General features: G+C 40.2%; 7 protein-coding genes and 1 pseudogene across 10 annotated transcripts; 4 read left to right on the forward strand and 4 right to left on the reverse strand.

Moving 5' to 3' along the window:
• Window positions 1–3,215: 3,215 nt before the first annotated feature.
• Window positions 3,216–5,133, forward strand: LOC115775883 (immune-associated nucleotide-binding protein 9-like; annotated as a pseudogene).
• Window positions 5,134–11,672: 6,539 nt separating this feature from the next.
• LOC115775923 (actin, cytoplasmic 1-like) lies at window positions 11,673–15,642 on the forward strand. Its single transcript, XM_030723448.1, has 9 exons — window positions 11,673–11,803; window positions 12,913–13,037; window positions 13,118–13,246; window positions 13,405–13,515; window positions 13,707–13,791; window positions 13,957–14,118; window positions 14,202–14,393; window positions 14,653–14,834; window positions 15,180–15,642. Exons 2-9 carry the CDS (start codon window positions 12,915–12,917, stop codon window positions 15,321–15,323), a joined length of 1,128 nt encoding a protein of 375 aa, XP_030579308.1. The 5' UTR covers window positions 11,673–11,803; window positions 12,913–12,914; the 3' UTR covers window positions 15,324–15,642.
• Window positions 15,643–42,216: 26,574 nt separating this feature from the next.
• LOC115775924 (GTPase IMAP family member 2-like) lies at window positions 42,217–48,359 on the reverse strand. The gene is made up of 4 exons (XM_030723449.1): window positions 48,286–48,359; window positions 46,458–46,499; window positions 45,167–45,226; window positions 42,217–42,829 (listed from the first exon to the last, which is right to left on the reverse strand). Exons 2-4 carry the CDS (start codon window positions 46,474–46,476, stop codon window positions 42,237–42,239), a joined length of 672 nt encoding a protein of 223 aa, XP_030579309.1. The 5' UTR covers window positions 46,477–46,499; window positions 48,286–48,359; the 3' UTR covers window positions 42,217–42,236.
• Window positions 48,360–54,531: 6,172 nt separating this feature from the next.
• abca2 (ATP-binding cassette, sub-family A (ABC1), member 2) lies at window positions 54,532–159,467 on the reverse strand. Its single transcript, XM_030723442.1, is given in 51 exon segments — window positions 54,532–55,862; window positions 56,754–56,963; window positions 57,052–57,189; window positions 57,522–57,624; window positions 58,897–58,989; window positions 59,088–59,191; window positions 60,282–60,416; window positions 61,887–62,028; window positions 64,822–65,000; window positions 65,170–65,290; window positions 66,701–66,833; window positions 67,948–68,071; window positions 68,265–68,412; window positions 71,347–71,462; window positions 71,571–71,745; window positions 72,259–72,319; window positions 72,430–72,541; window positions 72,626–72,702; window positions 72,705–72,730; window positions 73,868–74,081; window positions 74,485–74,544; window positions 74,547–74,809; window positions 78,675–78,777; window positions 86,513–86,734; window positions 87,813–88,103; window positions 88,264–88,384; window positions 90,708–90,904; window positions 92,264–92,437; window positions 92,710–92,906; window positions 94,752–94,964; window positions 95,847–96,027; window positions 96,587–96,751; window positions 96,838–97,042; window positions 97,197–97,347; window positions 99,569–99,759; window positions 102,384–102,498; window positions 102,813–102,915; window positions 105,609–105,782; window positions 108,389–108,485; window positions 109,487–109,654; window positions 109,843–109,971; window positions 112,492–112,651; window positions 116,060–116,430; window positions 117,386–117,607; window positions 119,162–119,275; window positions 119,696–119,817; window positions 120,531–120,694; window positions 121,804–121,915; window positions 127,072–127,074; window positions 128,176–128,269; window positions 159,118–159,467. Coding segments are annotated over 51 exon segments (7,395 nt in total). The 5' UTR covers window positions 159,184–159,467; the 3' UTR covers window positions 54,532–55,826.
• A 4,515-nt stretch (window positions 159,468–163,982) lies between these two features.
• ydjc (YdjC chitooligosaccharide deacetylase homolog) lies at window positions 163,983–186,306 on the reverse strand. Of its 2 annotated transcripts, XM_030723721.1 has the most exons (6): window positions 186,217–186,306; window positions 183,590–183,768; window positions 178,031–178,190; window positions 173,521–173,620; window positions 172,804–172,981; window positions 163,983–165,038 (listed from the first exon to the last, which is right to left on the reverse strand). In XM_030723721.1, exons 2-6 carry the CDS (start codon window positions 183,751–183,753, stop codon window positions 164,708–164,710), a joined length of 933 nt encoding a protein of 310 aa, XP_030579581.1. In that variant the 5' UTR covers window positions 183,754–183,768; window positions 186,217–186,306; the 3' UTR covers window positions 163,983–164,707. The 2 variants fall into 2 exon arrangements, with proteins under 2 accessions (XP_030579581.1, XP_030579582.1); XM_030723722.1 differs by lacking the exon at window positions 183,590–183,768 and having other exon boundaries at window positions 186,217–186,256.
• Window positions 186,307–188,622: 2,316 nt separating this feature from the next.
• Window positions 188,623–194,279, reverse strand: ak6 (adenylate kinase 6). The gene is made up of 6 exons (XM_030723493.1): window positions 194,152–194,279; window positions 194,001–194,074; window positions 191,036–191,128; window positions 190,773–190,831; window positions 190,323–190,468; window positions 188,623–189,141 (listed from the first exon to the last, which is right to left on the reverse strand). Exons 2-6 carry the CDS (start codon window positions 194,035–194,037, stop codon window positions 188,952–188,954), a joined length of 525 nt encoding a protein of 174 aa, XP_030579353.1. The 5' UTR covers window positions 194,038–194,074; window positions 194,152–194,279; the 3' UTR covers window positions 188,623–188,951.
• Window positions 194,261–215,187, forward strand: rad17 (RAD17 checkpoint clamp loader component). 2 transcript variants are annotated; one of them, XM_030723491.1, is made up of 17 exons: window positions 194,261–194,444; window positions 194,629–194,740; window positions 196,298–196,510; window positions 198,106–198,180; window positions 198,392–198,530; window positions 199,141–199,277; window positions 199,785–199,837; window positions 206,745–206,870; window positions 208,541–208,610; window positions 208,685–208,799; window positions 208,915–209,100; window positions 209,959–210,062; window positions 210,145–210,291; window positions 211,569–211,697; window positions 213,533–213,653; window positions 214,301–214,358; window positions 214,465–215,187. In XM_030723491.1, the coding sequence occupies exons 2-17, from the start codon at window positions 194,699–194,701 to the stop codon at window positions 214,646–214,648; spliced, it is 1,899 nt and encodes a 632-aa protein (XP_030579351.1). In that variant the 5' UTR covers window positions 194,261–194,444; window positions 194,629–194,698; the 3' UTR covers window positions 214,649–215,187. The 2 variants fall into 2 exon arrangements, with proteins under 2 accessions (XP_030579351.1, XP_030579352.1); XM_030723492.1 differs by having other exon boundaries at window positions 208,688–208,799.
• Window positions 215,188–220,154: 4,967 nt separating this feature from the next.
• ccdc125 (coiled-coil domain containing 125) lies at window positions 220,155–247,039 on the forward strand. Of its 2 annotated transcripts, none has more exons than XM_030723632.1 (12): window positions 220,155–220,298; window positions 225,159–225,411; window positions 225,667–225,725; window positions 225,813–225,899; window positions 228,079–228,156; window positions 235,562–235,647; window positions 235,729–235,811; window positions 235,955–236,067; window positions 239,173–239,277; window positions 243,014–243,164; window positions 243,749–243,867; window positions 244,703–247,039. In XM_030723632.1, the coding sequence occupies exons 2-12, from the start codon at window positions 225,159–225,161 to the stop codon at window positions 245,033–245,035; spliced, it is 1,467 nt and encodes a 488-aa protein (XP_030579492.1). In that variant the 5' UTR covers window positions 220,155–220,298; the 3' UTR covers window positions 245,036–247,039. The 2 variants fall into 2 exon arrangements, with proteins under 2 accessions (XP_030579492.1, XP_030579494.1); XM_030723634.1 differs by lacking the exon at window positions 220,155–220,298 and adding an exon at window positions 222,239–222,266.
• Window positions 247,040–288,358: the final 41,319 nt, after the last annotated feature.

Here is a 288,358-nt window from a genome sequence, read left to right on the forward strand (position 1 = left end):
GTAAAAATGGACTGTTGGCTTGTTTTGGATGGTCTACATGACTTCTTTTAACTTATTTCTAGTCATCACTGAAAAGTCTTTTAAAGTCTGCAGTAAATTATATAATTTGTCTAAGTGAGCAACATATTCTGTGATCTGAGTCCCCAGGTTAGCGGGACAAAATTATTTCTCAGGCAAAAATGACAAAATATCAAATATGAAGTATTTTAATTTTATTTGAAAACAGAATGATGATTTAAACTATATGCATTCATCCCAGAGAGTATCTCAGACTGAGCCAGACTCCAGGAGTGTGTTGAAGTCTGGACAGTAGTGAGGTTTATGGAAGGACTACAGCTTTGGTAAAAGAACCGGTCTGTGTGGTTATAGGACTGGACACAAGTCATAATTCCTGAAAGCCTTTATCACATGGATATAATGAAGCTTCTTTGAAGGACAGCTCAGTTTATCAGTTTTATATGAGCAAAGTCTAAAGTCTTCATAAAAACAAACTGTTATCAACACGAACTTTTGTTGTACTCATGTTGTTGCCTTTATGGCTCTTTTACACCACTTCATTAATCTCTCTATCAGGCTTAGATTTCTTTCCCTCTAATGAGACATTTGCTTAAACATGCAGGATCCAATTCTTCCAGGCCAGTGTTCACCAGGCTGCTGCTGTCAAAATGTCTTTAATCAACTGAAAAATTCAATTCAATTCAATTCAATTCAATTTTATTTATATAGGGCCAAATCACAACAAACTGTCACCTCAAGGCGCTTTGTATTGTGGGTAAAGACCCACAATACAAATCACCTTAAAAACAAAGCAACCATCACTGACTGTCAGTATAGTTGCTTCTCTTCTGTGATGAGGATGCTCCCTTTGTCACTCTACCTTAAAGATTCCAAGTAGTTAAACTCGGTCATCAAACATCTTCTAATAGATTCTAATTATCTTGAATTCTTTACTGATCTGGAGCCTTCTAGTCTTCAGCACAACAGGCGAACAGGTCACCTGACTGTTAATGTCAAGAAAACTGAATGTATGGATTTTCCCTGATCTGTCTGATTACAGATCAAACATTAAACATGACAGAACCATGAAAAATTCTTGTAGTATTCCTGGACTCATATCTCACTTTCAGAAACATAATTTAAACCTGATATTTCTTCATTTTTCTTTTAACTACAGCACGTACTCCTAGATTTGTCGCTCAACAAGGAAATTACAGGACTAGAGCTCATAGGAATCGTGGCAGCATTCAGTCACTGTGTTGCTTCTATTCCACTGTGAGGACTTTTTTCTACTTGTACTGATAATTTAATAAATAAACTTTACTTTCACATTCAGAATGACTCTTCCCTGAGATGTGCCGCTCTGCTTCCAAGATACGACATGAGGTAAACCCTCATCACCACATGCACATACTTCACTATTAAATCTCAAATTAACTAAAGCAGGAGATTATTTTTCACACATGCAGTAAAAATTGGAATGAGAAAAAAACACCGTTCATATATTCAAACAGGCATAAAAGACTTTTGAAAGAAAAACACTTGCAGTCACTGATATACACAACTGGATAAGTAGAAGACAATGGATGAGTGCTTTATTTTACAGTTTCCACTCTGGTGTTTTTCCCATCTGTTTTAGTATTTATTGAAATATGTTTCTGACTTATGTGCTGTGGAAAAAGAACCAAGCAAATGTATCATATTTAATGAACTGTGCTCTAAAATATACCTTTGAGCTATGGGCTGAACTTTAACATGAACAGAGTAAATAGATAATTGACAGATGTTTCATCAAAGAGCTACATCTGTGTAATCATTTACAAAAAATGGTCAAGTTTATTATGTTATGACTCAGTGAACATGAACAAGTGAGATTATTTAGCCCAAAACTTTGTTTCTATCTGTTGTGTTTAACACAGCGAGATGATGCAGATTATTCGTGTCGAGAGAATTTATATCTGAGAGTTAAACTGCAACACAACAAGAAGTGAACGCTAACTGTGGTTGAACTGTATCAGCAACAATCCTCCTCACATACAAGGTCGTGAATTATCAGGTCCCACTTTATATTTAAGACCTCACAGTATCGTATCGGCCCAACAGAGCACTTCACTCTCAGACTGCTGGCTTACTTGTGGTTCATAGGATACTTAAGAGTAGAATGGGAGGAGGAGCATTCAGCTTTCAGGCCCCTCTTCTGTGGAACCAGAAGAAGTTGACCACAGAAACAACCATCTCAGATTATGTTGAAGCTGCTCATTGTGCGTTTGCTGTCACAGCCCCGCCCTGTGACAGCTGTGATAGGCTCCAACCTCCCCATTAACCTCACTTGGACATATGAATGGATGGATGGATGGATGGATGGATGGATGGATGGAACTGAAATATAGGCTAAATATTAACTACAGATCCATCCTGAAGAATTCATTTTAAATGCTGATTTCACAGCATTGTTTTCTTGAAAACATGAATGTGTAATAAGAGATCAGAGTAAACACCACCTAATGCTTTCCTCCTTTATGTTCTGGCTTTAGTTTGTCTCCAGTGAAATTCAGGTCTTTTCAGCAGATTTATGGCAACTGCAGCATCTGGTGAGTCCACACAGATTTTATTGCTCTGAATTAAAAGCTGTCTGAAGTTAGCATGAAATGAATCATTGATTCATTAAGATTTATGAGGCAAAAGGAAAAAGTCATGTTTTGTGTAACGCCTCCATCCTGATTCTAAAGGACCTGCCATTTAGTTGAAACTGTCGAGACTGGGACACGTGAAGCACGCTTGTTATTTGGGAGGATTTGCTGTGCAGGGCCGATGTGAGGGCCGCCACCATCCTTACCTCCCCTGCTGTTAATCATGCAACAGAATGACTGGATGACTGAAGTTTTTAGGCAGCTAATGGTACCTGACCACTTGGGCAAAAATTGTTTAGCTGCTAACATCAGCTAAACATTTGGCCTGAATAATCATTACAGACACTGGAGTCTGGATGAAAGAGCACTCTCTCTGAACGCCGAAACTCTTCAGATCAGATCAGATTTCAGCAGGTTTAAATTTAATGAGTCAGTTAGCTTCAGTTGTCCAGTTGTTCTTTTTAACAGACACTTACAGACATTATACAGTGTAACAATACAGCATCATGACTAGACAATTGAATCACCATAAAAAAGTTGTTACACTATTCAGCTGTCTGTACCTTAAAATGGAAAAGAAAAGATTACATGTGTGCACATTTTTCTGCCTTTATCATCTCAGATGAAGAACCTCCCCTGAAGCGGAGGTGCAGCAGGAAGTCAAAGCACCTCCCATCACGCGGTGAGTCAAACTGAACTCTATTCCTGCTGTTTAAAGGTGTGCTCAATAATAAAGAAAAAAACGCTGAATTTAAACAGTGCTATAAGTAAATTTATTTTCCTTTTCTGAATCCGTGTTTTCCAGTTTCTGAGCTCAGGGTTGTTCTGCTGGGAAACAGCTGGACTGAGAGGAGAAACTTTGGGAACTTCATACTGGGAGAGGCTGTGTTCGACAAAGCAACAAAACACCTACACGGAGTGAGGGGAAAGCTGAAGGACAAAGACATAGTCGTCATCAACACCCCATATTTGCCTCATCTGAATGTCTCCCAACAGAAACTCACAGAGTTTATAAAACAGTGTGTGAGGCTCTCTGCTCCTGGACCTCATGTGTTCCTGCTGGTTCTGCAGCCTGAAGACTTCACTGAGGAGCACAAACTGAGTCTCTGCAGAGTCCTTCAGTTCTTCAGTGATCGATCATTTGATCATTCACTGATACTGATATCAACACCTGGAGCAGAGAGTTCAGATTTCAGGGGAAAATATGAGCAACATCCACCTTTAAAAGACTTGATGGAAAAATGCAAAGACAGATTTTTGTGTCAGAAGAACCTCGATCATTCACAGCTGTTAGAATGCTTGGGTCAAATATTAAACGAGAACAACGGAGAGCATCTGAGATATGATGGATTCAAGGATGAAGATTCTGGTTCTGCAATGACACTAAGGTGTGTTGGAGGGGATGATGGAAATCCAAACAGAGAGCCTCTCAGGATGGTGCTGATTGGACGAACTGGAAGTGGCAAGAGTGCAAGTGGAAACACCATTCTGGGTGAAGAACGTTTTAAATCTAAAGCCAGCACAAAGTCAATAACAAAGTTTTGTGAGAAATCAACAGGAGAGGTCGATGGACGTCCTGTTGTTGTGGTCGACACCCCCGGTCTGTTTGATACCACTCTGACCAACGATAAAGTTAAACAGGAGCTCGTGACATGCATCAGCTTGTTGTCTCCTGGACCTCATGTGATCTTACTGGTGCTGCAGATCGGTCGCTTTACACAGGAGGAGAAAAACTCTGTGGAGCTGATCAAGAAATACTTTGGCAAAAGATCTGAAGATTTCATCATCATTTTATTCACCAGAGGAGATGATTTGGAAAATGAAACAATTGAGAGCTACATAGAAGACTGTGATGACTTTGTAAAGAAGCTGATACATGACTGTGGAGGAAGATATCAGGTCTTCAATAATAACAATCAGACAGATCGCACACAAGTCAGAGAGCTGCTGAGAAAGGCGGATGAGATAGTGAAGGAAAATGGAGGCAGCTGCTTCACCAACAAGATGTTCCAGGAAGCCGAGCAGGCGATACAGAAGCAAATGGAGAAGATCATGAAGGAGAAGGAAGAAGAGATGAAGAGGAAGGAGGAGGAACTTCGAAGAAAACATGATGAAGAAATGGAAACAATGAAAAGAAGAATAGAAAATGAGCGAGAGCAGACTGAACAGGAGAAGAAGCAGAGAGAAAAACAACTTGAAGAAATGGAAGAAATAATTGAAAAAGAGCGAGAGCAGAAAAAGAAAGAAGAGAAACGCAGAGAAGAAGACAGGACGAGGAGAGAGCAGGAAGAACGTCAGAGGCAGCAGTGGGAACAAGAACGGGAAGCTCTGGTGGAAAAAATTAAGTTTGAATCAAAGGAAAAGAAAAACACTGGCAGAAACCTGGAACAGAGCCAAAAAGAGATGAAAGAAAAACAAGAAGCCTGGGAGAGGAAACAAAAAGAAAGGGAAAAACGAGAGAGGGAAGAGGAACAGAGACGTCAGGAAGGGGAAAAAAAACTTATAAAGCTTCAAGAAGAATATGAAAAGGAAAAAGAAAAATATGAAAACAAAAGAAAAGAAGAAGATCAAAAGAAAAAGGAACAAGAGGAAACTATGGAAAAAGAAATAGAGTTAAAGTTTAAGAGAAAAATGGACAACATGAAAGAGAAATATGAAGTGGAGGCCAGAAAACAAGCTGAGAAATTTAATAAATTCAAAGAAAAATACACCAAAGACAAAGAAAAACATGACGAGGAGCTTAAAGCTCTGAAGAAGCAGCACGAACGTGAAATCCAGCAGAAAGAGAAAAACCTGAAAGAAGAAACACTGAGAAATGAAGAAAAAGTACGCAAACTGGAGGACTTGAAAAAAAAACATGAAAAACAAATAAAGGATTTAATGGAGAAACAAAGTAGATGTGCCATCTGCTGATGAGCCTCCGCCTGTCACACTTCCTGTGCCTGTAATCACATCACTGTTATTATAGCAGAAACACTTAAATACCTTTATTTATGTCCTTTTGAATATTTTAGTGCCTGAAACAATTTATATTTTGAGATGTTTTATATCATTTTTATTTTGAATGGTGCGTTTTTCTTGTTTGCAGAGCACGTTACTTTGGCCGGTTCATGTTTCTGGTTTATCAGCCTAACTTATTTTTGCTGAGGTTGATGCTGTAAAGCGTGTTTGCAGGTCTCTTATCATGTTGTGCTCAAAGTTCATTATTTCATTCCTGATTTTTTTTATTGAAATAAAAAAAATGATAACTGGTAAATTTTATCGCTGAATTTATTTTTGAAGTCAAAGATATTCTGTAGTTTTCAAAGTTTGCATTTTTCTTTTAAATTTCAGCTGATTTTATGTATTCAAATAAATAAATAAATTTCTCATCGGTCTGCAGGAAAACTGAACCCTTTTTCTAACGTTAACTACGTCAGCCAGTGAGAACAGAACGTGAAAATAGTTCCATTGAATCACTTAATTATTTACTTTTTTAATAATAATTCTTTTAAGAGCAGTCATCATTAATTTACCCATTTGAAGTAAATCTGTATTAAAGCAGATCTTGTTCCTGAGATCAGCTGCCTCCAATCTGCAACACTCTCACAATAAATAAAAATGGACACATGCTGTCATTAAGATCAGCCCGCAGAGAATAATCTGTCAGTCAACATGTCTTCAGTTCCTCACACTGTAATTCTTATGTGCATGAACACAAAACAAATCTGCATCCGTGACGAGATAAAGGCAGACCGTGTGGAACGAGCTCCGCTGCAGGTTTCAAGTCTCTGCATGTTGAGTTTCATGAAAAGCAGTTTGGCTTTACAAAGAACACACATGACTCCCGGGGACCCTGCGTTATCCAACCAGTCCAGGAAGTTTCACCTGCAACATTCATGCCTTTTTTGGTCTTTATGTTGTTGCATGTTAATCAGGTTGAGTGGGCGGAGACTGGATGGTTTTGCAGGCTGGCTGACGCTCCTCCGGCTCCCTGAACAGGCCCGAACCGGCCGGAGAATGTGGACAATGTCGACTCTGCCTGACTGCAGGGCGAAGATCACACATTGGAGATCTAAATCAGCATGCCGAGGCAAACGGGTGCTGTCACTTCACTGCAGATCAATCAGTGCTCTGCAGCCAGACGACAGTATCAGAGAGAGTGAGGTTGAATGAAGCTTCTTTTCCCCTTGTTTACTGCTCGGCGGTTTAAATAATGTTCACTTTTATTTTTGGTCTCCCTCAATCTCGTGTCATCTCAACATTTCAGAATCTGGTTGTTGTGTAGTATTGTGTGTCAGTGGTGATAAAAGTAATAACAAAATCCATTAGAGAAGCAAACAGTAAAAATGGCAATAAAAGGAAAATAGTTCAGGCATGAAACTGTCCAATGCGGCATTTATGAGTTATATTTTATGTAGTTATTTATTTTTGAGAATAAGGTGTGTACCATAGAGAAGGCAGACATCTCTAAAGGTGATACCTCTGAAAGTGAACACGAGTAAACCAGCACTACAGGCCAGAGGACGAATGTGTTCATTTGATTTACGTCTGATTTAATCTGCAAAATAACTACAGGCAGAATCCTTATGCATCAGTGTAGATGTATAAAGCAACAGAAAATATGTAACTCTTCACCACAGATCATCCTTCCATATGGATCAGATGCGATCAGCTTATCATTTATTTTCAAAGTGAAGCATAAAGTCTGAAGCCTGCTAGAAGACGGGTGAGAAACCTGTGCAGCTGCAACAGAGTGGGCGCCTCTGCTGCCACTTTCATCCATATAAGGAAAACAGCAAAACTCAGTGTTCACGGCTTTCCTGTCAGGTAGTTCCTGAGCTCATTTTGCAGAGTTAACAGATGCACACATTATTGCATTCAATGCTCAAGAAAGCTTTGAAATCTCCTTCCATCTCTAAATGTTTCTGGATCTGAGGGGTCTGAAGCTTCACATTTAATAACCGCATCCTCATGTTATCAGTAAAGTTTCTGCACTATTCACATAACTGTTGTGAAAGTATAAATAGTTTCATACTGTAAAACTCCGGTGACTCTGCCTCCCTCCCCTCTGCAGCAGGTGTGTCAGTTGGTGGGTTTTAGCTGCAGTTAAGTCCATACAAGGACCGATGGGAAGAAGCTGCAGGCTGACACATGGGGGAGGGGCGGGTACACCTGGGGAGGACAGACTCCTGAAATCTGACAGACAGACTCAAGTATCACCCAGGAATCCCACAAATCACATCCTGAAGTTTAAAACATGTACAGTTTCAGACTTTCCAACAAACAGATAAATAAATGAGCCTTTTTAAGTGTTGTGTGTCTGAGCTGAAGTTGAATGTACAGACAAGTCTGTGCAGGTTCAGCGTGCGTCACAATAACAGGAACAGCAGAGCAAAAACTACTGTGAAGCAGTAAGGTTCAGGTTTTGTTTAGACCGTGTCATACTACATTAAAAAAAAGGGATATGGGCATAGATGATACTTCCTTACACAGAAAATGATAAGTACTGAACAACAGTCTTTTACTGAGCTGTGAAAAGAAATCATGAGCAGAAGAGAAGAATGAAGAATAAGAGTTCAAAGGAGTCAAAAAGAAAAAATTCAAGACAAGTAAGAAAAAAACTGAACTAAAAAAATATGGAGGTGGTTGCAGATGTAATGATGCATAAAAAATAACAGGAAGAAAACTGCAAAAATAGGCCCCACCCCGTGATCTCTGTCAGAATTTCATTCACAGACGCTCTGCAGGAAAGAGTAAAGCTGCAGCTGCCTCAAATCAATCATTTCAGTTTGCAAATTAAAGAAATGACTACAGACTGTCACTCTGGAGCGCCGGTGCTCCTGCTGTAGAAAAGATCAACCAGCAAACAGAAAGTCGAGTTTTAGTTATTTACAAAGCACATTTAAAGGCCACAGCTGTTCCACAAAGTGCTGCACAGCTAAAAGAATAGAATCAAACAATGAGACAGAAGTTTTATAAAGAAAAATGAGAAAATGCGAGTAAAGCAACAAAATCAAAATTCAAGTTTAAAGGCCACAGAGTAAAAGGAGGTAAGAGAATTTTAAATGCGTTTACTGTTGGAGAGGCTGTTCCACAGTTTCAGAGCAGCTGCTGCAAAGGCCCGATCTCCCCTGTGTTGTAATCCGGCCGGGGACAGCTCAGAGTCAGTGATCCAGCGGGCATGTGCAGGGTTGACAGACGGTGGCAATGCATGCAAAGGCTTAAAAACAAATCTTAAAATCAATTCTAAAGCTGAGTGGCAGCCAGTGTGAGGAAACCAGTGTAGGTTGTATATGTGTGGCAGCTAGGAGCTGAGCCACAGTGTTTCAGTCCACCAATCAGAGGCAGATGGACCCCTGACACAACACTCAAGTTGAGATGAAAGAAATGCATGAATTAAATTTTAAAATCTCTGAATCAGTAAAATGGCTTCAGCATTGCAAGTATCCAAAGATGAAAAAAGTAAGTTTTAACAACAGCATTTGTGTGAGTAGCTCACGCCCTCTCACGGACAGTGGAAGCTGACTGTGTGAAGCGTAGAGGTTGTAAGGACCCACATGCAGGACAAGTGGAGGCAAACGGGGTTTCAACAGAACGTAAGCTGGTTGTTGTACTTAAGGCAAAAAATACAAAAGGAAACGCAGAAACCAAGCAGAACTAGAAACTCACTGGAGACGATAAACTATAGAAACAAACCAGCAGGCACCACAGGAGCATGGAAACAGACACACACACACAATCCCACAAGGGACAAAGGAAGGCTGAGACAATATATGCACAGAGGGATGATTAGGGGGACGTGGAAACAGCTGGGAAGGATGAGGCACAGGTGAAAAGAATCACAAACAACACACAGGAAGCAAAGCTCAAAACAAAGTACAAAGACTACTGCTTCACAGAATAAAACAGGAAGTGATAACTAAATGGGGATGAAACAGAACAGTCTATATGTTCATGCTGATGCTTTTATGTGTGGAAACTGTGAATGCAGATTTCTGTTTGCTGAAGAGTGCAGTAAATCTGTAGTTTATAGTATTATACTTTATAGTAATTATTACTATAATTATTATTACTTTATAGTAATAATACTGATGCTCTTATTTCAGTCACAGGCTTGAATATTTTTGACACTGCACCAAATCCCAACAATGTTTTAGCTTTGCTCCTGGAACGCGAACACTGTCTGCTGCTCCTGTCACAGCCAGCATGCCAAGTGGAGGAACTGAAGTATCTCAAGGTCTTGCTCATAAGTGAGGGGAGAGTGGAGCAGAAGATTGAGAGATTGGGGGAGCATCTGCAGTGATGTGAACCGTGGACAAGTGAGGAGAGCGCCGACTCTGAAGCTGTCGATTTATAAGTCAATCCGATGGGTGTACCCTTACTCTGGATACTAACAGAATGAGATCATGGGCACAGGCGACAGAAATGAGCTTCCTCCAAAGGGTGGCTGGGCTCTTCTTAGAGAGAGGGTGAAGAACTCCCTCCTTTGGGAGAGTCTCAGAGAAGAGGAGCCAACTGAGCCTCCTTGGCTCCTACAAGGTGAGGTTTTTCAGGCAGCATGTCCCGGGGCAGAGTCCATCTCTGGGCTGTTGTGTGTTTATTTCAGATGTTTTATACTGAGATTAAATTGGCTCTGCCTGGTTTCATCAGGCATCCATAAATAAAAATGACTATATATATATATATATATTTTGTTTTTGTTTTTTAGATGATGTTAATTACATAATAAACATGCTTTGAGAATTAATAAGGAATGCTGTTGTTTTCATTTTGCTCTTATATTTGCTTTTTTGCAGTAACTTTTTCCTGGAGTCACCAGGGACCCGGTCAGTCCATGTGTGTTAAATATCCTGGTGGATGGGTTTTATGGGCTTAAACACACACATAAGAGAAAAAATTTTACAGGAACATGCAGTCATAGTGACTCAGAGCCAACCTGGAATGAGACAAACAGCTGTGTGATAAAAATCTTCATTTCTTAGTGTAGATGTCATCTTTCATGTTTCTTCACATTTACATTTTTTTCTTTTTCAAATAGCAGTTCATTACAAATTGGGCTTTACACCTTTAACACTCTCACACTGGCTGTCACCTGTGGTGGTCTGACTCGGGTCTTGTGTAACTCAGTTTTTCTTTGTAAATGTTGAAACAGCAGCCTGGAGTTTGGAAAGCTCTTCTTTCTGAGAGAAAAACTCAAAATGTGTGTTTGAAAAGAAAAAGATGAATTTAGCAAATTAACCAACTGAGTGTTAATGAATTGCAACACTGACAGAAACCCTGGAAGATTTTTAAAGTCCTGTTTCAGTTCTCAGTTTTTAGCCTCTTTCTTCCAGTTTGCTGGTCATAACTCACAGTGTCAGTCCTGCATACAGATGCAGGAACAGGACTGAAAGTCCTTGAAGCTTATTTTTGCCTAAGGTAGGACATTTATCTGTACCTGCAGAGACTTGTGGAGCCGTGAAGTCACACTGAGATCCTCGAGAGTTCTCTGGTATTTTGGGAACCTGATGTGCAGTTTGTTTCATGTGTAACTTCAGCCTCAACACTGCCTGCTTTCACGTTTTCAGACTCACATGAGTGAAACTGAAGGGATTTTTGTTTATCCTTCATCTTCTCAGATAATTCCAGTCAGTTTTCCATGTCAGTAGTTCCTGATTACAACCCTGTGTCCATCTATTCCAATCAATCAAGTTGTTTATTATTTCGTCTTGTTTAACTCTTTGGATGATTTGTGTGATATATTCCAGGCATCTTTGGTTATTTAGTGTGGATTTTGCTTCAGAACAGAAACGCAGCTACATTTAACCCTGAGCCGCCTTCCGGTGTTCCGGGCCAATCAGAGTCCTCCTTCTTAGGCCGAATGCATGATTGCATTAAACAATCTTCAGGCTTTTTTTTTTTTTGTGGAGGAGAAATTTGGATTCCATCTCTCCTGCTGCCTCCTCCCCTTTGACAGATACTTCCTACAGCCAATCAGTGCGCTAGCTGAGAGAACCTGAACGGTCCTGCTCACCTGGACCAATCAGAGCGCCAGCTGTCAGAATGTTACCTTTTATGGGAAACGCCAGCAGTCCCGCGAGCTCGGATAAAACCGGTGTGGTCACGCTTATGATGCTGCATTAACCGCGCACAGCTGGGTCAGAGAAACATCCGCAATACTTCACCGGCAGACGCACCGTGACTCACCTGCACAGGTAAGGCTTACCGTACGCTTCCTGTTAGTTTTTGAGTAGTTTGTGGTTAAAATGTAACAATTAGGCGGAAGCTGAGATTAATTAAAGGTCATTAATTTAAAGTCATAGCAGAAAACAAACTGACTTTACTGGTTTGATTCTTGGTGCGAACAGGAGTCGCTTTCTTAAACCGTTTAAACTCTAATCTGAGCTCTCAGAGACGCCGTGAGCTCTGAGGCGGAGGATGCTGCGTTAAACACTCCTAAGAGTAAAGGCTAAAGGTTGGTCCGGAAAAGTAATCTTAAGGAAAAAACTACAGGGAGGCGAGAACTGCATCATTCGGTGACGTTGACGAGAAAAAGGCGCTAAACTCAGTTAACTCTGGCTTATCTCTCGCAAAGTATGAGGACGTCACTCTTGGATTAAAACGGAAAATAGAAATGCGATAATCCACGTGCTTTTTTTAAAAAGTTTTTTTTTGTTTTTTTTAATGACATCATAATTTTATCTTACTACATTAAGTTTAAATTAACAGCTTAAAGCAGAGTCAAACTCATCATCTCTGGATGAGCTTTGTGTAAATGTCCCTGAGGGAAAGAGCTGCATCTTTCTGCACTTACTGTTTTTAATTCGCAAAATCAGACCTCCTGATTCAGGTCCTCACTCACAGACCTGCTGCAGTTTATTGTTGGGTCACTCAAAGATGCAGATTAAGTGTAAAGATGTTGCATGTGACACGGTGGACTGAGCCAGACTCTGGCTTACAGAGGAGTGTCTGTTTTGTCTGAACTTGTTGAAAAGTCCTAGACTCCAAAAGGTGACAAAAACTCAGGTTTGGCAACTTCTGACAGCCGCACCCATCATGAATAGCAATCAGTGACGCAGACTGACGTTGAACAGAATGACTTTTAACTGTGAGTGGAAATTGGCTGCAAGAGAAACCACATGAGAATACCGCCATTAGAGAAATGGCATTTCTCTAATGGGTGCAGCCTGCAGGATGTGTCATCACTCAGCAGAACCACACACAGAATCGTGGCCTGTTTTGGACTTCTCTTTTTAGCATTTGCATTATTTGTAACCGAGGGTTATTGGATGAAAATTACATCTGTCATTCTGTCTTCTTTCAGACATGGATGACGACATCTCTGCCCTCGTTGTTGACAATGGCTCAGGTATGTGCAAAGCGGGTTTCGCCGGAGACGATGCCCCCCGTGCCGTCTTCCCCGCCATTGTCGGTCGCCCAAGGCACCAGGTACAAACCTCAGAATCACCTGGCTGTCAGGACTCTGTAAATTGGTGCACATAACTGAAGGTGTGCAACTGTGTACGCAGGGTGTGATGGTGGGAATGGGACAGAAGGACAGCTATGTGGGAGACGAGGCTCAGAGCAAGAGAGGCATCCTGACCCTGAAGTACCCCATTGAGCACGGCATTGTCACAAACTGGGATGACATGGAGAAGGTGAGACTTTATTCAAACCCCAGAATGAGCCACTTTCATTTTTCTGTTTTCAGCTTCAAAATTAGAGCAGATCAAATTAGAAACATCAGAATTTCAACAATCCTGACTGCTGACAGCACTGCCTGAAGCTTATTTGTCAAACTGCTTTTGTTGTGCAGATCTGGCATCACACCTTCTACAATGAGCTCCGTGTTGCTCCTGAAGAGCATCCAGTCCTGCTGACTGAAGCTCCACTCAACCCCAAAGCCAACAGGGAGAAGATGACACAGGTGTGTGTGAACAGTCGATTTAACTGTAAATGTATTCTTACATCAGAGCAGCTGATGCTCTAAACGTGATCAGTCTACACCTGTAAAAACTGTTGTAGCAAAGACATCTTTGAACATCTTGTCAACAAATTAGTTTCCAGACCTGTACTATGATAAAAGCGGGTTATACATCTTTAAATTCTCTGGTCCAGATCATGTTCGAGACCTTCAACACTCCTGCCATGTATGTGGCCATCCAGGCTGTGCTGTCACTGTATGCTTCTGGTCGTACTACAGGTGGGTAACTTACAATCACCAGCTGTAAATTGGCATTAAGATCTTGCAGTACAGAAACTGGCTTCAGTTAAGTAGGGCCTGTTCATTCAGTTGCTGGCTCTGAGCAGCAGCTAGTGGGCATTGGAGGAATTCGGTGGTTGCAGAATGACATCTTTTGTCTTGTAGGTATTGTGATGGACTCTGGTGACGGTGTCAGCCACACTGTGCCCATTTATGAGGGCTACGCTCTGCCTCACGCCATCCTCCGTCTGGACCTGGCTGGCAGAGATCTGACAGACTACCTGATGAAGATCCTCACAGAGAGGGGCTACAGCTTCACCACCACTGGTATGTGCAGGTTTACTTCAAGCATGCCGATCGAGAGCTATCAAAAGAAATGGGCATAATTAACTGTTAACTCTGAATTCCAGCCGAGCGTGAGATTGTACGTGACATCAAGGAGAAGCTGTGCTACGTGGCTCTGGACTTCGAGCAGGAGATGCAGACGGCAGCTTCCTCTTCCACCCTGGAGAAGAGCTATGAGCTTCCTGATGGACAAGTCATCACCATCGGAAATGAGAGGTTCCGCTGTCCCGAGGCGCTCTTCCAGCCTTCCTTCATTGGTTTGTAACCATTCTCAAAATGTCTAAAAATTAAATCAAGCTTTGTCATTTAGCTGGGTGAACAGTTTCTCTGGGTTTCAAAATAAAATGACAGCAAAATTATTTTTTTTAAAAATCAAAGCTTAGTCTTCAGAAAAGTGAAGTCTTAAAAGATCTGCATTTTAAAAACGGTTACTGCAGGAGGCCTGCTGGACTAAAGCGCTAAATCCTCAGTTTATCAGTGTCAAATCACTCACTCGAGCCCTGAAACTCTGTTCAGGAATGGAATCTGCTGGTATCCATGAGACGACCTACAACAGCATCATGAAGTGTGACGTGGACATCCGTAAGGACCTGTATGCCAACACTGTGCTGTCCGGTGGTACCACCATGTACCCCGGCATCGCTGACCGCATGCAGAAGGAGATCACAGGCCTGGCCCCACCCACCATGAAAATCAAGGTATGTGACTTGGACATTTAAACTCTTCCTGTGATGTTGCCCTTGAAATTCTGAACTTGATTCTCTGGTTTTAAGGTGTGATCAACTTTTGACCATGATGGGTAGCTCCTCCAAATGAGAATTTCAGCCTTGAAATGACACAACGGCATCACACACCCCTCAACTCATTCATTTTCATACCTTAATTATCTGGAGACTTAAACCCTCCCTCACATGCATTTGGCACTACTGTATAATTCTGACTTCTACTGCCCCCTAGTGTACAAATGACTCCTTTCCTTTAGCCATTGAAGTAGAATGGGGATAAAATGCTGCCTTGAGTCTCACCTGTTCTCTCGTCTTCAGATCATCGCTCCCCCAGAGAGGAAGTACTCCGTCTGGATCGGCGGCTCCATCCTGGCATCTCTCTCCACTTTCCAGCAGATGTGGATCAGCAAGCAGGAATACGATGAGTCCGGCCCCGCCATCGTCCACCGCAAGTGCTTCTAAAATGCTTCCCATCCTCCTCACCCTCAGCCCTGGCAGGAGTCAACATACTTCAACTGTCCAGCTAGCTGTGCGTCTGGTTTATCTTGCATGGACAGACCTAAAGATGTTGTGGATACTATGAAATCAGATTTACGTTTTAGTGTTGCAGTTCACTGAAACTTGTGCTGCATTTCAAACACATTTGGCAAATCCAGTCCAGTTTGAGCTGTTACTGTTAACAGACTGTACACAAATCCCATCTCTGGTCATACTGCTTGTCATGCAACTCTCCAAAGCAAACTGTTAGAGTAAATCAATAAAATGTCCATTTATTTACTTATCCATTGAGTGGTCATTTGAGTCTATTGTTGCAAAGGTAACCCCCCCCCCCCCCCCCCCCCCCCCCAGCCTAATGCCATGTTCCCCTCAATATAGGGTTAGGCTGAGTGGTTTAAGTTCTTGCACACTAAAGTGAGGCAATGCAGATCAGTGGGCTGATCTAAGTGGAGTTCAGCTTTGTGCTAACTGTAAGCAGGTGAGTGGTGGCTGCCCTCATCTGGCAGACTATGGTACCTGCAATGCTTAAATGGACCTCAGACCCTTAAAGACCTTTTACAAACAAGACAAACATTTTATCTGTGCACTGGTAACATTTTGTCCCCTTAAAATTATAAGGTTCTGACAAGTTTTGAGATATTGAGCCTTAAAGTTTTTGCACTCTGTATAGCAAAAAATACACATTGAATAAGTCTTGTTCACACATGATTATGAAACACACCCTATATGTATTCTAAATCAGTAATATCAAAATCCTATTAAATGTGCAAATGGGTTTTTTTTTTTTTTTTTTTTTTTTTTTCTTTTCGAATTATAAGGTTCTATCTGCAAAATGTGACGATTACTACTGATTTTCAAGGTTTGAAAAATAGTTAACTTATAGTAAGTTTTAAACATGCGAACTCCACACAGAGACCCGTGCCAAGGTGGAATCGAACCCAGACCTAGATGTCAATCTAGCTGTGAGGCAGTAGTGTTAACCACCATGCCGCCTTGCTGCACAACATCTATTACACAATTTTAAAATTGAACAATTAAAAAAAAAAAATCAAACTTTCATTAAACTCACACAGGCACAGGCCCAGACCCAGGTCCAGCCAAACATACAACCCCACGCACTCCCACAAGAACACCCATGTACACATTTATGCACAAATACATATACATGCACATACACACTCACTCATACATAAACATAGATACACCATACATATACATCCACTCACCCACCCATACTCACGAAGACTATGACAAATACAAAGACACACATTCATTCATAGCTACCCACCCTCTGAAGATGGGGCGAGTGGAAACCACCCCAGGGCCAACAGTGACCCCAAGACGCCGCCAGCCCGGTCCCCAAGGAACCACCCAACCCCCACCCTGGGCGAGGTGTAAGAAATCGAGGTGTGAGATGGCCCACCCCCCCCCCCCCCCCCCCCCCCTCCCCTCCCAACTTGTAAGTGAGTGTGTTTATGTTTGTGAATGAATGAGGTGTATAAGGTGCAGTTAAAATTGAGGGGGCAGTTGTGCCACAAGCACCAACTGCTGATCGTCAGTGCTCGTCCACACTGCCCCCCCAAAACCCTCCATGTCTAAAGTGCAAATAAAATTTGGGGACAGACAGTAATGAGGATCAACCCCTGGGTAACATGCCTGCCCCAAAGGTCCTATGTGTATCGAGTAGTGTGTTATAATGTCTATAGACATTATAACACACACTATCTGTTCTTATTATTGAAGACATGGTATCTGCCTCCACACTCATTATCAGTGTTTTGGAAAGATGCTGTCTGGATATGTTCCTCTAACAGTGGCATCAGTGGAGCAGCTGCCACAGATCCCCACCCAGACATCATGGGCGGTTGCTTTCAGGGTGGAGGATACAGCGCCTGCGTTCTTTGCTTAGAGACTCGGTTTGTTGTTAGTTTTCAGATGTTTCAAAGTATTTTTTTTAGCAATACAAAAATGCTCTTGTCTTCACTTTTTTTGACAAATGTGGCTGGCATTATTCCCATGGACAGCAACTTACTGTACTGTACATCCTACTTTAAGAACTTTTGTGCTGATTTCTACTCTATGCCACTACAGTATATTTTGGATACAAACATTGTGGTTTGTACTCCCTGCCTTTTATTTTAAAGCTCTAATTGCTTCTAAAGCATAAATCTAATAATATATTATGCAGTGTTAATACCAACATTACAATAATTAAAATAATTTGCTGCAAAATTAAAGCGATGCATACCTTAATGAAGTAACAATTATGATTCAGTAACATCATGTATATGATTCTGTACAATAACTACTTTTACTTTAAATATATTTTATTTTTTACTTTTAAGTCAAATTATGATTTTTACTTCTGAAGTTGGTAAGTCACATGCTGGTAAGTCATATTGAACTTTTTCAATATTTAATTGTTTTTGAAAGAGAGTGGTATAGAATAGAATAGAATAAAATGCCTTTATTGTCATTATACAGGATGTACACTGAGATTGGAGGGCCACTCCTGTTCAGTGCCATGTAACAGAAAATCAAACTCTCTAAAATGAAAATAAAAATATTATAAAAATATTATAATCTAGTATAATCAATATGATCAATCAATATGATTCAAACGTCGTGGTGAGGATGAACTTATTGTTTCTCTGCAACAGCAAACACAAGTGAGCTATTCTTAAACAGAGTAAATGAATATAGTTATGGATCTTTCAGTCAGGATTGTACTCACCGGGGCTGCCATTCTGCGGCTGAAGAAGCTCAGCTGGAGACCAGCAGCTGATTTCTCCAAACTTAAAAAAAAAAAAAAAGTTTCAAAAGTCAACCTGCAGCACTGCTGTGGAAATACTTACACTCGTACATCATTTTTTTGGTCATAAATCCATAAAGAAATCCTGTTTACACATATGTCAGATCACTGTGAGCCTCCGTGTTGGGCTCTTCCTCCTCTCTCGTTCAAACGTCGTTCCTTTCAGTGGTTGTTTGACAGCTGCAGACGCTTGTTTCCGACACTGAAAACAGGCCATCGTAATTTGTAATTTCGAGTGAATAACTTGAAATTGTTTTCTCAAAATTTTGAGAAAATTTCGAGCAATGAATAGCCAAAATAAATAAATAAAAATAAAATACAAAAAAATCAATGGCGGAAACAAGCTTCAGAGAACAGAGCCGGAGCCATTTTTGTTTGTTTGTTTGTTTGTTTGTCTTCCTCTGAGGTGAACAGAGCCGGTTTGGAGTGAAATCAGCAGCTTTACTCCAACAACTGCAAACACTTCAAATACAATCAGCTTCGCTCGCCACTGATTTCCTGTTCAGCAGCTTCTCGACGTTCACTCGAAAGCTGCTGTTTCTCCACACAGTCCGGATCACACCGACTTTTCTAGTTTGAATGAAATTATGATTCTCTGACTGTAAGTCGTATTGAGCCAACTTTTTTATTTTCTAGAGTGCAAACGGCCAGTCCTCCGCCTCACCGTAAAAAACTGTTAGAATTACTTCATGCACTCATAAAACTTTGATAACAAGTATCCGAACTGATGTATTTAAGTCTAAGAGCAAACAGTGGGTTTATTTACCTGTCTGTATGTATTTCAGAGGAAGCTCATCACCTGCTGAGTTCTGCTGCGCCTCCGTTATGAAAGTGAAAATAAATTATTCTAAAGAAAAGCAGACTGCATGCCGCCTGTTTTAGGTCGCAATTACATTTACTCTGATTGCTGCATAATTAAAATGAATAAATAAGTTTTAGTATTGCTAGGCAGAATAATTACACATCGTAATGTGTGGTTACATTATGTGATTAAATTGTGTAAATTTTGTTTGTAATTTTGTTAAATTACTGTTGAACAGCCGAAGTGTAGTGCTAAATTGCGTCTCCCTGGTGAGATGGCTCACACTGCTGTCTGCAGCTCATCATTTCTCTCTTTTTTTTCAGGACCAATTATAATCTGTTTGCAGCCTACTCAATCAGACCGGTTACAGTATATTAGTAGATTTATATAAATCTATTAAATAGGAAACAACTACAGCTTTAAAATAAAGGGCAGTATAAAATACAATTTCAGTTTCAATTACAATACAATTTAAATTCAAAATATGAAAGAGAAGAGGTAGACAGCAATATTATAGTCTAGAGGTACATTAAAACTGAACAGGGTAAAAACGCAGTGCTTAAACCCCAGAGTCAAAACATTTTAAATGGTCATCTCAGAATCATTTAGCTTCAACTTCACTGTTAAAAGTCGGTATTAATTCATGCTGTTCTTGTAGCATTAATTATAAAAAGAAGAAGAAGCTTAAATTGGTGCGATCCTGGACAGCTCACATCCTCCTCAACTAGTCAAGCATGATACTCTGTAACACTACGGTAAGTAACTTTATACTCGATTCACTGTACTCACCTCTTTTTTTTTTTAGACTAGTCTAAACAATAGTCTAGGAACCACAAATAAGTCAGCAGTCTGAGAGCAAAGTGCTCTATTGGGGTGATACAGTACTATAAGGTCTTTAAGATAAGATGGGGCCTGATTATTCAAGACCATGAGTGTGAGGAGAAGGATTTTAAATTCAATTCTGGATTTAACAGGGAGCCAATGAAGAGAAGCCAATATGGGAGAAATCTGCTCTCTCTTTCTAGTCCCTGTCAGTACTCTAGCTGCAGCTGAAGGCTTTTCAGGGAGCTTTTAGGACAGCCTGATAATAATGAATTATAATAGTCAAGCCTAGAAGTAATAAATGCATGAATTCAATTTTCAGCATCACTCTGAGAAAGGATGTTTCTAATTTCCTACATATTTGTTTAAGATTGAAGGACATTGAAGGACATATCCTTCTCAAAAATGACTCCAAGATTTCTCACAGTGTTACTGGAGGCCAAAGTAATGCCATCCAGAACTTCAGTTTTATCTGAATTTAGAAGCAGGAAATTAGAGGTCATCCAGGCCTTAATATCTTTAAGACATTCCTGCAGTTTAACTAATTGATGTGTGTCATCTGGCTTCATTGATAGATAAAGCTGAGTATCATCTGCATAACAATGAAAATTTACGCAATGCTTTCTAATAATACTGCCTAAGGGAAGCATGTATAATGTAAATAAAATTGGTCCTAGCACAGAACCCTGTGGAACTCCATAATTAACCTTAGTGTGTGAAGAAGACTCCCCATTTGCATGAACAAATTGGAGTCTATTAGATAAATATGATTCAAACCACTGCAGTGCAGTACCTTTAATACCTATAGCAAGCTCTAATCTCTGTAATAAAATGTTATGGTCAACAGTATCAAAAGCTGCACTGAGGTCCAACAGGACAAGAACAGAGATGAGTCCACTGTCAGAGGCTCTAAGAAGATCATTTGTAACCTTCACTAATGCTGTTTCTGTACTGTGATGAATTCTGAAACCTGACTGAAACTCTTCAAATAAACCGTTCCTCTGCAGATGATCAGTTAGCTGTTTTACAACTACTCTTTCAAGAATCTTTGAGAGAAAAGGAAGGTTGGAGATTGGCCTATAATTAGCTAAGACAGCTGGGTCAAGTGATGGCTTTTTAAGTAGAGGTTTAATTACAGCCACCTTGAAGGTCTGTGGTACATAGCCAACTAATAAAGACTGATTGATCATTTTTAAGACTGAAGCATCAATAATTGGAAAGACTTGTTTGAACAGTCTAGTAGGAATGGGATCTAATAAACATGTTACTGGTTTGGAGGAAGTAACTATTGAAGTTAACTCTGAAAGATCAACTGGAGCAAAAGAGTCTAAACAAATACCAGCAGTGCTGAAAGCAGCCGAACATGAAGAATAATCTTTGAGATGGTTATGAATAATTTTTTCTCTAATGTCTAAAATTTTATTTGTAAAGAAATCCATGAAGTCACTACTAGTTAACGTGAAAGGAATACTCGGCTCTACAGAGCTCTGACTCTTTGTCAGCCTGGCTACAGTGCTGAAAAGAAACCTGGGGTTGTTCTTATTTTCTTCAATTAATGATGAATAGTAAGATGTCCTAGCTTTACGGAGGGCTTTTTTATAGAGCAACAAACTCTTTTTCCAGGCTAAATGAGCATCTTCTAATTTAGTGAGACGCCATTCCCTCTCCAGCTTTCGGGTTATCTGCTTTAAGCTGTGCGTTGTGAATTATACCACGGAGTCAGGCACTTCTGATTTGAAGCTTTCCTTTTCAGAGGAGCCACAGTATCCAAAGTTATACGCAGTGAGGATGTAAAACTATTGACGAGATACTCGACCTCACTGGGAGCAGAGTTTAGGTAGCTGCTCTGCACTGTGTTGGCACTGAAGAGCATAACAATGAAGGAATTAGATCCTTAAACTTAGTTACAGCACTTTCAGAAAGACTTCTACTGTAATAAAACTTATTCCCCACTGCTGTGTAATCCATTAAAGTAAATGTAAATGTTACTAAGAAATGATCAGACAGGAGGGGGCTTTCAGGGAATACTGTTAAGTCTTCAGTTTCTATGCCGTATGTCAGTACAAGATCCAGAGTATGATTAAAGTGGTGAGTGGGCTCCTTTACATTTTGAGAGAAGCCAGTTGAATCTAATTCGAGGGTGTGTGTGAGTTTGCCCATTCGGTCTACGTGTGTTTTGTGGACTTATGTATGTATGTATGTATGCAGGGGTGCAGCTATATATTTTCTTAGGTGTATGCGGACACATTTTTAGCTCCCCTGCCCAACCCCCCCCCCCACCACCACCACCACCACCAACCACCCCCTCCCCACACACAACGCACCTGTATGTGTGTGTCTGTGTGTAGGGGGGAGACAGGAGGAGAGGAGGTGAAGCAGCACAGGGGCGCCTAATCAGCACTGTGCCTCTGTTATTGATCATAACATATGCACAGCTGTTAGATACAGAACATTCCAACTAGAGAAATAATTTCCCCACATTGCTTTGACACCCCCCCCTGTGCTGCACCCGTATGCATTGCATATAGTGCATGCATAGTTTTGTGCCACTGTATGTATGTATGGACATACCACTAAATTTACCGTTCATGTTTTGGACAAAAAACAAGTGATATTTGCATTACATATACAGATATTTGCACAACATTATTATGTAACAAGAATTCTGATCTAATAAAAGATAACAATGCATTTTAACATCCATTTTAAGATATTGTTGGCACAGTATAATGGTCTAAGCGGGGCCTTTGAAATATCTGCCAAACTATCTCTTTCTGCTAACTCTGTACATTCATTTGGGTGGAAATTTCAGTTTGGCCAAATTATAACTTAGGCAATTATGCAATAAGGCAAACGATATTTAAATGTAAACTAGATTTTTAATGGCATTTGAGGTGCACCACTATCCAAAAACTAGTTGATAAACTGGTTAATAGCTTGAAAAAATAGAGACAATTTCAAAGAAATTACAAGAAATCCTGATACCCTGTGTAGGTGGAGTTTTAACCAACAGTTGAAACTCCACCCTAAGAGGGTTTGTTTGTTTTTTTTTTCCTCTTTGTCTGTCTGCTTTCTCTTTTACTTTAGGCGCTCTAGGGTTTGAAGATCATCCTCTGGTGAGTACTGTTAACAGAAAAAAAAGGAAATCTACACAAGAATTACAATGAATGCATGTATAACCATGTTATAGTAAAATGTTTAAACAGCTCAAAAGTGCTAACTGGTAAAGTAATATAATTTTTTTTCACTGGGCAAAGAAAAATCAGGTTGTTTATACTCAGTCTCAGTCTTTTACTTTGGTTTAATTTATCACAAAGGTTCAATAATAATGAATGTGGTGTATATATATATATATATATATATATATATATATATATACTGTATATTTATATTCTTGCTATAGCTCAGATGTAGAAAACAAACACACATATTTACCACAGATGGCCCCACCTTAGAATAACAGCACAGTGCTGGAAAAATTACGCTATGCATGTTTAACCATAAAATGAACACGAACTAAATGTTTAAAGTTTCAAAAGAAAAATCACCTTACTTCACTCAAGCTTGGGTTGCACCCCGCCAAAAAAACAGAACCGTGATCGAGGTTGCGTGTTAAACACTAGTTGAAAGTGGAAGTAGGTAAGAAAATATGCTACCATAAGCCACAGTCATGCAAGAATTCATGTGCATGTCACTGCTTGTCATGCACATGCATGCACATCCCAACCACTCAGCTTTCATTTGTCCTTAAGAAATGACGGTTTAGACATATGAGACTGTTTAAGTTTAAAACCTAAATGTAGTATAGTCCTGTTGTCAGTGATATTTCAATTATTTTGTGGTTACACCTTGATTTGTATGCTGCAATATAAATATTCAGTCAGTGAAATCTAATGAGCTTGTACTGTGCATAGGTGCATTCCCAGGACCACTGTGGTTGGACACAGCAGTGTGTGAAGCTGAAATGTTGCATTTACCTTCAAAGCTTTGGAAATTTGACTCATAAGTACAAAGACTGATATTCTGTGCAGTGGAAACTGTACAAAATGTTATTTTCATCATTAATTAAAATTGTTTATTGGTTATTCACAGATCTGTTGACCAGATTCACGGGATTCACAGTTTGCAGTTGTTGGAATAACTACATTATACTGATTTTTTTATACACACTGTATATATCCACTATGGCAGCTTCTGCCTGTTGTAATGGAAGAACTACAATGTCAGGTAAGTAAACTACATTATGCGAAAAGAAACCTGACAATTTTCATCAAAATTCGATTAAAATTTGCCTTACATCCACCAAAGTCTTCAAGGCCAACTTAATAATTTATTGGTTGAAAATTGAAACAACCCTTATAACTTTGAAACTAAGATTCTTACAAGTGAGATGTGTATTGTCAACTTATAGAAAGTACCAAATAAATATTAACAATATCATGTCACATTTGACCTCTGACCTCTCTTTCACAGTCAACAGATTGATCTGAAGGTCAAAGTGATAATAATGCTATACCTTGTAGAGCTGTTTATTAAATCTACACTATATTTATTACCATTGTTTTGTACTGACAACATATAGGCATATAGGGAATGATACATTGGGATTCTAATATGTTACTTTGGACTACTGATCTCTTCTTCAAGGTTAAATCCCATCAAACTTTCAAAAAATGTAAAACTCTGCTCCAAATTCTACTGCCTTAGTTAGTATTGGCAACATTTAGGAAACAATACCGTATATGGCATTCCAAATATTGTATTATTGTTGTTTTTATAATGACTTTGCTATGAATATTATAGTAACGGGTTATAATCGTTTAAATACATAATACATGCACAATGGGTTTTTTCAATTTATAACTAAAAATTAAATGAATTTCACTAAACAATTAAATTAATGCTACACAGGTATTATATATATATTTGTATTATATATATGTGGTCTATATTTGTATGTATTATATATTACGGTAAATAAAAAATTTTATTCAAAATATTGTCAGGTGTATTAAAATGGACAAATAAAAAAAGCCTGCAATTTGTAAATATTTTTACTGCACTGAAACTTCTTAAACTGCATTTAAAAATAACAAAGAAAACAAAATGAATATGTCCAAAATACTATACTATTCCAATAAACTTAATGTAAACCAGAGTTCTCAGAGTGCTTGTTGTTAACCGATGCAATTACACAGCAACCTGCACTGAAAACTCATAATTATCTCAGTAATTGCTTGGGGAAAAGAACAGTGTCATAGTTTAAAACCAAAATATTAAGGAAATGCTCACTACGCTATGAAGAGGTTTTTGCAACCTCATATAGTCCCCTGTGGGGCATAGTACGAGGTGATTTTTTTCTCCTCACCCACTCCACCCATGTTTGCTATTGTTTCATTTCTTTAAATGGCAGCGCCTCTCTGTAATGGCAGCAAGGCTGTAGACACTTCTCTCCCATGTTTGTCTAGTTGTTTGTCTTTTGGGTGTTCTGTTAAAAGTAATTACCCTTGTGGGATTAATACAGTATCTATCTATCTAGCTAGCTAGCTATCTAGCTATCTATCTAGTTATCTATCTATATTATAGTTAATTCGGTGAACAAGTGTGTGAAGTTCAAAGGGTTCAGCTTGAACAGTGTGCATCTAAATATGGTGTGAATTTAACATCCCAGGTCACATCATTATCGCATTATTGCATTTAATGCAGCTCAATAATGACCCTCAAAACTGATGAGCCGCCGTGGGCTAAACATGGGATAAAACTGCTGACGCAGACACCAAATACAACTACCCTTAATGCCCCCTTTGATATCATAAGAATTTTCAGTTATGAGGGCACTCCAATAAAATATTCATACAAATATTAAAACTTACAGAAAATACAGTGCCTATGTATAAAAGCAGTCAACAGAAAGTTTCGCTCCTATAGCTCACCCCACGCCATTACTCCAGCCATTATTCCATGAAAAGGTGAGCACAATTACAAATAACTGCAAATCACACCCACAGTGATACACCCACAATGCCAAGAACCAATACAATGCACACATAACACACACACTACTCTATTTGGCTCCTATAGCATTCACAAAGTTGAACGTTGGCCGCTCACCTGCCCAGCAGGGTGACAACAACACCCTATCAGCCTTTTAAGGCTGAGGGGGAAAAGCCTTAATTTGAAATGTGCTTGTTAACTCTGACCCTTCACATGTCATTCATCTGTGAAGAACTCTGAAAGCCCCCACCCTGCATTCAAAGGGCTAAACACAAACTCTGGTTGATCAAGCAGTACAGTAATGTTTGTAGTACATTTATAGATGAATGATAAAAATTCAACGATTCCTAAGAGAAAAATAATGCTTACTGGGATATGTACTTGTTTTTTTTTGTGGTTTTTTTGCAGGCCCTGAGCTGTCCATTGTGCTGCTTGGAGGTACAGATCGGGACAAGACAGAATTAGGCAACTTGATTTTAAGTAAAAAAGCTTTTCGACATTCATTGCTGTTAAAAGACAAGCAATGTGTGCATGCCCATGGAGAATGGAAAGAAACATTATTAACAGTAGTGAAAACCCCAGATATTTTTGATCTTTCTTTATTAACAGCAACAAAAGAAATGATGAACTGCATGACTCTTTGCACACCCGGACCAACTGTGATACTACTGATAGTGAAATCTTCTGATTTCACAGAAGAAAAACGACAAGCGCTAATTGCATTTCTAAGCTTCTTTCGTCATGATGGTTTACACCACTCAATGGTGATCATAGCACAAACACAAAATGAGCAAAATTCAAATTTATCTGTGTGCAAAATTATTCAAGACTGCAATGAAAGGCAGTATGAGATCAGACTTGATCGCAATGATCTTTACAACAACAGACTTCAAGAACTGATGGAAAAGATAGAAAATATGTTCACTGATAACAGGACAGCAAGTGAATATTACAGTCCACATTACAACAATGTGTCAAGCAGTGTTTCTTCACGAAATGTAGCCATGGAATATGAACCTTTTTCTAAGTCCCATCAGACACTCCAAACGTTGTCTATCAAGAAGGAATACCAGAAGTCACAACTAGAAGAACAAAACATTCTGATGGAAAAAGGCTTCAGAAAAATTATAAATCTGGAGGAAGATGTAAGAAAGAGAAATGAAAAATGGCAGGAAAAAGACAAAAATATGAAATATGAAGCATCAAAAAAGGACAATCAAATCAAAAGAGAACAGAAGGATCAACAGGGAACACAGCTTGAGAAAGACAATAAGAAAGGACTGAAAGAATCAAATATTCTAAATCACAACAACCTAATATATGATAGCTCTTCATTAGATAGATATAAAAAGAAAAATGAGATGTTTTGCCCTCCGGATTTCCAATCAACAGAACAGCATGACAAAAAACTAAAAGACCTCAAAAAAGAGCATTCAAAGGACATAGCAGATCTGACACACATGCACAGTGAATATATAGAAGATCTCAAAAGGATGCATAAGGAAGAACTGATGGATCATAAAAAGGAGCGCAATGAAAAAATAAAGAATTTGAAAGCAGAGCATGGCAAAGAAATAATGGATCTAAAACAAGAGTATGAGGACAAAATATATCATCTGAAGCATAATCACTTAAGAGAAATGATAGACCTGAAGCAGGAAAACAGTGAAAAAATGGTATGTCTCAAGCAAGAGCAGGATGAGGAAATAAAGACTCTAAAAAAAGATCGTGATGCAACAATCCTAGATCTGAAGCAAAAGCATGAAAAGAACATGACAGATGTTGTTCAGGAGAATGACAAGAAAATAGCTAATCTAAAGGAAGACCACATCCAGGAAATAAACAATCTGAAGCAAGAGTGTGAAAAAAAACAAACAAATCTAAAACAAATTTGTGAATACACAGTACAGGAATATGAAGACAAAATAAAGCAGCTAAAGCAAGAATGTGAAGGTGACACTGGATATTGGAACCTAAATTTCATAGAGACAATAATTAAGGCACTATTGCAAGATTATGGCACCAGATTATCACAAAGTGCCCAAGACAGTATTAACAAATTAATAAATCAATGTAAGAATGATGAAATAACAAACTTGAAAAGTGAGTATGATGAAAAGATACATAAACAAGACATGGAACATGAAGCTAAAATAAAGAATCTGAGGGAAAACAATACAAAAGAAAATATGGACCGAAAACATGAGTATGACAAAAAAATAACAAATCTGAAAAAGTTTCACATGAAAGAAATGAGAGATCTGAAAGAAGAGTATAATAGGAAAATGGCTTCTCAGAAACAAGATCTCAAGCAACAATATGATAGCAAGATAGGAAATTTGAGAAAAGAAAATGATGAGATGATAAAATATGTCCAGCAAATGAAAGACCAAGAGCAGGACCATGAAGACAAACTGTCTGCTCAAAAACAAGAATATGAAGACAAACTGTCTGCTCAAAAACAAGAATATGATGAGAAACTGTCTGCTCAAAAACAAGTACATGAAGAAAAACTATCAAGTCTGAAACAAGAATATGATGAGAATCTGTCTGCTCAGAGTAAAGCGCATGAAGACAAACTGTCTGCTCAAAAACAAGAATATGAAGACAAACTGTCTGCTCAAAAACAAGAATATGATGAGAAACTGTCTGCTCAAAGACAAGAATATGAAGAGAAACTGTCTGCTCAAAGACAAGAATATGATGAGAAACTGTCTGCTCAAAGACAAGAATATGATGAGAAACTGTCTGCTCAGAGTAAAGCGCATGAAGACAAACTGTCTGCTCAAAGACAAGAATATGAAGACAAACTGTCTGCTCAAAGTAAAAAGCATGAAGACAAACTGTCTGCTCAAAGTAAAGAGCATGAAGACAAACTGTCTGCTCAAAAACAAGAATATGAAGACAAACTGTCTGCTCAAAAACAAGAATATGATGAGAAACTGTCTGCTCAAAGACAAGAATATGATGACAAACTGTCTGCTCAAAGACAAGAATATGATGAGAAACTGTCTGTTCAAAGTAAAGAGCATGAAGACAAACTGTCTGCTCAAAAACAAGAATATGATGAGAAAATGTCTGCTCAAAGTAAAGAGCATGAAGACAAACTGTCTGCTCAAAACAAGAATATGATGAGAAACTGTCTGCTCAAAGTAAAGACCATGAAGACAAACTGTCTGCTCAAAAACAAGAATATGATGAGAAACTGTCTGCTCAAAGACAAGAATATGATGACAAACTGTCTGCTCAAAGACAAGAATATGATGACAAACTGTCTGCTCAAAGACAAGAATATGAAGACAAACTGTCTGCTCAAAGACAAGAATATGATGAGAAACTGTCTGCTCAAAGTAAAGAGCATGAAGACAAACTGTCTGCTCAAAGTAAAGAGCATGAAGACAAACTGTCTGCTCAAAGACAAGAATATGATGAGAAACTGTCTGCTCAAAGAAAAGAGCATGAAGACAAACTGTCTGCTCAAAGTAAAGAGCATGAAGACAAACTGTCTGCTCAAAGACAAGAATATGAAGACAAACTGTCTGCTCAAAGACAAGAATATGATGACAAACTGTCTGCTCAAAAACAAGAATATGATGAGAAACTGTCTGCTCAAAGTAAAGAGCATGAAGACAAACTGTCTGCTCAAAGTAAAGAGCATGAAGACAAACTGTCTGCTCAAAGACAAGAATATGAAGACAAACTGTCTGCTCAAAGACAAGAATATGATGACAAACTGTCTGCTCAAAAACAAGAATATGATGAGAAACTGTCTGCTCAAAGACAAGAATATGATGAGAAACTGTCTGCTCAAAGTAAAGAGCATGAAGACAAACTGTCTGCTCAAAGTAAAGAGCATGAAGACAAACTGTCTGCTCAAAAACAAGAATATGATGAGAAACTGTCTGCTCAAAGTAAAGAACATGAAGACAAACTGTCTGCTCAAAGACAAGAATATGAAGACAAACTGTCTGCTCAAAAACAAGAATATGATGAGAAACTGTCTGCTCAAAGTAAAGAGCATGAAGACAAACTGTCTGCTCAAAGACAAGAATATGATGAGAAACTGTCTGCTCAAAAACAAGAATATGATGACAAACTGTCTGCTCAAAAACAAGAATATGATGAGAAACTGTCTGCTCAAAGTAAAGAGCATGAAGACAAACTGTCTGCTCAAAGACAAGAGCATGAAGACAAAATGTCTGTTCAAAGTAAAGAGCATGAAGACAAAATGTCTGATCAAAGTAAAGAGCATGAAGACAAACTGTCTGCTCAAAGACAAAAGCATGAAGACAAACTGTCTGCTCAAAAACAAGAATATGATGAGAAACTGTCTGTTCAAAGTAAAGAGCATGAAGACAAACTGTCTGCTCAAAAACAAGAATATGAAGACAAACTGTCTGCTCAAAGTAAAGAGCATGAAGACAAACTGTCTGCTCAAAAACAAGAATATGATGAGAAACTGTCTGCTCAAAGTAAAGAGCATGAAGACAAACTGTCTGCTCAAAGACAAGAATATGATGAGAAACTGTCTGCTCAAAGACAAGAATATGATGACAAACTGTCTGCTCAAAGTAAAGAGCATGAAGACAAACTGTCTGCTCAAAGAAAAGAGCATGAAGACAAACTGTCTGCTCAAAAACAAGAATATGATGAGAAACTGTCTGCTCAAAGTAAAGAGCATGAAGACAAACTGTCTGCTCAAAGACAAGAATATGAAGACAAACTGTCTGCTCAAAAACAAGAATATGATGAGAAACTGTCTGCTCAAAGTAAAGAGCATGAAGACAAACTGTCTGCTCAAAAACAAGAATATGATGAGAAACTGTCTGCTCAAAGTAAAGAGCATGAAGACAAACTGTCTGCTCAAAGACAAGAGAATGATGACAAACTGTCTGCTCAAAAACAAGAATATGATGAGAAACTGTCTGCTCAAAGTAAAGAGCATGAAGACAAACTGTCTGCTCAAAGACAAGAGCATGAAGACAAAATGTCTGATCAAAGTAAAGAGCATGAAGACAAAATGTCTGTTCAAAGTAAAGAGCATGAAGACAAACTGTCTGCTCAAAGACAAAAGCATGAAGACAAACTGTCTGCTCAAAAACAAGAATATGATGAGAAACTGTCTGCTCAAAGTAAAGATCATGAAGACAAACTGTCTGCTCAAAGTAAAGAGCATGAAGACAAACTGTCTGCTCAAAAACAAGAATATGATGAGAAACTGTCTGCTCAAAGTAAAGAGCATGAAGACAAACTGTCTGCTCAAAGACAAGAATATGAAGACAAACTGTCTGCTCAAAGACAAGAATATGATGACAAACTGTCTGCTCAAAAACAAGAATATGATGAGAAACTGTCTGCTCAAAGTAAAGAGCATGAAGACAAACTGTCTGCTCAAAGACAAGAGCATGAAGACAAAATGTCTGTTCAAAGTAAAGAGCATGAAGACAAAATGTCTGTTCAAAGTAAAGAGCATGAAGACAAACTGTCTGCTCAAAGACAAAAACATGAAGACAAACTGTCTGCTCAAAAACAAGAATATGATGAGAAACTGTCTGATCAAAGTAAGAGCATGAAGACAAACTGTCTGCTCAAAAACAAGAATATGAAGACAAACTGTCTGCTCAAAAACAAGAATATGATGAGAAACTGTCTGCTCAAAGTAAAGAGCATGAAGACAAACTGTCTGCTCAAAGTAAAGAGCATGAAGACAAACTGTCTGCTCAAAAACAAGAATATGATGAGAAACTGTCTGCTCAAAGACAAGAGCATGAAGACAAACTGTCTGCTCAAAGACAAGAATATGAAGACAAACTGTCTGCTCAAAGACAAGAATATGATGACAAACTGTCTGCTCAAAAACAAGAATATGATGAGAAACTGTCTGCTCAAAGTAAAGAGCATGAAGACAAACTGTCTGCTCAAAGACAAGAGCATGAAGACAAAATGTCTGTTCAAAGTAAAGAGCATGAAGACAAAATGTCTGTTCAAAGTAAAGAGCATGAAGACAAACTGTCTGCTCAAAGACAACAGAATGAAGACAAACTGTCTGCTCAAAAACAAGAATATGATGAGAAACTGTCTGTTCAAAGTAAAGAGCATGAAGACAAAATGTCTGCTCAAAGACAAGAATATGATGAGAAACTGTCTGTTCAAAGTAAAGAGCATGAAGACAAAATGTCTGCTCAAAGACAAGAATATGATGAGAAACTGTCTGTTCAAAGTAAAGAGCATGAAGACAAACTGTCTGTTCAAAGACAAGAGCATGAAGACAAAATGTCTGCTCAAAGTAAAGAGCATGAAGACAAACTGTCTGTTCAAAGTAAAGAGCATGAAGACAAACAGTCTGCTCAAAGACAAGAATATGAAGACAAACTGTCTGCTCAAAGACAAGAGCATGAAGACAAACTGTCTGCTCAAAGACAAGAATATGATGAGAAACTGTCTGCTCAAAGACAAGAGCATGAAGACAAACTGTCTGCTCAAAGACAAGAATATGATGAGAAACTGTCTGCTCAAAGACAAAAGCATGAAGACAAACTGTCTGCTCAAAGACAAGAGCATGAAGACAAACTGTCTGCTCAAAGACAAGAGCATGAAGACAAACTGTCTGCTCAAAGACAAGAATATGAAGACAAACTGTCTGCTCAAAGACAAGAGCATGAAGACAAACTGTCTGCTCAAAGACAAGAAAATGAAGACAAACTGTCTGCTCAAAAACAAGAATATGATGAGAAACTGTCTGTTCAAAGACAAGAGCATGAAGACAAACTGTCTGCTCAAAGACAAGAATATGATGAGAAACTGTCTGTTCAAAGACAAGAATATGATGAGAAACTGTCTGTTCAAAGACAAGAATATGATGAGAAACTGTCTGCTCAAAGACAAGAGCATGAAGACAAACTGTCTGCTCAAAGACAAGAATATGAAGACAAACTGTCTGCTCAAAGACAAGAATATGATGAGAAACTGTCTGTTCAAAGACAAGAGCATGAAGACAAACTGTCTGTTCAAAGACAAGAGCATGAAGACAAACTGTCTGCTCAAAAACAAGAATATGATGAGAAACTGTCTGTTCAAAGACAAAAGCATGAAGACAAACTGTCTGCTCAAAGACAAGAGCATGAAGACAAACTGTCTGCTCAAAGACAAGAATATGAAGACAAACTGTCTGCTCAAAAACAAGAATATGATGAGAAACTGTCTGCTCAAAGTAAGGAAAACACTGTACACATAAAAAAGTATGAGCACAACTCTGAACTACAGGATCTGAAACACGAGTATGATGTCAAAATTGAAAGCTTACGCCATGAATGTGATGACACATTGAGAGATATCAGGCAAGCATACAATGAGGAAATCAAAGTTCTGAAGAAACACAGTGTATTGCAATGGGGTATAATGTTCGCGAGTTTGTTATTCTTCTTAATCCAATGTTTAACATTAAGTTTTCAGAAATAATGCAGTTTAAGAACAAGCTGTAACTGGATCATTTAGTACATAATATTTGACAATCATTTGCATTGAGCAGTTTTGATGTATGAATGTTGATTCATTTTGTTCTTTTTCTCACTTGTAGTAAGAGCTTAAATTAGATATGCTCTTTGTTTAGTGTTTTAAATAAGACTCAGAATTTTTTTTATCCTAGGAGGAAATTCATATGTCTGATAAAACTCATCTGCTATTTGCATAAGAATTGAAAAACATGATGGCTGTGGATACAAATCATTTTCTGTATCTCCCTTGCAGTACTGATTTTTTTGGTCCATAAAGATGTTATAAAGCAGGTGATCAGAGTTGTTCGGGATGGTTTGTAGCGTCTTCAGTGTACATTTTTTTCATCACCTTTCCCAGTGTACAGTAACATAGTTTTATGTATTACTCTAAATATGGAAAAGTTGAAAATAAATAAAAGTATATATTTTTCCATTGCAGATGAAGAGAAATCAAGCAACACAAAATGTTCAACACAAATGTTTGACTAAATATTTTAACATTATACTTTAAAGTTTATGATTTACAGAAAACAAATTTAAATGTGCTGTATGTACTTTGGTCACTTTTTGATTTTGGTCTTGCTTACATGTGCAGACTTTTTCATATTGAATAAATGAATATATTAATACAAATAATGAGTAGAGGGCTTTAAGACTGTAAATAACCTGCACATACATACATACATACACTGTGTGTGTGTGTGTGTGTGTGTGTGTGTGTGTGTGTGTGTGTGTGTGTGTGTGTGTGTGTGTGTGTGTGTGAGTGTGAGTGTGTGTGTTCTCCTTAAACATCTCAAAGTATTTTCAGTCCAATCTTTAAGGATATTACATATTCTAATTTTACTGTTGCTCATATCAAAGAGTACAGTGCAGTAGTACAGACTAACCACATGGCTGATGACAGAATTGGTTATGAAAAAAGATTTAGAATTTGAAAATAATCACAATATAATCAAATACTGCTTCATAAAATAATTATTTAATTCCACGTGTTTTCAATCTGCGCTCATCATAGTTATTTAAAATTTGCAATTTTTTTATATAACCCAAATTACCTATAATCTGCTACTACAGAAGTCCTGCTAATTTATACAGAGTTGAGCCTTGAGATGAAGCCTTAGCTGCTTCATCTAAAGCCACTGCAGGCATACCCTACCTGTTATCCTTTGATAACAATGTTTAAACTTAACTATGTTTTCTCTGGTTATTTTATGATACTTGGAGTTACATTTGAAATGCAAATTTTTACATATGTGTCAGTAGAATGAGAAATGTTTACAACAAGACATAAGAGCCCAAACATTAACTTGCAGTATTTACAGTGTTTATTTGTGAAAACAATAGGTAGTATAAAGATAATTATGGTAAATTCAAGTCAAAAATGTCAAAAATGTGTTTGTATGTATAGATTAATCATTTAATAGTGCGTTGGCGTTTAAGGGTCAATGTTTTTTCTTAAAAATAAAAATAGGCAACTGAAAATGATTACAAGTTGTGCATTTACAGCTCAGACAAAAAGAAAAAAATTCTGTTGATTTGAATTTTTTCAAACAAGCTTTTGCAACTTATTAGCCTGTATCAAAGTATCACAAGCCTGCTGGGTGCTAAACGTTATACAGATTTACACCTGCTTAAAATCCTCAGTGCTCAGTCTGCCAGCTTTAACATCGAGTTCTAAAAATACTTATTTGAAGGTGGAAGGCTGCACATCAAATAAGTAGGGTGGAGCTGAAATGTAAACCAAACAAGTGTCCATTAAGAGGAAGAAGCGGTCTTTTTTCCCTGTTGCTTCTGGCCGAAAGATGAGATCTCTCAGTCAGTTCCTCTAAAGAAAACCAGTTCCAAGGTTCAGATTTAATGCTTTTTTTTCCCCTTGACCTAGTGACCTCTAGTGCCACCCTCAGATTCAATGTTACCAATTCATTCCATAGTCAAGCGTTCCACTCCTTCAAAAACAAATCTTTTAGCAGTGTGGGGAGTTATAATTTTACATTGATTTGAGAATGTGCAACTCAAAGTATCACTGGTGTTATTCATCCAATGTAAATTGTATGTGAGGAGTTGATCTTCATCAGCCTTGAACTGCATGTGTGTTCATTAATCCATCCTTCCATCCATCCGTGGTAATGATGCAGTGTGACTGTATTTAGAAGGTGATGACCTGAGCCAATAGCTGGCCTCTCTGCTGCCCTTTCAGCCAACAAATGATCAATGCTTCCAAAGACTGTGAGAATCAGAGGAAAAAGTCTCATTTATTATTCTCTGTATGTAAGCACTTTATTGTCTGTTGCTGTCAGACTGCTTGCACTCCTCTGCCTTTATCCAAACTTTGTCCACTTCAGAGGGCAACACATTCAGTACTGACTCGATGATGTTTATTAATGTACATCAACAGGGCAAAGTGGATAATTACTTTATATAATTAAATGTAAATTTGTTTTCTAAATGTGCACCTATAAAAACTTACAGGTTGTCTATCTTGTGGCCTGTAACTTTTTCCATATTTTCTTACTTTTACATAATTAAGAAACAAAAATTCTCCAAATTAAAAAATCCAAACATAACAGTTGTTTTTGTTATGATAATAATTATTAAATGATTACTCTAACTAAATAGTTTGCTTGTTTTTCTGTAAAAATGCAAAACAATGTTGAGTTTGCATGATAAATAAATATTACTTTACGTAGTAAACCTTCATATATGAGAAGCTGGTGAATGTTCATTAATGGCATTTTTAGCCACAGCAGCTTTTTATCATTGTGGAGAGAGACAGCAAATGGGGGAAAGATACAGGGGAAGGCACGCAGGCAAATTGGCAACGGGCCGGGACGTGAACCCGCACCACCAGCACCTCAAAGCGGCATGTGCCGGTTTCACCACTAAGCCACCCAGGGTCCTCATTAACGGCATTTGTGCTTGATTGATGATTAATGTTTGATTAAGATTAATGATTAAGATTGCTAAATACAGTGCTCAAAAAAATAAAGGGAACACTCAAATAACACATCCTAGATCTGAATGAATGAAATATTCTCATTGAATACTTTGTTCTGTACAAAGTTGAATGTGCTGACAACAAAATCACACAAAAATCATCAATGGAAATCAAATTTATTAACCAATGGAGGCCTGGATTTGGAGTCACACACAAAATTAAAGTGGAAAAACACACTACAGGTTGATCCAACTTTGATGTAATGTCCTTAAAACAAGTCAAAATGAGGCTCAGTATTGTGTGTGGCCTCCACGTGCCTGTATGACCTCCCTACAACGCCTGGGCATGCTCCTGATGAGGTGGCGGATGGTCTCCTGAGGGATCTCCTCCCAGACCTGGACTAAAGCATCCGCCAACTCCTGGACAGTCTGTGGTGGTACGTGACGTTGGTGGATGGAGCGAGACATGATGTCCCAGATGTGCTCAATCAGATTCAGGTCTGGGGAGCGGGCGGGCCAGTCCATAGCTTCAATGCCTTCATCTTGCAGGAACTGCTGACACACTCCAGCCACATGAGGTCTAGCATTGTCCTGGATTAGGAGGAACCCAGGGCCAACCGCACCAGCATATGGTCTCACAAGGGGTCTGAGGATCTCATCTCGGTACCTAATGGCAGTCATGCTACCTCTGGCAAGCACATGGAGGGCCCTCCAAAGAAATGCCACCCCACACCATTACTGACCCACTGCCAAACCGGTCATGCTGAAGGATGTTGCAGGCAGCAGATCGCTCTCCACGGCATCTCCAGACTGTCACGTCTGTCACATGTGTTCAGTGTGAACCTGCTTTCATCTGTGAAGAGCGCAGGGCGCCAGTGGTGGATTTGCCAATCCCGGTGTACTCTGGCAAATGCCAAGTGTCCTGCACGGTGTTGGGCTGTGAGCACAACCCCATCTGTGGACGTTGGGCCCTCATACCATCCTCATGGAGTCGGTTTCTAACCGTTTGTACAGACACATGCACATTTGTGGCCTGCTGGAGGTCATTTTGCAGGGCTCTGGCAGTGCTCCTCCTGTTCCTCCTTGCACAAAGGCGGAGGTAGCGGTCCTGCTGCTGGGTTGTTGCCCTCCTACGGCCTCCTCCACGTCTCCTGGTAGCGCCTCCAGCCTCTGTACACTACGCTGACAGACACAGCAAACCTTCTTGCCACAGCTCGCATTGATGTGCCATCCTGGATGAGCTGCACACTACCTGAGCCACTTGTGTGGGTTGTAGAGTCCGTCTCATGCTACCACGAGTGTGAAAGCACCACCAAGATTCAAAAGTGACCAAAACATCAGCCAGAAAGCATAGGTACTGAGAAGTGGTCTGTGGTCCCCACCTGCAGAACCACTCCTTTATTGAGTTTGTCTTGCTAATTGTCAATAATTTCCACCTGTTGTCTATTCCATTTGCACAACAGCATGTGAAATTGATTGGCAATCAGTGTTGCTTCCTAAGTGGACAGTTTGATTTCACAGAAGTTTGATTTATTTGGAGTTATATTGTGTTGTTTAAGTGTTCCCTTCATTTTTTTGAGCAGTGTAGATAGACTGTATATAAAGACTTCAAAATTGCAAATGAGAAAAAGCTTTAAAAAAGTTTGAAAGCACAGAAAATTAGTTTTGAGTGTGTTCATGACTTCATTTTTAATATATACTGATTTTTATAAACTGTAAGAAAAGTTAAAAAATTGCCTTGTGCTAAATCTGCAAAAAGACAGCATGTGCATTAAAATAAACAATTTACAATAATGTAGGATCTAAAAGTTCTAAGTGTGCCTTCCTGTAACTTTTACAGGAAGGCACAAAGTCAAACAAGCTGTGTTTTCTGCTGTGCCAGACCTTGGAAAAAAAACTACGTTTCCCAGCAAATACCTGCAATTCCTAGCGAAAATGAAAATGATAGGAAGTGCTTTTAGCAGCTAATCAGACTGATAAAACACTTAAATTATAAGGCTTTGATTTTTTGTAATTTTTACATGACTTCTGCAAACTCGTTAGAGGAAGGATACAGCACTCTGGAACCCGGTGAATGCATAATATGTAAGTGTAAATCCTCTGGTTCTATATGCATAAAAGAATTATTGGTAGTGATGGGCAAAGTGAGGCTTTGTGAAACATTGAAACATTCGAATCATTTCTGCCAGAATTGCAAAACCTTAAACACTGGCAGCAGAATGCAAACACAATTCCAACACTGCTGTCAGCTGTTACACACAGCAACTCACAATTTAACACACATGTCCAATGATGTGAGCAGACAAACTGGGTAGGATAAAAGTCAGTTTAGTGTGCAGGTGGCACATGTGCATCTACAATGGACAGACGCATACAGAGAGGCAGAGGAGGAAGAGCCTGTGTGAGAGGTGTCGGACGAGATGGGAAAGGACGAGGACCACTGCACTGTCCATGTCCTCGTCCACGAGATGACAATGAGGGAAGCAGAACAAAGGGTTCAACCCAATCTGAACAGATTCTCTGTGGCAGCATCTTCAGGATATTCACTGTTCCATGCTGTGCAACATTTGACATACAGTATGCCACACTGCAAGTACTGCAATGTTCATTACAGTGTAATATTCAAGTGCACTCCCCCTTTCCCAAAATTGAACAACGACCACATGCGGGTGTCAGGAGCACCATTTTCATGCATCATGGAAGTCCCTGGCCGGTGGGGTGGCAATGTCACCCTCTGTACAGCTATTGGTAACTGGGGGTCCTCCACCATCATGCTAACCTGGGGCCATGCAATACCGAACACCTCCTCACATTCCTGGGTGGTCTACAGGATCACATGGCTGCATGTGAACAGCTGGATCAGCAAGCAGTGCCTCCTGTATACGTCATAGTTTGGACAATGTGAACTTTCACTGTGTTCCATCCACCTTACAGCCCCTTTCTCAATCCCATAGAGTGGTTTTCTCTGCGTGGAGGTGGAAGGTGTATTCACCAACCATCTGTTATAATAAAACTGAAAAGCTGCTGTGCTGATGTTTGAGGGCATTCTGATCTACAAGTAAAGACATCAGCACCAACTATGGAGGGCAGATCCATCATCATCCTCAGCTTCCTTAATTACATCAAAGTGAAGTACCAGGAGGAGGGGGCCAAGCCCTTTGGAGTTTATTTGGAGGTATGTACATGAATTTATTCAAAAGCAGCATAGCTCCAGTTGTCACTGACACTGTCAGTTGTCTCCTGTTGTCTTTCTTCTTTAGGCTGAGTTACTAACAAGTTTGAAATACTAACTAAACCAACTGAAGACAAAGGAGGTGATTTTTGGCACTGGTTGCTGAGCAAAGTTTAACAGAGTTTTAGTCTCCAGCAGTTTACTGTATTATTTTTTTCTTTTTAGTATGGTTGAGAAAACAAGTCAGAAGCTTGAAACCTGAAGGTCCAGAATACATCTTGTTGTAATGGCTTGAGTTAGTTATAACCAATTATGGATCTTTATGTGTACAACCATAAAAAATATAAGATTTTCACAAGACTCTCTGTAGTCCTGTGAAAAAATAAGTACACTCCGTGATTCAATAACTTTTAGAACCACTTTTAGCAGCAATAACTGGAATTACTCATTTTCTGTGTGACTTTGTCTGCATTTCACATCATTGTGGAGGAATTTTGGCCCATTCTTCTTTACAGCATTGCTTCAGTTCAGTGCAGGCATTCATTTATGCACAAGGTTTCTCAAGGTTCCACCACAGAATTTCAGTCAGTTTGAGGTCTGAACATTGACTGGACCACTGCAACAACTTCATTCTCTTTGAGCAATTCTGCAGTATCACCAAGATCCAAAATGGTCAATGGACTTGTTCTTATATAGTGCTTTTCTACTCTAGCTGAGCACTTAGATAGCTTTATACAACATTCATACATTCAATTACCCATTCACACCCATTCATACAAGCACAGTATCTTGCCCAAAGATACTTTGGCAGGCAGACTGGAGCATCCAGAAATGGAACTACCGACCTTCCGATTAGTAGATTAACTATTGTAGGATCTTTACTTTATAATATAATGCACCTTGAAGCAACTGTTTGTTGTGATTTGGTGCTATATAAATAAAATTGAATTGACTAGATGACCTGCTCTACCTCCTGAGCCTGATTTTTTATTTATTTATTTTTTTTGGGGGGGGGGGGGTTGCTTTTTTTACAGGTCCCCCTTGGTGCCGAATCTGGATCCGGTGTGGAGCTACTTACACCCCACATCTCTCTACCTTCCCTAGCTAATCATACCCCAATTAGTAGGAACATAACGGACTTTTCTGATATTGGCAGGGATGTGTCCCTATGCCCCTGACCTACACAGAGAGACAGACAACCAGTCACATATATTCACATTTGCAGTAATGTTTTATTTTCCTGTCACATCCAAAATGTTTGATATTTTGATTCCCAGATAGTCCCAGAATATCTGCAGAAAAATCAAAGGGTGAGCAAAATGGTTTGTAGCAACTTTTCTGTAATATTTTGTTTTGTTACACATAAAACTATTAGGACTACAAAACACCTGAAGAGTGAAAACTGGAAGGCATAAAAAGTGTCTTTGTGATGGGTGTCTCCCAGAGCACAGTAACAAACTACACACTTTAAAGTCTTTGTCATTTCTGATTGTTCATGACTTTGGTCTGAAAATTAAATTAACAAAAAAATTTGTTTTTTTTTTTTGTTTTTTTTTTTCCTTCTTTCTTTTCTGGGCAGCACGGTGGCGTAGTGGTTAGCACTGCTGCCTCACAGTTAGAATACCATCTGGAAGGCCTGGGTTCGATTCCACCTTGGCCCAGGCCTCTCCCTCTCTCTGTGTGGAGTTTGCATGTTCTCCCCGTGCTTGCGTGGGTTTCCTCCGGGTACTCCGGTTTCCTCCCACATTCCAAAGACATGCACTTACTGGGGTTAGGTTAATTGGCTAATCTAAATTGCCCATAGGTGTGAATGAGAGCATGAATGTGAGTGTGAAAGGTTGTTTGTCTTTCTGTGTTGGCCCTGCAACAGGCTGGCGACCTGTTCAGGGTGTACCCTGCCTCTCGCCCTATGACAGCTGGGATAGGCTCCAGCCCCCCCGCGACCCTTAACAGGATGTGCGGAAGCGAATGGATGGATGGATTCGTTTTTCCTTAAAATTACATGATAATAATGTAGAACAACCAGCAATTCCAACTAGTTACGTTGTTCACATGGACAAACACAATCCAACAGCGCCATCTAGTGACAGCTCAGGTTTAGAGCAGATTAAATGTCACTAAATTGAAAAAGTCCATCCATCCAAAACACAAAATCAGTGGCCACTTCTTTAGGTACACCCGTTCAACTGTTCATTAACGTAAGTCTCTAATCAGCCAATCATATGACAGCAACTCAAAGGATTCATGTAACTGTACATAGAATTGTTGTCACTGTGAGACATTTTTGGACATGATTTTGACCTCTGTGAATACCCAGACACTGCACAGTGCACAAGTAAAAGGGAAGATGCTGGTCAGTGCTCACAAAGCAACAATCTACTCAGATAAACCTCCTCACAGTACTCATTACTGCTGTATATGAACATGAATATGTGTTCAGTTACTGCAAACTATTTTAGGAGGGACTGGTCTAAAGGAGCAATCACACCTGGTGTCTGACTGATGGACACTGAAGGCAAACGAAGATCTGCTTTGTACTGCACGCTCCCATAAACAGTGGGGTGTTCACTCTCTCATGACGAGTGGGTACTTTTTACTCAGTTATGTGCCAGCATGTGACATTTTGTATTATAACTTATTTCATATCAAGTGTAAATATGCAATTTTACTCTTCTTTGAAGTAGTTGTGACAGACTATATTAGGGTAGTTTAGAACTTAGCACCCTGCAGTTGGTGCTCATGTCCTTTGAGCCTGAATGAAGCTCAGTCTGACCTAAAATGACCTTGACTGCTGAAGTCCTCCCTGCTCCCCTCTTCCCACACAGAACCAGATTTAATGATGTTTGAACTATTCAGATGTTTTGGTTAAAGCACATTCTTCAGTCTCAAATCCATCACACCTCACATGCTCTCCGTTGTTTGCTTTTAGAATCTGACACAAGTGCATTAGCAGCTCTGAATGATCGAGTTTCATCTTCCACGAGTATCTGTCTCCAAGCAGTCTGATCATATCTGTTATGGGTGGATGGTTTTCAAACCTCTCCATGACATCTGGACCCTCCTCTTTGGGATTTGAAATCAGAATGACTGAATGATCAAATGATCGATCACTGAAGAGTTGAAGGACTCTACAGAGTCTCAGTTTCTGCTCCTCAGTGAACTCTTCAGGCTGTAGAACCAGCAGGAACACATGAGGTCCAGGAGCAGAGAGGCTCACACAGTTTTCCACATGTTCCTTTAGTTTGTCCTCAGAGATGTTTGGATGAACCAGATCTGGAGTGTTGATGAGAACTATTTCTTTGTCCCTCAGCTGTCCTGTGACTCTCACACAGCACTCTGTTGTTTTCATAGTGTTGAACTTGGTGTCTTCAAGTAGGAAGTTCCCCACTGAGCTCCTCTCAGACCAGCTGTTCCCCAGCAGAACAACCCTCAGCTCACACACTGAAATTACAACAAATCAAATGAAATGAATAAAAGTAAAAACAAAGAATCTGATCAACTTAATACAATAAAAAGGAAAAAAAATGTTTTAACTAATGAGTTTTAATTCATTTTTCATTACCTGGCTACAGGAACAGGTAACATCACCTCTCTGGTGATGAAGGAGCCTCTGAGCTAGTGTGTGAGGTTGAGTATCAGGTTGAAATAACAGTTGTGTACTTTTTTCACAGGACTGCATAAAGTCCTATGGAAACTTTCTTTTTTTGCATGGTTGTATTATAATAGTTTATCAACTATTGTGGAATTATAGTCATTTTTCCCCTGATACCCTATTTTATGGGACTCAAATATAATCAGACAGTTGACTTAAAAGCTGCTTCGTGGATATCTGTGGATTATTTTCTCTGATGTTGTCATGTAACAGGCAAGGCATCAGAGAAAACATATAGAGAATAATAGAGAAAAACTTTCTTATATCCTGAGGGGTAAAAACATTCTGGAGAGCTTAATAACACAAAAAGGCCTGAGTGTTGTCAAAGAGTTTGAGATCCCCAAGGCTTCATCCACCTGGGACAGTCTAAGGGACTTAATATTCATCTCTGGGATAGCTTCAAAATCATAGCATTAAGAAATATATATACACACGTGATGGCATTAATGGTAATTTTGTTTGAAATGCCATATTTAGAATTAACAGGTGGAATAAAAGTAATGATTCTATAATGATTCTGAATGAGAAAAAGGCAAAGATATTATGAACAGGAAGTCAGTGTGATCACCATGCATAGACAGTTAAAAACAGGAAGTAAATGTGGTGCAAAAGTGATCTCAGCAGGAGTGGGGGGGCGGGGTGTGAAAGAGTATAAAAAGTGGTTATAAGACTTTTCTTCTCTGCTCACTCTGCTGTGCTGGATTATGGACTTCAGGGAAACTAGGAGACTTTGGATGGAGTCGCTACTTCCTCTTCTGATCCACATCCATTGCAGCTGAGGAGAAAGTGTTGATTTGGGCCTGGCAGCATTTCTCTCTCCTCCTGTCTCCTCTCCAAACCAGTGGCAGTTATTTAAGCAGTATCATTATAGTGCTGATTATAACTGACGTGTTCATCAGTGCACGCAGGACCATACAAATATGTCCTTTCAACCCAATAAGGAAATGAGTCCTGTTATTTTACTTGGCATAAAAAAAGCTTCACTTCCGGTGACCCTGCCGGGTGAGTTTCAGAGCCTCCAATCAAACCTTCACAATCGCTTAAAAACCCAGATTTTATGTGTTACAGGCACAAATACTTATAAATAAATAAATAAAATTCCCTGCCTGTCGGATCACCTCTGAATGCTCTTACATGCATCGTCATGACAGCATACAAACAGTGATTATTCTTCACTGCCTGGTATTTGTCAAAGGTGAGTTAGTTTATTTGCTGTAAACAGCAATAAAGCTGAGGTTTTTTTAGTTTACATCTGTCTCTGGAGTCTTACATTTGGGTCCACACTCTGCCTGCCACACCACTATATATGACGGGCCTATTTAAACATCTGAGCTTAAAAAAAAAAAAAAGAAAGAAAGAAAAATAAATAAACATCTGAGATCATTAATTGTTAACAAATAATCAAAAAAAATTAAATCCCTGCACCATCTAGGTCAGTCTCATCATCATTCTGACTACAAACTGCAGCAGTATTGACAGAACACTCCAGACTGTGTTCACATAAAAGGCAAAACATCACAAATGGAACGATGAACTTGGAACATCTTTCAAGACTTCTGCTATCAAACTGTGCCATGAAAATCCATACAGTTACAGCGATCTGACAGCAGGAGGATTATTATTAGGACAATTCACAGAATGCAAACTAGAAAAAAATTCACTGTCATTTTGTTAAAAGACTGAAACAGTGGCGCTGATATAGCTGCATATCAGTGTGAAAAGCTTAAGGCATTGCTGAAAAAACTCTTCAGGACCTTCTTCTCAAGCATTCACAAAATTTTCTGTAAACTTGACCTCTGACCTTGATGTCACCAAATTTCAAAGTCATCCAAGATTTTTAACAGATGCGCCTGAAGTATCACTCTGAAAATCCTGACTGACTTCTTTCTTGAGTTGTTGTGTTGATGAAGCTGAAAGTTGCCTGCCCACCCAGCAGTGGCGAGATTAGGACTGTCCATCCTTTTTCAGACCCAACTGTAATCTGAATATTCATATTTATGTGTTCAAACATTACTGTGTTTCTGCTCTGTATGGATATTATTTCAAGGATTTCAATGATCTGATTTCCAGTGTTCATTTCTATTCTTTCTTTTTCCAATAATTAGTGTTCAGTGTCCCAAACTCACTGTCAGGTGGTAAGAACTCATTGCTGTTCCAGCGCTTGGTGGGAAGCCTGTCTTCAGTCACTGCAACAAAAACAACATTTTAGTCATTTAGTTCTCCTTCTGTTTATTGACTGGAGCAAAGATTTAACAGCCAAAAACCTGATGAGTTAAATCTTGTACCTGTGCTATACTACAACCCATACTGTAACAGATCATGAGAAGCACTGTGAAATTAGGAAGATCTTCTATCTTAATATTTTAGATTAGATTCAACTCATTGTCATTGTGCGCACAAGGCACACAACAAAATGCTCATTCCAGATCACTCATCCAGAGACGAGCATCTGCAGTCATGCAGCCAGAGACCGGCGCTACCATTAGGCAATGTGGTTTAAGTGTCTTGCCCAAGGACACAATGCAGCGCAAGGACAGGGGCTTGAACCTGCAACCTTCTAGCTGCAAGGCAAGCCCCTACCCAAGCGCCACTGCACATTGAAATACAAAAGAGACACATTTGTTTTGCTTTTGTTTGTATTTTGTTTTATCAGAAGTGTGATTATTATTTCTGATTTTGTTTCATGTGTGGCTCCATTATTACACCACATTTATGACATTATTTCCTGTTATTGTTCTGTTTGGTTTTGGTTTTATTAGTTAATTACTTGGTGTTCAGCATTCGGTCTAATCAGGTCTCTTTAAAATGTGCGTTTTTATTAATGTAACTGAAAACAAAGCCTCTTGGTTCCATCATTGTAATCACAGATGGGCTCATGCCCTTTGACCTTTCATAGTGTTATTTTTTCAGGTATTAACAAAGAAAAAACAGTCTTTATCTCTGTTATATGTGTTGTATATGAACAACACATATAACAGAATAATCTAACATACAGTTTAATTACAATATAAGACACTATTTAAAATTGTGTGTGTCCTTTCTTGTAAAATACTATCAAAAACAGTTATTATCCAACCTGATGTTCAAACTGTGTCTTTATTCTTTCTGAGATTAGTTTCACCAAAAAAACAGAAACATGATATGATATGATATGATATGATATGATATGATATGATATGATATGATATGATATGATATGATATGATATGATATGATATGATATGATATGATATGATATGATATGATGGGAGTGAAGAGAACAAAGAGAACAAAGTTCAGAGAAGTGAAAGAGGTTCATGTTCACCAGCTTCACTTCTTCTTCTTTAGTTTTTCATCAAACTGAAGGCCTGAACACTTCATCGTCTGTGTGAGATGTAACAGTGTGTTATCAGAATAATAACGACTGAGTGCGCTCACCAGCTTCTGCACTGGCCATAATGACTCTGCTGCAATCATCAGCTGGAAGGAAGAAAAAAAGAGACTAACTTCAATAATAAGTGACAACAAATGAAAACATGATTTATGAAGAAGAGGTGAACACTTGTGTTTTCATACAGTGACCTCTGATCTCAGAGACTTCTTAACAAGCTCTGTCCTCCAACATCCGCAGAGGAAAAGCATAAAAACTTCAGGAGTCTGTAACACGTTCTCAGCTACAGCACAACAAGTAAAAGTCTCTCAAAGAAACCTGAAAGTGCAGCTCAGGATAGAAACTGATCTGCACACGCAGGAGTCGCTCTGTTATTCTCAGTCAAACCTCTGTATTCTGATCAGCTCAGGAAGGAGAAACAAACGTGACACAGAGGTCACAGCCTGTGTTTGTGTTTCAGCTCTCAACCCCACAGATGCAGCTTTATTCACACTAACACACCCAGCAAGGAAGGCTGGCCTGAGGTTACTGATCACCACAGCGGTCTCAGTCATGGTGGTGCATTGCGAGCCATCTGAACACTACACACTCTGTTTGTTCTGATTTGATGCTATATAAATAAAACTGAATTGAATCAAAGTTCTTTCAGCCTCAACAAGTATTCAAGTCGTCACATAATCTCCAACACAATCCCAACATGACAGACATTTTTCAGTCAGTGACTGATTATAGCACGACTTGACCACTGGGCAGTGTGTTATGCATATAAAGTTTTATGCAGATAAGTTTGAGTTAAACAGTTTGTTACTGTTTGATACAGTAACACACTGTAAATGTTTCCAGTTCAAGAAAACTAATTACTGCCCACAAGAAAGATGGAGACTGCGTTCCACGTTCTGAGTTTGAAGCTTTTTTTTAACATTATGTTTCATGCTTGGCTTGTTCTTTGTTCCTCAGAGTTTTGTGTTCCAGCTTGGGTTCCCGTTTTGTTTTTCGTGATTAAATTTTTAGCTTAGGTTGTGTTTTCTTTTGTATTTTGTAATTATAGTTATCATGTATAGTTACTTTCCTGCAGTTGTTTTCCTGCCCTCCTCTGTTCAATGTGTTAAGTCTGCATTTTTAGATGTTAGATAATATATATCACACACATATTAGACATAATATTTTTATTGCTAAGAAAATCTACAGAGCCGATTATAAACGTGTTTAAGTACAAAAAATAGCAAACTCATGTCTAATTGGGATTTCAGTTATAAAAAAAGATGAACTTCTGTAAATTCATTTCCTGCATTCTGACCTTTGAGAGCAACTTTATGAGTGAGGAAATGAAACTGTCAGTCAGCTGATTCAAGTGCAGCAGGAGAGAAACTCAGTTTGTTGATGAAAATTCAATTCAATTCAATTTTGTTTATATAGCACCAAATCACAACAAACAGTCGCCTCAAGGCGCTTTGTTTTGTGGGTAAAGACCCGACAAAATCTGCCGACTCCCTCAGCTGTCTGCTTTGCTTTGGTTCAGAGCCTCATCAACCCTTCGTGGGGCTCACACTGTTAGCTTACTACTAGCAAAACTCAACTAACTTCTGAATAACAGGCACATAGCCACTGGCCTCATTGTTGTTAATTTATGTTTGCTTCACAAACAGCCTTTCAGTGTTTCAAATGATTTACTGTCTATTACTTTGTAGGGTTGGGAAGCAAAAGGTCGCTGGTTCAATTCCAGCTGGAGACACAAATCCCCAACAGGGTTACATCAGGAAGGACATCCAGCATAAAACTCTGCCAAATTAAAAACATGTGGAGCTACCTGCTGTGTTTCTACTTTATTAAAATATCAACAGGTTCTTCACTGAGATTAATTCCACGGACACTCACAGTTAGGTCGTAGTCTCTGGCTGCTGTGCTGCTGAGATCTTACATCATCTTCCTCTGCAGAGATGCAGCCAGAATGACAGTTTCAGGACTTATTTCAGGAAAAAGAGCAACAACAAGAAAAACATGATTTAATGCGACTGCAGAGGTCCTGCATTAGTGCTGCTGCAAAGCACAAAGTTCAGCCTAATGAAGAAGGTTCATGTAACCCAGCTGACATTCTTTGTGTTTTTACATTTTATCTGAACGTTTCCAAGCTGCAGGTCTGAAAGGCTCATCATCTGTGTGATATGACTGACTGAACTGACCAGGTGCTGACTAGGTCTATCCTGCAACATTAAACCATCTGCACAGTCGCTATAAATATAAAAACTTCAGGATGCACTTCCAGCACCTTCTGAGTCACAGCAGAACAAACAGATTTTATTTTTTCTGTTTCACTGTTTAAGGGTTAATGTCCAACAACTGGAAACTCTAAATAGTCAATGGCTGGGGCCACAGCTAAGATTTAAGCTCACTTTCATAGACAGGTGTATGTCCTTTACTCTGTAAAACCTTCATTAATGTCTTATTAAATTGGACTTGAAAAGACTTTACTGTCCTCTGAGACCTTTTCTTCTTCTTTTGTTCTAACCACAGAAATCTTTTTTTATTAACAGCATAAATAATCACATGGCTAAAGGGTGTCATCGAGTTCCTCTTCAAATGTTACATTTTATAGTCAAATAAAAATTCAGCAAATCACTCAGAAGTTAAGTTCATGGTCAGTCAGAGTATTTCTGAATAGAATTAAAATAAATTACTCTGTTTAAAGTGAATCGAAAAACTGGTTCCAGATCTGTGACATTTCACCAAAATAATATGAACACAGACAGATTACTCACCTGATGATTAGTGTCATATTTGATGTAGTTATGCGCTCAATCACCAAGTTCCTGATAAATCCACTGATTGATCTGTTCAGTTATTCTTGCATTTCTGTTTCTAAAATCTTGTCGCATTTGAATAATGAGCTGAAATTCTTGATGTGAGAAAAGTTTGGAATGAAAGTGGAAGCCTGCCGAGTCTCTGCAAAGTGCTGACTCTACAGATTTCTTTCTTTTTTTTAATTACTGGCCCCAACAATGTTTCCGTGCAGCAGGCGGAGGAAAGGAATGCAGCTATTTTAATTAGATTAATTATTATTTGTTATTGAACATTTAAGCATATGAAGTATTTTCTATTGTTTATACTCATTTTTTTTTCACAAAAAAGAATCACCTTTTCTCCAGTTTGCTTAGTTTTACTCAGTTCAACTTTATTCATGCACCTCTAAATGCAAGACCAAGACATGTAACGTAAATATAAATGAATGAAACCGGATGTCACACCTAAGATTATCTGTTAAACATGAAGCAGTGAAACCTTTATAAAAGGGATACAGTAAAAAACTGTACCCTTTTAAATGTATGAGATAATTTTCACTTTTTTATGAAGAACTGAATATGTTCATCAAACAGACATCATCTCTCTGGAGACCATGACCATAACTACTGATGATGACACAGAGGTCTGGACCTCAGTGTTTTATTGTATCTGCTTTTGATTATTCAGGCAAATAAATTGCTTTTTTGAGGGCTTAAACATGCCCAAAAACTCGTGAAATTTTGCACACATGTCAGGTCTGGTGAAAATTTACATATTTTAATGGTTTCAGGCATGGCCCTTTCAAAATGGCTCTGCAGCACCACCTTTAGTTCTGCTACAACAGAGTCATAAAAAGTTTTCAGGAGTGCCCCCAGCACCCCAAAGAACCTAAGTCTCCTGTCTCCTGAGCAGGTAGTCTGTTCTGGCCTTTCTTATAAAGTGCAGTGTTGTCTGACCAGCCCAGTTTATTATTCAGGAGAACACCCAGGTACCTATAAGATGGAACCCTATCAATGTTCATTCCCAGGATATTCACCGTTTGGTAGAGTTGGCACTTTTACTCTCATTTTGATGTTTATTTATTGCAGATTATACTGTTCTCTTGCTGCTATAACACAATAATGTACTTTGTGGGATCAATTATTCATCTATGGCTGCAAATGAAAAAATGGAGAGAAATGGACGGAACAAGCTGACTGTCCTCAAACATCAGAGCATCCTTGCTTTCTGCACTAATCCTGCTGCAGTAACTAGTTACTCAATAACTACAGTAGATGAAGGCCAAAATTAGATTAAAATTCATGTTGTTTTTTAGCTTCATGCTCAGTGTAATAAAAGCAGGAATGTTTTATACTAACAGCACTGTTTGTATCTGCGTGCTTTATTGTTTGTCTGTAGAAAATGTGCCCAAATCATTCTGCAGTCTTTCTTACTGCTGTGAAGTCCACAGAAGCAGCGACTCTATGATCAACATTTTTATACACTTTGCCTTACAGAAGCCTGGTTGCAGCAGGAGGAAACATCCCTTCTCAGAGTGATGTTGAAAAGCTATAATCCACACATTTACTACTTCTAGGCTGGACTATTGTAATTCATTATTTTCAGGCTGTTGTAAAAACTGAAAAGCCTTCAGTTAATCAAAAACACCACAGTGAGAATAGTAATGGACTACTCAATTCAATTTTATTCCATTTGGCATCACAGCAAACAGTTGCCTGAAGGCATTTTACAATTGTAAGGTAAAGACCCTACAATAATTACAGAGAAATAATCAGGCCCCATCTTATCTTAAAGGCTTCATAGTACCGTATCACCCCAATGAAGCACTTCACTCTCAGACTGCTGGCTTACTTGTGGTTCCTCGGATACTTAAGAGTAGAATGGGAGGCAGAGCCTTCAGCTCTCAGGCCCCTCTTCTGTGGAACCAGCTCCCAGCTTGGATTCAGGAGACAGACACCCTCTCTATTTTTAAGATTAGGCTTAAAACTTTCCTTTATGATAAAGCTTATAGTTAGGGCTGGATCAAGTGACACTGCACCCTCACTTAGTTATGTTGCTTTAGGTTCAGACTGATAGGGGCTTCCTGTGATGCACTGAACCTTTCTTCACCACTCACCTTTTCACTTCCCATTTGTTTATATACTACTGATGCATATCATTACATATTGTCTTCTCTCTCCCATAGTATGTGTTTTGTCCTTGTCTCTGCTTTCTGTCTTCAATTTCCCATCACCAGCAACCGATCACAGCAGATTGTTGCCCCTACCTGAAACTGGTTCTGCCAGATGTTTCTTCCTGTTAAAAGGAAGAGACCTTCCCAGTGTCACCAAGAGCTGCTCATAGGAGATGGTCTGATTGCTGGTTTTTACCTTACAGAGTTACATTTCACAGTTCTTAAAAGTCAAATGAACAGTATTTGAGTTTGAGTTTTCCATGGTTACATGTAATTATCTTCCCTCTATATCTTCACTTTATACCCAAACACTGAGCAATCTGGAACAAAACATGGTTTGATCAGTTCTTAACATATTTCACATATTTTAGTGTTTAGTGTTCATTCTATAAAAGCTGAATAGTGGATGGGTTATGTCCTTTGCAATGTTGCAGGCAGTGCTGTAGCAGTAAGACTTGTGTTTGTCCTCCAAAGGAAGCAGAGGGAGTTGAATGATCTTTTGTGCAGATTTTATGATCTAGTGGAGAGCTGCTTCGTCAGCTGTTGTGTAGTATGTAGGGATGCTTTCTATTGAACAGTAGTTAAGAAAGAGACTCTCTTCACTTCCTCTCTGGGTATTTCCAATGGTTGGAGCTTTCCTTGGTGATGCCTAAAATCTATGCTGAGCTCTTTCATCGTCTTGATGTTTAGTGTCAGATTGTTATCGCACCACTCAGTCAGTATGTGCACGTCATCTCTGTAGGGAGTCTAACTGCCGTCTAAGATGATCTGTCATGTCATCTGCAAATTTGATTATAATATTTGAAAGGTAAGAAGGAGTACAGTCAGAAGTGTAGAGTGAGTAGAGGAGAGGACTCAGCACACACCCCTGTGGTGCTCCAGTGCTAAAGGTCAGGGATGGGGAGATGTTTGGGTTCAGTCTCACTGCCTGTGGTCAACCAGTGAGATCTTGTACCTACATGCAGTTGTTTGCTGAGACCCAGTGTCAGCATTATTTTGATCAGGGATGATGGTGTGAAATGCAGAAGTGTAGACCACAAGAGCAAACCTGTGTAAGTCCCTGTCCATTCCCTGGTTGACTGCAGTGTTTATGGTGTCTGTTGATATGTATGCATATTGCTGTGGGTCTAAACAGGACAGAATTGTGGATGTGATATGGCCCAGAACAAGTCTTTTAAAGCACTTTGCTATAAAGGTTGTTAAGTGCAACTGGCCTGTAGTCATTCAGCGAGGTGATGTTGGTCTGCTTGGGTATTGGGATGATGGTGGCAGTTTTTAGGCATGCAGGTACAGTAGTATGTGTCAAAGAAAGGTTTAAGATGTCAGTGAAAACTTCTGGGATGTCATCTGGACCTGCAGCCTTTCTAACAAACCTCGTGTCTGCAGGGTAAGCCTGCTGTCAGCAAAATCCGGTTGGAGTGAGGTAATATTCTCCTGGCTCTGATCTGGTGAAGAAATGTTTCAGTTCCTCAGCCAATGAGGAACAGCAACAGTCACCTCAAGGCACTTTATACTGTTAGCTAAAGATCCTACAATATCCTACAATAATACAGAGAAAACCCCAACAATGAGACGACCCTTCTATGAGTGAGAATTTGGTGACTGTGGGAATGAAAAACTCCCTTTTAACAGGAAGAAACCTCCAGCAGGCTTGGGGAGGGACAGTCATCTGCTGTGACTGGTTAGGGGTGACAGGAGGGAGATAGAACAAGAAACATGCTGTTGGAAGAGTCAGAAATTAATACTGATTAAATGCACAGTGGGGTATAAACAGAGAGAGAGAGTGAAAAGAGGTGAACGAAGCAGAAACACTCAGTGCATCATGGGAAGCCCCCAGCTGCCTAGGTCTGTTGCAGGGAGGGTTCAGGGTCACCTCTAACTATAGATTTGATCAACAACAAAAAAATTAAGCCTAATATTAAACATAGAGATGGTGTCTGCCTCCTGAATCCAGACTGGGAGCTGGTTGATTCTAGAGAAGAGGACACAGGCCTACATTTAAGTGCTGGTAGCCCCAAGTCAGCTGAACACTGTCTATCAGTGATGGCAGTATCCGTGCACTAATTGTTTGTGTAAACACACAGGCCACCCCCACAGCTCTTACTGGAGTCCTTGCATCTGTCGCTGCATGTATGGCATCCCAGCTGTCATAGGGCGAGAGGCAGGGTACACCCTGAACAGGTCGCCAGCCTGTCACAGGGCTAACACAGAGATACAAACAACCTTTCACACTCACATTCACACCTGTTGGCAATTTAGAGTAGCCAATTAACCTAACCCCGTTAAGTGCCTGTCTTTGGAATGTGGGAGGAAACCCACGCAAGCACGGGGAGAACATGCAAACTCCACACAGAGACGGAGAGGCCTGGGCCAAGGTGGAATCGAACCCAGGCCTTCCAGATGGTATTCTATCTGCGAGGCAGCAGTGCTAACCACTGCACCACCATGTTGCACTGCATAACTTCAGGTGTCTAAAAAAACATACAGGCAGGAATAATAGAAAATTAAAAAGTAACAGCCACCATGTTGGTGCAAGGCAAATTCAGCTTTACATGACCTTTATATGTGTAAGCATGCTGCTGTACTAGTGTAAAGTTATTTTGCTGCCTATTTTGCTTGATTCATGCATGAACTCTGCATCATATCAGAGTGCACTCAAGATAATGTGAGGTCACTTGAATCCACAAAGGAATGGTTCACGAAGCAGAAATGGAGGTTTGCAGACTGGCCTTTGGCTTTTGGACTGCACTGAAATGTTGATTTGAAAACAAACACAAAGCAAAAGCATCCGTTCAGCGTGGAGCACAGTTCAGAAACAGCTGTTTAATCATACATGAGCTTCAGTGGGGTTATCAAAAGTTAAGTTCACATAAGATTCTGATGTTCACGTCCCAAAACATACAGTTTAGATTTATTTTAAATATAACATAAAGTTCAGAGATATTTGATATATATTAAAAAATCCTGACTCCACATATCTCCAGTTTCTTTGTTAAACTCCACAATAGATTTGCTGTCATCAGATCGATCCCTTTTATTGATTTAGTGAGATGCTTTGATGTTTATTAAAATCACAGATTTCAAAGCAGTTCCTTTATAACAGGCACACACACACACACACACACACACACACACACACACACACACACACACACACACACACACACACACACACACACACATACACACACACACACACACACACACAGACAAGAAAGAACACGTGAGTTTTTCTTGTTTAATGTTAACCCCTTCAATAGGAAAAAAGCCCACCAGTGCCATAATAATCACCAAAAATAAGCCCGCAGTTAGCTGTGAAAGAGGAATCAAAACAATAGTTCTTTTTGACAGGACAGATTACAACTGAGTTATCACAAAACATGAGAGACTAGTTAAAACCACATACCAACACAGTCAGATAAAGAGCCAGGCTTTTGTAAAGTGTGGCTACTTTGCACACTTTGATTCCTCCAAATCTCATAAAAAATTACAAGGTAGTCTGCAAATCATCAAACATGGAGGGTACCCAAGTTAATACAGGAAATCTGATCTGATGGCTCCTTTTAGTGCCACAGTGATGGTAGTGCAGTCATTGTCAGGAATTAAAACTCACCTCACTCTCAGTTACAATGCTGATTATATTCACCGCAGATGGAGTTATTGTTCTTATTATACAGTGTCCCGTTTATAGAGGATCTTCTTGTCAGAGTGCACAACATAATGAAATGTTAAGAACACAAGCGCAGTAGAAAGAGACCACACAGTCAGTGTCAAACAAGGTGAGAGAAGGAGGCACCCGCGCCATGTACATTCCTCTTAATTAGTGACATCAAAGAAAAGGCCAACTGCTCACCCACCACCACTTACCTCACTCAGTTCTCTGTTATTGCCATTAAAAAAACATATACATGGCAGTCTATAGCTGCCTTGATATTCAAAATTAACCAGTCGTCTTACCACAGAAAAATAGGCTGTATCACATTTCCAGCATCCCAGCATGCTCTCAAGGCAGGCCTAGTTTGATAGAGTAACAAGTGCCCTGTGGTTAGGGTCTTTGATGAGGAGTGGCTCCAACCAGCTCAGAGAAACCAAGTCAAACAGTCAAACACCTGGTTTTTAACATCAAAGACAGAAACTCACATACATTCTCAAAAGAAACAATATGCAAACCACCCTCGGTCCAAATGTAAGCCGTCCTGCTGCTGAGTCTCTATCTGCAGCCTGGGCTTTGCAAGTCACAGGAGCTCACCTAAACCACCTCAGTCCCACCGTGGGTGATGAATTTGAGGCCGAATTACTGAGCTACAAGTGAAATGTTCGATGGTGCAGAGAGTTTTGGTCCTCTTCAGGATTGCAGCTCCATCCCTTCAAGGGTGCAGAGCTCAGGCCAATGGTGTCCCATTGGTTATCCCTCCTCTGTCACTCTGTCACACCCCTCTTCACTCTCATTTTGAAGTGGCTCATTTTAACAAAGGGTGTCTGTGTTGAAGGAGAGCTGCACCTGCCAAACACGGCACACACACACACACACACACACACACACACACACACACACACACACACACACACACACACACACACACACACACACACACACACACACACAAAATGGTGAAAAAAAAGTGAGTCTAAAGGCCAACAAAATGACTCCCTGACTTTGCGTTAGTCCTGTGATAGACTGGTAATCTGTGTAACCCGTCTCTGTCGCCTTATTGCAGCTAGGATGGTCTAAGATCCTCCAGTTAACACCACTGTCAGTGGTGTTAGACGGTTAGCTCTCTTTAGAAGCCATCGTTGCATGGCAATCAAACATTAATAGCATTTATTTTTCATTTTAGAAGTCTAGAGGAAACAGTGTTTATTTATCTGTTTATTTGATAAACAGATTGTTTACTCTCCAGCTGTCTGCTGGAGGCGACTGTTTGTTGTGATTTGACGCTATATAAATAAAATTGAATTTAATTGGTGGAAAGCTACTCCAATCTTTACACTTATTTTGCTGCTGTTATCATTTTTTTCTTCCCTGAAGTTTGTGCTGGTGGTGATGAGGGTCACTTTTCAAGTGTTTAAAACTTCTCCTCTAGAATACCTGCCGTTCTACGTTAGTATCAGTGCTTCCATGTGTTGCTGCATTTCCTCCTCTTCTCATATTGGAGAGCAGACTGGAAGCTACACTGACTTGCTGCACCACCTTGGGGTACAAATTGGTACTGCATGAAAGTATTTCCCCAAGTACAACATACTGTATTTTTTTGTCACATTTTACAATCTTTTCATATTGTTTCAAAAACGAGGGGCTGTGTAGCTCTGTGCACCCCTTCCTCTACAATTCATGTTTGCAACAAAATTTCAAAAGAGTAAAAATAAAAAAATCCAGCTAGGATCCGCTCACCCTCTCCTCTTCAAAGCTAATGAGTCCTTCATCATCATCACTCTCCAGCTCCTCCGGTGCTTCACTGATCAGAGCATTGAGTTCTGTGTTGGTCGGTCGAGACTTCAGCAAGTTGAAGATGCGCTGCAGGGGGGACTGTCCGCTACCCAGGGGCAACACATCCTGCTGCTCCAGGTTGTCGCTCTGCTTTTTGGCAAAGTTAACAAACACCTGGCCAAAAAAAAAAAAAAGGCTGCTTTATTTAATTCATTGATTTCCATTTTTTCTCTGATATCTTGCATGAAGCTGTGTCACTCACATTGTCCAGAGTAGTCTGACTGACAGAGTAATCCTCGATACCCAACACCTCCACCACCTGCTCCATCTTACTGAAGACCTGAGCCAAGGAGATGTGCTCAGATTTCAGCTGATACTGGACCTTGGTGTGGTGACGCTCCTGCAAACATAACAACATGAATCCGTTTACATGAACTCAGGTCTGTAGGTCTCAGCTGTAATATTGTAAAATGTTGTAAAAAGTGTACATGCAGAAAGTTGAAGTCACTTAAAATACTGAGTGAAAACGATCTGCTGGATCAGAAATGAAAAGAAGCAGAAACGTAGATTGTTTTCACCCAGAATTTTAAGTGACTTCAACTTTCTGCACTTTTTAAAGTGTATTTGAGCCATCTAAAAAAACCGAATTGAACTAAACTGACCCTGAGCTTTTGGTCGGTGCTGCCTCTAAAACTTTGATTCTATGTGGGGAAAATGACTGCTGTAATATACCTTCAGCACAGCCTCAGGAAAGTTTCTGTTGAAGAATCGAACCACCTCTTTGACGCTGGAGCTGCTCTTAGTCCTCACAGTGATCATGTAACCATCTCCAAACCTACAACATGTTAAGAGAAACATGACTCTGGGCATGGCTTAATGGCACGATCATAAAGTTCCCACCTCTGCTTATGAAAAAAAAAGCCACACTTGACTTAAAGTTTGCCTACATTCCCTCTGAGTTCATCTTCTTGTGCACTTCTGGCCCCCAAACAGCACTGATGTTTATTCTGATTATTTGCACTCATGACAGACGTCAATGAAAGAGCAACAATCAGCTTCTGTGAGCCTTCGTATTATGAAACATACAGACTGGCTTTGTTCACTTTGTCAAAATGAAATAGAAGGTGAAGCAGTCACACTGGAGGAGAGCTCTGTGGCTCATGGGCTCTCTGAACACTGAACAATCTAAAACTAGCAGCAGTGCTGGAAGCGATCCAGGAAGGAAGATGACCCTGAAGGAACACCCAAATTTAAATCCAGCGTGACTTTTGATTGGTTTTTGAGGGCAGTAGAGTCCCAGAAATTTTAGCTGGCACCTCCAGTAATGATTCACATCAGTTGTTGCACATTTAATAAACAAATAAAGAAAAAAAGCACACGTCATAGTTTTTGATAAGTAAACATATCGGTGACCATGCAGCCACTATTTTTTTCTTTAAATCAATACAGACTCATTATTAAGTTTTACACACAGATATTTTTACCTGTAAACACATTTATTATAATTATTTTAAAGCAGCGATTCCTTCTGCCCAGCCACCTGACAGCTGCGCCCGGTGTCACCATGTTCAGTCTCATGCTCACATGAGATTACATCACATTTTCTGTGATTCAGTCTTACACTGATAACTGTTTTAGTCATAAAATTAACAATATCTTTGGTAAACCCCCATCAGAGAATGGCTCAATATGTTTTTAACAATTTTGTAGGAAATCACAGTTTTCCAACTGCTCAGGTACAAAGCTCAGTAACAGGTCCTCGCTGCTTCTGCAGCTTTGCTAGCAAATGTTCAGATGTCTGTTCCTGCTCTGCATCAGTCAAGTTCTTATATTTCTCTGTGTTCAGTCTCATAATGATGATTCAAATTGTAATCCTTAAACACAGCAATCTGCACTCCACAAACTAAGCATGTGGCTTTACCTCTGTGAATAAATACTTAGAAATTCAAGCCTTGTTAAAAACTCTACAGAGAGAGAGAGAGAGATCTGCACGCATGTAATGTTTTGTGGTTTTGAATATTTTTTGGATGCATCAGTTTGCAAAGGCAGCTTTACTGTTGGTCACATTGATTAAAATTATGTTAGAATGCATCGTTAACCTCCTCACCTGTTCTTCAGGTGCTGGATGCTGCCCAGGCATTTAAACCTGCCGTTCACCATAATGCCCAGTCTGGTGCACAACGCCTCACACTCCTCCATGCTGCAGAAAACACCATGTATTTAATACACTTTTGTGAAAACATGGTGTAACAGTAAGTTCTCCAGGGGAATGTGCATGTGATTACTAAGGTTTATCACCTGTGTGATGTCAGCACTACAGAGCGTCCAGTCTTGATTATGTCCAGGATTAAATTCCAGAGGAACCTGCGGGCCTTTGGATCCATCCCAGTGGTGGGCTCATCCTGGAAAAAACAAACAAACAAACAAACAAAAAACACACAACACCATTTTGGGTCGCTGTGGCTCAGGAGTTAGAGCAGGCCAGCTACTAATCAGAAGGTTGGTGGTTCGATTCCTGGCTGCTTGGGACAGATACTAAACTCCAAGTTGCTCTCCGATGCAACCATTGGAGTATGAATGTGTGTGAATGGTAGATAGCAAGCACTCTGAAATAGAAAACAGTGCCTGTATGAATGTGTGTGTGAATGGGTGAATACAAATGTGTTATATAAAGAGCTCTGAGTGCTCGGCTAGAGTAGAACAGCGCTGCATAAGAACGAATCCATTTACCATTTCAAACAGCTATGGATTCTGTATTTACACTAAACATTACTGGGTGGGTACTTTGATGGATTCTTTGTTCTTTCTAATATTTCTCTGACTAGTCTGGAATTTTCTTTTTGTTTTGTTTTTTTTAATCATTTAACTCTAACTTGGTGAGGAAAATGTTGGGCTGACCAAACACTTGATGCTAATGGCTGTCTCCACCGGTATTCAGAGACACAGTCACTGCAGGGATTAAGTAAAACTGTTGTTATGCTGCAACATTTTGTATTCATATCACACTGTTATTTAAAAATCATAAGGATCATATTGTGTAAAATGAACACATTATTGGTGTTGCACACAGAAATTAAAATATAATCCAAGCTAGGGGCAGAATTCACAGAGTAACTTATGATATAATACTACACACAATAAATTTCCCATGTTTTTAACAAAAATATCAATGTTTGGTAAATGGACTGGTTTTTGACTGAGCACTCAAAGCCACTTTTACTACAAGCCTCCTCCACCTATCTGCACACGCATTCATACACTGCTTTATTCAATGCCTTTAAGCACTTCCATCACCAACTACAGCTTACTGAAGTACAGATACTTTTAACTACTCCACTTCAATATTAAAGGCACTGTAAATTCCTATGTTAATATAGTTTACAACCTCCAAAAATGAACTGAAGCTATAAACAAGCAGTTTGACCCAATGAGCTCCTATGTTGCTCCAACTGTACTTGAAAAGCAGAGAAAGCATCTGTTCTGACTTCTTACCAAGAAAATGAGTGAAGGGTACCCAATGAGAGCAATGGCAGTCGAGAGCTTGCGTTTGTTTCCTCCGCTGTAAGTGCCGGCTGGTTTGTCTGCATACTTTGACAACTCCAGCTTTTCCAATGCCCACTGCACCACCTACAGGGGGTAAAGAGTAATTTGAGCTAATGATAGTAATCTGCTGTTCAGACTGCGGAGGAAACACAGGTAGGGTGACCAGGTGTTCCTTTTAATGTGGGGCTACATAGCAGTTGTCCCAATATGTATCGTCTCAATATGTGTTCCCGTATCCTGCATACTGAGATAATATCGAAGATTTTGATTGGCTCTAGATTTTAAAAGTCAGTACTGTAAAGCAGTTTTCTAAACTTTGTCTTTTCCTGGATGACTGAAGGAAGCAGTAAAGATCCTTGCAGGTTAACATGTCACCATCTTTTGCCGGCCACGCTACACCTAAAGTGGATAATTACAAGTCACCACTATGTTACAAGCCATGCAGTAACTGTGGAAGTTGATGAAAAATGACACAAATATGAGGGAGGTGGATCTCTGCAAGGAAACGGTGAAAGTTGCATTTAAAGAAAATCTCTGCATTTTAAATGCCTCTCTGCATCACTAATGCATCTCACAACATCCCACAGAAACATACTTTTTGTCTCATATTTAATTTCTTGACCCTCTATACAGGTCACAATCTCAACAAACCATCAATGGACTGAGGGACAGTGAGGCTTTTATTTTACAACTCTGTCCTTGTGTAGCCTAAAACTAAGCAAGTTCATCATACCCAGGATATTCTGGTGCTTTGTGAGTCGGGTGGCAGTCAGGGGCAGCGGCCCTGATCACCACTTAATAAATCTGGCCACTGGAACATCACCTCTCTGGCAGGGAAGGAGCCTGATGTTGAGGGTGGAAATACTTGAATCTCCCTGATTCAGTGCCTGTATGTTGGGGTTCACCCTGGTGGAGGAGAGGGTCATTTCCCTGCATCTTCAGGTTGGGGCACGAGGCCTGACTGCTGTCTGTCCTCATGCACCGAACAGCAGTTCAGTGTACCAAGCCTTCATGAAGTCCTGAGTGGAGCACTTGAAGGCACCCCAGCTGGAGGACTTCAATGGAGTGGGCAACAACAGTAAGACCAGGGGAGGTGGACTGGGAGGAGCGGCCTGCCTGATCCGAGCCCAAGAGGTGTTCCATTATTGGACTTCTGTGCCAAGCACAGTTTGTCCATAATGAACACCATATTCGAGCATACGGGTGTATTTTGTAACTGTATTATCAGATCTTTGGCCATATATCCTGGATACTCAGATGAAAAGAGACTCTGGAGCACATTTGCACACTACCATATGCACACATTTGATTGAGTTGTGGCTTGCTGTTTGCTCCCCTCCCCTCCCCCATCTCTTGCTTTAACTCTCTCACACACAAAGTGATTCTCTGGGGTTTTGGCAGCATAATATTGGCAGCAAGTAAGAAGTAGTTAGTAGAGATACTCAAAGATACTTTTATATACTGTTTTACTTAAGTAAATTTAACAGAATGAGATCAAATTTATTAGTAGAAACACAAAGTTGTATATGTGTGTGTTCTCTGTGTGCGACTGACCCTTTCTTGGTCTTTCCAAGGAATGCCACGGAGGCGGGTATAAAGTTCCAGATGCTCCCTGGCTGTCAGGTCATCAAACAGAGCATCAAACTGTGGACAGTAGCCAATACTCTGTTGCACACGTAACAGGTCCTTCAGGATACTGCACAGAAACACACACACACACACACATATACACATTCACGCATGTGCTTGGCATCAGTTCAGCAGCACAAACTCAACTAACTGTTCTACAGAGATGTGGACAAGCCTCAGAGGAAAGGAAGACATTTAACTTGCTGAAGTTAAAGTTTGTGAGCTGCAACAGAGAGAGTCATCAATCCAATTCCTTAGTATTTGTATGGAGATACTAACTCAATCTTCAGTGAAAAGTTTAGTGGTCAAGTAAGACTTTAATTCCACATTCTCCGAGTAACCTGCCGCAATACCTCTGATAACGTCTCCCTTCTCCTCACCATCACAGAGCTCCTGGCCCTGCCTGTGCCGTCACTCTCCCATCCACTGATTATTCTGTGTTGTGTCCAGTAAAGTCTTTTACCCCTAATTGATGTGCTAGAGTCTGAATTTAGTCACAAGTTTGACATTATGACACAAAGGGAGTAGCAAATTTAGCAAGAAGTTGATGGACAGATACCTGACAGCTCTGTACTGGATCAGCTCTGCTGACTGTAGTAGAGCCACGCACACTGAAAACTCATACCAAAATTCTAAAGACTCGGCTTAGGATTAAGCGAGGAGTAGGGATTAGAAGTAAGTATCAGTCTATAGTATTTCTCAAATTCCTGGGAAAACCTGTGTGTTTCTAAGTTCAGTCCTGTCTCATGAGTTTTTGGGTCCAGGGGTCCATGTTCTGTTGTGTCGTACTGCTGTGTGGTAGGTTGATTTAGGATGTTTATCTGGTGGTAAACTCAGGAAAAACAAACTGGGCTGGGTCCTATCCCAGGAAACACATTCAACAGTTTCCTGTTCCAGAACAGTCAGTGTGGAACATGAGGAGTCACTTTAATCAGATCGGTCCAATCTGTCATCATCATAGACAGAATAAAAGTTTGTTATAAAATATATAATTTCTTTTATACTGTCTGCTGTCATTATTTAACCAACTTCAATCATCATCAGATGAAGCTGAATCCTAATTTTACTTTTGATTTATAAAATCTAATTATTCAGCTGCAGCCTGACGGACAAACTGCAGGAGACAGAAAGTGAAGATAAAAATGTGGACAAACAGCTCAGACTGACCTGTGTGCAGCAGACCCCGGGGGCGGAGCTGACCTCAGGTCAGTTTGTTACTTAATAAAAACTGCTTTTGCTGCAGTTCATGAAAGTTCAGTTTATGACCATTTAATTGATTAAATACTTATTCAGTAAATATTGAATCTATTGATGGAACAGCACCCTTACTTAACTAATTTTTTTAATGGAGAATTTCATTATTTCTGCTATAACTGGATAAAAATGAGTAATGAGATTTAGAGAAAAACTGCTTTAACGTTTGCAGTTTAACTGTTTCTAATCTGATCTAAAATCAGTTTCACTGATAGATGATGGCTCACTGACAGCCACAGCATAGATGTTTCACTGAGTTACTGCTAAAGGTCAGAGGTCAGTCATAGGTTCATATTTAGCTGAAAACATGCAGAGCAGCCTTGGTGACATTAATGAAGATGAAAGCGGTTCCTGCACGCACCAAGATGTGCCTGAAAGACAAGTCCTTGCTTTAATAATATATGATCTATTGTGTCAAAAGTTTAACATTAAAATAAAAATGGAAAATGCAAAATGGTGCGATATCTAATGAATTTATAAAACTGTTTATTATTGTAAGGCTGCTGTAATTGCCCTGTTTTTTTTTGTTTTGTTTTTTTCCCCTGAAGCCTAAATGGGAGTTAGATGTAGTTAGCAGACACAAACTGTCCAGTTCTTAAATGAGTAGAGAATTTGGACATGTGGTTGTAATTTATTATGACAGCAATAATGAGTGATATTAATTTCTTGTCATAACATATTTCTTTACTTGCAGTGGCTGGCCCTGTTGCCTCGCAGCAAGAAGGTTCCTGGTGTGATCTGTGGCTGGGGCCTTTCTGCATGGAGTTTGCATGTTTTCCGTGTGTCTTTATGAGTCTCCATGAGACATGCACATTAATTAAAATGGTACCATCGATGTGATAGTTAAAGTGTATGTATTGTGTTCTATGTATGGATTGTCAGATCCCAGATTACCCCTGTACAGGGAGTCTGGACCAGCTCTCCATTAAAGGGTCAGAATTTCTGAACACCTGAGTATTATCCTATTACCAATTTGCAGAAATTATCTAAGCTGTTAGCGAGGACACTCACCTAGCTCTAACAGCCTCCTATCCATTATCCTCTGCTGATACAACAACTAGCAACCCAATAGTCAAGTGTAATCAACAGCCACACCCATTAACAGCAGCCCTTCTCTAATGATCTGGGCACTTGGTTAAAAGGCTAGGTGGCCATTAGTGGCCAGGAAAATAGGCCCCAGAGATCTATTGGTCTAAAGGACTAGAACAACCTCTCAGAGCCATTAAGAGATGGAATACTCATACACCAGTTTTACCTTTGATCTGCATTATGGAAATTCACCTTTTAACTCTTTGCAGTATCCCACAATTTACCTGCAAAGAGTTAAAAAGTGAATTTCCACAATTTAGACGTTAAATCCAGATAGGACACGTTATTTAGGCCATTTAGAAGGAGCAAAGCATGCAGCGCAATCAAACAAGAAACTGTTGTTTGTAACTGTGTTTTTAAACCATTCAAAGGTTCACCATTGCCTGAGCAGAAACCTACAGCAATCATGTATAATACCTGCTAAACATGAATATGATATGAAACCGAGTATCATGGCTGTGGGCTGCTTCTTCTGTTTGTTTGTGTGCCCATGCACAATCTCTGGGCAGCAACTAACCTGCTTCTGTTGATGAAAGCCTCTCCTCCAGTCGTACACTCATCTCCTGTCAGCATCTTAAAGGTGGTGGTTTTCCCAGCTCCGTTTACTCCCAGCAATCCAAAGCACTCACCAGGCCGGACACCTAGACACAGGCGGTCCACTGCAAGGATACGTCCCATCTTCCTGGATTTATACACCTGTGGGAGAAGGAATATGCCAGGCTTTTAGCCATGTAATCATAATGACCACTTTAAAAGGGCAGAATAATTTGACTGTAATGGTATAACTATACAAATAATTTCAAATATGTAGGTGTGTGAAAGTTAGCAAAAGTATGTATGTGAAAACAAAACATTCAAATTTAACCTTCGTCAAGTTCTCGATCTTCAGCATGTCATCATCAGCATCTCCACGCAGCACTCTTTGTCTCTCACAGGCCACGTCTACATCATCATCATCGATAGGCTGGCAACTGACCGACACCCTCCTACACACACATATACTCCAGTTATTTTTCAGCATACTTACGTCAGTGATTCCATGTCTTTAGATGTCTTTCACCAACCACAAGAAGGGAGGTACAAACATCACTTGCACCTTCATCTGGAGTTACAGAAACATATGCTGGAGATTTTTACAGGGTTTATATTATGTCAACATTTTAACCATATACTTCTCATAAAGAGTATAACTAACAATGGAAATCAATTTGACTGAGCTTTTGAGTTTAGGTTTTGTCTGGTTCTGAGGAAAACCTTTGACTCACCTCACTCGCCTGCAGTTTTGGTACTGGCCTTTTCTCTGTTACTCCACTGCAACTCACAACTCTCTGACCCAGCCTCCCTGTCTGCCCTCCTGGAGACGACTAATCTGCGAACAGCAAACCAACTACCCCTCCAAGGACTGATTTTCACTGCCACTGCCAAGTAAGCCTGTTTTCAAGATTAAATTCCTTCTTTCTCATTGGATTCACATCTCTGGACAAGTAGATTAACTTGACTCTCCTCTGCCATAGAAACAACCCTTACCTGTGTCACCTGTTTCCAGTGTTCATCTCCTTTGAGATCTGCAGTAGCTGGAGCTGCTGTGAATGGTCTACTTCTTAAGATTGTTTTGTGTTGATTCCTGTTTGAAATTGTTTGGCCTGGCGTAAATAATAGTAATAATAATAGTTTTTGTTGCCTCTTCTGTGTCTGCAGGTGGGTCCACCTTTTTGTATTGTGCCACCAGCCATGACAGGAAGGCTTCTACTTTGGTCATGTCGGCATCTTGTCTGTTTTTTTTGTGGGTGATGTTTGGAAAAGATAATTGGAAACCCAAATATTTTCCCATATGTTTTGCCCATACTTATCCAGACCAGGTAAAAAACAACTCTTGTGAACCCTAATATTTTAAAGCTATGCATCAGCAGGAAACCATTCTGCATCATTTGTCTTACTTCCTACAGGTTGTGTATGCAAAGTCCAAATGAAAATGACAAAAAAAAAAAAAAAAGGTTTTAAACAATCCGAAAAGCTGCTTTAGTGAAAGTGCAGGCTCAGTTAAGCTCATCAGCTCTCTCGTTTTTTAACTGTCAAGTCATTCAAGGTTAGTTGTGCTTTAATGATGGATCATAAGCTAAAATACCAGCTGAGTATTACTGCTAACCAGCAATACAATTGGTGAAAACTGAATAAATGTTGCAGATTTTTTAATACTTTATCTAAAATTTTGTTTTTCTTTTTAGCATCTTGGTGCTGGAACCTCCTGTTTATATTGTAGATACAGTTTTTATGATCAGTCCTCAGTCAGACTCTTTAACTGGAGGTCTATTCAATGTAGCAGTGTCTGCACAACTAAATGGTGTGCATCCAGTAAAACATCCCACAACAATCAGATAAAAACATATAACACTCACGGGGGTTTCCTCAGGAAGTTGTACTGGCAGAGGATGGTGATAAGGAAGCCAACAAAGCCTTCAACTGTCATTGCAACGAGTCCTCGAGTCACAATGTCCCACTCAAATGGAGATTTCATCTTGTCAAACTGGCCTGAAGCACATAATTACAACAATGTGTTATGAGCACCCTTATGTACCCTTACGTTCTTTGTAGAGTGCAAATGGACTGCTTTTAGGTTCTTGGAGAAATGTCACCTCTTGCATTCAAAGAGGATTTCTCAGCTCTAATTAACAGACAGAGAGTTCCAAGTATTTATTATTAGACCTTTTGTGCTGAGTCTTGAAGTGAGGCTCCGGCTCTCTTGTGTTGTGCTATGTGCTTGTAAAGGAGATATTAAGTGTATAGGTGCGTACACCCCATGGTGCACTGTACTACATGCAAGATGTAAGGTGTATTTGGGGTGGTGATTTTTAGGACACTTTAGCCTAACATTAACTGGCATAATATAGCTTATAATCAGCTGCTGTTGTTGTTCATCTGGCTTGTTGTCAGCTGTCCAGAGATGGACAACAAGCTAATCTAATGACAAAAAGTAATTCAATTAATATCAGGAATAAATAAGCATATTTATCCACATTTTTGTGTGTTAGACCCCCGGCTTCAGTTTAAGAGATGAGGCTCAAGGTGAGGAGGAAGAGGATGAGGTGGAAATGAGGGAGGGGAGAGAGACATAATGAGAGAGAACTATTCTTTAAGTTAAAAGTAATCTATAAGGTGTACTACAGATGTGGCCAGTCTCTAGCCACATACATAAAATGCAATTAGGTGGAACTGTATTTATATTGCAGGGGCAACATGGCAGATTCCACTAAACGGCGCCTACTCCAATGTATTTTAATGGATTAATTCTAAGTTTATGAGAATGCATCAATTTGTTGGAAGATTTAATTACACACTAATCAATGTATATTTCTTTTTTTTCTTAAATAACCTCAAATGATTTACTGTACATTTAAAAAATAAATAAATAAACAAGCTATCTTCTGTTCAAGCACTCAGAATAGTAGTAGTTCAAGATCTCCGCTCAGCTTTACAGTAATGTAAAGTGCTGGACTGATACTTAAATCTGGAATATGTAATTATTGCAGGGTCTTTACCTTACAATATGAAGCACCTTGAGGTGACTGTTTGTTGTGATTTGGCCGATATAAATAAAATTGAATTGAATTGACTGCGCTTTCAGGCAGATTGATTATGAGTGTACCTATTTTAGCGTAGTATTCATTGATGTACTCATTGTAGGCCATCTCCATCAGGCCGTGGCCCAGGTTGTAGTTGGGGAAGATGAGGAAACAGGACTTCAGGTAACTGTTGACTTTTTTCAGATCCTGGAGAAGAAAAAAAATAGTGAAAGAAATGCAGAAAGAAGCAAAGGCCAAGTTGGATACTTTTCCATTTTGCAGTATTTATTCCAATATGTCTTTACTCGTGCTGTAGAGTGGGAAACAACTTATGCCATTTGCCTTTGACACACAAAATGTTTGGCATTGCCGTATCTGAGACGATAAGAGTTCAACTGACCTTGTCATGTTCAAAGAGCTGGAGAAGGAAGGTTGCAACTGTTGCAGTGATGCCTATGAAGAGGTTGATGACTATGAGGAACACGTAGGCTGTACTGGGAACCTCAAACCAGAAGGATGCTGGATACATTATGGGAGTGATTGACCACCTGGAAAGGGGGGAAAAAGCAAGACTTTCGAGAACAAAAGAAACTAGAGAGGACTTGCTATGTGTTTTCAGGTTAAACAAAAAAGATCAAATTTACATTTAAGCAAGTACTGGATCATTAAGGTCAGGTAAGGTGTTCCTGCCTTGGCGTTTTAGGCATGTTGCACCTCCACCAGTGCCTTGCAGGGGGGTTAGCTGCAGGGTGGTCAGCTAGTGCTGTTGTTCACTGATGTTTGCTACCTGCACCGGTACATCTCTGGGTGCAGAGGAAAGTGGTATGGATGGGGACATCTCCTCACCACCCCCTACAGCTGCCTTTATTAGGGTGTAGGACCCTAACTCTTATCTTTCCTCCTCAACCATAGCCAGTAGCTCACTCTCTCAGACTCCCCCCCCCAGCTCTTTTAAGACTTTTCACAGACTCGCCCCTGCTACCCCTCCCCACAAATCCATGACACCCAACCTCCACGGGGTAAACTCTGGCTTTCCAGCAAGCCTCTTGGCATTCAGCTGCCAGCTCAGTGCACTTGAGGTACTTCCATTCATGTGCTGCTGCCATGCCCTCTTCCCAGGGGATGGTAAGCTCAATGAAGAGAGCCCTCTTCTCCACTGCAGACCACATGATATCTGGTCAGAGGGCTGAGGTCTGTCGCCATCTGCCACTCTTTTCCATGATTTCTTTCCCCTGTAGGAAGACAGAGCATGCTTCCAGACATAACAGTCTATTAGTGCAGGCTTCATGGTTGCTGGTGCATAGTTTGCTGCCACCCTGCACCTCTCCAGGACCTCAGCTAGCTTGGCAAGAGCTTGATTGTGGCTCCACCTGAAGTGGCCCTGTGCCACTTTGCACCCCAATAGAATGTACTGGAGGCTTGCCTTGAGCTTAACACACAGGGGACAGCTGATCTCATCTCTGAACCACTGGGTAAGACTGGGGTGTGGGAGTGTGTCATGGGTCGCCCTTAGCAGAAAGCTGATCCTGGATTGTGGTGTCCTACAGATGTCTGCTCAGGTGCATTTCTTATAAGCGGGTCTGCCAAGTCCTTCATTTCCAGTACCAACCATGCCTTCTCTTGTTTGTACTCTAGGCTGATGGGCTTGAGGGGAAGCTGTAGCATGTTTTGGACAAACAGGCTTGTATCTGAAAAGCAATGGGGCAGACCTAGCCATTTATGGATGAAGCCATTGGCTAAGCTGTCCATCTTGTTAACTGTTGATATGGGGATTTCACAGACCTTTAGGGGCTACATCATGCAATGGTAAAGAGTGTGCTGGTAATACCACACTTTGTGCTTCCCAGGCAGTTGGCTTTGCTCAATCTTTGCCAGGCACTTGATATAACCAGAGCTACAAGGGCCTGACTAGCTACATGATTTTCGAGGGTGTGGAGCCAGGTCTCCAATTCACTGAGCCTGGCCTCCAAGGCTACAAATGTGTTACATTTATTACATGTACTATTACTGCTACAGGAGGACGAGGATTAACTAAACATTTGACACACTGAGCTGGAAAGTGCAAGAGGGACAGGAGAAGAAGCCATGCTGACAGTGACTCGGAAGTGAGCTGGGTGATTACAGGTGATTATACTACAGGTGATTCAACATGAAGATTAAAACATGACAAGCTGTGACGTAGCTACACAGATTAAGCTACACAACAGCACAGGAGAGTGAAAGCGTCACCAACAGCACTCTCACTTTGCCCCACGTGCTTGTATGCATGCTTGTCAACGTCAAGGCATGCCGGACAACGTGAAGGCATGCTACTGATGAGACAAATTTCCTGGGAGATCTCCTCCCAGATCTGGACCAGGGCATCATTGGGCTACTAGACAGTCTGAGGTGCAATTTGGCAGCGTTGGATGAACCGAAACATAATGTCCCACTCGTGTTCTATTGGATTTAGGTCAGGTGAATGAGGGGGCAGTCAATGGTATCAATTCTTCTATTTTCCAGGAACTGCCTACTTATGCTCGGCATATGAGGCTGGGCATTGTTGTGCAACAGGACAAACCCAGGATCCACTGCATCAGCATAGGGTCTGACAATGGGTCCAAGGATTTTATCCTGATACCTAATGGCAGTCAGTGTGCGTCCCTCCATGGATATGCCTCTCCAGGCCATCACTTACCCACCACCAAACCGGTCATGCTAAACAATGTTACAGGCAGTATAATGCTCTCATGGCTTCTCCAGACCCTTTCATGTCTGTCACATGTGGTCAGCGTGAACCTGCTCTCATCTGTGAAAAATACAGGGTGCCAGTGGTGGTCCTGAAAAATTCTGGTATTCTATGGCAAATGACAATCGGTCTCCACAGTGCTGGGTAGTGAGCACAGCACCCATTAGAGAACATTGGACCCTCAGGTAAACCTCGTGAAATATGTTTCTGTTGGTGGTCATTTTGTAGGGCTCTGGCAGTATTCATCATGTTGCTCTTTACACAAATGCATAGATACCAGCCCTGCTGATGGGTTAAGGAACTTCTACGGCCCTGTCCAGCTGTCCTAGACTGACTGCCTGTCTCCTGGTATCTCCGCCATGCTGTTGAGACTGTGCTGGGAGACACAACAACCCTTCTGGCAATGGTACATATTGATGGGGCCACCCTGGAGGAGTTGGACTACCTGTGCAGCCTCTGTAGGGTCCAGGTATTGTCTCATGTCATCATTAGTGACACTGACCCTAGCCAAATGGAAAACTAGTGAAAAAACATGTGGATAGAAAAAATGTCAGTGGCCTCCACCTACAAAATCCTTCCTGTTTGGGAGGTTGTCTCATTATTGCCTCTTTAGTGCACTTGTTAATTTAATTAACACCAAAGCAGCAGAAACTGATTAACAGCCCCTTCTGCTACTTAACTGACTAGCTCAATATCCCAGAAGTTTAACTGACTTGATGCTATACTCTGATGTATGTACAGTCAGATGTCTTACCCGTAGAGAAGAAAGAGGGAGAGAACAGCAGGGAAGTTAGTTGGGGAGGTGTAGGCCGGCAGGTCAAAAACAAACAGAATAATAATACAGCACGTAGCAGGTACCAGGTAGTTCAGCTGAAGAGAGATAAAAGGAGAAAATGTATTTAGGAGCTGGACACATGCAAAAACATTTACAAAGACATCCAAATTTGTCACATCACACACGCACTGCATCTTCCTCACCATATCCCAAATATAGTTAGCTAGCCAATAGATGACTGGATCACAACCACTGACAAACTGCAGGTGTTTGGCCTTTGTGGATTTTTCTGCCACTAGGAAAACCACAAAGCTGGCTGGTACAAAGGACATGGCCACTATAATGAAGATGGCAATCACTACATCTGTCCCCTGGAGCCTGGATATACAGGAACAAGGAGAAGAGAGGAGAAGAGAAGAGCTAGTTCAGTTTAATTTGCAGTATTCGGTACAAGTTCGCAAGAGTTGTTTCAAAACACTTTATACAGTAAGGTATTCAATTCAGTTTTATTTATATAGCACCAATTTGCAATAAACGTAGCCCAAGGTGCTTTATATTTAAAGACAAAGACCCTACAATGTTTGAGACAGTACACCAACAATCAGAAATCCCCTATGAGCAACACTCCCTTTTAGAAGAACTCTTTTTAACAGGAAGAGACCTCTGGCAGAACCAAGTGAAAAGTATCAGTCCTAGCACAGAACTGTGGAAGTCCACGACTAGCTTTTTTGTGTGAAGAAGACTCATTTGTTTACATGAAAAAATGTGAATCTATCAGATAAATAGTAAGGTGAAGCCAGAGGAACCCCAATGATCAGAGGATCCCCACGAGCAAGCACTGTGTCGGTGACGAGGAAGAACTCCCTTTACTGCTTCTGCTGAGAAACTTACAAGTAGTCCAAAGAAAGGCTGGCACTGGTTCGATTCATTGGGTGGTTTGTTAGTGTGATTCCTGCCAAACAAATTAAAACAGAGCAATCTCACTTGTGCAGTTGAAAATAACCAAGCACAATTACACAACTTTACTCAGCAACATTGTCAGCCATTTTAGCCTATCTTTACCATAGGCAGCAGGATTGCCCTTGGAGGGAGGCACATTAGCACGCAGGATGGCATTGTTGAGCACATTCAGATAGGTTGGCATGCTGTGGTAGCCTTTGTTGTTGTAGAGAACCTGGACACAATAAGTTTCTCTGTTAGCAGTATTTCATACTGTATCTGTCCAGTTCAGACTCATTGTCTCCGTGTTTGTCTTTACCTGAGCTGATCTTCGTACTGCTATCTTGCGAACCATTGGTGGTAGATTTCTCCCAAAAGATGCTGGGATTGACTCTGAATGTTTCCCACTGTTAAACCACCATATCTATAACAAAATAATTTGAGAAAAAAAACAGTTAATGCCTACTGCAGCAGTGTGAAAGGGCAGCGCACAATTAGAATAAGGGTGTTCGAGTGTAAGAGACATACATGGTTATATAATTCCATATTGTTTCTGTCACTGCAACTACAGTATTTCACATTTTTCTGACAAAATATAAAGAAATGAGGGGTGGCTTTTGCACAGTACTGTTTAGGGTGAGTAGAGTCTGTATTAGTTGAGTAGAAGATAGTTTTAACAGAATATGTTTGAAAATCAGAAACACTAAAGTGAAACATATTAAATGTTATTGAAAATAAATCAATAATAAATAAAACCAAACTTTTCAACTGGAACTCTTTTACATCACTTTCTCCCATTGTTTTTTTTTTTTTTTTGTTATACCTGCAAAACTGATTAGTTGATCGACAGGAAAAAGATGCCAACTTTGTCTTTTTACTAAATGATATAATGGTCAGATTAATACATAGTGAACATAATTGTTACTTACGACTTGTATAATGTTGAGAAAACAATAAGTCTCCATTTGAGAAAATGTTTTGTTTGAAAGTACCCTTCATATTGACTTTAATTTTAAAAGACAACAGTGCTGTTAAAGATTTTGAAGTGATTTTGTGACTTTTATGATTCTGAAATTTTTAAGATTCTGAGAAAGACTAAGAACCCCACGAGTCCACAGCTGGAATCTTTGCCAGCACACATCAGCTGATGCCTCAGTTAATACTCTTCTGCATACTCTATTGGCAAATCTCATAATATAGTTACTGCTGCCTTTGCGAGAAGCTTTTGAAACCCACCTCCTCCCCAGCTCCTCCATTTCATATTATTTCTCAATCACTGTCATATCCACTGCAGTTGATGCCTGCTGTGTTCTATGAGGGGTGTTGCAGCTCCTTTTTCTGTCTTAGGCTTTCTATTAGTTTGAGGAGGTCCCAGTAGCGAGCCCATACCACTAAATCACTGCAGCCTTTACAATTCAATATTAGTTAAGGTGATCCAGACAGAATTGGTATTTTGTGGTATTTTTAGATTCTACACTGAAAAGCCAAAACAACGATCTGCAGTGTTTTGTCACTATTTCTATTCTGTGGTTCTTTAGTATTGCTCCAGCAGCATTCCTACCTGTGCAGCCGCACTCTGTCTGATGTGAAGAGCAGATATTCAGAGACATTCCGGCCTGTGATGTCCACTAGGATGTCACCAGTCACCACCTTCATGAGGGGGGGGTGTCCTCCTACCCCACTGGGGCAGGAGAAGCCTGTCCCCTGCATAGAGCAGGTGCAGCGAACTGGCTCATGAATGGACAAGGGGAACGTGGGTGGCGATGTAACAGGCTCTAAGCAAATATGAAAGAGCCATAATTAATTCAATTGACCTTTTTTGTAGCACATTTGGACTTGTCATAGCATGAAAAGCACAGGTGGAATAAATAATGTTAGCAATATTTCAGTTTCATTAGCTCTCCTGATGAGCCAGGACCAAAGTGAAATGCAGGCATCTTTCCAGAACACCAAATTACATTGTTGGACAGTATTAGTTATTTAGACGCCAATGGGATTTAAGAAAAAATACATGTGCAAATATTTCTCGTTTTGTTTTCACCTTTTTCATTGCCTTTCATCTTTTTCATTAAGAGGTATGGAGCCTATATTGATGAGATCAAATTCAATCTAAAGCATTTTCTTACACAGTTACAACATAGAGAAATATGTTATGGAAGCAAAATATGATGGACTTACTATGGACTGTGGTCGGAGGAGCGACTGTAAAGTTCCACAGCCCATCCTCAAACGAGGGTCTGGGTCATCTGAAGGTGCCGGTGAAGGTGGTGGGGGAACAAAGTTGGAGAGGGGGACCCCTTGGGTGAATGAATCCAGACACATAGAATCAAAGTATTTGGCAGCCAGGGTCTTGGAATTGTTGGCACTGGGGTTGAGGGTCCGGGCCAGCTGGTCCAGGGTGCTGTTGAAGGGGGTTTTGAGGATACAAGTAGCACCGACACCCGAGGGCAGACGGAGGGTGTTGATGATCTTCTGTGGGCTGGCATCTGGTGAGAGCTTATTCCTGAGAGTAGACCAAAGATGTTACAGTGACATTCCTTTCTATTCCACTGTCAATGTTGATGTGAGCACTGCAGTGCACAATGATTTTGATTAAAATAACAGCTTATTTCAGTGTTTAAAGGGTAAACCCCTCAAGTAAATGGACTAGTTCTTCTATAGCACTTTTCTACTCTAACTGAGCACTTATAGCTCTTTATACAACACATTTGCATTTACCCATTCACACATGCATTCATACAAGCACTGTTTTCTATTTCAAAGTACTTTCTATCTAACATTCACACACATTCATCCTCCAATGGTTGCATCAGAGAGCAACTTGGGGTTCAGCATCTTGCCCAAGGATACTTTGGCACGCAGACTGGAGCAGCCAGGAATTGAACCACCAATGTTCTGATTAGTAGATGACCAGCTCTATCTCCTGAGCCACAGCCCCTGTATTTTTAGACCGATCAGACTTCTGCTTCAGTTGAACTTTAACTTCAGCACTGCTAGAGATCGAGGTGACAGAACTCCACTGAGTAATATTTAAGATTCTTTGAATGAGTACATCCACGACCCGTAATTGCATAAGGGGAAGATGATGAATGGATGGATGGTTGGATGGATGACTGGCACACACCATCTTGTGGGAGGGTGGTGGCAAGTATAAACAGCACACGCGTTTTATACAAAATATCAGACACTAAATCAAGGGAAAGCTCTGTGGTCTCACTGAAAGTTCAGGCAACTTGACAATGTAAGATATACAGAAACATATTCCATTTTAGTTACAGTTTCTTTATGACACCCTAATTGCTTTCATTATGGATATACAGATGGGTCACAACGTGCCACCAGAAAATCTTGGTATGTCTTGGTATTGATTCCCAGCCACCGAAGGCTGAACTCCATTTTTCCAAAACATAGTCCCTGACTTGATGTTCCTTCCAACTGAAATCAGTTGTAGTCCTGGATTAGTTTCCCAGCATTTTTGAGCTTTTGAACTTTGTTTATTTATTCTATTGTTGGTTGTTTGATGTTTATATTGTTTCATGTGTTTTCTCTTTAGTATGCTTAGTTTGTTTAGAGTTTAGTTCTCCCTATATGTTTCTCCTTTTGTGTTCCTCCCTCTTGTGTCAAGTCTCTTGTGTTTAAATCATCTGTCTTACCTGTTTAGTTATCACTCTTCCTGTTTTACTTCGAGAGTTTGTATTCCTTATGCTTTGCTTTTAGTTTTGCTTTCGTTGTCTCATCTCCCATGATTTAGTTCATCAGTGTCTCATTCTCCCCAGCTTTCTCCTCTTTCCTTTATCGCCCTCCTGTGTATTTATTGTCTCAGTCTCCCCTCATCCATTGTCATATCACCTGTTACGTCATACCATGGAATCTCTGAAAACAACTAAGCACCTGGAGAAGACAGCATCCCTTGAGAATCTACTGCTACAGTACTTTTCCACCGCTGAGGTGCTGGTGCTCATGCCAGTGCTGCTGTCAGTTTCAATGAACCGGCAAAACGCTTAAGAACGAGCCTGCATATCCACCGCGTTTCTGTGAACTGCTCCTTTACGTATGAGTGTGGGCGGGTCCTCGTCTGGACACGAAGCCGAAGGGCACAAACGTGGGAGAACACGCTCCCCTTTCTTGTGCTGTTAACACATTTTACATTCCAAACAACTACTGTAGCATCTGTGTGCAGCACAGAGGTGAACAGACAGCGATTATGAGCAAGATGACAAGTACAAGTACACAAGTCGCGTCCTTTTATCTTTGTTATGAACTGATACAAATCAGCAAGTTCAGCCTTAGAGCCCAACCTAATTCACAGCCGTGAAAATCGCATCGCTTTTTTCATGTAATACACACCATGCAGTGAAATAGCGGTAGAAAGCTTTACCTTGAGATGTAAGAGTCGCACCCTTCTGCCACTTTTGTCACGCGTTCTGGTTCGAGACCAGCTAGCTTGTGGGGCCCAAGCTGAACCCGTTTTTTGGCCGAGCACCGAGTACGTTCACGCTGGAAAAAAACACTTAACGGTTCAAATACTGGCACCGGCACTGGAACCCAGTCTTTGGAAATGTGGCCTTCAAGTACAGGGGTCCCTACCCCCTTGTCAAACTCACTGGCTTCTTCTCCTACTGCTGACATTAGGGCAAGATCCCAGGAACCTGGAAGCACTCCATGATCATAACATTTACAAAAAGAAGGGAGATCACTCCACATGTGACAATAGCCGTGGTATCACCCTCTTGGATTTTGCTGGCAAGATTTTTGCACGCATCATGCTCCACAGACACATCATCGCTTAGTGCATTCTCCCTGATTCTCAAGCTGGTTTTTGTGCATAGAGGCAGCATTGATAGGATCTTCGCCTTTATTGATGTTACAAAGGCGTCTGACACCATCAATTGCTCACTCCTCTGGAGTTTGCTGCAAAAGCTTGGATGTTCCTGATCAAGCTTGGATGCCAATGTTCCTGACATCCTCCGCCAGTTTCATGAAGGCATGTGGGCAAAGATCCTTTTCAGAGGTGAAACCTCTCCTGCCTCAAGTTTCTATGGGAGTGAAAAAGTTCTTGCTCCTGTACTCTTTAACATTTACCTTGTTGCCATCACCCTCCTCTCTAGAAATGCCATCAAAAGCACTGATGGACTACACATTCGCTACAGGCTCAAAGGAAACATCTTCAACCTTCAACGCCTCTCTGCCAGTACAAAGACCCAATCCATTATCATGGTGGAGCTCCAGTATGCCGATGGTGGTGCCGGTGTCTCCTTGTCTACAGTGGGCCTCCAAAGGATCATTGTGTTCTTACAGGAAGCCTATCATAGACTTGGACTCCTGGTCAATGTCTCCAAAACTCTCACCTTACAGATGTCCTTCTACCATAACCAACCTCAAGTGGCAATAACCATTGGTACTCAAGCACTGGAGCACACGGACCCATTCACTTACTTGGGGGCCTTATCTCGAACAATGCCTCCATGGATAGGAGATCAGTCAACGTAGGAAGCTTCTGCACGTACATGTCTGTAGCATAGGGTCCCTTCCTATCCTGTCCACCTCCCACAGGATACCCCGAGGGGTGCGACTGAATGCCTTCTCCAAGTCCACAAAACACGTAGAATGGATGGGCAAACTCCGACGCACACTCGAATATTCTCAAGAGGATGAAAAGCTGGTCCAGCATTCAGCAACCAGAACAAAAACTGCATTGTTCCTCTTGAATCCAAGGTTCGACTAACGGATGGACCCTCCTTTTCAGCACCTTGCCTAGACCTTACCAGGAGGCTTAGGAGTGTGATCCCCCAATAGTTGGAGCAAACCCTCCAGTCTCCCCTCTTAAAGATGGGGACCACCACCCCGGTCTGCCAATCCAGTGGGACTGCCCCAGATCTCCACGCGATGTTACAGAGGCACGTCAACCAAGACAGCCCTACAACATCCAGAGACTTCAGGAACTCAGGGCGAATCTCATCCACTCCAGGAGCCCTGCCACCACGGAGTTGTTTAACCACCTCAGTGACCTCACCCCCAGTGATGGGCGAATCATCCCCCTCATCCCCAGACTCTGCTTCCACTACAGAAGGCGTCAGTGGGATTAAGGAGGTCCTTGAAGTATTCCTTCCACTGCCTGACTATAGCCTCAGTTGAAGTCAGGCAGCACCCCACTCGCACTATAGACTGTGTGAGTAGAGTACCACCTTCCCCTCCTGAGTCGCTTGACGGTTTGCTAGAATCGCTTCGACGCCTTCCCAAAGTCTTTTTCCATGGCCTCACCGAACTCCTCCCACACCCGAGTTTTTCATTCCATTTATCTGATTATCAAATTATCAGGTATGAACAACCTTTCTCAAAATAAACAGCAAAACAGTAAATCATGATACCTGTACTGGGGTCTGTCTTCATTGGCATAGGGGATGAAGTTGCCTCTCGGTTGGGTGTAGTTATGATACTGAGATGGGGACAAGATCAGAGGTGGCAAATCTCCTGTAAAGCAATACACAACAAATGTTAATCCACCAGTTAAGGATCTTTGTATAACATTTATTATACTTATAATATCACACTGCGTAATACCACATTGTCTGACCTTAGTCCAAACTGAGAAAGAGGAATCAGAGTTCCTCACAGCACATATTTTTCTTTTATAGGCTATGATTCAAACATGTTATTGAGAAACAATAGCAACCTCTTTATGTTTTTTTTTTACATATTAGACCTGTAAGGCCCAAAGATTCAATTTTGGAAATTATATACTGCAAGCCTAGCTCACTGTGTCCATCAAAAACATTCATTGGACTGTTTGCCATGACAGACTTTTTGCTAATTTAGACAGCATGAATAACACTGAAGTAACATCATCTTTATATTTTGACTGCATTAACACCAAATTTGGTATATAGCACTGCACTGGTGCAATACTGTGTATAACTGTGTATCATTTTATCTTTTCTTAATTTGCTATGAGCTAGAACTACCTGTATAAAATATACATGATACCTTAACTAGATATGATGAGGAAATTCGTCACAAAAAAATAATCCTAGATGGATGCATGGTAGCACAAATATTAAGACCAAAAAGCTATACAGTTGAAAGGCAATGTGAGTCCTATTAAACTGAAATGTAACACAAATTTACAACTTAATATTTAATATAATAAAAAGCCTCTTAAACAGCAAAGGCCACCTTAATGGATTTTAACCACATTTCAACCACATAATATCAAAAAACTAAACTGACTTTTTGCATTTTGACTGTACCAAACAACATTGCAGGACTGGTCAACATCAGTTTGAAAACATGGCTGCGAGCTTTTTAAAATGCAGAGCTTAGGAGGAAATGCAAATGATTAGTCGGTTAATAAGAAGTTATTTTTTAATTTATTCTACTACTTCTCTGAATATGTCTTTTACGATTGGCAATACTCATATCTTAAACTATTTTATAAATAAATGTAGACTCACTGGTCACTATATTAGGTACACCTTGCTAGCACTGGGTTGTACCCCCTCTTGGCTTCAACAATACCTTAATTCTATTTGGCTCAACAGAGTGCTGGAAGAATTAATCAGAGACTTTGGCCCTTACTGACATAATGGCAGTTGCTGCAGATTTGTCAACTGCACATCCATGATGTAAATCTCCTGTTCCAGAGCTCTGTTCTACCACATCCCAAATGTTCTCTATTGTACTGCCATCTGTTGACTCTGTTTTAATTTGCCTACAGTGAACTAAGTGTCATGTTCAAGAAACCAGTTTGAGATGATTTGAGCTTTGTGATATGACACATTATCCTGCTAAAAGCAGCCATCAGAAGATGGGTACACTCTGGACATAAAGGGGTGGATATGGTCAGCACCAATATTCAGGTAGTGGTATTTAAATGACAATCATTTGATATTACAGGGCCCAAAGTGTGCCAGTAAAGTTTCCCCATACCATTACACTACCTCCAACAACCTGAACCTGAAGGCAGGATAGATCCATACCCTCATGTCTGTTATGCAAAATTCTAACAATACCATCTCATCAGACTAGGCAAAGCTTTAACAGTCCAATTGTGAACCTATGCAAACTATAGCCTGTTTCCTGCTCTTAGCTGACAGGTGTGGCACCCTTGTGGTCGTCTGCTGGTGTAGCCCATCTGCTTCAAGGTTGCCTCTTCACAGATGCTCTTCTGCATAACTTGGTTATGGCAAATGTAGCAAGTGGATCAAGAGTTTCCATTACCTTAGACACAAATCTGACAGAGGCACCAACAAGTAGTTGATCAAAGTTGTGAGTCACACAACTTTTAATAGGGTCTAAGCACCTAGGCAGGACCTGTAGCTTACAAACATCTTGGGGCTTAAAAGACATATACAAATGAATGTCAACTGCATAACAGTGATTAGAGATGTCTTTAAAATTGCTTGAAATGTGCTGAAGAGGGAACAGATATAACAGAAAGAGTAAGGGCCCCAGAACAGAACCTTGTGGCACACCATAGCTAAGAGATGTGGTAGAAATGGTAATCTTCAGATTGGTCTGTAGCTGCTAAGAGAAGGGACACGCTTAGGGTTTTGTTTGTTTGTTTGTTTGTTTATTTTGTTTTTTTTTGGGGGGGGGGTTGCTTTGGGTGAATGATAGCATTCTTTAAAAAAAAAAAAAGAAAGGACTTGACCATTTTATTAGCTACTGATCGGGCTAAGCGAGGTAGAAGTCCGATCATCAGCAGAAATGACCCTAAGCATTTGATCCGTGACCATCATGAACTCCACTCACTGAGGGGATGAGAGGCCAAACAACTGGACAGTTTGGATGAAAACTATGAAGGTAGAATATGTTGCAAAATGTGAGAACTTGTAGAAAATTTTTACATTGTGCTTCAAAATTTTCACTTATAAAAATTTTTCATACTTGTTTTAAAGAGCCATGATAAGCTTCCTTCAAAGCTTTGTTGCAGTATATTAGTACTGTGATTAATGAGTAACTAAATGCAGATGCCAGAAATACCTGATTCCTCATTAGTAGTTGCAGCAGCAAAAATAAAAGTGAATAAGCATTTTGGCCATCACTCACAGTGTTAGCTAAATAGCTATCCAGCATAAATACACTGATCAATATGCTGCCATGACAGTTTTAGCTCAGATATTTGACATATTTTCCACATACCAGCAGGGCCTTTTTTTTTTATTTAACCAGGCAAACAGATTAAGAACAATTTGTTATTTACAACTGCTGCCTGGCAAAAGGCAAAGCATTTTGAAGGGAAGGGAACAGGTAGAATCAAACAATACATAAAACACAACAAATGATAATCATAAAATCACAGTAACCACACTAAGTAATAAAACATCTACAGACATCCTTAAAAAAGGATTTTCAAATGACTCTTAAAAATGGGAACTGGAAACAAAACTGAAACTGAAAACAAACATAGTCTCATTGTTTTCTGAAACAAGTTCCAGTCACTCGGAGCAGCAAAAGCAAGACACTTGGTCCTCGGCGTCTTTAACAGTAAATATTGTGAAGAACGGATGTTATATCTTGTAACAGACCCCAGTTGAAGTAACTGACACAGGTATGAAGGTGAATAACCCAAAAGGGTCTTATAGATGAGAGTAAACCATTGCGTATTATGGCGAGTATGTAAGGAGGGCCATTTAACCTGAAAATAATGTGTTGAAAAAGAAGCATTGTCCCAGTGCTGGCAGTAAAAATGAACTGTAAGTTCACCTCTGAGCTCTCACTCTGAATCACAGGACTGTCACTGAGGGACATACTGTAAGTATATTACATTTCAAATTACACAAAACCAGTCTTCCTTCCATACTCTACCTACATGCTAATTTACCCTTATTTTTACTGTGCTAAAAGGAATCTATAACAATTTGATTTCAACGGATAAGCTACTTATTTTACATAACTATTTAAAATGTATCAAAACAAGTGCTCCAACCTCTTCTATTTAATGTTGCTCCATGCCAGATATTACAGTTACAGTTTAAAAATTAAAAAGCACTACTTTTATTTGTTTGTGTTTATTTTCTATTTTCATTTGTTCTTAGGTATTAATAGTTTATATCTCATGTGACTCCATTACTTTAAACCAACACTAAATTTTGTTACCACGTTACACACATGGTACACACTTCTACACCTTTATTTCATCTTTCCATGGACAGTTTAAAGAAAGATTTTCCACAGCTTAAAGCACATTTCATAGTAACACTTTATTTAAACAACACGTTTCCAGGTTCCTGTCTTTGTCTTTATATTCTGTCACTGGAAGTCAAACCATCTTCCACCATCACTGGACCTGTAGAAGTGAAAAACAAATTATTTATATATTTACATTATTTTAGGTGTTTATTATCATACTTGTGTTGAGTGTATGAAGTATGATAACAGAGTATGATAACAAATTTGGTCTGATAGAGACCCACTTTCACTGTACTAACCATGGTTCTCATTGTTCCTCAGCAAGTGTCGCCCAGCTTGCTCAGCAGCCATCTACTGACCACCACTGACACATTCATGTTTCATGTCCCAGGACCTGCCCGCTTGCCCACTGTCCACTGCCTTCTAAGCTCCACTCCCTGTACCCCTTTACTCCAACTGTTCCACCAGCTCATCCTGCATTCTCCTGCTCCTCAATCCACCTGCTGCCCTTAATTCACATCCGGAGGCTTAGTTTTAAAATAAACCAAAGGAATAGGTTTAAAATAATAAATTTAAACATGGGCAGCACGGTGGCGTGTTGGTTAGCACTGCTGCCTCACAGCTGGAATAACATCTAGAAGGCCTGGGTTCGATTCCACCTCACTATGTGGAGTTTGCATGTTCTTCCTGTGTCTGCGTGGGTTTCCTCTATGTACTCTGGTTTCCTCCCACAGTCCAAAGACATGCCAATTGTGAGGTTAACTGGTCACTCTAAATTGCCCATAGGTGTGAATGGTTGTCTGTCTCTCTGTGTTAGCCTTGCGACAGGCTGGCAACCTGTACAGAGTGTACCCTCCTCTCGCCCTACAGTATGTCAGATGGGATAGGCTCCACCCCCCCCCAAAACCCTGAACAGGATAAGTGAAAGAGGATGGATGGAAATTTAACCCTATCCCTTTGGTTTATTTGGGTCCACTTGTTCCCATAATGTAACAAGACATCTCAAATTTAACACTGACATCAGTAGGAAGAGATTTTTACAACCTAAATAAGACTCGTGCAGCCGGTTTCACAGTCATAGATTAAGCACGGTCCTAGACTAAAATGAAAAAGTCAATGAAGACCAAAATAGGAAAAAGTATTTAGTCCAGGATTATACATAATCCCTATACGGGAAACTGGGCCTTGGAGCAGAGGGTTTGTCATTTTCTGTGGATAATACTGCCACTTATAATGCAAACAAAAATGGATGACATTCACTTCTCATAACTTTGATTATAATACAGTATAATGAATAACAAACTGACTACCAGTAGTCGTTTATTTACTTTTTTCAAGGTTTACCTTTAAAAAAAACAAACAAAAAAAAAACATGTTGACCTCTAATGACCAGTTAATTTCTGTCAGTTATGTTCTTAAAGCCTTTATCAGTTGAGTTCAGGGACTGACCTGAGATTGAGTGACTGGGATTGTATGGAGAGGAAGTGAGGAAAGGAACTGAGGATATACAAACTAACAAATAAGAAGAGAGGAGTGTTCTTCCAACTCGCATCCCCCAACCCATTACAACAAAAACAGAAACAGCACACACACGACCTCTGGTACACTGTGACAGAGTAGCTCAGTTTGGAAACTGAGCAAAGCCTCACCTGCTGTGTGGTCTTTCATCAAGTACATCCACTGCACCGAATGTGTGGACAGCAGCATGAAATAGGTCCTCAAAAACCTGGGAAAATAACATAAAAATTGGACAATTAATACATTTTATTGAACTTTCCAATAACATATAGTATCTGAATGTTTAATATACATAAAATCAGAATGTGTATATCACAGCGCACTTTCAGTCTGGAAATTAAAAGAAAGGCAAACTGCAATTTACTATAATAAAACCTTAGAAAATATGAATAACCATGTAACTGACAGATTATGATTGTTTATGTTTGTGTTTTAGCATTTTGTATTTTTTCTTTTAAAAGGTTCAATAAAGTTTTAACAACCCTGTTCATCAACTGGGAAAAGCTGCTTAGCAAGATTAAGTTAGTTTAAAAAAATACAAAGTGCCCCGAGTTGACTCCTGGGTGTTCTATATTTAAACTGAATAATGTAAAATCTGGCATAGTTTCATTCAGCATGAAGGTACTGAGGAAGACTTTGGCTTTGTGTCATTTACAGGGTAATGTACTTATGTCCCTGAGTGTCAGTCCTGTGGCTCAGAGGTGAACTAACAGTCCTGTGTTACTGTCAACAGTGGCACAAACTGAGGCCCTGCTGGCATGTGGACTGAATGTCTGTCACATATCTGGGCTAAAACTAATGTCACAGCAACACAGTGATCAGTGTACTTATCCTGGATAGTTCGTTAGCTAACACTGTCAGCCATAAACAAAATGCTCATTCACTTTTATTTTTGCTGCTGCAGCTAATGAGGAATCAGGTGCTTCTTGTGTCTGCACTGATTTACTTGTTAATCACAGTACTAACGTACTAAAATGAAGCTTTGAGGGAAACTTATCATGGCTCCCTGTGCCTGGTGGCTCTGAATCCAGCATGACAGACAGACGACAACAGGGAATGAGACCTCTTGGCCTTCTGCTTTCTGATTGGCTGACCTCTATCAGCCTTTTTTGTTTTTGTTTTTTTGCAATACATTTCCCACAAGAAGTGTTACAAAAGTCAAAGTGCACAAATTTGTGACTTGAGAGGGCGCAATTGAGCAGTTGTAGTCACTGATTTGAGAGATTGTCAGTGTAGATTCTCCAGGTCATGCAGTAATCCAGGTCATGGGAGTCTCAAGAGCTTGAAAAAAGGCGACTGGACTTCTTAAATTTTTGAAGACGTTTCACCTCTTACCTAAGTGGCTTCTTCAGTTCAGATTGAGAGATTGTATTCACAGATCTGTGGTTGTTAGTAGTAAAAAACAAATGTAATCAAAATTTTAAGTACGAGTCTGTAGCTCTCAGAATATTTGTGTAAATATAAACCTACATATTTGTTAAATTAAAAACAAATGTGTATGAAAAATTTTTACAACTGAAGATTTCAAAATTCAAGTTCAAATTTTTTCTACAACATATTGCAACATATTTACCTTCATAGAAAATGTGGCCTCATAAACCCAGGCCTGCACTTCCAACCAAGGATGTGGAAGAAAAAATTCCTCTCCATGGAAACTGTCCGTGCACATCAGAAACGCTTGACGTCGTGTACCAGCCTGTCCCCACTTCCAGAACAGTCTGAGCTTCACCTGGACACCCGCTCTTCTCCCTCTCCTGCTCCGTGGTCTGGGTGGACCCAGGAGGGCACCACTGAGGACGTGAGATGGAAATCCAGCTACTGGCAGCATAGGATGGGAAATGCTGACAGAGGAGGACGAGGGATCTTGGCCCGTTATTGAGGATTGGATTGATAACACCGTCAGCCGATCATAAACTAAGGCAGCTAATACATCACTGATACAAGGTGAAAACAGCACTACAGCAGAGTGGGACAAACAAGGCAAACAGGTACTATGATACCGGAAGTCAGAAGAGTACAAGTAAATAAAACTGGACCTTGCCATCTACAGGTTTATCTAATAAAGACCTCTGAACAAGATGTACCTAATAAAGTGACCAGTAAATTATGAAAAGCTCTGTACAAAACTGCATTCACCAATGGCTAATGGACTGGTTTTTATGTAGCACTTTTCTAGTCTACTTGTGCACTCAAAGCACTTTAGACTCATTCACCTATTCACATATAAGCACTTTTTTCCATACCTAAATGCTTTCTAACATTCACACTCCAGTGATCACATCAAAGAGCCACTTGGGGTTCAGTATCTTGCCCAAGGATACTTTGGCATGCAGACTGGAGCAGCCAGGAATCAAACCACCAACCTTCCGATTAGCAGATGACTTGCACTACCTCCTGAGCTATAGCCACCACCAATATGCAACTATTGAACTGTTTTCAACAGAATAAGGACCACTTCTGCAATAGTGCCTATCTTCTTGGTAAGGCAGGACAACAGTAATGGCCATTATTGTGACAGGCAGCATAAAAATCTACTGAAAGACAAGTAAAATCTCACCAATCTCAGGCACCGATAAGGCTACGGTCATGGCCACACACACAAAGAAGGCAGGCAGGAGGATCTGAGAGAAGAGACCTTTGGTGTTTCTCTTAGCACAGTGGAACCTCTTGACAATAAGGCCATGAAATTGACTCAGTTTCAACCACCAGCCCTCCAACTTGAATGTGCCTTGGCCTTCCAGGACCTCTGGTTCTAGGGATGAGGGGTTCTCTGCATCCCCTAAAGATGAAGAAGACGACATGTGAATAAGACAAACTGACAAAATTTGGAAACGTACAGCAGTTACAGGGCCTGTCTGAATGATTCTGTAGACAAAAGCCATTCTGCAGTGAATGGCTTTTGTCACACCATTTTGGCCATCACTATACTTCACATTTCTTTTTCAAGAAGTGTGAAGAAAAAATTTTGTTTAGACGAGAGATCTAAAAAACAACATATTCAATACTGCAACATGGCAAGTCACAAAATAATCACAAAATAATCTACTGGCTTGTTTCGTGCTTTAGGCACGAAACAAGCCAGTAGATTCATGAGTTCATTCAACAAGTGCAAACAGCATCCTGTTTTCTACATTTCCTTTCTAATGGGCACATCTAAAATCTAACTCATGATGAGAGTGATCATTTATTGTATGTTTATTATAAAATCAAACAGTTTAATCTCCCATTTACAAAAGTATTCAACTCCTGTGGTAGAATTTTCAGCTTCAAGTCCTCTTGAAAAAAATCTCTAGAAGCTTTGTCTTCCTGGTAGATTCTCTTAAACTGTTAGAATGGACGGACGCGCCTGTGAACTGCCGTCTTTATGTCCCTCCACAGATATTCTGTCTTTGCTTTGGCTGAACATTCTCAGTCACGGTGCCAGTCTCAGATAGCTGCACTCTGGAGCACGTTTCCTGCAAAGACCTTTCTTTACTTGGCTACATTCCTACGTTCCTATAATTTGACAGATCTTCCAATGCAGTGTGAATTACAGATAGTTACATTCGCAGGGCTGTGCCTTTCTAAAGCATGTTCAACAAATTCCTTTTGCCACATGTGGTCTGAAACCACCAAGTTCTAGATACATCTTAAGGATGATTAAAGCCAAAATGATGCACCAGACCATCATTTGTCTGGGAAAAGTTGCAGGATACTTTTGTAAATATTTAATATTGTTGTTTTTTTTTTGTTGTTGTTTTGTTTTTTTAACAAATCAGCAAAATTTCCCCCAAAAACCCATCTTATCAGTTTATGTGTAGATTAATGAACAGTTTATGGCAAAGAATATGAACACATCTCGTGTCCTGTTGTCTTACCCGTCAGGCTGGCAGAGTCAGCCTCCTGCCTGTTGTCAAAGAGCGGACAGTAATCGCCATAGAAGTCTGTATAAAGTCCTCCTTCATCACCTCTCACCGAGCCGACAGATGAGGAGGACTTTAGGGAGGACTGGCTCTGGCTCAATGAGGAGCACTTCATCAGATTGCTTAGTTCCACCTCCGGCTTTTCATTCTCCACTGGGGGTCCTGTCTCACTCTGTGGCCCCCCGAAACCTCCTGAACCTACTGATGATTTCACCACAGAGCTCCCCCCTGGTGAACCCTTCATGTCTGCTCAGAGACAGGGGGTGGGGAAAACGTTATCATCTCAGCCATGTGCCAACAGATGAGCTCAAACCAAATGGTTAAAAGTACAGATTTTGAAGATATACATCATAGTTTAGGACTCGTTTATGGAAGCTTAAAACAGTGAGAAGAAACGTGTTCTCACCAGCATCACTGTTTTCCAGAGACTGGTCCTCCTCAGACACTTTGAGAAAGACCTCCTCTAAGGTGGTGTCCATCACCCCAAAGCTAGTCAATGCCAGGGTGTCCAAGCTCTGCTCTAAAGCCTGGAGGCACACAGAACAGGACAGAACGACAAATCAGTGAAGGACTCCGTCTTCTTCTTCTTGTTGCAAAATATAGTTGTTTCCAATTCTACAGAGACGTCTCTTTGAAGGATTAAAATCTAAACAAGTTCAAGAAACACTTGCATGGTACTAAAACTACAATGGAATACAATGGTTGTGTGAGAGTTGCAATACTTGCTAGTTTAGTGATATGATTGATATGATATGATTTTCTAAACACCCTTTTCTTTTATAATCATGTTACACTTCTTTTTAAACAGATGAATCTGTGTTGAAGGTAGAAAGTAGATTTCTGTAATGGCACCCCACTAGTAATTTTTATGAAAAACAACCAACTGGAACTAATAGGAGAGGTATTTCAATGTGTAGTAGTACTACTAAAGGTCATTTGGTGTTGGCCTGAAAATGTCCAGTCCAGTCCTTTTCCAAAAGCCTGAAATTCTCTCATGAAATAATAAGCAGACACTTTAGTGCATACACCCTGATAACACTGGATTGGACCCCTTTTACCTTAAGAAATGCTTTAATTCTTCTTGATATAAATTCAACAAAGTGCTCGAAGCCTTATTTAAAGCGTTTGGTCCATATTGACATGATAGCATCATGTAGTTGTGCAGATTTGACAGCTGCCCATCCATAATATGAATTTCCCATTCGACTACAATCCCAAAGGTGCTCTACTGAACTGAGACCTGGTGACTGAGGCTGCCATTTCACGTTCAAGAAACAAGTTTGAGATTATTTGAGCTTTTTGACATGATGGATTCTCCTCTTGGCTGCTTCCAAGAAGAGAATAAGCCATCGCTTTATGACTATCACTGTGATCATAAAGTGGCCTTCCTATGTTCCTGTGTCTTGTTCTGTGTTTTGTTGTTTTTAGTATATTTTCCTGTTAAGTATATTCAGTCTGCGTCTTGTTTCCTAGTGTTTTAGTTTAAGTCTTCTGTCTGTTTTTCTGCATTCCCTGTTTTATAATCATACACAATGGATTATTATTATCGACATTCTAATGAACAAACAGTAATTATACTTCATTGCCTGCTATTTGTCAAAGGTCTATTTAAACTCTCCTTATTTATAATTGTAACAAATTATCAAAAACAAACACTTAAATCTCTGCACAATTTGAGTCAGTCCTTTGAACCTCATCATTTTGACTTGATAGAACATTCCAGGACATGTTTACATAAGAGAAAAAAATAAATAAAAAATGAAACAATAAGTGTGGAATATCTGTGCTTGCGTTCATGATGCTGGTGTCTGCTGGCATTCACTTATAATATGCCAGGATCAGAAGAAGCCAACCTAATACCTGGGACTTTGTGACCAGAGGCTGAAAGCTCAGCACTCTGCTTGCCTCCCCTATCCCTGACTGCCAGCATCCTGTCATCCATCATAGTGCAATCCCTGCCAGCGGAGATGTACCGTTACGGAGCCGTCATAAACCATGTTTGCATTGCCTATTTTCTGACACAGGTGTTGACATCTGAGGTCTTCTACAGGCTGACCATCACCAGCACTTTTCAGTATCTGGAGCTGCATTTTAACAAAGCAGCCCACCTGCTGGGAACATGTAGCACTCTTATTCAGGCATTCCAGATCACTGGATTTGCAATTTATGCTCCGGCTCTTGCTTTATACCAAGTGACAACCTGGGATCTGTGGATTCTAATATTGGTAACAGGAATAGTCTGTACCATAAACTGCACACTGGGAAGAATAAAGGCAGTTTGTGGGCAGATGTTTTCCAGATTGGAATAATATTTGCAGGCCTCCTGCCTGTTGTATGCAAGTGTCTCCTCTTAAAAGGAATCATTTGCATCTTGTTCATTTTAGAACAAGGAAGAAGACTCAACTTTTTGGATTTTGACTTAAACCCTATAAAGAGGCCACTTTTTGGACCATCATCATCGGTGGGACAGTTGGCTGCACTGTGGCCAGTGGAATTAACCAGACTCGGGTTATTATCATTATGAAAATTCACTTAATGCAAATTGTAATTTTGTCAAAAGACTGAATTAGTGGTGCTGGTATAGCTACATATTATAATGCCCCATTGAGAAACCTGCAAATAAAAAAAAAATGCATGAAACACTGTCACAGACTGTCAGTAGATGCAGCTAAGCTATCACTATGAGAATGCACTGGCTACAAATAACAGCCTGTCATGAGGACTGAACCACCATATCAGCCTGACAGTTATACAGAATGCTATTAAAGTAAACCTACCAGAGAAGATGTCAGTTTATCTTCTAACAGAAGACAAAAAAGGAGTGTTTTTTGTGTTTGTTTGTTTGTGTACCTGGAACAGCCTCTCAAAGCAGCCCTTCTTGACGGCCTCAGAGGGCAGCACGTAGGACAGCTCAGTGTTAGAGTCAGACACCAGCAGGCAGGACGCCACAAACTGTCGAATAAACTGGGTGACCCGAGCCTCTGAGCAAGGCGACAGAGAGGAGGACGGAGACAGAGATGAAGGAGGCTGCAGCTGGCTACCCTGGCCTTAAGGATGAAGGACAAAAAAAAAGAAGAAAAGAAAAAAGAATGACAGGGAAGTTATTAAAAAGAAATTACTGGTTAACAATTAGTTAATATACGTTTTATACTGTGACCGTCACGGGATGTAACACAAGCATGAAGAATGAGGGATGTATCTGTGCTGCGCAGTGGGAGAAATATAATTTTACAAAACTCTGTACTCTACTTTAATTCTATCAGTCTGCAGGATTATTTGCAAAGTTCATGTTTAGATGTGAATTTCCAAATTTTTGACACCAGTTGTGGTGAAAATACAAGATGTGTTTTTTTCTTTCCTGACATTTCCACAAAATTCATATTACGTAGATCTAACTCTTCTGCAAACAATGGTCTTGATTTGCCTTTCTAATAAACCTACAAGCAGCTCTGGCTCAAGGTTTCTTAGTCTTCCAGATGAAGAACAATTATCACACACGTATCAGGTGCAAAATAATGCATGCTTTTCAATATTAAACTTCTGTGATTTGCAATAAATTGTCTGCCAAAACCCTTAGTGACTCATGTCTGTATGATTCATTATCTTCTATCCTCACTTGGAGAAATAAATCATGGTGCAGATGTCTCCGACATCCCAGCATGCTGGCAATCTGCCCGTGTTTGTAATCTGTAAGGCCAAAGTGAATGCCAGACACTTTAAAAGTTAACATCTTCTTTCAGAAACTATGTTTGTTTAGCTTGAGGCTAAAATCCAACTTAACCCTCAGCCTACCCTTGAGTGGTTCACCAGTTACTCAGTGGATGTTAAGAGGTTAAGTGCCATTTCTTAATCACATTAAAAACCCATAAAACCACTAACTGCCTTCTCCTGCTTTGTGTAGTTAAAAATTGGTGCTCCTTATGACAAAAGTCTCATAAACAATAATTTTAGTTATTTTCTTCAGAATCAGATTATCCATGTGATTGTTGTATGGACATTTATGATTAGCAGATCAAAACAGTATGCAAGTAATTACTTCCTTTTGTGCAGTTTCAGCAAAATGTAGGGAAAAAAAAAGTCACATATTTGCTTCTTCTGCCCACGATGGGACCTCATGTCAAAGTAAACCAAAATGAGAAACATAACTCAGCAGAAATAAAATGTATATAATTGCATTTCTATGTAGCTCAATGCATAAATATAAATCATGACAAGATGTAACATTAAGTTGCTTTGACAAACATCTGTAACAGCCTGTAAATCTGTAACAGCCTCACGGGTGGGAGAAATGAAAACAAAAGCCATTTAGAAACATGAACAGCTCACACACACACACACACACACACACACACACACACACACACACACACACACACACACACACACACACACACACACACACACACCTCGGCCTTCACTCTGCTTTTTGACCAATGTCAGCTTGTATCCATCTCCATAGGTGCTCTTGAGAAAGAGTGGGGAGCCACAGCATTTGAGTTTCCCATGCGAGATAATGGCGATGCGATCTCCCAGAAGGTCAGCTTCATCCATGTGGTGGGTGGAGAGCAGAATTGTGCGGCCTGAGGCAGAGAGGCAACACACACAAAAAATCTAATCAGACTGAATAATATTTGATCATCTTTGATGAAATTTAAATTACTGCATGCATATCATGTTTCCAAGTCTAAAAAGTAGTTTTCTTTAAGTATGCAAAATGTTTTTCCCCAGGCTGCCTTATCCTCTGCAATAGGGGTGGGGTTGGGACTCAAATTTGATGCTGGGCCAGTGAAAGGTCCTTCCTCCAGTCCTGCTCTGGATTGCAAACTCTGCATGGTACTGAGGAATCACTCACCCTGTTTGTACTTGAGGATGAGATCCCAGATGGCTCGGCGGGCGTACGGATCCACCCCTGCAGTGGGTTCGTCTAAGATGACGGCCCTGGAGCCGCCAACAAAGGCAATGGCCACGGACAGCTTCCTCTTCATCCCACCAGACAACGTCTGCACCAAGCTGTGACGCTTGTTAGATAACTCCAGGTCAACAATCATTCTGGACGTGTGTACACAAACACAGAGCAAAGCAATTTATCACCTGTTGTGACACTGTTTCAATGCTCTACTACAGCAGACAGTCCTTCATCACTCCTCACTGAGCCGACAGATCAGGAGGATTTTAGGGAGGATTGGCTCCGGCTCAGGGTCAAGCACTTGATTAATTAGCTCAACTTCCACTGAGGGTCCCACCTCACCCTGTGGCTCCCCCAAACCTCCTAAGCCCACTGCATCATTGGTGGGTTCCCCCTCAATGGGGAGCTCTGCAGTACAAGTCTACATTGTACTTTTGTAGACTTGCAATACAAAAACACAATGTCCATTTCTGTCTGAATGACTGCACAGCACGTGACGTGAAACTGTCATCAGCTTCTAACACAGGTGTCGTTTACAGGAAAGGGTGATACTTTACCGCTGACTGGTGGAAGTGAATAAATGTGTTAGTGTGTCATTCAATTACAGTTATAAAAACTGGATATGAGAACTGGAGTGTGCTTACAGAGTATTTGTGTACAGTGTACAGTGACACTGTTAAACTGAAATCCATTCTTTTCAATCACATAGGCTTAATTTTATGTAATGACCCGATTTTTCATATTGTCGGACGGACAGATAGATAGATATGCCCTCCTGGTACATCCCATCCAAGCAGTCTGTCCTCTAGTTGAGGTGAGTGAATTTCTATTATTTTTTGCTAGTCTATGTAGTATTGAGACCCATAAATGAGGCAGCTGTTATTGTTTGGCAAAACAAAGTTTTAAAGAGATGTTGAAGAAGGAAGTCACTAAAACAAAAGAAACAAAAGAAAAACACTCAACAAAAAAAAAAAAAAATATAACACACAAAAAAATGCAGCATTGCAAGCGGCCATGTTTTCTTCTTTCTCCAATCCTTACACTTATAATTAATTATAATTTACATATATATATACAGTACCAGTCAAATGTTTGGCCACACTTTTGACTGGTACTGTATAAATGCACCACCAGAACACCTCACAGCTTTCCCACAGCTGATGCCTTAGTGCTGCCGAGGGTACACTGTATAGTGAACAGGGAGAATTTAAACAGGAAAAATGGGTGGAATGCATAAGATTAGAAGCCACTTCTCAATAATGTATCGCATCCTCTTCTTAGTGAATCTGAGGTCACTATCAGATGGAAGGTGCAGAGTGTAAAGTGGAATTCATGGTTCAGCAGAGAGGTTGCATACGCAGGCCACAGGCAGTCTGGGGATGGCCTATGTACCTGCAAAGAGCTCTGGTGTCAGTGGAGGCAGTATATAATGTTGTACAATCAGTATGTGGGCCACGGTTGCTTGTGCTGTGTAAAAACAATGAAAAGTGTCCACTGTAGCCACTCTCTATGTATTCCATACTGTACTCTTTAATTACTGTCTTTTTCACAGTTCACCATTCCTGTTGAACGCTCCCTTCACTATCCCAGCCCACTTGACAACCAATCAGCATTTGGCAGGTGATTTCTGATCTTGGAGGATTTGGGGACTGCATGTGCAGTGGGTGAAAAACCCCTGTTGACTCAAACTAAAACATTTAGTGTAGACAGACACATTTGCAGAACCATAAATTCTGTTTAACAGTAGACACACCTGGAGGTGTTTGATAAGGTCCAGAAGAGCTGGATAATATGAAATCATTGTGACATAATGGTTCTCGCTCCTTGTTAGTTTGCTATTTAATACTAATATCTGCTTTATCTGACAGAAGTTTTATTGGAATTGTCTGAAAGGAAAATAAATATTTAAATAAACTACCCAGCATGGCTTACATGCACAGTATGAATTTCCATAAGAGAATCAATAAAAGCAGCTGACTTGCACTCACTTGTCCATCTCCTTGCGGATGTCTTCTTCAGCCATGCCTTTGAGTCTAGAGTAGAACCACAGGTGTTCCTCCACACTCAGCTTGTCAAACAGGACGTTGTGCTGTGGACACATGCCTAGGTTTTGTCGAATACGCTCCATCTCAGTGCGAATGTCGTGGCCATAAATGGTGGCAGAGCCAGACGTGGGTGGGAACAAGCCTGTCAGGATGGACCTATGAAAATACCGAGTAGGCTGTAGTTAATGCACTAATAGTAATTTAAGCAAGATTTGTATGTTGTATCTTTCAATATAGACTATATTACCAAAGGTATTCACTCACTGACCCAAATCATTGAATTCAGACTGCTTCTACAACCATTTGTGAAAAGAATGGGTTGCTCTCAGGAGCTTAGTGAACTCCAGCATGGTACCGTGATAGGATACCATCTGTGCAACAAGTCCAGTTCCAAATTTCCTCTCTACTAAATATTCCACAGTCAAATATTAGATGTATTATAACAAAACGGAAGTGACTGGGAATAACAGCAACTCACCCACGAAGTGGTAGGCCACGTAAAATGACAAAGCTGATGCTATGACACATAGTGTGCAGAGGAAACCACCGTTCTGCAGTCAATTACTACAGACCTCCAAACTTCACGTGGCCTTCACATTAGCTCAAGAACAGTGCACAGAGCTTCATGGAATGGGTTTCCATGACTGAAAAGCTGCATCCAAGCATCCACTCTGGAGCTTAAAAAAAAGGCGACTGGACTTCTTTAATCAGAATCAGAATCAGAATCAGAATCAGGTTTATTTTGGCCAAGTATGTTTACACACACAAGGAATTTGGTTCCGGTTGATGGTGTCTCTCTAGTATTATACAGTGTCCTATAATTTAACTTAAGTTTCTTGAATATGTTTCACCTCTCAACCCACACTCACACCTTTATTCAGGTGATCTTGATAGGTTACTTGATAGAGTGGGGCAAGATCTCACAGTGGTTTCACCTGAAACCATGAACAGTCTGTTCTATAAACCAGCATTACTGTTGAGCACCATTGACTTTTATCACTGCACAAGTATAAGCACACACATTCTACTTCCTCTTACATGGTGGTAGTCTTCCCAGCTCCATTGTGTCCCAAGAAAGAGACCACTTGGTTTTCATGGAGGTTGAGGCTCAGTTTGTTGAGGGCCAGTTTACTGCCAGTCTTGTAGACCTTGGTTAGTTTGTCTATACACACCACCAGGGGAAGGTGGTTCGGCTCCTCCTCTATGCCGCGCATCTCCTCTGGAGTTAGAATGAGAAAGAGGAATAAGCAGTGTACACAAAAGATGAATCACATATAAAAATACACATTTAGGAGTCTTCAATTTTTCTCCAACTCTAATTCCACACAAAGAGGAAATACTAAAGGAGAGGCACATAAAAATCACATGTCTAACACAGAGAGACAGGCAGAGACCATTCACACTTTCACATTCACAGCTACAGTAAACCTTAGCAGTCACAGGAAAGCTTACAAACATGCACACAGAAAGACCCCAGCCCAATGGAGATTTGAACCCATAACCTTCTTGCTGTGAGGCAACACTGTTAACTGCTGGGGTCAAATAAGAAAATAAGAGAAGAGGTTATGGTTTCATTTAATTTTTTAATTGAACTATCTTATGTGCCTATGTGTGCATAATCCTGATCAAACTAGGACTTTAAATTTCCAGTATAAATCAGGTTTATTTATCGATTTACTACAGTTTGAGTTGATGTGTGTTAACGTTCATGGTGTTTAAACTGATTAATAGAACATAAGAATTTTGTCTTTATGCCCCACATCATCATTCATCTCTACCATTCCTCCGTTGGTCCATCGCACAAGCCTGATCCTCCTCCATCACGCTGAGTCTGGCAGTCCTGCCTCCACACCAAGGCCAATCCCAGGTCTCGACACGGCCGCTGCCTGACCAATAGGACCTCTGCAGTGGGAAGTACCACGGGCGCGGCAGCCCATACATTCCTAATGGAGAGGGAAAATCAAGTTTTATCAAATCAATACAGGAACATAAGTAAATAAACTGAGAAGAGAAAGCGAGGATTTCACACCTGGATGCACGGCCTCTATGTACCAGGTTAGCACACCGTACACTCCGGCATCAATGATAAGCATCATCATGGAGAGACCCAGGTTAAAGTCATCGCCTTCTACAGGTGACTGGCTTATGGTCCGCCACTGAATGCCAACACCCGCTACCTCATATAGTGCAAAATACTTGGAGCCAAGGCCAAAAGCTGTGGTAGACATTAGAGACTACAAAAGAAGGAAGAAGCAAGAATTTATTCACCTCTGTATAAGATGGATTATCTGACTTCACAGAGTCAATTCACAAAGAAAATTTAACTAACGTACCCCAAATTTACAGAGTTTCAATTGATGAAAAGTGAAAAAAGTGAAAACGCCTTACAGCGATACATTTCTCGAAGGCAGTGATCTTGTCATGAGCCACCTCCTCCCTAATAGCCACATACATGTAGGGGACATAGCTGAGGAAGTAGATGATTCCTCCACAGGCAGAAGCTAGCTTAGCTTTGGAGTAGATTACTGACACCAAGAAACTGGAAAAAAATAAAAAATAAGACGTTACATCTGCTCCTTAATTTGTTTCATAAAATATATTTTACAAGTGTGACTACATGAAAAATTTCAGCCTAATACAGTAAAGTCAGAAGTTCTTCAAAAACACACAGAGACAGGATGGCTGTGGCATAATAATTCAATTCAATTCAATTTTATTTACAGTACCAGTCAAAAGCTTGGACACACTGGGTGAGTGTACAAGACTCCACGACACTTAACTCCAAGATACATAAGCTCTTCCATTTGGAGCAACAACTCTTTCCTGACCCAGAGTGGGCACTCCACCTTTCCTGGCTGAGAACCATGGCTTCAGACTTGGAAGTGCTAATTCTCATACCTGCCACTTTACACTCAGCTGTGAAACACTCCAGTGCAAGGTGGAAGCTACCACCCAATGAAGCCAACAGAACTACATCATCAAGCAGAAATGAGGTCCTGAGGTCACAAAAGCAGATGCCTTCTGCCACTTGGCTCCACCTAGAAATTTTGTCCATAAAAATTATCAACAGAATCAGTGACTGCCCTGGGAGAGTCCAACACTCAGCAGGAATGAGTCTGCCTTGTGGCTGACAATGTGAACCAAGCTCTGGTTGTACAGGAACCGAACTGCTGGCAACAACACCCCATACTCTCGAAGCACCTCCCACAGGATATATACAGAGAGATATAGGTGTGTGAGTGTGTGTGTGTGTGTATGTGTGTGTGTGTGTGTGTGTGTGTGTGTGTGTGTGTGTGTACACCAATCAAGCATAACACCAAGATCCTGTAGTTGCGAGGTGGGGCCCCCATGGATCAGACTTGTTTGTCCAGCTCATCCCACAGTTGTTCAATTAGACTAAGATCTGGGGGGTTTGGAGGCCAAGTCAACACCTCAAACACATTGTTATGCTCCTCAAACCATTCCTGAGCCATTTTTGCTCTGTGGAAGGACACATTATCCTGCTGAAAGAGGCATGGTACATGGTCTGCAACAATGGTGAGGTCGGTGGTACGTGTCAAAGTAACAGGATCCAAGGTTTCCCAGCAGAACACTGCCCAAAGCATCACACTGCCTCCACCGGCTAGCTTTCTTCCCATAGTGCATCCTGGTGCCTGGTGTTCCCCAGGTAAGTGACACACATACACCCAGCCATCCATGTGATGTAAAAGAAAACGTGGTTCATCAGACTAGGCTACTTTCTTCCATTGCTCCGTGGTCCTGTTCTGATGCTTGCATGCCCATTGTTGGTGCTTTCAGCATGTGACGGGTCAGCATGCGCACCCTGACTGGTCTGCAGATATGTAGCCCCATACGCAACAACTGCAATACACTGTGTATTCTGACACCTTTCTGTCAGAACCAACATTAACTTTTTCTGCAATGTGAGCTACAGTAGCTCATCTGTTGGCTTAAACCACACAGGCCAACCTTTGTTTCCCACTAGCATCAGTGAGCGTTGATCACCCATGACCCTGTTGTTGCTTCACTACTGTTTCTTCTTTGAACCACTTTTGATAGATACTGACCTCGGCAGGGACGTCAGAAATTAATACAGTATAACATTCAACCCATAAGGCTAATTTTTCTGTTCAGGATTGCAAGTAAATAATTGCAATATCAAAACATCAGAATTAAAAAAAATCTTTTTTAAGATTTTAATATATTAAATATATTTATTCTTGCTGTAATTATACCTTTTGTTTAAGTGTTGGGGACAAAATGTAATCAAATACACTTGATTGCAAATCCACTGTAGGAAGGAATTACTTAATCTGTTAATAACTATCAACCTATTGTTTTAAGACAAACAAAATCTGAAATTATCCATTAAATATATGGATGAAGCAAAATGCTAATTCACAATTTCCTAATTTTCCAAATGTGTGTAAATTTCTATTTTACTTTTCTAGTCTTACAACACACTTTGATTTACAAGTCAGATTCACAAAGAAATTTATTTAATACATTCAGCACTTTATCTAACACACACACACACACACACGCGCACACACAAACACACACACACACGGATATATATTGGAGGGATGGACCCTAAGATACTTCAAATCACTGACTTTTTAGTCTGTTTTGAGAGAACAGTGTTCCCTTCCACTTCCATTGGCTGAACTGTACAAACATTAGCTGTTAAGCTGTTGACACTGAAGCATTTTGAGAAGTAAGGAATTTATGATTGGTTTGTTGGAACCAAGAGATCTCACCAGAACATGATAGTGGCCACGGCATAGATAGTGAGGAACAGCCAGATGATGAACGGATCGCTGTGAAGCAACACTCTGCCGTATTTTAAGATGGCCGTGAGAGCAGTGACAGAGATGGACAGCTGGACAAAGCCCGTGATGAACCAAGCAACCCAGTGGACTGCATTGTTCAGACCCATCATCTTCATTACCTGAGGGAGTGGTACCATGGTTACTTGCATATATTTGTACCTACTATGTAATGTAAATTGTACAAGTGCAATGTAAATTTGGACAATTTGTGAAAGAGAAGTTTATGAAAGAATGGTAAACAGTATTTATACAGCATTTTTCTAGTCTTAGTGACCACTATGAGCCACACTCACCATTCACAAACTGACACACAGACTTGACCACCAAAGACTACAGTACTTCAAGCTCTTTATCAACCCTGGTTAGGGCAAGCTGGAGTTCATCATCTTGCCCAAGTACAGTACCAATCAAAAGTTTGGACACACTATTGACTGGTACTGTACATTTCAATAAGCAGACTTGATAAGCTTTTTCTTAAGTTTAGACTTGTCATGAGACGGCTCCGAGGCAGGCAGGATGTGGACCCAAAAATGCAGGACTCAGAGGTCGGATATGAACTCAAAACACAGCTGTTATTGCTGGAAATACACAGAAAATAACCAAACTATACAGAGCAGGGCTAACTCAAACTGGAAACAGAGCGGGGAGACTCACTACCATGAGGGAGCACACGACAAAGAATAGAGGGAAGACTAAGAGAATATATACACACAAGATAATGAGTGAAGTGGTACCAAGTGGGAGGGCAGCTGAAACTAATTACAAGAACAGAGACAAGAGAAGTAGAAGTATACCCAACCACACAAGATTAAAGACTATGAAAATAAAACAGGAAGAGACTGACACTAAAAGACCAGGACTAAGATCAGCAAACGTGACACCAGGGCAGAAAGCTAACAGTACAGAATACATTAACATAATCAAAACTAGAAAACCCCTAAACATCCCAAAAACTCAAGACCCAGGGACCAGTCAGGCTACATTTAAATTTAATTATTAGTAATTCTCTATATATTCCCACTAGCAGTGCTTGGTTTGAGGCCCACAAAACACCAAGTGAGGGAACCCTAATGCCTAACCCTAAAACTGTTGGCACTGCACTACAGGAGAGTTAAAATCACAGCCTCTGTGACTGCAGGTGGAATGAGACAGGGAGAGGTACAAATGTTTTCTTTCTTTTTTTTATGCCATTTTGTTAGGCTGTCAGGCAACAAAGAAGGTATGGGGGTTATAAAAAATGTCATTATTGATGCTAACATATTAAACATGACTAGATATTTCACAGTTGCCCATTTTTAAGTGTTTTTATAAAAATAAACAAAAAGCAGTACTGCTACTACAATATATATTATGTATATTAAAGGATATGGCTGCGGATGAATTTTGTAATCATATCATCAGATCTGTGGCCATATGTTCTGGACGCTCGAGTGACGAGAGGAGTGAGCTATCAACTGATTACCACCTGGTGATGAGTTGGATCAGGATGCTGAACACACCTGACACATCTAAATGTGTAGTGAGGGTGCACTGGGAATGCCTGGTAGAGGCCCCAGTCTACAAGTTCGGACTTGGGAGGCAGCTGATGGGTACTGGCAGACCAAGCGGAACACGGCTTGGGCCGCAGCTGAAGAAAAAACTCAGGCGTCACTCACCTATCAGTGGGGGTGAATTCACAGAGATAGTTCAACAACTCCTTGATGCCAGGGCATCTGGGGTGCATGAGATGTGCCCTGAGTTCCTGAAGGCTCTGGATTTTGTAGGGCTGTCTTGGTTGACACGCCTCTGCAATGTCACATGGAGATCTGGGGAGGTGCCACTGGACTGGCAGACTGGGGTGGTGGCCTCATTTACAAGAAGGGGGACCGGAGGGTGTGCTCCAACTATAATGCAGTTTTCATCATGGTCACAGAACACTGGACCAGCTCTTTATCCTGTCAAGGATATTTAAGTGTACATGGGAATTTGCCATTTAGTCTACATGTGTTTTGTGGACCTGGCATAGCCAAATGGCAGAAGGCTTCCACCGTGATCCCAGATGGGGGGGGGGGGGGGGGGGGGGGGGGCAGACAATGTAGATATAAAGAAATCAACCTGGAAATATCTCTAAAAAGTTACAAAACTGCAAAAACTACAATAAATTAAGGATCAAACAGAAACATTAAATAACAGAAACTGAAAATCCAAAACACATTTATTCACTGCGTTGTATTTCTGTGTGCCACTATTACTAAATTTAGTAATTTAAATTTTATTAGATTAGTAGTCTAATTTCCATTTCCCTCCTATACATTTCATCTTTACTGCAAGTTATCATTTACACTCATTTATTAAGGGACCACCACCAGTAAGTTTGACACACTGACTCTGGTTATTCATCTCGACACCCACCCAACCTAGCCTGCTTTTTTTGTTTGTTTGTTTTTTTGACCATTATTATTTTTATGAACGGAGAGTAGAGGAAAGGCAGGACAGAGAGTAGGGGGAACTGACACACACAGGGTGGAATCAACTTGGGCCCTTGCAATAACCTTTATGGAAATAGTCTCCTGCCCAACCCACTGAGTTATACTGCTTTTGTTTTAATTTACAAAATTTAGATGTTAAGTCCAAATGTTTTTTAAAGTGAGGTGAGTTAAAAAAAACATATTGCAGAAAATAAAATCAACAATACGGTGTTCTGTTATCATTTTCTCCCATCCCTACCTGTGGTCAGGTAGAGATCTCAATCACACAGACTCACCTCTTTGAGCCGGTGCTCCTTCTCAGCTACAATGTGCTGAATCATCATAGCTACAGAGTAAACCCAGGAGATCACCATGCACAGAGGCATCATGTGCTCAATCACAAACAGAAAACTAAAAAAAACAACACGATCACAAACACATTTTTATACTACACTGCATTTCAAATATATGGGATTGTCAGAATAGCAGATACAAACATGAATCACAAAAAAAATATATTCATCCATCCATCTACTGTATCTATCTCTGTGAAATGCATGTTTCAAATTGTCTAAGGCATTTTTCCGCATCTCTTTCTAATGATTACTACTTCTCTAGTGCCACTACCTTTCTTAATATCACATAAACAGAACCATAAAAAATTAATCTTGTTATAACAAGTATCACAATAAGTATTATTTCTAAACACAAAGCCCATTTCTTACTCGTCTCTGGTGTAGCATGGATAGGGAAACATCTGAACGTAGTTGCCAGGCTCCACCACATCATGGCCCACAAATGTGTTGATGATAGCTCTCTCTATCATATCTGGAAAAAAAGTGTGAGAGGCTGCATTTTTCTCACTAACAGGTGTATGTGTACACATTTGCATATCAACTGACTCTAATGGATTTATTAAAAAAGGAAGTTGTTGGTCAACAGACTGATTTACATATTAATTAATCTACAAAATTCCAAAATTATTTTAAACTGCCCTTGATGAAATATAGAGTACAGTGTCATTGTACATTCTTTATTTTTATAGAACTAAGTGATGGTTAAATGTTCATTAGAAAATCAGTAAAGATATTCCACATAAATATGGTGAAAGAAAATCACAAAATGCAGGGGATTAAATATTTAGAATCAATATAAGCTCTTTTATATTGTTGAGAGTCGGAGCGCTGTTGAGCAAAGTATTCCTTTCGCTTTAACTAGTAGTGACTTCATGAATTTCTTCACAAATAAAATTTTAGCCATTAGAGAAAAAATGATTCATAACCATCTCAAAGACTTATCTTCATGTTCGGCTGCTTTCAGCACTGCTGGTATTGGTTTAGACTCTCTCTCTCCAATTGATCTTTCTGAGCTAACTTCAATACTTACTTCGTCCAAACCATCAACACATTTATTAGGTGCCATTCCTACTGCTCAAAGAAGTCTTCCCATTGATTGATGCTTCAATCTTAAATATGATCAGTCTGTCTTTATTAGCTGGTTATGTACCACAGACTTTTAAGGTGGCAGTAATTAAACCACTACTTAAAAAGCCATCACTTGACCCAGCTGTCTTAGCTAATTATAGGCCAATCTCCAACCTTCCTTTTCTCTCAAAGATTCTTGACAGAGTAGTTGTAAAACAGCTAACTGATCATCTGCAGACGAACGGTTTATTTCAACAGTTTCAGTCAGGTTTCAGAATTCATTCAGAAATCCACCTTGACTGACTTGATCTTCACAAATGTTCCTCATAAATTCTCATTTTTGGGGCATCTTCTGCAATGATTTAAGTGATCACTGTGTTGTCACTGTTATTAGAAATACTTAAGTACCCAACTTTAAATCTTGTATTATTTGTAAGAGGAGTCTTAAGCATTTTAATGAACATGTGACATGTCTACTGTTGATTGGAAGAAAATAAGACTGATCCCTTATGTAGAAACAGTTTGGACAATCTTTTGGGATTGTTTTATGGAAATTGTATAGTTTTAAAAAATGACCCCTTAAGTAGATACAAGGTTAGGGGTGAGAAAACCCCTGGCTCTCCCCCAGAGTTAGCAGTTAATCATGAGTGTAATCTGGCTTGGGTCAAGGCAAAGCAGACAGGCCCCGTCACTGACTGCTCTGTTTTCCGACAGTTAAAAAACAGATGCTCTTCTTTGATCAACAAAGACAAATCAGAATACTTTTTGTGTGTCACCACTGAGAATCTAAATAATCCACAAAAAGTCTGGAAAGTCATGGATTCCTTTTCAGTAAGCAAAAGCTCCCAGGTTCTACCTTGATATGTTTTAAAGGATTCTGTCCATGAAAAGACAGAAGTACTAAATTATTTTAATAAGCACTTTATTTCTTCTGGCTTGTTCTGTGACTCAGTGGGATTGGTCTCTGACTCCTTGCTCTGACTTCCAGTATACACTGGTGAACAATTAAATTTTGTTTTTGCAATTAAATCTTTATTAAAGTGCGGTGCAGCCTTTTAATAAGGTCAGTGATGTCAGTGATGTCTAAAATTCTTGAAGCTCTTGTGAGTGAACAAGTTAAGGAACTCTTACTTTACAATAAAATCAAAGTATCAGTCAGGCTTTAGAAAAAAACATAGTAGCATCATAGCTGCAATCAAGGTGGTAAATGATATTAACACATTTTCTCAGTAATAGGACACAGTGCATTAAACATGTTGATGTTTGCTCTGAGGGTGCCCCAGGGATCTCTATTAGGCCCTATTTTATTCATAATTTATGTCAGTGACTTGGGTCTAAATGTCTCCTGTGCAAATTTGCATTTTTATGCTATGATGCAGTTTTACTGCTGTAGATCAACTCCTACTCATGTCATTGAATCCCTGCAGCAAGCCTTTGTTACTGAAACTTGTTCTCAGTACAGACAAAACTAAGTTAATGTTTTCAAATTCTAGAAGAGGCTATTATTGATCCCCTTAGTGTTCGCTCTAGGGAAATGAAAACGAGGTGGGATAACCTGCTATATCTATAAGGCAATACTCTGACTATTACCTGCCTACATTTGTACTTTAATTGCATTGAGAAGTGATGATCCTTACTCAAGCCCAGTTACTGCTTTCTGTTCCATTTGCCTGTACCAAACTGGACTGTTTCTGATGCAGCTTGCACAGCCATTTTCACAGGTGCACCCATTTCACAGGCCACAGTAGTAAGCACATTACCAGAAAAAATCCTTTAACAAACAAAGCAATCCATCTGACATCACTGTGTGCGTCCCCTGTGGACCTGTGCCTAGGTCTTGATTTATAACACAGGCCTTTGCCATCTGCAGACTGTACAAAAACCACGCAACACTTAAAATTCTCTTTCCAACCACAACAAATAAAATACAGTGGTCTCTCTTGCAAATGAGACACTAAGTCTCAATGGGACTACCTGTATAAATAAAGGTTAAATAAATTAAATAATGTAAACTCTGTATAATATCCATAGCTATGCCTGTATAATCAATATACAATATGTTCAGGACTAGGGAAAAATTGCATTTTGGTTACTTACCTTGGATCCAAACAAAACCATACAGGAAATAGAATTTCCCCCCTGTATTGGGGCCAGGACGCCAGTAGGCCCTTCTGATTTCATTGGTTTTCTCTGTAAAACTGGAATTTTGTCTAATTTTGTACAGAACGTGTGGTGGCAAGGAACCGTCTTTGTTAGTCTGGAAAATCACACCTGAAAAACAAACAAACAAATAAAGAGCGAGATTATTATATACAAGCTCAGAGCAAGTTTATTCACTCAGCAAAATCACTTCAGGATTTTCTCTTCATCTGTTTACCAGTTGCACTTTTATTTTTACATCAAACCTCCAATGTGGGCATTTAGCTTGCTTCATCTGTTTATAAAAGTTTTATTAAGACTGTGTTTTTACAAGCGTATCAACTACATGTGTAAACAGCAACCCAGCAAGCACCAAATGACTGCAGATCTTGCTTTAAATAATCTGATCATCAAAAGCCCCCAGCAACCTAGGCCCACTGCAGCATAACTAAGGGAGGGCTCAGGGTTACCTGATGCAGTCCTAACTATAAGCTTTATCAAAGAGGAAAATTTTAGGCCTAATCTTAAAAGCAGAGAGGGTGTTTGCCTCCCAGATTCAAACAAGAACCTTTTTTCTACACCTAAGTGCTTTCTAGTGTGAAAGTGTGAAAATACATTCACACTCTAATGAACACAATGGTGTCATGGGTCCATGTGGGTTGCTGCAGTTCTTTTCCTGAGTCCAGGTAATTCTTGGTTGCTCCAACTCATGGTTGAAGTCTAGGCTCCCATGTGTGATGAACCTCATCTGCTTTCCATCAGGCCTCATCACCCAGCAGGATGTCCAGTTTCACAGCACCCACAGCAAGCTATTTCCTCCTCCTTGCATCTCAACTTCCACTTACCTGCCTGGCTACCCTCCTAGAAGGAACAGCCTCTCCTCAGACCTCCCTCTCCCCAGTGGAAACACTAACCCAGCTAAGTAAGCCTCAAATTCCACCTCCTCAGTGTTATTTCAGATCTCACCTTCACTGACCTCCCATATCCAGGCCACTAATCCCCCCCTCCTCCTCATGGGCCCCTCCTGAGCCCAGATTCCTGTTTCTCCCGTGGAAACCAAGAGAAAACCTTTTCTTTCTTTCTTGTAAATGAAATTTCCAAATTGTATTTGTTGCCTGGTGGTGTCTGCATCAGAGCCCATTCTTAGTGCAGTGATCAAGGCCACCTTAAAATAGGAGAGCAACTTGGGGTTCAGTATCTTGCCCACAGATACTTTGGCATGCAGACTGAAGCAGCCAGGAATCGAACCCTCGGCCTTTCAATTAGTAGATGACCTGCTGGATTTTAAATTCAATTTTGGATTTAACTGGGAGCCGATTTCTCTCTGGGAGAAATGTGCTCTCTCTTTCTAGTCCCTGTCAGTACTCTAGCTGCAGCATTTTGGATCAGCTGAAGGCTTTTCAGGGAGCTTTTAGGACAGCCTCATAATAACGAATTACAATAAAAATTTAGCCAAGCCTAGAAGTACCAAATGCATGAACTAGTTTTTCAGCATCACGCTGAGACTGGATGTTTCTAATTTTAGAGATATTGCACAAATGCAAGAAAGCAGTCCTCCATATTTGTTTAATATGTGCATTGAAGGACATATCCTGGTCAAAAATGACTCGAAGATTCCTCACAGTGTTACTGGAGGCCAAAGTAATGCCATCCAGATTAAGTATCTGATTAGACACAATGTTTCTAATATTTGTTTCTAATATCTGAATTCAGAAGTAGGAAATCAGAGGTCATCCAGGCCTTTATGTCATTAAGACATTCTTCTCCACTGTTGAGGAAACAAGGAAGTGGATCGCTTTGGGCAACAAAGGAAAATTCTTTGTCAGGATCAGGAAGTGGAACAAGACACCCAAAGAACAGGTAGTGCCAGAAGAGTCCGTGTCGGGTGCCGTACAAACAGTACACAAAGGCTTAGGTCATGCAGGTACCCGAGCAACATGGAAGGAATTGGGGAAGCAGAAGCTTTGGATTTCAGAACGCCAGATTCAACAAGTTCACAAAGAGTGCCAGGTATGGGGTCAATACAATACTGAAGGAAGGGGACAGTGAGGGACTGACAGGGAAAAAGCAAAGGAAGTACCTGTTAGTGCTTGTGGATTCTATGTCAGGTTATGTAGTTACCAAGCCAGTAAGAACAGCTAATGCTAACAGTATTGTCACAATGCTGGAACAGGTTTGCAGCAATTTAGGAGTGCCTAAAGAACTACAAATGGACAATGAGACCCATTTTTGCAATGCCCAGGTGGACCAGTGGTGTCAACAGAATGGAGTGATAATAATCTTAAATTTCCACAACACATACTAGTAAATATCTGGCTCAACCAAACATGTCTCAAACTCATCACCTATGATCTCAACTGATGTAAAACCACAGACCACACACCCGGCAAACATTTCAACACCAAGTAACCAGCAGCTGACCATGTTCGCTCAGTGTCTACTGTTGTTTGGAAAAAAGCCTATACATCCTTGACTTTCTAACAAGAAAATCTTCAGGTTCAAGAAAATCTGCATGGGTCTTTACAAGTGAAGTGTGTGGAGGTGTGGATGTGAACACGTTGACTGATTTGTCTGTCTCTCTGTGTTGTCTGTCTATCTAAGGTCTGCAGATGTGCAAATGACCTTTTTGCTATTGCAAGCGAACAAAAAAAACATAGTAAAAATGTAGAATAGGTCCCCTACTGTACTTTAAATGCAATAGACACCATGATCACAATCGGCACATGAAGGTGACTCACTGGCAAACACAGACACGTTGTCCTGGTAGGCCTGATTCAGGGTGTAGTTGACAATGCTGTCTTCATCAGGGAAGCCCTTGAAGACATCAACACTGACCTGTCAACACAAAAAAAGACACACATGATGTTTCACTGCACAAATAGATTCATTACATACTGTCCTACCAGATCTCCATATTTACAAGCAGCAGGATAGTGTTTTCTTGCCTCTTCCAAAGATATTAATTGGAATGCACTGACTGTCAAAAGGATTTCATGCCATCTATCACTTTGTATTGATCTGTGGATTTCCAATAACAACTTAATCAAATATAAATACAAAGTTATACATGGATGTTGTTTGTGAGACTGAAGTCTGAAAATGTTTCTCTTAACAAGAAACCAAATAAAAAAAGTTCCAGATTGTGTTTTCATGCACAAAACAAATATTTCAATACAGCAGTGAACAGAAAACCAAACAGATTCTTGCAAACTTTGCTACAAGCTGACAGCAGTTACTTCTTTTCTAATGAAACCTGGGAGGCACAACCTCTCACAATAAAGAAATTCATCATATAAATAATAATAATTGTATATCATTATTATAAAATTATCATTATTAACAAAAAAAGTGTAATGAATTATTAATATAGTAATAAAATGCTATTCTTATACAACTCCTAGAAATAAATTAAGTAACAAACCTGGGCATTGTTACATTTAATGGTACAAACCGCCTGTAAAGGCATCTTTTTAAAGATGTTTTTGAATGTGTGTCAGTGGTGACAAGTAGAAATGTAAGCTGTTGTATAAGCGCTTTGAGTGCTCAGCGCTATATAAGAACTAGTCCATTTACCCTTTACTTTGCGTAAACAACCAAAATATTCATCCATCATGTTTTGTAAAGAATGGGACACCTTGTAGTGTTATGCACTTGGTCCCAGTGTGTCCTAAATAAATGTGCAGTTTGTATTTGCGTTACTGCTTTTTTTATACAGTCAAAAACTCAGTATATGATGTGATACATTACTTTTGCTTTGTAGTGTGATACAGCCAGGCTTACCTTGTGCATTTATTATGACAGTAAATACATTAAAGATCAGTCAATACTGTGCTGACCTTAGACATAAAGCGTGTCCAGCCGCAGGCAGCATTGTCGATTGTGTCCAGCTGTTCTAGCAAGGTGGAAGTGTTAGGAAGACTGTAGTTTCCTTCCATGAGACTCTGCATCAGCTCAGTGTCTGTGCCATTTAACAACTCAGGGTGCTGTTGAAGCTCTGAGAACAGCTGGAGCGAGGAAAAACAAGATGAATGGAGCAGAAGAAGAGAACCGTTAAATGGCTCCTGACTCAAAATTAAATACCAGGAACAGTTGGGTGTAAAGTGAAAACATTACTGCACAGATGTTTTTTCCCAGCATCCTGGTAGTACTGCAGCATTAGCAATTTCAAAAGTGGAATCTTTTCTGAGTGTACCTGCTGCAGCCACACCAGGTGGTTGTGCAACTGACCCTCCTCCAAGAAATTCCTGAGCTGTGAGGAGATATTGAGCCACACCCGGGTGTAATGTGTCACGTTCCCAACAAATGCAAACGTCTCATTCGCCTTAAAGGAAAAAAAGTCAACAGATTAGCATTTTTTAGTTTTTCATTAGCATTTGCATGTATTTTAGCCATTTTTTCCTTCCCCTGCCTAGCTCAACTATTTCCACCATCTTTAGTCCACTTGCACAGAGAAGATCTATAAAACAGCTGCCAATACTCAGCCTGTACCAACCAACAGACAATCAGTAGATGTTTGTGCTAATGCTGAGGCACAGAGGCCAGCAGCGTGAAATGCTACAGAGCCAAATATATCAGGAAGATCTGTGGAGATTAATTAATTAGTGATGAAACCATTTCAACAGTTTGTCGCATGGTCACATTTAAGTCAGGCTTTATTAAAACTTGAAGGGATGAAGCTGAGGGCATTCTGTATTGTTAGAGCTGTCAACAAACAAAACCAACGCACATTTTCTTTTATCTCCACAGTTTCATTAAATTAACTTTTCTAGAGCAACTCAAGAATGTTGATACACAACATGTGAGTAAGTAAGTATTTCTGGTAGCAGGAAGGTATACAATTAGGTCCATATGTTTTTGTTAACTGGCACAATTTTTGCCATTTAATTTTAGCAAACTTTATGATATACATTATATTTATGATATATATTTTGAATATTCCATACTGTCCACTTTAATTTGCGGGGTTGGACTTAATTATTAAATCAACTGCCGATTACGGTTATTTTATGCTGAACAAATAAAATACTCAAAACTAAAGTGCTCACTTTTATTACTTTTCAGGAACCCTTTGCAGACAATAATTGCTAAAAGTCTGGAACTTATGGGCATTGCTAAAGGATGATGCTGTTTTGAGTTATTTGTTCTGTGTGTAGTCTTTCAGTATTTAGTTTTATTTTCATCAGTAAATTTCGTTAGATCAAGGTGACATCAGATTACCGACTTGACCACTGCAGAATAATCTGCTTCCTGATTTTAATTGCTTTTTGTATTTAATTAATGTTATGGGTCATTTGCCATCTGTACTGTGAAGTGCCATCCAATCAAATTTGCTGCATCTGACTGAATCTCGACAGGAATTATAACTCTGTATACTTCAGAATTCATCTGGCTGTTTCTGTCCCCTGCCACATCATTAATAAACACTAATGATGTCTGTGTAGGTTCTCGGTCATCCAGGTCATGGCAGTCTCTGGAGCTTGAACAAAGGCGACTGGACTTCTAGAAGATGTTTTACCTTTCATCTGAAAAGCTTCTTCAGTTCTAAAACCAAATGGTGGAGAGTCCCAGGTAGTTAAACCCCAGTGACGGTGTCCCCTGGAGGTGGTTGTGACCCACTACACATGTGCATAATCACATGTGCCAAGGTGTGGAAAAAAGCGTGGGCTATTACAATCAGTGGTTTGGGGGGGAAAACAACTGAAGCCACATGGAGAAAGGTGTGAGTGGGGGTTGAGGTGCCTGGGGAGGAAGCTCATGACTGCATTGTAGACGGGCTACAGTTGGTGTTATAATCCACAACCTCTGTTTAGTTTTGGTCATTCACAGTGTGCATAGACGGCTTCTGTTACTCCTCTTTCAAACCACCTGTCTGGCATCCTCAAGAGAGTGTATTTATCCTTTAGGTGCAGATGTACAGCTGAGTCTTGTCCTATTGAGGTGGCTCTTCTATGCTGTGCCATGCGTTTGCGAAGAAGTTGTTTGGTTTCTCCAGTGTAGAGGTTCAAGCACTCCTCACCGCACTGGACAGCATACACTATGATGCTTATCTCGTGTTTGGGAGTTTCGTCCTTGGGACGGACTGTCATGTGCTTTTTAACAGTCACTCTACTGTAAAGAACTGATCGGATTGCACTGATGGTTGTCCTCCTGTAATTGTTTTCCATCACACAAAAGAACGAAGGCTCTTATTCATAGTTGCTTCCAGACTTCTTCCATTTCAGAATAATGGAGACTACTGTACCATTCTTAAACACCTTAAACATATCCCCAGATCTGTGCTTTGATACAACTCTGTACTGCTGGTAACTGAACCTCATGGCTTGGTTTCACCCTTCTCTAATTATGTTGTATGAACTGAGGAACAGTACAGTCGGACTGCAGACAAGTTTTAAAAGCATTTCGAGTACAACCGAGCACAGTGGCAAGTGTTATATCAAAGGGCATGATTATTAACATAAATGGAATATTTCAGCTTTTCATTTTTAACAAATTCGACAAAAACGAGTAAATAGAAAACAGTTTTTGCTTTGTCATTACGGAGTGCTGGATGGAGAAAAATCTAAATAAAATGTGGGAAATGCTCTGAATGCACATTGTATCAGGTATTGGGTTAGAAATGGGACAGTGGCATCTACATAATACACAAACCAGCAGTACACAGTACGCAGCAGATCTCCCAGTTTCTTTTATTCTCTGTGCAATGCTTGGAAGAAAACACAGTAATAGCTTTAACAATAATTTTTTTTTTTTTTTGCTGGTTAGGAGAAAAGCTTTGTTAAAAGTTGAATGATAATACAACTCTGGCTGCACATGTACACCAAAGAGAGTGCTGTTTACATGCCTTCTGAATGACTTTGTCCACCTGGGAGCCAATAGGGGAGTAGAGGATCTTAGGATTTGTAGTCATCAAGTGAACCAGTAGGCCCAGATTCCTCTGTTCTTTGCTGGTGAATCCCAGAGAGCTCATATTCCCCTGCTTCAAAGCTTCCGGTTCAATTATCCTGCAACAAGAGCCATTGTCAACCACCACTGACTTCACTGCCAAGTCACACTACTTGGGAATTTGATCTGCACCTACTAGGTTATATTTTAAAGGCTGTTAAATGACTAGAAATGAAATCAAAAGTTAATGTACCCACTAAACTAGACTATAGTGCATTCTTCTGTCTGACCATGTGTACTTTTTCACTTCAGTCAAGTAATATAATGAATACACAAAATAAACTAGTACAGAGGATTTTTAAAGAATGACATGCCAGTAAAGTACATGCATAACAGAGTAGTTTGAAAATAATTAGTTTTTTTATATTACCTTGGTATTCTGTGGTTTAATAATAATTTCTGCACCTTCAATAATTTCTGTGAATTACAGTTATGTTGCTATTAAGTTACTAGACTGTGGGACCATAACATTTATGGAAAAAAAGTTTAACATGGCCAGAAACATATTTTGTAATTGAAAATAAATTAAAAAAAAGGCTAAAATGCTCTGCAAGTTGAACTATTTATTTGAATGAAGTTTAGCAGGCTTAAACCATAGACTGTATATAAAAGAAGGATGTAGTGAACAAATGTCACCCTTTGGTTTGTGGACTATGATCCACATTCATGTCTCTTCTTTCTTTTCTCCAGTTGTGAACGTACCTACACGGAGTTTATTAATAAAATGAAGTGTGTATTCTCATTAAAGGAGTAAGCTCTGATGCTTCCATACATTGTATGTTTAATTTACAGCAGGGAAGGAAGAGTATAGCAGATTACCAAATATATTTCTGGATTTTGGCTGAAGAATCTCTCTCTGAGTCTCTATGCTCGACGACCATCACTTGGCTAGAATCACTCATCACACACTGGACCTGTTTGGCTTCTTCTTTCTGGAAACCACCATGAGTTCATCACCCTATTCCTTTTTTCAAAGCACCACAACACTCCTTTCGTTCTGGGTCACTCCTGGCTTCAAAAACATAACCCCACAATAGACTGATCTCTTAAAATCTCTGCTTGGAATTTAATCTGTCACCAACGCTGTTTGCAGTCAGTTCAGCCCCCAGTTCAATACCAGAAAGACCATTCCAATCCTGAACTTCCCCATCTTTCTCCCATTCATCCAGTTCATCATGACCTCTCTAAAGTGTTCCCCAAGGACTTAGGTCTCTCTCTGTCCCTCCATTTGACTGCGCCACTGATCTACTTTCTGGTGTCCTCTTGCCCACCAGTCAACTCTACAGTCTGCCCAAGCCTGAAAGAGAGGTAATGGAGAAATATATCCACGACTCATTTGTTCATCTTCTCCTTTGGCAGCAGTTTGCTTCTTTGCTGAAAAGAAAAATAGGACACTCCAACCCCATATAAACTACCAGAGTCTGAATAAAAAAAACAAGTATACTTTGCTGCTGTTGTCCTCTGCTTTTGAGCCGTTGCAGGGAGCTATCATCTACTCAGAACTGGATCTGTGAAATGCAGTTTCGGCAGTTTTCCAGGCTCTAGTTAATGATGTCATTCAAGACTTTGTCAACCTCTTCGTGTTCGTTTACCTGGACAACATCCTGTTTTTTTTTTTTCCCCAAAGGGCCTCATAGAACATCACAGCCACATCCATCAGGTCCTGCAGAGACTCATAGAAAATCATTTGTTTGTTAAGGGGGGAAGGGGGGGGGGGGGGATTCCATGTCTAGACAGTTTCATTCCTGGGATTTGTCATTGCAAGGGACAGTGTCCAGGCAGATCCAGCCAAAGTGGAGGGAGTACTCAATTGGCCAGTTCCCTCCACAAGGAAACGGCTGCAGAGTTTCTTGGAGTTTGTTAACTTTTACAGCCGATTCATCAAAAACTAAAGCAGGATTTTTTCTCCCTTAACCAGTTTAACCTCTCCCAAAAAGCCCTTCCAGTGGAACGCCTCGGCCCAGGAAACTTTGAACTGCCACAAGGAACTGTTTGTCATCATGCCCACCGTGTTCCCATTTATTGTCGAGGTGGATGCTTCTGATTCTGGGGTAAAAGTTCACCTGTCAGCCTGGTATTCACTAAACTGTAACTACAATATATCTTGTTTTGGTGGCCATCTCTGCTCAAAGATATGGGAGTATGTGGGAGCTTGTACTGTCTGTGTGCAGAATAAAACCCCCAGCGCTCCGCTGACTGGACTGCTTAGACCGTTGCTTGTTCCTGGACAACTGTGATCTCATATCTCCCTGGATTTCATCACTGGATTACCATAATCCTCAGGTAACACCACTATTATGACTGTTATTGACCCATTTATCATCAAGGTGGATGCTTCTGACTCTCTGTTATTGACCCCTTCTCCAACGCAGCACACTGAGTCGCTCTTCCCAAACTTCCCATGACCCCAAGACAGCCCAGCTGCTAACAGAGCATTTCGACTTCATGGCATCCCTGTGGACATTGTCTCAGTCCGTGGCCCACAGTTCATATCCCGAGTCTGGAAAGAGTTCTGTTCTTCAATCGGTGCACAGCTTAGTTTGTCTTTCACCCTCAGACAAACGAACAGACGGAACGGCTTAATCGGGAGCTGGAGACAGTGCTTTGCTGCATGATTTCTTTCAACAAGACCACCTGGAGTTCCCACCCAGCGTGGGTTGTGTATGCCCACAACAGCCTGACATCCTCGGCTACAGGTCTGTCTCCTTCCGAGGCCTTTTTGGGGTGTCAGCCCCCTCCTGTTTCCATCCCAGGATGCTGATATGAGTGTTCCCTCAGTCCAACTGTATCTGAATCTCTGCAGCTTCCTGTGGAGAGCTATGTGGGCAGCTCTACTCAAAACAACACATCCAAGTGCATCCCAGGTCAGAAAGTTTGGTCATCGACCAAGAATATTCATTTACACACACAATCTAAGAAACTGTCTCTGAACTTAATTGTTCCCTTTAAAATCCCATCATTAACCCAGTTACTATTCGTCTTTGATTGCCCCATCATTTTAGGATTCACAACTCTTTCCAGGCCAAGTCCGTTTGATACAGCCATCTGTGCCCTCCGCCGTAGGTCCAAATTTACTGAACAGTCTTCTAATTTCACAGTTTGCTGTCTTTATATTTACAAGTCCTCTTTTTTGTTTCACTTTTCACAAACACAAGTATTGAGATTCTTGCTCATGTTGATATCCAGGTTTTGTCTTTCTTTGCTGCCCAGTTAAGTTTTTAACATTTATTGTCATTTATGTGCTGAAACTTTACTACATTAGGAAGCTGAGGAGTTCATATAAAGATAAAATCTGTGGTATCATCTGGATGCCTGTTTAAGTGAAGCATTTGTAATAAGAATAATAAAAATATGCATGTACTTCTGTACATGTCTGTTCATTTTCTTCAAAACAACATGAGAAAAATATTCTTCCCACAACTAAAGCCAGTGATTCATTTTTAGATCTCTTCTTTTGTCTTACCCACCTGTTATTCCCACACAGAATGGGCTGCAGTCCAGCCCATAGCTGTACAAACGCTGAAAACTGAGAATGAGGATTCTCTGTTCCCGTCTTCCCTTTCCCACCTCCTGCTCCACCACCTCCCCCTGCTCCTTCGTCCCCCTCTCCAGGAATGTCGGTTGTGTTGGGGCCCCATGTGGTGGTATTAAGGGGCCACGTCGTGTTTGCAGGGGATACTGGAGTTCGACCAGAACAGGCTCCTTTGGGCAGCAGGCGAGCCAGACCAGAAAGCAAATCCACATCTTTTAGAAGCCTTTCTACATCAGCCAGGTCCTTCAACAGAGCCCCAAGGTTAGACTGAGAGAGAGGAAGCAAAGAGCCAGGCTGCAGATGGAGCTGGATGAAAGCAGAGGACGAGAGGATGGGCAGATTACATGATGCCTGCAGCATGTTTTCCAATGTCAGTGCACATTTTTCCTCAAACTAAACAGTAAAGCTGCCTGAAAACTGACACAACTGCAATCTGCTCCAAACTTTCCTGCTATTCATATGATGAATGAATTCATGGCAAGAGATTCAAGACAATTTCATCTAAATGTTTCACAGCAACATCAGGTAAACACAGGTACGTGCCGTGAAATTCATTTCAAAAGATTGCTGTTCAGGTTCAAATATAAGTGTTGATTCTTGATGCTAATTAGGTGGTGACCTTGCTACACTTAATAAATCAAAATCTTTTGGGCTAACATTCTATCGTACTGCAGAAGATTCCCAAATTTGCAATAAATCAATTTACAATACACAGACCTAAAATTACATGAAGTAAACCTGAGTATTATTGCAATGATGCTGGCTTCACCGTGTTGATAATCCAGCCAATGCAATCTTGCTCAGAGTTCATACAATAACAGGCATCAACATCCAGTTACTGCTGCCTGCCACGTAAACCTGCTGCTGACTGGGAGTCGATACAAATACCCAGGAAAACACTCAATACATTTTTGATACCACAGGGGAAAAAAACAAAAAACAAAACAGCCATTTGTTTTAATAAAGATTAGAACAATACAAACAATAACATTGATAACAACATTGTTTATATACACATATGTAAAAATGTATTTATTTTACACACACACACACACACACACACACTTTCTGGGTTAGCACATCATCACTGAGAGAAAAAAAATCTTTCTGAGCTTAATGGCTCTACTGGACATGAAGAATTGCTATTTAAAATAAAATTAAAAAATTGTTATGGACATAAGCTACCAACTGTTTTAACTGTTGTTAAATTAACAAAGTATCTGTCGTTTCAGCAGCTCTATAGCAAAGGTTTCCACTGTACCTTCTCAGTGACACTCTGCATGTTGATTTGCTCTCTCAGCTCAAGGCTCAGCTGCCTGAAGCGCTCTGACCTTTGCCCCCCCCCTTCACTGCATACAGCGCTGCGATAGGCCTGCATCACTGGTCTCTGCTTCTCAGGTACCAGCAGGATCTGACTGAGCTCAGTGGCCCCACTGTCCCCACAAGTGAGCACCTCGAGCATGGATCCAGTAAGGAGGACACCCTGTGAACAAAAGAAACAATTCAACTGATCATGTCAGTGTCTAACGGTCCTCACACCCCAGGGGGTTAAATCTACAAGCCTGCTGCATACAGAGCACTAAGACCTTTAACATGAGCCTCTACCTTCTGATTAAAATGCATGATAAACTCATTTCTTAAAACTTTTGTCAATATTTTAAGCAGCTTGAATTGATTATTATGCATTTTAAAGTAGAAAAAGAGCACATCAGCATGTCCAACCACCTAGCTTTGCCATTTGTCTAATTGATTTTTTTCTTTTTGTTTATGTTTTCAGTACACTACATTGACTGAGAATAAAAAAAACTTTAATAAAGCCTTCAGGAAAATATTTTGGTAAATATTTTAAAAATAATGAAAAGTTAAATTTTGGCATTATATATTTCTGTGTTCCTCTGGCTAAACAAACACAGAACACATGACAACCTGTTTTATAGCTATTAAACCAAATTCCACCATCTGGAATTACTATGAGAAATATCCACAATGCCTTGCTGAAAAATAGTAATCATATCATGACTAATCAGAACTGTTATCTGCAATGGCTTTCTGACTGGTCAAATCGAAAGTTAAAGATACTATCTCAAATGGTATTAGCCATTTAGCCATAGCCTGAATCACTCTGCATGATGTGGTTCATGCAAGGTTTCCCATTGGATTTTACGCCAGCAAAGCACAGAACAGTATTTGAGAGAACTGTAGAAGACAAAATGCTATGAAACAGAAAGAGTTTATCATTACGGTATTTGAGGCTTTGTTGTGATAGAAATTTACAAGGTGTTGTACATTTTGTCTCCAAAAACAGGCAAACAATCCACACACATCCTCACCACCATGTGGGGCAGGTGCAGAGCCGAAAAAATATAAAACTGTAGAAAGGAATTGATGGTTTGCACAATGCAGAACTCCAATATCCTTATTTATTACATCTAATAGTATATTATAGTATCATCATCAGACAATGAGACATCAGTAGGCACCATCTTAAGTCACCTGTGATAGGTCACATGACCATGACCAACGGTAACATCCAATCAGAACCACATTTCACATAGAAAAAAATTGCTGAAAATCTACAAGTCATACATATTGCCCTGGCATAATTCAGAAAAATCATTGCCTAACAAAACTGAAACGAAACAAAAACAAATTATTAAATTATAAATATTATAAAATTAAAAATTATCACCACAAACCCAACAGAAAATAAGCATAAGCATCTGATATTGTGCATATTTTCTATTTGGTTTGTATGCATAGATAATATGCATAATATCTCAAGCATCAAGACATTAATACACATTCAAGTTGAATTTTGACCCATCCTCCTGAGCCACAGTATTTACAAATATCTTTCTTAAATGTCTGAGGTTTAGGAGCAGGAGTATTTATTTAAAATGTATGTGATTAGAAAAAAACTAATGGAGCATAGACAAAGAAACTGATGAGCTGCTAGCTTTATGCTCATTACTGTTATGTCTTGTTTTATATTACACATTGTGTGTGTGTGTGTGTGTGTGTGTGTGTATAAACTTACTTCCAAATGAAGGATTTTGTCTTTAGGTTTTTGCTTGGTGTCCTTTGCCGCTTGAATCCAACTGTGGGCCCCTCCACCATCTCTGAGAGATGTACCGAATATAAGGCTGTAAACCTACAGGACAGACACACACACACGCACGCACGCACGCACGCAATGAGTTTTTCACATCGATGTGGAGGAATTTTGGCCCATTATAATAATTAAAGGAGGGGTTTTGAGTATGAAGGGTTTTCGAGTATGAATAACCCGTTTAAGGTTATGTCAGAGCATGTCAATAGGATTTGAAACCATGTCTTTATTTTTTGGGAGATGGTTGCTATTAACAAGAGATGAACAAATTTAAAACATCCTAACATGCTAAAGGATTTTGTCATGGGAAAGTTTACTATTACAACATCTGGGGGAAAACAAATACACCGAAACATATTATAAAATAACAGCAGTTTACCTAAACTTAACTGAGCTGAGACAAACTGAAAAACCTGAACAGACCAGTGAAGTGGTTTGAATATGTTAGTGATGCTGAGTCACCTCTCTGAGGCTCACTGGAGTGCTGAGCAGAAGGTTGGCTGTAGAGTCAGACAGTGAAAGGTTCTTGATCAGGAACTGCTGGAAAACTGATTCATTCTTCAACACACTGGCCAAGGTGAAGCCTGCATCCAACACACACACACACACACACACACACACACACACACACACACACACACACACACACACACACACACACACACACACACACACACACACACAAACAACCAAATAAGAGACATATCACAGAAACACACAATGATTTAAATAGTTCTAAGTGGACTACATTCATCAAAATAAGAGTTTTGATGAGTTTAAAAAAGAACCTGTATACATGTATGAGGTGTGAGCAAGACGTTCTACCACTGTGCTCATAGGAAACAAAAACTATACCTGATTTAAACTTCTTCTCAAACACCAACATACTGCTCCTAGTTCTCTTGCTATATTTGGATCAATTTCATGACCACTTTTCATATGTTGACATTTTTAATGTGGACCTGACTGACTTATCCTTCATTTTGAGGATCACTGGGACAAAACCTTCAGTACAGAAAACATGATCTGTGGCCTGTCCCAGTGCAGGATTATGCACCAACTCACAACACACACACACAAAAAAACCCCAAAAACAACATAATCACTGCTCACCACCCATCCAATATGCCAGATTTGGCTCCCTGCCACTTCGCCCTCTTCTCAAAATTAAATTTAGAACGGGGGTGTGCTTTCTGAAATTGTGTTGTGCACATGACAAATGAGAACATGAAGTGATCATCACAGATCTTCCACAAAGCAACTGTCACATTGGATTTAGCATGGCAGGACTTCGCACCTTGGCTGTTGTTGAAGTTGTAGTCATGCTGTAAAGGGGTGGAGCTGAGACTCTCCAAGTGCTGCTGTAAGGTCTCCAGCTCTTGACCCAAACCTGGTCGGTCAGACATGAAGAGTCGGTTCTGTTCAACCACTTCACTGATCCGCTCCAGCAGCTGGGTCACACTGAGAGGGAGAATCAGACACGAAACATTCACACAACTCAAAAGAATAAAAACGGTCTCTGTTTGTCCTTTTTCTTCTATAGGCAGTATTCAATGACAGGACCTATTCTCCACATACCGTATGATGAAGCACACGTGGCATTTAATATGTTGTTTAATTAGTCTCTGCACATAAAACCAGAGTCTGTAAAACCATTCCTGATTCCATACTGATTAACAACCCCCTCTGCTACTTAACTGACCAGATCAATATCCCTGAAGTGCCATGAAGAACGCTGTGGCAGGCAGGTTTGAGGAGCTCAAAGCAGGACTCAGACAGAACTTAATTTAACATTAGCTTTATTTGCTGACAACACAAGACAGAGCAGGACGGGGCCAGCAGAACAAATTACAAAACTCAGTGGATCCAGGATTAACACAGATGGGAGAGCACACAGTAGGCAGAGGATGCGACAGAGAACAAAGGGAAATGCACACAATAAATACACACTAGGTAATCAGAGGGATTGGACACACTAGCGAAAACAGCTGACTACAGAGCACAAGATACAATGGACTGTCAAAGTAAAACAGGAAATTACTAAATAGAGTGACCAAGACTAAGAACTAAGACACTTAAACTTGACACAGAAACCAGACAGAAACATCAGGGAGTCGGGCACACAGAGGGAACACAGGGAGGCAGGAACGACATGCAAAAACCACGACACAGAGCAGAACTCAGAATTCAAGCAAACACCAACAAAACAGAATCTGAAAGTCAGAAAACAGAAAACACTGAGTCCCAAGACCATGACAAGGAGTTTAACTGACTTGATGCTATACTCTGAAAAATCATGTTCCTTTAATTTTTTGAGCATTGTTTAAAAATAACACTTTTACTGCACAGCACCAGAATCCCCAAGAAGCTATAGGAATAAAGTTTCAGTGCTGGGAAATGAGAGGCGCTTGGACTAGCTAGAAGGCGGTCAGAGACCATCAAACAAATAAGATTTGTACCTCAGTGTGCTAGAGAAACAATGAACACATTCATAGTCTGACCTGAACTTTTTCACAGAAATAAAACAAATCAGCAAAAAGAACAAGTGATTGCTGATAAGATCTACTCACGTGGAGTTCTTATACTGCAGGAAACCAAATTCATCCCTCTGTCCATCTGGGCAGAGTGACTGCATGATCGGAATGATGCCAGCCGAGGTGAGTGGAGCAGCACTGTAAAAGGCTGGACATGAAGGAGGGGGAGAAAAAAAAATGGGAGAGGAGGGACAAAAAGAGAAAAAGACAAAGCCACAGAAAAAGGAAAAGGTTGTGGCAGAGATGGTGAAAGGGAGAAGGGTGACAAGAAGAAACAAAAGAAATAAATGAAGGGTTGGTTTGCCATGTAGAGAAAATCAGAGGACCAAACAGAACAATGAGAATGAAAAAGTGTAGAGAGAGACTGGGTTAGATCTGGAAAGGAAGAAAGATGTCCGGCAGGCAACCTGACCGGAAGCACAGCAGTTAATGGCCAGAGAGGCTCCCATATGTCAATGCCGAATATGAAGGCCTTTCATCATTTTGTCATGAAAAAAAAAAACAGCCTGATATTTTTTCCACTTCTGTCCATAAAAGCCGGCTGGACCCACTCGCAACCAGTGATAACCGAAGCCTCGGTTCCTGATAGCTGCCCCACGTTTCCATGGTAACTACACTCGTGTGAGTGTGGATCCTGTTCATCCTGCCCACAAAAACACTTCCCATTGTCCTCTGGCTCTCTCTCTCTCTCATATAATCTATATTGTCCAGCTATGCCTTTCCTAGACATGGGGAATGAGAAAGCTGCATTAGTACATCTGGAACTTTGAAGGGTTACATAGTTCTGGGCAATTAATGGTTTTAAATTAACTATTTCCCACCAAAACTGTTTTAAAACACAGACATTATGTTGACATATTATACTGATATTCAAAAGTGTTAAAATGTCAATGATGTGTATCTCTAAAACTTGACATACGAGCTGAAATAGAATTTCATATCTGAAATCAGTGTTAAAAACAAACAAAAAAACAACTAGATCACGAGCTGGTGTGAAGTTCCCTGTAGCAAATTTTTTTTTTTTTTTTTTTTTTTGTGGAGCAGTGTAATTCAAATGAAACATTAATGGAACAAGTGGTGGGCTTGGTGTGGAACCTAAGGTGTTTGGTAGGGTTTCACCTAAACTAGCGATTGTTTTTAACTGCCAGTCCACAACCCCCCACCACAGGTTGTCTGGAGATCACAGGGGCAACACAAGGCCTCAGCAGACTCACATGCCTTAGGAAACCTACAATAAAGTCAAGCCAATATTTTCTTTAAATGCCACAGTCAAGACACTTAGTATATTGAATTATTTTATTGGCCATCAGTTATTTTGCGATGATTCCACATTGGATAAAGTCATTGCTAATTTGGAAAAAAAGTAGGTAAATTCAGTCCTCAGCTCATTGACATCTGTCCTCTCTGATCACCACACTGAAAATAAAAGTCATGAAGTCCAGGTGTTAGAGTGAGAGACAGTGTTAAGTACATAATTCTGTTTCATACAACAGGCTATCATGTACTGAACAGCAACTTATTAATTAATTTTTATTAATTATGTTTTCATAGCCCTGGTCAAATACACAAAAACATCCAAACAGAGAAACACAGCCACAAAGGTACTGAGTGCACCATGAAATTAGTCAATGCATTCAACAGTGTGAGAAGACTCAGCAAAGTAATAATATAATTATTTGTTAGTTCTGTTGATGGATTAGGTTACTTCTCATACAGTAAGTATCCACAGGATAATAATAGAAGTATGCTCCTCTGTGTTTGGGAGCCAGCAGTTTGCAACATGGTGCTAGTGAGGTGATGGTGGCACTGAGTAAGCACACTAACACGGTGCATCAGGACTGAGTGGAACAGAAAAAAGGTAGATAAGCATTTTTACCGGAGTGCACAAACTCAGTTAAAACCCAGAAAATTCAGTCCTTCAGCAGTTCATTAAACAAAAGGACGAACCAGCTTATGATCATGAAGACAGAACATCTTTGGTTGGGTTTTTTTGATTGTTTTTTCCCCACTTTGCATCTTACAAAGTGGGAAAAAAAAAATCAGCATACAGATGTAAAGTAACAACTGAGAAAGGGTTTCTTCCACTGTAGTCATTGCTTACTTCAGAAATTTTAAATTTAGTCAAATTAGAACTGTAATTGGTATTTGACTTGTTAGCGTCTACTATGCTAATACAAAACTGAACTCATACTGCTGGAGACTGCAGTTACTGTAGGCCGTCAGACACATTCTGCACTCACAGTTTGCTAACTGTTCTAGTCTGTGCTGAGTTCATTAACCCACTCTCTTGCAGTTCTATCTTATATCCATATGTGGTGGCAGGGTGTGGTTTGTGGCTCAGCTGCAGGGGAGGAGTGATGCAGTGGATACAGGGGGGCATCATCAGAGGAGGCTGGCTGGGTCAGCTGGCCAACATCAGCTGATTGTGACTTTCCTTTTTATGCAGTAGGGTGCTGGGACTGGGTGTGGATGGCAGGAGGAAGCCAGTGAGAGGCGAGGAAGCTGGAGTCCCACAAAGGAGTGAGACAATTGACTGTACAGCTACAGCACCAGTATGAAAAATATACCGGTTTACTGAAATCAAATGTTGAAGCCCGTGTGTGTGTGTGTTGGGGAACCCACAACCAACACAGGCACTGGGACAAATAGTAGCTGAACTGGCAGCTATGCACCGAGAGCAGGCGACAGTACAGCTCTTACCGCTTGAGGCTTGCAGGCCCAGGCTGAGCAGCACACACAGGTGCTGGACAATCTGGTAGCTCAGTCTAGGTCCACTGTTCAGCCACCGTCGGTCATCGTGTTGCATAAAATGGGGTGAGGCAGATGACTCCCAGTATTTTTTGGATATATTCAGGGCCACGGCAGTGGTGTATGGATGGCCAGGGTGCCGAGTGGGCAGTGCAACGGCTGCCTTTCTGTCCGGGCAGGCACAGATGGTGGCTCTGAGTCTGCCGCCAGTGCCACGGGGCAGCACATCCAGAGGGCAGTGTTGAATCGACTGGGCCTTTTCCTGGAGGACCACCACCGCCGCCGCAGCTCTCGAACGGACACGGAAGGGGTTCCTGGCAAGGACGGCAGAATGGGTCTGCTGCCACCAGCAGACAGAATGGATGTGGCTGTGAACCACCTTGTGGCACACTACTTTTAGTGGCCCCACATCAACCATGGAGCAACTGCTGATGCGCGTACACACACACACAAACTATTCCCTTATCATCTGCTCTCCCTTTTCAGGTCCCAACGGCTATGGGCGCTGCTCCCCAACCACTGGAAGCTGTGCCAACACTGGGGCAGAAGTGCTGGAAGTATGGGTGTCCATTGATGGGGGTAGGACAGGTGTTCCATGTTGCCAGCCTTCCGATACCTTCCCCCAGTGTGGCAGGGACATACAGCATTCCAGTAAGGTGCCAAGAGGGTATACAGCAGGCTATGGTGGACCCGGGCTGCTAACAGGCCCTGGTCCACCAAACCCTGATTCGACCTGGGGTGCTGTTGGAGGCAGAATGGGTGGAGATTAAGTGTGTAAATGGTGATATTCACAAATATCCTGTGGTGCCAGTGGAAATTAAACATAAGTGCACCGGGATATTGTTTTGTTTTAGTTCTAGTGGATTATGCAACACAATAAACCTATTACAGCTGTTGCACTGTGTGTGCATGCATGTGTGTGTGTTCTGTTCTCTCTCTCTCTCTCCTCCCTCTGGCGGAGCTGTCATCCTTCCTCCAACAGTGGGTGTCCCCACTCACAATCAAGGCCACCCTTTATAAAAGATGAAGTGGAAATGGGTAAACGGGCTGGATGGGCTATAGAAAGCAGTGCGTATATAGTGTGGGGAATCTCTGCTCCACACTCTTAACTTTTCCCTCCCTTTTATTCTGCAGACTGATGCTTCGAGCAGAAGGCTGGGGGCCGTTTTGTCCCAGTGGGTAAGAGGGGTCAACTGCCAGAAACTGAGTGTGAGACTCGCTACAGCACAGTGGAAAAGGAGTCCTTGATGACCCGGTGAGCAGGTCCCTCTCTCCGCTAATCCCTCCTGAGATGCTTATTTACTCTGTGCATGAAAATGCCAATGTCCGGATCACCTGTTGGTACCTAGGCATGCAACCATAAAAATTCAAGGCGATTCATAGGCTGAGGACACAGATGGCCTTAACGACTTCCTTTCTTGTGAGCCATCCCGTCTAAGTCGGGCAATGGATGTATGTGGTTGCAGGGTGTGGTTTGTGGCTCAGCTGCAGGGGGGGAGTGGTGCAGTAGATTCAGGGGGCAGCATAAGGGGAGGCTGGCTGGGTCAGCTGGCCAACATCAGCTGATTGTGACTTTCCTTTTTATGCAGGAGGATGCTGGGACTGGGTGTGGGTGGCATGAGGAGAGCAGTGAGGAGCTGGAGTCATGCACTGGAGTGAGATAAGTGACTGTATGGGTACAGTGCCAATGTGAAAAATACAAAAATCAAACACTGCAGCCTGTGTGTGTGTTGGGGAACCCACTGACATGCTTGTTACACCATAATTAATGGATCGCCAAATGTGCATTTTCAGTCTAAAACCTCTGCATGTCAGTGTTTGTGTTTATTTCCTTTATGAAACATGATTATACATTTACTAACACACTTAATGTGCATCAAATGTGACCACCTGTTCATTTTTTTTATTCCGTGGTGCAAATTCTGACAAAAAAGGAGGCCTTGCACAAACTTCTTTCTCATTGTTGCTGTATTTAAAATGCACCATTCACGGTTAAAACATGAATCAGTTTCATGACTTTGTATCCAACATCAACTTTAAGGATGCAGCTTAAGATCACCACACAAAAAGACTACTGTAACTGGCAGCCTGATTTAAATTTAGTGTTCAGAGATATGCTGCCAAATCTTGGACAAGTAAGTGATGGTTAAAGAACCAAAAATATAACGCTTTTGTTAAGCAGCCATGACAGCATCTTTATATAGCTGCACCATATATACTGTGTATATACAGTATATAAAGTATATCTTTTTAATACATCAGTAAGTTCAGTGAAGAAACCTCTCATTGTTACTCCACACTGGCCTAACACATCAACAATTTTATCAATTCCAATCTCCAAGGTGAACGAAATTCTGTAACCTGTTGAGTGACTAAAAAATTCTGGGTTTTGGATGGATCTTAGTTTTCCAACACACACACAAAAACACAGCACCCCCAAACAGACGACTAACACATCCCCGTTCAACTAACACCAGATCAAGATTTTTCTTATTAGTGTATTTTACCAGCCTGGATCTGGAGTCAGGATAAAAACAAAGTGATGATGACACTTACACACTGGTCCATCCAACATGTTGAGAACATGCATCATGCAGAGAAAAGAACATGAGAGAGAGAGAGAGTGAGAGAGAGAGAGAGAGAGAGAGAGAGAGAGAGAGAGAGAGAGAGAGAGAGAAGAAAGAAAGAAAGAAAAGCAAAAAAGAAAGAAAGAAAGAAAGGTAAAGCAAAAGAATAAATGTCAAAAAGCATCAAAATACACCGGGTGCTACAATGGCTACAAGCAACAGTTAGTACTTAAACATGAAAACTCAGCTAACAACAGAGCACCACAACACTAAAAGGTGAACTAAAGACAAACTGCAGTACATGGTGGAGGGCAAATTGCATATTTGCAAACAGCAGCAGATTAGCAAAAGTATGCATTTGCCTGTTTAGAATGCATGATATGAGTGGACAGAATACTGTAACATAACTGCTGTATGACTTACAGGTAGACCACCATTGTGCCACCACCCATCTCCTCCACCCTCCCTCCCTTATGAAAGCTGGGTTGTCCTCATCAGTGTTGATGACCGCTAAGCCAAATGCTGCAAAAGCTGACCTCGCATCATATTTTTGAGGTGGATCAAGTTGAGGAGAGAACAAAGGATCAAGGGACGCATGAGTTGTTGGTATGTAAATGTGGTACTGCGTGTAACTGCCAGTGTCTGGCAAATCCTGTGGTGTACAGCTGGTTCCAACTTTTTTTATTTAGTAAAAGTGATTTCATGTTACATGTTTTACCTTTGAAAAGCAGTGAGGTACAAGACCTGCTGCCACAGTTGAGAAGCAGGGGCGAGTATGTGCATGAGAAAACTATGTTTTTAAAAATGAATAAATAATATCAAATATACTTGTTTTTCTAAGTTAATTTAATAGAAAAAAGAATGCCGTACTCATAGATATACAGTGATTAGTGTGTAATTGCATCTTCCAACAAAGCTTAAAATTAAACCATTAAAAATACACAGGCATGAGAGCGGGTGTGTGGAGGCCTCCATGTTGCCCCGCCATCTTGAATACAGTGGCTGAGACGGGCATCACCTTTCCACCCGAATCATGTTTTATGTATATGGCTAGAGACCAGCTACATATACAGCTTTCAAATACTCCACTTACCTTCCTTGACAGGAATTGCTGGCTTCTTCTGCCTCAGACCCAGAAGGATGAAGAAAAGGACAAGTGGGATGAAGATCTCAAAGGCCAGCACCCACTGCATTAGACAGAGAAAGAAAATTTACAGTATTATTTTTGCACTGCATTTTCAATTAAACTTGGCCAAAGCCAAGCCCAGTTCCAGCTCAGTGATCCTCAGTCATGGTTCTTTACCATGACACACTCCTTGTCACTTCCCATCTCCTAGCGCATGGATCATGATGTGATCAGACTTTGTAGAGTTTGTCTTGATGTATGTTTAATCATCCAGGTAAAGAAATCCCAGAAAGTTCTGTTCATGTGGTTGTAGCATCACATCCACATGAACAGAATCAAATTCCTGGGATTTGTAGAGTTTGGTTACTGCCACATATCAATCTATTGCATCAGTGAGTCAGTGTGAATGATGTCCATTCTGCTGGACATGCACATCTGCTCTTGGCTGTCCTACAAACTCTTTCTATAGTGGCAGTCACTCTGAAGCAGGATGGGTAAGGCACATCTTGCAGTGTTTGCAAATATGTGTTACTGCTTATTTAATTTGCTCAGTGGGGCTATAAAGACACATAAAAGGCACACTGACTTGAACAGGTTTGCAACATTCTGTTGCAATATACAAGTGATCAATGCCACAAGGTACCAAGATAATTCTACCCTGCTTCTAAACACAAGAGAGAGGAGAGGAGAGGAGAGGAGAGGAGAGGAGAGGAGAGGAGAGGAGAGGAGAGGAGAGGACAGTTTAAAACAAAGATTCACGGTCAGATTCTATATTCTGATCACCATGCATTTCTTTAGAAATTAAAATCTCTGCATATTTTCAAGTCCATTTAAACAACCTCTTTGGCTCTTAGGGCAACTTCCTGCTTGTCTTCTCCCCTTTTAACACTCCTGAATTCAACCTGGACCTCGAGCAGCTGCAGAGCACTTCATTTGATGAATTCAAATACAAAGTTGTGCGATGACAAAGCCACATGAGGGCACTGATTCTTTCCAGGAATCATGTGTGTTTAATATGACAGCATAGTGCCCTTTTGTAACACTGTCCACACAGAACCATTGGAACCATGATGTCTTTGTGCGTCTGTCTTGGACGCCCACATATACAAACACAGCTGGTGTGTGTTGCTCTGTCTGTGAATGTTAGGACAAACAGGCCTTTTAGACAGAGACAAGCGTTCACTGACACACAGGCACACAAAACAAAAACCTCTCTGCTCACATTATCAAATCCATTTAATTGATAGGACTCCCATATATAACTGTGGTAATTTTGAATACATACTAGAAATAAGGTAATTCAAACGTAACCAGAAACCACAATCAAGGGGACTCCTGGGCTCTTGATAAATTTCTGCATTGCATTTCATGTCTTGGGAACAAAAGTAAATGGCTGATTTGAATAACAAACAGTAGAGCGTTTTGTCAGAGTGTCTGATTCTGCAGCTCCCTTATGACCAAATGTACATGTTAAAGGTCCAATTCCCCACAGTCACCAAGCCACTGTCACTGCTGGCCAGGATCTCATCGGACTCTTCAGCTTGGTGGATCTATTTTTCTTTAAAACAGCACAAATTAATATTTTATATCAACAATAGAGCCCATGAATATATGTAAAGCAAAAGGGACCGCTCACATTAAAGAACCAACAGCAAGTATCACCAGCTCATAAGAGCTGTGCCAGTATATGATCATCTCAGGGATCAACAGCAGTCAGACTGATCACCAGTCAAGTCCATTTTTAGCTTATTTCCCCATTAGTACATCAAATTATTGTTATTTTTAGATTCATATTGAATTAAATCTGCCTCACTACTCTGCATATAATATATAAAGATCTGCAAAATAGACATATGCTCACTTACAAGTTCATGTATGTGCAACAAAAGCAAAAGGCACCTGGATTGCTGCATCAATGTGGCATGTAGTGTTCTAGCCAGCGGATGATCGCTGGCGCTGCACTGAGCTGGGGTGAGAATTTTATCGCCACAGTTCCACAATTAGCAAGAGGTCACCCGATACACAAGTGGACCAGCTCTGCACCCCGGAAAATCCTGTAGCTAGCCAGGCCTCTGTAGTCGGTGCAGACCAAGGTAGCTTAGCCACTGTTAGCTCTCCCCCAGCAGATCTCAAGCAGCTGAGAAATCAGGCAGGCTGGGTGACTGTGAGGAGGAAGCATAGTCCTAAACAGAAGTCCCCAGTACACCATTCAATTCAATTCAATTTTATTTATATAGCACCAAATCACAACAAACAGTTGCACTTTGTATTGTGGGTAAAGACCCTACAATAATACAAAGAAAACCCAACAGTCAAAATGACCCCCTATGAGCAGCACTTGGCAACAGTGGGAAGGAAAAACTCCCTTTTAACAGGAAGAAACCTCCAGCAGAACCAGGCTCAGGGAGGGGCAGTCATCTGCTGTGACCGGTTGGGCCACCAACCCATCCACATTTAAAATAGTTTTTCCCCACTCTGCAACACACCTGCCAAGGAACAAACTCTGGTTACTAGCAACTCTTTGAGAAACATAAAGCTAGAGACACCAGCAACCATAGTTGAATGCATTCCAGGGGCCAGAGCAGGCGACAGAGAGCAAAATTTGAAACTAATAATACTAGATTTCTAATTTGTATGAGCTATAAGCCATAATCATCAAAATAAAACAAAAAAGGCTAAAAATATTTCAATTTTTTTAAATGCGCTAGAACATGTTGATATATTTACTATTGTGATGATTTTATAATTTTATTCGAATACCGATTATGATCAAAATTAAACTTATGATAATGTGATAAGAAATTATACTCACTTAAATAAGCGGCATTTCAGCTTATTTAGAGTAGAAATTGGGAGTGAACAGTAAAACTGTTGCCTGTCTGGCACAGGTTCACCTGCAGCTGTGTCTTTGACCTTCTACTGTAGCTGAGCACAAAGGATTATTAGCAACATTTTGGGAATGTACATTCTTAGCTTTTTGTACAAATAGGCAGGCTCAGATAAAGTTTTAGTTTGTGTTTGTGTTTCTTGGCTCATCAGACTCGTATGTGTAGTATCACTGTTTTAAAAGTATATAAATAAGACAAATTTTAATCAGCTGAATTCATCCTTTACTATCCTCTATTACAAATATGGTGTATCCAACAACAAACAAATATAGCACCAAAACACCCAAAACAACATGTGATGTTTCTAAAAAAAGAACATGCCACAAAGATTTGCTCTTGCATGTTTTCACATTGTGCCCACACACACTTTGAGTCATTATAACTGTGATGCAGCACTAAGGCAAAGAGAATGACCTTCTCTGAAATTAATTTTATTTGCCTTGGTTTTTTGTTATTTGATCTAACTGTTATGTTGGAAATATAGAGTGTAAAGTAGCAGCAATGGCTAATAAAATTACAACATTAATTAATGTGTGATATAGGCAGCAAATGTTAACAGTCCTGCCTGTCTGTGATGTTAATAGAGTTAATTTAACTGACTTATCAAACAAAACTGTGTTTAAAGAGTGTTACGGGTCTCTTAAAGTCCCACATTATCTAGACAGCAACTAGACAAAAGCCATGGCAGCCTACTTGTATTTGATCAGCAATGAAGTTATGGTGTCAAGTCACCAGAAGCACATCACTACCTCAGGGAACCTAAAAATATTGTGTTTTCTACATTGTTTTGTTGTTGTTGGGGTTTTTTGCACTATCTAAAAGAATCTTAAAATAAATCTAAAATGTATTTATTGGGGCTGGGCAATATGACCTCAAATCATAATCACAACTAATTTAACATTTTACCTCAATTTCAATTAATGAACAATTATTATTATTACTACTACTACTACTACTACTACAACAGACACACCAATCTGGCATAATATTATGACCACCTGCCTAATATTGTGTTGGAGTCCTTTTTGCTTCCTGGACTTGGCTAGACCCCCTAAGATGTGCTGTGGTACCTGGCACCAAGATGTTAGAAACCAATCCTTTAGGTCATGTAAGCTCCAAGGTGGGCTTGTCATGTGTTGGTGTGTTGTGGAGACGAGGACCCAAATGCAGACATGCAGAGACGGACTAAGGTAAACAAAAGCCAAGCCGTTATTTCACCATTTATTTATCCTGCTGAAAGAGGCTACAGCTTTCAGGAAAAAAAGTTTCCATGAAAAGATGCACGTCAAAGTAACATCCACATGGATGGCAGGACCGAAGGTTTCCCAGCAGAACATTGGCCAAAGCATCACACTGCCTCCACCAGCTTGCCTTCTTCCCATAGCGCATCCTGGTGCCAGGTGTACCAGACCAGGGCACCTTCTTCCATTGCTCCATGATCCAGTTCTGATCCTCATGTGCCCAGTGTTGGCGCTTTTGGCAGTGGACAGAGGTCAGCATGGATACCCTGACCATCAGCAACAAACTGCAATGCATTGTGTATTCTGACACCTTTTTACTGCTTCTAACACATCAACTTTGAGGACAAAATCTTCCCTTGCTCCCTAATATATCCCAACCACTAACAGGTGCCAGGTGATGAAGCAACAATGAGTGTTATTCACTTCATCTGTCAGTGGCCATAATGTTATGCCTAATCTGTGTATATACATTGCTGAAAAAAATTAAAGGAACACTCTGAAAACACATCAGCTCTCATCATGCATCCATCTTCTACCATTTATCCCAGTTGGAGTTGTGGGCGCAGCACTCTAAGCAGAGAAGCACACACTGCCTTCACCCCAGCCACCTCTTCCAGCTAATCCGGGGGAACACAGAGTCATTCCCAAGCCAGTCGAGAGATACAATCTCTCCAGCAACTCCTGGGTCTGCGCCGGCACTGCCTCCCGGTGGGATCTGCTCGAAACTGCTCATCAAGGAAGTGCCAAGGCAAGCCAGTTTTGGAAGCCGGAAGCAGAGCACTGGGATCTCCACCTCTGACCACCAACCAATCCACAAAGCACTGAAACCCTACAGACACTGCTGTGGGTGGTGGGCACACATGAGGATAGACCCTTTGGGCTGTTCCTGGCTGGGTCCCATGGGCTAAGGTAGAACCCAGTAACCCTGTCCAAGACAGTGTGGATTGGATGCTTGATTTTTGTCTCAGTATAGGGGTTACCTGAATCATTCGTTGTTTGGCTCCTCACCCAAGAAAAATTTGCCTTGGGAGACCCTACAAGATGCGACAACATAACTCCTGGGATCGCTGGGATATACAAATTTCTCTAGTGCAATGAAGTGGCAATTAACAGAGGGGGAACATCTTTCAGTGGGGGAAAAAAGCTTGCTTGATATTTATACTGAGATAGACTGGGGAATGTGTAAGTTTATTCCATGCAGTTGTGCAGTATGATATTCAACAGGTTCCATCTTTGATAGTTTTGATTGTATGTTTTATTTGAGGTTTCCAGCTGATTTTGTGTGCATTTATAAAAACACTTTACTGTTATGTTACTGTATGTTATGTCTGCCAACTTAAAGTGTAAAATCTCACCACTAGATGTCAGTGGATTGCAAATTGCAGTCAACTGAATTCTTTCTTACCCCTCCCTATTCAAGTGCATAATCCTAGCTGCGTGGCCGCTATAGGACAAATAACTCTGGCCGTCTTTCTTCTGTAGTGATGAGAGGGATATCATTGTTAGGTTACAGGTAAATCAGCTTAAAGTGGTTACACACATTTCCACAAACACAAAGCAGGGGCACATCCTGGCCATTTTCAGTGAACCATTCAGTCACCTCTGTACCACAGGATCCGTAACGCTGCTGCTGATATATTATTAAGCAGACACATTTGCAGTTAAATTATTAAAAAGGCTGATCATGACTTCGCATTGAGATGAATGAGGTTTGGATAGTGAGAAAGCAGTGAGAGAGAACTTATACACTAATCTGACCAGAGCCAAATTAAGGCCATATTAATTAAAACAAAAATCACTGTCTCCATAATCATCTTAATGTGGTTTTGTCTATAATACTAACTGCGAATCTGCAGGTAACCCCTGTCCGACAATCATTTTAGGTCATGTTCAATGGCTAAAATGATGCCGACTACATGTACACAATATAGACAATGTAAAACCCACAATATGCATTATCCAAATGAAATGCACATTCAGAGAGGGAGCAACAAGGTTATGAAACTAAAGAGATTATGTCATTAAAAGGCTTAATTTAGTATGGCAGCTTTCCCACTAAATTAAATTAAATTTGACTCTATTCATCATTTGAGCACCACATCTAAAACTGGGTGGCAACATTTGTGCAAGGTTTCAACTTTAATGCTTTAATTTCAGTCCCTAACCATGACTGTTACGTGCTTATGGCTTATGTCTCCAAACAAAATAGAGAGGTAGCTTGATCTCAAACAGAAAGGTAACTTTGTAAACAGTTAAAAGCTTTATTAAAGGCTCATGTTAATGATTTCAACATCAGAAGAACACTAAACAACAATAGCATACATGGCAGGGCTGCAGACTGAAAGCACTGCTCCATCGCCATCAGTAATTTGATAAGGTTTATGTGGAAGGTTGTCTGAACAATGAATTGCAGAGAAAACTTAGAGGTTTCAACCCCAAGTTGAAATGTTATTTTAGGTCATAAGAGAAACAGAGAAAACTTTAAACGGTTCACACACTTTCTCTTGCAACTGCACATCCCACACCGGTGCCTTCCTGTAAGTGGAAAGACTGACAGTGGCTACTGGCCCTGAATGGTTGCATCTCCAGTAGCACCACCACCCCTGGCAAAAGAACCCTTCCTGATGATCAGAAACACATTGAGATTACAATTTAAACTATTACCAATTTTGTGGCTAACCAAACATTTCAGGTGAGAACCTCAACATCAAGCAGTGGTGGTGGAGGCTAGAATATGAAACATTTTTCACTTATTATATGCATTTTGTCTCAATGTATTCCCCCACATTGCCGAAAACAGTATAAACTAAAGAAGAAATAAGTATGTGTGTCTGAAGTTTTGACTACTGTAATGTACAACTGATATTTGAAACCCACTACAGATACATATGGTAAATGGACTGGTTTTTATATAGTTCTTTTCTACTCTATCACTCAAAGCCCTTTATATAGCATGTCTCATTCACCCTTTCACACACACAATCACACTTCAATAAATGCATTGGGAGAAACTTGAGGTTCAGTATCTTGCCACAAAGACACTTTGGCATGCAGAAGACTTGGATCGAACCACCAACCTTCCAATTAGTAGATGATCTCTTCTACCACCTGAGCTACAGTCAGCCCTGAGCTATTGGTGAGTTGTTACATAAACTCTACAGCACCCACATGAAGGTTTGCTGCAGTGTGTTCACATATGAGGCCATGGTTCAGGTCAGAAAATGGTGGAATGCCCATGGCGCTAAAATTCATCCCAAAGGTGTTCTATAGAGTTGAGGTCAGAACTCTGTCCAGGATAGTCAAGTTCTTACACACCAAACTTGCTCATCCATGTCTTTATGGACCTTGCTTTGAGCACTGATTCGAGGTCATGTTGGAACACGTCTCCACTGCTCTAGAGTCCAGTGGAGGCGTGCTTTATACCGCTGCATGTGGCACCTCGCATTGCGCTTGGTGATGTAAGGCTTGGATGCTGCTGCTCAGCCATGGAAACCCATTCCATGAAGCTCTCTATGCACTGTTCTTGAGCTGATCTGAAGGCCACGTGAAGTTTGGAGGTCTGTAGCGACTGACTTTGTAGAAAGTCAGCAGATGCTGAGGCGTTCTATGGGCCTCAGCATCCCCAAAATTTCACGTTTTAAACAGGATCTTCAGATATTCACTTATTTTGGACTAAACGAAAAGTAATTTTATATTTATTTCCATTGGTCTTATTGTCAGCTAAACATGTTTTAATTAATTTTTGATTGATCAATGATTTGGATGGGTGAGTGAATACTTGTGGCAAAATAGTGTATGTTTAATAAGCTGAATGCCCTTCTTTAGGTCTTTCTGGACCCTTCTATAGGCCAGCCTGTCTTCTGACCTATAGGCAGCATCCTGCACCCTAAGCAGAGGCCACACTGTACGGTCTAACTATGGTTTCTGATTTGGAACACAGATGGTTTTTGTGGGTAGGACAGTATCGGTACAGAAATGCACACAGACAAGGACAGATGACATGTATTCCTCTAAATCTGCACCTTCCTTGAACACTCCCCAGTCAGTGTGTTCAAAGCAGTCCTGTAGAACTGAAGTGGCCTCCTCACTCCATACTTGCATTGTTTTGACAGTTGGTCTTGTCATGCAGATGAGAAGTTTGTGAACCTACTATGATTGACGCTCAGCAGAAACACCTGGGCTTTTTGATCCTAAAAAACAAACAAACTAACCTGCATGTTCCCTGAGAACTGACACAGACATACACATTGACTTATAGTCATTTCCCAAAAAATTCACCTAATGTTATTCTCAATTACTGGGAATGGAGAGCTGCTGATGATGCCTGTTACCCAGTACACTGTCTGACTACCCACAAGCAGTTTCTAGTTTTAAACTGTGAAGTAAATGGACAAGGCTTAAAGAGTTATCAAGACAGCCTTGACTCCCTAACCATTAAACTAAATCTAACATTACCCAAAAACACACTCACAAATTGGTATCCTTTGAATCTGCAGGGTTCTAGCCCGTGGTTGATTGCCCGGCACTGCACCATGCTGAGGTCGTCTTACCCATAGGACCAACCATTATCACAGAATATTACGTACATATTATCCAACTGTTCGCCGTCACTGAAATAGCAAGCTAGCACGACATTTAGTGTTTAGCATTAGCAAGCTAATTCTAATTAGCCCCACCCTCCAAAACACACAAACACTGGGCTGCATTTTTTTTTTTCTGGCTAGAACCCTGAAAATGGCTTCACTTTTTCTTATAAACTTGTCATCCATTTCAAACACACATACATAAATAATTAAATAAATAAAACACAGCACTTTGGCATTAGTCTTTTTGTTATATAATGTGCCTTCAGTAATGCTTTAATCTGCAAGTGGATCTGGTTTGATATATTTGCTTTGTGGCTATGAATAGGTTTTAAAACCTGCTGCATCTATTTATAGTCACCTACAGTTTGAAGTGGGTTACCTCTGCTTTTGCTGACATTTATCATCAGCCATTTCAGTACGACACAAACACAATCTGTTTTTAAATCTGAATCACACACTGAATGACTTAGATACAATTACCAGACCAAGTTTTCCAAGTCAAAGATTTCAACTTTCACAGGCATAAAGAATACCTACTATGTCCATCTTTCAAACTTTCAATAGTCATTCCTTGGCAGCACAGTTTTTAGCATTCAGCCACATATAAAATTTACATTTTAGTCTTAAAATCTAAAAAGATTTTTCTTTTTGGAGAGTCAGTACAAGCTGGGCAGCTGAACAATAAATTAAAACTCACTAAACGATAAAAGTAAAGCCAGGGGAATTTGTGGGTTGATCACTGCCAGTGACAGATTTCACACAGTCACATTATTATTTTATACATTGTTGCCTGATAAATAATGATATAAAATAATGATAAAAGTGTCATTGATACAATGTTCCTATTGCAAATGCAACCTAAACCAAGCTCCTGGTATCAGCTTAATAAATAATGAATTTCAGGACAAGCTCATGAAGTATTTCAGTCAGTCAGTGGTTGGTGTTCAGCTGCTCAAGAGCCATCTGCTTTCTAACGCATTTGTGAGTCTGATTCATGAGAAATTTGTGTTTGTATTCCTTTCTCGCTGTCAGAGTTACATTTATATCCGCAAACAGCATCTCAGCCTCAGCAGATGCACAGAGAGAAACAAACAAACCTCAAAGGTCTGTCCATCCTTCCCTCAACACTTTCAATACAATCATTCAGACCTGTTCTGTGTTGATGGTTATATCTGCTACAAGAACAGTGAGCGGGATGCTTATTCACACGACACCATCAGACTCATGGAAATGGAGTTCTGAATTCTGTTCTTTTGCTCACTTCCACAAACATGTTGTTAAGATCACACTTTAACAGATCCATGTTCTTCACATAAAACAAACAACCACTCAAATCTGTTGGTTTGGCGATCTGCCAACAGGCAGAAATATCCTCCTGCTCTTCTCTCATCTGATGATGATCATTATATGATGCAGCTGCTACACACACGTAATTAATTTCAAGGTCGGCAAGAAATTAAGTGTGCACACCCATGCACACCTAGATGCATATGTACACAACAAGTGTTTGTTATATGTGGAGATCCAACAGGAAACTATAGTGAGGCAGATTCAATTTACTATGACTCTCATAATGATAAAATTAATGTGTCAATGGGGAAAACTAGCTTTAAAAAAAAAAGCACCTTGTTTGGCAACCTATAGCATTCACTTTGATTGAATCACAGTCTCTGACATCACTGACCATCAGCACACACCTGTCCTTACGCCTGATTGTCATTCTATTGATTGAAAACTGTGGATTCTAATTTCACGTTCAAAATTAACTGCTTGCCACTGACTAACATGTAACATTAGATCACCTTAACAAATCAATGCCTTGTTACTATGCAAGTGAGGTGTTAGCATGTTAGCCAAAAGACCTCCTTAGTGAAAATGATAAGCTGATCAATGAAAAAAGACAAGTATGTGAACACCTTAACCAAGCTGAACGAGATGAATTCAGCTCTAAAACAGAGCAATCTGAAATGCTGAGATCTGGAGAAAAGGCTCCAAAAACACTTGGCTGTCAAAGATCAGCTATGGGAATGAGCTACAAAAGAAAGAGGATTAAAAGCTAATAAAAGGTTCTCTTTCTGAGAAAAAAAGACCTCCCGTCCTTTCTGGGCTTGTTAATCAAACAGATCAGAAGCTGCAGAAGTAAAATAAAGTGCGTTTGTCAGTCTAACTGAGGAAGAGGCAATTTATATACAGTACATCTGAGATCCTGACTGGAGCTGGTAAACTGAGCTAATTGTGTACTGTTTAGAAGTGAGAGTGAGAGACGCCCATTGTAAAGGTCCACAAACTATTCTGGATGTCAGGACAAAAAACAAGCCATAAAGTGGAAGGAACTCTGTGGTGGAGTTATAGATTCTTCTTATTATTATTATTATTAGTAGTAGTATTTTAGCTGGTTGCCACAGTCAATCATCTGCCTCCATCTCAGCCTGAGTTGTCTCTCTGATATACTAATTTCTAATCCTGCCCATTCTGGTTACTCCCAATGAAAATCTTAATATCTCTGTAGACTGTAGAGTCTTTATCTTACAATATAAAGCACCTTGAGATGACTGTTGTTGTAATTTCACGCTATATAAATGAAACCGAACTAAACTGAACTCTGCCACTTCCAACTCAGCCTCCTGTCTTTTTCAGCAGCACCAGTCTCCAAACCACACATCATGTTAGGTCTCAGTACCATCTTGTGAACCTTTTAAATTAGGTTTTATTTAAACCTTCACTATGTCTGCTCCTCTCATTTTACTGGTACAGCTGTCTCTGTTTTATCTAGTGTAAAATCTTTGATGTCACAGCTTTAGAGAGGCTTTTATACCCTGGATCTATAACTCCACTGAGTTATAGATATAGCAATTTTCTACTCTTGCTGAATTACTCAAGGTGCATGTTTACCAATACTTTCATACAGTGTTCTATTCTGTGTACTGTAAGCACTAAACACATCAATGGTTAATTTACAATTTCCAAGAAATCTAACATGCATGTTTTGGGACTTTAGCAGGAAGCTGGAGAGAACTCGTGACATCTAGACATGCAAACTCTCAATTTTTTTTTTTGTTTGTTTGCTGGATTTGTCTAATTAGCAAAAGCTTTTCAGAACATGTTTTTACTTTGACATTATGGGTTAAGTAGCGTGATGGGAGACAAATGCCAATTCCATTCATTTGAAATTAAACCTGCCATGGAATAAAGTGTGTAATCACTAAAGAGGTTTAAATATTTTGGAGCAACAGTATTTCAACCCAAGACAAGCGGTTGTCAAATAAGGTTTCCAACCCCGTTTGTCTCATCTCTAATTTGTTTTTCAAGTCATTTCATCTATAGATGTAATCAAAATCTATCTCTGATGATCTTCACAAGAGGAAGGAAGATTTCTTAATAATTCATGAGCTACCTGAGTCCCTTTTCCCAGCACCAAACACTGCTGCAAGTGTGCCACAACCAAGGCCTGGCTTTAGTTCACAGACTGGCATTGAGTGGTACTGAAGGACTTTCTGCCAGCAATCATGCATTACTAACATTTTCTATAGCAAATACTGTTTGTTTTTACTGTGTGGACGGCCTATTTAGTGATTTGAGGACACTATCTGAGCTGGACACATGTTATAAGAGGAAAAAAGAAAAAAAAATACTTTAAGGCAATGACATATAATCCAGCTGGAGCAGCTGTTTTAGGTCCAGTCAAATTTCCAACAGCGCCTTCATTAAAATATCTGCATGTTATTTCAGCTTGACATGCCCAGACTATGGCCAGAGATTTGACTTTCTTTTCATCATTTTAACATCAATAAGAACAGTACCAATCTTTAAAAGCTGGAGCTGGCATTTCCTCAGAGCTCTGACAGTGCTGATCACTGTTAATCATATCCACCCTGGAGTTTGCTGTACCAGGACCAAGCTATTTCTGTAATTAAAACAAAACCTGACACCATTTTTTGAAACTTGCCAAGCATTCAGCCATACAGGGAATGGAAAGCTGAAAGGTCTAAAAAGTGCTGCATTTTAAAATGCACCCACAAAGCTGTTTACAGAATTCTTAGGAACAAAAAATGATTAAACGATTCTGAACAGTTTAACCAATAACCCTCTTAATCAGAACAAATGTCAACTAAGTGAAGCTTTTAGAGAACTACACAGTGTTTGAGTCATTCTACAAAAGAAAACAAAGGTTGCACTTTTAATCCCCAGTCTGATCAAGAGGCAGGGTAAATGGGAAAAAAAAAAAAATGTTATTTTAGACAACTTATTAAGCATTAAGTAAGGCATTTATCTCTCAACAGTCTACATGTCCAATGCTGGAATAGATGGTACTAGTAATTAGTGTTATATGAGGCCGTACTGCGCTAAAAAAGACCAGTCATTATCTAGGTCAGGTTTCCATAACCTCAATTTGATCACTAGTTTATGTGTTCCTCTAAAGGCAAAAGTCTTCCACTCTATTTGCTCTGACAAGCAACACAACCCCAACCAACGTAAAAGAAAAGCAGCAATAATTTAGTCTTCACATCGTTGTGCATGGAGTTTCTATTTTGAAGAATACCCATGTGAAGAAGAAACTGTGCAAATTTTGTTTCAGGTGATGTTTATCACATAATGCTGACGTCCACCCATGATTCTAAAAATAGCATGCAGCTCTGCCCAGACGGGGGCTCTTCAATAATAAATTGAACAATGTACATTTAATGCAATAAAATTGAAATTAAAATCCCAATTTTGACAACTTTTCATCTTAGAGGCCTTTATACAGAGGTCCATGGCAATGCCAGAATATCATATTAATGTCACTGTCTCCTCAGTGTCATTAAGTACTGGATGACTTTGAATTTCTTGCATTTAAATACAGGTAAAACTGTCCTTGTTATTGGTCCTGACCTACAACGCAAATTCCAAAAACATGTAAATTAAAAAAAGAATCCATGCATAATGAATTGAAAATGTCATAAAACCATATTTTATTTGCAACAGAACACAGAAAACTTATCAAATGTTTAACCTGAGACATTTGACTAGTCTATGAAAAATATTAGCTCATTTTGAATTTGATGGCAGCAAAATATTAAAAAAAAAAAAAAAAAGTTCATCCAGAGCCTCCTTTCAATTGCATTATTGCAATTTTTTGTAAACATCCATAAACAGTGCAAGAGTTTCCCATCTACAGTTAATAAAAAAACATGGCAGAAAGGCTACACGAACACTCGACCCATGGAACACATCAGTCTACTGGCTGTCCATTTGCTGCAGAACCCAGTGTAAGATTTTATTATATCTCAGAACTGGTAACACCTCATACTGCACCCAGATCACTCAGATCGGAGAATGAGTTACTGGTACTGGTTCTATGGTCCAGGAGGACCATGCCTTTACTGTCTTAGTTCTAAAGCTGTGGAACAAGCTTCCTCCCACTATTAAAGCAGCCCAGCTCCCCATTTTGGGGGAAAAAAAAAACTTTGAAAAACCCACCTGTACAGACTGGCGTTTGTATAACATTTCATAATATCTTGTTTTATTCTCACCTTCTTTATTATTGACCTTTGTTTTGCATTTCTTTTATCATTTTATGTATCTTTTATGTTTTAATGCGGCTGTTATTGTAAATTTTGTGAAGCACCTTATAACTGTGGTTTAGAAAGGTGTTGTAGAAATAAAGTTTTTTGTATTATTACTATTATTATTGGCATAAAAGATAAACAAGGACTGAAGGTGCAACAACACTAATGGCAAAAGCTGACATAAAATCAGAGAATTGCACACATTACACACTCAGTGAAAAAGCTACTGGTGTATTAGACTTTACAGACAGTTAAAATAGAAATTGTCATTTAACCTTGTGCTACAGATTTGCACATTCTTATCAGTCAGCAGCTTCATTCTTCATCCCTCCATCTCTAAACTCTGTCTCTCTCATATTCTCTCCCTTCCCCTCTGCAAATGATTTCTCTTTTTCCTGTTGTGTTTCTTTTTTGCTTTCTCGCTTCATTTTAAATCTTTTTATCGGAGTCATTGGCTATTCGCTGTCTCTAGTGTGGCCGGCCCACTTTTGTTTTGCACAGCCCACTATAAGACTATCATTCAAAGTGACTAGATGTAGGTCAGACATACTGCTAGCTGCTGCTAATGAAGACTAACTACTTAGTACAGCAGAGCACTAGGTTTCATTACTGATCCTTTATTGATCCCTGTATTATCCATGTGTTGTCAAAAGCCTCTCAACGCTACTTCCCATTGCCCGCAAAAGCCTCTAGAACCAATCAAAATGCAAGCCAGCGGCACTCCCATTTCCTTCGCTGCTGAGGATCTCTCACACGGCCTGCTCGCAGGTTAATTGGGTGGCGGAGCATGCCAGGCGAATCAGCAGCTTGGTGTGTACCCGTATGCAGGTGGCGCCAGTCACACCCTGCAATTCACATCCCTCTGTCATCACAACCACTGCGGCGTAGTATCTACTATTCTGTTAACATTAACATCATGTTGTATAAGCGCTTTGAGTGCTCTGATTGAGTAGAAAAGCCCTATATAAGAACTAGTCCATTTACCATTAAAATAAATATGCTGCCATTCTATGCTATTGCAATTGTACTGTGTGAATCTAGGTAGAAATCCTTTTATGATAGTCTAATATTTGGGCCTTTGCCTTCATTCACACTGGGCAGAGGGCAGACTGAAGAGAATGATCCCATGTCTTATTCTTATATGTACAGCACATTGGTATGGATATGGATGAACCTACTCACCCCATTAATCCCCGAAAATTGTGAATATCTAATTTATTCTATGTTCTTTCATCATTTTCAGTGTTTCCAGTTCAATCAAAGGTGATTTTTGCCATCGAGGGCCCATTGGATTTTCTGGTGTTTAAGTGTGCCACAGCCCTCTTGACTTTGGGAACACTGGTCAAGAGTATCAGAACAGCTGAAATGCATTTTATCTAAACACTACGTCTCTATCCCTTTCAAACCTCAAACATGCTACACCAAGCAGAATAATACAGTGCACACGATCAAGTGCTGTAAATTATATTGAGGAATCCAAACAACCTCTGGCTAATTAAATGGAAAAACACAGAAGAGCTACCTCATCAGCCCAGGACTCCACAGTTTATTTACACCAACAGGCCAGTGGCCACTCTTTACGGACCTTGTTGGTGAAATCTGTGGAGTCTTCAATGCGATGGGTAGTGCTGCCTACAAGTGGAGACAAGATGGTGGCGAGGTGCTTGGAAATGTTGTAGGTGACCGAGTTTATAGTGCCGATAATGGGTCTGAGTGGGACTCTTGTGGATTTTCGGGAGTCCATAAATGCATGGAGTAGGAACGGTAGTAAGTGAGGCTTTCAGTGGCTTTTTCCTTTACGAGTTGTTGAAGACAACAGATGACTTTTTTCTTGTAGATGCGTGTGGAGTCTCGTCTTAAGACCTTGTATTGTTGTAACTGAGGAGTGTGGTAATTTTGGTGTGGTAATCAGTTGAATTCAGAATCGCAGTGCACCTCCCCTTGTCGGCTGGTACTATGGTGATGTTTTGATCCTTACTCATGGCCTTCTTTTCTTGAATAGTGAGGTTGGATAGAGGAATTCTTGCACTGGAGAGAGTAGCTGAAAATTTCATCCTGATTTGCTCTGCTTCCAGTTGTGATAGTTTGTTATTTCTTATTGCTGTTTCTGTGGCCGTGATGAGGGCAGCTGTTGTGGGGATATGGTAAAATTGAGCCTTTTGGCTAGCACATTTTCCTCTGGTTTGATAAGTTCTTCACCCACTTCTCTTGGTTGTCATTGATTATTGAGGATGGTCTGTGTACTGACTCTGAATGGTAGGTCTTTGTTTGCAGTGTTTGAAATTTATGGAGTTGTCTTTCCTTGCCTTTGATATGTTGTGCCAGCTGGACTTTGTCCACAAATGTAGAAATTTCTTCTATGAGGACAGGAGGTAAGAGTGATGAGAGTTTCTGCCCGGTGTGGTGGATTTTGTTTGGAGTGCATCTATGGTGAAATGGACCCGTCTTATCCTTTCACTCAAAAGGTGGTTCTGTGGTCTCCATAGGATTTGTTCAGCTCTATGTCCTTTGACTGTGGACCCAAGGCACTAATTCTTGGGAACCAGTCTGGACTGTCCGCATCTCAAGTTGAACCAAACAGCCTCCTCACAAACGAATGACACAACATAGAAGAGCCACCTCAACAGGACAAGACTCAGCTGTACTGTACATCTGCATCTGAAGGAGAAAGGGCACTCTTTTGAGGAGGCCAGTGTTCACATTTTGGACCGGGAAGACAGCTGGTTTGAAATAGGAGTAAAATAAGCCATCTATGTCCACTGTGAACAACCATCATTGAACAGAGGAGGTGAATTATGTCACCAGCTTTCTCCCGCTTACAATGCTGTCCTAAGCTCCCTCCCCAGGCACCTCAACCCCCATTCACACCTTTGTTCCTGTGACCTCAATAGGTCAGTTGATACAATGAAGCAAAGTCCCAAGCGCCTGAAACCACTGACTGTAATGACCCACGCCTCCTTTCACACCTTGGCGCATATGATTATGCACATGAACAACAGTGGGTCACAACCACCTCCAGGGGACTACGCCCACTGGGATTTAAATACTTAGGTCTCTGCACCTTTTGGTTTGAGAACTGCAGAAGCCTTTCAGATGAGAGGTGAAACATCTTCAAGAAACAAAAAAAAGTTCAGTCGCCCTTTTTTCCAGCTCCAGAGACTACTATGACCTGGATGGCTGAGAACCTACACAGACATACTGTTTTTATGGTTGAGCAAACCTGAAGTCAGCTGAGACTGAGGAAGTCACTTGGATGAGTGATAAAATGTTTCTCCTACTGAAATCCCTGCATCCAGAAGAACACACTCAACTTTCTGAGATAAAGTGGATGACTGCAGAATTTTTTCCTTGATTAAGAAAAAGCCCTTCATAACATCTAGCCAAGTCAAGAATACTCTCAAAGAGGTAGGTATATTATTATCAAGATGCCTTCATGAATGTAAATACAGAAGGTTTACAACACAGTGCAAATTGCTAGTTACACTCAGGAATGCGTAATCTAGATTCAACTTTGCCAGAAAACATCTAAAAGAGCCTGCACAGTTCTTGGGAAATTTTTTAAAATAAAAAAATCTTTCATGACTTTTACTTCCTTTAGTTAGACAAGTTTGATCTCTAAACATTTTTTTTTCTACACAAAACAAGGCTAGACTCACTTTCAGTTGTGTTTACAATCTGATCAACACCAACAAAAGGGCTCCTCAGTGCAGCCAGAAAATGCTTGAAGTCACATGATCAGATCTTGCATTCTGATTGGTTCTAGGGACATGGAGGCATTTACGGGCAATGGTAAATCACGGTTGATAATTCAGACTAGTCAGACGGTATTTACTGGGTTATGACAATTGATTGGTGTATAGTACCTGCAGCAGTACTATTTGGGGGGCTGGATGGAAAGCTCTGGCGGCCTGGATGTGGCCCACAGGCCCCCAGTTGACGTTGCATGCAGTAGAGCATACTTTCCAGTTATTGAAGATCAAAGAGAGACCCACAAACAAGCAGCAACTAAAGGCACTTGCACTGACAGACCTCTGTGGGAGTAGAGTTTAGGTAGCTGCTGTGCACTGTTGGCACATGGCATTGAAGATTATAGTGGATGAATTATATTATTAAACAATTTATTGCCCGCCACTGTGTAATCAGTCATTTTAAATTTAAACATTATTAAGTAATGATTCGACAAAGGAGAGTTTTCAGTTTCAATGCAATATGTCAGAAAAAGATCCAGAGTGTGATTAAAGTGGTGTAGATTAAATGCAGTGTTGAGGCTGTCATTTTCAGCATCTACATGGATGCTAAAATCACCCTCTATAATTATTTTTATCTGAACTTGTCATGGTGTTGCTGTGTGGCTGAATGAGGGTGGATCCAGCGTGCAGGACTCAGAGGAAGAATTGAACTTTAAGGTGTTTTATTAAAGGAATGACAGGGACAATAACCAAAGCTATACAAGGCTGGATGGGTGCCAGAACTAAATATAAACAAACTACCAGACAAGGAGACACAGAGCAAGGATACAGCAAAGGCTGGCTGCAGATGGCCAAACCAGGAACAACAGGCCAAACATGGGTGGGCGGAGTGGGCCAGGAAGGAGGGCCCGAGACAACACTAAGACCAAAAAAAAACTACACAAAGCTGGGAGCAACAGAGGAACAGGCCCAGGAACAGGACAAAAACAGAGGGGCAAAACAAAAAGTGCTGGCACAAGGCCAGAAAACAGTCCAAAGCTGGGCATCAGAACAAGGCAGAACAGAGGCGAAACAGTCCAGCAAAAACTGCTGCCGAGGCACAGTGAGGCCGAAACAGTCCAAAAGTTCAGGGGGCTGCCCAGGACAAGGGGCCAGACAAAAGAGTTCATACAGGTTGGGATGCTTTCCAGGCCAAGGGGCTAGATCTAAGGGCTGGGGAACCTCATGGAAGTTAAGCTGATCGGGGGGCGCCCGCAATGCCAGCAGCGGCAACGAAGCAGATCAGGAGGCCAACCACAGTGCCAGTGGTTGCGTCTGTGAGACGAGACCGGAGGCTGACCGCGATCCCAGCAGCATCTGCGAGACAAGACAGGAGGCCGGCCGCTATCCCAGCAGCAGCAGCCGTGACACAGGACTGGGGGCTTGGACTGAGCCGGACCCTGAGGACAAGGCTTGGATTGAGTGGGACCCTCCGGACGCTCGGGCTCTGGACGCTGGATGAGACACAAGATATGCAGGCTGGGGCTCTGGTGCAGGGCACGCAGCTGTCTCCTGGGATGGCTGGGGCTGCTTTGGGGATTGTCTGGGTGAGTCTGGTGGTGGGGAAGATGGCGTGGACAGTGGCTGAAGAGGAGCTGCTGCAGCCGACAAGGATTGTGGCTGCAGGGGAGCTGCTACAGCTGGCGCTGGTGACTGAGGCAGGGGAGCTGCTGCAGCTCAAGAAGATAGAAGAGAGTCAATGTTTAATTATGCACATTTAACTGTTTCACTCTTTAGTGCAGTTGAGGATGCGATATTGTTCTTTGTGAATTTTTATGCTTATAATTTTTTTGCTGATTTTTGGTTTGTTTTTTGGTGGTCTGGGAGCAGACACCATCTCTATGGGGATGGGGTTTGGGGGGGATGACAGGAGTACTTGGATCAGCCACAGAAACAACATTAAGGATAAATAAAGGTTTAGTGAGGTCTCTATCTGATAAGTTCTTCACTCATTTATCCTGGCTGTCTTTGATTGTGGTGTCCTCCTGTTCTTGTCTAGATGGTCTTGGTATTGACTCACAATGGTAAGTTTTTGTTTGCAGTGTCTGGAATTTCCAGTGTTCCAGTGTTGTGCCAACCAGGCATTGTCCACAAACTTAGACACTTCTTCTAAGATGGAGGAAGATAAATGTATTTGTGAGTTCCTCCAAGGTCTGGTTGAGCTTGTCATAGAGTACATCTGTAATGAAATGGACCTCTCTTATCCTATCACTCAGGAACTGGTTCTGCTTGAGGTCCCTTCCCAGAAACCTCTACCCCCACTCATACTTTATTAAGATAGGGTGGGGCAAGATCTCACAGTGGTTTCACCCAAAACCCCTGGTGGTAATGTCCCACAACTTTTTTCACACCTTGGCTCATGTGATGGCGCATATAGTGGATCAACAAACACCTCCAAAAGGGGACAACGTCCACTAGGGTTGAAATATCTGGGATTCTCCACCTTTTGGATATAGAACTGAAGAAGCCTCTTGGATGAGAGATGAATCGTCTTCAAAAACTTAAAGTATAGTTGCCTTCTTTTTCAAGCTTTTAAAGGTCCCCCTTTTTCTGCTAGCCCTGACCCGGGGAGGCATGGACTCCACTAGACACCTGAAGGTGTGCTGTGGTATCTGTTGCCAAGATGTTAGCAACATATCATTTAAGTCCTGTAAGCTGCGAGTTGAGGCCTCCATGGATTGGATTTGTTTGTCTAGCACATCGCACTGATGCGTAATTGGATTAAAATCTGGGGAATTTAGAGGCCAAGTCAAAACCACAACCTCATTGTTGTGTTCCTCAAAACATTCCTGGACCATTTTTGATTTTTGACCATTTCCATGAAAGAGTATACATCTTTGGCAACAATGACATGTACCACCTATCCAAGCAAAGTAAGATCCACATGGATGCAGGACCCAAGGTTTCCCAACAAAACATTGCCCAAAACATCATACTGCCTCCACCAGCTTGCCTTCTTACCATAAGTGCATCCTAGTGCCAAGTGTTCACCAGGTAAGCCACACACACAGCCGGCCATTAATGTAATGTAAAAAAAATTCATCAGACCAGGCCACTCACTTCCATTGCTCCACGTTCCAGTTCTGGATGTTCACATGCCCATTGTTGGCGTTTTCAGCAGTGGACAGGGGTCAGCATGGGCACCCTGAATGGCAGCTATGCAGCCCCATATACAACAAACTGTGATGCACTGTGTATTCTGACACCTTTCTATCAGAACCAGCATTAAACTTCAGAAATTTGAGTTACAGCAGCTCATCTGCTGGATCGGACCACATGGGCCAGCCTTTGCTCCTTTGATCGATGCTTTAGTTTGTTTGTCTCCTCTGAGTTATTAAATTGCTCTCAGTCATCACAAAGAAGACATATCTGTGCAAACAGCGCTTCTTCATGTAGTCACACTTTGCTCCGCCCCCCTCCTCCCTGCTCTGCTGTGTTTAGCTGTCCTACGGTCACATGACTCAGCAGCACTGAGCAGAGACGTGGCATGCAGTGAGTGAGAAAGTAGAGCATCGTGTAGGCCCTTTACAGCTGTAAATAAAAACACTATAAACAGTGATGCCTGCTGGAAGGAAATTCTCTACTGTGGCAACACCACCAACTTATATAAAGACATGAAAGACAACAAAAAAGAGAGCTGTGTCCCAGAACGAGCCGCAAAGGAAATGAAGAGAGGAGGAAGGACATCCGTCAGACAGCCCCAGACCCCCAGCATAGAGACAGAGCCCACTACCAGAGAGGCAAACAATATCCAGGTTTCAGTCATGACTCACATCAGTTCTTTAGCATTAATGTTAAAGTTCTGTCACCGTAGTTGTTACTTTAGCAGATATTCAAATAATATATTCAGTCCCCTGAATTGTGTTAAATTACTAGATGGGAATTGAAAAGATTTCCTTCAAACATGAACTATTAAAAATGGTTGAATATAATAATCTTTTTATGTTGTCAAATCTGTTTTATTTATATTTTAAAAAAGAAGTTGACCCGAAGTGCTATAAAGACAGGCACGTTTAGATTCCAGGTCTCCAAAAAACCCAGTTTCACAATACACAAAAAGCTGAAAGATGTGTTTTATTGTGTTAAGTAAGTATTGTGGAAAGTAAAAATCACAGTGATAAAGTGGCCATTGAAATGTGTTCAGATTCCCCCCATAAACTATGACACACTGCTCTCCCCTGCGCAAGCTGCTTTTATAAGTTAAAAGTATCGGTATGGGTCTCAGCAATACTAGCCCTGTATTTACTTGGTATCAGATCAACGCAAATTTGCAGTATCACACACAGTGGGCACGGGCATAGCTGGGCAAGAAAGGGTTATATTAAGAAAACAAGCTCCACTTATCTTTCTGTGCTGTACCCATCATTGTTTAACAGCTGTGTAAACAACTCACAGTAGGCAACTTAGAATATAATGCAGTACAAGGAAGTAATCCTCCCAAACCCACTCAACCCCCACCTCAGGCCTAACAATGTCTCTGATGGAAGTCATGCGCAACCAAAATCTGAGCTGATTTTAGAACATGGACATTATTAGGAGAGAAATTTCACGGCAAAATAAATTGATTTCAATTGTGCTACTGACCGGGGAAACAGTGATACAGTGATCAGCATACGACTAACAGCAAGACGGTCCTGGGTTCAAACCAACCTGATGATCTGGGCCTTTATGTGTGGAGTGTGCATGTTCTCCCTGTGCCTGTGTGGGTACTCTGGCGTCCTCCCACAGTCCAGTGACATGGATGGTAGCTTAACTCGAGATTCCAAATTGGTTCCAGCTGTGGAGAGTGAATGACTGTCTTTCTGACAAAATTTACTCAGAACAATTAAAAAAACTAATATGAGCAACTTTTCTCCTGTTAAACCTGGAGAAGAATGATTTTCCAAAACTTTGTGCAGTAACAGCACAGCAAGATCAAAACAACAGAGTTAAATGTAGGACTACGTTTACCTATAAAATGGTAAGTAATCAGTAAATGCCATTATTTACACATACACACACACACCCTCCAGTAATGACACCTGGTCTGATATATAGTTTGGAGACCGTGGCACTGACAAAAAGCCAGGAGGTGGAGCTGGAGATGAAGATGTTAAAATTTTCATTGAGAGTGACCAAGATAGCTTAGGCTGAGCAGGTTGGAGGCAAAGTTATAGAGCCATAGTTGAGATGGTTTGGACATGTGCAGAGGAGAGATAGTGGATATATTGGGTAAAGGATGTTGAACATGGAGCTGCCAGGCAGGAGAGAAACAGGAAGACCTCAGAGAAGATTTATGGATGTAGTGAAGGAGGACATGCAGAGGGTTGGTGTGATGGAACGGGATTCTAGAATAGGGTAGATGAATGAAAGATGATCATCTTTCTGTGACCACCCTGAAAGGACCAGCCAAAAGAAGAAAAAGGATGCGAAGAATACTTTAAGTTGAAGGCTGGATTGCTCTGGAGAGGACTACTAATGCCTCACCGAGACTTCCTCAACCACAGGAACAAACTAAAGGTAATTTATGCTTCTCAGAAGAAGAAATAATTTGTCAATCAACAGATTCTACTTTTACACAGCTGCAGGAGTTCACAACCATTGGAAAAAAGATATTTATGACTGTTTGCTTTTTTGTTTGACCCTTTTAATATGTTAGTGACTTTGGTAATTATTTTCACATTGTTTTTATGCCCCTTAAGCCCTTTGAACCTTTACATGTAGCACTGGGCTATACAAATAAAACAGACTTGACTTGATACAGTTCACCAGAAGCTGCAAAGCATGAGTATAAAACACAGATATCATACCAGCAATACTGCTAGCAAAGTCAAACAGCAAATCTGTATTTTCACCTCTGTGGCTGAAGCAAAAGATTTCCCTGAGAAGCTCAAATGGGGGTATAGGTGACCTGTACTGAACAGTGACAGAATTATAAGCTTGGGAAACTTTTGGATATTGTAGGAATAGTAAAGCAACGAAACAGAACATATCAGAAATAGAAACCTTTAAAAAAAAAAAAAATCAACACCTAAGAAGATTCATAAAGGCACATCAACATATACAGTTCAATAAATAGACTTCTATAAACAAATGGGAAGGTTTTAGGAAGGCATTCATATTATCATTTTAAAAAATGTTTACATCCTATCCAGAAATTTCACATTATGAACTAAAAAACAAAGACCAAAGATTTGGAAATTGAAAAAAGAGGATTGGAAATTAGCTCATGCTCAAAGATGAATGTCTGAGATTAACACACTATACCTGGTTAATGCAGACATAATTTACTCCCACCAAATTAAAAATACAAAACTACTTATGTGCATTAGTGCTTATGTACTAATGCACATAAGCCAAAGGAAGACTGTTTCTGTGTCTGACAGTACAAAAAGATAAAATATTTAGCATTCAAAATGGCATGAAAACATTTTTCAAAATAAATTTTAACTGACCCAAAACTATTTGTTGGTCACTGGGGGCCTATCGCAGGAAGGAGGTTCAGGAAACTGAGTTTGAAAATAAACTCGGCTAAGAAAGCTTCCTGACTGAGAGAAGTAACCTGCAAGTATCTGTGTAGCGACCATAATTGGAAGTGCTGTTCTAATTCTCCAATAATAAGGAAAGGAGCATCAAAACTTACTGCCTCTTTTAGGAGAGGACACACTGAGACCATCCTTTATGAAAGGGAAGAGAAAATACATCCCATAACTCATAGCAATAGACCATCTGTCTAGTCATGAAAATGATCAACCAAAATAACAAAGTAGAGCAGATCATATAAATGTTAATCATAAGTGCATTTTCCATTTCATGCCATAACCTGCTAAATGTTTTGATTTTTCAACAACACACTGTTAAATGTGCAGCTAAGCATCACATGGCTAAAAGAAAGTGTGCTTTATGTCCAGGAGCTGCCTTGCATAAACATAAATTTAATATAAGCTCTCTAAATCAGATTATGGTCTATACTGATTAAAGTGCATTCAAGTTTCTGTATAATTCAGGCTGTATTTGTAATGTCTGATGTATCGATACTACTGATAATCCTACTGTATTCAATAACAGGCTTCATGATGGTAACGCCATGCACACCACAGCAAGCAGCTGTCTTGACTGAAAGCATCCTCAATATAATCTATTCAATTTAATTTTATTTATATAGTGCCAAATCACAACAGTTGCCTCAATGTGCATTATATTGTAAGGTAAAGACCCTACAATAATTACAAAGAAAACCCAACAATCAAACCCCCTACGAGCAGCACTTGGCAACAGTGGGAAGGAAAAACTCCCTTTTAACAGGAAGAAACCTCCAGCAGAACCAGGCTCAGGGAGGGGCAGTCATCTGCCACAACCGGTTGGGGCTGAAGGAAGAAAGACAGAAAAAAAGACACACTGTGGAAGAGAGCCAGAGATTAATATTAAATGAAGAGTGAGGTATAAACAGTAAATAGAGGAGAATGGAAAGAATTACTCAGTGCATTATGGGAACCCCCCAGCAACTAATTTTTTCCTAATTTTTTAAATCCTGCGCAAATGTAGAAAGCAGTCCTACATATGTGCTTAATATGTGCATTGAAGGGCATATCCTGGTCATAAATGACTCCACAATTTCTCAGTGTTACTAGAGGCCAAGCTAATGCCGGAGTAAGTATCCGTTTAGACACCACGTTTCTAAGGCTTGTAGGGCCGAGTACAATAACTTCTTTGAGTCTTGTAGGAATGCGATCTAACAGACATGGCTCCCTTCACCTCTGGTGTCCACCATCTGGTTCTGGGATTACTGCCACTACAGGGACCAATGTCCTTACAGCCACCTCAGCAATGGGGGTGCAGAATATGGTCCACTCGGACTCAATGTCCCCAGCCTCCCTTGGAATGAAATCTAAGCTCTGCCGGAGGCAGGAATTAAAGATCTCACAGACTGGGGCCTCTGCCAGTTTTTCCCAGCACATCTGCACTATACATTTGGGTACACCAGATCTGACCAGCATCTTCCCCCACCACCTGATCACCAGGCAGTGATCAGTTGACAGCTCAGTACCTCTTTTTTTCGTCCTGGTCCCAGAACGCTGGACCAGTTCTTCATCCTCTCAAGGATATTCAATGGTGTGTGGAAGATTGCCCAACCAGTCTACTTATTTTTTGTGGACTTGCAGAAGGCATTCGACCATGTACCCTGGGGATATCCTGTGGGAGATGCTTCTGGAGTATGGGGTGTCTGGCCCAATGTTATGGCCCATTTGGTCCCTGTACAACCGCAGCAAGAGCTTGTTTCATATCGAGGGTAGTAAGTCAGATTCATTTTCAGTGGGTGTTGCACTCCGCAAGGGCTGCCCTTTGTCACCGATTCTGTCCACAGTTTTGACGGACAGAATATCTGGGCATAGCCAGGTGATGGAGGGGCTCCACTTTGCTTTTTGCAGACAATGTGGTTCTGTTGGCTTTATTAGGTGGTTACCTCCAGCTTACACTGGAGTGGTTCGCAGCCAAGTGAGAAGCAGCGGGAAAAAGTGAACCTGTTGATTTACTGGTCAATCTACGTTCCTATCCTCACCTATGGTCATGAACTTTGAGATATGACCAAAAGAATGAGGTTACAGATACAAGTTAGTTGAGGTGATTTGGGCATCTGACTATGATGCCTCCTGGACACCTCCTAGGTGAGGTGTTTTGGGCATACCAAGAGGAGGCCCCGGGGCAGATCCAGGACACACTGGAGAGATTATATCTCTCAGTCAATGTTAATTTCATTGACGAACTAGTTTCATCATAGTTTTAATCAATGACCCTTTTTTCATGACGAAAACAAGACAATAACTAAATAAAAACTACCTAAAAGGATAAAAATGATGACAAAATTAATTGACACTTTTGTCAACGAATGAAAACGAGACGGACATGCTTGGCGGCGATGACATCCAATCAGAACTTATTTCATTTTGTGAAAGGCAGGAACAAGTTAGGAAAACATCCAATCAAATGCGCAGTTGCACAAATTTGATCTAAACCCGGGAAGGCCACACTAGCCTGTGAATTATCATTACTTCTGATAGAACTAAGTTATGTAAACAATGTCAGCAGGGAGAAAGAGAAGAACTGATGTATGGACACATTTCTCCTTTTACATCGTGACAAACAAAACGATGTGTAAACCATGTGGGGCGACTATCTCGTGTAAAAACATGACAAATCTTAAACGTCATCTGCAAGCCAGTCGCCCAGATCTCCATGCAAAGGTAAGCATTTTAATGTCATGCACGGTAAAGTGTTTTTCCCAGTTTAGCGTTTCTGTTTAGAGAAAATCTCCACACCGCGATGGATTAGCCTTTCCTAATCTTAGTCCTGAACACTGCCCTGTACCTTTCAGAGCGTGTCCTGCTGTAAAAAGCTTGTATTATTCTCAGTAAGGTGGTGTTAATGATAAGGTGTGTGGGAAGCAGGTGAAACACTATAATGTGTGTGTATGTGTGTGTGTATTGGTCTTTCAAGCATTAATAATATTCCATAACTTTAAATAAATGTTTAATTTTGTGTAAGTGTGTATAATGACTAATTCAAGGGAACTGAAGAAACAGCACTTACATTTTACACCCTTTATATTTTAGTCAATTATATTCTTAAGCTAATTAGTCGACTAAAACTAGACGAAAACTAAAACTATTCAGATGACTAAATTATGACTAAAACTAAATTACATTTTCATCAGACGACTATGACTAAAACTAAATCAAAATTTTCTGTCAAAATTAACACTGCTCTCTTTGGGAATACATTGGTGTCCCCCTGGATGACCTGGAAGAGGTGGTCAGTTTGAGGGAAGTCTGGGCTTCTCTGCTCAGACTGCTGCCCCCACAACCCAGTAAGCAATAGATAATGAATGGATGGATGGGCTGTAACAACCTAATTTTTTAGATTTACAGAAAAACTATTCTTTAACGTTCCCCAGTATAACAATATAAATTTGATAAAAAAAAAAAAAAAAAAAAAAATCAACCTCACAACCTTCTTACAGCCATAGCAGATATATTTTACTCAGTTACTGTTAATAGTGAGAGTTCAGAAATGGTAACTGTTTGACACTAATCTAAGAAAAATGCAGGGCCAAGTCTTTATCGAATATAAAATTTTATCAGTAAAGGTAAACATGTTATAAGAACTATCCCAACTTTTATCCAGCGGTCTACATGCTGGTCTGCTAGTTTTTAAATTTTTGGAATAGTTTTGGAAAGATGAGCCATTTTAAAAAAGTTATTAAGGAATTGCAATTTCTTACAATTACAGATTGTGTCAGGACAAAAATATCTCCTCTGAACAGATTCAGATTCAAAATGGATTCAGATGGGATCAGCTAGGAAATGACTGGCGCCAAACTGGATCCAGGCCTGATCTGGTCTGAATCCATGATCCTTATCCGTTTTGAATCCGTCCCTCTGTGCAAGTGGACTCCAACCAGGACACAGTTTGCCGATCCATTACAGAGCTTATGAAATCTTCAGGCAGATCCGGTTTACAGTCACTGCCATCTGGGTAGAGCCACTGAGTCTGATTTAGATGATTTTCAGTGGAAAATATGTTCAGGTTCAGACTAAATTTCAGACTCTGTGCCTTTAAAATGTTTGATATTATTTAAAGACTTAATCTGTGAACAAATGTCAACATGTTCAGAACAGACTGCAGACTGCATTTAAATACATTTAGTTCAGTTTTTAAGTATTAAAGTCATTTCAGCCTCATCTTCACTCAAATAGTCAAATCATCTCCAAGATCCAAATATGACATTTTTTTTGTTAGTGTGTCTTGATTACAACATGACAAATGATTAATCATTGATCAGTTTTTTATGTGTCTAGGTGTCACACAGTCCAAGGTGTCACACAGCTGGTTCAGGTGCAGCAGGACGGGAATAATTAGAGGGAAACTCAGCTTGTTGAAAAAAAACCTGCCTGTGAGGTTTAGTTCACCAATAACTGACTCAGAGTTTGACTGAACTCTATTCCTGGAACAGAAAACAGTGTTTCCCTTATCACAGGGTTAATAAACTCACAGCTGTTAGCTACACCTGCTCAAACACTCAGTATCAGTACAGACTCTGAATAAACACTGTGCCATAAAGACTGTGCCATGACAACTACGCAAATGCTCTCACTCTGGAAGTGGTTGAAAGAAAATGACCCTTCAGTCCAGAATCAGAGGGTGTGTCCCAATTCAGGGGCTGCATCCTCCATAGGCTGCGGCCTTCCTAGTCTATGCAGGGTGCAGCCTAAGAATACCACGAAGACCAGAAGTGAGTGGCTGTTAAATGGGCCTAAATAGCCTTCACATCTGCTATTCCCACCCTTACCTCAGCATAGCTCCTATCATCGAGCAACCGTGACAATGCAAAACACACAACTGTGGAAAAGAAGCTGTTAAAATGGAGCCTGAACTTTCTCTTTTTTGTTTGTTTGGTTTTTTTTGGTTTATCTAATCTTTGAGGAACTGCAGCAGTTGTACCATCATCACCGGTACAACAAAGAATGAAGACAAGTGAATGATTCATTTCCAAATATACTGACAGCTCTCCAGTAAGACATTAAAGTTAAATAAAAATATCCAGTTATGAAGCTTAGCTTTAATCTTAGCCAAACTAATTTGCTCAGGAACAAATGAAACACTGAAATAAACCAAACATCATCTGTCAGATATCATCTGAGTGAATTAGATCTGGGAACGGACATCCCTGAAAACATTGGAGCACTTTTGCAATTAAGCAATAGCTTGATAAAGTGAGCATATACAAGGTTTACATTGTTGCCTGAAAAAAAAGTTTATTTTGTGCCACAGAAACAGTCATATTTCAAATTTTCTGGCCACTCTCCTACGCCATTCCCACAACGGGCTCCAGCCCACAAAGAATCATGGGATAGGGTAGGCCACGAAGGATAAGCACCACCTGTCCTTCAAATCTGGGAAAAGGAGGCCACATTTGGAGGCACCTCCGAATTGAAACAGCCTTCGTTGCCTCGCTGTGATGTAATCAGCCTTAAAATGCAGCCTTGGAAGGATGCAGCCCCTGAATTGGAACACACCCAGAATGTAATGAAATCAAAAGTTGGGGGTATTTAAAAGACAGCTGCAGTCTGAAGAAAAGACACTTTGCATTATGGGAAATGTTGATGAACACACATCAGCTAAAAAGGTGGGATGTCTCTTTCTGCTCCTCCAATTTTAAGCAATTTTTTTTTTAATCTGTCTCTTTAAGCCCTCTAAAAGAGAAGCAGTTCATCACCTGATAGAAATCAGGTGATTAACTGCTACAATACAAGAATACATATTTATCTTATCTGAATAACCTAAATCCTGCAGTCAAAACTAAAGCAGACGCAAAAATGATCATAATATACCTGTTGCCATAAATATTAATGTCAGAATGTTGTTATGAAATCCATTTTTCGCTGGGTGTTACGGAAGGTGAGGCTTCACAATAACATGTTATATAGCCCATGTTTTGAGGTCAATGTGAAAGCTGTTGTAACATCCCTACAACATTACTACACCTCCTAAATATGAGCTGTTGAATAAATTCAAAATCATAATCCTGATCAGTTCATGCAAACATATCCCGGCCTTACAGACACCGCATAGGCCTAATAAACAGAGGGGAGTCAAACAGTTGTTTATCTGAATGCAACCTGTTTGACAGCAGGGCGCATCCAGAGCGCAGGCTCCTGCCAGGGAAACTATCACGCTGCTCACTGAGCCCACTGCGGTATTATTCTATGTGAGTGCAGACAGAGGCAGGTGCTGCTAGAATTAGTCCAAATATTGGTTGTGGGTAATGCTGCAGCAGGGCGGGCGGAACCGTCGCCGTCTGCTTTCCAAAAACACCGACAACCAGACTCCCTTTCCATCGAAATTCAAACACTGTCTTGCGAACAAATGTGCTGTCTTACCGGTCCCCTCCTCTTCAGAGAGATGTTTTTCCACAGAAGGAGATGGAGCTGGTGCAGGAATCCCATTTTGCCTGGCACTTCTACTTCACTGTCCTAAATTTAACAAATTAGCAAACCGGCGATGGCCTGAGACTGGATTTAGAAAACGGGGATTTCTATCCCGTTTCTGGGCATCTCGTCACAGCTTGTCACGGCGTTGGAATGTGTCCGATTTAGCTAATAACAATAAATATTATTTTTTAACGCAGTTATAGAGCGAGGAACCGTCATTTGGCCGTGAGCAGCGGCAAAAAGCGTAACGGGCTGTCTGCGGTCCATCTATCATCCTCAGTCTGGCTTTATCATGCCAGCCTTTGACTCGGAGCAGGACAGGAGTTTGGAAGCAGCCTCAAACCACACGCACTGACATTTCCATTTCCGACTGCACCTTTCAAAACAAAAGCTTAGATTTCAGAAGGGGAATGCTGTATTTTGTACCGCATTCCAAGTTTAATGGTTTGTTTGTTTTTTTACATAGTTTGTTTTTGCTGAAGCCAGAAAAAATAACTGATAGAGACACATCAAGTAAATACATAAAGTATAGCTACAGTGCTACTGTGTGCTGTAGCGGAAGACTGCGTTTCATCTCCTTTGTTTGTATAAAATATAAATGAATATACATGTCATACTGAATGGTGAAGTAAAAAGCTAAAGTTAGTAACTGAATAATAACAATAATCTTACTATAATGATCGTAGAGAACGTATGGATGTATGATGATCAGTCTGGATGAAATTAACTAAACATACCAGGATTACCAACATCTATGCAGCTTTCAGTAATTATTTTTATTTAATTATTTATGTTTAGTAGTTAGATTACATGTACCTACACTATATTACCAAAAGTATTCACTCATCCGTCCAAATCATTGAATTCAGGTGTTCCAGTCACTTCCATGGCCACAGGTGTGTAAAATCAAGCAGCTAGGCATGCAGACTGCTTCTGCAAACATTTGTGAAAGAATGGGTCGCTCTCAGGAGCTCAGTGAATTCCAGCGTGGTACTGTGATAGGAGGCCACCTGTGCAACAAGCCCTGTCATGAAATTTCCTCACTACTAAATATTCCACAGTCAGCTCAACCCAATAGAACACCTTTGGGATGAATTAGTCTGCGAGCCAGGCCTTCTCATCCAACATCAACATCAACATCGGGGTCTGACCTCACAAATGTGTTTCTGTAAGAAACACATTGTGGAAAGACTTTCCACAAGACTAAAACTTGTGGAAAGACTTCCCAGAAGAGTTGAAGCTGTTAGAGCTGCAAAGGATGGACCAAAGTCATGTTTAACCCATGGATTAAGAATGGGATGTCACTCAAGTTCATATGCATGTGAAGGCAGACAAGTGAATACTTTTGGCAACATTGTGCATGTACGTGCACGTATACAGAGTTTCCAGTAGCCTGTGAAATCTAACTTTCTTAAAAGTTATTTAAATTTCTTTCATTTTTACTTCAAAAAGTTTTTAAAGTCAGTTTACGTGGCTATACTTAAAGACTTCATGAAAAGTATGTCTCTGGCCTGATAAATTCAAGAAAAGTTCAAAGTTTTAATATTAAGGCCAGCTTCTCATTTCTTGGTGGGTTGTAAGCCAGCCTGCCATTTCCTAGCTAGGTTTAGATGTTGTAGACTTCACAGCACCTGCATGGCGTACACCCCCCCAACAACAATTACAGCAACAAACCACAATTGAGTTCATTCATATATGGCATGCAGGGTCACGGGCGAATCAATACTGGTGGTCATTTCAGCTCAGTTACTAATTCAGTTATTACTTCTTATATTAAGTGCAACCACAGCAAGCAAAAAAAAAAAAAAATGTGAATTTCACACTAACTTGGTTTCTTTTTTGGAACTTATCCTAGAAATTAGGCAGGTGAAGGAGGACTCAAAAAGTCAAGGCTATGCTAAATTGGCCCACATCCACTACCACGAAGGTGCTGCAGCACTTTTTTGGCTGCTTCATAAGAAACTTTAGCCAGATTGCCTCTACTGACCTGCCTCACTTCCACTGCCTGGCCTTTCCATGGGACTGCTAAAGAGGATTCGGTTTTCAGGAGACTTAAGGAGAAACTAAGTTAGGGACCTGTTCTAAAGCACTCGGACACTCACAAGCAATTTGTGGTTTATGTTGATGCCTGAGACTCTGGGGCAAGTTCTGTGTTGTTGCAGCAGATGTACCCGGATGGCTACACCCATGTGCTTTCTCCTCAAAATGTCTGATACCTGCAGAGAAACATGATGTGAAATAAAGAGCTATTAGCCATCAAACTAGCTTTGGGAGAGTGGAGACATTTCCCGAGGGGGCTGAGCTTCCTTTTGTACTCTGGACTGATCATAAGAACTTGACCTACCTTTAGTCCACTAAGCAGCTCAATTCTCACCAAGCTGGGAGGCAGCTGTTTTTGGGTGTTTTAATGTCTCGTATCGTCCTGGTTCTTGTAATGCTAAACCTGATGCCTTGTCTTGCCAGTTTTTTTTCCAACCCTGAGCCTGCACCTCCAGAGGTAATCCTTTCCTCCTCCTGCTTTGTTGGCACCATGATTTGGGAAATCGAAAGTCAAATTCACCAAACTCAGCAAATTGAATTGGACCTTCAATTTGCCCCGAGTTAATACACTGGGTCTGTACGGCTAAGTTTGCCTGCCACCCCAGGATAAACAGAACAATCTCCCTTCTGAAGCAGTCCTTTTGGTGGCCATCTTTAGAACGGGATACCCACGACTATGTACTTGCCTGCACATGCAATAAAACCAAAGCTCAACCACCTGCAGGTTTTCTTTTGCGTCTTCACGTTCTTAGACAACTCTGGTCTCACATAGCCATAGACTTTATTACTGGTTTACTGCCCTCTGAGGGCAATATATAGTCATCCGCACAATTATCAATAGATTCTCCAAAGCAGCCCACTTCATTCCTTTACCTAAGATACCCTCTGCTAACAAAACTGCAAAAATCCTAGTTGATAATGTGTTCCATCTTCACGGTATCCCAGTGTATATAGCATCCAACCAGGGTCTGCAGTTTACTTCTCTGTCACGGTTCGGGGTGCAGGCCACGTGGTGTGGAAAGGTGGTGAGGACCCAAAAGCAGATTGCAGGAGATGGTGTTCAAAAATGAACCAAAACGAGCCTTTATTACGGCAACAGAACAAAGGGAATGGCAAAATAAACTAAAGCAGCGAAACAAACATAGGAAACCTATACTGGAAAATAACTAAGGAGGCCTGAAGATCTGGAGAGCACAAGGAACCAGCCACAAGACAACAAGACTCTGACATCTGACCAGGGCAAAACTCAGACAATAAATACACAGAGGAAATGAGGGGTGAGTGGAAACAGCTGGGGTAACAGGTGAACAGAATAACACTAACGAGACTCAGGGAGGTAAAGCAAAACACAAGCACACAGGACAAGGAACTGTCAAAATAAAACAGGAAGTAACCCAACATGGTACACACAGACTTGACACATAAGGAGACTGGCACACAGAGGGAATCTAAACATGACTAAACAGAATCCAACAACACCTAAGCTGACACCAGACAGGGAACAACTGAACAGGGAAGACACAGACACCTGAGACACAAACAATGAAGACAAACACCAGCACACAAGAACAATGGGAGACAGATACACAGAGGAGCACAGACACAGGAAGATGGGAACCCAGGAAAATCAGAATAACCTATAATTAACAAAAGAACAAAACAATACAAAACTACAACAACTGAAAAAATAGACTGTAAGAAAAATTAAAAACACCACCAGAAGCTACAACACAACAGAACATTACTAAAAGAACTCAAAACGCAGGGCCACTGGCCCAGGATCATGACATTCTCAAGTGTAGAAATCATTTTGTGAAGCCTTGGTCACCACAGCTAACTTAACTTCCAGCACATCATTGTAATAATGGCAAACTCGACCTTCTTCAGTTTGCTTAACAGCCTCGTGGGGGTAGATGATGCAGTTACTTACCTGTTGCAGCATGCTCACTCTCACATAACATACGAATTCTCCCTTAGCTATCTATCTAATATCAACTTCTTATATACGTAACAGAAGGGAAAAACAACTCTTAAGATGAAAGAAACACAAACTTAAATGTACAAGTTTTAGTGTGACTAGATGTGTTGTATCAGTGTCACTGTTTCTGGATCTTTAAAATAATTTGAGTACTTTTAGAGATCTATGTTAGTATTAGGATGGAAAAAGAAAATTATACTGGGTGAATGGGTGACTGAGACATGTTGTATACAGCACTTTGAGTGCTCGTGTGAAGTAGAAAAACAATATATAAGAACCACAAATTTTATCACGATCGTATTGATTGAATAAAAGGTGAACAACTGAAAAGCTATATCTAAACAAAGGCTTTCCCGCTGGATTGTTGACACCATTCAAAGGGTATGTGTTGAAAGCAATGAAGGGTGCACCGTTAGGTACCATCTGTGCTGTGAAACCTTGCACAATGAAATTTGCAAGGTTCCTCCACAAAGATTGAGGAGCTCCGGACAACATGGTGGCCATTATGCTGTCAACCTCCTTCACCTAAATATTCAGACAATGGCGCCACAAAAAGAGTGACCCTGATTAACCTCTGGTTTGTTTGTTTGTTTCTTTAACAAGATAAACAAACACGTAGCTGGTTTTCTTCACGTTTTATACAGCATTCCAACTTTCTGGAAACAGAAGCATAGATGAATGTAACAAGTAAAATATGGGACTTAAAGATAATTGAGGCATTAGTTATTGGTGATTGGGCTCGCTGAAAGTGGCTGAAAGCAGATTTTCAAACAACAACAAAAGAAAAACACCAGAATGTTTCCCATCATTTATTACCTCAAGTTGGATTTGCAAGCTGTTCAGTTCTGATCTTTGATTTCAAGTATAGGAATGCATAAAACAGTTTCAAGAGAAACTGAAAATATAAACTTTCAAATACCCAGACAACAGCAATAAATACAAGTAAAACTCAAAAACTAACGATCCATTTAGAAACACACATCCAGACCTGAGATCATTAAAAAAATATTCCTGCTCCAGTTAGGTAAGTAGAAACCAGGGGCCTGGAGGCCTGAGACAGACATACAGATTTCACCCCTCACCAAATGTTTCTAGAACTGAAAACTACCTGACTCCATATTCCTTATACGACACAATATAAAAATTATGAAGGTCTGAGCAGTTTTTAGTAATCATTTTAGCAAAATTATTTATTAGTTAGCATTCCAAAATAGTGTGGCAGTGTACACTCTATATCTTTATTATATTTAATTCTACAAAGTATAGAATGCGCTACTGTTACAGCCAGAGAGACAACACTACTCTCAGAGCCCCCATTATGGAAAATTAAATGTTGGTAAAAACTAACTCTTTCAAGTCTCCTTACAGATGGAACAACCCACATCACGCTGTACGGCAGCATAAAGTTATCTACAAATATCAGTGATTACTGAATAGTGATATTTTGGTCACAACTACAGAATGGATAATTATCCATTATTCAAACTGTGCTTCTCATTTGTGATTTTGAGTTGGCGGCTGTCATAGGTCTCTGAAGGCACAGAGCTGCACTCTCTCCTGGCAATAGAGAGCCAGCAAGGATGGATCTTTGAGCACATTCAGCTCATGCTGTCTGTCAGCTGACTGAGAGAAATCATCGGGGCCCTCTCCACAGCCTCCTTCCTTGGGGTGACTGGAATAACCCGGGTGGACCATAAGCTCAGCTGTGACCACAGGCTGATTAGAACCCCGTACACTGCTGGAGGTAGTGGTTGAAGGACCTGCAGCCAAAGCATGGCTGAGGGCCCTGTGCAGGCTTGGGATGGACATGTTTTGCCCCATAGTTGTCAGCCCCAGGTACACTTGTGGCCACCTGTAGACAATGAAAAATGTTTAAGATTCAGGTTTGTCATCTGTACAAGATTTAAAAAAAAATGCAGAGAATCACTGCATCCATTCATTACAGATGATGGACAAGCACCATCATGTGAACATTCAAACATATAACAGGGATACTACACAAACTGTTTTTGACAAGTTAAAGAACAGCATTAGCAGCTGTCATCATCTCAAGGTTAAACATCTGAAAGAAATCTGCACATTCATACTAACACAGTCAAAAATGTTAAAGGAGTTCAGGTGTGTATATATATATATATATATTGATTGGCCAGACCACAGTTAAATGTATACAGAGAAGGTTGGATCTGTAAGTGGTTCAATTCCAAATTCTCCTGGAAAAACAATACTTTGCAGCAACATTTATGATAGAGTAACAAAGATGCAAATAAAAATGGTTTGACTTTACTTTGCTAAACTTTGCTGTTCTTATTCTGTTGTGAACAATTATTTGGAAGAGAGGCAGGACACTTGAGGATCTCTTTGCAATATAGTTCTATGATAAACTGAACTGAGAAGGCAAACTGGTGCAGAGAAATTCAATAGAATAATAGAACACTTGAAAGTGAAGAAATAGACTGCGAGATCTCAGTACAAAGTCAAAGGCTTGAAAAAAAATGCATTAAAAAAAAAAAAAGTTTAAATCTGGCTGATCTCCACTTCAAGGTTGAGCACTTATGTACTGCATTTAGCAGTTCAGTTATTTTTAGTTTGCTATGCAGAAGCACTGCTCTGACCACCTGCACTTGCATTCTGGATCTCCTCCACTCTGCACATCCTCTAAGCAAGTTTGAGGTCAACAATAAAAATCACAGTCACTGGTCAGAACCTAAGAGCTACAAATGTGCACAAGAAAACAACCTTTAATTGGGCCTTTTGGGTGGCTGAAACTCAAGAGGTAGAGTAGGTCATACTAATCAGAAGGTACTAATCTGAATGCTGGTGACAGCTGTGGTTGCAAAAAGACTTCCAGTCCTGTAGAAGTTCACAGGAAAACAGCTTTCTGGTTTGACCTCAATAAACACGTTCCTGATGAGTTTATGAGCTCAGACAATCATTTTGGGCCCTATAGAATAAAAAGGTCTGTTTTGCAAGTCTTGGACATACTATGTTTAAAAAAGGAGGATTATCCATCATCTGCTCATTGACACTTTAATGGTCTTGTGATTGACAACTCATTAGCGAATGAATAATTAATCTTATCATCTTTTCTTCTTCAAACCACGATGATGATGGTGAAAATGCTAAAGTTAAGGCTTCAAAACCAGACTTCAGAAACCAAAGTATGATGCCAAAGTAACTACAGCCATCTTTATGTTGTCTTTGCCTTTACAACACAAATAATTTGTTCCATCTAGGTGATGGTTAATGCACACAATAAGTTGATGTCTTTCCGTAAGACAGTAAAAACAAGGGTTTTAAAACAAGAAAAGAAAGAAAGAAGAGCGAGAGAAGGCAAACTGATTAATACTATCTTAAAATACCACAATGACGCTGCTTCGTAATTAAAAAAAAAAAAAAGTATAGGTAAGTAGCTTTTTGTATGGCAATGTGTTTGTTTATTTAGCTTTTGCTAGTTCTAATGAAACACCATCGGGCAGCACACCAATCTGTGAACACTCAAAAGCATTTTCATTTTCATTACTAAATCATCCAGCAAAACCATTAGACTGCCATACAACATATGTGTTTCATAACATCAAAGGAACACTAAGAAAATGACTATTACGTGTCATATCATTGCAAATGCTCTCTGTGACTTTACCACAGTGGAGGGGCTTATGTGTCCCAGGGAACTCAGGGGACATGTTGTCAGGGGAGCTTTAGCTCTCAGGTAAGGTCTCCCAAGGCCAAATAGTCCTGGGTGAGGGGCCTGAGAGTGATACAGACAAACAAACAACTATGGGGGAAATCACACTAATCAGCCACCCTGGGAAGGTCTATGTCAAGGTGCTGGGAAGGAGAGTTTGGATCCTGTGGAGGGTGCTGCAGGAGTCTGGGGCATCTAGTCAAGGGGCCGGAGGATTCTGCCTCGGTGGCCTCAGAATCTCTTCTCTGCTATTTTGTGGATTATATGGTCCTGTTGGCTTCATCAGGCGGTGACCTAGACCCAGGACACACTGGGGGTATTATATCTCTCAGCTGGCCTGGGAATGCCTGGGTCTTCTCCTGGATAATCTGGATCAGGTGGCTGAGGAGAGGGAGGTCTGGGCTTCCCTGCTTAGGCTGCTGCCCCTGCAACCCTTCCCTGGATAAGCGGTAGGTAGGTAGATAGGAAGGTAGATAGGGAGGGAGGGATGGCTGGACAATTAATAAGGTGTGCCTTGATGACCTAGTTTTACCTCTGATGTGCCTTTGCACCTACAAGGTGATTCCCAATGAGCTATTAGCCAAAGACTCAGCATATCTCAGCATAAAGTGCAGTATGAAAAATTCAGAGAAACTGGACACATGGAAGGCAAAAGAAAAAATAATAGACCAAAAAAAAAAAAAAAGGGACAAGTAGAGGACAGAAAAGAAGAAGTGGCAGGCCTAAAAAAACATCTACAGCAGATGATCAGTATCTGAAAATCATGTCCTTAATTAGGGGAAAAATCCCCCAGGACCCGAGAGACACATCTAGCCCTTCAGCTGATCCATCTACTGTTTGCTGACACTTCATCATAAGTGGTCTCAGTGTAATGGTGGCTGCCAAGAAACAGGGAGAAAAGAATGAGGTATGTCAAATTCCACAAGAGCTGCACTTAAAATCAGTGGTAGGAGGTTTCACTGAGTGATTACTCCAGATTTGAAATGTTTGGTTCAAATTGTTCAGTGTGTATAGAGGAGGTCAGGTGAGAGGTACAAATATGTATACAGCTGTCTGCAAAACAAGGAGGAGGCTCTGTCCTGGTTTGGGGCTGCATTTCAGCCAGTGGTGTGGGGGATCTTGTCAAAATTTATTAAATTATAAAACAGAAAAGTACAGTACAGTCTGATTTTGATCCACCATGAAGCGCCATCTGGAAATGATCTCATTAGCAACAGATTCATTTTTCAGCATGACAATGATTCCAAACACTCTGCCAATGCAGTAAAAAGGTATTTGGATAGAAAAACACACAATGGAACACTATCAGTCATGGACTGGCCTCCTCAGAGCCCAGACCTCAACATTACTGAAGCAGTCTGGGATGTTTCATGTTGACAGAGAAAGGAATAAAAGGCAGCCAACATCCAAAGATGAGCTTTGAAACATCCTTCAAGAAACATGGAGAATAATTTATGAAGACTAGTTAAAGAAATGACAAGAAAGCTTACCTGTGTGTAAGTACACCCTTACTGCTTCCATAGAAATTAATCTAGTAATCACATACATTTGATTAACTGATCATCAGCAAATACAACCACCTCTATAAAAGTACATGTTTTGGCACTTTGCAGGTCTGCTTTCAGGTGTGTGTTAACACAGTGTCAAGGAGGAAGGACATCAGAATTGACATTAAAGAAGGAACTATTGCCTATCAATGTGGGAAAGGTTATAAGGTAATGTTCAAACAATTTCAATTCAATTCAATTCAATTCAATTCAATTTATTTATATAGCACCAAATCACAGCAAACTGTCGCCTCAAGGCACTTTGTATTGTGGGTAACGACCCTACAATAATACAGAGAAAACCCAACAGTCAAAACGACCCCCTATGAGCAAGCACTTGGCGACAGTGGAAAGGAAAAACTCCCTTTTAACAGGAAGAAACCTCCAGCAGAACCAGGCTCAGGGAGGGGCAGTCATCTACCGCGACCGGTTGGGCTGAGGGGAGAGAGACAGAGATTAATAATAACAAATGATTAAATGCAGAGTGGAGTATAAACAAAGTAAATAAGGTGAATGAGAAACAGTGCATTATGTGAACCCCCCGCAGCCTAGGCCTATAGCAGCATAACTAAGGGATGGTTCAGGGTCACCTGATCCAGCCCTAACTATAAGCTTTATCAGAAAGGAAAGTTTTAAGCCTAATCTTAAAAATAGAGAGGGTGTCTGTCTCCCGAATCCAAGCTGGAAGCTGGTTCCACAGAAGAGGGGCCTGAAAGCTGAAGGCTCTGCCTCCCATTCTACTCTTAAGTATCCGAGGAACCACAAGTAAGCCAGCAGTCTGAGAGCCAAGTGCTCTATTGGGGTGATATGGTACTATGAGGTCTTTGAGATAAGATGGTGCCTGATTATTCAAGACCTTGTAGGTGAGGAGAAGAATTTTAAATTCTATTCTAGATTTAACAGGGAGCCAATGAAGAGAAGCCATAATGGGAGAAATCTGCTCTCTCTTTCTAGTCCCTGTCAGTACTCTAGCTGCAGCATTTTGGATCAGCTGAAGGCTTTTCAGGGAGCTTTTAGGACAGCCTGATAATAATGAATTACAATAGTCCACCCTAGAAGTAATAAATGCATGAATGAGCTTTTCAGCATCACTCTGAGAAAGGATGTTTCTGATTTTAGAAATATTGCACAAATGCAAAAAAGCGGTCCTACATATTTGTTTAATATGTGCATTGAAGGACATATCCTGGTCAAAAATGACTCCAAGATTTCTCACAGTGTTACTGGAGGCCAAAGTAATGCCATCCAGAGTAAGTATCTGGTTAGACACCATGTTTCTAAGATTTGTGGGGCCGAGAACAAGAATTTCAGTTTTATCTGAATTTAGAAGCAGGAAATTAGAGGTCATCCAGGCCTTAATATCTTTAAGACATTCCTGCAGTTTAATTAATTGTTGTGTGTCATCTGGCTTCATTGATAGGTAAAGCTGAGTATCATCTGCATAACAATGAAAATTGATGCAGTGCTTTCTAATAATACTGCCTAAGGGAAGCACGTATAATGTAAATAAAATTGGCCCTAGCACAGAACCCTGTGGAACTCCATAATTAACCTTAGTGTGTGAAGAAGACTCCCCATTTACATGAACAAATTGGAGTCTATTAGATAAATATGATTTAAACCACTGCAGTGCAGTACCTTTAATACCTATAGCAAGCTCTAATCTCTGTAATAAAATGTTATGGTCAACAGTATCAAAAGCTGCACTGAGGTCCAACAGGACAAGAACAGAGATGAGTCCACTGTCAGAGGCTGTAAGAAGATCATTTGTAACCTTCACTAATGCTGTTTCTGTACTGTGATGAATTCTGAAACCTGACTGAAACTCTTCAAATAAACCGTTCCTCTGCAGATGATCAGTTAGCTGTTTTAATGAATGAAGTTTTTTATTGCCATGTGGGTGAACAAGTTCACACATTGGAAATTGCAGTTACAGAACACCATCCAAATACACAAACACAACACACATAGGGGGATATGTGTCCTTGGGTCATGCAGCCGTTTGCGGCGCTACCTTTGGCAGGAGGAGAAAACAACACATCATGGGGAAGTTAGGTTAAGAAAAAGTCATCTGGTACAGTGCTCAAAAGAGCACTGCACCAGGGTCCAAAAAAACCACCTTAGCAAAGCATTTGCACATGTAAAGCAAGGACAGCGGCGGTAGGTGAGGTCAGGTCAGGAGGGGATGCAGACGGAGACGAGAGGTGGGGGCATTTACAACTACTGTTTCAAGAATCTTTGAGGGAAAAGGAAGGTTGGAGATTGGCCTATAATTATCTAAGACAGCTGGGTCAAGTGATGGCTTTTTAAGTAGAGGTTTAATTACAGCCACCTTGAAGGTCTGTGGTATATAGCCAACTAATAAAGACTGATTGATCATTTTTAAGATTGAAGCATCAATAATTGGAAAGACTTCTTTGAACAGTCTAGTAGGAATGGGATCTAACAAACATGTTGCTGGTTTGGAGGAAGTAACTATTGAAGTTAACTCAGAAAGATCAACTGGAGCAAAAGAGTCTAAACAAATACCAGCAGTGCTGAAAGCAGCCGAACATGAAGAATAATCTTTGAGATGGTTATGAATAATTTTTTCTCTAATGTCTAAAATTTTATTTGTAAAGAAATCCATGAAGTCACTACTAGTTAAAGTGAAAGGAATACTCGGCTCTACAGAGCTCTGACTCTTTGTCAGCCTGGCTACAGTGCTGAAAACAAACCTGGGGTTGTTCTTATTTTCTTCAATTAATGATGAATAGTAAGATGTCCTAGCTTTACGGAGGGCTTTTTTTATAGAGCAACAAACTCTTTTTCCAGGCTAAATGAGCATCTTCTAATTTAGTGAGACGCCATTCCCTCTCCAGCTTTCGGGTTATCTGCTTTAAGCTGTGCGTTTGTGAATTATACCACGGAGTCAGGCACTTCTGATTTGAAGCTTTCCTTTTCAGGGGAGCCACAGTATCCAAAGTTATACGCAGTGAGGATGTAAAACTATTGACGAGATAATCGACCTCACTGGGAGCAGAGTTTAGGTAGCTGCTCTGCACTGTGTTGGCACTGAAGAGCATAATAATGAAGGAATTAGATCCTTAAACTTAGTTACAGCACTTTCAGAAAGACTTCTACTGTAATAAAACTTATTCCCCACTGCTGTGTAATCCATTAAAGTAAATGTTACTAAGAAATGATCAGACAGGAGGGGGCTTTCAGGGAATACTGTTAAGTCTTCAGTTTCTATGCCATATGTTAGGACAAGATCCAGAGTATGGTTAAAGTGGTGGGTGGGCTCCTTAACATTTTGAGAGAAGCCAATTGAATCTAACAATAGATTAAATGCAGTGTTGAGGCTGTCATTCTCAGCATCTACATGGATGTTAAAATCACCCACTATAATTATTTTATCTGAACTGAGCACCAAATCAGATAAAAAGTCTGAGAAATCAGACAGAAACTCTGAGTAGGGACCAGGTGGACGATAGATAATAACAAATAAAACAGGTTTTTGATTTTCCCAATTAGGATGGACAAGACTAAGAGTCAGGCTTTCAAAAGAATGAAAACTTTGTCTGGGTCTTTGATTAATTAATAAGCTGGAATTGAAGATTGCAGCTAATCCTCCTCCTCGACCTGTGCTTCGAGCATTCTGACAGTTACTGTGACTCGGGGGTGTTGATTCATTTAAACTAACATATTCATCCTGCTGTAACCAGGTTTCTGTAAGGCACAATAAATCAATACGTTGATCAATTATTAAATCATTTACTAATAGGGACTTGGAAGAGAGAGACTTAATGTTAAACAATTTAAAGTTCATCATTCTTCAATGAGAGAGATTATACAGATGGAAAAGATTCAAGATAGTTTCCTATGGATTCCACTATAAAGTCTCCAAGGCTTCTGGAGCAATGTCTGTTGGAGAGACATAACCAAAGTGGAGATGTCTGGCCATAATACATAAACACTTCATACAGTGGGTACTCCCAACAGTGGGAGTACCAACAGTACCCACTGTACCTACCATCAAACATGGTGGTGGAGGGGTGATGATGCTGCCAAAGGTGGTTCTACAAGCTACTGAATCAGGTTTTCACATACTGCTTCTGCAATATGTCATGTGGTGTTGTTCATTTCAGGTTGTATTTACCTAATTTTGAGACCTGGTAAGGACTGGATCATTTTTAGTATGTCCCGATATGTAAAATCTTAGAATTGACAGAGGGTGTAGTTTCTTTTAACTATGAGTGCGTTTGTGGGGTCTCTAATTCATGTGGTGAAAATGGTTTTACTAAATAGCAAACATTTAAACATCTGAAGCAGGACTAGTCTCACACAGAAAGCCCCATCTAAAGTTTTTTTCCATAACAGTTTTATACATCCAAACAGACCTGATTCCATGGCGTTTGAAAATTGGGATGGCGTCCAAAGCGTCCTTCTCCACCTGCGTGTAGAATTTTTGGAGGTGTGCTGGCAGCCATGGGCAGCTGTGTAAACCTGGCTCCACAGGTACACGGGTGTATGGAATCCGGAGATCTGACAGGACCTGTGCAAACACCTCGCGCACTTCTGTATAGTATACACATAATACGATACGTCACCACTCTCAACTCTCACATCCTCTAAGTGCAAGTCAACAGTTAGTGAAAAAGTACTTATCAATCTAAATCCTAAATATGGAAGTAAAATATTTAGTCAATAAGTGGAAACTGCAGGCAACCTTTTTGATAACCAAATAATAATAATACATATTCCAGTTTGTGTTGCACATCTTTGAAAAATGAAGAACACATGCCAAATTTCATGGCTAACCTCCTTGTGGTTTTGGAGTCTATAGATCAGAAAGGTTAAGCCTCACGGACAGACGAGTAAAGAAGAGTAAAGAACACATATGCCAAATTTAATTGCATGACTTACTACACTAGGATGAATCTATACCATAACTGCATGGGGGAGAGTGTTGGGAAGGCTCAAAGTGGATAATAATCTAAAGTATACAATATCACCATCATCAGTAAGAAATGCGCAGAAGCTTTTTGAGTGAAGTGCCATGGTCCAGTGAACTACAGCAGTTACAGTTTTTCCCTTCGTGGTCCGAGTTGCATTACCTGGGAGTACATGAACATGCTGGTGTCCATCCATGTGGTGGGGCAGGTGACCGTTCAGTTCCATGAAAAGCCTGACCTGGGCCCTCAACTCCAGCTCCACCTTGGAAAGAACAAAAACCATACATACATGACTTCCTCTTCTTCTCTTTAAAGGCAACTGCTTTACTAACTGAGGCTACTGTTTTTTGGCTGGCAGCAAAATATGTGACTCAGTAATAATAATGTGACAATTGTCCTCTCATGTTAAAATGCCACAATATAAACATGACCTTATGCAAGACATTTCTCTGGAAGTAAGTCCATTCTTCTTAATGGATTTCACTGAACAAACCCAAGTTTAACTGAAATTTCAGGAAGATTGTGTTAACCCAAAAAAGTCTCTGTCAAAGAGGCAGCACTGTCAGAAGAGTTGGTGATAGACTGGTTAGGCAGATGGATGCTCTGCTGTGATTGGTTGTTGCATTTGTTACCTGTATCTGAAGAACAAATGAATGACATACAGTACAAGTCAGGTATCAGACTGGGGACTCAGTTCTTCAAGGTATTTATTCTCATGTGGTTTGTGCGCTAACTAATCAGCTCAGCTTTTGAATAAACACACTGAAAGCTGTGAGTGTAAATCAGAGAACTTACATTTTAAATTTCCATTTCCATTTAAAATGATCCCAACATGAGTAAGAGGGATGTAGTTGAGGCAAATATTTTACTTTAAACTCAATTTAATGCTTTAATCTTACTTAGCAGAATTAGATTAATATAAAATATAAGTCAACTAATAAATTATAGTCTGATTTAGCTCCAGCTGTGGTGTACTCTTTAATGACTCAACAATTATATAGAGTTTGAAGTGTGTATATATATATATATATATATATATATATATATATATATATATATATATATATATATTGCACCCAGGTGCAATAAGACAGACAGACCAATAAGGAAATGTAATATAGTTATAATATTCTTTAGATTTATACAAAATGACAGCAACAACCTTCAGAGTTTTCTCAGACATTAGTTCAGTTGTCACGTTGTGCTGTACAAAAACAGCCTGTCACACCCTCGCCTCCTCCACAGACTGCCTATTCACAGAACCTGTAATATTATCTGGATGAACTGTTATAGTGGAGCCTGAACCCACAGTGAGTGGTGCTCTGCATAAACACGTCTTATATTTGTTCAGATTTTGGAAAATTCAGTTTGCTGAACTGATTATGAAAACTACTTTTCCTTTTTCCCAGGGATGATTTTTTTAAAACATCAAAGGTTTGTGATCCCGTACAACAGATTAATGGGACAGAAGTGCAGCGACTTCAGACGCTGTCTTTGAATCCTCCAGTTTCACAGATTTGATCAACATTAAAGTAATCCAGTGATGAGTTGTCAGTATTTCCACTGCAAACAATAACTGCTGATGGTTAATTCAGCAAACTTTATTTTCCAAATTGTAAACAAATACAGTTTAAAACAGCTTCTTGTTGCTGCCACGGTGTAACTCGGTTTAACACAGTAAGCTGAACTGTCCATCAAAGTGACAAATCATCTTAGGCTCCACCCCCAACAGTCAAGAGTCAGTTGCATCTAGCCTGTTTGTGCGATTGATTCTTTGTGTGTGTGGCTGCTGAGTTCTACACACATGAGTGGTTGAATTTACATGCAAAGACTCAACAGAGAACGTTCATTCAGCACTTTTAAATTGTAGCAAATAAGAAACAACCAATATGACATAAAACTGTTTTGTTGTTTAATAGCTGAACATTCTTCATGAGCTTCATGAAACATAACTCAAACAAATATTTTCATTATTGCCATATTTTTTTTCCAGATCAATTACAGGAAAAAAGTGAATCCCTTGGTATATTGCATTTCTAAGAAAAACACCTGCATAAATCTAAATATTCAAAAAATAGTCTGCATGTTAAGGACTGTTTGCAGTCCTTAACATGCTGTTGTACCTTGCTGATTGAAAGGAAGCATGACCCCAACAAGAGCACTGTCAGCTGCAACAGTGGAAAGGATTACTTTGCTCCTGCAAGAAGGAAATCTAACACGGAACGTGGCAAAAGGGTGCTGATTGTTAACAGTTAGCTGAGCGTAAACCTAGTGAAACATGTACAAACAAAATGGTAACATCATAAAAGAAAAACATATGAAACATCAAAGCATTTGGACAGAAAAGTCAAAACAAAAAAAAGCATAACAAAACAAACAGTGGGCAAAAATGATAATCAAAATACAAGAAATCAGCTGAATGAAATGGAGTTACATACAGGAAAGCTAAAGGAAAAGCAGCACTAACACCTAAACAGAAGAAAACGGCTACAGTGATGAAACTGATGTTTAGTAATGAATCATAAATCTGCACTGACACTGAAACTTTTGTCTGGTGTTGTTATAACAAAACATAAAAATGACAGCCTGGAAAAAAAGAAGCAAATTTCCCAATTCATCGTGGTTGCATGTTAGGTAAAGAAACAGGGGGCAATCATGACCTCAACAGTAAATGCACAGAACAAAGATATATATCTAGAGTTCTTGAAGCTACAGCTTCAGGTCCTGCACAATCATTTTCCTGATACTGAGAGAAGAAGCTTTGGATACCAAGATTGAAAGTGATAATCTTTAGAACCATCCAGGCTCCTGGAATATCAAACCAGGTGCTTGGTCCTGTCGGTTTACCATCTTCGACTCCCCAGCTGAATGCAAAACCAACCTTAGAACTACCTGTATTGTGGGTTCATTAATCTGGAAGTTCAAGTCACTACTTTGCTCAGCGGGATGAACCTGACCCCAGCGGTGGCCCTCCTGACTGTCTCTTTGTCCTCTCCTCTGTCAGGTCTCAGGTAATCAATCCACTGGGCACACAAAGCTAAGTTCACATAGAGCTACTGTATAACATTCCTTTAGAGACTCTTTTGGTAGCCATCCATGATTAAAGATGTGTGGGATTATGTGGCAGCATTGTGCTTCTCAAGTTCTGTAAATAAGCCCGTTAAACGTTATTCCATGTCCAGCAAATGACTCCTTGTCCTACCTGGTTTTGTGACAGAATGATCCATTACCATTTATCTCACCATGTATCTATATAAGAGCCTCAACTGCTGCTTCAGAAAACCTCCCAGAAACCATGATGTTTCTCCCACTTTGGATGCCAATTTAAAGAAATTATCACCAGCAACTGGTTTGTGTTCCAGAGTGCTCATCTCTTTGGCTCTGTCTACCTTTATAACCATGGATTCAAACAACTGAATGCTCTAAATAACTTCCTTGTTAAAAGTTAATCCATCCCCAGCAATCTGCATGCTAAAACTTCAGTTTCTCCATCTTTGATGTCATTACTTATTTAAATCTTTAAAATTAATATCTTGCATTGACTACTTAGTATTCACTCCTGATTATTCCTGGACTCATATATACAACAAGAGCCGGTGCTCTTGCTCTTTAACCATTTATAAGTGTGCTTGATTTTTCAAGCACACTTCTTATAGTCTGACAGCATAGCATATTACCCAAACTTTTTATTTTTTAAAACTTTTTTCCTTTTCTAAAGATGACTGGAAATATCAGCTACTTAAATTTGGGTTTACATGAGTATAAACAATACGTTATGTGTTGCATTTTAACAATAGAGACATATTTTTATAAATTAAAAGGAAAAGAACAGTACAAACTGTCATAGGATAAAGGCAATCACTCAGAACAACTTTGCACTGGACAAGTTTAATTTAGATGTACTTGTACCCTCCAAGGGAATTACACATTCAGGTCTATAGCATTCTTCTAGTGTACGCCATACACGTACTTGCCTACTTTCATGAAAATATAGTGCATGACTATAACAGTTTTATCTTTGTAGACCAATGGCTGTTTTTTGGCCTACATTAAACTGGTTAATTGTACTACAAAGCGCACCTGAGCGGACCCAATTCCATTTGGCTCGAGGAGACGTTTAGACTGCTTAACTGCACAGCAACACTGAGGAAATAGTGTGTCATGACTGTGATGTCGGGGAAAATCCCAGCTGGATAATGTTTATTATGGGAAACTGTGAAAAGGCCAGTTAGTGTTTGGATCAGGAAATCCTTTACATTTCTCTCACAGCATTTGGCTTAAGTGTCTTTGTCACAAAGCCTGAAACAAGTGAGCAAAATGTTAATGGAATAACAACACTGGGACTGAACAGGTCACCTATCAGTCTGACAGTTAATTACTCAGCTCTACAGTCATCATGTGGCATTCATCTATGGTGACCTCCACCAGTACTTAACTGCAATAGGTAGGTAGTAGTAATTTTGCTTTTAATTTCTAGCTAGACAGCTAACGTAACTTGCATCCATTCCTGCTTTGTTTTTTCATCCACCAACTCCCTTTAGTAAACTATAAATTAAGATACTTTTAAGTAATATAAATCCACATAAAATGTGTAATAATCTTTATAAAACTTTAAATGTCTATTCATATTTATTTTTTCACCAATTTGTTCAAACTGGCCTTTGACATGTACCTGTTTCATGCTGAGCTCTCCTCTCGCCAATGCCTGACGAAAGCCCATTTTCCCACGGAAGAAGCCATGCTGGTTTATGAGCGTGGACGACTGCTGTAGGCTCTGACAAACAGGAGTGCCCTCGGACAGGTTGGCATGCAAGCCAATGGGAATGTTGTGTCTGACACAAAAACGAAAGAACTTCTGTTAAATCATGTGATGCTGCTAAAACAGGAAAAGATTTATCTCGATGTTGAAGGCGATAGCTACTTAGTTTTTGATCATAAACACATGCAAAATCGTTAGCACAAATACAGTCATGTAAAAAAAGGAAATACACCCTCTTGAAAGTCTAAGGTTTTACATATCAGAACACAAAAATATACAACAATTTCATATCCTGCTTCTTAGCAGGATATTAACTTATTTAAATACAACCTGAACAACACATGGCCTATTACATAATTATTTATTTCATAAAAACTAAGTCAAATGCAGAAACAGTGCGTGGAAAAACTAAATACACCCCATGACTCAACAGCTTGTAGAACTACCTTTGGCAGCACTAACTTGAAGTAACTGTTTTATGTATGACATCATCAGTCTCGCATCATCTGAGGAACTTTGGCCCACCCTTCTTCACAAAGTTGTTTCAGTTCACTGAGGTTTGCAGGCATTTGTTTATGCACAGCTCTCTTAACATCCCATCATGATTGAGTGTCAAGTGGACGCAAGATGCTGACTCGCAGAGTGAAGTTTTGGTGCATTTATTTACAGTGAAAAAAAGAAAAATAGTTCAAGTGTTCTCAGAGGGATTATGCAGTGCAGTTAGGGAGGGCTCCAATGCTGACTGGTCCACAATTCCCAAACAAATGGTCCATTACTGTTCCAATAAGGGTGATCATCCACCAGATCCCTGATCTGGGTGTCACTCTCTCTGGTCATTCAAAGGACACAGGCTCCAGGACTCTATGGTCCAAGCAACAATCAGGTATCGAGCAATTTGCTGGTGTGTTTGGGATCATTATCATTGGATAGGATCACGATCCAGTTTCACCCACGTTTTTGCTGACGACCTCACAGTTGACTCTATAATCCTTTGGTATACAGAGGAGTTCATGGTCGACTCAGTGACTGTACCCAGAATAAGCCCACATCATCTCCCCTCCAATAGTGCGCCTGACAGCTGGTGTGAGTCATTCGTGCTGATATGCTTTGTTTGGTTTTCACTGAACTCAGTTTATAATCCTTCTCTGATTGAGGGGCAGCAACAATTGCTTCTTTAAGATCATTGCTGATGCCTTTTCTCAAAATGCCTGAATGCTCCAGACCAGCAAACTGTCAAAACTTCTTCTTTGAGGAGAGGTTTAGCTTGGAGGTGGTCACACAAGCAAGTAAGAAATATTTAATTAGATTTTATTTATATTTATATAGAGCTTTTCATAGACAGGACTCAGAAAAGTGCTTTTCAGAGAATTATAATGCAAATAATACAAAATTTAAAAAGCAGGTATAGAACACAATATAGTTTGAAAATAATTTAAAGTACACTAAAAATGGATATATTACAAAACTGTGCAACTATTAAAACATGGTTAAGAGTATTATAAAAATCAAAGACAAAATGTGCACAAAATCAGAACTGGCACAAAAACATGTCACTGCAATGCCAGAATTAAAAAAAAAGTGTGTTTCAATGACTTTTAAATATTTCACAGAATCAGCACTTCCTGTTAATCAATTAATGGATTGTATTTCATTAGCAGCACCTGGCTGCTACTTCGTGTGCCAGGGTGGATGGCAGCCTGCCTTATGTGCTCTCTGCATGACTGAAAAAAGGTTTTGGCCACCTCTCCCTTTGATACATCCCTTTAAATATAAGGTCTCTAAGATGAGCAGGTCATCTACTAATCAGAAGGTTGGGAGGTCAATCCAATGGTAAAACATTCTTGGGCAAGACACTGAACCCCAAGTTGCTCACTGGAGTGTGAATGTTAGATAGAAAGCACTTAGATGCAAAAAAGCACTTGCATGAAGGTGTATGTGTGAATGAGTGAATGAGACAATTTGTATATAGGGCTTTGAGTGCCCAAGTAGAATAGAAAGGCGTTATATATGAATCGGTCCATTTACCATTAATAAGGAGGGAAAAGTGATCACAAGAGCAGCGTCATGCATTTCACAGTTATGGTTGTCCAACATACCAGACTTTGTTGTTCTTGTGTATACCTTGTCCACAACTTGTGGACTTGGCCGGCTTCCAAGGTGTAAGAGCAGACAGAGATCCCAGCAAGAAGAAAAGGGGAGGATGACTCATTTTTATGTCAACAACTGCTGGAGCAGCCCCAGTATCAAGGTGTGAAAGCAAGTGTTTACTCCACACACTGAACTGTTGGCTGTTTGACTTCAGCCATAGTATTTGCCAAGAGAGTTCTCCATAACCATTAGACCGAGATTACACTTTATACTGCAAGCATGCTAGTGTATGAGTGAGGTAAATTTTGTCATCAGATGGTGAAGGTGAGAGTCCGTGTGCTTGCCTCTTTTTTCTGACCATGCAGACTCATCCAAGGAGAATTTACTTTACAATGCACCAACTACTGTTTCGGTCCTGGACCCAGCATTTTGTGTTTTTGGAAGTTCTATTCATCATTAATTATGTTCAGTTTGAGTCTTAGTTTGTTTACCATTTAGTTTCTCTCCTTCATGTTTTGCTTTATAGCTGCTTGCAGTTATTACTTTACTTTTTATCTTACATCCAGAGTATTTTGAGTCCTTGGTTCTTGGTTTTGCCTTATCCTCAGATGAGTTTGTATTTCCTTCATATGGTGGTTTGAGTTTTGCATTATTTTTGTAATTGATGCCCTTGGTTATACACTTCCCTCCTTTTTTTTTTGTATCTTCTCAAGCCTTTGTCTTGTCATGGTCCTGGGCCTTTTGCCCAGAGTTTTGTCGCCAGCACTCATTTCACACAAAGTCAGTGGACGTCATTGACATTCCATTTTTATGCTGCATTTCCTCCCTTGAGAAGCTCTGCAAAACCTTCTGTAGCTGAAGTTGAAGAATATCCAGTTTCTTTGCCTTGAAAGATTCTTGCATTGCTTTTGTATTTTTTATCACTGTCATTGTGTCCAATCAGTTTTGCTCATTTGGCTCAATCTGAACAGAAAATATAACTCTGTCCACTTCAGAATTCATTCTACCACTTCTATCACAAATCAACATCAACAATCATCAACAAAAACCTCTCCACAGGCAGCCATACATGTCCTTGTCAAAAACAATGTCCAATATGTCTCAGATGACGTGGCATCCTTCTCATCATGAGCAGTTCCATACTTTTTTGCTCCCATCATTTTAGGACAAGTTAATCTGGGTTTCATCTATTCAGATATTTTAAATAATGAATGAATGAATGAATAAAAATGGCTGCAATTCTAAGAAATTTAATGCAATACTTTTGTTAAACCTGAATTCAAACGTGCTGTATAAGTGATTTGAATGCCCGAGTAGAAAAGTGCTATATAAGAACTAGCTATTTAACAAATAACTGTTCAAAAAAGTATCTGTCCTTTATTTATCCCTGAAGTTTCCAAATTATTGCGCCACAGAAGCCAAAACATTATACACAATCAATATCAAAATAGCTGAAATGAAGTAGAATAGCTCAATAAAACGAATACAGTGTGACAAGACAAAATAGCAAAATAAAGTGATTAAACATACAAAAATTAAATCAGGAGAATAGTTAAACAGAAAAAAAGTAATAAGTGGAAAGAGGTGATAAAGAATTTCTGCATTCTGCTGTCCGGATGGCAGCGGATGTTAGGGAAGGTGTTCTAATGCCCGTGCAGTATGTAGTGCAAAAGAAAAAGTAAAAATAAAATGAAATAAAAAAAAAAAAAGACCAGACTTTCAAAACATCTTTTGAAAAGACATGTAAAACATAAAATAACGATTTAAATACAGAAAAAAACTAAAATGCAAAGAAAATCAACTTTATCAGCTGTTAAAGTAATTAAAATAAAAAAGAAAGAAAGAAACATCAATGGAAGCCAGTAAGCAGTGCCGTGAAGAACAGAAAATTAATCTTTACAAAATTCAAACTTCAGCTACAAATGGCATCTGACCACATATTGAGCTTATCAACCAGAAACATTTTCTTTTAAGGAACTTCATTTGCTACAACAATAATAAGCTTAGAGGAAGAAAAACATTCACTGTGAGCTCTTATATAGACAGGTGTGTGCCTTTCCTAATCAAGTCCAATCAGTTTAATTAAACACAGCTGGACTCCAATGAAGGAGTAGAACCATCTCAAGGAGGATCAGAAGAAATGGACAGCATGTGAGTTAAATATGAGTGTCATAGCAAAGGGTCTGATACTTATGACCATGTGATATTTCAGTTTCTCTTTTTGAATAAATTTGCAAAATTTTCTACATTTCTGTATTTTTCTGTCAAGATGGGGTGCTGAGTGTACATTAATGAGAAATAAAATGAACTTTTTTGATTTTAGCAAATGGCTGCAATGAAACAGAGTGAAAAATTTGAAGGGGTCTGAATACTTTCTGTACCCACTGTAGGGAGACAAAAAAAGAAATAACAGTCAAAATACCTGTATCTTAATACCATATGTGTCCTTTTTTATGCAGAAAAGAAATATAATTTTAAAATCTGTCTTTAATAAAACACTGCACCCAACTGATAGTTCTATTACTGAGAAACACTGTCATGGTCCTGGATTTAAGACCCATGATTTTGAATTTGGAGTTATTATATTTTCTATTCAGTCATTGGGGGCTTGTTGTTTTCTTTGGGCTTATGAGTTGTCTTCCAATGCTTTGTACTGGCTTCTTATTGTTTTTGTTATCCGTGCCCTCAGTTCTTAGTTTTAATTACAGTTAGCTCCCCGTACCCGTTAAGTCCCCGTCTGTTAGATGTTCTATGTTACATTACTTCCTGTATTCTTTTGGGGTTTTTTTGCCTTTGACACTTGTGCTTTGCTGCACTCAGCTGCCCCCTTTGTCGTGTTGTACTGTTTATATTGTTTGTCTGCCTGTGAGTTTCCCTTGTTTATGATCCATTTGGATTTATGGATTTTGCTGTAACAGCCTGCTGGACTTCTGCTTTGTCATAATAAAGATTAGGTTTTGTTTATTTACTCTGTTATTCGAGTCTGTACTTTCCACTACATATGACAAACACACCTTGAGCTGCAGCTTCACTGAGCTAACATAGACGGCTAATTTCAATTCTGTCTCCCTTCAGTTATATTGCACTTCAATGCATTGTATTCACTGCATTCAATGAAAGAGGAAAAAATAAAGACCTACAGGAAAACACTTATTGTTCTGTGTTTGTGGAGTCAAACTGCAGTGGAACTGTTATTTCATATTAGAATTTATAAACTTGTGTGGCTGGCATGGCCAAAATATAAACTACTGTCAACTCTAATTGGACCTGAGCTTAAAACAGATACAAGATTAAGAAAGATATACACAGATTTATCACTACTAGATATTCTCAGCAGATCTGCAATGTTTTAGATTTTACACATACAGTATAACACTGTGCTACCTTTTAGCCAGATCTGCTGCCTCTTTAGCTGCTGAGGCATTAACCAGCAATGAGACATTGGAAATGCCTCCAGCCAGGAAGCAATCCACAATCCCCCGGTTCCTCCTGGGACAGTAGCCGAAATCATCTCCCGTCACCACCAGCATCATTCTTGGCTGTGGCATTATTACTGGTCTCCGCTGTTGACACACAGGGGATAGATTAACACTCATCATTAGGGTGTCTAAGACCAACAACAGTGATCAGGTTGTCCATTATCAGTGGTCTGAATCCTGGATCCTCCTATCACGTTACATTGGCATTAAGCCCCAAACTGCTCCAGTTTTGACCATTGACTTGTGTTGCTGATATAAAATATAACAATGCAGTTCTGCAGAATATGACACATTTATTATGTAATTTTTTGCCATAACAAAACCATCTGCTTTTTGCGCCAGCCACATTTCTAAATTGTGTAGTGGCTGTGGCTCAGGAGGTAGATCAGATCACCTACTAATCAGAAAGTTATCCTTGGCCAAGTTACTGAATCCTGAGTTGCTCCAGATGTGTTCATCGGTGTGAATGTGTGTGAATGTTAGATAGAAAGCACTTAGAAAAAAGTGCTTGTATGAATGTGTGTGTTAATGGGTGTTGTATAAAGCGCTTTGAGTGCTCCAGTAGAATAGAAAAGGGCTACACAAGAACCAGTCTATTTACCACTAAATTGGATGATTAACATATGGCACTTTTCTACTCTGATTACTCAAAGCCTCATCACACATTCACATAAGTGCTTTTTTTTTTTCTCCTCTCACACTCTCGGAAGGCAACTCAAGGTTCAAAATCTTGCCCAAGGATACTTCAACATGCACGGATGGTCTATATTAGCATTTTTGTGGTGATATACTCAACTGATGCAGCTGCCAGCTCATAAACAATGAACTGCTGGAAAGTTTTTCCATGACTACTGAGTTGAATAAAGATTCCCTGGGTCTCAGTTTCTCTGGATCTCCAGTTTTGGGCTGGATTCTAATATGAGCCACTTCAGTCTGTGCAGACAAGTCTTTTACAGAGTATGACAGCCAGACTGAGAATGTAGGTTTTTAGCTCTTAAAGTTATCAGACCTTACCTTGCCAAACAATGGAACCACCTAGAAACCAAACAGTAACACCTTAATAAATACCTGTGTTGCCTAGGCTAAGTTTGTAAAAGACATTTCTTCTTGTCCTGTCTATATTAAACCAAAACTATTATATTTTGCAAGTTCACATTTACCATCATTCATACATTACAACTAGTGCATTCCTGTACAAAAGAAACAAACAAAAAAACAGAACATGGTGTGTCTCCTTGGCAAACTCCTTTCCCTATCTTGCCATTTTCGCTTATTTGTGCAGCACCTTCCCTGTACGTTTGAGACACTGATGTACTTGATGTACTTATCATTGACATTAAAATATTTTTAATGTCAATGATAGTTTTTACCCTCATTAATAAAGGACATATGAAAGTCACTTCTTGTACATGCATACTTTATGCATGTGGTAGAAGTGTAGCAAAAGTCACACGTGTAAGGAGAGCTAGTTGAAAAGCTGGGTAACTTGTAACTGACGACTTGTGTGTGTTTTCAGTGACTTGAGCAAAACATTAAGGCTCTTCGACCATAATATCTGCACTGCAAATTTGTTTGCATTACAAATCTGATTAGAGACAGGGATCGTAATACAGACACGTGAATTCAGTTACGGACACACAAATGTTTTGCTACAATAATAGCGCCGTAAACAGCAGGTAAGCCGACATTCACGGCAGCATAGACGAAGACGTGACAAAGACAAAAGCAGACAATAAATACACAAGGACTAATGAGGGAAGTGACAACAGGTGGGATCACACCTGAGTATAATTTCAGCAATCTCCACCCAGGAATTTACTATGAGTCCTTATATTGATGCTATAATTATTATTCGTTATAGTGAGACGATGATTGTTATTCTCCCGCTGATAAATTCAAAAATTGTTGTGAAAAAGTAGCCGGAAATGCATCGGCGGAACCGACAGTGCTGAGCAGGCCAATCAGAATCGCTGCTGTAATTAGGGTTCAGAGGGGTTTCCAATCACGGCGTTCAGTTTTCATTGAATCATAAATCTCCAGTAATCCCGGTTTAAGAGAGAAACATCAGAATCCAGAATTTAAATTAAGTGATGGGCATGACTGGGACAAGATCTACTGCACACGCAGGGACACAACAGTAATGAGCACTGTAACACAACTATTAACAAGATAACCTTCCTGATCCCCTGGGGGAAATCCAGCCAAGTGGCTGCTCAGCTGGTATGATCTGTATTAGTATCTATTGTAAACAAAGTATTTTAAAACACAATCAAATACTAAGACGGAGGACAAAACACTGCAAACATCAACAGCTCTTGCCAAACCAGTCTCAGACCAGCACAGACGTACAGGTCTCTGAGACTTTGCACTTAACCAAACATGCCAACAACAGCAACGCAAACACTCCAAGACGTCATCGGAATTTGCCGGCTGAGTGTCCGCTCTGGTGACACACACACAGCCGGCTCGCTCTGTGGCGCCAATGACAACAACACTATTTTATTTTATCACTGCAACAAAGCTGAATCTTACCCATTGTATTTCATACGGCTGCCCATGTACGTCCGAAGCCCCAGAGGCACGGCGAAAATGAACTGTACTTCCGTCTAGCAAGACACAGCATTGCCGTATCCTCAGTAAGAAAAGTCGCCATTGGCTGCCCTAAAACGTCACTCGATGACGCAATCATATAATTTACATAATTGTCACTGGTATGTGGTTGTAATAGAGGCTGTAGGACAGGAATAACATCGTTGAAGACAAAAAAAAAAAAAAATAAACTAAAAATGTTTGGAAATACAAATGAACTTTATGAAAAAATGCAGTTTATCGGCTTTTTTTAAAAATAATTTTATTTTAGTGCGACTGCCACAGTGAAGAAACATTTAAATTCACATCCCACTGTAAGGTTTGGGGCGGGGGAGGCGCCCACGACAGCTACCGACAAATGTCAAACATATCTCTCATGAATGATATCAACTCATTTTGAGCAGGAAACAACATTTCTGTCACAAGGAAGACGCTGCAATCAGTTTTTGGCAGTGACTTTTTATTTTATAAAGGTAAAATTTATCATTGACATTAAAAATGACTTTTTTAACAGAAATCTGTCTAAGAAGGCTGCAGAAATCACAACAAATGTAACATCCCAGTTCTATAAAGATATTTTAAGTGTCCAAAAAGCTCTGGATTGATTATAATATAGGTATGATAACACAGACTCCTGAAGATTCTTGCAAAACAGGTTATTTCTTCATTTTATATATAAGCCCTTCATAAATCATGTTGACTGCACTCTATTTACCAATATAAGCAAAGATATTACACATAAAAGCACACAGAAACATCTGAATCAATTTATGGCAGATGATCACTTTTTGGCACAACACTGGAAAACGTTGCTAGATTTGTCGATAGTCAATTTTTTGGAGAAAAAAAGTTGCTTAAGGGTTCTGAAAATTCACCAAATAAAGCAACAAAGTTGCTACTTTGGCAACACTGGCAAGACATAAATGTGGGTTGGAGTTACGTCTGGGAATGTAACACAAGCATTTTTTTGATGATACTTTATTGATCCCACAATGGGGAAATTCAAAAATCAAAAGAAAACAATGCATTAATTCATGTGTCAAAATATCTTTCCATTAAAACATCATATAAAAAAGTATATATTTCATTAAAAAACACAATTTGCCCTTTAAACCTGTGCGCACATTGTTACATTTACTATACAGCTTTAAATAGGCCTCCATTAATGGTGTAAAAACTCCAGAAATAAGAAAACAAAACCACAGCACAGATTGTAATACCAGTCTTTGAGACATTCAAACTACTGTGAAATATGAATTTTAAAAAGATAATATTAATAGATAAAATTTAGATGGGTGTAAAAAATGAAATCAGTAAATGCCATTATTTAAATATGATGCAGAAGTTTTTTGTTTTTTTTAATCATATCAAACATTTTTGGGATATCCCTCATCTGTTGAGCCATGTGCTCCAGAACAACCCTGAAGGACTCCTGTGGGACCAGGAACCAAGATGCTAGCATCACATCATGGTAGTTGGTCTAGGTTCCACAGACTGAACAACCCAGAGATGTTCAGACATGGTACGTCATCTCCATCAAGCCGTTTAGGTAAGTACGAGGAACATGAATGGTCAGACTCAAGGTTTCCCAGCATAACATTGCTCACTGGCTTGCAGTATTCCCATAATGCATCCTGCTATTTCCACTCCAGGTAAACAACTTGGTCCAATATACACTCGGCCATTCACATGATGGAAAAAGAAAAAGTGATTCATCAGTCCTCTCTGCCTTCTTCCACTGAACTCATGTTCAAATGTGCACTGTAGCTTTTCTTGGCTGGTGGACAGGGATCAGCATCTGACTGGTCTGCACCTACACTGCCCATACGCAGCAAGCTGTGACAGTGTGTCCTGAGACTCTTCTGTGAGATCAGACCGCAGAAGGAAGCCTTCTCTGGGGTGTAATGCTGTTTCCATTAGTACCTACTCAGCACAGCTCGACTCGACTCAGGACAGTTTGTCTATTAGTGGAAATGTGATTTGGCATACCTTAGCCTTTTCCGTTTACCTTCTTAAGCATGTCTTCCTGACAGCCACCCTTCCACTGAGACCATTGCTTTGCAAACAGTAGATGGATCAACTGAAGAGCCAGAAGCATCTCTCAGGTCCCGTATCAGGTCTTTTCTTTTCTTAAGGTCATGATGACTTTCAGATGCTATACAATTTTATGCTTGTCAGACTGTTTGGAATTTTTCATAGAGTCAACCAAAGGAATTATAGCAAATTGTGTTTTTGTGACAGATGGCTAGTAAAGTGCCGAAAGATACAATTTAAAATTAGTTCTTTGCTAAGTTGTCTGTTATAGATTTTGTTATAGACATTGTTGTAGACACAACACTGGTTCATTCCTTGAGTTCAGTAGATTTTTATGCTTGAATGATTCATAGGACAGTGCTAAAGCAGTTAAACAAAAAACATTCCTTTCAAAAATGGTACAAGGACTTGACTGAAAATGAGTAAAAAAGCAGCCACTGTCCAACACTGTTCTGAAAGACCTTCAGAAAGCTGGAGAACTACTGCTCAAGAACAATTACAAGAAAGTCTGGCTCTCTGGAAGCAAAATATAAAGGCATGAAGGGTGGTTCAAGACTTTTGCATAGTGCTGTATGACAATAAATGCACGTTCAAAAACAAGTACAATTCAGGTTTTAATTGTCAACTTTTGTTGAGGTCACATCCTAGTTATGGTCCTTCATCCACTGTTCAGTCCATTGCACTATCTGCTCCAGGTTGTGCTCTAGGTCCTCAGGAGTATTGCTGGGTAGTTGGTGGACAATCTCCTTACTGTAGGCATCCATGGCCTCCTCGTAGATGGTCTGGAAGATCTCACACTGCACATTGTCCTGCAGCTTTTTTCCTGTGTAGCCCCTTTCAGTCACACAGAAGACAAGGACAACTTTGCTTATATTTATTTCTTATAATATAGTTAAACCTATGACTTACCACCCAATAACACAATAGGACATTCAGTTATGCAGGGAACCAGCCAGGGTTCTTGCAGTGGTAGACTCGTTTAAGGAAGCTCTAATTTTAACAGCATTCTCACAGAAAGATAAACAAAGACACATTTTAAGAACCTCACTATTTCAGGTGTTCACAATCATTCTCCAGATGTGGTGAATGATTGCGCCGCTTACAGTAGAGCTAAAGTTCACCACAAGCAATGATAGCTCTACTCTTCGAGCAAACTGCATGCAGAAGTTGCCTGGAGAGTTAGAGTTAGCTTGGAGCTGCAGTCAGTTGTTTCGACAGAGTAATTAGTTGCCTTGAGGCGACCTCCAACCTTTTATGGGCTTTGGTCATGAATATCTTAAAAAAAGCTTTATATAAATAACAGGCCATTTAACATTTGCCATAAATCACAACCAGAGGCATTATGCTTTAGGGATGTCTGAGCAGACTGAGTCCAAACCTGAAAAGCATTTTTTTTATATAAGGGACTAAGGGTACTTCACTGACCTGCTGAATGCCGCTGTTGATAGGTGGCATATGCTACACAATAATTCAATGAAAAATTGTTACCACTCAAGTGATAACAAAACCAGTGTAGTCTACCGAGGGATAATATTTTTATGTTACTGAAAAACCAAATTGCTTTGTTAGTAACTATTCCATTCAGTTTTATTTATATAGCACCAAATCACAACATGCACCTCAAGGTGGTTTATAGTGTAAAGTAAGGACCCTACAATAATAAGGAGGAAAAACCCCAACAGCCAAGTGCTTGCTCAAAATTTCAGATATATCAATTGATTTTTACATCAATATACATACAATAATGCACCCCTCTGACACTGACACACACACACGAGCAATTCTAAGTGTCCTCAAATTTTTGAGGTGTAGTACGAGAAAATCACCAGCAGTAGAGTTACATATCACTCATAAAGACATATGCCCCTAATATACTTATACACATTTTCTTATTTTTGGTGCTAAACAAGAATTTTAATATACCGAAACCTGTGAAAATATTGGCAATAACTTGATTGTCCACTGCTATAAATTAACTGTGATTAAATATGTATGAAAAATGAAGCTGTAGTTACCTGCCCTCTAGGCGAGAGTACAGCTGGGTGTTGTCTGTGCGGAGAACAAAAACTATGTTGAACCAGCGTTCAGGGAACAGATCACAGCCATGATAGTCAACGATCACACCACCTTCAATCATCTTTTCATCCAGCTCATCCACCACCTGGAGAAGACCAAGGAAGTTCAATATTGACATTTGCCACACATCCTAATTCAATCTGTAGTGTCAGTATTTTCATCTTGTTTGTTGGCTTGCCTGGCTATCAGCAGTATGTAATTTTTTTTAATTTTTTTTTTTTAAACCTGGTTGTAAAGTTTGGGTTGCCTAAAGTACTTTGAGCGATCAGCAACACTAGAAATGCAACAATGTAGTCCATTAGTGTTTAAGTTTTTGTTAACTATAATAACTTTGAGTCAGATATTTGTATCTTTCTGTGCACCGCAGACCAGTATGGAGGGTAACCCACCCTGTCCTCATCCAAAATGGGGCACTGGTACTCTTCATCATAGCCATCATATAGTTGTCCTAGGGAAAGAGATTCAGGATATAAAGATGGTCTAAATTCTGAATGTATCTGCATTCTATATACGGAGTCCAAATTCAGCCTGTTCAAGACCTTGATCAAGATTCAGAGCACAGTCATCTACAGCAGCATGAGAATAAGGGTTATAATTTGTGATGCCAGATGGTTCAGTTTTAGTGTCCATTAGTTGCCAAAGTTCCTTTTACCTTCCTGGGCAAGGTCTCCTACATTAATATACGTCAGACCTGTGCGCTGGGCCAGCTCCTTTCCTAATGTGGTTTTTCCAACTCCAGGGGTCCCTGTAGGAGAGAAGATTAACACTTGATTTAAGATCAGATTTTATTCAAAACAGTATGCATTCAGAGTTTCACTATTTTAAAGCTGAAGGAATTTATCTGCTGGCGATGAGCATTCCAACAGAGTCTGCAGTAAAGATGCTGAATTTTGTCCTTCAGCTACCCACCTGGCATTTAATAATTCAACAGCAGTAAGAAATAGGGTGATGCTGATGGGATTGGGAGATGATTTCACCTGCTATGTACTGCTTCCAGAGTATGTCTCTGCTGCCAGATAAGGCTATAAAGTCGTAATGGTGCTGATGTAGTGGTATGTGCAAATTGTAATCGTCTCTTGAGCTTACAGCTATTTTACTGATTCAGGTGTGATCAGAGGTTTGCAGGCACTCATCATGGGGAAGAATATCATCGTAATTTTGGGCTTTTAATGATTTCTTTGAACTGTTCTTTTTCCAGGGCGGTATCTTTAAAAATTCTGACTTTAAAAACAAGAATTGTGCACTATTTTGAATCGATTTTAGTTTTCCCTCAAAATTCAACATGTAGGCTCAAATATATATAAATATATTCAAATAAATCTTTTAATACGTGGAGATGAAAGTCCTACAAAGTCTTTTAACTTGGTAAGAACAAGGCCTATAAACTTCTCATTAGTCCTCATGATTTACTACAGCTGGTAGTTTCTCTTTGCTGGCATAAAAAGGATTTAATTCATAGCCCTCATTGTTCTGAGTACTAGTCAATCCACTGGGAAAGTCCACGGAACAGATTTATGGAAGTTGAGGAGGTCTCTTGAAGCATTTCTAAACATCTGCAGATTCAAGGATTATCAGTTTAAACAACTGTACGCAAGCACAAGTTCCAGAAAGTTGATTCTGTTCATCTGGACATAGTTTTCAGTGGAACAAACATTTTCTAACTCATCCGAGTGACTCTTCAGTCTCAGCTGATTGCAGGTTTCCCCAACCTTATAAACAGTACATTTACATAATGACTGAAACTAGCACCACTGATTAACAATGGAAAGGGAAAGGGAACAACCATTCCTGAACCGAGGAGGAAGCCCTATGCTGCTTTTCCTCTAGAACCTAGCTGGCTCAACTCAGTTCTACTCAGTTTCAGTCGTTTTCCATTACAACTAAATATCACCTTGATGTGGGTGGGATCATTATAGCAAGGTGACCTGGAAGTCCCGTGATGTCATTTATATGTGACATAAACCCAAAGGGTCACGCTACCTCCCTGCCTCTGGATTCTGTTATAAATGTCTATGTTTGTTAGAGTGTAGCGATTTCTGTCATTGCCGGGTTTCAAAAACAGCGGGTTTGACTCTTGTGAAAGAGTTGTTTACTTGACTCATTTAGTGATGTCACTTCCTGTGGAATGCAGTCTGTTGACCTTTTTAGTCTACTCCAAAAATCAACACATTCCAAATTGACTGATTTGCAGCTATCCACATGGACAAGCCACTTGCCTTTGGATAAAAGTTTTATGGTCATACAAGGCAAAGACTGAGCTATAAGGCCACAATATGTTTGGAGGAGCAAAAGTGAGGTTTTCAAACCAAAGAACATTGTGCCCACTGTCAAGCATAGCGATGGTAGCATCATGCTCTGGGGCCGTTTTGCTGGGAGTGGTACTCGTACATTGCACAAAGGGGATGGAATGATTAATGAGGATGACTACCTCCAAATTCTTCACCTTCACATTAAATCAACCTTTATGCAGTTGGGTGTTCCAACAAGACAATGATCCCAAACACACATCAAAACTGGCTTTGGAATGGATAAAGCAGGCTAAAATTAAACTCCAGGAATGGGCTTTCCAAAGCTCCAACCTCAACACTATTGAAAATTTGTGGACTGTGCTTAAAATGAACCTACCAATTCTGCCAAGAAGAGCGGTCAAATATCCAGCCAGAATTTTGCCAAAAGCTTGTTGATGGCTACCAAAAGGATCTAGTCCAGGCGCAACTTGTTAAGACACATTTAATCCAAACAGGGTCAAAATTATACATATAGGTTCAAATATATACATACGCGTATATATTTGAACCTATATGTATAATTTTGACCCTGTTTGGATTGACAAAAATCCAAAAAATAAATTTAAGCTTGTGCACCCAATTCTTGCTTTTTTAAAAGTTATTAAAGATGCATGCTGTACAACGACTGCACCTTGGAAAAAGAACAGTACAAAGAAATCATTAAAAACCCCCAAATTACCATGACATCAATGCCAATGATGATTGCATGTAAGCCTCTGACCACAACTGTATATAAAAGGTGTAGCAGGTTACTCATGTCTTTACTGGTGGAACTGTAGTCACTTTATTCCATCCATCCATCTGTACACAGTAAATGCATGTAATAGGTGACAGATTAAAAACCAGCTGCTAGAGCACCTTCATTGAGTTTTTTTGCATTAATTCTACACGCAATTCGATTCTTCCAAAAGATGGTGAGGAGCTCCCTGCTCCAAAATCTCCTATAGACGAGTAAGTGGATTTAGATCTGGTGACTGGAGGCCACAGCACATGATTCACATCATTCTCATCCACATCAGACCAGTCTCGCGAGGAGGTGGACCCAAAAATAAATAAATAAAATACTCCCCATACCATAACAGAGATGTCATATCCCCCGTCTGTGTTCGTGGAGGATGGCTATCTAACAAGAAACATCCCCGACAGGCGCCAGAGTACAGACACCATATATACTGCAGGTCTTCATCCATCTTCACAGGAGATCCTACTGACTCACCATGGTCCAGCTGAAGACACGCAAAGTCCTTAATGATTCACGGCGGTTTTACGTGTAGAGGCGGAACCTGCAGACTGATCAGTGAGGAGGTGAGGGTGAGGACATGGACGTACCTGTGAGCAGAATGTTGGGCTGCTTCTTCGTCTTCATCTTGCTAGCAGCCGACACGTGTCTGGATGATGAGCAGCTGAAAGTCAGAATGGCGCTATTACTGCGTCATGTCACTCTAGTCAGACACTTAACGCCGAAAGTTGAAAAACAAACCTGGAAACCTGGAAGTCCAGCGGGTGAAACACTTTAGATGTTTTGCTGTGTGACACTCTAAGCGGAACCCGAACGTTACTGCCGTGAACTGAGGCTTTACGGCAGTTTTACGTCAGTGAGCAGTCAGTTAGCGACAATTATGAACGAAGTTCCCACCGCTGCCGTAGCTTCATGAAGCATCTAGTATCGCTAAGATTGCTCCCTGCTTAATTTTAGAATAAGTTTTTATTGTACTCAGACAAGAGTACGAAGGTACTGAAATATCGAAGTCTGGCCTCAAATGTTCGCAGGAGGTAAACATGAGCTGGAAGTTATTCCGTGAATGTAAAGAGTGCAGTTAGCCAAACAGCTGCACCCTCTCAGGAGCATCAGTGCTGGCAGAATAACGAGATAAAGAAGTTAAAGATGAAATGCCCCAAAACCGCAGCACCCTGTTCTCCTGTGTTTGGATGTTTATGTGCCTGTCGTCTGTTTCAGCTCCATCCAGCATCCTCATTCAGGCTGCCGCCCCCTGCCTCCCCCCCGCTGCGACCTCGCACCTTTCAGGATGAACAAACTTTCTGTGGGAGTGAAAGCTGCTGAAAGCAGAGTAAGTAATACTTATATATATAAAAAAATGAGTGAATTTGGGATTTGAAAGGTTCAGTCTGCAGACAGGAGCCGTGAAGCAGTGTCTTTATTGCAGGAGTTTTATTTACATAACCCACGTCCACGTTGTGTTGTGGATTCTTTGTACTAAAAGACTTTGTGAATAAAAAAAAGTGCAGTTACGTTTTTCTGAATTTCATTTTCAAAACTCAGTTTTCTAAATGTCAGCAGATGCTGATCAACTAAAGTTTATTCAGGAACTTTTAGGATCTGAACAGTAAACTGTGTATTTATTAACAGGCCAGCTGTTTGATCCCTTTTCTTATCCAAGTTCCATTACAATAATTGCACAACTGCAAATATAATTACATTTCAGCAGAATTTAAGCAAAATGGGAAAAAACTCACACTGAAAAAAACACAACATTTAGCAGAAACTGAAAAATGCTGCATTTATCCTAAACATCACTCCTTCTTTCATAATTTAACTGTAAGAAATTTGAATCTGACCATAGTTTAGCTGGTTCTGTAGAATCACAGTGGTACGCAAAGTACTTAATTTCCTACATAATTTAAAAGGTTGCTCTCGCAATGTGGAGATAATATGGATCTCACTGCTGCATATTACTGAAGTCAAGCAAAGCAACATTTTACATTCAGTGCACGACAGAGTGTGAAAGCAGCTTTTCAGATCTGCATGCAAGCTGTTAAAGCTGTGATAGGGACGGAGACGGGGCTGAGCTCCATCAGCCTGTCAGCTGGGTAACAGGAGGCGCAGCCCTGCTGCAGTGTGCTGGGGTTTAACTTTAACAGAAGTACCAGACACACTTAATCCTGACCTCCTAACACCTCAGTGACATACCTCAGTGCAGCATTGCATTAACACACACCTCAGATATTAATATTCCTTTTTATGTGACATTTTATTTTTGTGATCTTTTGCATGCAACCTGCCAAGGGACTGCAGCTGCAAATTAGCTTTAAGCTAACTCTGGTACAATGCATCAGATGGCAGTGTTTATGATAATATTGTACATGGTCAAAAAAATCTATAAAAATAAAATGCCTTATAACAGCAAACTGACGAATCCGCTTTTATATACCTGGCTGCCACGTACCATCTTTATTCCTATCTAGGCTGTAAGGTTGTACTTAGGTTTTCACACCCTGCTTCTGCATTTTAACCTAATTTCTGTTAAATAAACGTAATACAGTAATGTGCAAAAGTCTTGAGTCACCCCCCATTTCTTTATAGTTTGCTATGAAAATGGGAAATCGGTGCAGCGAATTAAAATAAGTAAGGTTGTACTTAGTTTTTCAGAGGACTGCATGGAATCTGGTGAAAACCTTTTTTCATGACTGTAAATTTTCAGGCGTCACTTAATGTATTTGCCATATTTATTCAGGGATGCCTTTTATTTACTTCTCTCTCAGTTACCACTGTATTGAGGTACCAGCTCACCACTGAGCACACAGCCAGTATGTCTTCTTTTATAATATTTTGCATCACGTTTTGTCATATTGTGTAATGTATTTTTGTTGTACTTCATATATAATAGGCAAACCATTGGGTGGATCCATCCTTTATTGATTTGAAAGAGGAAAGTTCTTCTCTGTCTGGAAGAAGAAGAAATCCTATAATATGCTCCAAGGCTGAGATAAAGAGGCCAAGGAAGAGGAAAGGAGAAGCCAGCAGCTCCTACCTGCTGAAAGAGTCGGCCCAGATGGACCAGAATGAACCCTGGGTGGACAAATACTCACCCCATTCACAGGTCAGCGTCACTGCTGTTAGTATTTATTTTGGTATGTATGAGTTGTGTCCAGTAACTTGACTGGGCCTCAGTGGCTCCCTTATCTGCTCCGCATCCTTACTTCAAATACTGGACAAGTTAACCATCTGTTCATTTTCAGATTAGATAAAACTTTAATGATCCCACGATGGGGAAATTAGCATATTACAGCAGCTCAAGTACAGAGAAGAAGGATGAAATTAAATAAAATGAAATAAAATAGAAAAAATTATATACATAAAATATATATCAATATACATGTACATATACATACATATACATCAAAACACTATATACAGATATCAAAACACAATTTACATTTGTAGCTGGTAGTTTGTATACAGCATACACAGTATGCATTATGGGTGGGAGTGTAAATAAATAAATAAAATGTATATGTACTATGTGTAAAGGTACACTGTGCATAAAGTGATGGCAGTGGAGGTAAAGTGTCCAAGTGACTCATGACATCAAGATTCGATACAATCTAACTGCTGTTAGTGGCTTGTGGCAGCTCCACTGTCACAAAGATATATACGGGAAATTATACTACATGCTCTCACCCTCTAAAAGATAATATTTTTAATTGCTGTATTAAAATAATTTTCCAAATATGGGATAAATAAAATATTTCTCATGTCTTCATCTTCATCTAACAAGAGCAGGCACCTATCTAAATGAATGGGGAGAAATCCATAACTGTAACTTCAGGGGTTACTCGTAGAGCCTGACTGATACATCAGTGGGACCAATATATGAGCTACTGTTAGCTATTTGCAGATTTATCACTATCAGCATTTGTAGCAGCTGGTAAATGAAAATGTAAAAAGTAAAAGTAGATGTCAGATGGCACTCTACAACTTCCCTTTTGGCAACTCATGATTGGAACGCCAAAAACTCAACAACCAGCTGACCCATGTAGAGTCAGGCAGAACGCAATCAAGCAATCCTGTCCTATGTTGGCGATGTGGAGAGAGTGGATCCAAGATGCGGATTCGGACAATGGAGTAGAAAAACAAAAACTAAGGTTTATTTATAAGAAAGAGAATATTCAGGTGGTGGGTGAAAACAAAGTGCAAAAATCCAAGTGGCAGTCAACGATGTCCATAAATCCAAGCAGGGACACACAGAGACTAACACATGGAGAACAAACAGTGTGACACAGAATTAAGACAAACTGAGGACTTAAATACACACAGACACATTGACGGGTGATGGGATAATGAGACACAGCTAGGGAACTAAACACACCGAAACTAGATCAGGGTAACGAGGCAAGAGAAATAAAACAACTCAGTCCAGAGTTCTGGCACAGACATCATGACTTGCTAACCTCACCACTGCACTGAACACATGCTGTGATAATTTTTGTTGTGGGTACATAATGGAGTAAAGAGAGTAAACCAAGAAAAATGGTACCACAAAATAGGTGAATCTATATTTGGGATTGCAGGTTGAAGGTTTTTTTGAGTTGTCTGGAAGCTGAATGATCACGTCCTGTATTTTTTTTTAAATTGTGATAAAGTTTCAATATTGATCCTTGTTGTGCTTATGCTACATTATGTGCATTTGTGAAGGCTGAACTAGCTGTCCACAAGAAGAAGGTTGAGGAAGTTGAAAACTGGATCAGAGTTCACACCAATACATCAACGGTAAGTTTTTTTGCATTCTCATACTTAATGATTGACGTAACCAAACTTAAGAAATCTATGCTCTGGTCCTGACTTTTCTTTTAGTATTAGGAATAACAATACTCCATCCTCCCTTATAAAGAAGAAAAAAATTTGAGTGCTAGTGGAAAACCAAGCTTTGCTGTCATAAATGTAGATGTACATATTTGAGCCTTCCTGTGATCATCTGCAGGGTGGGATTTTGCTGTTGATGGGGCCGTCAGGCTGTGGAAAGACTGCCACAGTCCATGCTTTGTCACTGGAGATGGGCTTCAGGGTTCAGGAATGGATCAATCCCACAAACCTAGAACCATACAGCAGCAGTCAGCATGGTGAGGAAAAATCCTCTCTGTCCTGCCTGTGTTATGCTTACACGTGTCAGTGTCACACTAATCATCATGAAGCTGTTATTTATAAAAATGAAACATCTCTTTTCATTGAAAATCATCCCATAAGCAATCAGGGAAGTCTGATTAGAAAGCCTCTGAGAATAGTGGACAATGTTTTGGAGCATCTGATGTTAGTTAGAATCTTTAGTCTTGGGTTATAAGTCAGTTATTCACTATCTTTGATGAATATGCTGTCAGGCTTTGCTCATTAATGCAAATCAATAAAAAAAAACAAAAAAAAAACCTAAATCATCCATAGACAGCAGCCAGCTGTCTAAGAGCAAAATGTAATATCTTCCTCTCCATGTGGAGGTTTTATCTGCATGCACGCTACAGGCAGACTATAAATGTTAACTAGATAGCATCCGGTACTAGAAACCTAACGTACAGCATCTGTATGCTCATATGTAGATGTCTGTTTATAGTGACCAAGTATATAGAACTGGAAGGTGTTATTGCGTATATTGCCCATGCAGTGCTAACACAGGACAGTGGTGCCTACACCATCATATTAGTATGTAGGCTTCTGCTCTAATTCTCTGATTTTTAACAGAATGGAGAATGAATGGCTTCTCATACAGCTCTCAGACATCCCAGTTTGAGGAGTTTCTTACCAGAGCCAACAAATACAGCTGCCTGAAGATGGCAGGTGATGGAGGAGTTACTGACAAGAAGCTCATCCTGGTAGAGGTATGAAATGTACCTTCAAAAGACTCTTCCTGTGTTTAGCTCAGTGTTTCTTTCTTATTTGTTTCAATACAGCTGTGGAAGATTTTCATGATGCATATTTCTCAGCTGTTGTTTCCCTTTTTCCTGTAGTTTAGGGCTGGAAAGTAGTATTATAAATCCTGTCACTCCATAAAAGATATATATGCTGTCTGTCTATGGCTGCTTATTAAATGTAACACATTTGAAAAAATGCAATAGTAGTCACTGTGCATGTGTGAATATGGATATAGATTTTCTATAACAAAAGAAAATACATACATGTGAAAACTTGTACAGTTTTGCAAAATTCTTCAGTTCTACTCCAGGTACTATTACTAGTACTGCATATATTCACTGACGATTATCTGTATCACACTGCTTTTCTTTTTTAATGCTGTGCTTTTCTTTCTGCTTCAGTCAGAATTGCCAAACTGTGGCATACAGAGCACAGAGTGATCAATACATTTATCATCACTTATTTCTCTTCAGGATCTGCCAAATCAGTTCTACAGGCAGCCTGGCAGTTTGCATGATATCCTGAGGTAAGAGCTGATTGTGTGTCCTTATACAGTCAAGTGGAAAATAAGTTTTCACAGGACTTTGTGTTGTTCTGTGAAAAACCACAGTGATATGAAAAGTATTTGCCCCCTTCCTGATTTCTTGTTTTTTGTTTTTGTTTTTTTTGCATATTTCTCACACTTGTTTGAAATCATCAAACAAATTTTAATATTGGACAAAGATAATGATAATTTGATTTACTACCTGTCCTTGCGTGAAAAACCACCCCACCCCTTGTTAAATCATCGATCAATTGATTGTGATTAAGCACATTTTTTGATAAGCTGAGTTCAGTTTCACTAGCCCAGAAATCAGTTAAACAGTACACGAAGGGAAGTGAACGCATCATGCCACGAGCTAAAGAAACAGCTGAGAAACAAAGCCATTGAAATGTATCAGTCTGGAAAAGGTTACAAAGCTATTTTTAAGGCTTTGGGACTCCAGCGAACCACGGTGAGAGCCATTATCCACAAATGGAGAAAACTTGGAACAGTGGTGAACCTGCCCATCAGTGGCTGAACTACCAAAACCCAGAACAACATTCAAAGAACTGCAGGCCTCACTTGCCTCAGTTAAAGTCAGTATACATGATTCAAAAATAAGAAAGACACTGGGCAAAATGGCATCAGTGGGAGAGTTCCAAAAACCACTGCTGACCAAAATTAACACAAAGGCTTTTCTCACATTTGCCAAAAAACATCTTGATGATGCCCAAGACTTTTGGGAAAATCTTCTGTGAACTGACAAGACAAAACTTCAGATTTTGGTAAGGCTTGACTCCCTTTACGTCTCATATAAAAGTAACACAGCATTTCATAAAAACAATGTACCAAAAGTCTGAATGGCTTAGAAAAAACCAAAATGAAGGTTCTGGAGCAGCCTAGTCAAATTCTGGACTTAAATCCGATTGAGATGCTTTGGCATGACCTTAAAAAGGCCATTTATACTCAAATACCTCCAGTGCAGCTGAATTAAAACTATTCTACAAAGAAAACTGGGCCAGAACTCCTCCACAGTGATGTGAAAGACTCATTGCCATTTATCACAAACACTTGATTGCAGGGCGCCGGGGCGGCTCAGAGGTTGAGTAGGCGACCATAAACATACGCCGCATGGCGTTGTGGGCGGCGCAGGTTTGAGTCTCAGCTTGTCTCCATTTCCCACGTGTCTCCCCCTGTATCTCTCCTCCCGATTTCCTGTCTCTCTCCACTGCGACTATCGAATAAAGCTGTGAAAGGCCAAAAAATTAATAAAAAAAATAAACACTTGATTGCAGATCTTGCTGCCTAAGGGTGGCACAACCAGGTTTAAAAACTAAGAAATCAGGAAGAGGGCAAATACTTTTACACGACACTGTAAATAGACCCCATAATTCAGCAGCTTGTAGGACCAACTTTAGTAGCAAAACTTGCAAGTAATCATTTTCTGTATGACTTTATCTCCCATACACTGATGTAAAGAAATTTTGCCCACTCTTCTTTACAACATTGCTTCAGTTCATTGAGGTTTGCGGGCATGTGTTTATGTACGGCTTTCTTAAGGCCCCACCACAGCATTTCAGTCAGGTTGAGGTCTGGACTTTGACCGGATCATTGCAACACTTAAATTCTTCTCTTTTTCAGCCATTCTCTTGTAGATTTGCTGGTATACTTGGGGATTTGTCCTTGGCGTGACCCATTTTCAGCCAAGCTTTAGCTGTCAAACAGATGGCCTCACATTTGAGTCTAAAATTCTTTGGTATACAGAGGAGTTCATCATTGACTCAGTAACTGCAAGGTGCCCATTCCTGTGGCTGCATGACAAGCCCAAATTGTCGCTCCTCCACCACCATGCTTGACAGTTGGTATGAGGCGTTTGTGCTGATATGCTGTGTTTGGTTTTCTCCAAATGTGGTGCTGCATATGATGGCCAGACATCTGCACATTTGACATGTCTGTTCAAAAGACATTGTTACAGAAATATATTTATAGTCATGGTAAAAAGAAAGTACCCTCTTTAATAATTCTAAGCTTGTCTCCCGAATCCAAACTGGGATCTGGTTCCACAGAAGAGGGGCCTGAAAGCTGAATGCCTCCCATTCTACTTTTAAATACCTCAGGAACCACAAGTAAGCCAGCAGTCTGAGAGCCAATGAAGAGAAGCCAATATGGGAGAAATCTGCTCTCTCTTTCTAGTCCCTGTCAGTACTCTCACTGCAGCATTTTGGTTCAGCTGAAGGTTTTTCAGGGAGCTTTTAGGACATCTTGATAGTAATGAATTACAATAGTCTAACCTGGAAGTAATAAATGCATGAATTAGCTTTTCAGCATCACTGAGACATCAGGTTTCACATTTTAGAGATATTGCACAAATGCAGGAAAGCAGTCCTACATATTTGTTAATATGTGCATTGAAGGACATATTCTGGTCAAAACTGACAGTTTGTCTTTATGCACGCTCAGTCATCCAGGTAAGGAAACCCCAGAAAGCTGATTCTGTTCATCTGGACTTCGTGTTTTCAGTGGTAGAAACATTTCATCACTCATCCAAGTGACTTCTTCAGTCTCAGCTGACTGTAGGTTTTCCCAACTTTATAAACAGTACATTTGCTTAATGACCAAAACTAGCACCGTTGACAGTGGACTGTGAGTTCAGCTTCATGATTGTTAGTGTGCAAATTGTCATGACCATTGATCAGTGGCCATGAGTGCCATTCACAGAGAGATGGGGAATAGCTGCAAAACAATACTGTGTTTGTGCTGGAATGCCCGATCCTTGGGGTGGACCAATCTTTGGCATAGCCTGTTTAAGGGTTTGAAAGCCACAGCAGGCTTTGGCATATAGAACAGTATTTAAGGCTTGACGCTCCTCATCCACTGGAGCACAAACTGGGTGTCATCAGGATGCTACAACGCAGAGCAAACACCTCCTTGACTGACATATCAGCCAGGGAAGCTGAAGAACAACATGTCAAAAAGGCCCTGAGTATATGAGGTTATCCCATTTTGACATTTTTCAAACCTGGAAAAGCATCTAAAGAATGCTACAGGTGACCCAGGAGAGAAGGACAACCACTGCCAGAATGAAAACCTTTGGCGATCCCTTATGTGTCAGGAATATCGGAAAAGCTGAGGTGCACAGTTTCATGATCATGCATATTAATGATCTTGAAATGGAAACTGAACTTTCAGCCCATTGTCAGTGGTGCTAGTTTCAGTCATTATACAAATGTACTGTTTATAAGGTTGAGGAAACCTGCAGTCAGCTGAGACTGAAGAAGTTACTTGGATGGCTGATGGCTGCCTCTCCCTGAACCTAGTTCTAAAAGGGAGTTTTTCCTTCCCACTGTCACCAAGTGCTTGCTCAGAGGGGGTTGTCTGATTGTTGGGTTTTTCTGTTATTGTAGGGTGTGTACTATTCCAATATAAAATGCTTTGAGGTGACTTATGATTCAGCACTATATAATTAAATTAAACTGAATTTAATTGAATGAGTGACAAAATGTTTCTTCCACTAAAGACGTTAAATCCACGTGAACAGAATCAACTTCCTGGGAATAGCACCGCTTCCACTGGCATCGTGTTGGCCATCAGTACCATAAGCAGTCGTTGTTAACCCATTCTCGATGATCTTTGAGTTTATGTTAGATGCCTTTCCTAACGCAACCCTCCCTATTTGATAATAATAGGGTAGTAGTAGTAGTGGTAGTAGGAGGAGGAGCAGCAGCAGTAGTAGTAGTAGTAGTAGTAGTATTGCTTTTATTTTAAAGACGTGTGTTTAAACTTTCTAAGACAGCCAGGCCTTCATCATTTGTTCATATGTGTTTTCTGAGGCAGTTCTAAATTTGTTTGTAGAGTATGAACAAAGTCAGGTATAAAAAATATTGACAAAACACAGATTTGTGCATGAAATGTTTGTATGCGTGGGCACTTTGCGGTCACTGAGTCAAACATGAAGTCCTCTATGTGCCAAAATATTCTGGAGTCAAATGTGGGGCCATCTTGGCCAAAATTACAGTCAGACGTTTACATGTGCTCGTCATGGGCATTAATGTTATGGTAATTTTGGGGCTTTAATGATTTCTGTGCATGGTTATTTTTCCAGGGTGGAAAGTTGAAGATTTTCTACTCATACTGAGTAGAAAAGCGCTATATAAGAACTAGTCCATTTACCATTTACCATTATTTTTAAATTTCAGTCAAACTTCTTTCTTGGCTGGCATCTTCTCACTTCATCTTCATCTTTCAGCTGGTCCCTTTAGGGAGCCGCCACAGTGTATAATCCACCTCCATCTCACCCTGTCCCTAGCATCCTCCTCTGTCACACCAACCCTCTTTATCCTTCACTATAAATTTTGTGATCTTCCTTGTGATTTTCCTTCTGCCTGTCAGTCCCTTATTCAGCATAATTGTGCCATATATTCACTATCCCTCCTCTGCAGGGATCCAAATCAGCTCAGCCTTGCCTCTTTAACTTTGTCTCCGGACTGCTCAACCTGAGACAGCTGGATGGCCCTCCTTTAAAAGCTGCCCTGCCCTGCCCTGCCATTTGCTGACCAGTAAGATTCCACAGATTTGGCACTTCACTCAGGGTTCTGCCCCTTTACTCCTTTTCTTATGGGCCATGGCTCAGCGTAAAAAAAACGCCAGTAAGGTCCAGGAAGAAATGTCTATCACAGTGTATCTCTGTCTGATACATGGCATATTTATCCTCCTCGCTCAGTAAGTCAGCGGGTAATTTAGCCAAAACTGTTGTTGTATCCCCTTTGTCTAATGGTGTTGATGGTTTTTAATTCTTTATGTTACTTGCATCCTTTGTTAGGTTTGTAAGGTAATCAAGCTGTCAAACTGTAAAATCTTGTATGTCAGGAGAGAGACTTGGCTGGCACCCAAAAGAAGCAAAACAAAACCAGAACTTACTTTAAAGCCTAACCCGTCCCTCTGATACGCTCTTTCCTAATCCTGCCGTTCTGGTCACTCTTCAGTTCTGCCTCCTGTCTTTCTGTTAGTGCCATCATCTTCAAAACATACATATTAGCAGGTCTCACTGCCATCTTGTAAATCTTTCCTTTCACTTTTGTGACAGAAGGATAGCAGCAAATCACCCCTGACACTTGTCTCCACCTGCTCCACCCTGTCTGCACTCTCTGCTTCACCTCTCTTGTGCACTGCCTGCTGCTTTGGATGGTTGACCGCAGGTATTTAAACTCACCTACTTTCCCTTTCTTCACTTCCTTGCATGTTCGCCTTTCCACCCATCTCCCTCTCATTTACACACACATATTCTGGCTTGTTTCCACTGACTTTCATTCCTCTTCTCTCCAATACATACCTAAACCTGCTCCCTGCTCTCACTATAGATCACAAAGATCATAGTTCAGGGAGACTCCTGCCTGACTTCATCTGGCAACCTGTCTCATCACCATTACAAACAGGAAGGTGCTCAGAGCCGATCCCTGATGTTATCCCACCCCCACCTGTCTCGCTGTCCTCATAAACATCCTGCATCCTTCACATACTTCTCTGCTTTCTCTAGATTCACAAAGACACAGTGCAACTTCTTCTATACTTCATCATCATCATCATTATCATTTCAGTTGGTGGCAGGCTTGAGCCTTGTTGGTTTCTGGGTTGTTCCTTTCCACTGTCCTCTCGTCTGAGGGTGACAGTTTAGGCCTTCTTCCAGATTCTGGCAAAGTGGCAACACATCCAGATAATTTGTGCTTCCATACAGCAGTTTGAAATGATGATATTTGAATCTCCAGTTGTTAAGAAATGGCTCCAAGAGACGGTTCTTCTTAGAGCTTCACCAAGTTTCCCATTGTTTTGTCCAATGAGTGCTGTCCAACAAACCCTTTTCAAGTTCAACAGCATTGTAGAAATTTCAGCATCACTTATTAAAAGATTTAAGTGAATATATGTATATATTTGAGCCTATATGTATAATTTTGACCCGGAAAAGTCATTAAGGATGTGTGCTGTACATTCATTCCACCCTGGAAAAAGAACAGTTCATGAAATCATGAAAGGCCACAAATTGCTATAATATTCATACCCATGATGAGTGTATGTAAACATCTCACCACAACTGTAGGTCACACAACAGGAAAATTATCCCAAACACGCCATCATATTTATAATAGAACAGCTGAAAAAGAAAAGAATGAAGGTGTTGCAGTGGCCCAAAGTTCAGACCTCAACACAACTGAGCTGCTGTGGCAGTTCTTTAAGAACCTGTGCATAAATGAATGCCCGCAACCACAGTGAACTGAAGCGACGTTGTGAAGAAGAGTGGACCAAACTTCTTCCACAACAATATTAGACACAGATAAGGTCACACCAAAACAATTACTTCAAACTATTGCTGCTAAAGGTGGTTCAGTAAGCTATTGAATCATGGGGTATACTTAGTTTTTTACACACTTCTGTAAAACTTCTGCATTTTGGATTAGTTTTTGTTAAATAAAGGATGACAGTGTGATAGGACAGGTGTTGTTGTTCATCTGATGTTTTGTCTACTTAATGATTTTTTTATGTACTAATATGTAAAAGCTTAGAACTGACAGAGGTTGTGCTTTCCTTTTACCATGGTTGTAGTTTTTCTCATGACTGTACATTTGCTTTTATACTTTCAAATAGTAAACAGGACTATGTTGCTATCATACAGTGTTCAAGCTAATGTAGAATTAAATGGCACCAGTACCAGCATACCTAATGTGACTTACAGCTTTCTGTAACCTTCCTTGGTGCTGTTAAGCAAGGCTCATGTTTCATTTTTAGCATCAGGAACTGGGTGGCCTGATTAAAACCTTTCAACTGTATTTAGTACTGTGGAGTATGTAATATTTTCTGTCAACAAAGAGATGCTGTATAATCTGTTCTATGAAATTCTGTCCTTCTGTGTGTCTTTCAGGCGCTTTGTGAGGACCAGTCGATATCCCTTGGTGTTCATAGTGTCAGACAGTCTGAGTGGAGACAGCAGCTCACGCTTTCTTTTTCCCAAAGACATCCAGGAGGAGCTGGGCATTAGCAGCATCAGGTTCATGCATTTCACACTGCTGACTGTGAAAATGATATTAGGTTTTTATGAAGCCCAGAAACAGCTATTAGAGTTCAGTCCCAGGTGTTGACTCAGAATGAAGGATAATCCATAATTAACCTTAGTGTGTAAAGAAGAGTCCCCATTTACAGGAAAAAATCAGACTCTATTAGATAAATATACTGCAGTGCAGTACCTCTAATCTCTGTAATAAAATGTTATGGTCAGCAGTATCAAAAGCTGCACTGAGGTCCAACAGGACAAGCAGAGATGAGTCCACTGTCAGAGGCTGTAAGAAGATCATTTGTAACCTTCACTAATGCTGTTTCTGTACTGTGATGAATTCTGAAACCTGACTGAAACTCTTCAAATAAACCGTTCCTCTGCAGATGATCAGTTAGCTGTTTTACAACTACTCTTTCAAGAATCTTTGAGAGAAAAGGAAGGTTGGAGATTGGCCTATAGTTAGCTAAGACAGCTGGGTCAGTGATGGCTTTTTAATTAATGGTTTAATTACTGCCGCCTGAAAAGCCTGTGGCACGTAGCCAATTGATAAATAAATAAATTGATCATATTTAAGATCGAAGCATTCTTTGAGCAGTTTAGTTGGAGTGGGGTCTAATAGACATGTTGATGTTTGGAGGAAGTAACTATTGACGTTAACTCAGAAAGATCAGTCAGAGTCTAAATAAATATCAGCAGTATTAAAAGTAGCTGTACATAAAAATATGTCTGTGAGATAGTTAAGAATAATTTCTTCTCTAATGGTTTAGATTTTATTTCCTTTAAATGTAAAACTGTAGCTGTAGTAAATGTTCCATTTGCAGTAGCAGTAACTTCAAATAGCTTCAAATAGCATTTTTCCATAATCAAAACTGGTTTGTCATGACACAAATATATTCTGCTCAAAGTAATAAATATTACAGTCGTTACAGTAGATGGTTCTTTAGGCTCAGTTATTGTGTTACTTCATTCATTGAGCATCACTAAACAGACATTTAGTTAAATAAAAATCTTTAATTTTAAGACTTATAGAAATGCAGGAAAGCACATAAAGTTGAATTCCAGGTTGTTGATGTTAAGTTTGAATTCTGCTTTGATAACCAGACTAAAACTGAATCAAACGGACTTTTTGCTCTTGGTGTGTTTCTCATAATTGGTTTTTAGTTTTATAACGTGAAATATTCTTTTTTTATTAGTGCCATTTGTAATCATCACAGCTGGCCTTATGAATGACTTTATATTGGCAAAACAGGTGCTGCTGTAATTCCATACCTGTGGTGAAATATTATAGATTCATTTCCTGCTGATTATTGATAGCTACTTCTGCTGTTTAGTCAGGGTATGCCACATTAAATGCTGTTTAATAGATTAAGGGACAGAAACCTTTTCCTTTATAAAAGACTTGATTTGAAAGGTATACATGCTGGAAATTTTAGTTTCTTTGAAATAAAAAGTACAGAAATACTTCAGATTCATTGCATCTGCTTAAAAAGAAACCCTGGTTGGAGCATAGTGGTGAGTAAAATGAGCTCTGCTGGTATACTGATGAAATCAGTGTTGACTAAAAGTCTCACTGAATTGTACACTTTGTCATCGTATGATTGTGTAACATGAACATCTTGTACTGGATTCCTCGGAACATTATTCTGTGTGTGTTCTTGTTCCAGCTTTAATCCGGTGGCTCCAACTGCAATGATGAAGGTCCTGACTTGCATTTCAACCCTGGAGGCAGGAAAGGTGAGAGAAATCCATTCACATGTTAATTTAAGTTTTTATTTGTTTTCTGCATCGTATTTGTCTGCAATTCTAAGCAGAGTTGTGGAAGGATGTGCATCCCAGACCAGTCAGTGTTGGAAACGCTATGTTCAGGAAGCTCAGGAGATATCCGCAGTGCCATCAACAGCCTCCAGTTTTCCTGCCTTCCAGGTCTGTTCATATACCACACTGGAGGGATAGTCATGAGTGTACAAATGCATGTTCAATTTGCTACAAATTACTTTTAATTTTAATGATCCCCTTTATTCTCATTGAAATTTATCAGGCACATCACTGGAAAAGGATCTATGGAGGACAAAGAAGGACAGACTTGGGATATCACGGTGCAGAGCTGGTGTCAGAACAAACCAGAGGAAGAAAAAGTCCAAACAGGAAGAGGAGCAGGCCATTGGGGGGAAAGATGCTTCTCTGTTCCTGTTCAGAGCGCTGGGAAAGATCCTGCACTGCAAACGTTAGTGACTTCCAGTTTCAGCTTCCCACCAGTTCTGCTGCTCGTGATTTTTGCAGTGAAAAAAACTAAAATATTATCTGACCTTTATCCGAGTCACAGCTAACAAAACGCACTGAGAGGCAGAATCTGACTCAAACAGAGATGCACTGTTTTGTTTTTCATGTCTTTGACACACTGAATCAGCCACTGTGCAGGGCGGCAAAAGGTGAACCTCCTGTGCCAACAGCTTTTCCAAAAGCTACTCGGAGTCACATGTTCCTATTAAGACTGGTTTAGGGGGGGCCCTCCTTCTAATTAAAGACTGGTGACTAGATTGGTTTGTCTGAACGGTTCCTCCATCACAACAACTTACAGGAACTCTAAAATCTTTTTTTCATATGTTTAACATAAGAAAACAGAATACACTGAACATGGTTAAGAGGACAAGAGACACTACATAGAAACACCAAAACCTCCTCCTAGCTGTGAAACACAGCAGAGGGAACATCATGATTTGGGCTGTTTTGCTACCTCAGGATGTTTTGTAATCACAAAGGGAAAATCAGTTAATGACATTTTACAGGAGGATTTCATGGCATCAGTCTATTACCTAAGGCACAATCACAGGCCCCTCTGTCTTTGCTTATTTGCATGAATCCAGATCAGTTTTCCTCCCTGCTTAGAGTCAATCCAAAAACATTTTTGTTAATGAGGGCTATGAGAACCATGAGTTTCTCTGTGTAGTTAATATTAGTTTGTTTTCTGTATGTTTCACCTGTTTAAAGTCTTTTGCAGGAGAAATCATCTGAACACTTTGACTCGCTGATGTGCTGCGCCTTTGATAGATCAAATAACAAGTAGCTGGCTTGTGATTGACAGGAGGGAATCATGACAGTGCTGAAGGAACTGAAGGTGGTCTTGGGCGTGGTCTGCCATCCCACCTGTTGCATCATCACAGAGAAGAATTACTAGTTGACCCTGAGGTGCGGATAAGCTTTTTTTACTTAAAGAGTAAGCTGAAATTTCCTTCAGTCTAAGAGAACACTTGTCTTTCCTCCTGCTCAGTCGGTTGTTGAACGTTCACACATGTCGGGAGAGTTCTTCAGCCTGTACCTGCACCAGAACTACCTGGACTTTTTCTCTGTGCTGGAAGATGTGGAAAGAGCCAGCGAGTATCTGTCTGATGCTGACCTTCTCACTGCTGATTGGATGGTGAGACTTTGTCAACATAATATGAATTAATACCATTGCTAAACCAAATTATTCCTGTGGTTGCTTATTTCAGTTTCTTGCCTCAGCTTTACAAAGCTGGCAGAAATTTTGAACCTCTGTAAAACAAAATAGGTGTGTTTTAACAATCTAAACCGGCATTTAGATTATAAATAGAACGATTAAATAAAAAGATAAGGAACTAACTAGGTAAGTGGAAAGCAGGGTTGGGCAGAATGTTAAAAAAAAAAATCACCATTCAACAACTGGTAAATGCAGAGAGTGTAGTGCTGAAGCACACCTTCTTTGCAGCGTTTAATGAACAAACAGGTGGGAATAAAATGCTGTTAATGCTCCAGCATAGCTGGCTCAGAAAGTTGTAAAACATGGGAACAGTGGTGCTTAACATAGTACTTAACATGAGTCATAAAAAAGTCATTTATCAAGATAAATCCTCAAGTAGGCAAACTACTGAAATGACCAAACAACAAAAATCACTAAAAAAAAATCATCCAAAAGAAGAACCCATGGCAGTGACTGGATTCAGTCATTAGCTGATAAGTCACATGATCACCTAAGTGCCTAACCCTACTGGGTACTGGCAGTCCTCGCTCTACTTCATATTAACCCTACTGTAAAGCAGAGTGTGAATGTTAGAAAGTGCTAAGATGCAGGAAAAAGTGTTTGTGTGATATGTTGTATAAAGCACTTTGCGTGGGGGCGTCTCAGCCCACCCTTTGGTTCTCACATTCAAAAGCACTCAGCTCGAGGCTTCACAACAGTAGGTGATGTCATGATGCCAACATCCATCTTTAATAAACATTCTACTGCTGCAAATCACCTCAAGGGTCCTCAAAAGATAGTCCTCAATATAGGAGTGAATGGAGAAAATGTGCAGTAAAAATATTTTTTACACCTGCTTCTAAATCAATTCAAGTATCTTTCAGTGTTCTTATAGGGAAGCCAAGTTTTCCCTAAAAATACTAGTATTCTAGATGTGAGTATTCTGATAGATGTTCTGGACTCACTGAAGCATGAAATACAAAAGGCACATATCATAAAGTTGCTTGTGTTGCTGTTAGATCCCTGATACTGGTTTAGTACTGTCTACAAACAGAACTACATCTATTCACAAGTTCAAGAGTGGAAATTCTCCTATTTTTCCTCTGCTGTTGTTGCAACAGAGAAGTCTAAGTTACAGTGTAGTCTTGTGTGACTTTAATGTATTTGTGTAGTACTGACATAACCTATCTCATTATAATAATCTGTGTTGTTTTCAGAATCGCAGCATTATGGGGGATTACGGGTCGTCAGTGGCCACAAGAGGTCTCCTTCATTCCAACTCCCAGCAAGTGTCGGCTGGCTTCAGATCGCTGCACAAACCCAGCTGGCTGCTGGTCAGCAAGAAGGTAGAAAGCTGTGATTAGCTGAGCAGCGCTTTAAGGTTTAGGAGTGTTGTGTGGGGAAAGTCTCAGCATCCCTCTGCTGTCCAGAGGCTGCAGCTTCAGTTAGTTTGGATGGTTTCTGCATGACTAAACTTCACTCTAAACTCATTCACCAGAAAACGTACAATCTGAGATCGTTTTGTATTAAGGTGAATGATTTAGTACATTTCAGCAGCTTTAACAAGTTTCCTCAAGATTTCAGCAATTATAGCAGTTCAGCGCTAAGTTTTCAGCATTCCCACTACTTTTCTTGGAAATACATTCTCTAGTTGAGCGTGCCGGTGCAGTAGCATTGAGGCACTCTATATATTATTCATAAGATTTCTTCTTCTTCTTCCGCCTAATAAAAGCATAATTGTCTCACAGGTTGAGACACACAGACACACAAGCATACATTAGGCCAGTGAACGTCAACTGGCAGCCCACAGGCCACCTCTGGACTGCCAGAGCTTTTAATCTGGCCCTTTGAATATTACTGAAATCAAAAATAGCCCATCATAACCCATTAAATGCCCGTCTCTGACTAGTCTGATTTATCGAAAGCCTCAAAATTCCCCTTTCTATTGCCCACAAACACCACTGTCCCTAGAACCAATCACAATCCAATATCGGATCATGTGACGTGAAGTATTTTCAGTACTGTGCTGTCTACAGAGGTGCTGGCTTTTGTTGGTGGTGATCAGATTGTAAACACAGCTGAAGGTGAGTCTAGCATGACTGAACCTGTGGAAGGATTGTTACTGGCTGCTGAGTCTACTCCCCAGCCTGCGCGGACCGCCCGTCTTCCTTGCTGTGAGGGTCTGTCACCCGGTCTGCTTGCAGGCGGCGGTGCAAGCCGGGTCCCGAGCGCTATCATCTACTTTTCTGTTGTTGTTGAAATAAATGCGCTGGCATTGTGTGCCACTGAGGTCTAATATTTGGGCCGTTTGCCTTCATTCACTCTGGGCAGAGGACGGACTTTATATTATTTGTTAAAAAGTAGTTAAATTTATTACATTTACATTTTTGGAAAAGGAAAAAAAAAAAAGGCACCTCACGATTGCCTGTAAAATGAAATGATTTTTTTGAAAAAAATGCTCTTTTTAAAAGAAAAGTGTCCAGGCACATTTAGAGGGGTTTGCATCTGAACTCTTCATGTACTCCTATATTCTTTGCATAGATATACTCATTGCTCTTATTTAACGTTTTTATTGGACTGCTTTTGGACCTTTTTCTCTGTAATAAAAAGGTCTAAAAGCAGAAATATATCGCATTTCATTTTGAAAAGAATTTGAGTCACAGTTTCTGTATCCAGTCTTTACAGCATGTGATTTGTTTGTTTTTCTAACATATGCTTCACAATATTCGGCTAATTTCAACTTTCCACATTCAGCCTTCTTGTTCCCACTGTAATCATTTCAGTACCTTTCAATATCAAGTCTTTCACATTCTTACACTTAGATTCAACATTTTTCAGATTCTTAATTTTTTTTATTTGCTTTTTCTAATGTAGGGTTATATTCACATCCTCTGCCAATCAAAAGCTTTCAATATTCAATCTTACAATAATGATTTTTTTTACCTCAGTGTTCTCCACTGTTTCATTTTCCATAACAGTTTGAAGTTAGCAACGGCAGTCTGTCGTGTCATGTTTCCACTTCCTGATTCCTCCTGTAGAATAAGAAAAGTTTGATGTGGTTCACTAAAAAAAAAAAGATCATGTGCTCTGAACATGTTTCATGTCTGTGACCTGTAGAAATGCAGATTTAATGTACTGAGCAGAGAAAAGAATGTGATGAGACTGATGTTGTCTGCGGCAGCACCGGGAGAACTGCATGGCTGCCCAGTCCTTTTTCAGGAGCTTCTGCCTGACACCACTCAGCCTGCAGACTGAGCTGCTTCCATACTTGGCCAAACTCACCAACCCTATGAGGAACCAAGGTAAGGCATATATGCACACTAGAGGTGGGTGTCAAAATGATGTCATCAGTGTTTGTCATTGCAGATAAGATTTGGCAAGTTTTTCATGGGCATACTCAACTCTGCTGCTCAACCCACAAATGCATTTTCCTTATAAATGTGGCTCCATCTAAGGAGAATAAACAGGTTTTGAAATGATATAAGATTGATTGTCAGGAAGCATTGTTACAACAATGACATAATCAACGAACATAAATCTTATTATTTTTTTGTGCTCATTTTAGTTTTAAAAAAGACTGTCAGTCTTTTTAACAGCCTCATTCATGTCACGCTGTTCGATTCTTTTAGTCTCCTGGCTTTGCTTGTTTGGCAGTAGCTGATAGCAGCTACTCACACAGTCTTGCTGTTGTCCAAATTAAAATGTTAATCATAGTTGTCGTGCAGAATTTCAATGACACTTCACATTCCTTCATTTTTTGGCTTTGTGGTACACAATTATATTATTCACAATTTGTCACAACGTAATTTTAATAACATTAATGGTTGTTAATGAGCCACCTTTAAATCTTTTATGCATCACACTGAGCAGAGCTTTGTGTACGTATTCCTATGTCTGATGATAATCATTCATTTATGTAAGTGTCTTGTGCTACATGATGTTTCTCCAGCCCAGATAACGTTCATCCAGGACGTGGGTCAGATGCCACTCAGGAGATTCTCCAGCAGGTACAACAGACAGTTTCTCTTTCTGTGATGTAATTCATTTTGAGAATGTGTGATGCAACCTGACCTTTGAACTCTGACCTTTTGGTTTTGTGTTGTGTGTGTCCAGATTAAAACTGGAGGCTCTGACAGACAAAGAACCGGGCGAGCTGGAAATGGACAGTGAGGAGGTAAAAGAAGACGGTCAGGGTGGTGCTGAAGAGGGTCTGCCAGCCAGCCAGCCCCAGCCTACCTTAAACCAGGTCCTCCTGGAGGACGAGGACCTGATCATAGAGGAATATACCAGTGACTAAGGCTTCTTCTACACTGTGCTCAGTGTAACACTGTGACTGTTTCATGCTGTCAGGTTTTTGTTGCTTACGGAAGTTTTTGTGTTCTAGAGGAAGATTGGTGCTTTGTGAATAAGTTCTGAGATTGACTTGTTAAAGTTTGTATACTTTTGATTAAAGGCATATTTTTTTAGCAATTTGACTTTAATCTTTGTGACTTTTGTAAACAAACCTAAGACTGATCCCAGAACCCGAAAAGCTCTCACAAGGCTCGACTCTTCTTCACAGTATGTTGATGACAGTGATGGACCATGTTTTCCTCACTGGGATGTCATCTGTACAAAATTTTCAAACAAGTTTCTTCTCTCATAGAAGTGTTTGGTTCTGTCAGTTAAACTATTTTCACTATTTATTGGTTTTGCTGAGTGATTGTTCAGCCTGGGCTGAGCTGTAATGGAGATATGTCCACACAATGCTTAATAACCACACTGTTCTCCAATATATTCTCTGCTTAGCGAGGAATGTGTAGAAATTAAAAAAAAAAAAACATGAATAAAACTAATGTGTGATGAACTTTGTCTTATTGTTGCACTCTGGCTTTACACACTCCTTCCACTCAAGACTTTCTAATGATGTGCTTTAAAATATTCCATCTGCTGACAGTGACTCATTGACTGCCTGCAGCTGGAACAATAAACCAAACAACTTTCAACATAAAGTTAGTAAATTATGCTGACAAACACTTTTCAATGAGTGGGACAGCTCCAGTGAAGTATGCAGTGGTGCTGGAAACAAATATGGATTGTTTGAGAAAGATTTCTACGGCACACTCAAGGCACGTGGGCAATATAATTTCAAATGGCTATTATTAATGGCCCACAGATAAATAGCGCTCCCACCACATATACTACAAATCCTACAATGCACTGCAACAGCTGCTGCGCAGGCCAAGACCTGTGCGCTAACCAGTTTTCCCAGGTTGCCAATGACACATTGATCAGCAGATAAAAACATTGGTCAGCACTTTTTTGTGACATTTAAACCTGATGCCCAAAAATGGCCAAACAAAAAGTGGAAAACAGGGACCTGTTCGCTGCCATCGGAGGTAAACCTGTGCCTCTTTTCCCTGCCTGCGATGTGCGGGGAAAAGAGTTGATTGGTGGGATGGAGGTGGGAGAAGATGCAGAGGGAGACCTGCACAGGTGAACTGAGTGTGTCTGCATCACACACCAGGACGTGCTGCACAGCAAAATTCTGAAGGCTGAACGCCTCATAAACACAGTAACACAGTGAACTTTATAAGAAGCAAAGGTTTAAATTACCGGCAGTTTCGGTCTTTTCTGGAGGAAATAGCTTCTGAAATTGGTGACAGGCCTTATTACACAGGTGGGATGAGCTTCCTGAGGAAATCTGTCAAGTTCATGGAAAGTAAAGGAAAAGACTCAGCAGGGCTCCGGGATGAAAGGTGGTTGTGTGAGTCAGCCTTTCTCTGCGACATCATGAAACATCTTAATGCATTAAACCTGCAGCTTCAGGGACAGGACCGTGTGATTTCACGCATGACACAGTGAAAGCTTTTCAAGTCAAGTTGCAGATGCAAAAAGGAAATCTATGCCACTTTCCATTTTGCCAAAAATCAGACCAGGTCTTCACCGTTTTTTGCTGAGAAACTGGACACACTGCACAGTTTATGCAGCACTTTTTTCCCCATTTTGAAGGGCAGAAATTCACTTCACAGTTTTTACCTGAAAGAAATCGCAAATTTTCATCAGCTTGAAATATTTTCACTGATGTTATTTTTAAAGAAAAATATAATATTTACATTTTATTTAATGTGTTGAGGAAAAAGTTGCTGTATTCTGACCATTCAAATTCATATCACCGACTAAAATATTTTCAGTTTTAGACTGTTCAGTAAATGTTAATCCTGTTTGGCCCACATCTTAGACTGCGTTTTCAATTTTGGCCCATCCTGTGATTGAGTTTGACACCCCTGTACTACAGGTTTAAATTCACAGTATAACATATGTATAAAGTACAGTATCACTAACATATACACTCTATTGTCAAAAGTATTCACTCACCCATCCAAAGCTGTCAGTTTACCAGTTGATCTACAACCCTACCCTCACCTGTGGTCACTAGCTTTGGATGGTGACTGAAAGAATGAGATTGTGGATAGATGTGGCAGAAATGAACTTTCTTCAAAGTCTGGCTGGCTTCTCCCTTAGAGACAGGGTGAAGAGTGCAGTCACTGGAGTTGGGCTCAGAGTAGAGCCCAACTCCAGTGAGAGACAGTTGAGGTGATTTGGGCATCTGACTAGGACGCCACCTGGGCAGACCCAGGACATGCTGCAGGGATTATGTCTCTTAGCTGGGCTGGGAAGGCCTTGGTGTTTCCCCCAGACCAGCTGTGCCTGGGGAGAGGGAGGTCTGGGTTTCTCTGCCTGGGCTGCTGCTCAAAATTTCTATGGAAAAACAAACCATTACAAATAAGTTTAAAAACTTTACAAAAGCCCAAACACAATGCTGGTCTAGAACTACTTTTTTAAATTTTTTTTTATCACTATCTTAGATTGCTCTATGTTTCAAAATAGATTAAATCAAGCAGGTTAGACAGAAGAGTGGAAGAGTAAAAATCTGCCTTTCATTAGCTCCAGTATGAAGCATCATAATACTTTAAAAGCCTTAGCATAAACACCTCCCTGACAACCTGGCTGGGAATTTTTAAAATAAATAAATATTCACCTATCCCATGTAAACTAACACACATTTGGAACAATCCAGATATTTGTCAGAAAAAGAAAATATTAAACACTGAATTTTCCATCATGGCAAGAGGAAGGGATAAAAAAATTTAACTAACTAATCTAAAACATGTTATTCAATACAGAAAATGTATTTCATTCCACGAACCTACATCAATATATGGAATCAGCAACTGCAAATTTCTCTCAAGTCTATCATACAGTACAGATTTAGTCCCAATCAACTTAGAAATACCTATATGGGCAATAATTTTTTTCATTTCACTACCCCCAAATTGTTATCAAAAATATATGTTATTGTTAAAAATTGATGATTTGTTTTCCCTCCAAGCTGCAAAAACTGTGACCATCTGTTCCAAAGTTTTTTTAATTTATTTTTTTAGTAGTAGCTTTAGCAAGCAAAATCATGGTCTGAATGCTCTGTTGTGCCAAACACATTAGCTTTGACAAGAGGAGCTCAGTAGACCCTCTATAGACTTTCTCTTTTATTTATTTTATTATTTACATTAATATCTGTATGGTTATTTAATGCTGGAGCTGGCAGGGGTGAGGGGCAGGTTAGCAAAAGAGAGATAAAGAGAAAAAAGAAAAAATGGGGGAGAGAATGAGATAAAAAGATAAAAGTAGAGGACAGCAAGTAAAACACACTCTTTCATCAGCTGCAGAAGAAAAACAGAAGCAGATACATAAGCAAAGATACAAGCTTGCTGTGTTGTTTGTGTGTTTGTATGTATGTGTGAGAGCACAAGTTGTTCACAGCCCCCAGGAGCACTGATGACCTGAGGCCACACATTTTGAGGACAACCACATGCCCACCCATGCAGAAGGAAGAGGAACACCCATAGCCAGCAGGTAAGAGCCCCAGAGTTGTTGCACTGGCTTCAGCTTCTAAATTTTGCCTCTTGGCCTGGGTGGGCCCCAGAATTGCTACCTCTCCACTGTCTCGCCCCATGGCCGGGCAGACCCCCAGAACTATCATTCTGCTTTGGACTCCCTTGTGCTCCTTATTGTTTTCCTTTCGTTTTGCTCCAGTCACTGTTTACAGAGGATCTCAAGGAGCTGCCTGACAGCAAAAACACAAGAGATGGAGATGAATCTCTCAGCACAGCATCTGAAAATACTCCTGAGAAAAGTGTCTTCTGCAGGTTTAAATCTGCACTGTAACATGGATGTTATCACTAACACATATCAGTGTTTCCACTTCTGTCATTCACCCAGCATCCTACCATGCCTGGTCTCTGCACAGTAATCTGCTGCGCTTCATAAATCTTCATCCACAGCTTGGATTATAGTTTGGGAAATCATTTGTCAGCAGTAATTCTTTGACTTTGAACATCTTTGTCATCGTCAGACTGTGCTACTAAAAGAATGTGTTATGTCAGCTATTATAGGCTGACAAATTATGTGATGAGTGCAACATCTGACCACCTGTTAGTCACAAATACAGTAATTTTTGTTTATATATATATAGAAATGCTGCACTTGCATTTATACAAAGTTTGTGTTTAGATGGCTGGAACTGGACACGTGTTTACAGAAGCAGTCAGGCAAATATAAAGCAGATATATTAAGAAAGGGTTTGTGAATCTGCTTGAATTTGATGACTACAGAGAAAAAATGTCTGTTGTGAGCACTGACTTCAATGAGCTGCAAGTAGTATAAGAATATGTTTGTAAAAATGTTTTGTTTAAACAATCTCCATTTGGAAATGTGTGACTTGATCAAAATGACTGATGGCTGTCCCTTAGCTCACCTCAGAATGACTGTAGATAACTGTGATGTCATTATTTTTGTCCTGCGCACCATATTTGGGCTGCTGTTTGTCCTAACTCAGGTTCTTCCTGCAGTCATTGTAGAGGAACCACACAAAAAAAAGCTCTCTGTGACTGTCTGGTGAAGGAAAAAAAACCACAGCATTTTTCATTAGGTATATGTGTGAAATCCTTTTAAAATGAAGCTTCACTTCCACTTCAGTGAAGTCTGTTAACAGCTTGTTAAATGTGTATCCTGTTGAGATCTGACTGTATCTTTACTGTCTCAGTATTCACGGGGGATGTAAAAACACTAATGACTGATTTACTCAACAGCAAAAGTGATGTAAATGAACCAAAGTGGGTATTTCCATCCACCCATTTTCTTCTGCTTATCCAATTCAGGGTTGCAGGAGCCTATCTCAAGATTTACACTTATGGCAATTTAGAATCACAAGTTAACCTAACCGCACGTCTTTGGAGTGTTTGAGGAAGGAGGAGAATATGCGAACTGCACACAGAAAGGCTCCGGCCAGATGGTGGATTCGGACCCAGGCTCCTGTTTGTGAGGCAGCAGCGCCCTGCCCAAACAATTATTATTTCCTTAAAAAAAGAAGAAAAGTTCTGTCTTTAAGCTTATTTAAATGAAGTACAGAATAAACTTCAGGGGTCTTGTATTCTACTCAGTTGTGTAACGCTGTATGTTAATGTAATGGTACGCTTGTAGTACTAATCATTTAACACAATTAAACTTCCCAGAGCAGCGACAGCTGGGGCCGGTGATGGGGCCAGGCAAACCGGAGCGGTGATGGCTGTTTTTATTTTAAATGTATTAAAATGTTAAAATCAGCATAATTTGTATTATTATCTGAAGATAATGATGACACTGAAAACAGCAATCTTTGATTTGACTTTGATCAGCGGACTCTGCAAACGCCTCCGTTTACAGCGTGAAACCGGTTACAACCGGAAGTAGGCGGTGACACCGACTCCAGACTGGAGCGTCAGCGTGGGTCTGATAGACGGGAAGGCGTCTCTGTGCTTCGTAACGCGTAATTTTGAACTTCGTAGCTGTTAATTTGAAAGTAAACTTTAATAAGAAATGAAGCTTCTTTGTTAGTGTCGGAGGAGACTGTGAACACAGAGACTTTGCAGGTAAGAGGATTTATAAACCGGAATAAATGTTAACAGTAAAAAGAAAAACTAAACAAAACAAAGAAAAAACCCACAATAGTTTAGTGCATCTTGTTTCTTAAATATATTCTATAATCCGTTTTTTTTGTTTTTGTGTTTAATCCAGTCTGTTGTATGCTAGTTTACCTGTTGCGATGACGTCATCTAAAGGCGATCACCTCAGTTGTGCTGATTCAAGCCTCCGCATTGTTTTGGGTCATACATGTGAGAGAAAGGAAGACCTGATTTCAGAATAAAAGCATGATCTGGTCTATGTGAATTCAAGATTAACCATGAAAAATAATTCATATATGACTTTTCGTAGTTTTTTCCTTTGAAATCCAAAATCAGAAATATTTAAAACGGAGTGGGCAACACTGGAAGAGTGTACACTTTAATCCAATGAGAAATTAGTCTGTGGGAACAGAAAGGCTCACAGCTTTAGAAATGAACAGTAAACCGCTTATTCAAGGTATTTTTTTTTACTATGAAAGCTTGATTCAGACTGATTTGAAACTGAGGGGGTAATGCTATGACAGTTTGTGCTGTTAGTCCAAAGTGAAATTAGACTGTGGAAACCATAGACAGTATAAAAGATGGACATGACTACTGTGAAGTCACCCACTGCCGTCACCATCTTGCTTTCCAAAAACCATGTGTGTGTTGTGGAAGGTTGGGTCTGACTTGCACTCTCATTGGCCTGTGAGCCTATTGTGGTCAGTGAACCTACAGTTAAATTGTACAGATATTCCTCTATTTTGAAACATGGTGTGACCAAGATTTACATAGCAGACTTAATGATTCATTTCACGGGTGGTCTTTGTCCTCAAAGCTTGGGTCCTCTACCAGAGGCCTGGGAGCTTGAAGGTCCTGCACAGTATCTGTTCCCAGGACCCCGCTCTTCTGGACAGAGATCTTGGATGTTGTTCATGGAAACTGTTGGAGCCATTCTCCCAGTTTGGGGGTCACTGTCCCGAGTGTTCGGATTACCACAGGGACCACTGTTACTTTCCCCTTCCACATCCTTTCTAGCTCCTCGCTGAGCCCTTGGTATCTATTGAGCTTTCTTCCTTCTTCTTGATGTTGCCATCACGTGTCCATCACTACAGCTTTCTTCCTTTGCTTGTTTACCACTACTACTCTACCCTCCCAGTACCACTGCCCTCTGTTATTCTCAACCACCCTTGGGGGTTTATCCCGTTTTGATCTCTGGAACAATCTGTTTGCCTGGGTTTTTCTGTGGGTTCTCCGGTTTCCTTCCACAGTCCAAAGACATGCAGTTAGTGGGGTTAGGTTAACCGGTGATTCTAAATTGCCCATAGGTGTGCATGTGATTGTGAATGTTTGTCTGTCTCTCTGTATTAGCTCTGCGACAGGCTGGTGAGCTGTATAGGGTGTACCCTGCCTCTTGCCGTTTCACAGCTGGGGTAGGCTCCAACCCCGTGTAGCCCTGAAAAGAATAAACAGAAGAGAATGGATGGATGGAATTTAACAGATTTTTTTTTTTTTTGTGACTTGAGGTGCAATAAACCTGGTATGCTTTCTCATATAATGTTTCATTTTAAAGTTACAGTGTGTAAAGTTTTCACTGTTAGATTTCAACAGCTTGCAGATTAAAGTCAGCTGAGTTCTGTTTTCTTACCCCTCCCAGTTCAAGTGCATAATTCTAGCTACGGTGGCTGCTATGTTTTAGTCAGCCAAGAGAAATCAAAAATGTTAAATTTAGAGTGTACCTCATAATGGCCTCAGCCTGCCAGTGTTTCTGTTACCGGATCTGGATCCGCCCCAGAGTTTTTTTCCTATCTGTCAGTCCACTGTTTACCAAAGCTGTCAATGCCGGGTGAGAAGCCTCCACCTTTATTTACTCTGGAGGAGGCTGTAAAACTTTGTGAAACACGGCACCAACACGGGTCAGTGAGTCAGAGAAGCTCATTTCCGACTGATACAGAGGTGAGTTATTGAGATATGCTCAACTTTTTGTCAGTAGGTCTGCTGTTTTTCCTGCTGTTTTTCCTGAGGTTCACAGTGATAATGAAACTGTCTTTGAAAGGGAGGTAACTGTTGGGCTGTGACATGTAATGAATAAACTCATGAGAATGTAATCAGACTGTTTATCACTGGAACAGTGATTTTTAGGACACGCAAGCCGAACATTAACTGGCACCACAAGGTGGGCACCCAACTTTGTGAATGCGATAACTCATGAACAAGGTGATGTAGAATGTTTAATTTGATACCATAGGTGCATCTACTAAGAACCTTGGACAAGTTTGAATCTTGGTGACCTTGACCTCAAGGTCAAAGGTCAAATTTACTAAAAATCTTGTCAACACTATAGTTTAAAACCATGCCACAAGTGCATTTACTCAGGAAGGATATCATACAGGCTTCTCATACTGATAGTATATCTGCGTCTACTGACAGTCTCTGACACTTTGGAATTTGGCAGCCTTGTTACAATTCATGCATTTTTAAAATTTTATTTATTTTATAGTTATTTTTCATGTGTTTAAATAGACCTTTGACAAAGCAGGCAATGAATCACTGTTTGGTCATGTGCACTGTCATAGCAATGCAGGAAAGAATACACTGTGATTAAGAGAGCATTCATATATTAAGGCTTAATAAAATATATTTACTTCTGGTCACACAGGTATTTTGAGGTGACTCAGGCAGGGATTTTTTAAAACATTGATAAGCATGTGTGGAGACATGTAAAATGTGGGTTTTTAAGTGCGTGTGAAGGTTACTTAGTTTTGCCAATAAAAAATTATGACCAGTGGGTCTGAAAGTTACCTGGCAGGGTAACTGAAAATGAAGATTTTTTGAGGCTAGTCAACTAACAGCACTCATTTTAATTATGGGGTTAGAAGGACATATTTTTGTGGTCCTGCATGCACTAATAAACATGTCAGTTACAGTTGACAGTATAGTTATAATCTTGAACATCTGGCGAAAGATGCAAAAGAAAAAGTAACACAAAAATCACTGCTTGGTCATTTAAAGTCCACAACTTTCTGTGGTGTCAGTTATTGCACACAGACTGATCATATACATCACCTCCCATATGCCAAGAACCATTGGATTTCAACCTGAAAAAATCACAACAAACGGTCACCTGAAGAGAGCACCTTGAGGTGACTGTTTGTTGTGATTTGGTGCTATATGAATAAAATTGAATTGAATTGAATGCATGCATGTTTGAGATAAAAATACAACTAATATTCCAGTAATTTGTCTTTTCATTTTGTGACCACCCATCAAAAATAGCATTTTGGGATGGATAAAGTGGGTCTAAGAATTGGTGGATGCAGCAGCTCATCTGATTAGACACTGTAGTAAATCAACTTTCAATATTATTTCTGTGGCATATAACACATAAAAGCTAACATGTTATTGGGTTGAGCAGAATATTAGTCAGAAACCCCTATGATCATAAAGGAATGTCCAACTATAGTTCTTACCATATAATGCCAGTTGCAGAAAGTGACAGTGTTCTCGGTGGTTTTATTATGTTTTTAGCATTTCTTGTTCCTGTTCTTACTGAGCCATTTGCTTTTGAATTGATAAGGTGAATAAAGCCACTGATGCTCATTTGCACCCCGTTAAGATCTACTGAGACCTGTAATTATGTGTTCTAGTACTTCCAGGGGATTCATTCCACCTAAAGATTCTACTGCCAGGAGGCAGAGGGGAGCACAGGTGGCCGTGACTATTTTTAATACAGTTGCTGTCAAGCACCGGACAGGATATAGTTTAAAATGTGGATCCTATTAAAATATATTGTTTTTCAACAGGCTTGTGTACATGGGGCTGAAACAGCAATGCATCCCAAAAAATTAATATTCAAATTCAACCCACCAGTATTAATAACACACTCAGGTGACAATGAAGTGGTATGAGGGGGTCCCCTTCAAGGCTGGGGGTGGCCCTGCAAACAATCCTCATATTTTAAATGAGTCAAAGTCAACTAAAGGCAACGTTTATTTCTATAGCACACATATAGCACAGGTTATAATTTCAGTTACCTGTTTGACAAAAGAGATCATGATATTAGCACTACTAACTTGAAGTGACTTAATAGGGATGTTACATTTTATGAATGTGTGCATTTGCACGGGGCATCTCGGTTGCGTGGTGGTTAGCACTGCTGCCTCACAGCTGGAATAACATCTAGACGGCCTGGGTTTGATTCCACCTTGGCCCGGGCCTCTCGCTGTGTGGAGATTGTTCTCCCCGCATCTGCGTGGGTTTCCTCCAGGTACTCTGGTTTCCTCCCACAGTCCAAAGACATGCAGTTACTGAGGTTAGGTTAATTGGTCACTCTAAATTGCCCATAGGTGTGAGTGAGAGTGTGACTGGTTGTCTGTCTCTCTGTGTTAGCCCTGCCACAGGCTGGCGACCTGTACAGTGTACCCTGCCTCTTGCCTTATGTCAGCTGGGATAGGCTAAAGCCCCCCCACGACCCCAAACAGGATAATCAGAAGAGAATGGATGGATGGATGCATTTGCATGAGCTACTTTATCCATCTTTTGCAAAATGTTAATGTGCCCATGTTATACTCATTTATTCTACTGAACAGAAAATGAGGGCCTTATTTTGTCTTTCTGGACCTTCTTATGCTTAGAACTTCATGCATTTCAGTATTATGTTATTAAGGATTAGGTGTGACCTATTTACAAGAAAAAATGTAATTAAAGAAATTTCATCACATTCATGCAAAAAACAAAGTACATTTAATGCTATTTGTGTGCAGTAGATGCCATTTCAGCCTTTGAGCAATTCTCTATGTGGCCTGCGTCAGGTTAAGCAGATCCAGTTTAGCTGTGACCTTTGTGCAGATGAATGAGGTCAGTGAGACCTGCAGCCTGGATGATGACATGGTGGATGGAGACCTGGGTGATGGGATGGGAGTCAGAACAGCACCCAGCTCCACGAGGTCGAAGAGTGAAAGCTTTGCTGGTCCATCAGAGAATCTGCTGCTCAAAACAGAGCTGCTGAAGTGCAGCAGTCGAGCAGGAGAGGCAGACTGGCTTCCTGCAATGAAGACGGCAGAGACACAGCAGAGAGCCCGTTGGAAGCTGCCGCACTTCGGTAAGATTATCTGACGTGTGTATCTTACTGAGACATAGAAGACACAAAAGAATATGTGCACCATAGCAACAAATTTTACCCTTTTCAATTATAACTGGCTAACCAATTAAATGCATGGAACTCTTTGCCAGTCATCCAGATGTGTTCAGTTAACACAGAATAACACCAACTCAGAAGTTGATGCTTCAAATACCTTTGAACTGACCATATTGAAAACATTATCTTTAAAAAAGAGCCGCTTCTGTGTTTGTGTAGGCTCTCTTGTTGACCTCTCCAAAGATGAACTGAAAGAAAGACTACAGGAAGCAACTGAGGTAGGAAGAAAGTAGCTGATGTAACTAATGTGTGCCAAGTTGATCATATCCTGGCAAACTGTAACAGTGCTTCTGGTATGTTGACAGATGATAGATGTATTGGGCTGTGAGCTGGATGTAACGCACCGCTACCTTGAAGGAAAATATGAAGCTCTGAAGATTCTGCAGGGCAAGGTAGAGCAACACACACACACACACACACACACACACACACACACACACACACACACACACACACACACACACACATACACACTAATGTTGCAACTTACAGTAGCTAGATTAACAGTTTTACACTCTATTAACAGTATGTTATTTCTATTCTATTCTAAGGTTGTCACTTGCACCAGCACACAAACTGTGCATTATTGGCAAATTGTACATAAAGTATCAAAAGTAAACGCATTTATTCTGCAGAAAAATGTTCCCCATTAGTGTTACATGGATCAGTACTATTGCTGCAAACAAACAACCGCCTATGAGCAAGCACTTTGTGAGGGCAGGAAGGAAAAACTCCCCTTTAATAGGCTCAGGGAGGGGCAGCCATCTGCTGTGACCACTTGGGGGGTGAGGGTAAAAATTGGTCCTAGCGCAGAACCCTGTGGAACTCAAGTAATATACATAAACTGGAGTCTATCTGATAGATATGACTCAAACTACTCAGCGCAGTTCCTTTAATACCTACAGTGTGTTCTAGTCTCTGTAATAAAATATCAGCAGTATTGAACACTGCACTGAGGCCTAGCAAGACAAGCACAGAGATGAGTCTGCTGTCAGAGGCCATCATTTGTAACCTTCACTAATGCTGTTTCTGTACTCTGATCAATCATGACTGAAACTTCAAATAGACTGTTCCTCTGCAGATGATCATTTAGCTGGTTTGCAACTACTCTTAACATTTCTCATTTTATATTCTGTATATTGACAAATAAAGGCATTCTATTCTATTCTATTAAGATTTTTTTTTAGATAAAAGGAAATTTGGAGATTGGCCTATAATTAACTAAGACAGCTGGGTTAGATGATGGCTTAAAGGTTTAGGTTGTAAACCATTAAGTAATGGTTTTATTACTCCCACCTTAAAGGCCTGTGGTACATAGCCAATTAATAAAGATAGATTAATCATGTTTAAGATTATTGGTAGGACTTATTTTGGCAGTCTTGTAGGATACCATGATGAACCACCACCATCCCATGACTGTGAACCAGGATTTGTACCATTAACATTTCCTCAACTGTCTCCCATTTATTTTTTTAATTAATTTATTTTTTGTTTGTTTGAGCTGTGCAGTTTTATAGTAACACAAAATCATACTTGTCTATAATCAAAGTTTCTGTCTTTATCTTGGCAACCCTTCACAAGAGGCTATTTTGGTAACAACAGAAATTCTCTGTATAGAGATACTCTCTTCTCTTCTCTGCATATGAAATACCATGATATGATTTTACTTTCTGATCTCTGCTGTCCTTTTACTCACCGCATAGCCACGATAAGCTGAACTATGCTTATTCCATAATTCCAGACTTTAACTTTGCTAATATTTCATATTTTCCATACTCTCTTGAGGTTTGCTCCCAGATCCATCACTCCCCTCCCACTCTCCCTTCCACTCACAGTCCAGTTCCTGACATTCACTGTCCGCGATCCAGTCTTGTAGTCTTTAACTGAAAAAAAAAAAAATGATCAAAAGCCAATACTGCAATCAAACAGTCAAAACAATTTTTGAAATAAGAGGAAGGTTGGAAATTGGTCTATAATTGGCTAAGACAGCTGGATGAAGTGAAGGCTTTTTAACTCATGGTTTAATTACAGCCCACTTGAAAGCATCTTAACAGAAACTGATCATATTTAGAATATAAGCATTATTTATGGTAAGACTTCTTTGAACAGTCTTGTAGGAATGGGGTATAATAGACACAATGATGTTTGGAAGAAATTATTGAAGTTAGTTCAGACAGATTAATAAAACAGTGTCTAAATAATTAACATTTATTCAAGGCCACAGGTTTATTCATTATCCACAGAGGCAATGAGAGGAACCTATGTGGCCTTTGTGTTTGAAATGAAAAGATAGAGATCGCTTTCACTCTGCTTTTAGTTGTCTATTTTTAGAGTTCACTGTACAAGCAGTGCTTGCCTTGCTTGCCCTGATGTAACACCATTGGCGAAAAGTGTGTGCACTAATGCATGTAATGTATATATGACCAGTATGACACCTTTGATGAACACCTCAGTATGAGGTGTTGAAACAGTTTCCTTCAGTCAGATGGGGGAACCAGTTTCTGTGGTAATGAACTGTGATAAAAAATCCTGTAGAAATCAGTTGATGACTAAAAACTGTATTCTTCACAGGCCATTCTTGACAAAGCCACGACTCACACTAAAAGTCTGCTGCAGAAAAGTGAAGAGAAAGCCAAAGCTCTGGAAAAGGTAACATGATTCATGTTTATAAAAACAACTCAAATAAGGGCTGGAAGGACTTGGTCTGCAGCTATTTCCTGCTCAATATCCATGAACTAACTAATCTTTTCCTGTTTAAGATAAACACAGCGCAACTGTATTTCTAGTAGAGTTGGGCTTTATGTTCGCTGCTGCAGTTTCATGCTTTCGTGGGAAACTCTGTGCTTGGAGCTGAATCCTGCTTGCTTGAAGCAACTGACTTTTTACTGTTTCAATATTATAATAATAATGTGACTGGTCACTGTTTCCACGTTTCCATTAGTACCTACTCAGTGCGGGTCGGCTTGACCCGCCATGGTCTTGTTTTGTTTGAATTGCAATTGAGTACCATCTCAGTGTGGGTGGAGTCGATATAGCAGCGCCAGCAGTAGTCTCTTTATGTAATTTGTATGTGACTTAAAACACAACACAATGGATGAGATAGAGTCAAGCTAACATAGCGAAGGCCAGTTTACTATACTTGTACTTATGGTAACAATTACTATAATAACCCTTTATTGGCTGTGAAGTGCAGTTTCTCAGCTTTCAGAAACCGTATTAATTTTTCCGATAGGAAAAACTGCCGCATAATTACGGTAATTTAAATTTCCTTTGATCAGCCACCTCAGTGCTTGGTGTTAACCAGCTGTTTCTCAGCTAGTAGGGGCAGGTAATGGGTTCTTCAGCGGTGATCGCCTGGAAGTACAGGGTTAAAATATGTATGCTGTGTGCGTTTCAGATGGCTTTCTTGTTGAAAAACTACCACTGCAAACTGTCGGTCTGGGCGTTGAACCGAGCCTCCCGGTGCTTTGCGTGCCTCCATTTCTTACTGTCGGGTTTTTTAAAATGGCGCGGTTGATTCTGGTGGAGTAGTCGCTCTCATGACTCAACTAGTGATGACAGTCCCTGGCCAATCAGTGGCAATGTTTTTCCGCATGACATTTTCGGATCGCTTGGAACCCCGGCTGAGTGGGTACTAAAAAAAGTACCTGGTACCAGGTACTAATGGAAATGCCTACAAACTGTTGAGCCGTGCTGAGTAGACACTGATAGAAACCCGGGATTTGATAGACAGTTCAGGTTACTGCATTAAACCGAGTTACAACACCGTAGCAGCAACATAAGAGCTGTTTTAAACTGAATTTGTTTACAGTTTGGAAAATAAATGTTGCACAATAAACTATCAGCAGTTATTGTTTGCTGTGTTGCGGTGGAAATACTCACAGCTGTCACTGGATTGTACGAAGGCGTATTAGAGCCACATTGAGAAAAAAAATGTAAATTGTGCATTTTAGGAATAAGGTCAAAATTTCGAGAAGAAAGTTGAAATACTATTTTGAGAAAAAAGTCAAAATTTGGATATTAAAGATGTCGTTTCAGGTCAAACAACTGCCACAACACGTCTGCTATGCCCTCTCCAAACTGTCTTGTGTAGATAAGTTAGCGAAACTACAATTTAGAATTTGTTATTGTAACAAGGAAATTATTTCTCTTTTAGTACATAAACACGATGTAGTGATAAGTATGAGGACGTTAAAGAGATGGTGCAGAAAGTTGCATCTGCTCTTGATGTGTATTACAGATCAACTCTTTCATAGTGATTTTTGATTTATTCATAAAAGGATACAAAGGCAAATATTTTATTTTGATTCTATTTAACCCTTTAACACTGGGTGATTGCCACTGTACTTTACTTCAGTAAATGTTTATTTTTACTGTACATATACTGTAGTATTACTATGTTTATATAGGTCTAGGATTTAGGATAGGATCCTTCTTTCACAACTGTAAAAAGTTGATAATCAGCATTTGATAAGAGCTCAGATTAATTTTACTAATAACCACAGATCTGAGAACCTACTAGAAACATCTCTTTAATATTATGTTTTTTATGAACACTATTAAGATTTGTAAATAAACAAATATATAAACTTATCAAGCTAAAATATGAAAAGAAAATTAAATAAAATTGTATGAGAAATATTTTAGCAGTGAGAGCAGATGACAGATAGATGTGTGGCATTTCCCTGTGGTCTGCAGGTCCAGATCAGAGTGATGGATGTGATGAATCTACAGCAGACATAACTAAAGTTAATGTGCTGGTTAGCTGCTCAGAAATAACTGCAAGCAATAAAAACTTAGCATACTGTGCACGCATCAGCTGCAAGTATGGTGTGTAAAATAGTTATAAAACTCTTTAGATTTACACAAAATGTTACCAACAACCTTAACTGTTTTATCAGACACAACCTCTGGTTTTAAAGATTTATTCAGCATTAAAGTAGTGCAGGGACAGTTGGGGGTGAGCATCTGGTGGTCAGGCCTTAGCCAACAGGGGCTGGCTGGGCGTAGCCCAAAGAAGTTACATGATTTCACCCTCCTGTGGGTCCACCACCTACAGGAGGGTCCGTAGGGGCTTGGGAGGCAGTCAGCAGCAAAGGCTCAGATTGCAAAACTAGCTTGTGGTATATGGAATGTTATTTTTCTGGAGCCTGAACTGGTGCATGAAGTTGATTAAATGCTGACTAGATATAGTTGGACTCACCCCAATGCACAGCTTGGGCTCTGGAACCAGCTTCCTGGAGAGGGACTGGAGTCTGTTCCACTCTGGAGTTGCCCTAGGTGAGAGGCGGCAGGGTGGGTATCCTTGTATCCCCTCGGCTTTGCTGCCTGCACATTGTAGTTTTCACTGTTGACCGAGAGAGTTGCTTCCCTGTTCCTTTGGGCCAGGGAACAGGTCCTGACTGTTATGGTAAATGGTAAATGGACTAGCTGTTATATAGCGCTTTTCTACTCAGTATGAGCACTCAAAGCGCTATTACAACATGTTTACATTCACCCATGCACTCCCATTCATACAAGCACTTCCATATTTACTAAGCTAAGTGCTTTTTAATTAACTATCATTCACACACATTCATACTCCGACGGGACGGTCGGAGAGCAACTTGGGGTTAAGTATCTTGCCCAAGGATACATTGGCATGTAGCCTGGAGTAGCCAGGAATCGAACCGCTGACCTTCTGATCAGTAGGTGACCTGCTCTACCTACTGAGCTACAGCCACCCCAACATGTTGTCACATGTTGCAGTCATGCGGCGAATGACAGTTCAGATTACCCAGCCTTCTCAGAGTCACCCAGAGGTGGGTATATTTGTATTCCCATGGTTCACTACCTGCATGTTAGGGTTTTCCCCAGTTGGCAAGAGAGTTACTTCCCTTTGGCTCAGAGAGCAGGTCCCAACTGTGGTTTGTGCCTGTGTGCTGAACAGCAGTTCGGAGTACCCAGCTTTCTTAGAGTCGCTGATTAGGGTGCTGAAGAGTGCACCATCTGGCAACTCCATCATTCTGCTGTTGAATTGTGATTGGGAGGAACGGCCTGCCAGAGTGCTGTTCTGTTATTGGATTTCTGTGCTAACCACAGTTTGTCCATAACAAACACATTGTTCAAGCAAAAGGGTGTTCATAAGTACACGTGTCACCAAGGCATCCTAGGTTGAAGATAAATGATGATTGAGTTTAGTAATCTTATTATCAGATCTGTGGCCATATGTCTTGGGCACTTGGGTGAAGAAAGGACCTGAGCTGTCAACTGATCACCACCTGGTGGGGAGTTGGATCAGGTGTTGGTGGGAGATGCTGGGCAGGCCTGGTGTACCCAAATGTATAGTGCGGGTGCACTGGGAATGTCAGGCAGAGGCCTCAGTCCAGAAGATCTTCAATTCTCACCTCTGGCATAACTTCAACAGCATTCCGAGGGAGGCTGGGGACATTGAATCTAAGTGGACCATTTTCTGCACCTCCGCTACTTAGGTGGCTGCAAGCTGGTTGGTGCTTGTCATGGTGTTAATCCCTGAACCAGATGGTGGATACTGGAGGTGAAGGGAGCCGTCGGGCTCAAGAAGGAGCTTTATTGGGCTGGGTTAGCCTGTGGGACTTCAGAGGCAGCTGACCTGTACGGGCAGGCCAAGTGGAGTGCGGTTTTGGCAGTAGCTGAAGCAAAAACTCAGGTGTGGGAGGAGTTTGGTGAGACCATGGAACAAGACTTAGAGTCACTTCTGGCATCAGATAACTCCGGAAGGGGACATGGTGCTCTACTCACATGGTGTATATTGCAGGTGGAGTACTGCTGACTTCAGCTGAGGATATAGTCAGGTGGAGGAAGGAAAACTCTGAGGATCTCCTTAATCTCACTGACACCTACTGTAGAGAAAGCAGAGTCTGAGGAAGAGGGGGGGGTTACTCACCTATCACTGGACATGAGGTGACTGCTGTAGTGACTGCTCAGTGGCATGGCCCCTGGGGTGGATGAGGTTCACTCTGAGTTTCTAAGATTGGGTGTAGCGGTGCAGTGAGCTCATAGACAGTATAAGGACAATATAAAGCTGGTATAAAGGTGTAATTCTGGGAGTGAATCTAATCAGCACTACTTCTTCAATCTGCCATTGGTACATGCCGTGCAGAGGCCTGTCCTTCCATGATGGTTCCTGTTCTTCTGCCTCTTCTTTCTTCTTCCAGGTCATACTTGGCACAGATGTTCCTGTATACTATGCTGGCCACTTGGTTATGGCGTTCCATGTATGTCCTGCCTGCTAGCATCTTGCACCCTGCTGTTATGTGCTGAATTTTCTCAGGGGCATCTCTGCACAGTGTGCACCTGGGGTTTTGCCTGGTGTGGTAGACCCTAGCCTCTGTTGATCTTGTGCTTAGAGCTTGTTCTTGTGTTGCCATGATTAGCGCCTCTGTGCTGTCTGTCAGTCCAGCTTTGTCCATCCATTGGCAGGATTTTTCTATGTCAGCCACTTCTTCGATCTGCTGGTGGTACATGCCATGGAGTGGCCTTTCCTTCCATGATGGTTCCTGTTCTTGCTCCTCTTCTTTCTTGGTTTTCTGCTGCCTGAGGTACTCACGAAGCACATGATCCTTTGTGGCCATCTTCCTGATGTATTCATGGATCTTTGTTGTTTCATCTAGGATAGTGGTTCTGACACTCACTAGTCCTCGGCCTCCTTTCTTCCACTTAGCGTGCAGTCTCAGGGTGCTGGATTTGGGGTGAAACCCTCCATGCATGGTAAGGAGCTTTCTTCTCTTGATGTCAGTGGCTTCTATTTCCTCCTTTGGCCAGCTTATTATCCCAGCAGGGTATCTGACAACTGGCAGGGCGTAGGTGTTGATTGCCCAGGTCTTGTTCTTCCCAATCAGCTGACTCTTCAGAACTTGCCTTAATCTCGACAGGTACTTGGAGATTGCAGCTTTCCTAGCAGCCTCTTCATGGTTCTCATTTGCCTGTGGGATTCCAAGGTACTTGTAGCTGTCTTCAGTGTCTGCAATGTTGCCGTCTGGTAGTGCAATCCCCTCAGTTCTGACTACCTTCCCTCTCTTTGTTACCATCCGACTGCACTTCTCCAGTCTTAATGACATTCCAGTGTCATTGCTGTAGGTCCTAGTAGTGTGGATCAGTGAATCGATATCTCGTTCACTCTTAGCATACAGCTTGATGTCATCCATGTAGAGGAGGTGGCTGATAGTTGCTCCATTTTGTAGTCCGTATCCATAGCCAGTCTTGTCAATGATCTGGCTGAGGGGATTCAGGCTTATGCAGAACAGCAGCGAGGACAGAGCATCTCCTTGGTAAATCCCGTGCTTGATGGTGACGTGTGCAGTGGGCTTGAAGTTGGCCTCTAGTGTTGTTTTCTACATCCCCATTGAGTTTTTGATGAAGGCTCTTAGGGTTCTGTTGATCTTGTACAGTTCTAGGTATTCCAGGATCCATGTGTGTGGTATTGAGTCATAGGCTTTCTTGTAGTCAATCCAGGCAGTGCACAGGTTGGTCAATCTGGTCTTACAGTCTTGAGTGACTGCTCTATCTACCAGTACCTGGTGTTTTGGTCCTCTGGTCTCTCTGCCAATTCCTTTCTGGGTCCCGCTTATGTATTGTGCCACGTGCCTACTCATCTTAGCTGCTATGATGCCTGACAGGAGTTTCCATGTTGTACTGAGGCAGGTTATTGGCTGGTAGTTGGATGGGACCGGTCCCTTCTAGAGTTTCTTGGGGATCAGGACCATCCAGCCTAAACTCAGTCATTCTGGGTGTGTCTTAGCCTCTAGCAGCTGGTTCATTTGTGCCTTTAGGCATTCATGGAGTGCATTTAACTTCTTTAGTGAGTAGGTGTGTATCAGGTCTGGTGCTGTCCAACTCTTTATATGTGAGACTCTTTCTTTGATGTCTGCCACTGTGATGGTTACTGGAGCCTGTTCAGGGAGGTTGCTGTGGTCTTCTCTTAGACCCACTAGCCACTGAACATTGGTGTTGTGTGACGCATCCTTCTCCCATATGCTCTTCCAGTATTGCTCCATCTCCAGCCTTGGTGGGGGTGCTGTTCTCCTATTGTTCCCCTGCCACTGAGAGTACACTTTAGATGGTTCAGCGGAGAAGATCTGGTTTATTCTCCTGGCTTCCACCTTAGCCATGATCTTATCTTTCAGGTCAGCTACTCTGGTATTCAGAGTACTAGTTGTTATAATTGGGCCTTGGTACCCAATCTCGAAGTGTGGGGATGATGAAATCTCCCCCCTGACCTGTCGTCCTGGCTCCCCTTTCCTGTAGCATTTGTGTTGTACCTCGTCAATCTCTAGTTGTGATAGCAGTTGCTTCCTCCTTATGTTGGAACACTGAGCTACGAGTTGTTTCAATGCCAGTTTGTATGTTGGTTTTCGAAGAATCCATAGGTCCCAGATCCTCTCCATGTAACCCATTTCACTGGGATTACATGTGTAGTAGCATTTCAACAGTTCCTGGTTCTCATCTGCTGTCCGTTTATGCCATAACCTTCTAGTTCCAGTAGCCCACTTATTGTCAGTATGCCCTGGTTCCTCAACACCAGTCGTGGACCTTGTTAATCCGGGCGACGGTAGTCGTGTATCTCTCCCTCATATTCCGAGGTAGGTTAGGATAACACGGGGACCCTTTCTGGATGTATGCCCTGGCCAGGATTCGAATTCCCGACCTCCTGTTCCAATGTATATCACATAGTTTTGCTACCTACGTGCTGTCTGTATCCAGCCAATCATGTACAGTCCAGTGCAAGAACATATCATACTATCAAACTAATCTTTTTTCAAATATCCATGTTAGCTAATTGACACTTACTATCAGAGTGGATTTTTAGATTGTCAAAACCAGCCTTAAATGTATTTGGACCTATTGTTAAAGAAGCTTCATTAAGTCAAGGACACTCTGAAACAACAAGAAAAGTGTATCTGTAAGTGTATTACTCTTACCAGACACTGACATCATTGGAGCATCAAAAACTGTATGTAATTTATGTAGGTGATTAGATTATATATTGAAAACAATTTAGAATCTGCAGATAATGATCAGCTTCTATCTCTTGCAGGAGGTGAACAGTTTACAATGGGAGCTCAGCTTCCTTCAGGTGCAGATGAAGAAATCTGAGCAGTCCTGGGAGTGTAAATACAACAGGTCAGATTTACTGTCTACACACTACTCTGGATAATCACTAAAATTGTACTGCAACCTTATTGTTGCTATTTTTATGATCAGAATGTCAAGTGAGAACAAGATTCTGACTAACAGCCTGCAGGAAATAGAGAGTGAGAACCAGCAGCTCCGAGCAGAAAATTCTGGTGAGTACTAAATGATGAGTCATTTTTAGGTTACCCGGACATGTCTGTCTGTATTAAATGTGATGCTGATCTTTTTGCAAATCAATGCAGGGGGTTAACGTGTGTGTGTGTGTGTGCGTGTGCGTGTGTGCGTGTGTGTGCAGCCTTAAGTCAGCAGTACTTGGAGCTTCTCTCCATGCTGAATGTGAAGGAGCAGAGAATTTACCAAGCAACCAAACCTCAATACAGCCTAAAGAGTGAGTCAAGCGTCCTAGAGGTGAGAATTGATGATTTGGAGGTTGGTTGGGAGAATGGCACCCTGTTTAGGGGATGGGACTTTTTTCAAGGTCATTTTCACTAATAGATCATAAAATCTGCTTGCTTTAAGACCTTTAAACATTTGTGGTGATTTGAATCCGCTTTGCTGCTACAGCTCATCTGTTTTCCAGCTCTGACTCAGTGACACAATAAGTCACAAATGCACATCTCTGAAATTGCTGCCAACTCATTTACTAGAGTGGAGCACTTTATCGTATAGTTGCATATAAAAACAGCGGCCGCTTTTTCATCCTCCAGCAGCTTAATTTTGCATGCAATAGTATGTTTAGGAATGGACTAAGACCACCTGAACAGCTACTGAGCAGTGGTTTTGGTCCCCACTTTAGTGCGATTGCTGTTTAAAGCTGTTTGAATTTACCGTACTAAAAAGCACAGGAGCGAGTACGCTGTTAAGGTTGTGGGTAATTTGAGTGGATACATGGCAGTAGTTGGTAATGATAAAAGTTGGTTTTCAGTATTTTGACCACCTACGGTGTTATTTAGAAATCTGTGCCATGCAAGCATAAACAACCCCATCCCAATAATAAAACCTTTACACTCTTTTCCTTAAGCAGAGGTCTCATGACACTGAATGTATGTGCAGTCACACCGAGAATAGAATATCTTGCCACTGGTCTTTCATAGGCACAACAAAAGTAAGTTTGCAGCCACCCAACTTAATGCAATAAAGCAATAAATAAGATAAATAGAACAATTAAATTGTTATGCAATCATAAATGGTACTGTAGCAGGAGACTCCATGACCACAGATCCACCTCTGTACAGATACAGAGTAGAGAATCCAGAGAGTCTGGATTACCAGGCTTAGCAGCTCACAAACCTGTTTTACCAAATAACAAGAGAAGTTGATTAGGAGATGCACAGCCGGTGAGTTGGTGTGCCAGTCCCTTCACCAGGCACTGCCTGAACCGCTCTGCTCCACTCCACAGCTGAGCTAAAACCACACTCTGCTACCATGGATCCAAACACCTCAAATCTAACAACACAGTGTATTAAATACTATGTTAGTGCCTGTACGATGGCTATTGGTTACAACATCTGTAACTGTTGTAGTTATAAATATTGAAAATCATATGCAAAGAGTAGCATAGAATGAATGGGATTTACTACAATAAAGTTTGTGTACATACTGCCGAGGGCCAGCGCAAAGGAGGCTATGGAGGAGCTTTACAACATCAGCACATAGCTCCAGCAAACATCCAGATGGAACTGACTGAACTCCAGTGTAACGGCACAGAGGGCAAAGTATGACTCTGTGGGGCCTGTGCAGTCCACTCAATTCATCCCTGACATGACCCCCAACTCCGTCTACACGCTGCTCGAAAGCTCTTCATGTTTGGTAGCACAGACCTGTGTGAGCAATTTTCTCTGTGATGACGATGAACAAAAACCACACAAAGAAGTCGTCTTGCTGATGCACATCTCCACACCATCCTGAGAGCTTCCACAGCTCAGAGCCCAACCCCAAATATAAATGAACCTGCAGCAAGAAAAGATGCCTGATGTTGTTTTTGAAGAAAAATATAATTTTATATTTTATTTAATGTGTTGCGGGAAAAAGTTGCTATATTCTGGCCATTCAAATTAATATTCCTAATTAAAATATTTTCAGTTTTAACCTGTTCAATAAATGTCAATCCTGTTCGGCCTGTGAATTAGACTGTTTTCAATTTTGGCCCATTCTGTGATTGAGTTTGATACTCCTGCCCTACAGTTTGCCTACAAGGTAAACTGTTCCAGTGAGAATGCCATCTCCACCACACTCCACCTCATCCTGTCCCACATGGAGGATAGAGACACCTACACCAGAATCTCCTTCATTGACTTCCGTTCGGCATTTAATGCTATAATTCCACAGCGACTGCGGAAGAAGCTGAGGTTACTGGACATGGACACTGGCATTTGCAACTGGGTCCTCAGCTTCCTGATGCAGTGGCAGCAGACAGTCAGGGTGGGAAAAAGAACATCCAGCTCCATCATGGTGAACACAGGTTCCCCTCAGGGTTGTGTCCAGAGCCCCCTCCTGTTCAGTCTGCTTACCTCTGAATAAGTATGCAGACGACATGACTGTGGTGAGCCTCATTAAGAACATTAAGAACAATAATGAGGCTGCATACAGAATGGAGGTGGAGCAGTTGACATCATGGTGCAACCTATTCTTTAACATAGAAAACCAAAGGGGATGGTGATGGATTTCATGAAACCTGGCAGACAGGCCTACAATCCTCTAACCATTAATGGGGGGGATGCTATGGAGAGGGTCAGCAGTGTCAAGTTTCTTGGAGTCCACTGGACAGAGATCTTGACCATCATCAAGAAGGTCCAACAGTGGCTCCACCCACTTAGGAGAATCAGGAAGGCACTGTTGAGAGTATTCTGACCTATAGCCTCACCTCCTGGTTTGGCAGCTGTAAGAACTAATGAAAAACATCAGCTGAATAGGCTGGTGAAGATGGCCACAAGGATCATAGGGGCCCTCCTCCCTTCGCTGCTGGACATCAACAGACAGCGCTGCATCTGTAGGGTGTCAGATATCCTAAAAGACCCTAACCACGCATCTCACAGCCTGTTCTCCCTGCTACCATCTCAGAGAAGGTTGAGGAGTATCAGCTGTAGATCCAGCAGACTTTTCAACAGCTTCTTCCCTCAGGCTTTGAGACAAACTGTGACTGGGAACCTTCTTTTAACAACTGCATAATCTGTTTTTCATAATCTTAATTGCACAGTACAGCATATGCACTTCAACACTTAGGCTCTCGTTACTCAGTGTGAATGCTGCTGGCTGCTGGCCTTATTGCTGTTTTTATATCTTAGTATATCTATATTTTAGTTAGATTGGGTTTTTACCTTTAGTTGCACTTATTTGCGCTGCTTCATTCCAGGTGAAACACATTTCATTTCATTGTACCGTGCAACTGCAGAAATGACAATAAAGAATCTTGAACTTAAAGAATCTTGAAATTATATAGTACTAGTTAATATATCATTAACTAGTACTTGTAGTGAGTAGTATTCTTTCTAATCCTCCGTGTTTGTTTTCTAGCTGACTGTACTTGGGGCTTGCCAGTGTCTGGGTGCTACTGAAGCTTGTCCATGCAGTCGGACTGCTGCTGCCACCAGGAAACAGCTTGTCCAGTTACAACAGGAGGTAAACTTCATTTAATGCTGTCACTGTGCCAAGTTCCATCTTTTTTATTTTGCAATAAAGATGAGATGTAAAATCCATCCATCCATTTTCTGCTGCGTATCCGGGTTTGGGATGCAGGAGCAGCAATCTTAGCAGAGATGCTCAGATCTCCCTTTCCTCCACCACCTCCTCCTCTGGAGGGGGTACTGAGACATAATCTGTTTGGTGAACTGGGATTTGCCCTGGTACCTCCTCATCTTGAATATGTTGGGAAAAAATAAACAAAACAAAAAACAACACGAAAAACAAAACAACCCCCCATTGTGATAAGGGGGGGTGTTAAATCTGCTTAGACAGAACTATATTTAGATAATCCTTCCTGAGGAAATGCAGTTTGTAAGCCTGTCATATCACAGCACATGATTTCAGTGGCTCAGATTGAATGTTTATTTATAATACAGTCAGGAATTCTGTGTAGGAAATGACTGCCTGGAGTCATGTAGATATCACTGAATAATCAAGTTTGCTTCTTTGTGTAGACTTTCAGCCCTTTATTGCAGCAGCTTCTGATTCTGATTTGTCTTTGGTAAGTGAAAGGCATCCTCATGTGACTGACTCAGAAATTGCAGAACATTTCAACTTCTTTACATTCTTGGGTTGCTTTTGAAGCATGTTATTTTTGATGTGTGAAGTGATACCCAATCAACTTCACTACATGTACTTGAGTCTGTGCAAATAATCTTCTGATAACTTCTTGTTATCAGTATAATAATAATAATAATAAAAATCCCAGCTCGCGGTCTTTTTGCCCTCCAAGCTCAGGTCCTCTACCAGAGGCCTGGGAGCTTGAGTGTCCTGCGCTGTATCTTAGCTGCTCCCAGGATTGCGCTCTTCAGGACAGAGATCTCGGATGTCGTTCCAGGAATGTGCTGGAGCCACTCCCCCAGTTTGGGGTCACTGCCCCGAGTGTTCTGATTACCACGGGGACCACTGTTATCTTCCCCTTCCACATCCTTTCCAGTTTCTCTCTGAGCCCTTGGTATTTATCAAGCTTCTCATGTTCCTTCTTCTTGATGTTACCGTCACTTGGTATTGCAACGTTTTTCACTACGACCTTCTTCCTTTCTTTGTCCACCACTACGATGTCCGGTTGGTTAGCCATCAAGTTTGTCTGTCTGTACCTGGATGTCCCACAGGATCTTAGCTCTGTTGTTCTCAACCACCCTTGGGGGTGTATCCCATTTTGACCTCGGGACTTCCAGGTGTTCCTGTATACTATGCCGGCCACTTGGTTATGGTGTTCCATGTATGCCCTGCCTGCTAGCATCTTGCACCCAGCTGTTATGTGCTGGATTGTATCAGGGGCATCTCTGCACAGTCTGCACCTGGGGTCTTGCCTGGTGTGGTACACCCCAGCCTCTATTGATCTTGTGCTCAGACCTTGTTCCTGTGCTGTCATGATTAGTGCCTCTGTGCTGTCTGTCAGTCCAGCTTTGTCCAGCTATTGGTAGGATTTTTCTATGTCAGCCACTTCTTCGATCTGCCGGTGGTACATGCCATGCAGAGGCCTATCTTTCCATGATGGTTCCTATTCTTCCGCCTCTTCTTTCTGGGGTTTCTGCTTCCTGAGGTACTAACTAAGCACATGATCCTTTGTGGCCATCTTCCTGATGTATTCATGGATCTTTGTTGTTTCATCTAGCATAGTGGTTCTGACACTCACTAGTCCTCGGCCTCCTTTCTTCCACTTAGAGTACAATTTCAGGGTGCTGGATTTGGGGTGAAATTCTCCAAGCATGGTAAGGAGCTTTCTTGTCTTGATGTCAGTGGCTTCTATTTCTTCCTTTGGCCAGCTTATTATCCCAGCAGGGTATCTGACAACTGGCAGGGCATAGATGTTGATCGCCCAGATCTTGTTCTTCCCATTCAGCTGACTCTTTAATACTTGCCTTACTCTTTGCAGGTGCTCAGAGGTTGCAGCTTTCCTAGCAGCCTCTTCATGGTTCCCATTTGCCTGTGGGATTCCAGGGTACTTGTAGTTGTCCTCAATCTCTGCAATGTTGCCTTCTGGTAGTGTAATCTCCTCAGTTCTGACTACTTTTCCTCTATTAGGTACCATCCGACTGCTCTTCTCCAGTCTTAATGACATTCCAGTGTCATTGCTGTAGATCCTGGTGGTGTGGATCAGTGAATCGATATCTCGTTCACTCTTGGAATACAGCTTGATGTCATTGAAGTTCAACCGACTGGTTTCAGTGATAGTCGTGGTAGGGATTGTCCATAGTGCTGCATTTGCATCTTCTAGTAGACTTTCAGAGGGTACTTCACGTAGTCTTGGTAGTTGGCGTCAAGGGGTCCGGTACTCCTTCTTAGCCATGATCTTATCTTTCAGGTCAGCTGCTGTTGTATTTGGTGTACTGGTTGTTGTTACTGGGGCTTAGTACCCAATCTCAGAGTGTGGGGATGATGAAATCTCCTCCCTGACCTGTTGTCCTGGCTCCCCCTTGCCATAGCATTTGTGTTGTACCTCATCAATCTCTAGTTGCAATAGCAGTTGCTTCCTTCGTATGTAAGACCCGACTGACCAACCTGTGCACCGCCTGGATTGACTACAAGAAAGCCTATGACTCCATGCCGCACACATGGATCCTTGAATGCCTAGAACTGTATAAGATCAATTATACTGGATTTGGGGTTTTCATTAGTTGTCAGTTATAATAATCAAAATTTAAAGAAACAAACATTTGAAATATATCAGTCTGTGTGTAATGAATGAATATAATACACAAGTTTCACTTTTTGAATGGAATTACTGAAATAAATAAAATGTTTCATGATATTCTAAGTTTATGACCAGCACCTGTGTGTGTGTGTGTGTGTGTGTGTGTGTGTGTGTGTGTGTGTGTGTGTGTGTGTGTGTGTGTCTAATGGACGTTTCTGCCCATAAAAAGGGAGTTTTTCATTCCCATTGTTGGCAAGTGCTTGCTCATAGGGGATTGTTTGATTGTTGTGTTTTCTATTAATGTAGGGTCTTGAGGCGACTGTTTGGTGTTATTTGGCGCTATACAAATAAAATTGAATTGAACTGAACATTGTGCCTTAGAGAGGCTAGTTCTTGTCTAATGTCCATCTTATGTTTGTTTTTGAATGCTCTTCTCTGAGGCTCCATTTCTTTCTTGGCTTGAATACTGGACTTTGTCTGATTTCTGTGGCTTCTACGCTCAGCGGCCCCAGGCATCACTTTAATTGTGTCAGTATCTTTAGGTCATTTGTTTTTGTGGGGGAATTTTTACAACTGACTCAGATGAGCTTTTAATTATATGTCCAAACCCTCCACCATCTTACTGGAAGTCTCCAACTCTTGTTTTTTAAAGTCATTAAAGATGTGTGCTGCATAATCATTTTATAAGTATAAAAATAAAATCTTTTTGCCATGTTTCTAAAGTCATGGCAAAATTGTTTTAATCCTCCAGCAATAAATTTTTTTTTTATGATGAATGTTATTAAGTTGTTAGAGAGCTTACCTGATTACCTGAGTTTATTGTGTAAAGTGTGTTTTGTAAAAAGCTTGTTGTGTTTGTGTGCATGTTTGAGTTATTGTGTTGTTTTGTTAGGCTGTTATATATCTCTGTGTAAGCTGTCATGGTGCACTGTCACAGTGCAAAGCTCTCTTTTTTTTTTTTTTTTTTTGGAACCCAGGAAAAATAGCTACTGTATTGCTAATGTTTGTCATGGCAGCTAATTGTGTGTTTTCCAGCTGGATGCACAGCATTCAAGGAAAGAAGAGGCCTTAATGGTTGCAGATGCTTTTCGTATCGCCTTTGAACAGCAGCTGAGGAAACGAAGTGAAGACTTCCTGCTGCTGGCTGAGACCAATATTCAAAAATCAAATCACTGTAAAGCTGAAGGCAAGTCTGCTGTTAACATGGAACGCTACACTAACTGGGTGGTTAGCTTACCTTATCTCACAGGGCATTCATCATAAATTTCTGAAACTAAATACCAGGTGTAGACCTCACTATAAAAGGCGTTTTGATTTAAACAGTAATTCACAGATTTACCACAATATAACACTTACTATATCACTTGTTATAGCACTCACACTGTTAAAAGTGCAGTAAATGAAATTTATTCTGCTGAATGCCGAATCTTTTTTCTAGGTCCCAAATTACAGGAATAATGTACTGTGCAAATGTTTGATGCACTGTATTTTAAAAGTTTTTTATATGCCTGTTTTTTGTATACCCATATGCATGGATGTTATGTCATGGGTACACAGCTTATGACTAAGGGAAGGTTGGGATTGTGTATGGGGTCACTGGGGTCAAGATCAGGGTTGATACAGTGCAATGGGCATATTTTATCCTGCTAGGCATTGCTCTTGTTCATATGATATATAAAATTATAATTGATTTTTTTTTTGCCAATTAATTTCATACAACTAGAGTAAACAGAGTAAAACATTTTTCCTTATATTGTCTTTTCTCTTTAGGTGCCAACAGGAGTCCTTTAATAAGTGTAAGCAAGAAGCTGAAGGCGTTGCTGCCTTCCAGTTTGGAGATAAAAATGCGTGATGAACTTTTAGAGACTCTCTACAGACTACAGGACTTGGTTAGTATCTTGTCTAATATCTTCAAGACATCACAATAAAGAGATTGAGATCCTTCTGTTTCATCTGCCTCTATTTTCACTACTGACCAGATTTGTCAAGAAAAAATTATGATGATGAAATCATTTTTTTTTTTAAAAATATCAGTTTGTTAAAATTTTTTTATTGTTGTTTGCTGGGAATAATTTTAGTGAAGCCTTGAGTTTTGTGGTTGTCCACAGAGAAGTAAGTTCTACTCTGCATCTGTTTTTACTGGCATGCAAACAGTGCAGAGTGTAAAAGAAAAACCCTGAAAACAAAACATGTTGAACAGGTTTCTTCATCATTAAACTTTGTTCTCACATTAAATGGGTGCATTATCTTTCTGCATCTGCTCAGCTGTTGTGTCTCCAGCTTTCTGTGTTGGTGTTTGGAGCAGAGTTACCGCTTAACTTGTGAATTCTAAAATGTTTTTCAGTAACTTATTAATTCGCTTGTTAGAGCTAAAGCCCTGTCTACACAGGAAATGGCAGTGACCACAGAAAGTTAGTGGCATCAGTGATTGCAAACAGTGATGGACCAAATAAGTGCTGGTGATGCGAAGTAGGCAGGTCCTAAGTTAAAATTTTCTCACCTTCAAGATTTAAATGACTACGAATGAGAGCGCAGGATACCAGTGATTAACATGTGACAGGGTTACCCAGGCAGCTGGTCCACTGCTGACCAACCTTCAGCAACAAAGTGATGTACAACAAGTGAATTGCTTTTTTTGTGGATGGGGCTTAAGACGTGTAAGGAAGGCTGTTTTCTGAGCATGATTTTTCTTTTTTTATACTGATGGTGTATTTTCTGGTGTAGCTGAATGACAAGGAGGAGGCCCTGGCCCACCAGAGGAAGGTGAGCATCATGTTAGCCCACAGTGCTGATGAGTTGCAGAGACAGTTGCATCTGGGTTCAAATTACCAGCTGCAGGACCCACCAGAATCTACGATTCAACTGAAGCAACCACAAGATCCATCAGGAAACCAGAGCCATTCTCAGAAAACATCTGACACATCAGAGTCTGAGGAACGAACGGCATCCATGTGCAAAGTCCAAAACCAGCTAAACCGAGAGCTGCCAGCTTCCCAGCTGCAGCAAGGACAACCGCCACATCTTTCAGAGTCCAGGACAGAAACAGAGGAGGTGTAAGGCTCACCACAGACTAACATCCAGCTGCTGCACAACTACAAGAGCTACAACTGTGAAATCCACAGTTCAGACCAGTTGGAGCCCTGATCTGTCCACATGAAGCATGACACTGATGAAGAATCTCTGAGGTATCTAAAGGATCTGCACAGCATGTTAACACAAAGCTAGTGAAGGACCCATAATGATGTTAATGGCCCCTTTAAGTAGAATGTATGCCAACCCCAGCTAAGCAGCCAGAGCCTGATCTTCAGCAGGTCACAGAAGCAGTCAGACTTCTAGAGTTATGGACTCCATTGTCAACATGGCTCTACTGTATAGTGGCAATCGTGAAGTATTTTTTGGGCAGGTTTTCAGCTGTGCTGTTGGCTTTGTGTTAATACTTAAACAGAAAGATCTTGTGTGTGTCAGTGGGACTCCTAGCCTAAAGTTTATATTATTAACAGATAATCATGTGAAAATGGATCTCATGTTTCTTAATTCAGGGAGTAATTAATGACCATAATGCATTACTTTTTAAAAAAAGTAACGAGAAACGTGTAATACATTATGTTTTAAAGACATTACTGACGAGGCAGGTGTAGGAAGATGATAATTAGTGAAATCAAAATGTTGTCGTAGTGCAGTAAAAGCTTCCAAACAAATGTTACACAACACATAATGACACAGAGAAGGAGAGAATGGAAAACCGTCCTCTCTGACTTTCATTTACATTAACTCACTCTTCCACAGTTTGCTGTTTAGTCAAAAACTATTATTAACAAAAGCTGCTGGTGTAGCAAAAAGTTGACCCTTTGGTATTAGCTTCCTCCGTGCTGTCACCTCTCCTGCTGTCACCGATGGCTTAGTAAATGACTAAACTGACTGTAGCTTGGCTCGTTGTTACTGACTTTCTGAGTCAGGATGGGATCGATATCAGATTCAAATATCAGACTGGTGGATCTGAAGTCAATATAGACAACCAGCCAAATTAGACAATCGTCTTTTCTGTAGCTTACAAATACATTTTTCTATCTTAGATTTTAAAAGTTCACATTATACACACATAGCAAGAAGATCCGAGTGTCCACTATTAATTTCCCAAGCCATATGAAGAACCTCTTAAATTCATGTTAACAGCTTGGTTCATTTTTCATAGCGAAAAAAAGGTCATGTTTTGTTTTTTTTCTCTAAAGCAAAGTTTATGTGGTTCATGTCTGCCTGTTGATATGTGAGGTGTTTTAGGAAGAACAATGGGTGAAAGAATGGATGTTTACATGTTTTAACTGACTGATCTTTTCCTAACCCCATCTGCACTATATGGACTAAAGTATGGACCACACCTCTTTGAATTCAGATATTTTCAGTCCCATTGCCCCAGGTGTATACCATCAAGCACCTAGGCAGGCCTGCTGCCTTTATATTACTGAAGAATGGGTTATTCTAAAGAGCTCACTGAATTTGAATGTGGTACTGTAATAGGATTCTACCATTGCAGCAAAAAAGTTCGTGAAATTTCTTCCCTCCTAAATATTCTATGATTAGGTGTATGTGGTATTATTGTAAAGTGAGAGTATTTAGGAAGTACAGCAAGTCAGCATGAAATGGCCAATCACATAAAGTTACTGAGCAGGGTAACCAAGTGCGGTGGTGCATATTGTGTAAAACTTGGCATCTCGCTGCTCACTCAGTGACTGCAGAGTTCTAAACCACATGCCAGGAGCTTCATGACACGGGTTTCATGGCCGAGCAGCTCCTGTAAGTGTAATGTGTAGGTGGATCCGTACTTTTGTCCATATAGTTCATCACCAACCAGTACAGCTTGTAAAGCCTGCTGTGGTTTCTTTATATTTCTCAGCTTTGGCTCTACAAAGCCAAAGTTACTGTCCTGACTGAAACAGAAGTGGCCCTCCAATCTCATTATACATTCTGTGTAACAAATAAAGGCATTGTATTCTATTCTATTCTGTTCTATATAAACACAATTACCATCAAAAAATTAATTAGGCAATTTGCCAGCCCTGTTTTTTTTTTAAACGTATTTCTTTTTTATTGTTTGTTTTGAATAGTAAAATAATCTACTTGGAAAATGTTCCTTTAACAATAAAAGAGGAACTGTACTATGACTAGCATGCTGTGACTCAATTGTTTTACCCTGCTGTATTTTTACAACTATTTCAGCCATTCAGCCAGCTGCTGTGACATTTACATTACAAGACCAGATGCTTTATAAATTGCAGAAGGTGTTGTTCTGGTTTCATTCTAGACTTACATTCATGAATATGAACACGGAGGGTTTACGCCAAGGTGCTCAAAAACATGGAGGCCAGGAGGCCAGCTGTGCAGGCTTTCTTCCCAGAATGAAGGGAAGAGAAGAGTATGGAGAAGAAAAGGCACAGCTCATGGGCCGAAACCCACCACATCATCTGTGGGACATATATGGGTGCCAGTGGATCCTGGTCACTGGTGTTTGTTGATGATGTCACTGCTGATAGAACTAGCAGAATGAAATCTGAAGTATACAGGACTATACTCTGCTCAGATTCAGCTAATGGCTGCAAAAGTGATTGGACAATGCTTCATATTGTAAATAGCTAATTATCCAAAGCAACCCAAGAGCTTCTCAAGACAAAGGAATGGAATATTCTTCAGTGGCCAAGCCAGCCACCTAATCCCAGTAGAGCATGCTTTTCAGTTACTGAAGACAGAGACTCAAAAAGCAGCTTAAGGGAGAACATCTCAAAGGAGGAAGTGAAGCATTTGGTTATGAACAAGGCTTCTAGACTTCAAGCAGTCACATAAATAAATAAAATAACAAAAAACAAAACAACAACTGGAAATGTCCCATTTACAGAAGTATTCAGATCCTGTATTATGGCATTTGCAGCTTAGAACTGGTGATGCTCCATCTGACTGCTTTGCCTAATTTAATTCACTGGACAGCACTGCCAAAGGAAGACACCTGTCCATAGAAGATCTAACAGTTACAGTTATTGTCACAGTTAAAACCAAGTTATGCTCTTGAGAGAACTGTAATTAGAGCTATGAGAACAAATTATGTTAAAACACTGAAAAACAAACGTATACTAAATATGAAAACTGGATTATAGTTGGCAGATAAGAGCAGGATTTAAATGAAAAGAAGGTGACAGTTGCTTATAGACTAAAACAGGTATTTGGGTCCCTGGACCCATGTTTTGTAGAGCTGTTCAGATGAGGGAGAGGTTTTATGTTTGTAATTTGAGAGAATATTTCTGTCATTTTATCTGAAATTGAATTTTCTTACAAATGACAGCAATTGTTGAATGACAACATGCAGCTGAGTAAGTGACCAGCAGAGGGCAGTGTTTGTTTATCAATCTGAGTCTCTGGCCATGTGCATCCATGACTGGAGTACATGTACAGCCAAGCATTGTGTCATTCAGATTACATTGTTGTATTGTTTTAGTGCTCATCTACCACAGATTCACACTCTTTGTTAATCTTTACTAAAATATCAGATTAGCACATGAAATGTCAATATTAATAATTTTACGAAAATTAATGGAATGGACCCCTCCTGGGCACCTCTTGAGTGAGGTGTTTCCATGCATGCCCTACTGGGAGGAGTCCCCAACACAGACCCAGGACACACTGGACAGATTATGTCTCTCGAATATGGATGGATGGATGGATGGATGAATGACTGTTCATGGTAGCAGATAAGCATGTGATTCTATGGAACATTGTGGTTCATCATTATATTATACTTTTTTTTTGCCGACAACAATGCGGAAAAAACATCACTTCAGTAGATGAGATTAAGAAGAACTTTAAAGAAAGATCAAATTAAGAATTGTCACAACAAAGGAAGAATTCTACCAACACATTGAGAATTCTAAGCTTCTAAGAATTCTAAGAATTGTCACAACAAAGGAAGAATTCTACCAACACATTGAGAATTCTAAGCTTCTAAGAATTCTAAGAATTGTCACAACAAAGGAAGAATTCTACAACACATTGAGAATTCTAAGCTTCTAAGAATTCTAAGAATTGTCACAACAAAGGAAGAATTCTACAACACATTGAGAATTCTAAGCTTCTAAGAATTCTAAGAATTGTCACAACAAAGGAAGAATTCTACAACACATTGAGAATTCTAAGCTTCTAAGAATTCTAAGAATTGTCACAACAAAGGAAGAATTCTACAACACATTGAGAATTCTAAGCTTCTAAGAATTCTAAGAATTGTCACAACAAAGGAAGAATTCTACCAACACACTGAGAATTCTAAGCTTCTAAGAATTCTAAGAATTGTCACAACAAAGGAAGAATTCTACAACACATTGAGAATTCTAAGCTCGAAGCCAGTATTCAAAGATCATATTCAGAATTGTGAGAACAATGTCTTAATTCTAGCAGTGCACTGAGAATTCTAATATCAAAGCTAGTATTAAAGAAAAATCAAATTAAGAATTGTCACAACAAAGGAAGAATTCCACCAACACATTGAGAATTCTAAGCTTCTAAGAATTCTAAGAATTGTCACAACAAAGGAAGAATTCTACCAACACACTGAGAATTCTAAGCTTCTAAGAATTGTCAGAACAAAGGAAGAATTCTACCAACACACTGAGAATTCTAAGCTCAAAGCCAGTATTCAAAGATCATATTCAGAATTGTGAGAACAATGTCTTAATTCTAGCAGTGCACTGAGAATTCTAATATCAAAGCTAGTATTAAAGAAAGATCAAATTAAGAATTGTCACAACAAAGGAAGAATTCTACCAACACATTGAGAATTCACCTACTCTACCCTGCCTGTACATTCCACAAGCCACAAATCCCTTCTTTTTCAGGTGTTGGAATAGGGCTGGGCTGGTGTAGAAGTTGTCACAGTAGACAATATAACCTGATCCCAGATAGTCTTTGTCCACCATTGATGTAACCACATCAAAAGACAGCCCTTTCCCTGATGACAACTTTGATTTCCCTGTGTACAGCTTGAAGTCTATAGTGTAGCCATTCACATCTGCAAGTACAAAAAATTTTAGCCCCCACTTGTTGGGCTTAGCTTTCATATATTGCTTGAAGGCTACTCTTGCCTTTGTAGCAACCATCCTTTCATCGACTGAAATATGGTGCTTTGGATGTTAGCTACTCATGCAGCAATTTCTTATCATGTCAAGGATTGGTCTGACCCGGTGAATTGTGCCATAATCCTCTTGCCCTTTTTTTTGGTCATCGACTACAAGGATTTTAGGACATCATCATCAAAAAAAACTGGAGAAAATTTCACCTGGTGATTATGCAACATTGAGAGGAGGCTGAACACCAGGAGTTCTTTTTGGTCTAAACCTTGGAGTTTGAGGGACAGCATCATCTGGGTCTGCCTCTGTTTTCCAAGCCACTGGATGATGTGGTGACCGGCTGTGAGAGCCATCATCACCAGCTCCGCGGCTGCGAGAGCCATCACCACCAGCTCCGCACCTGCGAGAGACATCGCCACCAGCTCCACGGCCCTGCCCACATACATTACTCCGGCCTCAACTTTGACGACGGCTAGCAAAATCCTGTGCTGGCGACCTCAACATTTATGAATGTAAAAAATAAAAAAAAAGAAAAAGAAAAAAAAAGAGGCCGGCAGAAAAAAAACGGCAAAAAATAGCAGTTAAAACAAAGGCAGATTACGGCAAATAACAGCAAATATCAGCAAAAGCAGAACACAATGAACAAGCACGGTGAAAAAACACCCAGATGATGAATAAAATGTATGTTTTCTGCTGAGATCTGTCACGATCACTCACTCGTACTTCTGTCAACAATCCTTGTAATTCCTGGGGCTGCTGTGAAGCCGTGCCTGACATTACCGTAATGAATCTAATATTGCCGAAAGCGCAGAGTCTCTGCTTGCAGAAACCGTTGGAATCTTTTTGATAGAGCAAATAATTCAAGAGTTACGGTAATTTAAAAACACACTGCAAGAAACTGTCACCGGCGATGGTTTAGGGATTAAAGGGTTTTAATATTCTCAGTCAAATTATTTTGTTCAGCATAGGGCAGGAGACATTGTCTAGGATGCAAATGAACTTTGACTACATTCATTATCAGGACACGTTTGTCCCATCTTCCATACACCCTCTGGCTCCTGCCTCAGGAGATCACAGCGCAGAAAACAGCATTGACTATCAAAGGCTCTCAAAAGTACATCAGCATGGTGTCACATATATTGAAGGATCAGACCCTACTTCTGCAATGAGAGACTGCATCTACTGAGCTGGAGATGATGATTGTGGCTAGACTCTGGGGAGCCACCCAACCAAGAGCTTGACTCCCTCGGCTTACTGACAGAGTCCCATTAGAAATGCTTGCAGATATGAACACTGCTCTATGCATCATCCCTACTGCCAACATCACTGAAACCAATGAGCCTATATACACCACTGCCACAGTAATCCTAGAAGCAACTGGGTATAAGATCAAGGAACCCCAGAAGGGTGTCATGAGAGACAAGTCCTGGATGAAAAAGAGGTACAACAAGGTGTCCATAACTGAGGCTCTAGAAACTGACAAAAGCTCACAGCTCTGGCTATTAGCTGAAGACATACATCAGAGAAGCAGAGGCCAAGAGAATAAAGAGGTGTCACACAACACTAATGCCAAGTGGCTGAGGGACCTCAGAACAGATCACAGCAACCTCCCAGAGGAAGAGCCAGTCAACATCACAAAGGCAGACATCCAAAAACGAGTTTCCAGAATGAAGAGCTGGATAGCACCAGGACATATGTGATTCGCAGGTACTGGCTGAAGAAGCTAACAGCACTCCACGATCACCTGGCAGCACAAATAAGGGGGTTGCTAACAGCAGGTACTCATCCAGACTGGTTAACACAATCCCAATCATAAAGGATCCCCACAAGGGTACAACACTATTGAACTACTGGCCAATTACCTGCCTCTCCACAATATGGAAGCTCCTCTCAGGTAATGTAGTAACCAAGCTAAATAGGCACACGAGTCAACAAATCAGTGCAGCTCAGAAAGGTATTGGAAATAACATCAGAGGGCCAAATCTCCACGCCACTTCTGACAGTGTAGTGCATCAGGACACTAAGACCAGGCAGACCAACCTGAGCAACCTGGACTGACCACAAGAAAGCCTATGACTCAATACCCCACACAGGGATATTGGACTGCTTGGCACTGTACAAAGCTAGTGTGTCATCAGGGACTCAATGGGACTGTGGGACAGATATAGATTTAGGAGTGGAGTGACCATCAGCCAGCTCCTGTACATCTATGACATCAAGCTATAGGAGTGAACAAGACATCAGCTTGCTGATTCAACTCACCAGGATCTGCAGTGAGGACCGAAAGGGTGGAGTTGCCAGAAGGCAGAATAACAGATAGCTATAAGTACCTGGGTATCCCATAGGCTAACAGGAACCATGATAAAGATGCATAAAGGTCGGCCACAGCCAAAAACCTCCTGAAGGTAAGTAGGAATAAGATCCAAGCCATCAATACATACGCCTGACCGGTAATCAGATACCCTCCCATACCATGGAAGACCAAGCCCCAGCAATTTCTCAGTACTTGCAATGCCATATTTTTGTTCAGCTTTATGAATCAAAGTTTCTTTTGTTCTTATATTTACTTCCCCTAGGATTGATTCTGAAAGGATACGGTATCTCCTTCTACTTCTATGCTGACCATTCCCAAATCTATTTGCCCCTGAAAGGAAATGATGGCAGCTCATTAAAAGAATTATTAGAATGTTTTAAAGACGTCAAAGACTGGATGGCCTTAAATTCTTCAAAACTTTAATGAGAGCAAGACTGAGGTCATGGTACTTAGACCCAGTCATTCCAGCACTGCTCCAAAACTTGACCACTGGATCCTTATGTGAACCCTATTGTAAATAATCTTGGTGTGAAAATGGACTGTGAGTTAAAATTGGACAAAAATGAATTCTGTTGTGAAATCAAGTTTTTACCAAGTGAGGCTTCTTTCTAAGATTCAATTCAATTCAATTCAATTCAATTTTATTTATATAGCGCCAAATCACAACAAACTGTCGCCTCAAGGCGCTTTGTATTGTGGGTAAAGACCCTACAATAATACAGAGAAAACCCAACAGTCAAAACGACCCCCTATGAGCAAGCACTTGGCGACAGTGGAAAGGAAAAACTCCCTTTTAACAGGAAGAAACCTCCAGCAGAACCAGGCTCAGGGAGGGGCAGTCATCTGCCGCGACCGGTTGGGCTGAGGGGAGAGAAAGACATGCTGTGGAAGAGAGCCAGAGATTAATATCAATTAATGATTAAATGCAGAGTGGAGTATAAACAAAGTAAATAAGGTGAATGAGAAACAGTGCATTATGTGAACCCCCCAGCAGACTAGGCCTATAGCAGCATAACTAAGGGATGGTTCAGGGTCACCTGATCCAGCCCTAACTATAAGCTTTATCATAAAGGAAAGTTTTAAGCCTAATCTTAAAAATAGAGAGGGTGTCTGTCTCCCGAATCCAAGCTGGAAGCTGGTTCCACAGAAGAGGCGCCTGAAAGCTGAAGGCTCTACCTCCCATTCTACTCTTAAGTATCCTAGGAACCACAAGTAAGCCAGCAGTCTGAGAGCGAAGTGCTCTGTTGGGGTGATATGGTACTATGAGGTCTTTGAGATAAGATGGTGCCTGATTATTCAAGACCTTGTATGTGAGGAGAAGAATTTTAAATTCTATTCTAGATTTAACAGGGAGCCGATGAAGAGAAGCCAATATGGGAGAAATATGCTCTCTATTTCTAGTCCCTGTCAGTACTCTAGCTGCAGCATTTTTGATCAGCTGAAGGCTTTTCAGGAAGCTTTTAGGACAGCCTGATAATAATGAATTACAATAATCCAGCCTAGAAGTAATAAATGCATGAATGAGCTTTTCAGCATCACTCTGAGAAAGGATGTTTCTAATTTTAGAAATATTGCGCAAATGCAAAAAAGCGGTCCTACATATTTGTTTAATATGTGCATTGAAGGACATATCCTGGTCAAAAATGACTCCAAGATTTCTCACAGTGTTACTGGAGGCCAAAGTAATGCCATCCAGAGTAAGTATCTGGTTAGACACTATGTTTCTAAGATTTTTGGGGCCGAGAACAAGAATTTCAGTTTTATCTGAATTTAGAAGCAGGAAATTAGAGGTCATCCAGGCCTTAATATCTGTAAGACATTCCTGCAGTTTAACTAATTGATGTGTGTCATCTGGCTTCATTGATAGGTAAAGCTGAGTATCATCTGCATAACAATGAAAATTGATGCAGTGCTTTCTAATAATACTGCCTAAGGGAAGCATGTATAATGTAAATAAAATTGGTCCTAGCACAGAACCCTGTGGAACTCCATAATTAACCTTAGTGTGTGAAGAAGACTCCCCATTTACATGAACAAATTGGAGTCTATGAGATAAATATGATTCAAACCACTGCAGTGCAGTACCTTTAATACCTATAGCAAGCTCTAATCTCTGTAATAAAATGTTATGGTCAACAGTATCAAAAGCTGCACTGAGGTCCAACAGGACAAGAACAGAGATGAGTCCACTGTCAGAGGCTCTAAGAAGATCATTTGTAACCTTCACTAATGCTGTTTCTGTACTGTGATGAATTCTGAAACCTGACTGAAACTCTTCAAATAAACCGTTCCTCTGCAGATGATCAGTTAGCTGTTTTACAACTACTCTTTCAAGAATCTTTGAGAGAAAAGGAAGGTTGGAGATTGGCCTATAATTAGCTAAGACAGCTGGGTCAAGTGATGGCTTTTTAAGCAGAGGTTTAATTACAGCCACCTTGAAGGTCTGTGGTACATAGCCAACTAATAAAGACTGATTGATCATTTTTAAGATTGAAGCATCAATAATTGGAAAGACTTCTTTGAACAGTCTAGTAGGAATGGTAAATGGTAAATGGTAAATGGACTAGTTCTTATATAGCGCTTTTCTACTCAATCAGAGCACTCAAAGCGCTTATACAACCTGTTTGCATTCACCCATGCACTCCCATTCATACAAGCACTTCCATCATTAATTAAGCTAAGTGCTTTTTTAATTAACTAGCATTCACACGCATTCATACTCCGACAGAACGGTCGGAGAGCAACTTAGGGTTAAGTATCTTGCCCAAGGATACATTGGCATGTAGCCTGGAGTAGCCAGGATTCGAACCGCTGACCTTCCGATCAGTAGGTGACCTGCTCTACCTACTGAGCTACAGCCACCCCAATCTAATGGGAATGGGATCTAATAAACATGTTGCTGGTTTGGAGGAAGTAACTATTGAAGTTAACTCTGAAAGATCAACTGGAGCAAAAGAGTCTAAACAAATACCAGCAGTGCTGAAAACAGCCGAACATGAAGAATAATCTTTGAGATGGTTATGAATAATTTTTTTTCTAATGTCTAAAATTTTATTTGTAAAGAAATCCATGAAGTCACTACTAGTTAACGTGAAAGGAATACTCGGCTCTACAGAGCTCTGACTCTTTGTCAGCCTGGCTACAGTGCTGAAAAGAAACCTGGGGTTGTTCTTATTTTCTTCAATTAATGATGAATAGTAAGATGTCCTAGCTTTACGGAGGGCTTTTTTATAGAGCAACAAACTCTTTTTCCAGGCTAAATGAGCATCTTCTAATTTAGTGAGACGCCATTCCCTCTCCAGCTTTCGGGTTATCTGCTTTAAGCTGTGCGTTTGTGAATTATACCACGGAGTCAGGCACTTCTGATTTGAAGCTTTCCTTTTCAGAGGAGCCACAGTATCCAAAGTTATACGCAGTGAGGATGTAAAACTATTGACGAGATAATCGACCTCACTGGGAGCAGAGTTTAGGTAGCTGCTCTGCACTGTTTTGGCACATGGCACTGAAGAGCATAACAATGAAGGAATTAGATCCTTAAACTTAGTTACAGCACTTTCAGAAAGACTTCTACTGTAATTAAACTTATTCCCCACTGCTGTGTAATCCATTAAAGTAAATGTAAATGTTACTAAGAAATGATCAGACAGGAGGGGGCTTTCAGGGAATACTGTTAAGTCTTCAGTTTCTATGCCATATGTTAGGACAAGATCCAGAGTATGATTAAAGTGGTGGGTGGGCTCCTTTACATTTTGAGAGAAGCCAGTTGAATCTAACAATAGATTAAATGCAGTGTTGAGGCTGTCATTCTCAGCATCTACATGGATGTTAAAATCACCCACTATAATTATTTTATCTGAACTGAGCACCAAATCAGATAAAAAGTCTGAGAAATCAGACAGAAACTCTGAGTAGGGACCAGGTGGACGATAGATAATAACAAATAAAACAGGTTTTTGATTTTCCCAATTAGGATGGACAAGACTAAGAGTCAGGCTTTCAAAAGAATGAAAACTTTGTCTGGGTCTCTGATTAATTAATAAGCTGGAATTGAAGATTGCAGCTAATCCTCCTCCTCGACCTGTGCTTCGAGCATTCTGACAGTTACTGTGACTCGGGGGTGTTGATTCATTTAAACTAACATATTCATCCTGCTGTAACCAGGTTTCTGTAAGCAGAGGTGGGAAGTAACGAAGTACAAATACTTCGTTACTGTACTTAAGTAGATTTTTCAGGTATCTGTACTTTACTTAAGTATTTATTTTTCTGAGTACTTCTTACTTTTACTCCCTACATTTTTACACAAGTATCTGTACTTTCTACTTCTTACATTTTCAAACAGACTCGTTACTTTTTAACACGTCAGAGAGAAGTTTTTATTTCCGGTCAGTGCGCCGTCAAACATCAAACGATCTGAGCCTAAACGGAGGAATAATAACACATAAGAGACAATCGTACTGCGTATCCTCCATCATCGGCTTATCTCGTACAAAGGGATTAAATACGCAAACCCATATAATTAATGTATCATTTATAGCGCTATAATCAGGGGTTACAGCGGGCCGGACCGAGTCCGTAAGTTGCGCTGCGGCACATAAACAGCTTAGCTAGCGCTACTGAAGAGGAGCGAGCATGAAGGGAGTAACGTGTGGCAGGTAAATGCAACGTTTCTAAATGCTCAACAAATATCAGCAAACACACAAAGTGTGTGCAGTTTGTCACACAGTGTGTCTGCTAGCTAAAAGAAGAGCTGCTGTATTTCAGGGAGAGCAAAGAGAGAGAAGTTCACTCAGAGATGGAGAAAGAGGACAGGAGAGGAAGAAGAGAGGTTAGAGTTAAAGGTAAGGAGTGAAAACAAACTGAAGTATGCTGACTTTGTGTAATTCAAAGATTCTATGAAAATACTGCAGTTTAGTGTGTAATAAATAGGTTAGTTTGTTGTACTTACTACAGTAAAGCTCTGTGTTGGTGCACAGAGGCTGCGTTGATGGGCAGAGTTACAGGTTACATCATTGCAGCAGAGATGAGTTTGAATCAAAGCTGCTGATGCTGAGATTCATTCACTGAATCCAACATTTCTACAGCCTGTATGCTGTCAGTGTAGGGGATGGAGATCAGCTCAGAGAGCTGTGAAATACTGGGTTACATCTTTGTGAGTTCACTTCATCCACACAGAGCAGTAAACCTCAGAGCAGCAGCAGCAGGTCAGCTGATCACAGCCTGCACACTAACATCATTTACTGCAGCTCACAATAGAAAGTTGTGATTCTTCTCCCCATGCAGAGCCACTACAGCTGATCTTAGGGTTCCTCCACCTTCTGAATCCCACTGTAACCCCTGAGTATCCTCATGTTGGTGTTTAGGTGGAGGCACAGTCACCCTCTGCTATGGAGGACACAGAGAACAGAGCTGTGCTTAAATTCACTTTCACAGTTTGTGTCCTACATAACAGATTCAAGCTGAGAGCATTCATTAGAATTAAAATTTAGATTGGAATAACATTTCTATTCTCATGTATTATTTTATATTATTACAATAATATATAATGAGGTTCGGTTAGTTTTACACAAAAATAGCAGGTAGAAACGTCCTCCAAAGAGCTACTTTTACTTTCTTACTTTGAGTACATTTCAGAGCCTGTACTTTTTTACTTTTACTTAAGTAAAGAAGTTGAATCAGTACTTCGACTTTTACTAAAGTATTTTTTAACACAAGTACTTGTACTTCTACTTAAGTACAGAATGTCAGTACTTTTGCCACCTCTGTCTGTAAGGCAGAATAAATCAATACGTTGATCAATTATGAATCATTTACTAATAGGGACTTGGAAGAGAGAGACCTAATGTTTAACAATCCACATTTAATTGTTTTATTTTTTTGGTGCAGTTGATGAAGCTGTATTATTTATTGTTTTTGAATTTTTATGCTTAAATAGTTTTTTGCTGATTTTAGCTTTGGTTTTTGGTGGTCTGGGAGCAGGCACCGACTCTATGGGGATGGGGTTTTGGGGGGATGGCAGGAGGACAGAAGCTGCAGAGAGGCGTGTAAGACTGCAACTCTGCTTCCTGGTCTCAACCCTGGGTAGTCAGGTTTTAGGAGGGTTAATAAATTTGGCCAGATTTCTAGAAATGAGAGCTGCTCCATCCAAAGTGGGATGGATGCCGTCTCTCCTAACAAGACCAGGTTTTCCCCAGAAACTTTGCCAATTATCTATGAAGCCCACGTCATTTTTTGGACACCACTCAGACAGCCAGCGATTCAAAGAGAACATGCGGCTAAACATGTCGCTCCTGGTCTGATTGGGGAGGGGCCCTGAGAAAACTACAGAGTCCGACATCGTTTTTGCAAAGTTACACACCGAGTCAATATTAATTTTAGTGACCTCCGATTGGCGTAACCGGGTGTCATTACTGCCGACGTGAATAACGATCTTACCAAATCTACGATTAGCCTTAGCCAGCAGTTTCAAATTTCCATGAATGTCGCCTGCTCTGGCCCCTGGAAGACATTTGACTATGGTCGCTGGTGTCTCTAGCTTCACGTTTCTCAAAACAGAGTCACCAATAACCAGAGTTTGTTCCTCGGCGGGTGTGTCGCCGAGTGGAGAAAAACGGTTAGAGACGTGAACAGGTTGGTGGTGTACCCGGGGCTTCTGCTTAGGACTACGCTTCCTCCTCACCGTCACCCAGCTGGCCTGTTTTCCCTGCTGCTCGGGATCTGCTGGGGGGGAGCTAACGGCGGCTAAGCTACCATGGTCCGCACCCGCTACAGGGGCCTGGCTAGAAGCAGGATTTTCCAGGGTGCGGAGCCGAGTCTCCAGTTCAGAAAGCCTGGCCTCCAGAGCTACAAACAGACTACATTTATTACAAGTACCGTTACTGCTAAAGGAGGCCGAGGAGTAACTAAACATGTGACACCCAGAGCAGGAAAGTGCAGGAGAGACAGGAGAAGAAGCCATGCTGGTAGTGAGTCGGCTAAGGGCTAAGCTACTAGCTGAGCTAAGCTAGCGAATTTCTAAAAACAAATAAAGTGAGTAATGTGAATACAGGTGATTCAGCAAAGAGTATGCTATTTAAAGTAGGTGAAGATTACACTAAAATATGTTATTATCCAGATAAATCGAGTTATACAGATATAACAGCTAACAGACAGCAAAACACTGTGCCAAGATCAAGCCCTTTTTATGTTTTAACAATTCTAAGAGAGTTATACACATTTTTGTTTGCTTCGCTGTTGATGACAGTGAGCGGAGTTGATCTGATACCGATCCTTCAAGCGTCTGTACCTTGTCTGTTAAATTCGCTACTCCTCAGTCATTTATGTTTGAAATCTTCTGACATTCAGCACAAATTACTCCCTGATTTATTGTCTTATTATTCTGAACAGGGCTGCAGCTATATAATTTCTGAGGCGTATGCGGACACATCTTTAGGCGCTCCTCCCCAACCCACACGCGCACTCATACAAGGTATCTAAGGTTTACTGTGTTCATGTGTGCAGATCTCACTTATTCATGGACTTATAAAATACAAGACTTAAATTACTGGCTTTTCCATGTTCCAATGTATAACAACGGTTCAAATGAAAAAAGTTGCGTGCGAGCGCGTTCTTGAAAGCACGCGCTGGAGCGCCTTTTGTGTGTGCGTGTGTGTGTAGGGGCGACAGGAGGAGGGGAGGTGAAGGAGCACAGGGGCGCCTAATCAGTGCCATGCCTGTTATTGATCATATCAGATGCACAGCTGTTAAATACAGAAAATGCCGACTACAGAAATAATTTCCCCGCATCACTTTGGCACCCCCCCTTCTGCGACGCCCCTATGGATTGTGTATAGTGCATACCCACTTTTTGCGTCACTGATTCTGAAACTTGTAGATTTTTGAGTTTTTTTTTTTTTTTTTTTTCACACATTTTAAAAAATGTTTAAGAAATACTGTACATTGATGTTTAATATCAATTGATACTACTTCCTTATTTATTGGCAAATTCTTCTGAAACTTAGTACGAGGATTCATTCCTTCAAAGATCTACAGAATGTGGCAGACAGATTTTCAGTTTTTTACTCTTTTTTTTTTTTTTTTTTTTTTTTTACAAATTTGCAAAATTTGCAAACCACAAAAAATCCAGATTATATATCACATGTTGTACATGTTGTACAGGTAAAACATTTGACAGTGGAGCTCTATAGGCTTGACTTGATTATTGTAATGCCTTTTACGTTGGGGTAAATCAGGCCTCCCTTTCATGCCTTCAGTTGGTCCAAAATGCCGTTGCTCACCTTACCAGAACCCATAAGATGGAGCATATGTATCCTGTTCTGACCTCCCTTCGCTGGCTTCCTGCGTGTTTTAGGATTGATTTTAAGATTTTATTATATGTCTTTAAATCCCTTAATGAGTTGGCTCCAATTTACCTGGCTGATCTCTTAACACCTTATGTTTCTTCAGGGTCACAGAGATCTGCTGACCACCTGCTTCCAAAAACTAGACTTAAGAGCAGGGGGATCGAGCTTTCTCAGCCATTGTCCCTGAACTGTGGAATGAGCTACCCCCCCTCATGTAAGGCTGGGCCCCACCTTGCATGCGTTTAAGGAACGCCTTAAAACTAATTTTTATTCTTTAGCTTTCTACCTGGAGTGAGAGTTTAGGTATTTAAGTTGTTGTATTATCTTGTATTTTTGTGATTTCTTGGACGTATTTATTGATGTGTGTATATATGTGTATTTCTTATTTTCCTGTGTAACCCTTTGCTTTGCGTCCAGCACTTTGGTCAGCTTTGCTGGTTTAAATATGCTTTATAAATAATTTGGATTGGATTGAAAAGCTGGGGACGGGTATTTCAGGTATTTCAGTTGTGCAATTGTATCTTGATTGTTTCTTTTCAATTCTATTGGTGGTCTGCAAAGGAAAGGCTGTGACACTGAGGTCATAATCCAAAAAGTTAAAACGTTAACATTATTTCTTCTTTCTTCAGGTGATTTTTGTAGCTGCAATTATTCTTAGTAAAGAGCATAAATAATTTGAAAATGGCTAAATCTTCTTTGAAATGTGACAAGGATTCTGATTTTATCAAGTCAAAATAAAGTAACACAGGTTTGTGACAGCAGCAGTTCCCTTAAAATGTGGATTTACAGAGAAAATTGAATAAAGTCAGACGTTACTTATGGACACTGAACTGACTGAATCACTATAATAAATAACTTACTGAAGTCTTTAATAATCCTATTGCTGATCTATACAGGTAGAGGACAAACCTCCTCCCCATTTACCATATACCAGTTCTCGCTTAGATATTCAGAGTAAACATGAGCTTTTGGTGATTTAATTATTTATTTATAGCCAGAAAAAAAACATCTTGGCAAGTCACAACAACATTACCATTCTATCATGGATTTTAATTTAATCTCAATATTTGCTTTGCTTTGCCATCACAGCTGTTGCTTCAGCAAATGAAGCCAATAAGACAAATACCAGTCATCACAGGTCACCGGTCACAATAACAATGACTGGATTCTTTTAATCAGCCTCTGACTAGATAGTTCCCGAAGTGATAGCTTGGAACTGAACTCCTGTACTGTATCATTTTCACCTCCCATGTCTGCCCCATTAGCTTTAGATAATGGCAAAGCTTTTCACACTTAGGATGGCCCACAGGCCATCTCAATGATTTGCATCTTTAGGCCTCGAAGCGCTAAGCATCACTGATTGTAGGCATTTTGGGAATTGGACTGACAGCAAGCAAATAAATGGAATGAGAATTGAATTGCAGCAGCAGCTAATGCTATGGAACAAACACGCTCTAAAATGGCAACTTGTACTCAGTGAAAGTAAAATCAGTATGTTGAAGCATGTAATGATTTTCCTTTTTTCTTTTCTTTTTTTAAATTCTGGAATGATTGATGGCAAACTGACAGAAAATATAAAACATAATTATAATTGTCTTTACGAGGAAACTTAATGTGGTGATAAATTTTAGTGAAAATGATTATGTGACTTTGGTTCAATTTATCCTCCATTTAACTGTCTGCTATTCAGTCTGTAGATTTCAGCATAATAAAGCTTTACATTAAAAACAAACAAAAAAAGCAAATATCTTCCCCGGCTTCACATTCACATTCTGACCCCACACAGATGCTGCTGGATATTTAAAATATTAATATCTTATTGTTCCTTTCCTCTCTTCTGCTACCATTAAATGAACAAAAGTGGACACAATGTAAATTATGTTTTTTGTTTGTTTGTTTTTTGACTGTGTTGTGCATTCAGTTTGCCTTGCGACACAGATCTAGAACTAATGTTCATGCATAAATATGAATTCCCCTGATCTTAACAAATATAGTTAACAAGCCCTCAAAATAATAATAACAACAATGGCAGTGAACTGTAAAACATGTTGTGAATGAATGTCCTGGTTGTTACAGTTTATTATTGTATTTTTCCTGAAACAGGTTTGAGATATTCATTGAACTTCTGAATGATTAATATGAAAGCTATTTTTTTAATGTTGCAGGCAGTGGGAAATTTCTGACTACAGCTGACAAAGGAAGATTGTGCAGTAAAAAGTTCATTTAAAAGTAAGCACTGTTTCCTCAGTATTGTACAAAGTATCCAAATTATGCAGTACAGAGAAAGTGCTGTAAATATTACTGACACTGGGTCATATTAGTTTTATGAAATGTGTTTTAGAAAGACCTGTTAGTTTGCATTATGCTTTACAGATGTTGCTATTTTACTGGACCCATATTTGTGATGTGACTAAAATGTAAACTATAAGAGTTTTAGTCCACACGTCCACATTTTAATGGACTAATGGATTGGAGGTCAAGGCTGCATTTAAATATGTGGAGCATTGTTAATTCAACATCTAAGTTCCCACATTTTAAAATAAAAGTGGATACCTGTGTTAAAGTGACTTTTGTTGTGTATTTGTGAAAAATGAAATGTTCCATAGGTACTTAATGAAAGGCATGGCAAAGACAGACCTAATCCAGCTCTGTGGGTTGCAGACCCTTCACTCCTCTACACCCAGCTAGCAGGAACAAAGAGCAGAGTAGCACGGCAGAGACGCTGGATGCAGTCAGGAGCTTTATGGGCCGCCTACATCCCCAGGGCACTGTATCTGGGGCAGCCTGAGCCTCCAGGACTTTCATGTTTTGCACTTTGGAAAATATTGACACTCCCTGGGCTTTCAAAACTGCATCATTGATTGGAGCTTAAGCCTCACGGCTGGACTCTGACCAAAGCTGCTTCATATTATTGGCGTGATTAATTAAAAAGAAAATGGTTTTTAGTATGGCTGGATGCACGGAGAGGGGCAGCAACAATGAGATGGTGGGAAGGGGCATTACACATAGACACATTCGCTCACATAGACGCACATATACCGAATGGCATACAGCAGTGACTGCAGGGTGAGGGGAGGTGTATGAAAAACATTAACCCACAATGCACTGCTGAGTTTTGACAGGTTCCTGCTTCAGGGCTGCTAAATTTATGAGCCATTACTCCTTCTGGCCCAGGATCTAGTTGGTGCATTATGTTCCATGTCATCTGTTATTAGCGGTACAATGACTGACATGCATTGAGAAAGCCAGTATTTTCTGACACTGGCCAGCTGATAGGACCAGCATGGTATTCTTGGGCTAGGATCAAGCCACATTGTTGTTTTGTTTCCAGGCCTTCCTCTTTTTCTTGTTCATCCAGTTGTGTTCATGCCTGCAGTAATCAGGACAATACTGCAGCCTCCAAAACCTCAAAGCACCTATTGTTCTCCACAGTAAGCTCCAGCTGACCTGTTTCCATTTTTTGGGACACAGTGAACTTTGGTTATGAAGTACTTACTTTAGAATGTTTATGTCAAGTATCTCATACGTATCTCAGCCTCAAATCGGTGTGTAAGCTCTGATGTGGATTCAACTTTTTAAAGACAAATGTTGACGCTTCTGATTTAAGTTTTTAGCAATTCTGTAACTAAAAGAAATAAGTTGGCGTTGACCACGTTTGGTCTCAAAATTGTTTTTTTTTTCTAGCTTGTGACATGAATTATTAATTTTAACATCCATACAGTAACGTGTAAATCTCTGTGTAAATTATGTGCTCAAATCAACATAGTAAAATATTTATTTTTTCCCTTAATTTAATTTGAAACACAACAACAACTGATGCAAATTATCCTGAATTCAGAAACAATGTTCTAAGTAATGGGTGTAAAATGTATTGGAATTAGTTTCTGTATCTTTCTCTTACACACACACACACACACACACACACACACACACACACACACACACACACACACACACACACACACACACACACACACACACACACACACACACACACACACACTCATTAGCCTACAGTCTAAATAGCTCTTAAAAGTTATGATGGCATTCAGCCCTGGCTGTTGTTGTTTATGCATTTCTTAGCGAAGGTCAATGTATTGACCTATCTGGATATGGGGGCAAGCATGACAAAATGCTGACATATAATCTGTGTGGCCTTGATGTTCCATTAGATGATCGATTCAACTGGTTTGAGGACTGGGGTGGGGGATGAGGGTAACCAGGGACTATGAAAAGGTCAGTAACTGTTAGTTCATTGCCGGAGTGATTAATAAATCAATATGAGCAGCAGAGAGGTCCGGTAAATAAAACAGTTCCACAGAGTCCTGACCTCTCTTCAAAGAGATGAATGAGACGAGGGTGTGTGTGCAGCAGAACCTGCAGCTATGTGTTAGGACCGAACCACCGAAACACTCCCTTTTCTCACCCTGTGGACGTCTCTCTCCCTGTCTCTTCTGAACCCACTGTGGTATTTTTTATACTGCCAGTAGTGTCGCTACTCCAGAAATAGACAAATGCTTTACTGTCTAAAATTCTTACTTATTTTAGTTTATTTTGAGTTTATTTTAGACCATTATCCAGAAATATTCTGGTGATGTTCATCTCTTCAGAATGCTGAAAAGAAGCAGTCTCACATATATAGTATCTGCTGATGCACCAGTAGCAGTATTTGGAATTACTCCTCATCACTACTACGCTGAGTGTTGTTTTTATTTATTTATATTTTTGTAAAACAAGAGCTGTGACATTAAGGTCATGATCCAGAAACTTGAAACTTTCACATTATTTTTTCTTCAGGTGATTTTTGTAGCTACAATGATCCTTGGCAAAGTGCATAAACAATCTGCTCTGAAATGTGATAAAGATTCTGACCGATAAGCTGATGTTTGGTTATTTTATCAAGACTTCATCAAAATTAAGTAACACAGGTTTGTGACAGCAGCAGTTCCCTTAAAATGTGTATTTACAGAGAAAACTGAATGAACGCAGACGTTACTTATGGACACTGAACTGACTGAATCACTATATCTTCTTTAGCAATCCTGTTTCTGATCCATGCAGGTTCAGCATAAACACATTTTAAACTATTGCTTCTGAGTGCATATATGTTTCATTTGATTGTTGGGAGTTTCCGTCTAATATTGTAGGATCGTTTCAATATAAAGCACCTTTATAAATTTATAGACCTGCAACATGAAATATGTGTATGTGTGGACAGCAACTTTAAAGCATAGCAGTCATGATACAAAATAATAACTCCACATATGAACCAAAATGTGGAAAAAAACAGCCCCAAACCTATATTTGTTATGAACACCTCGATGACATTATTTAATAGAGCTGAACTTGTAAATCTCCTTCACACACACACACACACACACACACACACACACACACACACACACACACACACACACACACACACACACACACACAAACAGTTTCCCCTGCACACACACATACCGGTGTCCCTCATTAGGGACACGGATGCTCCGTTGGTTATTCACTTAATGGAGTTTGTGTTTTGTGATTGAAAGTACCTTCCTTGGCATATCCTGCTGTTGATGCTTTCAGGCTAGCTCAAGCAAGAAAACTAATAAACAGTAATTAGAGAAACCAAGTGTCTCATGCATACACAGGGAAGCTGCAATTTGTGATCATGCTGTTTGTTCTTCAGCAAATTGCTCACCTTTGCGGGGAATGCTGCATTAACACATTTAAGCAAGAGGGGGCAGTAGCACCCCATGCCTCAGAGGGGCCAGTGTCCCTGTGTACTTAGGTGAGGGAACAGAGATGGTTGCCACATGTTTATCATCTAATGTATTGGAGTATGTTTGAGTGGATTTCAAACATTTCCCTCACAGGCATCTCTCCTCTGAATTTTCTTCATGTAGGAAAAAGATGAAATGATTCCTCCCTGTGTTCTGGGGTAATGAAGGGGAACTGAAGACACACACACACACACACACACACACACACACACACACACACACACACACACACACACACTCTCTCACAGTTTTCTGTCATAGTAGAAGAGAAAGAGTAATTTTATTTTCACATTTTATTATGATTATTATTTATATTAATCTTATTATTATTTTGTTTTTATTTTTTATTTAAGCAACCCTTTATTCCTTTTAGCTAACTGTTTCACAGCTATAAAATATAACTGCAAGCACATTTGTAACAAACTACAGACAAGCTGAAAAAGTATTATTTTGAAGTCCAAAAAAAAAAAAAAAAAAGGATGATGAGCACTATGATGATATACTGTTATACCTCAAGTCAACTGTATGTGTCTGCTTTAAAGGCTCCCTGGAAGATGGAAAAATGATCCATAAAGCAATAAGTGTTAAAATATGGAGAAACAGGCATAATTCTTTAAAGGAATCTGAATACTAATTGAGATTTTTTTTATGACATCCGTAAGCTGGTTGGATAGACAGCCTCCAGAAGCCTTCAGCATCTGTCCTGAACAGCTCTCTGAGAGTCTCAGTAGTGACTGTTTCAGTAATTGCATCAATCAAGACTCTATTTCTTGTACTATAGCACTTCACTAAAAGCAGCTAAGACACAGGTAAACATAAAGGTCAACTATGATTTACTGGATGTCACTCTGAAAGCACACATCAAGGTTCTTTTATTATCACTTCTAAACATGTCTAGCAAAAGATGCTGCACGTTGAAACAAACCAGTCTGTAAAATCAAAGATTCAATGGTGATAATTAACGTGTAGTAACATTTGGATCCTTGAAGAATTATTTTGATAATAAACAAAAATGAAACATGCAGACACAGAGCGTGCATATGCAGTTTAATGTTGGTATAAATCTGAAAACATCTCTGGCTTTTCAGCTGCTGATATCACAGGTTAGCTTCTGAAAGTGTCTGGGCTGCTCGACCATTCTCCCTAATAATTGTATCTAGGACAGTTTAAATTTTAAATCTAAAAACCATTTATGTTAATTTTACACAAATGCAATTGAATTTAAAATCTTCCATGGCCTGTTTAAAAATACAGCTAGTGCTACTTTTATAACATTTTTTTCTTTGTAATATTTAATCCTGTGTTGCAGTTGTTGTTTTACAGGGCTAACATCTTTTTTACCTTCATGTAGCTGTATACAGTCACCTCGATCATATTCAAAGTGATGAGGTACAGAAGCATAGCTCTTAAAATTGAAATTTAAATAAAAAATAATAAAAATGCATATAGAGGTGATGTTCACTATTCACCATGATGATTGTGTAGAAACCAGTGAACCTGTGTATTTCCAGATTATGATTAAACTGAAATGACAAGTTAGTTGAGCCAGTCTGAAATCCTGTCTCAATATGACATGAGTGAATTTTCCAGGTGGGTGATTGTGATTATTGATCTTATAAGAAGACACTTCTAAAACTGTGCTGACATAGAATTTGGGCCTTTGTTAAATGTTGCATGCTGGACAGTCAAGTTAAATGAGATGGATGCTCCTGTCTGCCCATATTCCCTGGAGAAGTCTGGCTGTTTTTGCATATATTATGTAAGCACAATAATCCTTTTTTAAATTAATACTTCAGGAGTATTTTTGCCTCAGTGACAGCAAGCCATTAGTCATTCCACCTGTCTGATGCTTTTTTCCAAAGTGACATACATCCACAGCAGTCATGAAATTAGATATGGTACCTATTGTCCCGAAAGGATTCAATCTAGCAGTTGCCATAATCCTTCTTCAAGTGCCACTGCCACCTCCTTCTTCACCAATACTTTAGTCTATAATATATGATGGTCTCTATTGTATAATTATCCATCCATCCATCCATCCATCCATCCATCCATCCATCCATCCATCCATCCATCCATCCATCCATCCATAAATCTATAAATAATCAGTGAAACAGTCAATCATGGAGGAGATGGAAGCCACTGACATCCAGGCAAGAAGAAAGCCAATCTATACTGTGGATCAGCACAATATTGATCACCTCCAAAAAATTAACTCATGAAAATGAGACATTGCTTTTGAATTGTGGTTGAACAGAATTTTAAAAAAATTAATGAAACTGACCTGGACAAAAATGATCATACCCTAAATGTAATATTTTGTTACGCAAACTTTTGAGGCAATCAAGTGGTTTCTGTAACTTTCAGTGAGGCTTCTGCACCTGTCGACAGGTATTTTGGTCCACTCCTCATGAGCAAAATGCTTCAGCTGTCTCAGGTTTGTAGGGTGCCTTCTCCAGACTGCATGTTTCAGCTCCTTCGACAGATGTTCACCAGGATTTAAATCAGGGCTCATAGAAGACACTCTAGAATAGTCCAATGTTTTGTTCTTAGTCATTCCTGGGTGTTTTTAGCTGTGTGGTTTGGTTCATTATCCTGTTGGAGGACCCATGATCTGCAATTGAGACAAAGCTCTTTGACACTGGGCAGCACATTTTGCTTGAGATTTAAATCTTAAATAAATCTTGAGATTTAATTGTACCCTGCACAGCAAAACAGCCCCAGAACATGACCGAGCCGCCTCCATGTTTCACAGTAGGTACAATGTCCTTTTCTTTGTATGTGTCCTTTTTCGTCCGTCAACATAGAGCTGATGTGATTTGCCAAAAAGCTCCAGTTTTGTATCATCTGTCCAAAGGATATTATCCCAAAAGCTTTGTGCGTTGTCAATATGCATTTTGGCAAATTCCAGTCTCACCTTTTTATGATTTGCTTTCAGCAGTAGTGCCCCCGTCTGTCGTCTTCCATTAAGTCCACTTTGGCTCCAACAGTCATGGATGTGCAATCTGACACTGATGTATCCTGATCTTGGAGCTCACCTTTAGTCTCTTTGGAAGTGGGTTTGGACTCTTTGGTCACAATTTGTATTATCCATCTTTTCAATTTTCCTCTTGTGGCCATGTCTAGGGAGGTTGGCTACAGTTTCGTGGACCTTAAACTTCTGAATAATATGTGCAGCTGTAGTTACAGGAACATCAAACTGCTTGGAGATGGTCTTGTAGCCTTTACCTTTAACATGATTGTTAATAATTGTCTTTCTCATCTCCTGGGACAGCTCACTCCTTAGCTTTTTGTGGTCCATTTTCAGTGTGGTAAACACCATGATACCAAACAGCACAGTGACTACTTTTCTCTCTTTAAATATGCAGACTTACAAAGAGAAAACACCTGCGATGCTTATTTTAGCATGTCCCTATGATCAACTTATTTTCAATCTTTTCTAGGGGTAGCATCATTTTTGTCCAGGTCAGTTTTATTAGTGTTTTTTTTTGTTTGCAATTCTGTTGAACCATAATTCAAAAGCAATGCACAGAAGGGTACCAAGTACCTGCAGAGAGTAAGGCAAGTCCTGAGGACTCAGCTGAATGGGAAGAACAAGCTCAGGGAAGTCAACACTTACACTCTGCCAGTTGTTAGATACCCTGCTGGGATAATAAGCTGGCCAAAGGAAGAGAGAGAAGCCACTGACATTAAGGCAGGAAAGCTCCTACCATGCATGGAGGGGTTCACCCCAAATCCAGCACCCCGAGACTGTACGCTGAGTAGAAGGAAGGAGGCCGAGGACTAGTGAGTGTCAGAACCACTATCCTGGATGAAACAACAAACATCCATAAGTACATCAGGAAGACGGCCACAACTGATCTGGTGCTTAGTGAGTACCTCAGGCAGCAGAAACTGAGAAAGAAGAGGGGGAAGAACAGGAGTCATTATGGAAGGATAGGCCCCTGCACAGTATGTACTATCGGCAGATAGAAGAAGCAGCTAATATAAAAATATCCTACCAATGGCTGGACAAAGCTGGGCTGAAAGATGGCACAGAGGCACAGGAACAGCACAGGAACAAGCTATAAGCACAACATTGATAGAGGTTGGGGTCTACCACACCAGGCAAGACCCCAGGTGCAGGCTGTGCAGAGATATCCCTGAGATAATCCAGCACATAACAGCAGGGTGCAAGATGCCAGCAGCCAGGGCATACATGGAACACCAAAACCAAGTGGCCGGCATAGTATACAGGAACACCTGTGCTGAATACGACCTGGAAGTCCTGAGGTCAAAATGGGATGCGCCCCAAAGGTGTTTGAGCCAAGCTAAAATCCTGTGTGACTTCCAGATACAGACAAATAAACTGGTGATGGCTAACCAACCGGACATCGTAGTGGTGGACAAGCAGAGGAAGAAAGCTGTAGTGATAGAAGTTGCAATACCAAGTGATGGCAACATCAAGAAGGAACATGAGAAGCTCGACAAATACCAAGGACTCAGAGAAGAGCCAGAGAGTATGTGGAAGGTGACGGTAACAATGGTCCCTATGGTAGCTGGAACACTTGAGGCAGTGATGCTCCAACTGGGAGAGTGACTCAAGTAGATTCCAGGAACAACATCCAAGATCTCTGTCGAGAAGAGCGCAGTCCTAGGAACAGCTAATATACTGCACAGGACCCTCAAGCTCCCGGGCCTCTGGTAGAGAACCTGAGCTTGAAGGACAAAGACCGCCTGCAGAGCGAGTGGGGAATTTTCATATATAAATTTTTGTATGTAATCAGTGTTTTCTGATTGAAAGTGCAGCTGTAAGTATTCATGGTCACTGAGCAGTGAAGGTGACCTTTTTTCCTTCCCACACAGTTGAAGCAGGGTGAGTGGTTCACACACAAAAGTGTGATTAATTTGGCAGAAAGCTCCTGAACCAAGAGTGACAGTCATATAGCAATATAATTGAACCCAATTTATCTGTCTCTTTTCCATGTTACCAGTTAAAGAGAGTTTTATAGAAATTATTTTCTTGGTACACTGAGGTCTTTCAAATGCTGCACTGGCTCCTGTCAGACTAGGGGCCTTTCTCAATCTCCTTGGATGGTTGCATTCTCCAAGTATTTAGTGTGTTCTGTTTTATATATTAAATAGATAAATGCATAAATGAAGCTTTGTTTCCATGATCAGCATATTAGATTTCAACATCATTTCATGAACTGCCATGAGACTTTGTGTAGTTAAAGCATCGTAAACATAAATAATTTTAACAATGCCATTTTAACAACAACTGGGACAACTGTTAATGTAATCTGGGGTTTCTTCCACCAGTAGGGTGATTCTTAATACTTGGTATGTCAATTTGCCTTAGGGATCTAATGCAAAAAATACAAACAAAACATAACAAAACAAAGCAAAACACAAAAGCTCCCCAAACGGTTTATCTTTGTTTCACAAAAGGTGTTTTTTTTCTTATGGATGCTCCACAAACACGAGTCCAAAAATATGAGTAGTGGCCCAGTGTCTCTGAGAAATGGTGTAGCGCTCTATTACAGACAGACTATACTAACAGTTTTCTGTACCAAGACACACAGAGCCTGTCTGTCAGGCCTTTCATGCAGCTAACAAGGAATTATTAATAACAGGAGAAATCTGCCTGTCACAACTGAGGCAGCAGTGGGACACGTTGCTCTTGGTTGCTGGTCTTTGTCTAGGACTAATCTCTGTACAAGATCGACTCCCAGTGCTCTCTTGCCCACAGGCGACTTCTCTGCTCTGCCTCTCTCTCTCATAAATCCAGCATCTGGTGGCACTGACAGGCTGTTATTAATCTGAGGAACATGTCTGATTTTTCTATGGACAACAGCAAGACTTACACTGGGTAAAACAAGGATCACAGTGTATCCCTGATGTATTTTGTCACTTTTTTACTTACACACAAACACACACACACAAAAAAAGATTTTGAGAGTGGTAATAACATTAAACATTAAAGGGCCATAATGAGGGGTTGGAGACAAATGTTCCCCATTTCTCTGGTTTTACTAGCAGGAAATTCTGTTTTATAAAAAATGTATTTAAAAGTATAGAAATAGCTCATAGTTGTTGATACATGTCTATTGAATATACTTCTGTGTGGAGAGGAACTGATATATCTTAGACTATATCCACACACACATTTCATATATCTGGAGGCCAAGAAGCAACACTAGATAGCGTTTGGAGCTTCAGAGGTCAGGGCAGCACTTGAAGTGTTTGGTGTTTGCTAGCAAGCTCTGAAAATTGGCACACTGACTCGGGGATCTTCCCTAGATTATTTTCTTCAGGTTTTATATCTAAGCTTTGAGCAATCTACCACCACAGGAGGAGGTGTGCCTTTGCACAAAGCTTTTGAAACACATACCAAATTGTTAAAAATGGGTTTCCTCGTATTCCTTGGATCTTTCATATGTGGGGTGCTTTGGAGTCCAAAAAAACCCTACATATCAAATTGGATTGGAAATCCAATTTCCACACAAAATAATGTGTGGCTTACACATTATTTGTCAGTCTTTGCTAGAATTGCACAGTGATATTCAGGTAATCCCTTGTCAAATCTATCACATCGATTCTAGAATTTTTAAAAAAGTGTTCATCCATCACAGCGAAAACCCCATGCACCCAAAAACCCCACACACCCAATTATAGAAATACCACATTTTGTGCTATTGACCAATCTAGGCAATTGTTAGTCCTTCTTCTGGACTTTTCTAGCCCTTACATGATGGAGCTGTGTGTGAAAATGCAAATATCTGACTCAGTTCAATTAAATACTCTTTAACCTGCCAGCACCCTAGTAAAAAAAAAAAAAAAAGAAGTCTGTGTAATGTCAGACTGAGCCTGTGTGGGAATAGAGCAGGTAATTGTCCAGAGATTTCAGAGAGCAAGTGAGAGTGCTGCCTTCTGCAGAAGCTTACCCGGCAGCATCCCTGTCTCAACCAAATGGAATAATTGCAGGAGTGATTCTGATGCAGAATGTGGAAAAAAAAGAAAAGGCAGACAAAGTCACAATCTGACTCCTCCAACAATGTTCAGAGTTTCTGTGTAAAAATGGCTTTAGCTAATAAACATTTAACTGTGAGACTTATTCTATGACAAGCTTTTTTTGTTTGCATAATATTTATCACATCATGATTTATATCTGTGCCATAATAAAAATAGTAAGCATACAAATGAATAAGGATTCTGTATGTTTCATTGCTGGTAGAATAACTAGTATTGCTCATTCAGGACATATTCAAGATTTTTTTGTTTTTTTTATTTTATCTTTTCATGTTATACTGTGCAGGGAAAACAAACAAAAACTGAATAAATACTCATCTAAAAACATAAACAGCATGCTCTTAATCCTTTGGTGAATGGACCCCTAAAAGCAGATCAGTCAGTACCTACTGTGACCATGGCTGAGGTTTTGTTATCTGGCCCCTTGCCATATGGGGCAATGTGTGTGTTTGTGTGAACCTACATGTGTGTGCGAGTCTTGTTCCACAAGCAGCTGTTCAGCTATTAGCCCCTCCACCCACCCCCACCCCCACCGACACACACACACACACACACACACACACACACACACACACACACACACACACACACACACACAGACACTCCAATCCCCCAACAACCCTCCCTATTGCCTCACAGCATGTTGCTCTTCAGGTTGAGAGGTCCTGTGCTGCACCTAAATGGCTGAGCTGCTGGTGGATTAGCAGCCTTACATGAAAAGAGAAAGTGTGGATGTGGATGGATTTATCCCCAGCTCATAGCAAGCTGCAAGAAAAGCTCGTCAAAACTAAGCCCAGTCTTCTGGATCACAGAATGCTCCATGAGAACCAGTTTTGATGAGAAATCTGTTACAATAAAAAACACTATTATTACTTCTTCCTTAAGACTGCTCACAAACAGCCACCACTGCCACCCACTATAGTTATCTATAGAGCATTTTATGTTCTTGCCATCATCACACAAAAGATATTTTGTGTAAGGCTGGACAGTTTTTAAATGAACTAATGCTGCTGCCTGTGTTTTCATTTCCAAATATGCTTTAATTTCACTATAGTATGCCACTGCAGCGCCTCGTGTTGCACTCACTGTATGTGTGCAAGTAGCTAATGGTCTTAGTTACTTAACAGTGTATGTACAGGTTTCAGAAATACATGTTTAAGACTTACAGTATATTTTTATTCATGTTATTTTTCATAATACAATTCTGTGGCTATTTTTTGTCCTTCAGTTTCAGCACTTTATTTATGTTTACAGGGCTCCTCTTGAAAAATAGCATTTACTTTACAATTTTTCTTGACTATCCAAGCTTATGTGAGTGGATAAACTTTTTACATTTATAAAGTAACATTTCTGACATTTGCATGTAAAAATAACAGCCACAGATCAAGAATCAAGAATGCCTTTATTAGTCCCACAAATGGGGAAATTGCAGATATAAAGGTGCATGCTAAGTTACTGGTCATGTATTTCCTTCTTAAACCTCCCGTGTTTTTATTTTCCATTTTCTTTGTGCTTCTCTGTGTTCTGCTGTTTTTATAGTCTTCATGACAACTTAAATTGTGTCATAATTCTTAGTCATTCATTATTAAAATGATATGGCATAAAAGTAGTAGCTGTTCTGTCTCTTTTAATCAGTGCAGTTCTGCGCCTATAATAGCAGGGGAAGTGGTGGGGGTGGGAGGTGAGGGCAGAGAGGGGACTGTGTGACAGTAGATCAGTGTAATTCCTCTCTGGCAGATGCAGGCCAGATTGAGCTGGAAGGATAAAGATGTTACCCAAGAGCACAGGCCAAGTCCTAAACAACAAATGCCTGCCTAGTGTGTGGCGTGTGTATGTTTTTGTGTGATTGTGTGTGTGTGTGTGTGTGCATGTGCATGTGAGAGAGAGACTGAGTGACTGAGGGAGGAAAAGGGGGTGGTGGTAGTGGTGGTGGGATGGGTTGGGGGGGGGGGGGGGGGGGGGGGGGGTTGTCCTACTGTATACTGACTGTATTACCAGCAGGCCACTTTAACAGGGTCCTACTTAGAGCCACTCGGGCCTTTTATAGCTGCTTAAGATCTGCCATGGGAATAGAGGCAGCTCTGTAATCTGCTGTTCAACAAGCATGGAGTACACACACACACACACACACACACACACACACACACACACACACACACACACACACACACACACACACACACACACACTCACACACTTTCCTGGTGTTTCTATTATTGTACTCAACACATGTATAGCAAAGATGATAGGCTACTACAAAAATACTTCTCTCTGTACTGTAATACATTTCAGTGGCTTCCTCTAAAAAGCTCGTGCATTTCAATCAGCATCTTACTTAAACAGCTGTACACCTTCATGAACAGATTAATCATACCTGTATCTGCCTTCCTGCATCATCCATTGTCTGCTGAGAGTTACATTCATCATCTGCCTTCACATTTAAGACATCAAATTAACCTATAAAATGATGGGTGTGCTCCAATAATATTTCATCATATTCAGGATTTTGAGGTCTGTATATTTTTATTATAAATTTTTTAAAGGTTAAAGAAATCATCTCTTACTCCTGCTCCTGCCATTTTTATCTGTCATTCCAGATTCTAGCAGCTGTATGTCAAAGCATTTATTTACTGGACAGAATCTATATATTTAGTCACATTTGGAAAAGAGTGCATTATCATTCGCTGACATTCTCTATTTAAAATCTACCAGAATGCATGATGAGTTTGAAGGAGCTTTGTCAATTTTAATTTGAAATCTTTAATGTTTTGTCAAAAAGAAAGAATAGTTTTTACAATCAATTTTGATGCCGATGTCTTATTAATTATTAAATTATTCCTTTATTATGTTATGTCCTCCATTATTATTTTATTCCTGGACAGTACCCACATAAAAATAAATCACATAAAATATATTTCCACCATATCATATTTATTTAATGTGCATTCTTCATTTTTAGGATTTCTCTGCTTAAACAGGATCATGGAGCATGCTACTGAAACAACCAAACAACAAAAAACATTAGACACAATGGTCAACAGTGCAGACTACTTACAGATGGAGAAGAAGGCAATTTCTTAAAAGCACTCAGTTTTATTTGGTTACAGAGTTTGCAGTTAGGATTGATATGAAACTGATTTTTTGCTGTGAGGAAACACATCAGTTTTAAAGCCACCAGCTTCAGCCTATAAACCTGCAGGTCCAACATACAGTATTTTTTTCTGTATTAACACCCCAAAGCTATTAACAATATGAAACTGCACAAAAGAAAAGCCCCAATATTCAAAAAGGATCACGTCCAAAAAGAACAGCAAACAAAATAAGACAAGATCTATGTGAAGTGTATCTGGCATCTGCTGGGAAGATTGATGCTTGCAGGGACTGAAAGGAGATTATGTGAAAGCCTAAATGAGGCTTTTACATTTTTTTTAAATCCTGCAGGCATAATCTAATCTTATCCGCCTCAATCCAATTTTTAATGCTGACTACACATAGGATTAAAATAGTGCAGTTTGCTTTGTAGGCCATTTGACAGTGAAGCAGCATCTGTTGCTGATGGTTAGAAGATGTGCAGGTTAAAGTGGAAGAGATCAGGAGCAAAGAAAAGGTTAAGATGGGTCTGAGCAGATATGCATGGAACAAAAATCATTATCTGTGTAATTGTGTTGAGGATGGTTGCGGCTTGTTGTCTTGCTATTGTGCTTCTGTCACAAATCACGCATATCATGACAATGTGAATTAGTTTAATAATTAACATTAACTCCATTAAAAGTGAGTTTTTTTCTTCCCACTGTGGCTAAGTGCTTGCTCGTGGGGCCGGGGGGGGTGTTCTGATTATTGGGGTTTTCTCTGTATTATTGTAGGGTCTTTACAATTATAAAGCACCTTGAGGCGCCATATAAAAAACTAAATTTAATTGAATTAAATTGAACCTTGTGTGGAGTGGGGGCAGTAGCTTGGGTCCATGGACCCATTGTCAGACCCTCTGCTGGTGCAGTGGGTCCTGGGTTGCTCCTGGTGCACGACACTGCCCGGCCTCATATGGAAGAGTATGCAGGCAGTTCCTGGAGCATGAAGGAATGATACCAATAACCGGCCTCCAGGCTCACCTGACCTAAATCAAATACAACACATTATGTTTCAGGACCATCCGACACCGTCAGGTTGCACCTCAGACTGTCCAGGAGCTCAGTGATGTCCTGATCCAGATCTGAAAGGAGATTCTTTGATTTTTAGTCTTTGAATTCAGCCCTATGTACTGTCATAATTGTCATTTATTCCTAACACAGTCCTATCCAGTCTATATCAGCATAGATACCCAGCATGAATTTTTCCCATTGAGATCTGATGTGTTAAAGTGTCCCTTTAACTTGTTTGAGCAGTGTATGTTTAATCCCAGACTTTTATTAACTTATGTTGGGGTGGCTGTGGCTCAGGAGGTAGAGTAGGTCACCTACTAATTGGACAGTTGGGGGATCAAATCCTGACTGCTCCAGCCTGCATGCCAAAGTATCCTTGGGCAAGATACTGAACACCAAGTTGCTCTCAGATGTGTTCATCTCTGAGTGAATGTTGGCTAGAAAGCGCGTAGACACAGGAAAAAAGTGCTTGTATGAATGGGAGTGAATGAGACGTGTTGTTTAAAGAGCTCTGAGTGCTCAAGAAAAGGAGAACAGTGCTATATAAGAACCAATCCATTTACCATGTAACCCAACTTTTTGCAAGATCAACATTAAATCTAATCATATATTATAATTGTGTAATCTTACTCATAAATATGACCTGCTAAATGCTCAACATTGGTGCTTCACTGTTAATTACAAAAAGAAAATGAGGAAAAGAAATTTAAATTCTCCGTCACTGTCACACTGTAGTTCAGTTTGGAGAAAAGGAGCAATAGATGCTGCAGCTTTTTTATATTTTAATTTACTTTAATTTATAAAATATCTAGACTGCTTCAAGAGAAGAAATGTTCAAAAGCAAAAAACAAAACACATAATGTCAATCATTCAGTAAATGGAGGGAGTCAGAATGAAAAGAGGAGGGGTGAATCAGCAATCTGTATGTAATTAAATTGATCTACAATGTTCTTTCAACGATTCATTAAAAACTGGTATAAATATGCTTGAAGGAATATCTGCTAAAAGGACATATTTTTCAGTCTTTCCTAGAAATTAGCCTGAGAATATGGAAACTGCTTTAAATCAGCTTCAGAGACCAGGATACCAGGTCACGTTGTCCGGGTCAGATTTCTTTTGAACAGATGGTTCCAACTGCAGAATTTTGCTGTGTAGATGATACATTATGAAAGATGCACTGATTTTAATCTGGCATAGAAGAAACAAGACAAAATATCTACCACTCCGCAGCATAAGGCAGAATAAAATACTCTTAATAAATAATAAATATTTATTTAGGGGTTGCCACATTAGATCATCTCCCTCCATCTCTCCCTATCTCTAGTATACACCTCTGTCACACCAACCCTCTGCATATCCTCCTTCACTACATCCACAAATCTTTTCTGTTTTGCTCTTTTCCTCCTGTGTGGCAGCTCCATATTCAACATCCTTTGTCCAGTATATCCACTATTCCTCCTCTGCACATGTCCAAACCATCTCAGCCTTGCCTCTTTTTTTTGCTTCTCAGAATCAGAGTCACTAACTCTGTGCAGCTGTCATTAAGTCATGGAGTTATTAGACTTGCTCCTGTTGTTAAAAGTCCTGGCCCCATTAAGCATCAATGTCTGGGAGAGCCTTTTCTCAATGAAGCAGTTAACTTGTGGGTCATGCTAAAAGTGTTTATATAAGCTGTTTGAATAGTGATATGGGGACATGATGGCACATAGTGAGAATGAACAAATATTTGACAGAGGACAAGCAGCTGTTTGTCAAGATGCCATTAAGCCAGTAGGTTGCATAGCACCTTCAAATAAATGCATCAGTTTGTTTTTTCTGACAACAGACCCATGAGTCAGCCATTACTTCCACAAATATGGCAGAAAAGTATAAAACGTGTCAAAAAATATGCACTAAAGGTCTCCAGAGGCAGGAAATGAAAACAGGTTGAACACTAATAAAGACTTTTTAGTCACTCGTGTGTGTAGCTGATGTCAATTGCATTAAAGCCTCATTTCAGAAAATGTTATGTGCTGGTATAAACCAAAACACTACACTGTACTGTACTAGAATATTATCACACAGAACTTAAAAACTCTGGAAAGTTATTTCGCTATTAACAAAATTTTTGCCTCTTCTAATGGCGAGGTGAACCCGTTTGCTCCTGACTCCAAGAGAATTCTGGTATCCTTCAGTAACATTATAATGCTCCACTGCCCTCGAGAGACAAAGCTATCTACCCAAACGCTGAGCAAACACGTTTGCTGCTTCCACAGCATAAAAGGAAGGCTCCAGGAGCTATCCAGGCTAAATAATGATTAGGAATCCCCACTTCCTAAGGATAACAATTCCACAACATTCCTGATGTGAAATTTCTGTGTTCTTAAACTTTCACTCATCTTTTAGCATTTTCTACAAAGAACTTTGCATGTTCTTAGATGCATCAGATCTTACAACTGCGACACCTCTATTGAGAACTTTCCCTTGACTCTCAGAGGCTTTGAGGTAATCATTGCAGATGTGAATTGTGAAGTTAATCTTCTTGAAATCACATTAGTTTACATTAGTACACACCTAAGGCACACCTAAGCAGTTACACATTTTATTAACTGCAGTGTTTGGCAGATGTGTTGCTCAGAACTTAACACAAAAGAAAAATACATTGGTACTTGTCATAAAAATTGTCCAGTATCAGTGTTACTCCAGTAATTCTGGGACTTGCTGAAAAGCTGCTTTATGAACACCTAGTCTTCTTCTTTCAGTCGCTCCTTTTAGGTGTCGCCACAGCAGATTATCTGCCTCCATCTCATCCTATCTCTAGGATCCTCCTCTGTCACACCAACCCTGTGTATGTCCTCCTTCACTACATCCATCTTTATGAACACTTCCTGAGGTTAATAAATGAGTAATCTTGAGTAAATGAAATGCTTATCACAGTATGCAGATATTGTTTCTTTATCAAAATCCCACCACAACAAAAACAGAGACAATAGGAAGCCTTTGAAAATTCTGTTTCTTCAATCACTCACCAAAATGTATTCCCTCTAAATTTACAAATGGCTGACCTTTGGAAATTGCTGTGTTTAAGCCTTTGCTTTTTATCCTTCTGTACCTTCTGTAAATGTCACATAATGTTACTGGGCTCTGGCAGCACAGGATCATTAATCTTTCCTGTGCAGGCTGGCTGGAGGAAATATGGTGGGCAGAGTAGCTATATCACTAAGTAGGGACATCAGAGCAGAAGTGTAAACATCATTTAGGCACTGCAGTTTTTCTGCTCAAATGGGTTTGATGTTGATGAAGATAGACCAGTTATGCACAGTGTTTGATCGATGCTGCTAGGAAGGTTAGTAGTTATTCCATCACTGTAGGATGGAAATGTGGAATTCTCCTTTTCCACACTGACAGAGGACAAAGCTTTCTTCTCTGCTCCATTTTGCATTCCAGTGGGTAATGTAATGGACAAAACTGTTGGTACCCTTTTCTTAAAGAAGGAAAAATCCACAGTGGTCACTGAAATAATGAATCAAAATTTACTGGAAATGCTGTATATACTGAAGCTGTAAGCACAGATTCTCTTTCTGAATTTAAGTCTTGAAAACATCAGTTTTGCTGCAGATATTTCACATAGGTTTGAGATGAACTATAAAACATGTCATATTGCACTGTGTCATCATTTATTTAACAAAAACTAAGCCAAATGCAGAAACAATGCATGAAAAAGAACATGAAACCCATGATTCAGCAGCTACTGAAACCACTTTTAGCAGCAATAACTTGAAGTAACTTGAAAATCATTTTCTGTGTGACTTTATCAGTCTCTCACATCATTGAGGAAGAATTCTGGCCCACTGTACTTCAGATACAATCTTGCTTCAGATCGTTGAGGATTGCTGACATTCATCTATACACAGTTCTCTTAAGATCCTACCTCAGCATTTCAATCATTTTGAAGTCTGGACTTTTACTGGGTCTTTCCAACATCTTAATTCTTTTCTTTTTCAGACATTCTGACGTAGATTTGCTGCTGTGCTCGGGGATATGATTCTGTTTCAGGACTCAGCCACCTCTGCAAACCTGAGCTGTGCTGCTGTGCTCTTTTAGAGAGGCTTTCTCCTTGTAACCAGTCCAAACAAGCAATACTCGTTCAGTCTTTTTCCAATTGTGCTGTCATGAACTTTAACCTTTAACATGCTAAATGTGGCCTGTAGTGTCTGAGATGTAGCTCTTTTTTTTTTTTTTTTTTACAATTACTCTGAGCATTGCATGGTCTTAAGTTGGGGTGAATTTTCCTGGAATATCCACTAAATAATTTCTCACACTGTAGAATAATGGCCTTGAAATTGCTTGGAAATGGCCATATCACCCTTTCCACATTGATGGGCAACACAGTTGCTTATTTAAGATCATTGCTAGTGTCTTTTCTCCTTGGAAGTGGCAACACTTGCTCAATTAAGTGCATTTGATCATCAGTACCTGGCTGCTACTTCTTCTCCTAATTCCTATGGAAACAGTAAAGGTGTACTTAATTTTTGACACACTGCTTCTTCATCTTGACAGATAAATACAAAACATGACATCTAATTTTAAAACCTGTCAAGGGCAAATGCACAGCAGTGCATTCAGATCATGATTCTGATTGCAAATGCTGCCAGACAAGACATGTTTATTAAAAAAAGACCAGATTTTTTTTTATTACATCCTGATACATAAACCTTAGAACTGAAAGAGTGTTTACTGTTTTCTTACCATGACTGCATATAATAAATGAAATACTGCTTTTGTAAGCACACAAACTCTGAAGATAGGGTTTCACAACAACGCTTCAGTGCTCAGGAAAGTAAACTTTCTACTGCCAGCCGGTCTTGTTTGGAATTCACATGGTTTTGGCAGGTAGAGTCACTGGATGGTGACAAACTGTTGTTTTATGCTTCACAACACCAGCACCCTGGAGCACTTTCAAACTTCCATCAAGTAGCATGCACAGACAAACACACACACACTCCAATGAGTGAGAGAGAGAACTTCTCAAGCATGTCACAATGTCATCTTAGCCCTGTGGAGTCACTTTATTATAAAATGTAAAAATCCATTCAATTTTATTTAATCACATGAAAAGATAAGGCATTTCCAGGTCATTAATCACATAGACCCTCTCAGGGGGGGATCTGTCTGTCTCCACACGGCACTCTCACAATCATTTACAAGAAAAAAAAAAGCAGAAATAGGGGACGGACTGCATTCAAAGTAACTGAATTTTCAAAGCAACAGCAGCTGCTATATAGTCAATTCAGTTTTATTTATATAGTGCCAAATCACAACAAACAGTTGCTCAAGGCACTTTATATTGTAAGGTAAAGACCCTACAATAATACAGAGAAAAGCCAACAATAAAAACTATGAGCAAGCATTTGGTGACAGTGGGAAGGAAAAAACTTCCTTTTAACAGGAAGAAACCTGCAGCAGAACCAGGCTCAGGGAGGGGCAGTCATCTGCTGCAACTGCCTGGGGATGACGGGAGGAAGACAGGACAAGAGACATGCTGCGGAAGAGGGACAGATATTAATAATAACTAATGATTAAATGCAGAGTGGGGTATAAACACAGAAAGAGTGAAAAGAGGTGAGTGAAGAAGAAACACTCAGTGCATCATGGGAATACCCCAGCAGCCTAGGCCTATTACAGCATAACTAATAAAGCCTCACCTGATCCAGCACTAAAACCCTGATCAAAAATAAAGAGGGTGTCTGTCTCCCAAAATCCACACTGGGAACTGGTTCCACCGAAGTGGGACCTGAAAGCTGAAGGCTCTGCCTCCCATTTTAAATTTGATTCTGGATTTAACAGGGAGCCAATGAAGAGAAGCCAATACAGTAGAAATCTGCTCTCTCTTTCTAGTCCCTGTCAGTACTCCCTGCAGCATTTTAGATCAGCTTTTCAGGGAGCTTTTAGGCCAGCCTGATATAATAAGAAAATAAAACAAAAAGTTCTTTGTGAACATTTTAGGCATTGCTTGTGATACATCCCACTCTGTTACTATGAGAGAGAGAGAGTCTTTAGAGGCTGTCTAATACATGTTAAAATTAGAGCAATAATATCCATAATATAGAAATTTAATAGGATAAAGCCTTTCAGGGCAGAGGGTTGTGAAGCTTAGCCAACAATCGGGTGCCTCAAGGATCAATAGAAACAAAGCACAAACATGTTGTGGTCTTTGGCTGTCAATTCGGTAAAGCCATGAAGAAAAATTAATGCATTCATTTAGAACTTGAATTTTTTTTGGTGGCTGCCAGTACGTTATTTAAGATAGGACATGCACACAGTAGACACATAACCCTCTCTGTGTTTTAATTTCCCTGACAGAACTCTCCCAAGGGTTTAATAAAGTTTAAATCAATCAATCAATCAATCAATCAATCAATCAATCTGGAATTTTTGCTCATTTTTCTTTCACTTTTAATTTTCAGTCAGTGTTTAGTTTTGAAAGATATCATGGCCTAGATTAAAAAAAAAGAAGTTTTGCATCATTAGACAATCTTCTCCCATCTGCAATAAGCTTCATCCATCTTTTTTTAACCAGCATTTAAATACGCTCTCGTGGCAGTTGATGTGCCCACAGAGGTAGAAAACAGACACCTTAGCCTTTAATTTTAGCCATCATAATGTTCTGACACATTTATTGATTCATTCATAATGATTCATGTTGATCCATCAATCGGGACCTTTACCACATAAAATAATGCTTGCCCATTGTGTCTGGGACCATATTTAAAGTGCACAAACTCATTGCTTTTGTTGGAGTGAAATATGCTGCAGGTCGACTGATTACTGTTTAATTCCCCTCTGCAAAAGCATGTACAAATGGAATTAAAATACTTCAGAGCCAAAACATGATAGCACCAGCCATGATTTCAGAAAGCAGCACAGTTAGCCAACTAGCTAACTGGCAAGTTAAAATAGTGCCGGCTGACAAAAAATCTGAACACATCCCAAGCTGCAGACAAGGTCAGAGCCAGTGAGTGTGTAATAAATTGGGAGGGTGTGTGTTGAAGCCATTATCTTTCCCTCTCTGCAAACCGAGCAGTGCAGTGACCTGACATTATAACAAATGGAGGGGAAAACTCTGCCATGAGATGTAAATTCCTACTCTGCTCCCCAGTGGACGGTGGTGTCTCTTCAGAAAGTAAAGCACTGACCCGTGGTGTCCACTAAGATCTGACATGACAGGAATGGAAAGATTAGAGAGATGGAGGGATGTCAGAGGAAAGAGGTGGAGGAGGGGCAAACTTGCATTATGGTAGGTTGTGTAAAAAGGAATTATGATTACATAGGATGCATCAAATGTCATGGCAAGCAACATATAACTGTCAAAATGGACTTCTGCCATGCTCTACACTCCAAATGGCAGGTAGTGGGGCAAAGTATGGGTGTATACAGTGTGTGTGAACAGTGTGGCCTGAGCAAACCTGTTGATTTCAAAAACAGGAAGAAAAAGTTGTACATAGATTTTTCTCTTATTTGAAGAAGAATAACATTAAGTGCATGCACAGCATAGGCAACTCACATTCAAGACACTGGAAGTCATAATGGAAGTTTTCCCAATAAGAAGGTACTTCCAGTATTTGCATGTCTTTGTTGCATCTATCTATCTATCTATCTATCTATCTATCTATCTATCTATCTATCTATCTATCTATCTATCTATCTATCTATCTATCTATCTATCTATCTATCTATCTATCTATCTATCTATCTATCTATCTATCTATCTATCTATCTATCTATCTATCTATCTATCTATCTATCTATCTATCTATCTGTATGGCTTCACAGAACATAGTCTGAATTAATAGCCACATACATAGTTAGATATGAACAGTTTTAAATTTTTAGCTCAATATCCAGTTATGTTTTAACAATTACTATTCAGAAAAAAAGCTGTCAAACCATCATAGCTCACAATGAACTCCAAACATTACTATGATTGTTATTAACATTTCGTTTTAGGAATTATCCGGTTCTCTGCTGCTCCCAAACCTTAATCAAACTGTTTAGTCACCTGAACATAATTTAGCCTATGATGCACAAGAATTTTAGTTTTCTCATTTTTAAGGGAGAATGTGATGCTTTGGAAGATATTGAAAAGTTTGAGCTGAATATGAGCAAATTCATGGCAACTTCTGTAATAAGTGACAATTATAATATTTTGTTATAGTTGTCAATAACTACATGTAGTTGCACAGTACACACAAACTTGCACAAATATTTGTCATGACAAGCAAGATTATGGAGTCATCTAAAAGGGAAAGAAGACAGTTTTCCTTATCACATACAGCACACAGTGTGTGTGTGTGTGTGTGTGTGTGTGCTCGTTTCTTAATTATTTGGGGGCTCAGGTTATATTTCATTCTGTCAGATTGCTGCTTCATAAATTAAAAGCTGTCATCACTCTTTGATGGCGAGCCTCTGAAGAAGAATTTAACTCCTGGTACTTTGTTAATATTAAGATGGCTCTTCTTCAAGAACTGGTTTTGCTGAGCTCAGCAAACTCTATTTGTTTTTTTCTCCACATTGCTGTAGATTCTGACTGACCAGAGTGCTACAGGCAACCATAAATAGTATATGTAGATATATTATATAAAGGCACTTTATTTTATTTATTTTTCATAGTTGTCACACATTTCAGATCATCAAACAGATTTTAAATATTAGACAAAGATGACCTGAGTAAAAACAACATGCAGCCTTAAAATAAAGATTTCATTTATAAAAGGAAAAAGCTATTCAAACTGCCCCCCCCCCCCCCCCCCCCCCCCCCCCCCCCCATAAATGATGAATTAAATGTGATTAGCCACATTTTTTTGGAACGCTGAGTTCAATTTAGATATATATTTTGGGTTTGGTTCATTCTAGATGTGTATGGACTAATTTAGTTCCTAATATGATCAGAAATTCAAGAACTGTAAGCTGCAGTGTATCAGATTTGTAGTATATGCTAGTTGTGTCCTTTATTTTATCTTTCTAACACAGAAATGGACAATTCTTTTGCTTAATATAATTATTACTTCTGAAAACCTTGTTAAACTTGGCACTGAAAAATGGCTTCTTTGTGCAGTACATTATTCTCTCTTTTCTTCTCCCTTTCCCTACTTCATCTTTGTATTTTATGAAGCACTCAGTGATGAAAAGAAACAGGCAGCCGCGGAAGAAAGGAGTGCCTCTCCCTCATTTAAATCCTCTCTCATTATGAGACTAGCAGGTGGTATATGGAGAATATTGCCCTTTAATAAAGGTTCATTTCACCAATATAATGTTGCAAATAAGTGCATCTCCACACGAGCTTGGCTTTATTCTTTCAAGTGAACACATAAAGGTTGCACAAATTAGTCCTGCTTTGCTTGGGTGTCTCTCACAGACAATTTTTTTGTTAAAACAATGCAATGTTCAGTTCTACACCCTGTTCTTTTATTTGCATCTGCTTGTCACCAAAGCCAAACCACAAAAGCAATTTACAGTGTGGTTCTGATATCACACTATGAAGTAACCATATTTTCCATAAACCTGAAAATATGGGAAAATTTAGACTCTGAGACATTTCAAATTCAAGAAGTTCTGACATCTAAATTTAAGCAGATTGTGTATTGCTAAGACAGGAGGTGAACTAAATACAATCTTTGGCAGGGACCCTGTTAACTTGTCAAGTGTCAAATGTGATTTTCATTCTAAAATTTTTGCACATTTGATATAAAATTGTGCAGTTTTTTGCAGATTTGCACATTAATGTTCATTCAAATTTCATTGTAAATAGTATTACTATTTATAGGTAAATGTGTTTAGAGGTGGGCTGTTGAGAAAACCAGGTTCTCACAGAACCGTCACCCAGACTCACACATGAATCATGGTTCCACACACACACTAATACACTATGGTGAAAATTAGAAGCAGAGGAAAGAATGGAGGAAAGAAAGGAGACCCCCACCAGAATTGTCCAATTGCTTTCACTTTAGGCTCTCAAAGTCTGAAAGTGACAAAGAGAAAAATATATCATCAGTTGTGGTTAGACGGCCAAAAAAACCCCCACCAAATACACCTTTACTGACGGTACTTAACCAAACTGGTGATCAGCAGCTATAAATACAATGGCTTTCTGCCAGTAGTAGTAGTATGATAAAATAAAAGAAAGAATATGACAAAAACCCAAACATATCACTAGCATAAAATAGCCCAGCAGGGGATTTTACATAAACTATACAAACAATAATACCAGTTAAATCAAAGAATTTAGCAGATTAGAACCAAAACCTAAAACAAAACAAAAACAAAATAATATCTCTGGATGTTGATTAACTACACAGTTTGCTCCAATTAAACAAAATAAACCCAAGCAGACAATATCAACACTATGAGAAACAATATGCAAATGTAAACCACATATATGAAATTAACCCTCATTTACAATATAAATGTGCCATCCACAGTCAGAAGGCTTAGACGTTAAATGGCTGATACTAATTAGGTAAACACTGTTTATTGGAAGAGGGAAGCTGGACATTTTAATTTGGGAATCTATGGGGAGTGAGTTGCGTCTAGAACCAGCCTCAACTGGCCAATTAAAGAACTACCCACTGCTCCTGGGTTGGATGATGCCTTGCCTGTTCATGAACCTGTTGGCTGGCTGACACCCTCCTTATTCCAAAGTCTGCTTCTGGGTTTGCCAACCCCAGC

The sequence above is a fragment of the Archocentrus centrarchus genome, unplaced genomic scaffold (genome assembly GCF_007364275.1).
Source record: "Archocentrus centrarchus isolate MPI-CPG fArcCen1 unplaced genomic scaffold, fArcCen1 scaffold_26_ctg1, whole genome shotgun sequence".
NCBI lineage: Eukaryota > Metazoa > Chordata > Actinopteri > Cichliformes > Cichlidae > Archocentrus > Archocentrus centrarchus.

Bases quoted from the DNA above. Each gene is read 5' to 3' on its own strand.
- LOC115775923 (XM_030723448.1), top strand. From the start codon at position 12,915: ATGGATGACGACATCTCTGCCCTCGTTGTTGACAATGGCTCAGGTATG. The intron at 13,038-13,117 runs GTACAAACCTCA...CTGTGTACGCAG, and splicing joins TCGGTCGCCCAAGGCACCAG to GGTGTGATGGTGGGAATGGG. The intron at 13,792-13,956 runs GTGGGTAACTTA...TTTGTCTTGTAG, and splicing joins TGCTTCTGGTCGTACTACAG to GTATTGTGATGGACTCTGGT.
- LOC115775924 (XM_030723449.1), bottom strand. The intron at 42,830-45,166 runs GTGAGTTTGGGA...TTGTAATTTCAG, and splicing joins TGAGTTCTTACCACCTGACA to TGTGTGAGCTGAGGGTTGTT.
- ydjc (XM_030723721.1), bottom strand. From the start codon at position 183,753: ATGCCACAGCCAAGAATGATGCTGGTGGTGACGGGAGATGATTTCGGC. The intron at 178,191-183,589 runs GTAGCACAGTGT...TTTTTGTGTCAG, and splicing joins GCAGCAGATCTGGCTAAAAG to ACACAACATTCCCATTGGCT. The intron at 172,982-173,520 runs GTAATGCAACTC...TATACTATACAG, and splicing joins GCATGTTCATGTACTCCCAG to AAGTGCGCGAGGTGTTTGCA.
- ak6 (XM_030723493.1), bottom strand. From the start codon at position 194,037: ATGAAGACGAAGAAGCAGCCCAACATTCTGCTCACAG. The intron at 191,129-194,000 runs GTACGTCCATGT...TCTCTCCTACAG, and splicing joins GCCCAACATTCTGCTCACAG to GGACCCCTGGAGTTGGAAAA. The intron at 190,832-191,035 runs GTAAAAGGAACT...CTCTTTCCCTAG, and splicing joins AGGAGACCTTGCCCAGGAAG to GACAACTATATGATGGCTAT.
- rad17 (XM_030723491.1), top strand. From the start codon at position 194,699: ATGAACAAACTTTCTGTGGGAGTGAAAGCTGCTGAAAGCAGA. The intron at 206,871-208,540 runs GTTCATGCATTT...TTCTTGTTCCAG, and splicing joins CTGGGCATTAGCAGCATCAG to CTTTAATCCGGTGGCTCCAA. The intron at 210,292-211,568 runs GTGAGACTTTGT...TGTTGTTTTCAG, and splicing joins TTCTCACTGCTGATTGGATG to AATCGCAGCATTATGGGGGA.
- ccdc125 (XM_030723632.1), top strand. From the start codon at position 225,159: ATGAATGAGGTCAGTGAGACCTGCAGCCTGGATGATGACATGGTGGAT. The intron at 225,412-225,666 runs GTAAGATTATCT...GTGTTTGTGTAG, and splicing joins TTGGAAGCTGCCGCACTTCG to GCTCTCTTGTTGACCTCTCC. The intron at 225,900-228,078 runs GTAGAGCAACAC...TATTCTTCACAG, and splicing joins TGAAGATTCTGCAGGGCAAG to GCCATTCTTGACAAAGCCAC.